This window comes from Heterocephalus glaber, unplaced genomic scaffold (assembly GCF_053883595.1).
Source record: "Heterocephalus glaber isolate CG9 unplaced genomic scaffold, H.glaber_assembly_v1.0 deba00001465, whole genome shotgun sequence".
NCBI lineage: Eukaryota > Metazoa > Chordata > Mammalia > Rodentia > Bathyergidae > Heterocephalus > Heterocephalus glaber.
In genome coordinates this window covers 10,508,209-10,796,566 of record NW_028258312.1, presented here as the reverse complement: position 1 = coordinate 10,796,566, position 288,358 = coordinate 10,508,209, and the positions used below count along the sequence as shown (strand labels likewise).

Below are 288,358 nucleotides of genomic sequence, written 5' to 3'. Positions count from 1 at the left end.
TTGTATACTTAGATATGTTACAAGTTATAAATTAGAGTAGTGTTAATATATCAAGAATGTAGATTATAATTTCCTTTCTAAATTCTGAGAGAATATCAAAATACACCTAAAATCTAATAGATGAGGAAAATGAAAACAAAATCAACAAAATACTTTGCTAATCAAAAAGAATCCAAAATGGAAGAGATGAAAAAAAAAGAAAATGGCATTAAAAACAGCAAATAGCAAACTGATATCAGTAAAACTTGTTGCTCAATGGCAAATAAAGTACACCAGATATTCAAATAAAAAGACAAATAACATGAATTTTCTAAAAACAACATTGATTATATTAAAGAAAAAAACATAATTACGAGATTCATAACTTTTTCTAAGAGAAACAAAGAGTTATACATTGAAATATTATATAAATTTAAGGTGGTGTCATTATAAGACAGACTATACCTTAAGGCAGCAAGGGTTAGAAGGAATAAAGAGTATAGACTACAGTTTTAAAGATTTAAAAGTCCGTAACATAGAAAATAAGAAAAATTAATAATGCAGTTTTAAATTTTGAGAAGCAAAATCTAGCAATTAAGAGTAAAAGGAAAAAATAAGCATAAAGGTGGAACATTTCTACATCTCTCTTTAGAAACTAACAGAATCAGCAAACAAAAATATGAAAGGTTTACAGATGCTTGGACTGACATCTTAAAAATAGACATAAATATATATAAACAATTACACTCAAACTGTTATGATAATATAAAAATTGACAAGAATTGACAGAATGCTGGCATTTGAGAAAGTGTATATATATATATATATAAAATCCATAGATATTTCAATATTAAGCAATATATTTCAAAACACTGAAGTTAAATTTAAAAACAATAATAATTTATATTTGTATAAATGGTAATCTTATATACATATGAATATACATCAAAATTTTGATTATGATTTATTTTTACATGTTTATGTTTATGAATATATTTGTACTTGTATTCAGTGTTGACTATCTACCACATCAAAATTAATGAAATGAAAGCAAGACCGTACTTCAAAATATATATATATATACTAGATGGATAGATAGGTATTAAATGGTTAATTACTATATGCATTTTTTAAAAATCTGAAAATAAGTTATCTAAATTTACATCTCAAAAAGTTATAAAAAAAATAAAGTACCTTGCCATCAAAGTAGGAGGAAATATTAAAAATAGTCCTGAAAATGAAAGAAACAGAAAAGTATACACAATAGAAAATCAGCAGTGCCTAAAATTATTTTTATTTTAATTGAAATTGCAATGAACTCTGATGTCTAAAGGGGACATCATTTTAGATCCTTCACATGTCAAAAAGAAATAATGTGAAGAAAGTTACATGAATTAGCTCAAAATATGCAAAATGAAAACTTGGATGAATACACCTCACCAGCAGACAAAAACAGGAAATGAAAAATTACATCTTCATCTTATTAGTGTTATTGAATACATGGTAGAAATCCTCTGCCCAATGAAACGTAGCTGTTTCAGTGGAGTTTTTTCAAAATATAACCTTAAACACAATGACTATTTTTTTGTGAGTTTACATTAAGAAAAAATTTAATTAAATAAATTGGAAAAAAATAAGCATTTTGTAATTAATTTTTAAGGCCAACAAAGCCTTGATTCCAATTCTTGAAAATAATATTTAAAGACCTAAAATTATAGGCCAATCCTTACAAGAAATGAATTTGAAATTTTAAGTTTTATTCTAAGTGTGATGAAAAGATTTCTGAAGAATTTTGTTTGGTAACACTCTTGAAATGAATTTCCTATTATGTGAAGAATAAATTATAAGGAAACAAGAGTAGAATATACAGGTACAGACTATATTTTTTTTTAAAAAACAAAGTAATCTCAGACTAACTGGAATCAGACTTGGGATACAAATAGAATTTATACTTGGAAAGAAAAAGGACTGTTGGTCAAATTAAACCAGAAAAAAAAAGGTTAATATAAGATGTACAGATGTACATTTTTGGTAAGAAGATAAATAAGATCTATTCTGATCACTTTCCCTTTCTAAGAAAATTAGGAAACACATAATCTGAGAGGAACAAGGATGCTGAAAATTTATCAAAAAATACATTTTAAAATGCACTGGCTAGTGAGATAATTTCCTAGAGAAACGTTAGGTATTATCAGCTACCCTAGTACTGAAGACCAGTTTGAGATTTGAGAGGAAAATAAAGTGACAATTTATTTGCATTCTCTTTTGTATACAAACCACATTTAACAGCTTCACTGCCATCAAGGAATCAGAAAAAGACATAAGCAGAAAAAAATCTGTTTAAAACAGGATTGTATTTTGCCTCCGGAATGTGGTTAAGGAAGAGAAGTGGAGAAGTGTGAAGTACACATGGAAGGGAAGGATTACAGTGTTGAAATGAAAACTAAACAACATAAGGAGAAAATAGGTCCTGGGAAAACAAAATCGTGGGGTCATTAAGGCTGAAACACTGACTCCTTCAACTACTATTAAAGACATTAAATGATCTACAAAATAGGAAGCTGTGCTCAAGCAGTGCGATAATTGTAATAAAATTTATGAACATGGTCCTGTTATTAGAGATGACAAGATCCAGAGCAGTGATTCACAAACAGGCACATCAGAGTGAAAAACACCATCCATCATGGGTAAGTAACTCACCAGCTAGCTCATTGAAGAGTGTTTAGGTCTTCTTGCCCTGGCTGAGTGCAAGAAACGTTTTTTCATTGCAATAACTAAAGATTCTTAATATATTTCCAAGCTTTTCCCTAGGTGTGTGGCAGGTAAAAGCTACTGGCACAGAGCACACAATGGGTGGTCATGGACACATGGAAGGATGTGTGCAATGACTTCTCTCTCAGGGTGCCATGCACTTTTACACCTGTGTCAATGAACTACCTGCTTAAAATGCAGAGGAGCAGATTAACATTTTCTGTTCACTTGTGTTCCAAAATGTATCAAAGTAATAGAAATCACTCAAAATTTATTTTGGAAAAAGAAATATATACATACATATATATATATATATATATATGTGTGTATATATATACATGTGTGTGTATATATATATATATATAGAGAGAGAGAGAGAGAGAGACTGAACCCATTTGCCCTGTTTTACTTGTAATTTTGACTGCATATTTCACAAATGCTGTTTTATGAGTTACTGTACTTTATTAACATGAGGAACTTAATAACTGTATAATTTTCTCTTTGAATGATAAAATAAGTTCTTTTCTATCTTTTTACCAGGTATAGGTCTTGAAGTATGTTTGTCTTGATCCTAAATTGTGTGTTTTGTAGGTGTGTGTGTGAGAGTGGTTGTGTGTGTGTAAAGGCTGAATGCTTTTACCTAAACATATTTTCTTTCAAATGTCCATACCACTCCTTTTTCTTTTTTAGAAATTCCATTTTATTCATTTAAATATCCTTGGGTCTTAATATAACAAATTCAGTTTAGATGATAATTACATTAGGCTTAACGAAAAAGAATATCTGACACATACAGGAAAAATAAATATTATTGTAGACAATATCCATTTGTTTTTCTTTATTTTTATTACAAATAAAGAAACTTCTAATAAACTAATATTAATTGAATTCCAGAATCAGAGATATATGAGTTAATTAAAAATATTATGCCTCTGTACATAGTATTAAATATTGTTATAATTTATTTTTAAAGATTATTTTTAATTTGTATGAATAAACTCCTTACATAAAGACTTCAACGTATTAAATATGCATTAGAACTTCTATATTAGCTCATTTGCTTCTAATAACAGCATATTTTTCATATATTTAAATCCTTTGAATACACTTAAAGTTCCATGATCTAGCTAATTGCATTTAGCTTTCTTCAACTTTATTTTACTCTATTAGGCTATAAGTATGTTTTTCTATGCCAATTTCTACTGTCTCCAAAATGGTACAAATGGGCCGGGGATTTAGCTCAGCGGTTTTGCCGCCTGCTGTGCAAGCGCAAGGACCTGAGTTTGATCCTCGGTACAAAAAGAAAAACAAAAAAAACCTCAAAATGGCACAAATGTGAGATAACTGAGAGAAATAAAGGCACCTAGTGTATAAAATTTGAAATGTATTTCTACACTGACATATCTCCTTGTAGGCTTATCCGACCATTAGATTAATTATTGCAACTCATCCCAATATTTTATAAAATACTGTTGATAAGCCAAAGGAAGATAAAAGGTGAAAGGAAGATTTGAAAAAGGCGGTACATTTTAATTTGGCTTCCTACAATATTTTAATTTTAACTGAAAGTGCTTAAGATGTTATTCTGGGTTTTTTGAAAATATGGTTAAACAATCATGTTTCCAACATACCTTTTGAATTCTATATGAAATCAGAGGTTATTTTTAATATCATCAAATTTTCCTCTAATTAATTCCTGATGGAAAAAATGAACAAAGTGATTTAAACCAATATGAACTTTTATGAGATGTCAGTAATTATTGCAATAACTTTGGAGTAAAATAAAATTATCCATCCAATAGGCAATGAATTTATACTTAGCATTGCTATGAGTTCACAGGTGTGAAATTAGCCACAAAGGAATTATTGGGAGAAATCCAAACTCAATAAAAATGGACAGGAATGTTATTTTTAAAAGAACACAAAGCCAAATATCTAGTATAGGACATTGATTCAATCCATGATAATGTTCTGTGTCCTTCTGCTATTTTTGTAGATAGGAATTATATTTCTGACTTGTCTCTTTAGTTCTTTTTCTTAGAGAAAGATGACTTTTAGGAGAACTGAACTAGTTTTGTTTTTTCCCTTAACCTCTTTTTATAAAAGCCAAACTATTTTTAGTTCTTTGGTATCTCTATTATTAAATCTTTGTGACAAAGCATATTTTTAAAGGAAACACAGCGGATAAAATGTTTCACAATGTGAACATGTGGGTATTTCTTTAATCCTGCAATAACACACAATCAGTTCTGCACTCTCTCTGAGTGGCCACCTGCCAGGCTTCAGCACACAGCCCTTTAAGTCCCCTGATAGCCAGGGCTTGCTGACTGCCACAACACGGAGGCTGTTGGCAGGAGACCCTCCCAATTTATGGGGCCTTGGGAGCCACAGCCTTGGGCTCAGTTGGAGCAGTAGTTGAGCATCTGCCATGCCAGAAAGCCCAGCATTTCCACTGGCAGCAACATGTCCCTGCCCAGGCAAGCACTGTGGAGTTCAGGGGAGCCAGGAGACAGGAGCAAGGCTGTAGGCAAAGACCCATATTGCCAGGCTGACAATTGCAGCTGCCAGCATCCAGCAAGGGATGTTAAAATACAGCTACATAGGCATCCTATGAAAATCTTTGGGAATATCTGCACTTGAAACACTTCTGTACATCAGGTGAAATGTATGAAACCCCTGGGTCATTAACAGCCTGAAGAACCCTGGAGAAATCATAGTATTCAGGATTAAGTTTGAAGATTAACCAGGAGCACACTTTACTACACAGGAGCACAACTGAATATCTGTGTTCCATTATTCCTAAAATTTTAGTTTCCTTTACTAGGTACTAAATGTCAGACACTGTGTTAGTGCTCTGTATGGATTATATTTTCTATTCTTCCCAAATTTCCATACAAAGCAATAAAAATGCAACTTAAAAGGTGGGAAATTGACCCTATGAGAATTTAGAGACACTTGCTCAGGGTCAAGGCTTGTGGGCCTGGAATTTGAGCGTAGATTTTACTGATTGATACCAAAGTTGATGTGTCATTCTGCTTTTTTGATGACTACAAGTTTCATTTTAACTATTGAGGGTCGTTAAAGCAAAGAAGACATAGACTTATAGAACCTTCTCTACCATTCTATAATTCTGGGTCTTTTTTTTTTAAGGGACATGGAGTAGAATCAAAATTAGTGCTTATCAAATAAATCTTCAATGATCCTTTTAATGCCAAAATTTGGAACACATATTATTCAGGATTTTTTTTTTTTAAATCTCTTTCATTGAAGTTTTGCCTAAATTTGGATAAGATTGCTGATGCCTCTACATCACAGTGTGGGTCAGGGTTAGGCATGAGGAAAATCAATTATTTAAAAAGAGCGATTTGGAAGAAAAAAAATTCCATTTAAATATATATGACCACTGGCCTTCACAATTGATGTGAAAAACTTTGGAATCAACATTATGCTTACTAATAGTGTTTATCCACAAAAAATCTTTACACATGCAAATTATTTAGGATATAAACCATAGGCATAGCTCTTTTACAGATACCATAGCTATACTGTATTCACTAATATGTATATCAACTCTCACTTTTATAAAATAGGCACCTGGCATAAAGGCAGGCTTGTACTATGGTTCCTCCAGAATTCTATGGAAAGCAGATTTGTTAAATAAAGTGTATTTGATTGTGGAAGAGCTTATTTATAAGTATATGATTGTTCATATAATCATTTCTTGGGCCAAATATTGTATATTGTAGAAAAACAGTATTCATTTATTAAGTTACATGGAGTACAGAAGACACGAAAGAAACATATATAAAAAGCTGAAATAATGGTTTTCCTAAGATCTGCATTCTTTATAGGTGTTGAATTGCCATGATTTGAGAAGATATAAGGTCACATTAATGCAGGTGAGATGGCAGTGGAGGGAGAAAAGAAGTGACCACAGAGCTGACTTACTTGAGACTGGGACTCTTCCAATACTTCTGTCTGTTTTTAGGGCACTAAATTGAAGCCAGCTATCATCATCACTCACAGTTGTCATGAGAGTTTTTCACTTCAGATATGGATGACTCGTTGGCACTGACATAGCTATTTATTCACTCATTTCTTACAAGTCTGGCATAGTGACAATTTGGTTACTGGCCACTTCTGTACCTTATATCTTTCACATTAACATTTGTTATCAAGGATGGGCAGGTTTGAATACGGACTAATACTCTGTCATTCATATTGAGTTTGAGACTATCATAATCTAATTTTTCTATTGTTCTCATCAATCTGTGAAGAAAAAAAAAATATTCAACTGAAGTAACATTATCGTGGCCTTTCATAATCAAACCTCAGTTGCTAGGAAAAGACTTTAAAATTCAAATTGATAGCGCTCCCTAAACAGCTGAGGAATGCATAAATAAAAGGATTAAGAGGGAAAAACTGGATTGGCTCTGGGTGACATTTCTAATGTTCATCTGGAATCAGGATGCAGCACAGCGATTCCATTTATTGAGTCAAGATTATGTTTGTGGGAGGTACATGGTAGTCAGGGCTATTTAGAGAGAGAAGCAGAGAAACTAAGAAAGGTTTTCTAGGTCATGTATACATACATTCTCTGTGGTGTCTCCAAAAACTATGTAAAGTAATATTATCTCTTAGACTGCCAAACCATAGTAGATACTGTTGCAAGCAATCTTGCTGTAGACAAGCAATATACAAATATAATTCAGTCAAAGTATTTGTAAATTCCTTAATCAACCGGTAGTTTTAGGTCTATACAAAAGCCACGTTGTTTTCAGTTCTCATATCAATTGCAGGAAGATGTATGATTATGAACTTTCCCTAAACTTCTTTCTGTGTCACAGCCATGAAGATCATTAATTGAAGGATTGATTATACAGGGAACACTAACTAGGGCTAGATTGTAATTCACAATGTAACAATGGATTCTGATGATTCTGGACATGAACAGAATGATACATATAAATACAAATACGAAAATGTCTATTCAGTATATAATCTGTGTAAATAAAGATTCTCTTGGAATTTCTAAAATGATACAAACAAATGTTAGGTGTGGACATTTCAGGTATGGATTACCTGACACCTGAAGTGGAGTGCCAACTTAGCTGGCTTTGATGTCTCTCTAGGGGATCGAAGCAGTGGATCTTTGGGTGTGTCAGAGTGGGTCATGAGGTTTGACACTGGGGTCTATAGCTGGTTCCTCTCTGCTGTCCTTTCATGCTCTGTATCCTGGCCACAAAATCTAGGCTGTTTTGTTCTCCCATACCCTTTTGCTATGATGTTTCTTTTTTGAAGTCCCCTGAAACCATTAAGTAAAGCAAACCTCTCCTCCTTTAAGTTGTAGTTGTTGAGTTCTATGTCCCAGCAGCAGGGTAGTTGACTAATAGAGAAAATTGGTATCAGAAATGTGATTGCTGTGACTATATAGCATCAGGTAGCTTAGAAGTCTTGGAACTAGTTTGTGGGAGGAATTTAGAAATGTTTGGAAATTTGAGTTAGAGAAGTCTTAGGCCTAAGCAAGTAGAGTGTGTTAAATAATTCTGGTTGGAATTTAGAAGATCAGGATGCTGACAGAAATTTGGATAGAAAAGGACAGGCTCAGAAGGATTCAGTTGAGAATACGGATTTCATTAGCTATTCTATTGTATGTTACACAATGGAAAAAAAGTTGGTTTATGTTTTGTCCATGACCTGAGACTTTGTGGGAAATTGAATTAAGGATGATGAACTAATTTATCAGGTGGAGAAAATTAAAAGGGAACTCAACAACCAGGATGTGGCAGAGGTACTGCTGAATGCTTTTAACCAAATTTATAGTAGGGTTTGGAGGGAAAAAAGCAGAAGAAAACATTTTTAAAAACTTAAATTTTGGCCCATGGAACGATGTATAAAGTTAGGGCCAAAAAAGTGTGGCATTGAAAAGATTAGTGCCAATAGGGGGGAAAACGTGCTTTGTAAAGGGATAAGAATAAAGATGCCTTGAGGGTATCTCAGAAATCAGCAAGCTCATACCCATCAAATGATCAGGGGTACAAAAGTGTAAATCTTTCCTTTGAGAAACAGGTCCCTCAGAAGTGCCTCTGGGGGAATCTGTTCCCAGAAATTCATTTCACTCTGTGGGAGCCAGGCTACTGCTCTTACTGACAGCAGACCTTGAAGTTGTCCATGACAGGTGCTGGTTTTATCAGCTTCCAAATGCAAGAGTTGTATTGTGGGGAGGCCTGGCAAGGAGTGAGTCCCTGAGCAGAAAGTGTGTGAAGCTGTGGGAATGAAGCAAATGGTGATGAGGGTCCCCAGGAACTCAAAAATGTCAGGAACACAAAACATGTACCCAAGAATGTTGCAGGCTATGGGTGGAGCCAGCCCAAGTGACAGATCATGGGCTGCAGCAAAGGAAGCTGTGGAGATAGCAATAACCAAGCCCTCAGAACAAATATTTTACCACTTTGTGCCTATTTGTGCTAGGTATGGAACTACAGATCTTAATGAATATGTTGGTGTGATACGCTTTTGTTTTGGTCCAATTCTTTTCTATCCCGTTATTCTTCCCTTTTGGAATGGGTGTGTTTACTCTGTGCCATTGAACTTTGAGATTAGGTAACTTGCTTTTATTTTTACAGTGGTACAGCTAATAGATTGCCTTGAGTCAGAAGAGATTTTGACTTGGGTTTTGAACAGTGCTATTAACTGTTGGGACTTCCAGGAAGGGCTTATTGTGTTTTTAGTTGTATGCAAGATAGCTGTATAATGTTAGCTTTATTTGGGAATTATGTATGGTTTAAGCTGATGCATGTGTGTGTCAAGTAAAGAAGTGGCAGGATGTGAAGACAAAGGTAGATTTTCAAATTGATTGGCTTTGGGGTCACCCTAGATGATTGGTGGACCACACACATGGATCCATTTGGATGGGTCATAAAAGCCTGATGTTGGTCTCTATATCTGGTCACTCACACCTTCCTCTCTGATACTGCTCCACTGCTCTGAGAAGTTATCACTTTCACCAGAAAGGAAACATCTACAAAGTTGGGGCAAGGGAGAGCATGATTGCTGAAAAGATTAGTATTAAAAAGAATTAAATTACTTTGCATCAGGAAAATAGGAAAGATGTCTTGAAGGTATCTTAGGAATTGATCAGACCCCATCCTGACAGGCTCAAATAAAGGGATACACCATTTAATTGAGACTGTTTTGAGAAGAGAGCCCTCTGTTGTTTTGAGAAGAGAGGCCCCTTATTCAGGGCCACTTGAAGAAGTGTTTTCCCAAGTTCTATCATCCAAGCACTCAGAGGCAGCTACAGCTGTGGTCCAAAAGTCCTGGCTACTACTCAAGACAGCGGCCAACTTTGTTTTCATCCACATGGTGCTGCTTTTTCACACATGAAGAAAGCAAGAGTTATGGGGTCATAGAGGTGTCCATGCACATTTGAGAACAAAGCCTGGAGGGCTAGGCAAAAATATTTGACAAGATCATAGCCACTGCAAGGAGTCCCTGAGAAGGTGGAGTTTGAAGATGCAATAGTGAAGCCAAAACTACAGTGAAGACCTCAGGAATTTGGAGATGTGAAGAACATGATTTGAAGGCAATGAATGGAGCCAGCCAAAGAGAGAGACCATATGGGCTGCATTGGCAAGACAGTTAGGACTCACATCTCACAATGCACCCCCTGTATTAGACATGAAATTACGAGATTTAATATTTGCCTTGCTGGGTTTTGGTCTAGTTTATTCCAATTCCTTTCAATCTCCCTATTCCTCTATTTTGGAAAGAGAATATTTGACCTGTAGCATTTTATCTTGAAAATATTTCCCTTTTAGTTTTTGTGTCTTTACAAAGGCTAACAGATAAGAGTTTGCATTGAGTCTTGAAGAAACTTTGAACTGGGACTTTTCAGGAATGCTGGAATTATGAAGACTGTCATGACTTTTACAAATAGACTAAGTACATTTTGAATAATGAGATGGACATGGATCTTTTCAGGGGCCAGGGGCAGCACACTAGATTTAGATCTAAAATGCCCCCCAAATATCTTATGTGCTCGGAAGGTGATTGAAACATGGAGGTGCTATACTCATCAGTGGATTTCTTTATTGATGGGTTCAGCAGCTGAACCTACTGTTAGGATTTGGAGTCTGGAAGAGAACATCAGTCACTGGGGAATGATATAGAAGGGTGTGTTGCTGTCCTGTGCTCCTCCCTTGTCTCTGATTCCTGGCTGCCACGGATTGAGCAACCCAACCAAGAGGAAGAAGGACTCTTCTGATGTTGTGGCATTTCTGCCTTGAAGCCAACCAACCATGTACTGACTCATCTAAAATGTGAGCCAAAATAAACCATTCCTCCTTTAAGTTGTGGGTATCAGCATTTTGTCCCAGTGACATGAAACTTACTAATAAGGGAAGAAGATAACTAAACACCCTGTCCACAAGAATGTGAGCTGCCTTTATGGTAGCCATAACCAGGGTTCCATTTGACAAACGGAAATAAAGGTATGAACAAGTTCCATTTTCTTTTTCTTTTATCTTTTCTTAAATGACTTGTATATCCAGGATGTGAATGGCAGAATTTACCTAGGAATTGGAATGCATAATTTCCAGGGAGATAAATTGGCTGTTTTAAATGAGAAGTTATTTTGAGGGTTTTAGCTTTCAGAAAGTCTGAGGAGGTTATGCTATCGGTACAATAGTGGTCGCCGTGTTAGATCATGGAATTGAAAATGGATTAAGGAACTGGAGGAAGTGAAAAGAGCAAGATGAATTGGATGTCTTTCTGGGTCAAAAATAACATTTAGTAGTAATTGACCTGATGGAATAGAGGAAGCATTGCTGTTCCAGGTTAATTAAGAGTAAGTGGATGGATGAAATTTTCTTATTTGGAAAATTGAAAGTAAATTATCAGTGCCTCCAGACTCTACAAGCACTGTGCATGTAGCTTATTTTCCTGGATGCAACCAGGGTGCAAAAGATGCTTTGCTGTCCTGTTTATCTTTTATTTTCAAGCTGTAAAGCAGGGAAGTAAATATGTCAACTTTTGGAGCTAAAACTCTTCAAAGTTTAAAGAAGGTGAGAAATGACAGATGCCCAGCATCTCTCCCAGGACTCATTTGACACCTATGCCAAAGAGTTTGAGACCAAGTATAGGGTTATTCTAATTAGAAATTGTTCTCTCAAGGCACATCAAAATTCCTGCATGCTATCTAATTCACAGCCATTAAAATATTTCCTTTTTGTGCATTAATCCTGGGCCAAAAAGAAGAAAATAAAAGGTTATAGGGGTTTCTTGGCTTAATTAGCCCTAGACTTCTCTTTATTTAAACAAGACTCCAGGATGTTATCTTTCCAAGAAAAAAAAAGTCAAGTGTTGAAAGTATTTTGTAATGCAAAAGTTTTAAAAAATACATGATTGGTATATTATGGAAGTAAAAATATCTACTGTTCAATAAAAGTAAATTGAGATTTATTTCCCAATCAATCTTGCTTTTGACAAATAGATAGGATTAGTTTAAATAAACAATACTGTCACCTCCTTCTGCTCACTTTTGACCTGGAGAAATTTCTTGCAAAAATAAGTGATTTCCATCACCATTAGAAAGACAGGAGTTATAGGATAAATGTACATGTTTAATAGTTTCTGGCAGTTGTATATTGAGACTTTTACTTAATTTTCTTTATGTGTAGCAAAAGTTCAGGAATTTAAATGCTTGCTTTGGCAGGAACATAATTTACTAGTTTGAAAAGAAATCAATTCCAAGGTATAATTACTGTGAAAATGCAGATTCCAAAAAGATGGATCTATGTAAAAAATTATTTAGCATTTTAAAAAAGAGAAAGTGTATACAAATGCCCAGCAATTGGAAAAAGGAATAGTTTTGTGGTAATGTCCATGGTAATCTGAGTTTATTGTGTCATATTATTCTCTATTATTATTTTAGTTAAGTCACAGGATGCTTATATAGAACAGACTGAAAAGAAAGAGGCTAGAGACAGGCCCATAGTTGATACTTCTAGGTAAGTTTATTTTGAAAAAAATACATATAACACAAACATATATTTACATATATGTAGAGAGTTATATTTATGTGTAATCAAAACAATGATTTTTTATGGTAATGAAGAAAAGTTTGAGTTAGTATTTAACATACTACTTTGCAACATTATTTACAAGTGTCAGAAAGATTTAGTGATAAAACCTTCTGTAGATACACCACTTCCTCTGATGATTTAATAATGTTGAACATCTTTTCCTATATCTATTGGCTTTAATAGGTCTTCTGTTTTAAATGGGGTTGTGTTATTACTGTTAAAGTGAGAATGAATTCCTTTAATTTTTTGTATGTTAACCTCTTATCAGATACATGGTTTGTAAATATTTTCTCTTATTTTACAGATTGCCTTTTTTGTTTTTTTTCTAAAATCCTTTTATTGGTACATTTTAGGTATACAAAACATTTATATTTATCGTTGGGTTCTTGCACCTGTACATGATGTATCTTGATTTTTATTTTTCCCCATTACCTGTGCGCCCTTCACCCCCTCCACCCCTCCCTATTTACATAGACTTTGTCTTTTAATTTTGTTGATTGTTTCTTTTACTGTGCAAAAAGCTTTTTACTTTAGTGAAATTCAATACGAATTTTTCTTTTTGCTTGCTTGTGCTTTTGGTGTTATAATCAAAAAATTATTGCCAAGATCAACATCAAAAAGCCTTGTCTCCACTATGGTTTTATCAGCTCTATAGTTTGAATGTTTTTGTTGCCTCCAATATGTATATTGAAATTTAGTCCTTTAATGCCATAGCATTAAGATGTATGACCTTTTAGGAGTGATTGAGCTCTTGAAAGCTCCACCCTCTTGGGTAGGATCAGGTAACCTTATAAGGTAACCTGAGGCAGCTCATCCTCTTTTCATACCTTTCCACTTCACTTTGTGAGGACACACCACCCCTCCACAGAAGAGGATGCAGCAACAAGATACTATTTCAGAGATGGAAACTACACCCTCACCAGATGTCTTAGTCATGTTCTTGTCACTGGCATAAAATCCTGGAGACCCACACCTGAAGTAGGAGAGCTTTGTTTTAGGTAATGGTTTCAGACCTTAGTTGGCTGGCTCCAAGCAGAATCAGGATGACAGGGTAAGATGCAGGAGAAAAAGGTACTCAATCCATGGCAGAAAGGAAGCAGAGAGAGTGAAAGGAGAAGGCATGGAGGGAGATAAACACTTCCAGGTCATGTACCTAGAGACACATCTCTTCTAACCAGGCCCTATGCTCAGCTATGACCTGAAGAGTGTATTAATCCACTGCTGAGTCCAGTGCTTCTATGATCCACTCACTTTCCAAAACCCCCACATCTGGATACCTGAGGCTTTTGAGGAACATTCTATATCTAAACAATAACGCCCAACATCATATCTGCCAGGAGATTGTTTTTGTATTCTCAACCTTCAAAATAGAAAGAAATAAATTTATCTTCTTTATAAATAATGCAGTTGTGGCATTTTGTAATAGCAAGCAAAAATTCTAAGACAGTCTTTATGTTTATTTCTAGTAGTTTTATCCAGGTCTTATGTTTATGACTTTAATCCATTTTGAGTCAAGTGTATGTGGATGCATTGTGTACGATTTGTGTCTGCTTTCATTTTTTCACTTGTAACTAACTATTCCCAAACCATTTATTGCAGAGATAGTCTTTCAACATTGTTTATAGTTTGGCTTCTGTGGAAGATGAGTCCACCATATAAGCTTAGTACATCTCTAGGTTATTTATTTTATTCTACATGTCTAAGGGTCTGATTTTATTTCAGCAGCATGCCTTTTGGATAGCTCTAGATGTAAAATGTATTTTAAAGTCAGTGTGATTCCTCCAACTTGTTCCTCTTGATTTAGATTGCTTTGGCTATTCGGGAGATTCTATGATTACATATAGTATATAATCATAACTAATCATAGCTTTAGATTATAATTTCCATTTTTGTGAAGAAATGGCATTGAAGTTTTAGCAGAGATTGCATTGAATCTATAGATCACAATATTAGTAGAAATATTTAACAATATTTCATATAACCTGTGAACAGAGAATATTCGTGTTTTCAATGACATGAGTCAATTTCATATTTTTCAGAATATAAACTTTGTTACTTTCTTGGATAAAATTATGTCTAAGTATTTTATTTTTGAAGTTATTGAAATTTGATTATTTTGTTAATTTCTAAATTGGTAAATTGTACAGAAACTCAGCTTCTTTTGGTATTTGAATTTTTATCTTGCAATTTGACTGGATAGATTTATGAGTTCTAAAAATTTTGGTGGAGTCTTTTGAGTTTTCTTGATAGAAAATCACATAGTATTCAAAAGCAGGAATTTTTCTTCTTTTATGATTGGAATAATTTTTATTCCTTTTACTGGACTATTTGCTTGGGTAGAATGTCCAGTAGTATGATGACTAGAGGTTATGAGAGTAAACATTCTTGTTTTGCTCCTGATCTTAGAGGAAAAGTTTTCAAATTAACCATAGTTGAGTATGATACTAGCTGTGGGCTTGTTAAATATGGCCTTTATTACATTGAATTAATAGCTCTCTGCCTGTCTCTCTATCTGTCTCTGCCTCTCTCTCTCTCTCTCTCTCTCTCTCTCTCTCTCTTTCTTTTTCTGGCACTGATGATTGAGACCAGTGTTAGGTAAGCAGTATATCACTGAGCTACATCTCCATCCATTTTTATTAACTCACTTTGAGACAAGAGATCTGTGCTAAATCATACAGGCTGCCCTAGAATTTGTGATTCTACTGCTTCAGTCTCCTGAGTACATGAGATTAGAGAGGCATGCCACCAAACCTAGCTAAATTATGTTATTTTTTACACAATTTGTTGAATTTTATGCTGAATTAATGTTGAGTCTTGTGAAATATCTTTTTCCTGTAATTGTTGAGGTAATTATGACATTTATCCTTCATTCTCTTAATGTATTGTTTTACATTACTTATTATATAAACTTTGAATTTCAAGAATACAGTCTATCTTCTTGTTATGCTGCTGAGGACTTTTGTTGAGGACCTTTGCTTCTAGTGTCAACATGGATATTAATCTACAGTTTTCTTCTTTTTCATTTCAGATAATACTGACTTTGCAAAATGAGTGGGGGATATTCCTTCTGTTTGATTTTTTGGAAAGATTTTCAAAGAATTGTTAATTCTTCCTTAGGTAATTTTTCCAATTTGCCAGTGATTATATCTGGTCATAGACTTTTCTTTATTGGGAGATTTTGATTACTGATTCAATCTCCACAGCAGTTACTTGTTTGTTCAAGTTTTCTGCTTCTTCATAATGCAGTCTTAGTCACGTGTATGTTTCTAGGAATTTATTCATTTCTACAAGTTTAACCAGTTTCATATGATTGTTACAATAATGTTTTTGATCCTTTGAATTTCTCTCATATCAGTTACCATGTCTCCTCTTTCATTTATTTTTAATGGGCAGAAAAGTATATAAAAAGCATGAAATGCATTCTTCCTGAATTTTTAAGGACTTGTTTTATGGCCCAATCTATGACCTAACTGGGAGAATGCTTCCTGCATGTATGAAAAGAATGAGTCTTTCACTGCAGTTTGACGGAATGTTCTGCATATGACTATTAAGTATATGTGGTGTACAATCTTGTTCAAATTCACTCTTTCCTTGTTATTTTTGTTTGATCTACTTATTGTTGAAAGGGAGTTATAGAATCCCTTATAATTCCTGTTTTTCTATTTCTCCTTTCAGTTTTGCTAACATGGTTTTCTATATTCTGGTACTCCAGTGTTGAGTAAATATTTACAATTGCTATGTCTCAATGATAAATTAACTTTTTATCATTATATAACAGTTTTTTATTTTGGTTTTCAAAGTTTTGATTTAGGTTTAAGTATAGATATTCCTGCTCTCTTTTGGGTATAATTTGCATAAATTTACTATTGTTACTTCATTTTTAGCTCGCATTTCCAAATTTCCTTAAAGACAGAGTGAGCCATTGGCAGGCAACATAAATGGGATCCAATTTTTTTTTTTTTTCTATTCTACCATTCTATCTTTTGGTGGTGAAATTAAACCCACTTACATTTAAAATACTTATTGCTAGTTAAGAACTGACTGTTGCTGTTTCTAATTTTTTCTGGTCGCTTTGCAGTTACCTTGTTCTTTCTTACTTGTTCTTACTGTCTTCCATTGCAAATTGATGATTTATAGGGATGTGCTGTTAATCCATCCCTTATATTTTATTAATCATCTTTTATATATGGATTCTTTAGTATGAGGCTTACAAAAAACATCTTCAATTTTAACAATTTATTTTAAAATAATAATTTTATCACATATAAACATTATACGCTTTGGCTCTTCCATTTTATGTTATTGATATCATCATTTGCATCTTTTAATTCTTTATTGATTATTAAATTTTTAAACTATAATTATTTTTACCATTTTCACCTTTTAACTCTAATGTTACAAAAATTATATATTACTAATGTTTAAATATGCACAATCATTATAGTATCCAAAATCTGACTGTATATACCCTTCAGTGAGATATTGTTTTGGGTTTTTTCTTTCTTTTTTGGGGGTTGGCAGTTTCCAGACAACGTCTTGTTGTGTATTTCAGACTGGCCTTGAACTCATTCTGCAGCCCATGCTGGCTTCAAATTCATAGTGAGCCTCTGGTCTCAGACTCCTGAGTGCTAGGATTACAGGAGTACATCACCATGCCTGCCCACCAGTGACACTTGTGCTTTCTTTTTTATTATGTTACTGGTTAGTATTCTTTTATTTCAACTTAAAGAATTCTCTTTAGTATTTCTTGTTAGCAACAGCTAGTGGTGATGCATTCCCTTGGTTTTTATTTATCTACCTAGTTTTTATTTCTCTTTCTTTTCTGAAGGGCAGCTTTGTTATGTATTCTTGGATTTTTTCTCTCCCAACACTTTGACTATATCATTTAACTTATTCTGGCCTGCAATATTTCTGCTGAAATATCTGCTTATAAACTTGTGAATATTCTATTATATGTGATTTGCTTTCTGTTAATCTTTTTAAAATTGTACATATTTATAGGGTACAATGTGATAATTCCACACATATATACAGTGGATAATAATTTAATCAGAGTAAATAGTATTTCTGTGCCTAAAACATTTATTTTTTGTGTGTAGGTAAATTTCAGAATCTTCTTTTATCTCATTATAAAATATATAACAAATTGTTGCAAACTCTAGTCTTTTTACTGTGTGACAGAACACAAGTACTAGTACTTATTCCTCCTGTGTTTTAGGATTCATTATTTTTCTTTTCCTGCTTTCAAAATTCTCTTTGTCATTAATGTTTGACAATTGGCCTATAAGATGTCTCAGCAAAGACTTCTTTACATGTAATTATACAACTTGGGCTCCATTGATATGAGTATTTTTCCCCCATTTCAGACCTTGAGAATTTTTCTTTTGCTACTTCTTTAAATACACTTTTGATCTGTTTGTATTCCTTTGCTTCCTCTGGAAATCTCATAATGCATATATTGGTTCACTCAGTGGTAACTCATGCATTTCATAGACTTTGTTCATCCTATTTTCCCTCTGACTATATAATTTCAAATAAATTGTTTAGAATTTGCTGATTTTTTCTTCTACTTGATCGAATCTTTGGTTGAAGTTCTAAATTTAAGTTTTAGCTCAGTTATGAAATTATTCAGCTCCAGAATTTCTGTATGACTTTTTCTATATTTTCTCTCTTAATTGGTGCTGCGATTTTGTTCTTATACTTTATCCTTTTTGCTTCTAGTAGTCTTTCTATGTTCTCTTTTTGATGAATCAGCTTCTTTGAACTTATCATTTTTCATGATTTTTCAGGCAATTCAGAAGTCTCCATTGCTTTGGGGTCAGCCAATGGAGCTTTATTTTGGTTGTCTAATAGCAATAATTTTCTTTCTGTTTTTTGAATCCATTGATACTTTACATTGCTGTCTTTGTATTCCAATAACTAGTTGTTTTTTCTAGTCTTTACTTACTGTTTTAGAGAGAAAATCTTTTACTAGTTGGTCCAGATAGAGATTCTGAGAACCAGTCAGATTTTCCTATAAATGTTCTTATCATAGTCCTCTTGTTCTCTCTTGGAGGGTAAGGGTGCTTGAGGATTGTGCCTTCTCTTGGTCCTACATATTCATTCCAGGTGACAGGAGCCTTTCATTTATTTTCTCAGTGGAAGCTCTCTAAGTATTCAGGGTTGTATGCCTTCTTTTCATTCAGTTGGCTCTAGCCAGCAGCTGATACCTCGTGCTTTGCAGGTTCACATATGCCATTGGTGGGAAAATGTGTATCACCAGCAGAATGTGAGACCCTAAGCCATGGAAAAAAGTATAGTAAGTACATATCAGCCAGTGACTGGGTTGAAGTGGAGGTCACTCATGTTACTCTTGGGCCGTGCTCTGAGTAACTCTACAAGTTTACTAGTTTGCTTGTAAGGCTGATTGTTTTGATTCATATCTTAGCTATTGGAAAGTCCTTCCAATATTCTTTGATTCTGACTGGCCCCAGGGGATTTTGTAGTGTTGATTCCTTCAGATTTTGATGGGATGAAACAGAAGTAAGTTTCTTGGATGATGTCCCTTAAGGCTTTCCAGGAAAGTCAGGGGCTGATTTTAGTCTAATTTTTCTTCATGGGAGAAATCTCAGGTCAAGAGAGTCTCTCTTGCTACTAAACTATATTAGTTTGGGTAAATATTACATGGGTATAATGAAGCTGTTATTATTTCTGTATGTCTTGGTCTACTTCCTATTTGCAAAAGTTTTATCTCTCTGTTTCTCATGACTGGGGGATGGAGGGGGGAATAGGGATGTAAAAATATTTAAGATGTGTTATGTACATATATCAACTTCCTATGATAAATGTAATAATTGTGTACTACAAATGTGTACCAATAAAGATAAAAAATTTAAAAAACAAAGATGGGGAAGGGGATCAGAGTTAGGGATGGGAAAAGGATGGGAGGTAATAGGGATGAAGATAATAGCAATGTTATATAAATGTACCAGTATACCAAAAACAAATCCATTATTCTACATTACTACTATGAACCAAAAAAGCTATAAACAACTAGAAGATCAATCGAACAAAAACATTATTTGGATGTGTATATTTTTAGATTATATTGATTTATCAAGGCATCAGGACTCTCAGGATCCTTTAAATGGATTTCTGTACATGGATGTTTTGTTAAGGTCAATTTTTCTGTGGAAGTTTGAGAGACAGAATCTTTTATTTCATCATCATGGTGATGTCTATTGGACATGTTATTTAATAGTGTTTCATGCTTGTTGTTTTCACCTTTTGCTTTTGACTAAAGAGAATCATCATGTTAAAGCTATGCAATTAATTCCAGGTATTTCCAGTTTCTATTTTGGTATAAAAGACATTTAGAAAACAGTACTCTTTTATTAGCTAATAAAAAGATTTTTTAAAAACTTGAAAAAGCTGCATGTATTAGATTTGTCAAAGACATACAGTCCAGTGTCCACTTCTACTCCTAAATTGGGAAGACATGCAGTACAGAAAAGTATAATTTATTAAAAAGTAAATTTCTGTTGGAGCTAGTTCCAGAACGATGAGACTTGAAGTGAAATTGATAAATTACTCAAGATTCAATGTAGACAGATTCAAGAGATTAAAATGCTGAAAGGACCCAGTCATGCTAAAAGGACCACCATAATTTGTAAGTGTGACCTCATAGAATTTTATTAGGATATTATAATAAATTTTAAAGAAAAATCTCCACATATTTCTGTCAAGAGGAAGCAAAATGGAACCATTTTGTGTTGTGCCACAGTATTCTCTTCCTCAAGCCTAACTGATGTTCTGAAAAGGACGAATCAGATTACAGCTTTTGTCAGCCCTTTTCATGGGAGAATGGAAATACAAACACAGTACTCAAATTCCTTCTACTCTAAGTATCCTGTTAAACCTGAAGAGAAGGAGGGAGTAGAAGCAGATGTGAAGGCTAAATTCAGATGCACAGATTCACTACAAAGACTGATATCTAATCACAGGAAATACATGTTTCTCTTTCTGTCACTTTACTCCCACCTTACTAAAAGTAAACATTTAATGATTCCTTGTATTCAGTAAATAATGTCCAGATATCAAGAAAGTACTACAAGAGATACTTAAGGACAGAGACAGAAGTAGGTTTAAAAAAAGAATGCACATTAGAACCATATTCAGATAACAGAAAGATGTTGGAATCATTAAACCAGGACCTTAAAATAGCTAAATTCATATGCTAAGGGTCCTAGTGGACAAAGGAAACAGAAAGTAGACGTGTATACACAAACAGATGGGAAGGTAAATAGGGAAATGGAAATCTATGAAATAATGCAAAGCAAGATGAGAAAGAAGAGATAAAAAGAAGAAGCTAGTGACCAAAACAACTGTAGCAGAAATGAAGAATGCTTTGATGGGCTTATTATCATCCTGTTTACAGTGGAGGAAGAAATGTCTGGGCCTGAGAATACTTCTAAAGAAATCTCCTAAACTGGAAGGCAAATATAAAGGGAATTGAAAAATAAATCAGAATACCCGCAAACTGTGGGTCAACGATGTAAGATCTAACATATACGTACATATATATGTGTGTGTGTGTGTGTGTGTGTGTGTGCACGTGTGTGTATATATTTATATATATGTGTGTATATATATGGAAGTAGTAGAAAGATAAAAAATGGAAAACAAGTGATATTTGCCATAATCATGACTGAGAATTTTTTCAAATTAATATAGGGCAGAAAAACTACTAAGATGAACAAATGCCAGCTCCTTCCCAACAACAACAACAACACCAAAAACCATTTATAGCCATATCATTTAGAATTACAGAAAATACAAAATAAATTTCAAACCCTGGAAGAAGCCATAACAATAGCTTACTTCACCAGTAGAGGAGCAAAGATAAAATTACATCCACCTCTCTCTGATATGATGGCTGAGGTGGGCAGGGGTGTTGGGCCAGTCACCGGGTGCAGTCCATGTCCCCAGCACTGCTCTACCCACAGAGCCTCTTGCACCAGTGCTGCTCCAAGATGGCCTCCATCCTGAGCAGCAGCTGGAAGCTGGTGGAGCTGGACCTAAGCGAGGATGCCCTGGGTGACATTGGGTCCAGCTTTCTGTGCCAGGGCCTGGTGCACCCACTCTGCCACCTCGCTGAGCTCTGGCTGGTGAGCTGCTGCCTCACAACTCCATGCTGTGAGGACCTCAGTGCCAGCTGCTCGCTGATCAGACTCTATGTCATTGTCATCGTCATCATCGTCAGTCATTGGGGAGAACACCCTGGGTGATGTAGGGGTCAGTGGGCACTCTATGTGACAAGGCCAGGCCCACTGGCCTTAGTGTCACCTGCAGAAGCTTGGATATTGAGCATTGATCCCAGCACATAGGATGAGAGCTGCTCCCAGTTCCCAGAAGGCTCCCAGGCCACCATAGCACCATTCCCAGTGCAGAGGAGGAGAGCCACTCCCAGCACCTGGGAAAAGGCTCCTGGGTCACCATAGCACCACTCCTAGTGGAGAGGAGGAGAGCCAATCCCAGCAACCAGGAGGAGGCTCCTGGGCAGCCATAGCACCACTCCCAGCAAAGAGGAGGTGAACCACGTGGTTCCCAACAGCACCCCCCCCAGCAGCACCCCCCAACCCCATCAAAATGAGAAGACACATAAACCAGCCTCAAAATCAGACTTCCAGATCACTTACAGCAGCCCCAAAGGGAAACATGATGAAACAATCTGATACTCAACCACATGGCCTCCCTGAACTGGCAACCAAAAAGGATCTCGAAAAAATGAAATCAGAAATAATTTCTCAGGGGGGCCAGGGATTTAGTTCAGTGGTTTCACCACCTGCTGCACAAATGCAAGGATCTGAGTTTGATCCCCGGTACCAAAAAAAAAAGAAATAATTTCTCAGATAACAGCAGAAATTATGCCCACAGTCCAAGACATGATTAATAAATTTAGAGAGAACACAAATAAAAAAAATAGAGGAGCTGAGGAACATGATGGAATCTCAACATAGGAAACAAATGGAATCTATAAAACAGGAGATTAAAAAGCTTATGCAGCAGAAGGAGCAAATGTGAAGACAGAATTTCAGATATAGAAGATAAGATTGCAATTAGTGACAGGAAAAGAAAAATTCCTTTAAAATTGTAAGGAATCACAAGAAATCAGTCCAGCAGCTGCTAGATAATGCAAAGAAGAATAACATAAGACTGACTGGAGTCAATGAAGAAACAGGAGAGAGTGCAGATGACTTAAAAACCTTTTCACAGAAGTGATGGCAGAAAACTTCCCAAACAGGGCAAAAGAACTTGACATAAAGCTAAGTGAGGCATATAGGACTCCAACTAGCCTTGATCAAAAAAAAAAAAATCTACACATAGGCATATAAGAGTTAAGATTCCAGAAACCCAACAGAAGAACAAAATTCTACTAGCAGTGAGAGAAAAGAAACAAATCACATACAAAGGAAAGCCCATCACAATCACAGCAGACTTCCCAACGCAAAACCTCAAAGCAAGAAGAGCTTGGAGTGACATATTTCAAGCCCTAAAGGAAAACAACCTCCAACCCAGATTGATGTACCCTGTGAAGCTATCTTTCAAGATTGATGGAGAAATAAGACACTTGCATGACAAAGAGCTCCTTAGGAACTTCATGAATATCAAACCAGCACTCCAAAATATTTTAGACAATACCCTAGAAAAAGACAATGAGTTTCACAACCCCAGGAAACCTAGCAGAATGAATTCACCAGGCATGACAAGAAATTAAAAGCAAAGGGGGGGAGAATCCAACAAAAAGAAAAAGTCAGGATAATGATAAGTCAGTACGTTTCAGTTATAACCATCAATGTTAATGATCTCAACTCACCATTCAAAAGAAATAGACTGGCAGAATGGGTCAAGAAGCAAGTTCCAGCAATATGCTGCATACAAAAAACACACTTAATTCAAAAAGAAACTCATAGTCTGAAAGTTAAAGGGTGGAAAACAGTACTCCATGGGACAGGAACCAAAAAAAAAGCAGGAGTAGCTATCCTCTTTTCAGATCAAGTGAATTTCAAACCAAAATCTGAAACACTTCTGGTCCCAAGAATTTCAGATAAGGGACACTCAAGTTGTATATACAAATCTATTGTGAACATGTGTTTTCATTCCTCTTAAATAAAAATTTAAGAACAAAACTGTTGCTCCTTAACAATAATACAAGCAATTTCTATATTGTTATCCAAAATGGTTTATCATTTTATATTCACATTAGCAGTATTCAAAAGTTCTAACTGGTTCATACGTAAACTGACATCTGTTCTTTTAAAACTTTTAACTTCATCTCCCTAATGAGTGTATAATATGATCTTGTTATTGTACTGATTAGTATTTTTCTGATTCTAGTGTTGCCCACTTTTTCTTGTGTTGTACTGGCTATTTATCATCTTCTTGTATCTACTTTTTAATTGGGTTGTCTATTAATGAGCTGTAAGAGTTCTTTATAAATTCTGCCCACAGATTATATGTATTATAAGTATGGTCTGTTTAAGGACTATTTTTCATTTTCTTAATGATGTAATTTAAAGTTCTAAATTTTGATGGAATCTCATTTATCATTTTTTTTCTTTTATACATTATGTTTTTTGTATCCGAGGAAAATTTTTGCCTACCCTAAATTCATGAACGTTTTCCCTTATAGTGTCTTCTTGCAGTTTTATAGTTTTAGTCTTCCATATTTAGGTTCATAGATACTTTCAAGTTATCTTTATGTGCGGAAATAAAGGGTTGAGGTTAATTTTTCACATACAGATAACAGGTGTTCTAGTACCATTGGCTGAAAACACTATCTTTTCTTCTGCTCTTGAGTTGAGTTTATGTTCTATAAAATGTTAATGTTAAATAATCTTTCAAAACTCAGTGGACCATGTATGTATAGTTCTATTTCCAGATTTTCTGTTTTATTCCAGTGATCTATATGTCTTTCTTTATGCCAACAGTGCCTTGTTACTGTAGCTTTAGAGGAAGTCTTAAAATTAGGTAATAAGGGCCAGGAGTTTAGCTCAGTGGTTCTGTCGCCTGCCTCACAGGTGTGAGGTCCTGAGTTTGATCCCTGGTACAAAAAAAAAAAAAATCTGTAATAAATGTCTTCCAACACTGTTTTCTTTTTCTTTTTACTTTTCTAGGTCCTTTGTACTCCTACATAACTTTTAAATTTCAATATCTAATTCTTTATTTATAGTAAGTATACATAGACCTGAATTTTTATATATACCTTGTGTTTTCTAATCCTGCTAAATTAAGATACAAGTTCTAGGACCTCTTAGAGATTTCTTAGTATTTTCTCTGTTCATGATCATTTCATCTACATATAAAGATTTTTCCTTACACCTTGACAATCCTACGCTAATTGTTTCTTTTTATTGCCAGACTATTTTGGTTTGGGCCTATGTTTCAAAGTTTAATGGACAGATAAAGAGTAAGCATGTCTGCCCTTGTTCCCCACCTTAAGGAGAAAACATTGTATCTTCTCCATTCATATAAGGCATTCTTGCTGGAAGTACAGAGTACATGTCTTTAACCTGTTGAGAAGGTTCTGTTCTACTTCTAGTCTCCTGATAGCTTTTACCATGAATAGCTATAGCATTTAGTCCAATACTTTTTCTCCAACTAGTGACAGGATCATATGGCTTTTTCCTTCCCTCTGTTAAAATGATGACTTTTGGGGGTGGATCTTCCAATGCTGAACCAACACTGCCATCCCTATAACAAAACCACTTTCTACATACTGCCAGATCTGACTTCTAAGAGTTTGTTTTGTTAAACAAATTTCTATCTATGTTCATACTTTTTTCTTCTACTATCTTTATCCAGTTTTAAGATTAGCACAATGTTGAGTTCCTCAAATGAGGGGAGAAGTGTTCCTTCATTTTTCTGCTTTAAATGTTTGATATAATTTATCAGTTAAAATGTATATGAGCCTGCTGTTGTCATATAGGTAGGTTTTCAAGCTAGGAATATACTTTCTTTAATAGGTGCTATTCAAATTTTATATTTCCTCCAGAGTTAGTTTCATTAATTTGTCTTCCAAGTTACTTCTTAGAAGTTGTCAAATTTATTTCAAAAAAGATTTTTGTAATATGCTTTCTATATCCTTTAAAATTCTGTAAAATCTGTGGTAATGTCTCTTAGATCTTGTTATTGTAATTTTAAAAATGTATCATTGATATTGTGCAACAGGAAGAAAAGATCTAAAGGAGCAAGGGAAGTGGGAAGGGTAGGGGAAAGGAAAAAAGGGAAAAGAAAAAATATGAGTAAAGGAAAAAAATGGAAACAAAGTCTTTGCAAAAAGGGAAGGGTGGAGGGGGTGAAGGAAGGGCAAGGGAAGGGAAAAAAATAAGAACCAAGAGACTCATGTAATGGTACAAGATCCCAATGATGAATGTAACTGTATTTTATACCTAAAATGTACCAATAAACTGAATGGGAAAAAAAAAAAAAAGTAAGGCTGAATATATCATTGAACCTATCTGAGCTTGGTGCTTTATTTTATTTATTTATTTTTTTGAACAATGATTCTTTTATATTCTCTTTCCTTAATGCATTTGTCTAGCTTGTTTCTTCTTGTGTGTTTTGTGTAGATTTCACCTTTCAAAGAATTGGTCATCTTCATCCATATTTTCAAATTTCTTACAATATAGCTGTTAATAATATTTCTTTATTATCCTTTTAATTTTTGGAATCAAATAATTGTGTTACTTCTTTCATTTGTGACATTAGCAATCTGTCTTCTTTTCGTTTTTTCCTGACTAAAGCCTTATAAATTTTATTGGTACATACAAAACCCATATTTGTTTTCCTTGACTTTCTTTACTGTTTTCCTGTTTTCAAGTCCACTGATTTCTGCTCTAAAATTTACTTTCTATTTCCTTCTGATTACTCTGGATTTTATTCTGTATTTCTAGTTTCTTGATGTGGAAGCTTAGAATATTGATCTGAGATTGTTCTTCTGTTTTAATATATGTAATTAATAGTATAAATTTCTAATCACAGCTATCATCACATCACAGAAATTTTGATTACTTGTGTTTTAATTTTCATTTTATGGAAAATGTTTTTAAGATTCTCTTGCAGTTTCTTGTTTTACCTATGTGTTGTTAGAAGGGTATTGTTTAATGTACAAGTAATTTGGAATTGGCTGACTACCTTTCTGGTTTTGATTTCTTGTTTGATTTTATTCTGGTGTGAGGAGAGACATTGTATGATTTTTATTCCTTTAAATGTGTAAATGTGAGTTTCATGGCATGGAATGTGGGCTGTCCTGGCTCATATTCCACTTAAGGTTAAGAAGATTGTGTATTCGGTGAAGAGTTTATAGATGTCAGTTGTGTCTGACTGATCACTGAGTTTCAGTTTAACTTTGTCCAAACTGACTTCTGCCTGCTACTTCTGACCATTCCTGATAAAGGGCTGTTGAAAACTCCACCAGTAATAGTGAATAAATCCTTTGATTGTATTAGTTTTACCCCTCACATATTTTGACACGATGCTGTTAGGCAACTGCATGCACAGTAAGAAGTGGTATGTCTTCTTGGACAATCAAAACATTTATCATTACATAATATCACTTTTCATCCCTGAAGACTTCTATTTCTCTTTTTGTCCCTGAAGACTCTTATTTTTTGCCACCTGCTGCACAAGTGCAAGGACCTGAGTTTGATCCCCAGTACCAAAAAATAAATAAATAAATAAACAGTGTTGGAAGATGTTTAGTACCTAATTTTAAGACTTCTTCTAAAGCTACAGTAATAAAGGTAGGGTTGGTGTAAGGAAAGACATATAGATCATTTGAATAAAAAAGAAAATCTAGAAATAGAACCACACATGTATGGTCCACTGAGTTTTGAAAGATTATTTAGCATTAGCATTGTATAGAATATAAACTCAATTCAAGAGCCAAGGAAGAGACAGCGTTTTCAGCAAATGACATTAGAACACCTGGTATCTGTATATAAAAAATTAACCACAACCCTTTTTTTCCTACACAAAAATAACTTGAAGGGATCTATAAACCTAAATATGAAAGCCTAAAAGTATAAAACTTTAAGAAGAAATTATAAGGGAAAATGTTTATGAATTCAGGATATTCAAGAACTACCTAGGATACAAAAAACATGATGTATAAAAGAAAAAAAAATTGATAAATGAGATTCCATCAAAATTTAGAACTTTAAATGACATCATTAAAATGAAAAGTAGTCCTTAAACAGACCATATTTACAATACATATAACCTATGACCAGAATATATAAAGAATTCTTAGAGCTCATTAATAGACAACTCAATTAAAAAGTAGACAGAAGAAGATGATAAATAGCCAGTACTGCACAAGGAAGGGTGTGCAACTCTAGAATCAGAAAAATACTAATCAGTACAATAATAAGATTGAATTATACACTCATTAGGGAGATGAAGTTAAAAGTTTTAAAAGCCTTGTCATGGCTTTTTTTTGTTGTTGGATTCTCTCCCTTTGCGTTTAATTTGTCATGCCCAATGGATTCATTCTGGTGGGTTTCCTGGGATTGTGATCCTCATTGTCTTTTCCTAGGGTATTGTCTAAAATTTTTTGGAGTGCTAGTTTGATATTCATGAAATTCCTGAGGTGCTCTTTATCATGAAAGTATCTTATTTCTCCATCAATTTTGAAAGCTAGTTTTGCAGGGTACATCAATCTGTGTTGGAGGCTGTTTTCCTTTAGGGCTTGAAATACATCACTCCAAGCTCTTCTTGCCTCGAGGGGTTGCATTGAGAAGTCTGCTGTGATTCTGACGGGCTTTCCTTTGTATGTGATTTGTTTCTTTTCTCTCACTGCTTGTAGAATTTTGTTCTTCTGTTGGATTTCTGGAATCCTAACTATTATATGCCTATGTGTAGATTTCTTGATCAAGGCTAGCTGGAGTCCTATATGCCTCACTTATCTGTATGTCAAGTACTTTTCCCCTGCTTGGGAAGTTTTCTGCCATCATTTCTGTGAACAGTTTTTTTATGTCATCAGCACTCTCTCCTCTTTCTTCACTGACTCCAATCAATCTTATGTTATTCTTCTTTGCATTGTCTAGCAGCTGCTGGATTGATTTCTCATGTTCCTTTACAATTTTAAAGCAATTTTTCTTTTCCTGGTCACTAATTGCAATCTTTTCTTCTATATCTGAAATTCTATCCTCACATTGGTTCATTCTGCTGTGCAGACTTTCAGTGGAGTTTTTAATCTCTTGGAAATCTGTTTGCATCTGTTTCATGGATTCCATTTGTTTTGTATGTTGGGATTCCATCATGTTCCTCAGATCCTCTATTTTTTTTTATCTGTGTCCTCTCTAGATTTATTAATCATGTCTTGCACCATGAGCAAAATCTTTGCAGTTATCTGAGTAATTATTTCTGATTTCATTTTTCCCCAATCCTCTTTTCTTGCCAGTTCAGAGTCCAAGTAGTTGAGTATCAGATTGTTCCATCTTGTTCCCCTTAGGGGTTTCTGTAGGTGATCCAGAAGTCTGTTTTTGAGGCTTGTTTACCTGTCTTCTCATTTCCATGGCAGGGGGGTACTTCTGGATCCTGCACAGCTCACCTTCTCTGCTCTAGGACCTTGGGATGGTGGCAGGGGAGCTTTCTTCTGTGTGCTGGGACTGGCTCAACTTCTCTGCCCTAGGAGCATGGGATGGCAGCGGGGGAGCTTCCTTCTGGGTGCTGGGACTGGCTCCTATTCAGTCTTATTTTTAAAGAATAAATTACTTCAATTTTCTAGAAAATAGAAATAGACTGAATAATTCATTTTACAAGGCCAATGTTCCCCTATCAGACAAAGGCATTGTAAGACCAAAAGACTAGAGATTAATATTTCTCATGAATTTATATGCGAAAATTCTTAACAAAACATTAGCAAATTGAATCATTGTTGAATTCCCAACCAACTTGGATTTGTCAACATGTATGATGAAGTCTAACAGCAATTCTTGATTAAGATTTTCACTAACTATGAAATGAGATGAAATTTTCTCAATTTCATATGAATATGTACAAAATCCTGTAGCTACCATCATATTTAATAATGGTCAATAATAATTGTATTCACAATTGACAAAACTCAAATTAAATAGATGTCTTTCACTAGGTGAATGAATAAGTCAAGTGTAGTATATCCAGACAGTGAAATATTATTCAGTACATAAAAGTAATGAGCTGTCAAGCTATAAAAAATATGGAAAATGCTTATATTTAAGACAACCTAATCTGAAAAGGTTACTTTCAGCTTAAGTCTAACAGCATTACATTCTTAAAAGCCAAAACTATGGCGACAGTAAAAAGATCAGTGTTTTTCAGGTGTTGGGAGAAATAGAAGGTTTTATAGGTGTAGGACCGAGTTTTTAAAGAGAGTGAAACACTATGATACTCTAATGGTGGACATATATCATTATTCATTTGTCCAAACCTATAGATTGTTCAATACCAAGAGTGGATCCTAATGTAAAACATAGATTCTGGATAATGATAATGTGTAAATACACTCGGCTCAATTATAACAACACTTGTATCACCCTGGTCGAAAATAGTGATAAAAGGCAGAGGCTGTGGTTGTGTAAAGGCTGAGGGTAAGTGTAAGTGGGAATTCCCTGTACCTTTACATCAATATTGGTGCAAACTTAAAGCTCTTTCCAAAGTAAACTTAATATGCAAACAAATAAATTATGAAATCACCATAGCAGGCTCTACTGGTATCAAGGTTCTTAAATTATTATAAAAAGTAAACTATGAAGTTCTCTTGAACACTTTGTCATAGCAAACATTAAACTGAAAATATTTCTATTATTAAGTGATATATTCACTACTAAAATCCTAGGCTATTTTACTTTATGGTTGTATGTAAGCAAAGAAGCAATATGTATTAATAGAAGACATTACATTCATAGTTAAAAATTCAGAATCAATTTTCACAGAGATAAAAATAAAGGTTACAGATGTAGGTTAGATTTTCTGTCTAATCCAGAAATTCCTTTCACTTTAACTGTCATCCAATTTTGTTAATAGTCAGCAATTTTACTCTCAATCCTTCTGGAACGTACAAGTATTTTGGCAGTAGTCAGGATGAAGGAAAGTAGACCTTATATGCTTATAGTACATTGTACAAATTTCTAAATTTAAAACTATTTATACAACAATGCAGTGAAAAAGCCTGGTGAATAGTAATTTAGTCCGATTAGATGAATTGATTTAGTAATTAGTAAAATATTTGTTCTAAACACAAAAATTGAAGTAGACCCTATTTCCGGAGATAAGCAACAATATTCACACTCTGCTTTTCCCAATGTGTTTTTCCTGCTCTTTATCCAATGGTGATATCTTCTTTCCCCACCCTTGAATTTGGGCCTTATTGGGTGATAAACATTCCTGATCTGCTAGTAGTAACATCTTTCTGTTAGCAATGAACACTTAGAATCTCAGGAGACACCTTGGCCATAGAGGTTGGTGACTCTCTTCCTTTGACTGACAAATAGAAGACAGGAGTAACTTCTAATGCTGGGCAGTAAAAAATGTATACCTTTTGCCTTCACAGCTTAGAATTCATCTTAGATCCAGCTGCCATGCTGTGAGGAGAACTGAGAAGTCATGTTAGGAGACCCACATGGAGAAGGAGGAAAGCTCTTGGTCAAGAGCCTCAGCTAATCTACCAGCTAGCAGCTAACCTGACAGCCTTAAAAATAAGCCATTTTGGAAATTCCAGTCATATCGTGCCCTAGATGACACTATAGGAAGCAAGGACAGCAACAGTGTGGTCCGCTCCATACCACAAGTCATGGGAGGTAACTAAATGTGGTTGTTGCTCTAATCTTAAAATTTTGTGATGGTTTGTGATGTGGCAGTATAATAGAAACAATAAGTCACAAGTAAGTACTCAAAAATAAATACATATATATTAAATATTGTAAGTAGTGGAAAAATATTGTACTTGCAGTCACTATATAAATTTTAAGCTCTAGATCTTCATTCTAGCTGAGGGATTTTGAACAAATCACTCTCATTTTTTCATCAGTAATTTAGAATTTTTATACCTCATAAAATTTGAGGAATTGCCAAAAAGAGGATACACACACAAAAAAAATCTTTTAAACCATGAAGTCCTACATCCATATAAGACAATGTTGCTATGTCAATCAGAAATCAGAAATCATTTTGTTATTAGAATTTAAGTGTAACAATATGTTTATTTAGGATATAAATCTTCTGAAAGAAAGGCAGTTTAGAGAAGGAAAATGTTGGATTTGATTTCCATAATATTATTTTAATAACATCTTTTGACGTGTAGCCCATTTAGAAGACTAATATGGCATCCAATTTTAGCTTATTCACACATATTAAGGTACCTCATACAATCATAACAAATATCCTTTTAAATTTGCTGAGAACCGACAAAATGATTTTGTACACATGAGACTCCACATTGTATTTTCCCATAGATTGTTCATTTTTTAATTTTAAAGTTCCAAAGTTTCCTTTGTTCTAACTTTTAATTTCCATTAATTTTCCTGTTTTTGTTCATTTGCTCTGTGAGATAGACAATGTAAGGAAGATAACTCACGTAAACTAGTATTCAACTGATAGCTTTTAGGACGCTACAGAAAACAAGTGAACCATTTTCAGAATAGTTTGATAGAACAGTGAGAAAGAGAGTGTTGCTTATGAAAAAGATACAGTAGAAATTAAATCAAAACTGTTGTTTTCTGTTGTTTTTGTTGCTTTCCTTCAGAAAAAATTTCCCCCACTTTGATTATCAACCAGAAACATTGACTCATATAAAAAGTTTGATTAAAAATTCAGTAAGCCTTTTAAAAAAGTGTAACCTTCCAACTTGGATGTCTTTCTATAAAAATGATGATAAAAACAGATCAAAGGAAAGCCATAGTGTTTTGTGTGTCAGAGTGCATTTCAGAACATAGAAAAAAATGAAGCTGAGATTTTACTAGATAAAAACATTTTGTCCTTTTCATGGTTAGTATAATGCTGGGACATTTTTAAACTAGTTATAGAAGACCCATTAAATTTTACTGCTGAAATTGGAGGGAGAAAATTACACACATGGGGTGTGTAACAGGTTTTGTATCTAACAGCTTCGACACTATCACACTGATTTTTGTCCCTGTCCTGATGGGTAGCTTTGAGAAGTGTCTGTTGTCTGGAGTCTAATGTCACAGCAATTAAATTCCCACAGGAAGCAGCAGCTTTAGTAGATGTGATTAGATTGGAGACACTGATGCTTGTTTTGATTTTGAAAACACATCATCGATCATAGCTACTGATTCCAGCAACAGCTCTCACTGAGGGGAGGTGCAGGCTAAGATTCTGGATTTCTATTTAACTTTGGGTCAAATGAAGTCTTTCCTAGCCTGTCAAGACTTTACTCTGATATGTGGCCAATGCCTTTAGCAGATAATTCCAAGGATGTCATATAACCTTTATTTCCCAGAGGTCAGGTTGATCTTTTTCTTTTCATTCTGACCTTAGCACAGACCTATTCATTTTGCATCTGACATGAGAAAACAGAGTGCATTTCATATATTTTTTCCAGGGCATGTTGAGATGCTTCTTGCTGATGTTGTTTTTAATATGCATCCTTACTCTGGAGTGTTTATATCAATATGATCAATAATTTATGCATATCAAAAGAATTCTAAACACTTAAGTTGATTGATTTTTAGAAACAAAAGAATAATATAATTAATTCTCAGTAGTTTCCAAGCTAAACAATACATGAATTCCCTGATCACATTTTTTATTGTTTTTGACTTTGCAGTAAATGTTTCGTACTTCTCACATTCTCTGTTTAAAGGTTGCAGAGAATGCCAACTTTGGTATTATTGGTATGAGTGCCAAAAAAAGAAAAAAAATCAAAGCCCCAAAACAACAGACCAAAAGAAAAAAACCCAAGAGCACATGATAAGAAAGAAATAAACTATGTCAGGTAGTCAGACATTCTCCTACATATATTCTTCTCCTAAGTGAAACAAAAACTTGTAGTTAATAGGCAGAGGTTTCTCCAATAAGCATTTTTGGGGTAAATTCCTCTTTCCCATGACTTTGAATCCCATATGCCAAAGGGTACATTCTTCAATTGACTTCCATGCTTAAATATCAAGCCAAATGTGTCAGATCATAATATTGAATTCATGATGTTTTATTCAAACAAAACTTCCCATATTGCAGTTATCTCTACAAATTGATTTGGCAAAATAATATCTGCCATGGGTGTGCACAAAAGGTCAACTGTGAAACCAAGTGATTAACTGACCAGGTATAAGTGACATTAGCTAATCGGGACTTAAAAACCCTCTAGATTTCCCCCCAAAATATATTAAAAATGTGCTTTTATTTTAGCTGCCAAATTACTTTTAGATTAACTTCTGTTAAGATATTTTAAAGTTACCTTGGACATAAAAACTCAAAAAGTGAATAAATCCCACTTTTGTTACAATAATTAATATTGGAAAACTTTATTCTAGTTTTTAATTCTTAATCAGATATAAGGCTTAAAAGTATTTTCTGCCCTTACTTCAGTTGTCTCCTTACTTCGCTCATTGTTTCCTTTGCTTTCTAGCAGCTTTTAACTAAGATGCAATCCCATTTGGTATTTGGCTTTTATTGGATGTGCTTTGGGGGTTGTATCAAAAAGTTGTTTCCCATAGCAGTGTCAAGCAGCCTGTTCTTATATGTCTTCTTTTAATTGCTTTACATTTTCAAATGTTTGTGTTTATTTCATGTGCATAATTTATATATAAAGACATAATTTCAAAAGATATAAAATCTTCTGTTTAAGAAAATAGGCAGGGAGTTTTAATCGAGATTTCTTGAATGAAGATTTAAAGAGTGCCAGTAGATGTAAGTATACATACTCAACATTATAATGGTCATGCAAACTAAAACCACAATGATTTTATACTCCAAACCTGTAAGAATGAGTATTTTCAACAAGAGAAAAGATGACAAGCGTTGGTGAGAAGGTAGAGGAAAAGAAACCCCAGGCTACAATCAGTGGCTGGGCTTCCAAATGTAAATTAGTATACCATATGGAAAATTATATCTTAATCCTAAAATTAAAAATAAAATTACCATATGTTCTAGCAATTCCAATTCTAGGAATATGAGCAAAGGAAACGATACTAGTATTTTGAAGGAATATCTGTATTTCTGTGTTCATTGTAGCACTATTTACAATAGCCAAGATATGTCAGCTTTTATCACTGTGACAAAACACATGAGGGAAATCTTAAAGAAGCAAGAGCTTATTTTGCCTAATGGTTTCAGAGTTTTCAGTCCATGTTCTCTTGGCTCCTTTGTTTCTGTCTCTGTGGGGAGATAGAACATCATGGCAGAGAGGGCATTTTAAAACAAAACTGCTCACCACATGGTAGCCAAAAGAGGAGGGAAGCAATATATTCTCTTTAGTTGGGCAGCAAGTGACCTAATTCTTCTAACTAGGCTTAACCTCCTCATAGCCCATTCAACTATTGATAAAGTTAGCCTTTTAATAATCCAATCAGCCCACTAGGCCTCACTTCAGAACATTGATTTAAAGCTGTAAATATATGGGTCTTTGGGGAGATACTTCATATTTAAATCGCAATACATGGAATAAACCTAAGTGTTCTAAAAATATACTTATTACTTATATGTGTAATGAAATTTATTAAACCTTTAAGATGAAGAATGTCATTTGTGACATATGCATGGATCCAGAGGATATGATAATAGTGAAATAATCTAGGCATAGAAAGATAAACACTGCATGATTTTGCTTCTATGTGGAAGCTAAAGAAACAGAAATTAAATAAAAACAGAGTTTGGGATGATGCATGAGGAATTAATCCCAGACATTCAACATGCATGCACCCCCACATACACACACACACACACACGTGAGCATCAATAGATGTTTGGCAACACTGAGGAGGGCTTTGAGTGCCCAGGAACACATCTTCCTACAAGATGTGATAACAAGTTATGTCATAGAGGATGATGAAATATGGATCAAGGTATCTGACACAGAAGAATGTTTGAGAGATAATTATTAGCATGATCCAATGCAAAGAGGTAAGAAATAACTCTGTGAGGACTAAAGCTAAAAGCAGGACACAGAGTATAATGAATTAAGATTGGAAAATTTGAAAACAATAGTCATGAAGGACCTTGAATATCCTGTCAAGATGTTCTGATTTTGTTTATGGTCACTTTCCTGCCACTGGGACAAAATACCTGACACTTATAATGGAAAGAAGAAGTTTATCTAAATTCATGGTTTCAGACAGTTCAGTCCATGCTTGGTTGGCAGGCTTCAAGGTAGAAATGGTGATGGTGGAAGGGTAATGTCTGAACAAATCTACTCAACCCATGCCAGCCGGATGGAGAGCAAGAAAGAAGTGGCAAGAGAGGGAGATATACCCTCAAAGTCTGCTGGTCCAAATTTTCCCAAAGTCCTACAAACTTGTCCCAGAGCCACCTGCTCAGGTACAGTTGCCACAGTGACCCCACTTCCAATATAAATGCCCGCTTCTCTCACAAAACACAGACAGGCACCCACACACATATTAATGTGTTCTCTTACTCTTCAAATGCTATTTCTACTTCACCTTGAATGAGCTCCATTATAACTGTTTCGAATAAGGTCACTTCAAGAAAAATACATTTAAAAAAATTCTCAGATGTTCAGGAAGTGGACTGATATTGCTATAATTAAACCTGAGTACTTGAGTCAATTTAAAACATTATTTGTAAACATGTTACACATGTATAAATATATACACAGATAACTGAGCATGAAATTTTATAGTCCTACTTAGAGAACAAAGAGTTAAGAATGTCATCATAATTAATAAAATTAGAATAACATAATTAGGATGAAATTAGTTGATAGTAAAGGAGATTTTTAAGTTCACTAATATTAAAAATGAGACTTACTCTTCAAACAAATATTAAATTATGCCAGAGTAGCTTTTTCCAGAGTGTTATTAAATATACAGTATTGGAAAATATACTTCAACATCATACACACATACACACACACACAAGTTCTTTGAGAATCACTGATATAAATGTTTTAAAAAATCCATGCACTTCCATTTAGCACTGTAGTAAATTGGGTATTTTATATGATGGCAGTTTTTGGAGAAATGGTGGGAGAGAAAAAGAAAAGCAATGTCTGCTTTCAATAGTGAAGATCATTCAGTAATCAGTTTTCAATGTTCAAGGTCTGATCTAGATTTTTGGGGAAAAATGATTAAGAAATCTCATCTATTAAAAAATTACATCTCAATAACATTGTAACCAAAACCTTAATTAGGATTCCAGAATCATCTGGAACTATTGAACCAAGGTTATTTTTTCTCTTTGTAGATAGATAATAGCTAGCTAGCTAGGCAAGCAGATAGATAGATGGACAGATAGATAGATGTTTAATGAAGTCAAATGACTTTTGTAATTTTTTTTTCAGATGGGCAAGTGTTTAAGATGAAATTATTTTAGGTCCTGCACTACATCCCCAATCGTTTTTTAAACATATGATTTGGTTTACTTTGGATTTGTTTTATTTTTGAAACAGGATTTCACAGAGTCACAAGTTGCTCAGGGTGAGCTTGAACTTGTGATCTTTCTAGCTCAGTCTGCCAGAGTGCTAGTATTACAGGTATGGGTCAATATGCTCTGCTCATGAAACAACGAATGTAATAATATATCTCTTTAACTGGAGATTTCCTAACAGAATGAAAAGAAATTAAGTTATATTCAAACTACCTTGTTACTCCTCATAAAACAGGAAGGTTGATGTTATTCAGGTACAACAGTAAGTATAACTCCTTCAATGTTAGAGAAAGCAATGAAGTACTTACTAATAAACTATTAAATAGTATACATCTGCAGACAAAGAATAATGAAATAATTATTATGACTACTCCAGTAAATTTTCCAAGTAAAATTGATTTTTTCTCTGGGTTCATAGAGACAACTGATTGAACAAATGAAGTGAAAAACCAATGACTGACAAAGACTCACCTCGCCTCTTATTTTGTCATGGCTTTGGGGGTACACTTTTGCTTTTAATTGACATTTTAGGCAATGCTGTTTTCATTTAATTGAAATAATATTTATAAAACATAGTTCATAGTATGCATCAAATATAACAATGAAAAGAGACAGAGAGAGAAGAAAGGAAGATAGAGGAAAATGTGGTAGAACATTTTGGGAGTGAATAACACTTAATGGCAGTGCATATGTTTTCATGTAAGTACTGCATCACTGAAGAAATACTGTAAGCTTAAGTACAACCTCAAGATTGTCAGGAGAACTGATTAATTTTGCTCTTATTCCCATTTTCTCAACAATCTTTGTCTTCAGAGTGGATAAATGCAGTGTCACTCTGGGTTCGCTTGGCAATCTTAAAATTGTCACAAGAATGAATTGGGTGCCGTTTCCTCTTCTTGTTACAATCTTTGTCATGAGCTCTCACAGACCTTTTAATGCTTGATATGCTCTCATTCTCATTACATATTCTCATTCCCATAACAAAGATTATAATGAAAGAAGAAAATGTCATAAAATTAATCCATTCTCATAACAGTCTGTAATGAGGGCAGAAAATTGAGCAAAATTAATCCGTTCTCATAACAATCTGAAGATTGTAATGAGAACAGAAAATGGCATGAAATTTATCCTTCTTGTGACAATCTTTAAATTGTAACAGGGCAGGAATGGGATACAAGATTAACAAGCCCTTGGGACAAAGGCTCTAACTAGAGCTGAAAATCATAGAAAATTAATTTGGTTGTATGCGTGTACAAGTGTGTGAGTGTGTGAACGTGTGTGTTTGACAAAAGCCTGAAAGGCAGAAATTATAATGCCTGGTTCCATTAGAATGTCATGTTCAAAATCAGTAACTATTTTAAATTGCCTTAAAATATTAGGGCCTGACTTTGCTAAGATGGTGAATGGAGACAAATATGCATGTTCGCTCCTCAGGTAGACCCTGAGGGTAAACTCTTAGTGAGGAAGATAAGTAAAGAAAGTGAAATTTATTGCTGAATTAATGAATAGCTAATCTGATACCCTATAACTTTATTTTAAAATATTCATTTAAAAGGAATAATAATATATTTAGCTTAACATAGAAAAAATAATTATATGACCACAAATTGCCATGTATTAATGTAATTAAATAATTATATGACCACATAATCACCAACTAACCCATGTGTTCCAGTATATACAATAGTCTATCACATTGAGCCTATGGAAGTAGCCTAACAACATTAATGTTCAAATATGCAGGATTTTGGATTACACTGTCTTTTCTTGTGGTTTACTTAATGCATAATTTCTTTACTTCAGTCATTGGATGAATTGAATTTGTAATTGCTTTCACAATGTTTAATTTTAGACAACCTCATTTTGAAAAGGAAAGTATACAACACTTGCATAGGGTGCAAATATATTCAAGCAGAAGATGAACAACTATTTATTTGTCTGCATAATTAAAATATAAACAACGTAATGAATTAACATGTTAATTATTCTTTTATGGGTAAACATTTTTTGCAAAGAATATATTTTATGAATACTTATTTAGTACTTTATTAAAATATGCATTATACAAATAGAGTTATAAATATATGCACATTTTATAACAATTATAAACTTTAACCAGCATTAGATGGTTTATTACAAGCAAGTGATAATTTCAATTACTTAAATCTTAATCCATCATTTAAAAGATATATTAAGAGCTAATAATGAATTGCAATAATATTAAATATTTCAGAAAACCTTACTTATATAACCTCAAAACGAAAAGCCTCATTTGTAAGGTTGTTTTTCCCTTTATAGGGCTCTGTACTTCCACATATTTCAGAAAATTGCAAATATATCAATGAAATTGAAATGCATTATTAGATGCAAACCTATCTTATGGTATTTGATACTTTAAAAAGAAATATCCATTTGAAAACCTTGCTGTTATATATAATTATTTCACTTGTTGAGAATGTATTATTGATCATCAATTGTCTTAAACATAAAAGATAGTATTTTTTAAAATTGGAGGTATAGCTAACCTATTTAAGTAATAGGCTTAATTTTAGATTTTTTCCAATCTGGAGACAAAGTTTGAATGATTTGCTTAACTATATCTTCTGCCATTTCTTTTGACAAGAAAAATACAGTTGTAAAGACAAGTAAGGAAGCATTTTGGATAAAATAATATTAGTGACTAATCAAAATAAGAAAGTCTGGTCATGGCCTTAGCTCTGTATTTTGAGAAACAAGCAGGGTCTGGACTTAAATTGCCACCCATTTTTCAACATCCAGAGAGAAGATAAATATAGTGATTCATAGTACTTGTGAAAACCTTCAGAAAGTAAACCTTTGCTTCGTAGAAAATGAGAAATTTGGGAGGTTGCACTTTTCATCATCAACAAAAGCTATTTTTGCAGACCAAAGAAGAAATGAAAAACTTTTCATTTATTTAGCTGTTCCTGAAAAGGTTGCAAAAGGTCCTATCATGAAAGACGTAAAGGAAGGGCTGTTCATAGAAAGCTTTTAAAGAACAAACATCATGAGCACAGATTCATATGGTAGGTGGAATATTGTTGGAAGGTACAGAGCAAAAGCACCAGGATATGATCCCAGAAAGAGGAGACTCTTCTCTGTACATTTTCCATTGTTCCTTTTTTTCTTTACTTAGCTATAGGTATGTTCCATTTCATGTACAGTTCGTGAAAACCTATGTTTCCAAAAATGAGTGAGAATTCTCTTTGAGTTTATTTTTACTAAATATTATATTGTGAACCAGCTTTATAAAGGATGTTTTTTCTCTAAATTGAAGGAGTTTATTCTAATTATTTTTCCTAGTCTTTTATACTTCATTTTCAACTGATACAAAAAAACGTAAAAATTGTATTTATGTTATACCATGTAATGTTTTGGCACATATATTCATTGCATAATGTTTAAATCAGGTTAAACATTTCTGTCTCCTCAAAAAAATTTATCATTTCTTTATAGAGAAAACTTCAACATATTTTTTCTAAATTTTTGGAATACACAGTGCATGATTGGTATCTTAGTTCACTCTATTACAAAATACCATATAAGATATTCATGCTTCTATCTAATTGTATTTCAGTAACTACAGAACAACATCTCTCCATCTTTCCTCCTTCTTTCCTTCTTTCTCTGGCCTCTGCTAAAAGGTTTAATCTCATTATTCCAGTGCAATAAATGCCACTGTCAAAATGGGCCATCATTCAAGGTGGGCACGGCAGATTATATTGATGTGATTTGCCAATGTCTTTCAAACGGAAGTTGCTGGGAGATGTTACTAAATAAAAATATACACTATTAAATTGTAAAAGTAGCCATTTCTGACATGGGAAAAGTATAAATCCCTTTCGGTACATGAAGAGTTTTATTATATTATTTTGTGATTATTCAAAATGTGGCAGGTGATTTAAAAAGAAGTGGCTTAATATAGGCCCGAGGGGAAGTTAGAATGCTAAAATAATGGTGGACAGAGAGTACAAAGCTCAGCAGTGCAAGGAGATTAAAGTGGGATTAAATTAAAGGGGATTAAAGTGGGAGATTAAATTGTTGGTACTTTGTCTATATAAAAACAAATTCCCGTGTGACATCTAAAAAGTCTTAAATAATTTAGACATTGCTCATTATTTTATTTGCCTAAATAGACATTTTTACACATATAAAATGGTCAAAAGCTAATAATCTAAGGAAAAAAGAAAGTAGTATGAAAATGTGCACATATTCAACTATTCCACCTGTTGTATTTGTATTTCTCCATTTTAAAAGTAAGTTTTTCCCTTATAACAATTACTTTTTACATTGGAGTTCTTTGAAAATGTTCAGCATCCAGTGATATTTCTCCTACCACTTTCAGTATTCAATGATGAAGAATTCTCACAGGAAATGACAGCTTTTAAATGGACTACTACTTATTTATTATTCAAAATTGTTTTGAAAACATGGAATTTTCTGCAGAATACTAATGGGTGGAATATCCCAGGGTTGTGAAGTAGGTCATTGTAGCTGAAACGAAATAAATAATGAAGAAAACAGAAGAGAAAATTTAAAAGATTGCGTAGAATTTGTCTTTTATTCCAAGTGAATAAAAGAACTGCTGCTGAATTTTGAAGAATAAGAAGACCTGGCTTATATATCAATAAAGTCACTTTGAATGTTGAGTTTAAGAGAGACGTAAAGGGAGTTAGGGTAGGAATAGGGATGGAATTAGAAGGTTGTTACAAGTATGGCCTTAGAGGGGTCATGGCTTATGCTAGAACAGTGGCAACAGAGGTGTGATAAATGATCAGGTTGGAAGAAGGAGTCATCATAGTTTCTTGACAGAATGTATATAGTTTTGAAAAAAAAATTCTGAGAATCAACGTTTATTCCAAATTTTTGCCCAAATTATTTTTTCCCATGTTTCTACTTTTCTCGTCTGTCATCATCTGCATGCTGGCATTTGCATTTGCCCTTTGTCCTGCCCTCTCTGAGTTACACAATGATTGCTGCAATTGTAAGCATCACAAACTCATACAGGAATATTTAACACTGAAAGAAGGAACTGTCATCACTTGTGTGACTCCACATGTGAAAGTAGAGGTAAAAGTCCCAGAGGCTCCTCCAACAGTTTAACCACATTTACTGCTCTCTCATATTTGAAAATTCCAAAGTTCATCATTGGTAAGATGAATGTAGCTATCATGATAGGATTGTATCTCTGGAAAAGAGGGTTCTGATAGAACAGAGACGTTGGGAGAATTATTCCAGCAATCAACAATTCCTGTCAACCACAACAAGTCATGGCTTTAATTAGATAAAAAAGACACCTTGTTTATTCTGTCCCTATACTATGTGGTGGCATGGAATTCAGCTCACATAGGTAGTTGTTACCCAGTGGTTCAACTATTCTTGCTTAGTAGTTTAGTTGATCAGAGATAAACTGAAAAGCACTTGAATAAGGAGGTTCTATTATTATGGCACTAGTACTTCTTTCATTAAAATATTTTACAATAGAATATATTTTACATTTCTACTTAATCTGAACAAGCAACTGATTCTTCAATGGTGAATTGTTCTTTCATCTCTTTCCTGTGACTATATTCTGGCTTAAACAGAAACTAAATGAGATCATGAAGAGATGGACCATTTTCAAACCAGCAGTTTTCTGAGTTTGGACTATACTAATGTGGCTTAGCTAATAAACATGTTTTTTCACTTTTTCAGAACATTAACTTAGTTGAAGTTTTAGACGTGGTTGATAATTTAAGAGAGAAGATATTTAGGAATTCGAAGAGGTAGTTACCAATTTGTAGGAATAATGATGGTGATAATAATACAAGTAGTGAATCAGGTTTTATATTTTATACATATAAATATATATAATTGTACTGCAGTGTATTGTGCTGTATACTTTATATACTCTACTGTATATTATATATATAATTATAATATCTGTGTAATGTATATGTTATATATATATATATATATGGGAATATGTATGTGGGAATAAACCTTCACACTGACCTGCATCCTAGTCCAGCCCTTTTTTATTTTGTATTTTTGATGGGGGCTTGTGAAATTACTAAGTTACCCAGCCTGGGCTTGAACTTGTGAGGCTCCTACCTCAGCTTCCAAGACTGCTGGGAGTCATTACTTTTAAAGCAAATTATATGTATTTACTCAATCCTCACACCAAGTCTGCATGGTATCACATAGAAAGGATAGGAAAATAGCTCACCATCTTATAGATAATTTACAGAAATTTTACTGAAATAGGAACTCCTGACTCTGGGATAAAGCTGTATTTATTTATTAAATGTTACCCTGACAAATTTTATTAATTTGGGCATACAGATATGATGCCAGATAACGAATAGGGGTAGTTCTGGAAACTTTCTCTCCAATTTCTCAAAGACCTCTAACTCTTGACATTGCTCCTGTTTCTTCTTTATTGGTTGGGCAGAAGGAAATAATGTTCTATAGACTGCAGGTCTATCTATACACAGGCAGGTCTATCTCCTCCTGCCATGTGTAAAGGAACATCTCATTATGTCCATCCCTATATAAACGTTATACACAGATGATGTTAACTATCTACAGTGGAAGCTATAATCCTTGTTATTGTTTGTGTCTAGATGTCCCCTCAATGCCTCCTGCAGTCATGGGTGGGGCTTTTTCAGAGGTGGCAGAATCTAGAGTGTGTGATTGTTTCAGGGTGCAATGGCAGGATTAAGGGTGTTAGGATTAAGTGTGGGTGACTACAAAATCAGTCCACTGATTGATTTGGCACTGCACTAAATCCGGTAGCCTGGATACAATATAAAGGACAGAAAGGGTCTTGTCTTTTCCCTTCCTTGCTTGCTTTGCCACCTTCTGCTCACCATGAACTGTGTTTCCTCTGTGATGCCTGTCTGCCATGCTACGCTGCCTTGGAGCCAGTCAATTGTGGATTGAAACCTCTACAAACTGTGAGGCAAACAAACCTTTTTTTCCCTTAACTTTGGGTGTCAGATATTTTGTCTCAGCAATGAAAAAAGTAACTACAATACCCTGGAACTCATAGTCATTGTTTTTTTGTTTTGTTTTGCTCTAGTCAATAAGTAAACATAAGTTTATCCACCTGCCTCTCCTTTTAGTTTAGATAATTTTCTTTTGCTATATCATTGTCTTCATGTATAACAATGACACTTCTCAGGCATCTAATGCAGTAAGACATTGGCTCTAGGGCAGAAAACTGTTTTCTGAACTTTAGACATTTATTTTTCATTTCTTGTTTGTTTTTTCTTGTCTTGTTTTCTTTGAGACAGGGTCTCACTGTGTATTTCAGGTTGGGTTTGAGTTGGTGACAATCCTGTTTCAGCTTCCCAAGTTCTGGGGTTTCAAGCATGTGTCACCACACTCGGCATCTTATGCATTTTGTTATGACACTCTACACCATTTCACCTGTGGTTTTAGATTACTTGACAATAACAGTGAGTGTTCCCATTGAGTTCTTTCTTTTATAATGTTTTGTCCCTAAAATTTCTTTTTTAATTCTATTTATTGACAGCTTTCATGAAATGATATTTAGATTTTCTGCTCTATGAATTTTTTGATCAGGAATATCTGGACTTACTTTACTATGTGTTAAGTATCTACACATGGAAACATATAATTTTATACCCCCAATAAAAAGCAGCGCACTATGTTCAACCAGTAAAATTGCTGTATATTCCTAGCTATACTAAAAGCATATAGGGATTCCATACTATGTTTTAGGTAGTATAGGTAATCTTCCCAGGATTTCACAGATGATATGTCACATTACACTACTACTTTATTTAAGAAGAAAGTTACAGGTGACACAGATTGTCTAGCAACATGAATGGAGAGAAATGCTTTGTTTAGACATACCACAAAAATACTTTATATGTAGACATTTATTAGACTTTATATGTACCCTGTCATTTCTGACAGCTGTTTCTTATAAGCAAATCTTGTCATGAAAAGTAATTCTGAGTCTTAATAGCTCTGAGATTTCAGATGATGCTTTATGCAAAATAAGAAAATAAACATGGGTGCTAAAACCAAAGTTAGGGAGGATAAAGCCAGTAGAACTGAAGTGGCTCACCCATAAGGAAAAAAAATCAGAGGAATCATCTTTGAGTTTCCAGGTGATTTCAGGTTGTGCTATAAAGCCAAAAGTAGAACAAATGTATCCTATTGTTTTTGTTTCTTGTTTTCTTACCTACAAAATACTGGAATGTAAATGAATCCTGGTAGTAAGTAGCTTTATACTATTTGGATTCAATAACATTTTTGATATATTTTGTGTAACAGTGCATATAGTTTTTCTTGTAGAATTTCCTTGAACATTTTGACAAAATTGTTTTTCTAGTACTTTGTTTTATAAAACTATTAACTGATCATATTAACAAAATAAATATGTGGGTGCATAGGAACAGCACAATCTGTTCATTTATTTGTTTTATATATATTTGATATAATAAAAGAATTATTTTTCTATCCGGAAATTATTTCCTCAGTCGTCAGTAAGTAATTTCCTCTCTTCTTCTAGGTGCAATGGGAATCTAGTGTAATTCGGAGTCAGCTCTACCAATTACAGTGGGAATTTTTTCAAAAAAGGAAGCAATGAATTTAACGTTTACACTTGTTTTAAGTGGGAAGTGTAAGATGTTGCACATTAGGCATAAATAATTAGAATATTCAGGTGAGTACAAATTACTTGCAATGTTAGTTTATTGTTCTTATCTTGATTTTCACAATTTGAAAATTGTGCAAAGAGGAAGATATAAACCATGACTAACATACTCAGCTGATTTCATTTCTTTTTTGATGCCTTGACAAATATGGCCAAAGTTTCTCTTTTCCACTTACTTTAACTATCGTTTCATTCTGGGTAGTTTAGAGTTACTCTTCTCTTAAAAATAGTCAGCGGATCATAAGAAAGTTTGCTGGCTTGTTCCCTAAATGCCATGTCAGTCCTTCTTGTCTGATAACCACCCCTGTGCTGTAGGCTCAAACACATAAGTGAAAGTCACTTCTGAAGGCTGCATTAAGAAAGTGCTCAACATGTGCCAGTAATTGCCCTCTGTTTTGTTTTATGAACAGCATAGACATTTTATTAAAGCATTATATAAGTTATTCTTTAAGAATATTCAAAATGCACCAGTGCTATTAAAACGTTGCTAATACACATTAGGGTAAAAAACATTCAATGTGAAACTAATAATGAATCACATAAATTATTATACTCAGTATTACAGGAGAAGAATCTCAAGAGTTGCATTTCAAAATCCATATTTCTGAAATATAATATATTTTCACTTTCTATTTTAATATTTCTTTAGTTTGAAAAATCATACAAGACTTTTTAAAGAAATAGGCCGTTATAAAATAATATAATATTTAATTTATGTATTTAGGAACTAAATACCAATGAAAAATTAGAAAAAAATTATGATTGCCTAAATCATTGCTCAGTTTTAACTAGAGAATCAAAATGATAAGCCATAACATATCACACTCATTATTTTACTCCTGGTTGCCAGATTTGGTCCAAACCCTGATAGACAAATGAAAACACAGGAGATGGAGCTTATCTTTTTCTTCATAAAGCTCCTTCCGTAGCTATAAATGTTCTAGTTTGCCCAAATAGGTTTTCTTCTTAAATAATTTCACCTAAAAGTATATAAATTACATTAAATTATGTTCTAAATATAATGCAGAGATATGTGAATCAAAAAATATTGTCTTTGTTAAATTGCCATAAAATTTTATTTACTGGTGTACACACACAACTCAAATGGTATCATTTTATATCTATTTTTGTCAATTATTTAATATAATATACCACTTGGACAAAAGTAAGGGTTGACTACGATAAAAATAAAGATACATAAAAACTTTTAATGAGCTACTGTTCTTACTAGTGATGCACAATGGCAATAGTTTTAATCTTCTTTGAAGTTTTTGTGGGTTAGGAATTTGGGAATGCCCTGTAGCACAGTTCTAACTAACTTCAGGTCTCCCTTAAAATTGTAGCTACTATGAGCCTTAGGCAGGGGGATTTAGGACCAGCCAAGGAACTAAGAAACAATTAAAATTAAAAAAAAAAATGTCTGGGGCTGTAGTTTTGTGCAAAGGCCCTGGGTTCAATCCCCAGTACTAAAACAAAGTAGTCAGATGGCAGAGGGGGTTGGATCAGGAGCTGACAGAATACCTAAGGGTTTGCTGGAAGTCTCTTCTTTATGGTTTCTGGCTCCCCCTATGTGATCTCTCCAGGTGAGCCCATCTGGGCTTTCCCCTAGCTTGCAGACCTGAGAGTAATCAGATGGTTTCTGTGTCAGCCCAGGGCTTCAGTGCAAATGCTGCCAAGAGCAAGACTGAATCACCTTTTACAACCCAGCCTTGGAAATCAGATAACATCACCTGTACTTACTCTTTGTTGAATCCATCATAAATACACACATCCTATCAGTATAGATTGGAAACATCCATCATGGTTTGCCAGAAGCTCTCTTCATGTTAACATTAAATGTTCCAAGTTCTGGGAATGCTCAGAACAGTCGGTCACCCTACTTTGAGTTAACAGAATATTTAAGTTTAATAAATTTCTTTAGCAATGTTCATCAATCTTTTATAGTTCTTAATTTTACATTCTGTATGGTAAGGCTTTGCTTTTAATAAATCATAAATTTTTCTATGTTATATTCTAGAAGAGAGATGGTTTTGCTTGCACAATTAGTCTTCTCTTCTGTCTTTAATTAATTTTTGTGTTATGCTGTGAAGGAGTTAAGGTCAATTTTTCTTTCATGCAATTTGTTGAGAAGATTATTTTCCCAGCAAAATGCAGTGAAGTCTGAACATTAACTCAATTATATAGGACACCAGTAAACATTTCGGATCCCCGTTGGGCCACTGTCACACTCCCAAAAGTATCGCATCTTCAGCTATGAAAGTGAGAGTCCTCTGCCTTTCTGCTCTTCTTAGAATATTGCCTTGGTTATTCTAAGTTCTTTGCATTTCCATGTGGACCTTACAAGCTTTTGTCAGTGTAAACAGTCTTGCAGGATTGAGCTGAATTATATACTAATTTGGAGAGAAGGTACTTCTCTGCATACCCAGCTTTTCCAGTTCACTGAGGTGGAATGTTAACTTCATTGATTTTGGTTTTGAATTTCTCTCAGTAATTCTGTGTAGTTTCCAGCCTTTACCTGTTATTTGCTTGCATTATATATTTTTCAGACATTTTATATTTTTGTAAAAATGTATAATTAATTTCACTTTACTCTTTGTTATTATATACAGAATACTATACATATTGAGATATATGTATATATAAATTTGGTACATTTCATGTATGTTTAACAAAATTCCTACATTTATTATCACAAATATTCTTTAGTTAGATGCTTAAATTCTTTGTGTACATTTTAAATCTCATCATTTAAAATTAAACAAGTTTAGTTTCTTTCTTCCAATCATAATTATTTCCTTTTTTCTTACATTAATTTAATAGCTCTACTTGTCTAAAATTGAATAGTAGCATTTTTGGATTTAATTATTTACAATAGTGAGACAATGTTCAATAATGTTTCAGCAAGGTTTAAATGCAGAAATTTTTGGCAGGCTCTCAGTCATATTAAGAAAGTTCTATTTCTAGATTGAATGGCAATATTTTTCTAAATCATGAAATAATGTTGATTTTTAGCAAATAACTTTACCGCATTTTTGATTTTTTTGGTTTTGTTAATACAGTAAATAAAAGTGAATATTTGTCCATAAATGGAACCCACTTCATTACCAGGTATTAGCTATATGATGTATCATTGGATTACATTTAACTTTTTTTTTACAATATTAGTATGAACTTTCATAAAAATATCTAGTCCTCAATTTTCCTTTCTTTTAACATCATTTTCAAATGTAGATATTGGCATTATGCTGGTTACATGAAATGAGACCTAAAGTGTTACTTGTTATTGTATACTGTGGAAGAATTCTAAAAACAGTTGGTACCATTGCTTCCTTGAATATTTTGAAGAATGCATCAGTGAAGCCACAGGACCCAGTTCCTTTTGTTTGAGTGAAGATATTATATATGAATTAAATTGTCTTATGAATATAATACTATGCAGATTTTATATTCATTTTAGTGTAAGTGTTGGTAAATTAAACCCACAAAATATTTGGTACTACAAATAACTTAGATATTTTCACTCATGCCTATCAATTTTATCAATTTTTTCAGAGAGCTACTGTCTTAGTTTCTTATCTCTCCTTGCTGACACAAAATACCCGACACCCAAAGTTAAAGGAGGAGAGATTTATTTAGCTCACAGTTGTAGAAGTTTCAGTCCATGCTCAGCTGGCTCCAAGGCAGGGTGGCTTGGCAGATGGGTATTGCAGAGGAGAAAGAGTTCATGGTGGGCAGAAGACAGTCAAAGCAATAAGGGACAGTGTCTCTCTCCACTTCTTTGCACCATGAATCCATCCCAGTATCACACACTCCATATCCAGCCACCTCCAAAAAAGCCCTACCCGTGACTCCATGAAGCATTGAGGGAACATCTAAACACAAACTGTAACAGCTACCTTTTGATTTTATTGATTTTCCTTTCTGCTTATTTTTGTTCTTTGATATTTTCTTGGTTTTCAGAAACTACTTTTCTTTATTTTTACTTTGCCTTTAATCTGCTTTCTTTTCAAATCCTTTGAATTGGAAGTGTGGATAATATATTTTAAAAATTTATTGCTTTTATTATATAATTTTGAAGCTATATATTTTCATAAAGCTTGCTTTAACTATATTTCACATGTTTTTATATGCTATATTTGTTATTTATTATTACTTAAAATATATCTTACTTTCTCAGCTTTCCTTCCCTTACCTCCCCCCTACTTTCTTTTTTTCTCTCAGTTACTTATAGGAGTTTCCTTAATATGCAAACACTTTCACTGAGGTATAAGAGTTATCATTCTACTGTGGATATTAATGTAACTTTGTTTTTCATTTAAAAAGTTTTTTTTTAATGGCTCCCTGTTATGGCTTTTGTTTAGATGTCCTCCCAAAACCTTATGCAGTCATAGCTGGGACTTTTTCAGAGGTGGCTGGATCTAGAGTATTCGATGCTGGAATGGATACATGGTGTAATGCTAAGATCAAGAGCGCTAGGATTAAGGGCATGAGTGCTACCCACCCTGAGCAGCCTCGATAAAATATAAGGATAGAAAAAGCTGTGGTCACTCCTTGCTGCTTTGCTATTTTCTGCTCACCATGAACTATTTCTCCTCTTCAATGCCTGTCTGCCATGCCACCCTGCCTTGGAGCCAGCTGATTATGGACTGAAACCTCTACACACTGTGAGCTCAATAAACCTTTCCTCCTTTAACTTTGAGTATTGAGTGTTTTGTCTCAACTACAAGAAAAATAGCTAAGGGCTGGGGATTTTCTCAGTGGTTTTGCCCTCTGCTATGCAAGTGCAAAGACCTGAGTTTAATCCCCCCCAGTACCAAAAAACAAACAAAAAAAAAAAGAAAGAAAGAAAAGTAACTAAGACATTCTCCTTGGGATCTACTTTAATAAATGCTCTATGTACACTTTAAAATACTTTTTCCCCACAAATTACGGGTATAAGTCACCTATAAGCATGTATCAAAATAAATTAGTTACATTGTTCAAATTTTCCTAATTATTTTTAACTGTTTTTTTTTTTCCTCTTTACTACTGGGAGATATGTTTGCCAAAATCTCCAGATGGGATTATTCATTTTCTCTTCCTTTCTAAAACTGTGTAAGTTTTCTTTACATATTTTGAAATGATATGTTTACATGACAATAAAACTAGGATCTGTATATTTTCTTATTAAGCCATTCATTACAACGCAATATCTTCTTTATATTCTGTGAACTTTTTGCCTTGAGGGAGGTTTTATGTAATATTAAGTAAGAGTGGTATGAATAGAGCTGCTTTCATTTCTACAGTGTTTATGTGGTGTATATTTGCCTATATATCTGTTTTTACCTGAAATGTGCCCTCTATTTTAAATGGTGTATTTGTGTGTATATATGTGTATATATATATAAAATACTTATTAATTTAAGTGATAAACCTATTCACTTATTACCTCTATCCAATCTAATAATGTCTATTCTAAATAGATATTGTAAAATTTAATTTTAATAGTATTAGAGATTGAGATTTTCTTCCATTTGAAATTATTCTGAATTTCTTCAACTGGTTCTTTCCTTTTTTTTTTTTCTTTTTCTTTTTCTGAGACAGGGCCTCACTATGTAGTTCAGGCTGGCCTTAAGTCCCTATGTAACCCAGGCTGGCCTCAAACTCATGGCAATCCTCCTCTCTCACCCTCCTGAGTGCCGAGATTGCAGGTGTATGACACTTTGCTTGTGAATGATATTTTATTAGCATCTGTTACCTTTCAACATCTTAAACTTATAATTCATTGTATTGTATCTTCTATTGTTTCTGTTTAAAAGCCAACTTTCAATGATTTTGTTTGTTTTACATGTCTTTTTATGCCTTTGGCTGTTTTTAAGTATGTTCCATTTGTATCTGGTTTTCATCAATTTTATCATAATAAATTAATATGTCATTTTCTTTACAGTTATCCAGTTTTGTATTGTGTGCCTGAATTTATGGCTTTATATCTTACACCAAGTTTGTAAGTTTTTAGTGATGTTTCCTTTAACATTTTTTAAGAAGTGCTCCTTTTTTCCTCCTTGCTGTACCCAAGTTACATATTAATTGATATTTTGAATTATTCTGTATGTATCTACTCTCCTTCCATTATTATATTTCTCAATGTCAGATCAGATATTTTCTGTTATTCTCCTCTTTACATCATGAGTTCTATCTTCTCTTGGGTCAAAGTTTGGTTAAATCTATTGATCAAATTCTTAATTTCATATGGTCATAGGTTGCACATAAGGAATGAATATTGGATTCTTTTACTGATTCCAAATATAGTTTGAAATGCTTCCTATTTTACTGTATTTAAAAAATATATTAACCATCACTATTAGGTAGTTTCTGTCTCCTGAAACCAATATATAAATTTTTTCTTGTCCAGCTGGTATTGACGTAATAGCTAACAATTATTCACTTACTATACTAGTTTTATATATTACGTGTTACAAAGTCCTGAAATTGTTATTGATTTCTAAAATTTACTAAACTATTTCCTGTTATTTACTTAAAGTGCCTCATAGATTATGTTGATAAAATAAAAGCTTTGTCTAATATTTCTCAAGGTAGGTCACTTCTCTATTCCTAAATTGAAAATATTATTCCCTGTGTGTGATTTTTATTCAGGATTCATAATCTTTCTGGTAATTCACCAGGAAACAAGAACTCCAAGATATGCTCGAAAGGTCATTTCATTCTGGCTGGGCTTCACTTCTAAATTATATCTTTTAGCTTCATTTTTTGTGTTTTTTAATTTATTGAGTTTATTGGTACATTTTAGGTATAAATTATGATCACATTCATCATTGGGAATTTGTACCTGTATATAATATATCTTGCCTCTTATTTTTTTCCAGTTCCCTCCCTTCATCCCCTCCATCCCTCCTTATTTACATAAGCTTTGTTTCTATTTTTCCATTTTTTTCTTACCCTTCTCTCCTTTTTCTTGCCCTCCCTTCCTAGTTCCCTTCCCCTTTCAACATTTTCTATTTCACAATATCTATTATGAATTTTGATCCTTATTTACACTTTCACTTTCTCACACCAGAAGAACAATTTGGTATTTACACGTGTGTCCTATTTATTTCACTTAAGAGTATGGCCTCAAGGTGCATCCATTTAGCTATAAATGTCTCTAGTTTATCTTTCTTTATGGCTAAATAGTAATCCATTCTATTTTTTTAGAAAAACACATCTTCTTTATCCAACCACTGGTTCATGGACATTTGGGCTATATCCAAGACTTAGCTATTACAAACTGTGCTGCTATAGTCATGGGTGCATATATATAGCTGTGGTATGATGCTTTTAATTCTTTTGGGAATATACCCAGAAGGGGAATAGCTGGGTCCAATGGAACCTCTAGTTTTAGTTTTTTGGGGTATCTCCACATTGATCTCCACAGTGTTTGCACCAGTCTACACTCCCACCAACAGTGGAGAAGGGTTCCTTTTCCCCACTGCCACACCAGCATGTGTTATTAGTTGATTTAGATAGCTGCTTCATTTCGTTTCTCAAATCTTTATACCTTTCTCTAGTCTTGAAATATCTATATTCTGAAAGGAATATGAGGATATCACACGTTGTTTCTCTGAGGCCTTCTCTCCAGGACTTATGCCATCAGATTCTACAAACTTACAAACTTTCATTATTCAACATCTTTCTCTTTTATCCATTGAGTTCTCTTCTCTCCTTTTGAGCCCCCCCCCACACATATTACTATTATTTGGACAAATTTTTTCAAAGAGAAGAATGTTGTGACTGCTTGTCTCATCTGTTCAGACTTATGTCCCATTGCTTGGACTTACACCCAATTTTTTCTGAGTAGTTCTGTACATCTTTTTTATAGAAACTTAATGTCTTTTTTTGTATAGTACACCTTATTTATACAGTACACTGTAATCACTTCTTGGCCTTTTGGCTAAGATCAAGTGTAGTATACAGTATTCTGGAATTTGTACAGTATACTGTAATTTTTACTGATTTTATTGTATAGTACAGTACTGTAGTTTTATGTTCTATTAAACATTACAATCCTGCATATAAGAGTTATGCAAACAAAAACAAAGTCATCAAGTTGGAGTTTCCTTTGACCAGTTTTTTTTTTCTTAACACTGTAATCTACATACTAAATACAATTTCTCATTCAGCTACCAATTCATTTAATGACCTTTTTGAAGAAACAGAATTCGTTCATTAAACGAGAAGTGTCTGTATACATATACCAAAATACTACTTGGCACTCTTTGATATCTACAATTTTTGTTTCATTATGGATCTAAAAATTGTATAATACAAAAGGAAAGAAATCAAGAAATTGGGTGGAGGAAAGAGGAAGAAAAAATTAAGATGTGTTATGTACATGTACAACTTCTCACAGGGAATGTAAACAATATGTATTACAGACATGTACTAATAAAAATGTATCAAAGGAGAGAAGGGTGTGTTTCCAGAAGAAGCACATACAACTATGTACAGTACACAGTACTCAATAGTGTGATAAATGACTGTTACTATTTTCTTTACTTATCATAACATGCTGTGCTTTTCATCCTTTAGAGCATAATCCTACTTATATAAGAGTTTACTGTAAAACAGTGTGCTGCTCTGCTAGTGGTAGCCTCATGTATTTCACGTTTAACTGCAAGTTTGTGTAATATCAAGGGGCCATCACAGATGATTGACGTATACCTTCTCAGTTTGCACTTAGAAGTTGGCACTCTGTGTGGTACTTTGAGATACACATGGATGAAATTGCCTAATAACATATTTCTCAGATTATATTTCCATCATGTGTCACATGACTCTACTGAAATTTAAATTAAACAATATTTGGCCTATGTGGAGTCTACTAGATAATTAGAATTTTTTTCCAGACCACTATTTGTTCAATATTAGTTTTGAAAATCTTCCTAAAACAAATCGCATCCTTTGATGTCTTGTTAATGCTTGATACATTTTTTTAAATTATATGAAAAAAGGTTTAAATACTTTTCAGTTTGGCTTTGGTTGAGTTCTATTATATTTGAATATTATTATAGTTTTTTTCCCTTGCATTGCTTTTCTTCGAATAATTTTCATTTTTTACTTGTGTGTGTTTAGTGAATGATAATAAAATTGTATATTAAAAATTTAGGAAATAAATGAAACTCAAACATATAAAATACTTCTATGTGTGTATATATATTCATATGCATATTTAAGTATATTCAAAATTTGCTAAGCAAATAATTATATATATTTTTCCATTTGGCCTTTCAAAAACCAGTGATTTTTTCTTTTTCACCTGTGGTCTATTAGAGGGGCTATTTCTTCATTTGTATTATTAATACCATGCTTTGTAAATGTTTAACAGTTGTTACTGTGATAGGGAAATTTTTATTCTAATATGGTTCTAGTTTAAATTTAATTAATTATGTTAGATACTTTTCAAGAGTGTATTTATTCTTTATGAAGTCTTATTCTGTGTCTTTAATCCATTAACTTATTGGGGTTGCTTTTCTTTATAAATTCGTATCATGTTTCTATGTTAAAGATCTATGTCTATCATATTTGTGCAATTATTTTATATTTTTATTTTAGTCAGGGGTTTTCATTTTGTAGCGATTTTTGTTGTATAAAAGTTATTATTATATAATCACACTTATTGTAATAAGGATAGATATACATTAACTTTTGGGTTCCAGCTTCAGTCAATTATTCTCTAATTTAACATACCCATATATTTTTAGCTTTCATGTAAGATTTTGTTTAAAAATCCTATTTTAATTGGTAAAGTATTTATACTGAAAAATCCCCACTGACTCATTTTATTAACCTGAAATTAAAATCGCTACAGTTTAACCACGAATCATATTTGCAGTGTCTCCTTACATAGAAATCTATGCCACAAATGTGAGTCATATTTTCTCTTCATTTTTCATGGCCATTCTTTCATCTTTTCATTCTCCTTTCTTCTGTCAGATATGCATTTAATATTCTTATTTTATGAAATCTTGCCAGATTTGAAATCAACTTTTACACATTATTTGCAGTTCCATGTGTTCTCTGATCTCCCATCCTCCCTTAATGTGTTCTTTTTTAATACCATTTCCTAACTCTTTCAAGACCTATTTTATATGGTTCTCAAGTAACTTTTGTTTATGCATAGCTATTTTACATCCTGTCCTTTATTGTGCGTGATGTAAAGAAAAATTTTTCTCATTCATTGAAAAGCAAAAATAGGATGATATAGACACTCATCAAATACCTGTTCAGAACTGCTCTTGATTGCTGTAATGAATGTTTTTATGTATTGAAGTCATACAATAATGTTTGCGTACTAACTTCATTACCCTACGTAGTAACACCTTTGATAAAATGGACTCATATTTCTGATATTGTAATATTCTTAATTTTCTATTTTTCCTCTCACAAGAGTACTTTCAGGTTTGTATGAGATTCAACCAAATAATTTGAAAATAAATTATTTTTAAACTATTTTCTATATTGCAAATTTCAATATCTCAATTGTTGTTATGCTTACTTAAAGTTGGATGTATAAGAATGGAAGCAGATTAGTTTTTGCATAATTGAAGTTACATGTTAACAATTGCTTAATTGAAATTAACTTGAAATTTAGAAATGTATGTTGTCCTTTGAGTTTAATCAATTTTAATATATAATGCCAGGTGAGAGACCTTCCAACAACTTAAATATTTCACTTTGATTAGATGTACTCTGGATTTAATTAGCTACATAGTTCTTATGACTGATCTGAAATGACTTCAAAGTCCAGCTACCTGGGCCTCAAAATTAAATTATAACAGTTCAGAAATATAAATTAATAAATCCAGTTGATTGATTTTCTAACCATAGGGCTTTTTCAGCTTTTTAGAAAGTATATGAACTCAAATTTGTAGTAAACTTGCTGAGTCCAGGATAGATGTGATTTACCCCTAGATTCAAACTTCAGCATTTATCTTCCTTTTCTGTCTGCAAAGAATCAATGTACTCACTTGACTCATTCATCCAACAGCAACATCAGTTTCCAGCCCCAGCCTTAGCTCCTGCTTTACCCAATCTGTCACTGAATCCTGTCAGTTTTCCTCTTTTTTTAGTACCAGGGATGGAACTCAGTACTTTGCACTTTCCAGGCAGGCGTGGCACCACTGAGCTGCATCCGAGGCCCTCAGTTTTATTTCTTAATCTACTTTCCACACTCTGTCTCTGTTGCCAAAGTAACATTTGAACTTTTGCCATCTTTTTGTCTGGAAAATTTTAATCATCTCCAGATACAACTATCTATGAATTCTTATTCTTCAAAGTATTACCAAAAGATCATATTTCACTCTTTGTATTCCCTCTATCCAAACAGCATTTATATTCCACTGTATGATCTATAAGTTTACTCAGATCCTTGCCACAGCATGTTTTGCTAGTTTCAGTTATACATTTGTTGCTTTGGCTGACCTATATGCTTGGAATTTCCTTTCCTCTGACAAAACTCCATTCTTCCATCCCAACATATATCATGCCATTTCCTATGTGACTTTTTCCTTAGCTAACCTCAAAGCTAGAATCATTTCCTCCTTTGTTTGTTGATCTCTCACATATCACATTAACAGCATTTCTTATTTGTATTGCAATCGCTGCTCTTATTTGACTTTACAACGAATTTGGATCTTTGTAAAATCAGACAACATGTCATTTCCATAGCTGTGCCTTTTAGTCCTTGGCACATATTTGGCCTCCATGAATATTTATTCTTGTCTGGAAAGAATAATAATAAAAAGGAGAGCTCAAATGATCTGTGAAGGAAGGGAAGAAGATAGGGCATGTGAAACTGTGTCCTTTGCAAAGCAGTATTTTTCATTCTTCTGCCACAGCGCTATTGCCATTTGCAATAAGTCCCATCACTCATGGGTTGTTATTACTGAGGTCCTCACAGAAGAAATATTATTCCATTTCTGGCTCCTCTCTGTAGCACTTATACTTCATTATTTCCCCACAGGTTTCAGTGTCCTTTGGTGTTTTTACAGTCTGTTTTTTCCTCAGTGTATTTGTAATGGAGGGTCTGATGCTAAGTAATAAACTTCAGGTGTTTTGAAAAAAATGTAAAAATCACAGACTGAATTGATGGTTTATTTTATAGACAAAAGCATGCCTCTATATTTTGTGTTAAACTTCCAAAACATTTCAGTACTCTGTGGTAGGATACGCCAATTGATGAAATGCCAAAGCTCGAATATGGAAAAATAAGAAAAGGATCAAAATTCTTTTCACCTAAGAAATTGCTATTAGTTCAAGTAGCACTTAACTAGTGAAATGAATATGCCCTAGAGCAGAAATTCCATCTTTGGTAGCTTCAATGCCTAATACTCACTGGCTGTCCTTTGTTTCTGCTTATTCTAAGAGTCTCATTTACTAAAGAGGATGATTCAATTTGTACTAAATTCCTTTCATTTTTTCATCATGAAATAAGGTGTTGGTTGGATCATATAGGGTTCTCCCACTTGAAAGTTGCTCATCATTTAATGTGAATCAGTTTAGCTTGCTCACACCAATTTTTCTGTTCTGTTGCTCAGTTTTATTCTACCAGAGTGCATTTGGGTGGCCTAGAAAAGAGAGGAAATAAATTCAGGAATGGGGTAGAGGAAACCAACCAGGAAAGGTAGGCAACTGGTAATGATCTTTCTAGTTGTTATCCTCAGGTATAAAATATGTAAAAAGGATAAAAGAAGCATCTTAATATCTCTATGGAAGAAAGAATGGCACACTATATCTTAAATTGAGGAAGAGATTGTATCACATAATGTGCAAGTGGAAATATTTTTATAAACTTATTATGAAATAGAGTTGAGTAAAATATATACATCCTCTGTCAATATCCACTTTAATGAAATTCAACTTCTGAAATATAGGAAGAGAACTGCACTCTGTTGCAACATGTAGCTAGATTATTTGGTGCTAGATCAATGACGTCCACTCAATATGCCTACTACTAATTAGGAATGGTTCTTTCATTGGTTAACATGTTTAATAAATAAAAATATATAACAGTAAGTTAAATTTGACTTTCAGAAGAATTAATTTAATTAAAATGTTTTAAATATATTGCATGTAATATACAAACACATTCATTATTTCTCAAGAAGATAATTTCAATTTCCTGTATTTTATGCAACCTATATTTAAATTTCAGTATTTTATTCAAACACCTACATTTATCATTATGCTATTTAAAGTCTCTGTTAAATAAACAGAATTTTCCTGTTTTAAAAACATGATTAGCATAAATAAAAAACTTCAGACATATTAGGCATAGAGCGTAGGTTATTCCTTGTAAATACTTAACTGAAAGGAATATTATTGGTTTTACCTCATTCTTGAGCCCAGGGTGCTAGACCTAGAAAGGCGAGTACATGACAGGCCTCTAGTAGATACACAGTGAGCCCAGAATCAGTGAGTTGAATCTCTGCTCTGAGGTAGCTATATTGAACGGGAATCAGACTACATATTAAACGACATTTATTGCAGCATTGCTTATAAAGGTGAAAAATAGGACTAGCTTATTTGTCTATCTACAAGAAATAAACCCATGGGTTCATGTGATAAATGTGTGCACTCTGGGTTGACACAACCTAGGTACAAATTTCGGATCTACAACTTCCTACCTTGTAGCACTAGACAGGCAACTTCACTTTATAATGTCGTTTGTTCATATGTAAAATAAAAATATTATTTAAAAAGTATACACATAAAATATCAAATTAACAAAAGACATTTAAGGTGTATTTAGGAGGGCACAGTGAATTAAAACATATTAAGTATCAGATGTAATGATAGACGGAGGTGTTCAGTGAGCACTAGATTCTATCAAGCTGAAATGCTGTACAAGAGTAAAAGTAATGAACACAAAAATATGGAGAATTATCATTCATGAAAAATGATTAAAAGGGATAAAGTAATGGTGTTAATTATTTTACACCTACATATGTAGTGAATATGTGATACCATATATTGAAAGATAAATTCTTAATTCTAAAGGTAGTTTTCCTAGAGAATAAAAAGGAAGAATTTTAGGGAATGAAAAAGTTACTTGTAAGGTTATGATTATTTTACTTAGAAAATATGAAAAATGTTCAATATGTACAAATACTTAGCTGATGGATATTAGTTATAATATCTTCTATTACTCTCCATTGTTTTGTATTTTCTCAACTTATGAAAAACGTAGACAGTAGTATATGGAGACAAAGATCTGTACTTGGTAGAATAAGGTCTTTGTGAAACTTTTGTTTTATGCCATCTTCTGAACACAGCTCTATATTCCATATTTCTGAATTTTAACAGATAATTTAATCATCTAACATTTATTGAAACTCTGAAATGTCCCAGATACATTTTAAACAAGACTACCACATGAAATAGATTTTAATCTTCCAACTTCATTGATGATAAATAGAGGCTAAAAGATAATAAGTATCTTGTTTGTCAAGCCAGAAAATGACATAGTTGGAAATCATATCCATGTCTGCCTTTTGCAAAATTTATTCTCTCACTTTCTTTCATCTAGTACAACTCAGCTCTACAAATATATACCTAGACTAGCTAGAGGAAAGTGGTAATGTAATTTTAGAAATTTTATCCTCTTAAATTTAGAACTTTGTTGAAATTTTGAGTGTTGTGGGATGTGTGCATGCATGTGTTCAAGTGTGTGTGTGTGTGTGTGTGTGTGTGTGTAGTTTTATCCAGTATAGTAGCATATATTTTCAGGTGAACTTTTAAGGAAACAGGGATATGGAACATTATTGAAGATATAAAAGAATGAGAAATTCCACCCGGAATAGTATTTGAAATCAATATCTGTCTGGCATGTATATTTGAATTTAAGTGCAAAATATACAAAATTTTATTTTAAAATAAAAAAAGTAGTAAACCTTTGTCTATAGTTACTGTGAAACCAAATGTTAAGTCAGCTTTAGTCTACAGGGATTGTTTCACAGGTGAGTGGTTCTGATATTGCAAAAAATTTCTGGTTAAGGAAAGCATTATCTAATATGTAACATAACCTATATGTTCAGAGCAAATCTCAATAAAATGCAAAGAATGAACCTTGTCCAGGAGTCTAAATGCAAATATTTAAAAATATTTAATAACATTTCATTAAAGAATAAGTATTTTTTTATTTGTCAACCAGTACTAGGCTCATAGCCATAATGTTTAATATTGGCAACAAAGAAAATTGCCTTATTTCATAAACAGATTCTATATATATAATCTTATTCTGATAAAATATTATAGGAGGTGATAGAGGAATGCATTTAAATATGCTGCATTTAACATGAGAATTATGCTTATTGTTGAAATTGAAGATAAGAAATTGAAATTCCCTCTTTCTTGGCTAGTTATGAGTGCTGTGGATAGGAGAAAAAAGTTTATCATTGTGAGTTTAACCTTGGAAATGGGATATATTCCAACAAATACTAAAATATAGATTTTAATGTAGTAGATTTGTCTTGTATTTAAATTCTTTTTGAATACAATTTCTGGGAATTCCATGAAAATGTTTTTTCTCAGTTTAATGTATAATGAGAACATTTGGACTTTCTTGAAACTTTTACCTAAAATATTGTCATGAGACTAGGTATTATTAAACATGTGTGGTTTAATTTGTTCAGATATGTTGAAACTGATGTTTATATGTGATGAATGTAATTGTATGGTTCAATGTAACTGGCACCAGATGTGAGCTGAATAACATTTATATAAAAATAACACAATAATTATTTTATTTTGCAGATATTTTAAAAACTTTTTATATAATTGGATCCTGCATCATGCCAGGCACATAGTATGAAATACTGAGAGATTAAATTATTTGTGTTGACCATTCTTAGGAAATTACTTAAACTAATAATTTTCATCTTATTTATAACTTAAAGAATACAATTAAACTTTATTATAATAAATTATTTTCAACTTACACAAAGCAATATCAAAATGACAGGTAAATTGATGACTCTGTTAAAATACTACCACATCTGTATTTTCAATGTGAAGAAAATGAACATTTATCCATCAATTTGTTTCTTTTTAATTTTTTATTTTATTAGTACACGTATGCAGTACATAATGATTACATTCATCTTGGGGAACTGGTACATAACACATTTTTATTCTTTTTCCTTCAGCCACTCCCCCTTCTCCCTTCTTCCATCTCTTCCACCTCCCCTCTTGTAAAAGATATAATTTTTACGTTTCTCAATAATTTCTTTATATTTTGGCTGGCTTTCTTTCTTTCTTTCTTTTTGGCCTTCCTTCCTTCCTTTTTTCCTTTCTTTTCTTTCCTTCCTTCCTTCCTACCTTCCATCTTTCTTTTTTTCTTGAGACAGAGTCTCACTATGCAGCTCAAGCTGGTCTTGGGCTTATTATGTAGTCCATCGTGGTCTCAAATTTGTGGCAATCCTCCTGCCTCAGCCACTGCACCTAGCTTGGTTTCTCATATATGAGAAATCATATAATATTTAAGTTTTTGTATCTGTTTTTTTTCACTTAATGTTATGGTTTCAAGCTGCATCCATTTTCCTATGAGTGACTCAAGCTCATCTTTTATGACAGTGTAGTAATCTATTATATACAAATACCACATTTACTTTATCCATTCATCATTTTTATATTCTTTCAAGAGAAATCATCTCATAATTCAACTAAACTGAGAACTCAGTGATGAAAACTTCATTTATCTTGAGTTATCATAGTTGTACAAATGACACAATGAATGTCCTTTAAAAAAGACAGAAAAAGTGGAAAATAAAATAAAAATTAAAAGTCACTTTGGTATAAACTGTTAAACTCTTTCATTCTTACTGTACTTTATCTTCATGATTTTATAAATTTTCTTTTAAAAAGTGAAATATGATATTTTACCCAGTTAAATATAAAGAAAAGTAAATTTTTATCATTTGATATTGTAAAATATTAAAGTACTATTTAAATCATAATATTTTATCATTGTGACAAATTTTTTGTAAATTTCTCACACATACACTTGTTATATTTTTACTATTTAATGGTTATTATTAAATTAGTGTATCGATTACATGCCAATGCTTGTATCTGCTGCTCACCTGCTATCATATTAGTGAATGGCTATTAACACACCAAAGAGAAAACACTAGAATACTAATGTATTTTTTATTCTAGGTAAATATATTTATTTAATTTTGGGCTACCTGAAAAATATATAATGTTAGATATGAATCATATATAAAATTTCTAATAATAGTAGTTGATTAAAAATGCTTAAAACATAAATACATAAAAATCACATACTACCTTCATACAGAAATACTGCACTCAACACAATGAAATGATAGTCTAGAAAATATATTTCTGTCCAAGTTACTTATTCGTGTTGTGATAATATCTAACTGGCCTTTAATTTGCTGTCTGTTCCTTTTGACAGGGTACAAATTTATTACCAAAAGAGCAAAGACTTCATTAAAGACTACACTCTTTATTTTGATAATAACCCCAAAATGTGATTTTGCCAAAAAGCATGGAGAGTCAGTGGGAAAAAAGTCCATTGACTTGCTACAGTGACTAATGTTGTAATTTAGCACCTTTGTATTATTTCCAGAATTCTAAATATGGGTTTTTAATAGTTAAATATAGTTTTCTCTTTATTTTGATTTTTTTATAGCTCTCTAAAATGTGTTCATCAAATCATAAATTCAAGTTATTGCCACTTCTTCTAAAATAACCCTCCCAGAATTTTTATTCCTAGTAATTCTCAGGAGGCTGTGGGGAAAATCAGCAAAATTGAGAGGAGCAATGGGGCAGGAGCTCCAGCATCAGTTGGTGTTGTACAGAACTGGAGACAGAGCAACCATTTCCAAAGTGAAATGGGAATCAATAAACTAAGTGGTTGTTCTTCATAAGGCACACAGACAAACCGAAGAGAAAATAAAGGAAAAGAAAGACATTTAAATGAGAGGAAAATCAAGTAAATGTTATCATCAATATGATATACAATAGACAGCTTAAAACTTTTTCATTAAAGAGAAACTTTTAGAAAGGATCATTTAGTTAAATTGCTCGGGAAGTGTTTTCTGAGCTTGTCAGATAACTGTCAGTTTCACATCCATTTTATTTCTTCTTCACATCCATTTTGTGTTAAATGAACAATATTTCTGATTGCACTAATATATCAAAGCTATTGATTCTTTCCAAGTGTGTTGCGAAAATGTTTCACTTCAAAGCACTTGAATGTGTATATAAGATTTCTCAGTCTCCGAGCCACGAACAGCTAGCGATCTTTAAGCTGCTGCTTGTTCTCGTATTGCTTTCATTTCCTAGTCGGGCACAACTCTAGAGGGAGTTACCATAAGCATGTATGGCCCAATCTTTGGCGAGCCTAGGCACAATTAAAGTTAGGGCGACCTTCCTGTCATCCAGAGTAAAGTGAAATACATTAAAACTAACAAAGCGATAAAAGAGGCCTGAAATTGAAGCAGTTCAAAAAATGACAGTTTAATGAAAGCAGTGTAAGAATACTATCACTGTGATAGAAAACATCTGTCTTCCATGAATCTTGAATGATGGAAGGTTGTGAAGCTCTTAAGGAACTTGCCAGCCTGTGGTTATATCAACAGCAGGTCAGGCATGGGGTTTCTCTTTAATATCATAGTTATGACTGTCCCAGTAAAAACTGTTACTTTGTCTTCAGCATTACAATAGGTTACTTTAAAGTCCATTTGTCTCACTGCTTGTTGGTCTTTTGCAACAGGAATAATGTCTGAACACTATAAAGAGAAGGGGGGAAAAATCAGAGATCAGTTTAGCCTTTTGTATAGCAAAAAAATATAATTTTATAATTCGAATTTTTGTTGTGGTCAGAAAGAGACATGTTGTCCTATTTTGCTTTGATTTTATGAATGTGTAGTTGCAATCAACAGGTCATGCTTTTTTGTTTTTGTTTTAAAAGCCTTAACTATTTCCATCACCAAATAATTTGTATCTAGATAGAAAAAAATTATGTGATTAGGTAAATGTTCCTATAACACCAATGTGTTAAATATTATCACTGTGTGATGAAAGGGTTAATGTGTTTCATCATTGAGTCTGCATTAATATAGCAAATACAACGGAAAGAGAAGAATATTTATGCTCTAAGCAATTAGACTAGTCTTATGGCTCAAATTTGGAACAAGATAAAAGCCAATACACTCAACTAAAAATTTATATATTTGCTTGTTTTTTCATTAACAAATAATTTTGAAATGATGTTTTGTAAACCAAAATCTTTAAATGTGGAAGAAATGATTTCTTGGAGGAAAGAAAGAAAAAGAGTTTGAATTGCTTCTCACCACACACATAGTTCATCTAGGTGCCATTCAGACATGCTAAATGTCTAGTTATCTGAGTATTAAGTAAATATGATCATTTTAGTTCTTCAAGGAGTTTTACTTTCCATATATGGCAGTGATGTAAATGTTTACCCACATGTTTTATCTAGGATGATTTTTATCAGATTTATCACAACTATTTCAATAGCTTAATCAGTCTTTCACCCCCATATTTAGCACTGGATTCTTCTAAGTGACTGTAAGTTAAGAGGTAGGACTGGTAAGTACCAGAACATAGGGCCCAGTTGCTGCATACAAAAAAAATGACTATTTTATCAGTGTCTTCTTCTTTTTTAGCAGAGCATATAAAGTGATATCCTGATTTATGTGGTTTACCTCAGTTTTCTAAAATATATACCCAGATTTGTAGGAGGAAGAGTTTACTATTAGAGTTTGAATAAACGTAAAGGTTCTTAGATGATTTGGTCTTGCACATAGACTGCACCAGTATTTCCAGTACACTCAGAGATACTCATATTGCTGACAATGTATTTCAGAGGAAAGTGCTCTTCAGTTTTCTAGATTATATGCTGACTTCATTTGAATATTTAGAATGTTTATGAAATAGGTTATTGGAGGCCTCTCAATTTTTTACTACAATAAAAATATTTTGTGTGAGCATTTCTTTGTGCTTTAGAATAACACTAGTGTAAACTTCATCAATTTAACATCAACACCTACTAAGTCACTTTTCTCATCCTAACCATCCATATATTTTCCAAAACAAATCTAGCTTAAAATTGCGGTGTTATTTATCTTTCATAATTAGGATAGGAAATTTCTATAGGTTTTAATAAAAATATTCATAATATGGTTTTGAACATATTCTATTAAAAGTAAGTTTTATCCATCACTCTTTCATTTCCAAAGATATTTGAATTTACTTCATTATCAAAAGGAAAAATGTTTGTAACTCTAAATATACTTAACAACTCTATTGACCTTTAAGTTAAAGCAGTATAGTACTCGTCAATTCAGATAAAATCTATGTTTTGATATTATAGCAATGAATAATAGAATATATTCAGTTTATAAGTAAGTAATTGTTTGACAAAACCATGTTTAACCATAAATGATAGTAAAGCAATTATTCTATAAACTGGTAAATAAGTGACACTGTAAAGGTGCCATTGCACTCTCATAATCTTAAATATGAAAGTAATAAATATAATATAACATCCTATTATTTTATCTCTGATTATATTAACATTACCCTCAGAATTTCATTTCTCTTGCTTGTGTGAAAAAAATTTTCTGTCTTTCTTCTGCTGTTAAAGTGTAAGTCCACCTGTCACCTGACCCTTAATAGTTTGGAACTCCCTTTTTACACACCAAGGATTTCTAATCTTAAGTAAATACCATATATTTTCTTTCATTCTAAGTAGCCTGTAGTTTAGATTTATACTTTTCACTAAATGTTTTCAGTGGCTATAAAATAGAGAAATATATTACACAAATCCTGACTTCACACAGAGATTATATGGTAGAATGTGTGCATTGTAGTCCGATACACCTAACTGAGAACTCTAGTTCTCTTCCCTGTATTACCACAGGGTCTGATACGCAATAGGTTCTCTTTAATTGGAGATTTTGTATTTTCCTCTCCTTTCATTATTTGCAATGCTAAATCACAGCTTCATAGAGGCCCATGTATTAACAATAACCTATTATGGTAATGTAATTTCACCACATGATAATGTAATACTCATAAGCCTGCCAGATAGCAATTTTATATTCATTGTAACATTAATACAATGAGAAAAGATATTATTTTCCAATTCTTATTTAGCTTTGTAATCCTAAATATTTGAGGCTTTAGTAAATATGACTCTAACAAGGTCACAATGGTAACCTACTTTTGATGATTTTTATGTTAACTTTCACAGTCATCTCTGACCCTACTAAGCAAGCAGTTTCTGTCTGCATTATTTTGCTGTGTTTCCAGTAGTCAAATGGAAGAGAGGGAACATCATGTTGCCAGTTGATAATCTAGAATCTCTTATACCCTTACTACCCTTACCTTTGCTATAAACATACATGCCAAAACCTTTCTGGCATTCCAAAGTAGAAGCTCTCATACTCTCAAGTTGTCCTGCAGGATTCTCCCAACTCTAGGCCTAGAAAGGAGATCCAGGGCAGGAGATCACATCAGGCCTCCGAAAGGCAAGAACAGCTTCAAGAAACTTTTTTTTTTTTTTGGTACTAGGGATCAAACTCAGGACCTTGTGCTTCCAAGGCAGGTGGCAGCACCACTGAGCTAAATCCCTGTCCCTACAAGAAACTTTTAAGTTGATTAAATTAGTGTTCGATTCTGTCATGAAAATAGTTAAAATCCTAGGTTTATTTTATTTTTCTACATCAAATTTCACAGTAAATAATCAAATCCTACTAGCATAACTTGCCATTGCTCTTCCCCCTAAAAAGGGAATAGAGATTTTGTACATATGCTAGAATGATTTCCACTTCAGTTTCCATTTAAACTATTTTGTTACCAAGAAATAAATTTCAAAGCTGGCACTCATTACTGGAGAATAATTCCTCTGTTTATATATTTATAGAACTTTTAATTTTCACTCTGTGTATAGTTTTTTAAAAAAAAATATGATGGCATAGATTTCTCTTTATTGTTATTTTTCTTCCAACAGTTTCAATGCAATCCTGTAATAACATACTATTTTATTCATTTTTGTATACCTTACACAATAAAGATAAATTAAATTGATTTGGAGAGTTTAGTAAACTGAAGGAAAACTTAGTAAATTACTGGAGTAAAAGCTGTATTTTATGCCTGGAAAATGTTCATGCAAAATAAATTGTGTTTCTTCTTAATTTATTTGATTAAATTTTCCTAATTATAATGCTAAAACACTCTAAAGGATGATGAAGCCCTCTTAATCAATTATCATCTTTATATGTACTTATGTATCATTTTGCATCAATTCCACTTTGGAAAATGTTGTGGTATGACCACATACGTTTTATAAGCGTAGCACCTAGATGCATACACACATCTTGAAAGCACTGTACCTAGATTTATCACTTCACTCCTCAGGGCAAGAGCTCTTTGCCATGTGAAAATTTCAAATTTTCTCTAACTGCTCTACATCTATTTGAAAGTGATTAGTCTTATTCAAAGTATACATTTTAAGTGTATTTAAGGTAAGTGATTTATTATTTATTTATTTGTCAGCTACCTCGACTTTAACATATTGTTAAAGAGGAAAGCATCTCACAAAACCTTAGTTAGTAAGCTATTCATTTAAATTGCAAACTTTACTCCACATGAATGTTACATTTCTGTAATCATAATAGTCATGTAAAACCACAACATACTATTATAAAAATGTGATTATCTTATTGTCCAATAAGAAAGACTTATAAATTATAAAACTTCATAATTATTAAATGCATTTGGTTATTGAAATAAAGCAAATTATTGAAGGAATATAGCCACAGTGAAAATTTATTTTTCTATGCCAAGAGTAAGTGAGAGAGAACAGAGTTAAAGACATGTTTTCTTTCAATTACTCAATATCAGGGGATTGGACTAAAAACAGGAAAATATGAGCACAACTCTCTTGCATAGTGTGGCTGGCTATAAAACTTTCTGAACACACAAGAACCAAAAGATCTCAATTTTCTTTGTAGAGAAATGTATTTTTTAGTTTCATCATTGTATATGTGTTCAACAGATGACAACTTTAAGTGGAAAAAGTTGGTGTTTCTCACTTTACCTGTTTTCATAAGTTATATTTTGGACATGTCTGTTTAACTGAGAGGGAAAGAGACTACTATATAAATGAGTGGAAACAGAGAAAGAGAGACAGAGACAGAGAATGAATATATATATTGGAAATTATATACATTTATAGGACATTGTTTATAGGATAGAATGCAAAAATCATCAAAGATGAAAAAATTATCACGGTGATAGAATTGTATATTCTTTTTGGATCTATTTTCAGGAATAGACAAATTAAAATATTAAATATTTGTGGCCTGATTGTTTAAAATCTTTTTAATATGGATTTTAGAAGTATTTAAAAATCCAAATCTTAGAAAATCTGCCAACACAATTTTAATTTACTGACACACATATCTTATTTTCTGTGAAACACTTCTGTTATGTGACCTGCCAATTTATGCATGGAATTTTACCAATAGAATACTTAATTCTTACATGAAAATGGAAAGAGATAATTTAGTTATAATTAACTCAAATTGATGATATTTTGATTTTCAATAATGTGTATGTAGGTGTCAAATAAATTATTCTTTGTAGAGGAGCATAAATTCTTACATCTGGGGTTATTTTAAATTAATATTTTTAGGTGATTTGTACCTTGGGTATAGTCTTTGATATTAAATACACGTATAGTGCAGATTATGGTAAGGATGAGTGTGGTAATTAATATTCATTGTTTACCACAATGTACATTCTTTTATTTAGTTCAAACAGCCTCCTACAAAAGGTCCCTATTACTGACATTTGAAAGCTGAGAAAACCAAGACGCAGAAATAATGTCACTAAAGCACTATGAACAGTACATGTTTTATTATGACGGTGCCATTGATAGTCTATCCCTGGAAAAGGGACATATTTGGAATTCTTCCTAAAATCCGACAGATGTTTAAGTTCTCACATTTTTCTCTTGGTGTCAAACACCTGTGTTATACAAACATTAATCATCACTACTTTTATATTTACATCTGTAATTTTCCAGTTATCTCAGTTCTCTAAAGAAATGTTCTTAAGTCATCTTAGTTTTACCGAAGTTTACTTCTATCATGGTTAAGGTTAATCATCAGGTTGCTCACCTTGGAAGCTTCCTTGGCATCCTTCTCTGTGTGTCATGGTCTTGGGAATTCTGTGGTTCCTTGCCTGTTCCTCTCTGACACTAACCCATTCTGCTTTCTATCAGTCATGAACTAAGCATCTTTGCTCCACAACACCCTTCCACTATGATATTTTTGCCTTGGAGCCAAATCATCTTTGGACTGATTACTTGAACCCTTGAGCCAAATTAAATCTCCCCTTTAAGTTGTGGTTGTTGGGTATTGTGTCTCAGAGGGAAACCCTAACACAACTTCTAAGCAGTGTTTTGTAGCAAATGTAACAGAACAGTTGTGCTCATTAATTCTGAATACATAGTAGACTTACTATAAGTTGCCTAATGCAAATAATATCAAAATTATCAAACTTTTATGATCACAGGTCTCCTGAGTTTTACTTATTTATTTGGACTTAAATTATTAGTCACATTTTGTCCTTACAGTTGTTATTTTTCTATATTTTAATTTAATAGTATTTAAATTATGAATACATTTTAAAAATGACATTAAATTCATAAAGACTACATAATTATATAAAATATATTACTTATAGAGTTATATAAAGTAATATAAACTAATAGTGGAAAACAGAACACATATGGGGTCATATTTTTGTAAGAACCATTGAAATTGGGTAAGATCATACCTTTATAACACTTGAAACCTCAAAACATGTTCTTTTTCAGTATTGCTTTGACAGTGCTGGATGTTTTACATTTTCATATAAACTTTCAGGGTCTTAAAATAAAGCAAATATATTATCTTATATTTCTGTAATAAAAGGCATAATGGGGGTCTTGCTGGTCTAAAATCAAGGCGTTAGCAGGCCTGGGTTTTTTTCTGGAAGCATTTGAGGATAATTTATCTTCTTGCCTTTTCCAGCTTCTAGAAATTATCTATATTCTTTGGCTAACGGTCACATCTCTCATCAAAGCCACAAAAGACAAGCTGTCTCATATCTCATCCCTCTTGTACTAACACTTCTTTTGCCTCCATTTCTACTTTTAAACCTCCTTATGGTTACAATGAGTCAGTCATATAATCTTCCTACATTGGGTTTAATTTTTTGACTGCTGCAATTCTCTATATGCAATTATATGTGTATATATATTTATATATATTCTATTTGTACCTTTAATTCCTTTTTGGGATGTAACCTAAATTATTCATAGGTTTCATGTACATTGACATAAAAATCATTAGGTCAATTTTTTTATCTAGTACACATGATGCCTTAAATTTCTAAAAGTCCTCCTCAACAACAATAGCTAACATTTATATTGATTGATGCACAAATGTATCCGTAAAAGTTTATATATCTATGGAGTTGTTTAAAGATGTATTTTTGAAACTTTATAATTAGATTTCATGAAGAAAATTATTTAGTCTTTGTATTTATTATTATAATATTGCCCTCTGTACTTTGACTTATGTCTTTCTTATTGACATACTTACTAATCACTTAAATTCTCAAACTTATTTCAAAACATTTTACTTCAAATATAAAAATTGTTGCTATATTGGAGGACATATATTTATGTCTCATTAAAATTGGACATCAAAATGCACATAAATTATAAAAATCGGAATTTGTCAAATAACTAAAAATAAACTAATACTCAATTTTTATGTAAATCTATAGCTGCAGAGTATTATATATATATTGTCTTTTTTACTAACTCATATATTAATGCAGTTTTCAGTTGATCTGTTATCACCTTAAACTATTTTTATTCCTGATTCCTGCCTATCATTCAATAAATACTATTAAGCTGAAATGAGATGTATTACAAGTAGCTGTAGTTAGCTTTAAGATATTGCTTATCATTACAGTGTCCTGTTAGAGAAAAGATATGAGAATTGGTCTACATCAGGTTATCTCGGTTATTTTAGTCTACACATTCCTGATTCAAACTTTTTGAAATCTGAGTTAGACTATTCAATGAACTGTTTCTTATTACATGATTAGCACTTATTACATGATTGAGATAGAAGAGTGATTAAAATATCTCCATGGCACCATAATTTTATGCATAGTTTTTACTAAATGGAGCATATCAAAATTGTTTTTCTTTTATAAAATAACCAACATTCATATGAGCCATTCTAAATCTTTAGAAAATAATGTTACTAAAGATGCTTCTTTGCATAAAGAATCTTACTTATTTAATTTTCCAGATTATCTTCTTAAGGAAATGACTCCCATTAACACTTTTTGTAAATCATCACAGTATTTGAAACCTCATTTTTAACTTTAAAAAAATCAAACTTAATGATTAGAACTTTGATCAATGATCTATGAAGACCATACCAGCTCACAAGGTACAATTTATCTTAAATTAAAATACTTCCTTATTTGACGAGATAATACAATGTTCTGTGTCATGCTATGAATTATATAGGTATGCTTGTCAATATAAATTTTCTGGCAATGATAATAAAGAATTCTATCATTCATTTTATTGCTAGAAATAATCACTGTTTCTTATACTAACCCAGCATTTCTATTACTTCTTACGAAAGCCTTGACAATATTTCAAAATTAGTGTTATTACAAAATATTTCGTTACAGTATGGTAAATATGATTTTATGTTCAATTATATTCACAGCTCTCCAAAGAGGACATTACTTTGATTATGCTGATATTCTATCAAGTTAGAAAGCCCTGCTTTCAGATTTTGCCTTCCTTGAAGGAAAGGTCATTTTCGTGGAAGTCCTCACATAATGGAATACACTGTCATGTTGCAGCCTTTGTTATTGACTTCTCTTTGTTTTCTACTACTGTACTCGAATGTAAATCTTCTTGGGAAAGGATTCCATAGCCCTGACCCACATTAACATGGTTAGAGGTCAACGCTAGTCAATATGTAGTAAATACTTGAATAAATTGAAAAATCCTACATCCATTCCTTTTTTATTGCCCACTCATTTTCATCACCAACAAGAAATTTATAACAGTAAGTTAACTCATTGATACATTTCTACTGATTAACTGTGGTAATAATGAATAATGTCAAGCAAATGTTTTGCCACTGTTTATAACATACAATGTTTATGAATCCTCATTAAAATTGTGATTAATTCTGAAAAGCAAAGTTTGAAAAAGAGGTAAGCCTCTAGGATTCATTTTAGATGATGTCCATAAAATACATTTATATTAAGGCAGAATTTCATCCTATTAATATTCCATGTGCTTATTTATTTCACTATTGAGTTCTTAACAGAATAATCAAAATATAGAAAACATGTTATAATAAAAATATTTTTAAACTTTGATATGAAAGGGAATTAGGTGATGAAAATGTAAGCAAGGATTAAGAAAGTATTTGAGACACATGCTTCATATAAAAATCATAAAACCATTGATATTTGATTTCTCAGCTTTGCTAAGAAAATAATAGCTAATTTATTGATAGCCATTATTTCCCAAAGGAACATTGTGTTTTATACATGAATAGCATAGATTATAATATTAAAACAATCCAATAATATTGATATTGATTAATTGTTTTTAACAAATGAAGATAGAAGGCAAAAGCTGGAATTTGATGCACTGGGTATTATGTGCCTAATCTGAGCTCAAGAATCTTTTCTAATTAATTACATAGATTTCTTGAATGCTAAATATAATAGGGTAACTAATTTATTTTATTTTGTATTCAGATTCTTCCAGTTTTATTTTTCTCCTGATTATGAAGGCATTTTAAGTTTCTTAGATGTTGTTTTTCATTCATTCTTCTTTCATAGGAATTGTATGTTCTTTGAACACATTTTTGCCTTGAACTTTCTCTTTCTATTTGTATTCACTATATTTTCTGGTAGCATGTTTTTTCTTCTACAATGTAGCAAGGATGAAGAAGCAGTATCAGAACATTAAATTTAGTAAACAAGTAAAGACTTAATTTTTCCTATAAGGATTTGAAGACATTTTCAAATTCTGAAAACCATCACTTTGCTCTTTAAGCACAGTTAATTCATTTAAAGTTAATCTTTTGGTTTTAAAATTCATTTATGAACAGCCTAGATTTTTACTCTGTTGTTTCTCTTTCCCTTATTCAATTTACTTCTGAAAATAATTTCATCATCAGTTTTGGCCTATCATACAATGATACTCAATTTCTTCTTCTTTCTCTTCCTCCTCCTCCTTTTCCTCTTCTTCTTCTTCTCCTTCTCCTTCTACTTCTTCTTTCTTCTTCCTCTCCGACAGGGTCTCACAATGTAATTTCAATCTGGTCTTGAACTCACCATGTGTGTTTTTTTTTTGGTACTGGGGATCCAACTCGGGACCTTGCACTTGCGAAGCAGGCGCCAGAACCACTAAGCTAAATCCCTGGCCCTGAACTCACTATGTACTTAAGGCTGGCCTCAAACTCATGACTTCACCCTCCAGAGTGCTAGGGTTACAATCATGCTCCATCACACCTGGCCCTGGTACTCAGTTTCTATTGACTGAACTCTATCATAGTCTGAGTTCAACAAAAACAATTTTAGCATTAATATGATGGCCACTTTTCTATATACTGTAGATATACATTTTATTCATTAATTTAATATATACAATGATCAGTTCTTACTAAGGATTATTGTAAATGAAGGGCATTATTCTTGAAGAAAGTATATAACCATTCATAGTTTCTGTTATCATGGAGAGCACCTTCTTTTGATGATAGATGACCAACAAAGAAGCATATAATATGTATTTGGTGGTGATCATTTGTATAATGTAAAACATACCATGGTAATAAACTGGCATGTTTCAGTAAGTGTAAATCTAAATGTGTAGTCAGTCAGGGTAACTGTGATACATTGGTCTAGATTCCTCAGTACTGAGAGAAATAAGCTATGAAGATCTCTGGGGAGGACCACGGCCAGCAGAAACATAGTAAAGGTCGAGGCCTGGAGGTAGGAGCATGACTTCTGTGTTTGGATTACAGTAATGTGCACAGTTCAGATGGAGTGCTGAGTAAGAAAGGGATTGAAGGATGAGACAGGAGAGGGAACTTGGGACCAAAGTTTGGGAGTATAGAAGCCTCACCTAGGAACCTCGGATTTCATTCTTTGCAGTATGGAAAGATGTTAGCGATTGTGACAAGAAGAAATGCACTCTCTATCTTAAATTTTTAAGCAGATTCATGTAGTAGCTGTGTGGAGAACTCATTTTTTTCAACTATAATATATATGTATATATTTATCTTAGCTAATAAATAATATCCAACTGCTATTATGCACTGGAGATAAAACAGTAACTAAAATATTGAATACACTCTTGGAGCTCACTATTTAGTTTTTCTGAGTGGAGTTCATTTTCTCATTGTGATTTTCTTAATTTCCACATCTTTCTCACTTTTTGTTTAAGTTTTTCTTGAACCTCAGTTTATTCTATAGGCATTTGATTCCACTCTTTAGTCACTCTGTCTCCTAGATATTTTATATTTCAGAATATTTACATCAATTTTCCAAGATTGGAGATGTAAGTAGTAGACATGCTTACAACTCCATTCAAGTAACACCAAAAATTGAACCATAGTTTTCAGCTTGAGAACCCTCAATCTTGAGTTAAATCCATCATTACCTTTCCCCATTCTTGGTCTTAGGACAAAACGCCTATACTTTGAGAGTAGTTTGGTCTCCTTAAGGGTGTTTTTTAATGGTTTGAACACCTCATTACCAATGCAGAAAATCAAGCTCAGTGCAGAGTCAAATCTCTGCCTCCTTTGTCCTGCATGTTAACTCCAAATTGGAAGGGTGGAGCAGGTGAGAGATGACAGGGGTAATGGCTCATTCAGCCACTGGGAAGTCAGCTCCATGTGAAAGTCAAGTCACTTTGTAGTCCACAGCAGTACTCAATAAATAAAAGGTCAGTAAGGGAGGATAAGTGGAAAGAAGATATTTTTGTTACATCTTTCCACCAGGTAGAAATCTTCTGAAAGATATGGAGGTTGATTGTGCACAACTCCTACCATGTTGTGAGGAAGACCATAGGTCTTTCTTCCAAGACACAGAGGAGACTGGCTGAGCCAGCCTGTGTCTGACATACGTAAAGTGCAGGGCACTCAGGGCTTCATGGTAAATCTTTTCTCTTACACTCATACATTCATTAGCTATTTTTATTTTCAATTTTCACTCCCAGGCCAAGATTACTATTTCTTGTCTGTAGTATTGGTTCTCTTGTGATTTCCATGAATAAAATTTCCTTCTATTTCAAGTCATTCTTCCCACTAATACAAGACAAACTATGTAAAGATGAAATGAGAGGACAAAATTTATCTGATAAAATATATTTAATGCTTTCACATTGCTTTTTTAAAAGGTAACACAACCATTTATTTTTAAAGATTTCTCAGTCTTGCCCTCAATTATTTTTTAATCACTTTCAAGAAAGTATATTTTTCTACTTAATATGATTGGTTCATAATTTCCTCAGAATTCACTCTAAATGGGCATTTTAATTCTAATTCCTTTTCATACCTATAGTAGTTTTGAATAAAATCATCACAAATGACTCCTACTGTATTATTTCTTCTTTGACCAGTGTCAATTCACATTTTTGACACTGAACTTCCCAGGTCTAGTTATAACCTTTATGTTATAAATTATTCCTGGTTTTAATTGATGTTGTATTGATATCTCTACTGTGTAAAACAAGCATCATGATTTTTATTTTCATCTTGTTCTTTGTATGTAGCTGTACTAAATAACAATGTGCTCAGTGAATAACAAGTGATGCATTATCAGTTGGAAATTTAGGTAATTCTTTCAATTTTATTAATTTAATTTCATCCACATAATGATTTTATAGTCAACAGAATACTCCATGTTAGTTTATTAACTTACAGAGAAATAATGTATATGAATAACTAACTTTGCTTCAGAATTACTAATTCACTCATAATTTCCATTTCCTTTCTTCATCAGAAGTAGATAAGAGTACAAGTATTGCTGGTTTTCTTACCTAGATTCTTGTGTCTTTATGGCATGAATGTAGAACATTGATGAACCAAAGACATACATATGGAACTAATATTTAATTCATTGTTCCTTTATCTCTGATGAGAAATTTTCCTTCTTATCTAGGTTCCCTAGAGCAAATAGCATTTATTGGAAGATAATTTCAGGATGCTGCCAAGAAGGCTAAGGAGATATGTTGGGAAACAAATAGTAAATAATAACGTACACTTGTATACCTCTCTGGGCAAGTAGGAGTCTATCATGATGAGAATGCACATTAGAATGATCCTTCTGAAAGGGTTAAGGCTGAGAGATTAATACACTGCCTGGCATCTTTTACAGTTTGGAGAGAGCATTGGGTTTTCAACAACACCAAAGTTTACAACAAAGGTGAGAAACCTCTCTGGTACTTCAAGGCCCAAGGGAAGAGAAACCCAAATGATGTTGATGGAGTAGTCTGAATGCTGTCAACAATCACAGGTGTTATTCAGGGCAGCTTTAACTAACTTGAGGGTCATGTCAAGGAGACATACCTTAGCTATCAAGGGAATGGGGAAAAATAAGGACCAAGAGAGATTATGTAAAGGTGCAAATTTCCAATGATGAACGTCATTATATTGTATACATAAAATGTACCAATAAAATTAATTTTAAAAAGTGTAGGTGTTCAGTCTAAAAACTTTGCTAGGCAGTTTTAGGAATTCCTAAAGTGTGTTTTATACATTAAAAAAATTATTTTATTTTATCTCCCCCATCCCCCTCCCCTCCCTATGTACAAAAGCGTTGTTTTTATTTTCACTTTTTTTTGGTCCCTTCCTTCATTTATCCCTCCATTCTCCTCTGTTCCCCTTCCCATTTAAACATTTTCTTCCCATTTCTCAACAAGCATTTCTGTCTTTATTTCTACTTTCGGTTTCTCACACCAGAGAAATAATGTGTTTGATTTATTTCACTTAAGAGTGTGACCTCACAGTGCATCCATTTAGCTATAAATATCTGAAGGTCATCTTTCTTTATGGCAGATTAGTACTCCATTGCATAAAAAAACCCAACATCTTTATAAACATTTATAACAACATTGTATAAAACAAAAAACAACATCTTCTTTATCTACTTGTAGGTAGTTGGGCATTTGGGTGTTTACAAGACTTAGCTATTTCCACCTCACTTCAGAAAGAATGGCTGCTATCAAGAAATCAACCAATAACAAATGCTGGTGGAGGTATGGGGTAAAAGGAACCCTTCTGCGCTGTTGACTAGAGTGTAGACTATGCAACCACTGTAGGAATCAGTGTGGAATATTCTCAAAGAGCTAAAACTAGAGGTTCCATTTGACCCAGCTATACCTCTTTTTGGTATCTTCCTGAAAGAATTAAAAGCATCATACCACAGTGATACATGCTCACCCACATTTATAGCAGCACAGTTTGTAATACACATATTGTAATTATGCAGAACATCAGTTCTTAAAAAGTCTACTCTGCCCAGATTATGTTACCACTCTGATTATTTGGCTCTGTTGTATTATGGAAGCATCTGAGTCATTTTGGCCACATATTCTGCTTGTGAAGACCTTGTTAGGTATTTTTATCAGTGTTTTTCTTTGATAATATGGAACTATATAACCTGAAAGCATCATATGTTCACTAGATGTCATAATCCCTTTAAAAAACATGGCCATTTATACTAGTAACAGACTTGTTCTAGGTACTGTCTACCAAAGAATTGATATCAATTTGTGTTTCCTGTAGAACTGAAAATAATGAAAAATCTTTCTATTCCTTTGTAGAGTACTTTTTCCTCATTATCACAGTATGGTTACTTTTGTAGTATTATGAACGGTAATTTTGCAAGGGACTTTTCAATGCTTTTTTCATTGTTATAATCTCAGTGTGTTAAAAAAAACGCTTTGTGTATATTAGGCACCCTTTTTGAATGAATGAATGAATGAATGAATGTCTCGCATAACTTTTAATGGAATCACACTTATCTTTTCACTCATAGCACTCCTTTTCTCTTTAGAACTAAACAGTAGCCCATGTTAGTGGATGGAAGATGAAAGAAGAGGATGTAGCAATAAATAAATGTGAGTGATACAAATCATAACATTTACACTCTGAAATTTGGCATCTCTGCAATGCCACCATTGTGAAGGTAGTTGATCACTGTTTTTATGAAGTCTCTTTCTGGAGATTTTACTCTTACAAAGGTGAATTAATCACAGGTGAGCTCTTGTAGTAAATGGCCAGATAACATCCCACGTGTTTGAATTTCATTAAATGTCAGTAGTAGGTGCAAATCAAATATGCAGTGTCAGTGTGCAAAGCACATTTAATATGTGTTTATTTCTGTGCAGCTTGTTATAATAAAAAGAAAATACTGTCTTTGCAAAGGAAAAGATTAAAATACCTTCCTTGTGGATTACTTTATCTCACTTTAACTGGAATCATGTTTTATGTTTTAAGGATCTTTGTAACTTCTGAAATACATAGCATGAGAACAAATAAGAATGAGGAGAAAATGTACTTTTCCAAGGACACTTAACTGAGAAGTAATATTACCCAGTTTCTAAACTTCAGATTATTGTTTTCATTCTTCATATTATTTCTCATAAATTCTGGATATTTTACAAAATATGTACAGAAGAAAGGATATTACATATAAAGGATTTTTAAAGGATATCATTTGATATATATATTGACTGATAATCATAAAAATTTCAGTAAAAATGACATTTGGGGAACCAAATTTTTTATTCAGTAATAAGGTCCTCTATTTGCTACTTTAGAACTCCTGTTTTTTGTAGATATTATTATTTCCATGTCTTTTGTTAAATTTACTTTACAAATTACAGAAATGGAGAATAGATTAGTAGTTGTCAATGGTTCATGTCAAGGCCTGTTCTAGGCTGTGGGATTTTGAGATGAAGACAAAAACATCCTGACTTTGAGGAGCTCAGGGTGTCATTAACATTTCTCCCCAGACTCATCCCTATTGTTCCCATTAGCTCATTCAACCAACCAGCAGATATTAGCAACCTCTAGGTGCCTAGGGCTGAACTTGGGCCCAGGAATCACAGAACAACAACAAGGAGACACTGAAGTGAAGAGGGAGGTAGATTTGGCTTTGAATGTCAAGAGTAGTACTCAGTGGTCTGGTCTAGACACTGCTCTGTATCTTGACTGTGAAAAAAACTCTTGATTTTGGGAAGATGCTGTAGTTTCACTGTTGGTAGGATTATAAATTGTTATAGCCATTGTAGAAAGCACACGGAGAATTTTTAGAAAACTACAGGAGACATAACATCTGATCTAACTAACCCATTTCTGGATGTAAATGCAAAAAATGTGCAATCCATACACTAAATAGATGCTTGCACATCTGTATTTCAGAGGTATTCACAATAGCCTAACAGATGAATTGATAATGAAAATATGGTATGTATGTATGTGTATATATATATACACACACTGTGGAGTATTATTCAATTATAAAGTATAAAATTGTCTTTTGAAGTGAAATGGATGAAACTGGAAGAAATTATGTTAAGTGAAATAAAACAGACAGAGGCATAAAAAGTATAACATATTTTCTCTCATATGTAGAACTTAAAAGAAATGATTGAGTTAAAAGAATCGTGATTATCAGAGATTAGAAAGGATGTTTGGGAGGTGATTAAAGAGATGCTGGATTTGATCAGTGCAATCAATATGCATGCATGGCAATATCACACTGGATTCCATTATGTGCAATTAATATATATTTTTAAAAGAGATACTGTATCATACTTTGCATGATATTATAATTGAAAACTTGCTTAAGGGTACATGGGAACTCTCATGATGTTTTTATGACTCCAAGGCAAGCATGGAAATATCTCAAAATAAAATGTTTAATTTCAAAAAGTTTGAATTTGCATCCTGTGTACATTCAGCTTTGCTCAGTGACAAAAGGTAAAATACACACTGGAGGAAGGATCGAGTCTTTAGTAACTGGTGTTGAGAAAACTGGCCATTGATATGCAGAATATTGAATATGGACATATATCTCTCACTGTGGACTAAATTAAAATCAAAACGCATCAGAAAGCTAATTGTTAAAATAGAAAAACTCAACCTGCTGCAAGAAAAATATAGATAAAACTCTTGAAGTCATAGGCATGATTTTCCTGTTTACAAAACAGGAAATAGTAGGCAAATAGTAGGCAAAATCAACAAATTGGATCATATCAAATTAGAAAGCTTCTCCACAGGGGGGGAAAAAGACAAGACTGAAAAGACAAGCTACAAAATAGGAAAAAAAATTGCCATTTATTTCTCAGAGTATTTAGAATATATAAAAAACATAAAAATATTAGACCCCTCAAAATAAATGACAAAATCAAACAAAGGGCTAGTGAAATGAATAGACAGAAGTACAAATGGCCAATAAATACATGAAGAAGTGCTCAACATCACTGACAATTAGAGAAGTGTAACAACACTGAGATTCTATCTTACCTTAGAAAGAATAGCTATCATCAAGAATCAAATAATAACAAGTGGTGGCAAGGCTGCAGAGGTGTGTAGGGGGAAGGAATCCTTCTACATCATTGCTGGGAATATAACCTAGTACCACCACTGTGGAAAGCAGTTTGTGGCGATTCCTCCAAAAACTGAAACTAGAAATTCCATTTGACATAGTTTTTCCTTTCTAGGGATCTTCCCCAAAGAGTTAAAAATGTCATATTATAGTGATACATGTAGCATATACTAATGTTCACAGCAGCACACTTCATATATGCAAAATCTTGGAAGCAGCTTATATATCCATCAGTAGAAGCATGGATAAAGAAAATGTATTTACACACAGTAGAGTACTATTCTGCCATATGAAAGATAAAATTGAGATATTTGTTGGAAAATGGATGTATCTTAAGACCATAATGCTAAGTGACATAAAACATATACACAAACGTAAATATTATGTGGTTTATTTTATATGAGAAACTCAATGTATAAATAAAGAGCAAAAGGAAAGATACAAAGCAGGAAGTAGGAAGCAACATCATTCTCAAAGTGGAAGAAGATCAAGAACTGGGGGGGATGTTGAAAAAAGAATTAAAATGTGTTAAGTACATGTACCAACTCCACACAAAGAGTGTAAATATTATGTACTATGAATATGTACAAATAAATAAAAATATGTGTTAAATTTATAAAGTAATAACAAGTGTTGTATTACTTTAGAACATGACATATGACTGAAAAGTACAGTGAATGTTTAAATGTTTTAAGAGTTAATGTAAAGGATCTATTGTTATTAATCCCCATCAAATTAGTGCCCCTCCCATTGAAGAAATTTAGTTCATTGTTCTTGTCATATTTTGAAGTAGTTCTGGAAGTCTTTCCTGAGTTTCTCTATTATTGGGTTCAGGACCATCCAGCTGTTCAAATCAAATTAATCATTAAATTTTTTGACTTTGCAGTGTAGTCAGAAGTTGTTTGATATGAAAACTGTTCCAGCAAGTGGAAACGATGATAGGGTACATGTTCTGGAAAAGAGGGAGAATATCTTGATGGGGAGTAATGACAATGTGTCTTTTACTGTAACAATTTTTTAAATTTAAACTTTCATCATATATTTTCATCACCCCTTATAAATTGCAGTAGAAATAATTAAAGAGATCTAGGCTGATTTGATAAAAGGAAATACTATAATGTTTCCCAGGTCATGGTCATATAATACATAGATGATATATTATGTTCCCCCTCAGAAGAGCTTTCTAACCAAGACATCCATGCTCTGCTGAATATTCTAATAGACAGTGGTTATAATGTTTCTATATCTAAGGCACAACTTTGCAGACTTGAGGTAAAATATTTAGGCTTTATTACATCTAAGGGAACTCAAAGACTAGAAGAAGAAAGAATTAAACCAATTCTTTCCTTGCCACAGCCCAAGACTCTAAAACAGCTAAGGAGATTCCTAGAAATTACAGGCTTTTGTCCCTTTAGATAGCAGGATATGGTGAGATTGTGTGACCCCTCTATCAGCTTTTGTCCCTTTAGATAGCAGGATATAGTGAGATTGTGTGACCCCACAGATACCCATATTTTAGCCCAGGAACATTATTCCCAGACCTAATTCTAGAAGCTCAAACAAGCGCTTTAAGTGCTCCACCACTGAGCCTACCCACAAGCCACCATTTCAGTTCATATGTTAGTAAAAGGTGAGGCATGGCTTTGGGAGTGTTTATACAAGATCTGGAACCTGATCAACAGCCTGTAGGGTATTTAAGTCATAAATTAGATATTATATATTCAGAGTAACTTATTTTAAAATGTAAGCCCTAAACAATATAGTTAGAACACTTTTATTCTCTCACTCTTTCAATATGCAAAAATGCAGCCATTCAGGTTCTTTGATTATTGGTTTAATTTTCTGCTTGGCAATGTAGTTGGAGTCAATGATAGCTTTTGTCTCTGGAGACATGTTTTGCTAAGTATTACATACCCACTCTGGGAAAGTTCTTGATCTTAGTTGTCTTTCAACACCTGAGATGGTTAAGATTTAGTTCCTGTGCCATACTTAAAGTCACTCTTCTGTCCATTCTCCACTGTATTGCCCCTGAGTAATAACAGTTCTAAACAGTGTTTGGTTTGAGGCACTTCCCTCCTCTGTGACTGCTGGATTTCAAGACAAACCTTCCAGAGTGGTGAGTTTTCCTTTCCTGGAACCCTTTCAGAGTAAAGCTGACATTCACTTATCTCTGGGCCATATAGAAAACTGGTCTGGGTTTAATCCTGAAACTCTCAAAAAATAAATGTAAGTTTTAGTCTAAATTTATCTGTCTTTCAGTCCTCAGGAAGAATTGGAGATTAACTCCTCTTATGTCCCTCAAGAATGATGCTGACTGTTTTTTTTATAGCATAGATAATTTAATTGATAGAACAAAACATTCCTAGGGAAACATATGAGTTTACTAACAATTTTAAGCAAAAACAGGAATTAAAAAGTAGGCACAGGCCCAGTCCCCAAAAGACTGCCTTGCTCATCATAATTTCTCTCCAGAAAATTTTGCTGGGCTGGCCACTACCCTCAAAGATATTCTAAGTAAGGCTCTTACAAAGGAAAGCCTATAGCTAAGTTGGGCCACAGGATCACAAGGAAAGTGATCCAGGTGCATAGCAAGAGCAGCTAACCCAGGTCTGGCCACCTCCTTATACCTCCAGTCTGCTCTTGCTGGCACTGGACAGAATTAAAGTCTAAGAGACACCTTAAATTGGGCACAGATCAAGAGGGCTAAACAGGGATGCCTTCTTTCCATTCGTTTCTTTCAAAGTTAACTTGTGCTTCGGAAATACTTAGGGGGCTGGAATGAGAGTTTCCTGGGGAAGATAGGGCCGATAAGCCAGTAAAAGGTAGCTAGTTTGTGCCTGAACTATCTTCCAGTTTTCTCCAGATGGCAGCCACCTGCACCAGAGGAGTCACCCTGGGCACACCTTGGGGATTTGTAAATTGAATAAAGACTCACCAGGGATGCCTGTCTGTTTCTCTTGTTTTAGTCAGGAGATTCCATATCTAAAATTCCTTTCTGCACATGTGCATGGCCTGCCTACCCCCTAGAGCAAAAATGGAATACAGAGGTCTTCTTCCTTCACTGTTTGAAATTCATCCTTAGCTGAAAAGACTGTCACCTAGTCTCTTTCTACATCCAAACTCAGCCTGAGCTTACCACCCCAGAGATAGTTAAAATTACCTTTAACAGTGTTCTTATAAAAGAAATAATTATATGTGGGTATCAAACAACTATGGCTATCACAGAAACAATGGGAAGTCTGTATAGCTGGGTATTCCGATCAGATAAATTGTCAGCCTAAGACCCGTCTTAAAAATGGTCTTTGCTTTCAGAGGTGTAAAAGATTTTTATTTGGATTCTTACTAAAAGAGATCTCTCTGTTAATTGACCTACAAAGTTATGACTAGTCTTATTTATAGTTACAAACCTAAAATTTTAAAAGGGTATTATAAATCAACTTGGCCAAAAACATCTAAGTGCACTCTGGTATATAAACAAGTTGTCTTATGTGTGTGTTTGTCTGTTCATTTGTTAAAACATGTACATTTGTTTTGTTTGAGCTCAATAATTTTTTTCTTTTGGCTTTTTGAATTTTTTAAAAAGATATTTGTCTATAAATCAAGATGGCTTATAGATAAATGTCACTCAAGACATGCCTCCCCCAGGTTGCCAGATGATCCAAATGATGTCAAGGGTGATTTTACAAATACAGTACATATTGTTTTCTATGTGTAATAATTTGGGAAATCTTTCATTGATCAAAAAATAATGTGGTAATTGTTATTATCTGGTTCTCATAGGTCATCTAAAATTTTGTTAAAATAAATGAAGACTCTCAGGCTTAGGAAAACTACTGGACAGGACTCCCTTTGGTAAATAAAGGAGCAACTGTCTGGAAAAATTTATTCCAGACTTTGTTTAAAAAGGGGACCCCGATAATTTCCATAGCCTTGTGGGAAATACATTGTTAAACATATTATTGTGATATGTATACATTGGTCATGGTCAAACAGATAATTTTCTGTGTGAAAACAATAAGATTTTATTAAAAATGTTCTTTCTACAAAACTAAATTAAGGGACAAGGGATTACATATAACTGTGATACTCATTATTTCATGGTGTACTAAGTGCATTCATGCCTTCTGGGTATACAAGTCTTCTGAAATATTGTTTGTGGTAATGATCTTTTTAAACTCAGGTTTCTGCCTTTCTCTTGTGCTCCAGTTCCTTGTGATAAGAGGTACATGTCAAGCCAACATGAGATAACCAATCAAATAATAGTTTTTCTTAAGAACTTATGTGATGTATATGCTATATGTGTCACCACAGTTAGGGGTGCTCAGATTCCAAAACAGTTCAAACAATGTCACACACTAAAGTTAGTCTAGACATTATAAACTTCTAAGGTACATTTATAGGCCAATATATATGCTTTCTTTGGATAACATCCTATTGAAGGATAAATTAAATAAGAGTATTCTTTATGTCATTTAATGTCTTGTCATCAGATGGAGATGTTTGAATAAAAGACTGTTCCATAATAAGATTATGTAAGTGTTAAAATATAATGTCATCATGATTGTCATGCTAAAATACTATTTGTGGCTCTTGATCTCAAGTTACTTTATATAATATATAACAGTTGTCTGTTAACTTTCTTCAGGGATTCAACTACCAAAACCACCATGGTTGGCAAGAAATAACAGTGCTCTAACTGCTTTGTATTTCAAAAGTGCTTAATGTCCAGACAAAATTGTAATAGCTAAGCTCACTACTCCTACTGAAATACTAATGTCGCTGATCTTCTTTTCTGGGTGTTCAACAACTAAAGTTTGGAGACCAAAACTAAAAAGGTAAATGGGCTAAGAAGACAGCCAATATTTTGGCCCTGGACCCTCAAGGTCAACAAAGATCCAGGACATGAAGGAACCTTTTCTGTAATATCCTACATCTTTGCTAAGTCACCCAACCTCCTGAACAGGGATATTGCTGGACATCATACCAACAAATGTACCATGTGCCAAAGAAGGGTCACCAAGAGGGAAAGGTCTCCCATGCTTTCACTAAAAGCAAAGTGGTCAAGCAAGGCTGTGACCCATCCTGACAGCTAACACTGAAAGAGAAGCTGAGAGGCTCTATGTATGGTTCCAAAATAGTGCCTGAGGAGAATTAACTGACCTTGATAGAGATAGCAAGAGCTTCATATTGACTGACCCTTTAACTTGGTCAAAGAACACCCAGCAAAAAACCCCAAAAAACAAAAAAGGTATGAAAACAATGTCATATAGTTAAATTTGAAAAGAAGCTCCAATCACTGATCCCTTCTGGCAGTAGCCAGCTACACCAGTAGCTAAAGACAGTTATAGATCATTAGAAGAATCTATGGTAAACTCTATAAGTGCTCAACTAGAGTTTTGAATTTCTTAGCTAAATTTGTCCTTCAAATTATCTCTATCTTCTTATAGCTAAGACTAGAGAGACTTATGACAAAATATCAGACTTATAGATAACCTCCACCAATAAAAGTCTAAGAACTAACAGGTTGCAATTGCTATTTCAGTTTCTAAGTGTGATTCTTTCCCTTGCTTTTCCATTCTACTGCTCATGCTTAGATTATACGTGATCTAATATCTTTAATTTTTTGTTTATTGTTGGCTAGATGCTGTCAAACTCCAAGTGGTCATGCAAATACAACCAAAGACAAATGTGCTAGACTTCTTTTACTGGGATCAACCAGATCAACCTTGTAAAGGGTTCATAACTGCTAAACTACAATATGACTTCTGTGTTGGATTCTAACATCCCCTGGACCTTTTCCTTCTCTTCTTTGTGGAATACTATTACTAGTTTCTCCTGGTGGAAACACTTGTTAGCTATATTCATAACAATCCTGCTGACCTTATTATTTGTCCCAAGTATTGTTAACTGTTTCTTTGACTTTGGCTCCTCCAGATTTAAAGCTATATGTCTCCCCAACATGACAATGCCAGGTGCCTATTGCAGGCCTTTAGATAGACCCTCTGTAGAGTATCTCTGCCTGCCTATCACAATTACAACCCTCTTCAATAGGAAGTAGCAAGAATGTTCTTCACTCCTTGCCACCTTAAGGCAGTTAGAGGAACTTCTTCAGAGGTGGGAATGTTGTAGATAGGTAGATAGGTAAGTTAATTATACATCTTATAGGCAGTTAGACAGGGCTGCCTTCAAGGCTCAAGCCCTTAGGAAGCGAACACAGTGAGGAGCCAACATGGAGAACAATTGAGGCATATTCACTGGTTAGCATTATAAAGGCACTACTTCCCTTAGATAGCAGTGATTGATATTTTAAATGGCAAATTCCTTGTATATGACTTGTTTTCCCATTTTATCCCTCTTTAATCAATATTATCTGGGTGAAGTTATTTGTAATCTTATTGGTTGGTCATGGTTTTGCCCCACCTCATGCCCACCTTGTAATTTTCTACTCGGTCATATAGTTTTTCCCCACTTTGTACCTGCCTCACCTCATGGCTTTGCTGTATAAAACACCTGTGATAAGTGGGGTGTGTGTAAAACCCATTTTCCAGTCTCCCTTCTGTCTCTCTTGGACAGAAGCTATCTTTCTCTCAATAAATTTTTCCTACTCTTATAAAAAGAGAGATCTAGAATATTATATATAAGTACATATAAAATATTTGGGAAAAACATTGAATTCATTCATGAAAGTCAAGATGCAATATCAGTTCAATATTTTATTCTTTTCATGTTCTGTTTTAAATCTAGGCTGAGAAATATAACAATATTTCTAGACTATATCTACACTTCAAGTCAATTCCTAATATTAAAATGGCACTTCTAACATTCATTCAACAGTCCAGAATGATATCTCCTGGGCCTAAATGATCCCCTCTAAACTGGTTGTAGGAATGGATGGTCTTCATCATGACTTCTAAACTCAAATGCTATGCATCATGAGCTAACTTCTTGGATGGTTTCTCAGAGGCATTCATTTTCCCAGACAGAGAAAATACAGCCAAAACACACAAACTAAAGAGGTTCCACATATAAATAGTAAGAAACACTTCTGGATGAGATTTATCTGAGGAAATTGGGAAACAGATTTTTGAAACTTCTGGGCAACCTAGAGTTATAATTGTGTAAATTGCAGGTTATCTATGATATCCTGGCAGCAATCACTGTGGGTTACAGTATGATATTTTCATAGAGAATTGAGAAGCACATCTTCGAATTGTATATCTAACATTTTTAGTTGTTTCTGCATGTATTCACATGTCCAAATATGCCTGAATTATTACTATTTAATTGGGATTTGTTTGAAGGACTGAAGATTTTCATCATTGTATGTGGAAAAAGAAACAGGAGAAGCAATAATTTCATTAAAAGTCTAGAAGGAATAATTTTCAGCTAGAAAAAAAGAGACATATTTTGAAACAAGATGTACAATAAATTTTTAAAATAAGACTCAAGTTCTCATTCATATTTCTAAAGTGTAAGCTCACTTTGCCACAATGTACACTGAAAATGATTTTGAAGATCTCCTCAGTCTTGGGGCACTTTTGATTATGTCTTCTCCATGTCAGGTACTTACCTGCTGAAACGGCTACCTTTCTCTTTTTTATTTATTTATTTATTTTGCACTGTTTTTTATTGTGTCTCATGTCCAAAGTACTCTGAGTTTTAAAAAAGCTTCACTGGGCTGGAGATTTAGCTCAGTGGTTCTGCTGCCTTCCTTGCAAGAGCAAGGTCCTGAGTTCAATCCCCGGCACACACACACACAAAAAAGCTTCACCCACCTAGTGTAAGGACCCAATTTATACTCTTCTCACTTCAACCATTTTAAGAATAACAAGACAGCATAAAGCTTCATCCACAGGTTTAGATATTGATTTTTGTGTTGCCAAGAATGCTGTTTATTCCAGATATACCACCCTCAGAATAACTTCCTCCCTAGACAATGATAATCTACAAGGCATAAAGATCAATATCAATTAGCTTCAATTCAGAAGTGAATAACAAATCAGGAAGCCTTAAAACATAAACAAAATATGGCAGTCTGAATGCCTTTAAAGGTAGTAAAAAGATTGAAGAAATTATAGATGAAAGTTTTAAAGAAATCTTCATTGTTTATTCAGAAGTATTATTTTCTTGATTAACAAGTTATTTTTGTGATTGTATGTATTTGGGATTATGAGTAGCTAGAAATGTTATAAAAGGCAGGACAGCTACAGCAATCAGAAATCTAGAAAATGAAAGCTGGTATTTCATAAATAAAATTCAATAAAATATTATCATGAAGCATTTAAACAGAGGAATAAATTGCGTGTTTAATTTTATCTTTAATCTTCAAGGTTTTTATAGAAGAATAAGACTGTGCTAAGTGTGAAAAATAATTGTTTTATCCAAATATATTTTATTTTAAAACTTTATTATTTTGCCATTAAATAATTAACATGCTTTGCCTGATTCCATTGGGCTAATTGAAATTAATTTTGAAGCAGTAAAACTCTGTAATAGAAACGGCAGAAGGAATTAAGAGTATTTCTACACAGAAATAAATATGTAAGGTATGGAATCTAGCTCAGTGATAGAGTGCCCAACTGTCTATGTGAGCCCCTCCCTGGTTTCAACCTATAGCACTGCCAAATAAATAAATAGAGCTTCTATTTACTATACTAAAATATGGCAAGATAAAAACAAAGCTTGTTTCAGGGTTACTTTGTAATTAATTGAATTTTACTGGCTGCCAAATACTACAAACCCAGATTTTCTGGAAATATAGCAATGTTTACAAAAGAACTAGAAATTGGGTTAAAAATATTAAACTCTGAAGACTATTCAAAGTGATAGCATAATATCAGAAAACATTTGAATTTCATGAATTTTGAGAACATCTACTTATAGAGCAGATTAATTACTGAAGACAAGAGGCAAGATTTTCCGGGTGTGAAGCTGTAGGAAATCTAACCATATTCACAGCTGAAAATTAATATTATCTAGAACTCATACCGATTTAATCATGTTAAACTTACTACTCCAACTATGGTGCACAGGATTCACATACTTTTATGAATAGAAAATACAGGAAATTCTTGTGAGTCATCTTAGAATTTAGTATATTTTAAACTATAAAAAACTATAAAAAGTGAAATAGAATGTCTGTTGAGTAAATAAAATCATGTTTTGAACACTATGTTTTCTTCAAACAAAGGTAATATCTAACAGATTTTTAAATCTTTTGGGCTATTTCTAGAATTCTCATCCTGATAAAATTTCTATCACTCAAACAATTACCCACCTGCTATGGTCCTTAGTCAAATTGAGTGTGCTTGCTATAAACATCCGCAATACAAACAAGAGGTAGTTGATCAATATTGATTCGTTTTATTTTTTTCTCATACAACTATACACATTTTGTTTCTTTCTAAAACAACTCTCTGAATAAATGTGTTTTGATGACCAGGTATTGCTGTGGTACCCCAGACCCTATATTCTCATTCTTTCTTCCTTAAGTGATCACTAATGGAAATTTATTCTTCAGCACATGGTAAGTCTCACACAGCTTTGGCCCCAGTGACATACACAGGTAGCAAGACTCAGTGTATAATTTTACTACATTTAATAACTGCCTCTCAGGTTAACTAATCAGGAGCTCCTTGTTCTTGTGTCCAAGTATTTATTTTTCAAATAGGAATCCCATCCAGCAGTCAATGGGAAGGATGAGCAGAGTAAATTTGTACTTCATGTTTTCTTGCCAAATAACCTTCTCCACAATGCATTATTTAATTTACAATCTTTCTTGGCTGTCATACAAGAGAACTTACATCTTCAAACAACTTAAAATAGTGATTTCCCTGCAAAGAAAAGAAAATGTGGAAACTCAGAGGCAATCAAGATGTCCTCCAGTAACTAAGTGCATAAATCAACTATAGTATTATTAGTGTTAAAAATAAATTAGCTACAAAAGCCATAAAAGGACATGGAAGAACCTTAAATGCATATTGCTAAGTGGAAGAAACCACTCTTAAAAGGCTATGTGATATATGACTTCAACTCTGACATTTTGGAAAAGGAAAAATTAAACAGTAAACTTACAATAATTGCCAGGGGTGGGAAAGAGGGAGGGATGAACTGGCAAAACACAGGATTTTGAGGGAAGCTACAGTGCTTTGTACAATACCAGCATGGTTGATACATGTCTTCTACATTTGTCCAGGCAAAGAATGCACAAGATCAAGAGTAAACTCTGGATTGCAGGTGATTATAATGTGTCAGTGGGGGGTTATTAATTGTAACAAATGCTGCAATTGTACCAAATATACCTAATTTACCACTCTGATTGGAGATCTTGACAATAATTTTTATGGTGGAACCACTGAAGATTTAAGTCAATGTTAGGCTGGAGTATGAAGGCTCATATCCCCCATTAGAGTGGTGAGGGGATATGGGAAATTGCTAAACTTTCCTCTCATTTTTGATATAATCCCAAATCTACTCTAAACTATTAAAGTATTAAAAATGAAAGACTATTTTACATACTTTGGCCTAACTTTAGCTGACATCTTTGGAAGCCCTGATTGTGGGCTTAATGGTAGAGACATGCACGAAGCTACTCATCTTTGAGTTTTGTCAAGTGTTCCCTTCCCAGCAGAGTATTTTCTTGAAGTTTAAGAATAGTCAGGGAGAATGACTACCAAACAACGACTTGAAAAGAGAATTAAATTTAAACTATTAGCTGTCCTTTTTCCTAATGTCATCTTTCATGCCTTAATGTAGTGATTGCCACAGAGAAAAAGGAAATATATCTGTATATACTCGGGAAATGCAACTTCACAGCAAAGAACTAAAAAATTATGTAGATTAGTGAACAGGAAGACAGACTGAACAAGGTCACTTAAATATATTTGATTTGATTAAATATATTAACTTGTTTAATACTATTTTATGAAATGTAATTTATTAAACTCATTCTTTTGATTACTATACTCAAAACGTTAAGAAAATACCATAAATATTTAAAAAGAAATGATATTAAGATCAGATGACAAAAAACTTTCAAGTCTAATTGGTCACTATTAAATCTGGTGCTGTCCTATAAATAATAAATATCATCTAAGTTCTGACTCTAATACTATGTACAAGACCTTTGGTGTTTCTTTAATCACCATACAAGGGATAGCAATTATCTCTATCATATTAGAAAGCTGGAAACCACTATTAACTTCTTCCTATTTCTAGCCTCCTAGAATTAATTCCTCATTGAGGAGCATTTTTCTTTTTGGGTTAATTCTTATTCTCTAGTTACTGTCTTTGCTTCAATCTCAATTGTTTATTACACGAATGACTGGTAAAACTTTATATCAAATAATCACATTTTTATTTGTACCTTCTTAATATCAGTCAGTAAAATATTGTCAGCATGGTCTTTCCTATGTACAAATGCTCTTCAGTTTTAAAATCTCTTTGGTTTACTATAACTTCAAAATAAAATGTTTTGAGTTGCTCGGAAGATTTTGTTTGGGTTTGGTTTATTTGTTTGTTTTGGTAATTTTGTTCCATTCTTTTTATTCATTCCCTTGTACTCCATGACCTAGTTGTTAAACATGTGAAACTCTCTTAATAATGTGAGTTAATAGTTGACATTTCTTTGGTTTTGTCCCTAGTCCTTAAACAATTTTAGTAATTGTCTTACACTAAAGAATTTCTATACATTCTTTATAACTCACAATCATTTCGGGGTCAGAACCTTCTCTTATGGTAAACTGGAACAAGTAATTCTCTTGTTTAGAGTTAGCTATGTGAAGGCACTGTCAGACTGAAAATTTTGGCTCTAACAGCTTCCAAACTGAATCCCACCTTAATGTGTAAACAAATTATAACCTAAGAGTGTGACCTTGTAATGTAACAACCGAGTCAAACTCAGTAATCAAGTTTCAGCAAATCATAGGCCTTCATCTGATCAGACCATGTCTACACAGGGCAAATGCGTCATCATACTATGCTCATATAAGGCAGATCCTAACTGCAGGCATACATATTGTTTTTATACACCACTTTCTTTTATCTGATTATACATGTGAATGTGTAAATTAAGGCATGGACTTCACATATGCCTTTTGTTTTATGTTGTCATCGATCTCTATGTTCAAGAACGTCTTTGACAAAACACTTTCCCCAATTTATTTAAAATTTTAATACAAGCCAGCATACTAAGTGTTTCATAAATTACATAGTGTAAAAATTAGCTTATTTAGTTTATGGGTAGAGCAGCCATGTAGGGAAAAGGCCCTGAGATAAATTTGAGTGATCAGCCAAATTGATATTGATACAATTTAAAATAAGAACAGGTAGTGCACTAGGACTTCTGACCAAGAATGAACTTTCTCAGGCAACATGGAATGTAGCCCTCTCCCTACTAAAGTGAGTTTCAGCCCCTCCCAAGTTCCAGGAACTTAAAATGCAAAAAACAAAACAAAACAAAACAAAAACCCAAAACCCAGTTTTTCTTTAAAATCTACATGCTAATTAACTGTGTTCTCAAGCCCAAGTTCCAACTAGTCATTTTGAATTCACAGAGCCCCTTACACTAAGTGGGTGCTAAACAGTGGAGCAATTGCCACGTTCTGCTTATCTATGAAGAGGCCACATGGAAAACTGCACTTTTTGAATTCCTATCCTGGAGCAAAAAGGAACCTTTTTTTTCCTTCTCCTTATTTCCAATAAAATGTCTCCTGGCTTCCTCTTTTTGATTTATGAATTCATTCTTCAATTTTTATGAAATCATAAGCTCAGTTTGTGCTGATTAACTGTTTTAATAGAATATATATATACATATTTTGAATAGATGAAAGATCACTATGCATAAAATATTAATTATAGTAATAGAAAAACAATTGTAACTAAAAAATTATTGAATTTTTACACTGATTATTAAATCATCACACTGTTGTCTCTTTAAAATATGCTCTATTTCATTTTGTAAAAACAACACATCTTCTTTATCCAGTTTCCAGTTGATGGGCAATTGGGCTGTTTCCAAGCTTTAGCTATTACAAATTGTGCTGCTACAAACATGGGTGCACATATATCACTGTGACATGATTCTTTTAATTCTTTTGGGAAGATACCCAGTGGAGGACTAGCTGGGTCAAATGGGACCTCTAACCCTAGTTTTTTAAGGTATTTCCATATTGATTTCCACAGTGGTTGCATCAGTCTGCACTCTCATCAACAGTGGAGAAGGGTTCCTTTCCCCCCACAACCACACCAGCATTTATTATTGGTTTCTATTTAGCCATAAAGAAAGAGAAACTAGAGACATTTATAGCTAAATGGATGCACATTGGAGCCATACTATAAAGTGAAATAAATAGGACACACATGTGTAAATACCAAATAGTTTCTCTGGTGTGAGAAACTAAAAGTGTAAATAAGGATCAAAATGTATAATTAACAATGTGAAATAGGAAGAAAAGATTTAAAGGGGTAGGGTAAGTGGGAGGGGAAGGGGAAAGGAAAGAAGGGAAAGGAAAAATGAGAAAAGGAAAAAATGGAAACAAAGTCTTTGTAAATAGGGAGGTGTGGAGGGGTTGAGGGGATGGCATGGGAATGGGGAAAAAAAATAAGAGCCAAGTTACATCACGTAAAGGTACAAATTCCCAAAGATGAATGTAACTGTATTGTATACCTAAAATGTACCAATAAATTTAATGAAAAAATAAAACAGATATTAATAAAAATACGCTCTATTCACCAGCCTAAAACACACACATATATATAATATATACTGCATAAATGCAATATCTGCTGAATTTCTAATTTTCTATTGTTCTGTTTTATACATACTTAAATAATAGCAAAAAATTTAGTAACATTTTAGAAAATCAAACTTCAGTGTTATATCATCCATATATCATGGAGACTAACTTAATGCTAATCATTAGCGTTTGCAGGTTATTAATACAGCAAATAAATATTAAAATACAGCTTTTTAAATACTATATAATACTATTCCCTTTTTAGATTGTATTATTATTATTATTTAATTTAGAAATTTAAGGTAATTAAAATATTAAAGAAAACAAAAGTTATGCAGAAAATACCTAATTATTCTCAAAACTCCTAAATACCCCAAAGAAAAACAATTCTTTGAATTATCTATATCTTTCCAAAAGAAATTGTCTTTTGGATGAAATCTGTAGAATTTGTCAATTATTGGCCAACTCTCCATCAGCTTTGTAGAGATTCCCTACCCAGTAATCCTGACAATCCTGAAGGAAATGTAATACCGGACAGCGTTTTGCCTGTCCTATGAGTGTTTGCCTTTTCTTTAAGAGCACCTATTCTCTAGCTCTCTTGCCTATGTGTCTGAGTACAGTTTTAATCCCAGAAATGTCCTGAGACCTAGGCTAAAGTAATTAGTAATTCCTCGTTAGTTACAGTATGAACTCCTTCAGTCCCCAGAAACAAAGTCCCAGGATGTGTGTCTGTTAAGATATTACACTTAGCTATATTAATGTTGTGAGTATAAAATCCTGAAGCTAAGGATAGATGAAGTACAATAGAATTAAAGTAGAACACATAAACACAGGATGTAGATCACATAGACGTAACAAAAATTGAGAGATAGAAATCTCCAAATTTGTTTGAGACCTGAACCAAGCCATACTTGAGGCTAAAATTCAAAGTACATGACTTCATATATAAAGCTGTTCTCTTTCTCAGGATTTATGAAAAACACTACAGGGACTATTTTGATTATCTATTTTTTTCCTATTAGGAATAATCATGCCCATTTCACAGACAAGAAAATTGAGCTTAAAAAGAGTAAATAATGTATTTACTACCCTGTAGCTGATAAGTGATGGGCATAACATTTCATAGAAGAAGGAACCCCAATTTCCAATAAATTCATGGAGAAATACTCAACATCACTGGTAGTTAGGGAAATGCAAATTTAAATAACCCTGAGACTCTATCCTTACACAGAAAGAATGGCCATCATCAAGAAATCAAATAATAACAAATACTGGAAAGACTGTGGGGATAATGAAACCCTTCTACATTGTTGGTGGAAATGTGAACTAGTATAACCAATATGGAAATCAGTATGGAGATTCCTCAAAAGTCTACAACTAGAAATCCCATCTGATCCAGCTACAATCCTTATAGGTATCTTCCCCAAAGAGTTAAAAACATTATAGTACAGTGATATATGCATACCCATGTTTATAGCACTACAATTCAAAATACATAGTACTACTTTGCCATAAACTTGAGTCATTTGTAGGAAAATGATGCACCTTGGGAACATAATGTTAAATGAAATAAATCAGACACACAAGTTTAAAATAAATATCACATGTTTTCTCTAAATTATAAAAAAGAGCAAAATAAAAGTGAATAGGAAGTAGGAAGATAGATCTTTCTCAAATGGGAAGAGGATCTAGAGAAGATCAGATGAGGGAGAGAATGGAAGGTGGATGAAACAGAATTAAAATGTGCTATGTATATGTACTACCTCCACACAAGGAATGTAAACGTTATGTACTGCAAACACGTACTAATAAAACAATTGTGTGAACTCAGAGAAAATTAAAAATAATCTTAATTTTAATGAAACATTTCTAATCCACTTTACATATGATAAATCTTAAGAAATAAGTAAAATGTATCAAAGGTGGCTGCAGCAGAAATATTGAGAAAATTAGAAACTAATATCCATTGTGATCCTAGTTACATAATTTCTATCCTGGACCCACTAAAGAGTTAAATATCAATGTTAGGCTGGGCTATGAAGGCTTATGTTTGCTTTTGGAGAAGTAAGAAGGCTGGTTACAAAGAGAAAGAATGAAAGTATTTTGTCTGTTTTGAAATAGAGAAGAACGTCTAGTTGTACCTGTCCTGGCTGAAGTGCAGCGCTTTCCAATGTTCCTGAGCCAACCCCAAATTCTGTAGCCTGAGGAAGGTACTATCTTCCCTTGTATGTCTTGAGTGTAGTCAGGGTAGCTGTGGAGTGCCACATATCTGTGTGGATGCAGAATGCAGGTTTCTGTGAGGTTCTCTCAGAGTGGTGCTTACCAAAGTCTGTTTGGTTAAAAAAAAAAGTGCTTAGAATAAAAGAATTCCAAGGAAGTTTAGAAATACTGCATGGATCATCTTTTTTTTTTCTTGAAATTGTAACTACTGACTTAATATTTTCTTATCATAGTTTTTTTCCAAATGAACTTTACAGTATTTTCCTGTGCAACATCAGTTAGCATTTTATGCTAATAAACATGATGCAAACATTTTTTCTTCAATATCAAATTTTAATCATATTATAACACTTTTCATTTTTGATATATATATATCAGTAAAATCATAATGAAACACTCAGATGAGTAAAAAAAGTACAAATATGAAATTATAATATTTTAACATTTTTCCTGTTCAGTGTTTAAAATTTTATTAAGGCCTTTGATTTGATTTGGCAAAACTTGCATTTTCTGTCAGTAACACATAATTGTATCGAAACACACTGATATCAAATGTAAGTATATAATAGATATATTTATTTTAAAGGTCATATCATTGTCCTTCCTAATGCCAACTACAAAGACATACTGAATCGTTTATTATGAGATGAATGTCTGAGAAGTATCTATCTTTCTGGCAACCTCGCCTGAACTCAGATATCCATGTTTGCCAAGCAGCAAGAATACTGAACACATATAATTAGAACAGTGTGAAAATCTAAGCTCAATTATGCTCCTCAGTGTGAGTTATATGCAGACCTTCTCAGGTTTCATTTTTTTGAGCTCCATTCTGTTCAGCTACTGTATCAAAAGAGGATTAAAACCAGAAAGATATCAAGAGTAGAACAGACCTGTGGTGTGCAAGCTCTCTGAGCACTAGTGCTTGAGAATGTTGGGCACTGATAAAAATGATTGTCAGATTTTCTAGGAATCTTGAACTTCAAAGTGATGAAAATCCCAATTAACTTATAATCATGTAACAACAACAACAACAGAAAGGTAACCAAAATGGACTTTACTATTTTAATTTGCTTTTACTTTGGCCCATTACATTATTCTATTCTGTATCTTATCATTGTTTTAGTTACATAGATGTTAAAGATGTTTAAAGAGAATCCCATACTTTCTAATTGTTATTACAAAGCCAGAAAATATAGGTAATATTTAAAATAACTCCCTATAAACCTCATTCTAAAAGTGCAAATGACTCACAAAATGTTCTTCTTAAAACTGTATACATCCCCATGCCTATGGGGTTAATTTGTTTGCCTGAGAATATTGCTTCTATTAATAAAGTAAAGCTTACATTTTCTGTTAACACCGGAAACAGGATTTCCAGAAATAAAGTACCAGGAACAAGAGGCACTGAGTCTGTCACTCCAAAATATCTTCTCTTGATCTCTTTCACTCATTGTCTTTGCCATTAACAAACAGAAAGACTAGCATTCTCCACTCATCCTTTCATTTTCTGTCAATGTAGTTCACAAAGCTGTTTTGCTTCATAGATGTCCTAAAGACACCAAAGACAAGTAAAAACAGTAAAGAAAAATATATATTGGCTTTGTGGAGCTTCAAAAATAGGATTTTTAAACTTACAATATCAACTTTGCTTCTGGGTACATAAATACCACCCATATCCAATGTACTCCCTTTAAATATTTCAGAGTTGGGCTTGAAACTGTATCCAGAATTTATAGTCATCTCATCCACAAGCTTTTCTTCCAAAGTCCAAGCCTGTATCACATGTAGAACACTATCTGATGTGCACTACTTAAGCATTACTTCTAGCTTATCTCGACAGTTTCATGATAATGAAATACTGTGTTATTGTTGTCAAATGTTTCTGCCCTCCCTGCCAAAAATTTTCTTTTCCTTTCCTGTCCATGCTGGCAATGACTATGTAACTTGGGGAGGCCCTCCTTTTGAAGATAACACTTAGCCACTCCAATGATAACAAGTTTGTCCAAGTGACTTGCTAGGTTGGCGAAGTATGAACAGAGACAGTATTTGCCAATCCTGAATAAGATCTTTGTCAATCATATATTCTTTCTATAATTTTTATTATTTCAGTAATAATGTGGCTAAGATTGTTCCTAAGGGTTTGGTACTAATATGGAAAATGTACAGCTGACAGCTGACCTATGATGGATATATAACATGAAAGAGGAAACAAAAACACAAATCATATATTATTGAATTGCACTAAAATGTATGTGAGGGGAGTCACTGGTCATTGCTTTTTTTGTTTTTTTTTTTTCATTACTGTGGATTGAATCCAAGGTCATTCCATGAAGCTTACATTATGAATATTTATTATTATTATTAGTTTTGATACAGATATTCCTAAATCACTAAGTTGGGCAAGATGGACTTAAACTTGAGATCCTTCTACTTTAAGCTCACAGATTACTGAGATTACTGGTAAGTAGCCACTATGCACAGCAATTTACCACATTTCATAATCTGACCAATATAGTTAAAGCCAAGCATTGTTGTTTCCACCAAAGAGAATATTTATTCAGGTTATAAATTTTATTTTATACAGTATTTCCATTGTAAGAAATTTCTGTGCTCTTTTTTCATAATTAACATTATTAAAATATTAACAACCTTTTATGACATAAAAAGGGATTAGTATAATGATAAATGAGAAAATACATTTTAGAATATTCCTCACATTGAGAAGTCCTGAATAAATATTATAATATCCGCATGAATAATTGTGGATCAAAGTATGAATTTTTGTACAAAATAACATTTCTTTTACAATTGAATCATTAAAGTTCTGTGTGTAGAAAGCAAAGCATCCATTGAAGGAAATGGCAGCTCATTTTAAGGGATATCAACTTCTTGGATGAACTAAAAGGCCCGCTGGCTGCCCTGAATATCCTGGCAAGGCACTGTAGGAACCATCCTGCTTGAACTGGCCAGTCCATTCACAGTGAGGCAAGGCTTCCCACTGCCGCATCTGATTGCTCTCTAGTAGTTGATGCAGATGTAAAAGGGAATTGATACAGCTTTTTGCTTGCAGTCAAAGCCTGCCTGTGGCTATTGGGCATGCCCAGCTCCAACAGCTGTTTTTCATCTTCTGTATGTGATAAGAGAGAGGCAATGACAGCAGTAAGGAGATAGTGGTTTCACCACAGGGATTGAACATTAAAGTTAAAAAACTAAGGACAAATACAATTTCAAGGTGGTTTTACTTCCATCATCAACTCCAAACATCAGTATGAATCAGGCTTGCCATGGCCTTGTACCACCTTTCAGGGCCAATCCCTCTGATAAATGAAAGAGTCTTCCTTCAGGCTGATGTGTTTCACAGAGAGGACTTCCACACTGGTCTCTCCAGACCTGTTCAATATCCGTACTAACTCCTCAAGTCACACACACACACACACACACACACACGGCCTTCTTACCTACTCATTAGCAATGTGCAATAATAAAAAATTATTTTAAAGACATTTCTGCTTAAGCAATAAACATGAATCCCTGCCATTCTTTTCATTTATTAAATAATTATTTTAGCCATTAGCATAGAAATAATGAAGGAAGTATTTTAGCAGATGTAAGTTACACTTGTCTTTATGCTTAGATCCTTAAAAATAAAGAATGTAAAAATAAAGCATGTATTTGTAAAACGCTGTATTTAGACCTTAACATAATGCACTATATAATTTCCAGTAAATATTTTTCAAATGTGTTGTTTTTTACGTACAAACCAACCAAAATAAAATGTAAAGAGAAAAAAAAGGAATATTGTTAGCAACCAAATATTCCCATTTTGATTAATAATAGAATAAAATCTTGAATCTAAAGGAAAATGAGACAAATTGTTTGATATTACTGTTCTGCAGAATTTGAAACATTTCAATATGTCTTATAAGTAATTATAGATCTCTTCAAAATTGTAATAGCCCTGATAAAGACAAGAATACCATATACCACTATACCTTATAAGAGTCTCAACTATAATGCTGTGTTCAATGTTTATTTAGAGATTAGAACTTTTCTTTAAAATAAAACCAATCTGTTGTTTTCATTAAAATTGAATACACTCTGCATAGAAAACCTAGTTTAAAGATAAATTGTTCATAATTATTCTAACATTTGTTATATTAAAATAAATATATAGCAAACATCACATTATAGCCAGTAAATCTCTTTCAAAAATTATAAATAGTTAACATAAACTTATTTTTACTCTGGAATTCTTTATTTCATGCATCATCTTCCATATGGTATTTCTTTTCTCTAAAATGCATGTAAAATAATTGTGAACATGTCTTTTTATTTGAATGGCTATGATTTATATATTATATTTAAGATTTTTAACTGTTTTTATAATTAAATAAAAAATGTAAAAAATGGTATCTTTCCACAGTGATTTTCCTCAAGATAAATCCTACTCAATTTCAGTCTTTATAAACTTAAAATACACTGGTATATCAATCACCTTTAGAAACAACATGTTTTTTGGGGAGGTTATTAAATAAAGCTAACATTTTCATTGACTATGAAGCAGAATCAAGCAAAACACTGATTTAATTATCCAATAATATTTAATCAATTAATTTCTCATCTGAGCAGTTCTCTGTGTGTGCATGTGTGGCTGGGCACATGTGTAAGAGACAGAGGAACTCGTTTCTGTGGAAGCTGGGTTCTTCCTAGCTTTTTATTTATGTTTACTTGTCTTAAGGGGGCAGCAAAGGCACACAAAGCATTTGATGAATTTAATACAATCCATCTGCTGTGACCCAAACTGAAATTAAACGCAAACATTTATGTGATCATAGAACTTAAAGACAATGTTATGATGTTTCTCATTTTGAGTCATAATGAAAACAAAATCCAGTGTTTAGTAGGATGGCATCTTTGGGGGGCAATGATTAAAGACATAGAATTTACCTTTTCCTTGAAGTATTTGCTATATGTCAGAGCAGTTTAGTTCGACAGGCGTAAGGTGATTATTGCTGCTGTGAACTTAGACTGCATTAGAATATTTTCACAAGCATAACTCATCTCCAAATGCTTCTTTTAGACATTACCAAAGGATAAGTCATGTAATGTATTAAGAATAAGATGCATATTAATCCATGACTTCTTAAGAGGCACAGCTCAATACAGACATGTTGATTTGTAAATGACTTATATACAATCTAAGTGATCTAATAAAGTGTGATTTTTTAATACTTTTCAGATTCTGCGCAAAGTAATGGGGAACATGTGTTGCCATGATCAGACAACAGAAGTTGTAATGTAATGCACACTAAAAAACAAAAACTTTACCATTGGAAAAATATTGAATTCTCTTGAAATCCCTGAGTAACTATTCATATTAGCCTATAGGTTTGAAGCATATATTAAAATAAATCCAAATTTAAATGATTACTGTAAAATCTTTTAAATGAATTAAAATAGAAGGGTTAAAATTGCATAAAACTGATTAAAATACCTGTGAAAATATATAATATATTCATGTTCATATATCTAAATATTAGAATGAATAAAAGCTTAAGGATCCATACCAGTACATCAATCAGAAGATACTACTTTATATGTTTAGTTTTCTGAAGCTTCATGATCTAAAAATGAATATTAGCAAATTAAAAGGGTAGAATAAAACTTTTATAGAGAATTGCAATGAATTATAAAGTAATATACACATACTGACTAAAAATTAAAAATATACAAGTAAATTTGAACAAGTTCTGGGCTCTATAGTGAAAACATAGTTTTAGAGAGCTACTTCTTGGCTAAAAGCATAATTTCTATTATAACACTGTATAGAAATTGAAGTTAAGTTTCATTACATTTTCTAGAAAATCTTAAATATATTCAAATTAATGCTTAATAAAATAATATGTAAATATCCAATGTTATATTTAGCATACTAAATTTAAAAATAACAGATTTATATTAATAGAGAAAAAATTAAATATTGTTTGTTTTTACCATATGGTAGTATATTATCCATTCATTATCAACTATTTTTCAATAATTGGTTTGATTAAAATTAATGTAATACGTAAAAGTTTAGAAAATGTAAATAATGTACAGCATATGATATCTCTTTTGATAAAATGCTATATTTAATTCTTGTAAAAAATGTTTACTTTGTTGATTTATAACACATCTAACCTGACAATATATATATATATACTTTGAAGAAAATACCCTGAGCTGCCTTTCATCAAATAATATTAACCAAGAGAATGTAAGAATCATTGATTCATACTGACTTGTCAAGCATATGTTGCTCATTCAATTTTTGTGTTTGCAACAGATTCTACTGGACACTCATTAGGTAGCATAGCCTATTCCAGGTTATGGAGATGTGATGCTGATACCAACTTCCAAAGAACTTGTAGCAGAACTTGTATAGAGCAATATGCAAACATAGAATTATAGAAAAGTGGGGAACATGGCTTAGAATAGGAGCAAGATGGAGGGAGCAAGGAGAACCATATAGAAAAGCATGAGAAACTAAGCTCTCACAAAAAATAACAGTTGAGAAAATGAAAGAGTTTGCTAAGAGATGCACAGCTAAGAAGACAGAAGGGTGAAGAGGAAACATTTGTGAAGTCTTAGTAAGAGAGACCATAGTGTGATTTGAGAATGTAAAAAATGTTCCTCGGTATCTAGAACAAATAGGATAAGGAGGCAAGTGCTAAGAGATAAGGTGGAACTAATGGGCTCTGCAAATCTTACTAACAAAGATTTTATCCAAAAGGAAAATTGAGGAAAACAAATATTTAAGCAGTCAAATATCATGGTAAGATTTGCAATTCAAATTAGTCATTATGATTACAGAGTATAAAAAAAAATGAGTGGGAGGAAAGTATGAAAGAAGGAGAGCCACTACTGTTATACAGGTATTGCAATAATTTAGGCCAAAGATTGTGGGAGTCTGGACAAAGAAATGACAGTGCAGGAATTTGAAACTGAGTATCAACACTTAAACATGGAATCATCCTTGGCTGAACTGACTAAACTGAGTTTTATTACCTATAAAGCCAGGAATAGCTCTGGGATTTGGTGACCCCATAAAGGTCTTCCCACCCTGTTAGAGGCTAGCTGAACAACCTGCTAGATTCATTTTCTTCTTTTCTTTTTAAAATCCAACAGTGACTCTTTTTAACGCTGCAGAACAGAGGTTAAGTCAGGGATTCTTTTTTTCTAGCTGGTGTTACCTTCACAGGGCAATTCAATGAAGCCAGCTATCCTTATGGAGTCCTCTTTGGGCTCCTTCACTTGCTAACAACAGAGAGCTGAAGAATTCTCAGTTTAAGACACAAAGAGCAGACTTGCTCAGAAAATCTCCCTGATCACTTGCACATGACGCTGCCAATTATCCCTCCTTCAATACAGCGGGTTGAGAGTCTTCCTCAACTAACATATGCTGATGTCAGAAACCAGAGACAAAATCTGTAGAAGGCCACATATAGTATTAGCACTTCCTGAATGTCATTTTAGAACTTTATAAGAGTGCTAACTGGCCCTAGACTCACTGTTTTACAGAAACATAGAGGCCAGAAGAAATTACAAATTTCAAACAAGTTCATTAAATTGACTTCGCTGCATATTAGCAGTCAGTGTATATTTGAGGCAGTGGAATACTCTTCAGTTGGAGATGAATTGTTTCATTCTATTCTTGCTTAAATATTTTAAATCCTAAAATATTTCCCTAAGAAGGTGTCTGATGTCTTTCAAAAATAAATGAAAAGTAGGCTATGAAAATTTAAAGAAATATCCTATTTCCCAAAAAATAAAATAAGCAGAAATATTATGAAAAATATATTCTTAGTAAATAAAAATAATACATAGATAACTTTTAAAAGAATCTTTTCCATTACTACTGACAAAAAATTTCTTATATAATTTTGTTTAGCAATATGTAAGCATTGATTTCCACATTGGACTGTACATGACTAGTGGTGATTGGATAATAATGGAGTGTTACTTCATTTGTTAATCATCTAACAAAGAGAATGTGACTTAGTGATCAATGGCAATTACATTAGAATTGCAACATATGCTAAATTGAATCTTTTTGTACAGTGGCATTTAGCTGTTTAGGACTATGTACCAAATTAATGGGAACATCAGGTAAATTTAACATCTTTACGACTTTAATTGATCCTAAAGTGGGCAATTATATTATCTATAAAGTCAGTTTGTCCTTTTTTCATTATTTATGATGTGCAATTATACACCAGACATGCACCAATCACAAGACATTTGCAACATACATGGTTGGAGCCTGCCTTAAATGTATCTCAACACATGAAGGAGGAATAAACTGCAAAATAATCTGAAGTATATATCTATGTTTTATGTTATCTTTTAGAATTTATTTTTTAGCTGCAATATGGATGGAGTAAATACATAATATTGTCCAGAAGCAAGATATATCAAGTATAGGTGAAAATTCCCTATGATGAATATTATAATTATGTATATCTAAAATGTACCAGTAAAATTTTTAAAACACACATTAAAAATTATTTTAAAATTAAAGAAAATTAACCCCTGGGAAACAACCTAAAGTTTGGATAGTTTTAAAAGTATCCAGACTCTTGTGTGTCTTCAGTATCACAATTTCTGTCCTGTTAAATTCAAAGATTTCGCATAATAGTGCTTGCTGAACATTTTAATTCCTTGAAAGGAGAGGTAATCTTTCCAGTTGTCCCTCATCAGTGGTTCACACCTGTGGCAGGACATTTGGACTGCCTGTGGAGACAAATACAAGTCACAGTTTCCATATCCTACCCATAAAAGTTCTCATTTAATTATTCTGGATATGGGCCAAGAGGATCTCCTCAAGCAATTCTATTCACAGCAAGGGATGGTAACTATAACTCTAAATTTGGGTCCTATTACAAGGTGTAAAAAATGAAATTTTAATTTATATGACCTCTTACGACCACATTAACTATAAAAAAGATGGAGAAAAAACATTTGGAAACACAAATCCAAATTGAGCAAGATGGGCAGTTATCAAAACACTGAAATACAATTATTAAGTTATAAATATTAAGGTTTTGACAAAGTTAAAATTTTGCAAATGAAAAATGAACCAAAATTAAGACATATGGATCACTAGAGAATCAGTTAGAGAAAGAAAGTTGTATTTGTCACTTTCTTGTTGCTAGACAAAGTACCTGACTCGCACAACTTAAGGAGGAGATGTTCATATTGGCTTAAGGTTTCAGAGAGTTCAGTCAATGACTGGCTAGCTCAAAGGGAGGTGTGGTGGAAGGACAAGGAGAAGACAGATCCTCAACCCATGGCTGCCAGGAGCAGAGAGAGAAGTGACCAAGGCCAAGAATACACAATTCCAAGTCACAATTCCAGTGACCTAGCTCTTCTAATTAAGGCTACTTAACAGCATATTCAGCTATGAACTCATTAATTCATTAATGAGTATAGTGGTCTCTTGTTCCAAAAGCCCCACCTCTGAACACAAGAGATGCTTGGGAGATATTTTAGATCCAATTCATAACAGCACTAAATGAAAACCATTTTCTTGCAGATATTTTGTGTTTACATCTTCAGTTGCCAAACAGAAATTTTCTCTAGAAAGAGTTGTCAAATAATTGTGCAACATTGACATTTATTGAGCACTTTCTCATATAGTAAACTATATTATACAGTTTAACTTTTATATTAATTGGAAGAAAGCCCAGAAGGGTATACTTATTACTACAATTCTACAGAGCAAAAAAATGAAGAGAGATTTGTTGATATAACCAAGCCTAAACATGTAGTATGTATTAATAAATCTTTTTGGCACTTTTGATAACAAAATCTACAGTCTTAACCCTACACCAGACTCCATGATCTATAAAACAACTCCGTGTATGAAATTCTCTGTTATAGAAAAGTGATCTAAGTAAGATGCACTATGACCAATAATGCCAGCATCTATCATGAAGGAGAAGGAACTGACTCCCTTTTCAGTTTGAAATGGACTTCTTCTTCTGAATAACCATCAGTAATGAGATGTTTCCTAGGCAGGCAGCAGTCTGTCTGGCAGCCACTCAGCTCAGAGAGCCCTGGAATTTAAGGAAGAAATAAACAGACACGATCAGAAGATATCAAGTTAAACAATGATAACTTTTATTGATACTTCTGTAGAAAATATATAATATTCTTTAATATTTATGTCTTTAGATGACACTGAAATTTCCTATGAAAATTCTAAATATTAAAAGAATTTAGAATCACGTGGAAATTAACAGTTTTATATCATTATAGATTAGAGGTTAAACTAGTTCTGACTAGAAAATAAAATTTACTATATTTTTAGACTTTGTTTCTGTCTTCTAATTTTTAAATCATATAAGTAAGGGAGATTTTATCTCTTAATTCTAGCCATTTGATCTCAAAACAGGGATCAAATTCATCAAAATGAAGGCCATGAGTAAAATGTGAGAGTATATAAAATATTAATTATACAGTTTATAACAAAAGCTAATGTTGTGCCCAGATCGCGAAGTCCCCAAAGACCACCAGGGAGCCGATTCCTATGTAAACACATGAGGGTCGTTTATTCAAGCTCGAGCGGGGGCACTCAACCGTCACCGACACAGCGGATCAGGATTGAGAGCCCTGAATTCCAAATCAGCAGTGTTTTTATTGTGGCTACCGCAAGGTTTGGGGATGTTTCATTTAGCAGTTACATGATTGGTTGATATTTAGCAAGCATGGGGGGTTGAGGGGTGGCTACATGTAGAGTTTATGGGAAAAAGGAACAATCAGCACATTGACAGAATGTTCTATAGATAATGGGCCCGGGAGCATCTGTTTTCTGGACAGACAGAGGATTGAGTTAGGAGCTGTGTCTTTTTTTTTTTATCTGTTGTCCCACAGCAAGGACATTTTATCATTTTATGGGCACAAAGGAGACTAGGGGAATAGTTGACTTCAGTGAAGTGGAATTTATGTCAAGGCCACTTTACTGTCTTATTCCAAGATGGAGTCAAACTTTAAAAGGGAGTTAGTTAGGTCTCACACTATAATGTTAATAGAAAAATTAGACACAGAAAAGGAACGTGGTGGAAGTTTCTCTTCAATTTTCTGTATTGTTTTAAAAAGGCAATCATCTGAATTACTTCCCTAGTTGGTAGGACAAAACACTCAAAGCCCACAACTTAAAGAATGCTTGCATTTCAGTCCACGGGCAAGGAGAATGGCATGACAGAGGCATGGCATAGGAGAGGTGCTCAAGACATGGCAGCTAGGAAGTAGAGAGAGTCAATGGAGTCATTGGGAAGGGAGATATAACCTTCCAGGTCAAGCCCAGAATGATGCTCCCCTTCCAATCTAGCCCCACCTCCTAAGCATGTCAACTATAACACCCATGTAATCCAATCGCCTTCCCAAAGGTCCCACCTATGACTGCATGAGACTTTAGGGGGACCTCTAGATATAAACCATAACATCCATAAAAGAAATATGAACTTGGAAATACAGAGTTAAGATGAGTTTTGGCTGACTCTCTACTTTGAATGCTATGTGGGTGTGAAAATAAGCTGCTCTTAATAAACACTGAGGAAAATATTTTCATAGTGGCCCAAAGATAACAGAAAATAGGGACGGGGTTGAAAAAGAGACAAATGAAATAAAAAGAGATGGAGAAACAGAGTAAAAGACAAGCAAAGAGAATGAAAGAGAAAAAGACATGAACCAAAGTTTGCTCACATTCAAAACTGCTTTCAAAGAATATCATGTAGGAAGAGTAAATGAGGGGAGTCAGTGCTTTTAAAACTGGAGATGGTATCAATGATGTCATAATAGTGGAAAGTTACCCTACCTTGCACAGAAGGATTAGAAGAACCCAGGAGGGAAAGGCAAGGGAGCACTTGCAATGAACTTTGAGATTCTTGCATGAAAGATGTAATAATTTAAGATGGAAGAGCTTGAGTTTCTCAGGATATCAGGTGGTATCACAATCAAGGAAAGCCATTTAAAGCATGTGTAGAAACTTTGGGGAGGATATCAGATTAAGTTTCTATGGACGCAGTAAATAAAAACAGCCTGCAATTGTGTTCCTGACTTTCAGTACTTTTTGAAGTAACTTTGCTCTTTCCCTTTTAGAAAATTTTGCTCTTTTACTCTAATCTCTTTACTCCATAGAATTAGAGAGGATTATATATTTGAAAAGAAAAGTACATTTTTCTAAATTCTTCTAAGATTTTGTGTTCATTTAATATTTGCTAAATCAACAACAATAATAAGTTAAAAAATACTTAACTTTGAAAATTAAATACTTTGAAAACAAAACTAATTATATCATTGAGTGCTTCATTTTTTTCATTTCTTCATAATGTACTGTGGATGTAATTCCCAAACAATATGTTTTAAAAATACATTTGAATGGTTAGATAAAACTGCTTATAAAGTATATCTTATCCCTGTAATTAAACCATGTTGTAAAATAATATTTGGTGCAGAGAGACATGTTCATATACAGTCTATGTAAAAATTATAGTTCAAAAATTTATACATAATCTTTTTTAAAAAGGAATGGACATCATATATATGAAAGATGAGAGAGAAAGAGAGGGAGTTAGGAGCTTAAAAACTATGCACAACAGAAGTAGGGTTATTTTTCTTTGGATTATGAAGTTGTAAGTTTGAGATTTTTCTTTCTTTTTTGAACAAGTGATTTCTAAATTTTAAATAGTTAACATTTATTATGATTTTTGAGTGATTGATGAATGATACAGTTACATTTATAAAAGGAACATTATATTATTAATGAATATTAGGAATGTATAAAAGGCTTAAATTTGCATTTGTCTCCTTGAAAATTAAATTGCCACATTACTCCAACTTTATATATTTGTGAATGGCTACATAAAACAAGCATAAAATATTTTACTAAAAGCAAAACGTTTTCTTAATGGCCAAACTTTAATCTTTTCACTGTGATTTTTCTGCCAACATGATGAAACCAGATGACTGTCCTTAGCTATATACAATAAAGCATTTTTCAATCTGTTAGACATGGATTTCAAGGTACTTCTGACCACAAGCTATGATAAATGTGAGTTACATTACATTAGCTCCCTAAGTTCTTTGATCTTTTCTTGATGATACCAAGAGGAGGAAACTAGCAATGTTTCCATTCAGGAATTTTTGTGAAAAATTGTGCTGAGTAATATTTCCCTTTTCACTCGTGTAATAATGGAACCTAAAAATACTTATTAATTTTAAATCTTTCTAATCATTTAAGTTATATTTTTCTCTAAGTGAAATTTAAAAATATTATATATTCATTTCCTTTCATTAAAGAAAGTGAACATCATCAGTTAAATAAAACTTTAGCTTACTAGAATAAAAGCTTTATACTAATTATAAATAAAATCTTCCTTAAGAAAAAAAAGAATGAAAACAAGAAGAAAGCAGTCATGAAATGTGAGACTGTTTTCTTTTAATATCTACAAGAGCATCAGACAAACAAACAAACAAGCAAACAATGACATTAGCCAACTTTCTTCGAGACTCCACTAACCAGAAGAGACTACTAAGTTTTGGGAAAAGATGGAAGAAAATAGCACCACTTTAATCAAAATTGTCAATCTCCTCACTCCAGCAAAACACAAACTAAATGAGTCTGTTTAAAGATCAAAGATAGACTAAGAAAGATTGGAACTTTGATCTTCACATGACTGCCTGAATTTCGAGTGGCATGATAGCACCTTGCTTCTTCATCACCACTCTACTTTTCCACCAGCTCATATTTTCTGCCAAACCAAAAGTGAAGGAGTATATGATTAGAAAGAGTTCTGTAATTACATGAGCAACCAAGGGCAAGAACAGCATTCTGAAATATTTGTTTCCTATGCAAGTACCTATACTATACCTATAAAAATAGATATTTTAAAATGTTTTTGCTTGGTTGAATAACATTTAAAATATAGATTTGTATTTGTATTTTTAAAGCAATTCTTTTAAATGTATCAAGTCATGAATACTTGAAGAGAACATTAAACAAAACGTTCAGAATTTGATTTGTGCATTAATAGATACTGGATATAAAATTATTTTATGTATATCAAATTAAACAATTTCCTCTTCAAATAATTATCCCATAGAACATAAACAAGGAAAGATTTCAAAATTCCCATATTACTAGTAAGACAGACAGGGAAACCCTTTGATCATTTTTTGACGAGTAACTCTTGCATGCAATGAGACTTAACATCTTCCATAGCTTCATGGATTGATTTCATTTTGCTGCTTTCTGTACAGTCTAATATATATATATATATATAGTATGAGATATAAAAGATCCTTTTAGAATAATTCCGTACTTTGTATTACTTCAGTTTATATTCTCATGACAATCATGCATTGTTATATGCATTATTTATTTTTCTATTTTAAAATTTTATTTATATTTTTAATGTTAAAACTTTCACTTTTTGTCATTTATTTACTATTTCCTTCTATATATTGTCACAGTGATTTTTAGTCTAAAAGGCAAGATTAGTGAGGAACCCACATCTAAAGTACATAGCAAATTTTTAACAGCTTTTAAATAGTGTCAAATAATTGGACAAGTCCCTTGTTATATTTTATAATGTTATTTTATGTAGAGGGATAATAAATCAATTAAATTTACTAAATATTGGAGGAATGAGAAAAATACATAAATGCTTCAACTGAGTGAAACTGATACACTATTGATAGGTCATTAGCTTGTGAGAATATTGCAAACAAAAAAAATCACTTTTTACTGAGAGTCATTATGGTTTTAATATGAATAGTTTTTGTTCAGGTTTTCTTAATCAAAAGTCTATTTGAACTAAAAAAATCATTTGGAAAAGTCTTACACAATCTTCTTGTGACTAAAATGGAGAAATGACTTGAATGACATTTATGGTAATTTAAAATAGTTTGGTAATTAGTTGTATTCTATCCTGAACATGAGTTTTGAGGGAACATGCCTCCTGGCTATGATATATATTGATCTATTCAAATTTTCATTTACATTTTCATGGGAGAAAGAAGATAGACTTCATGTTTAAAGAATCTTCAGGGGGCATACAATGCAATTTGAGTTAATAGTTTGGATGGTAGAACCAGAGTCAAAGGATGTTAATTGGTGAATGTTACATACTTACCATTCCTAACGATGAATTTTAATTGAGAAATATGTAAAGCTCTATATTTCAAAAAATGTATGCAAAAGCAAATAGAAAATTAACACAGGTAAAAGATAATACACATCCCAGCAGAAATTTGTGGTCTGTCTGAAAATTTAGCATGGAAACAATTGTGTGTAACTCAAATAACAATGGGTCAAGTGTGGTCAATTCCTTTATAGTTTCACATTCAAAAGAAACAAAATTCAATCTATTAAAAGTAAATCATTTAATAAAAACATTAATAATGTGAATCTTATAATTACCAAAACTCACATTTTAAACATGGTCAAGCTTTTATTTATGCCAAACTTATTTTATTATATTGGCTCTGTTATCTGATGCATTATTGTTCTGCTCTTGGCTTTCTATGTGATAACTTCCTTAAGTTCTTTTACAACTTGCCTGGATATTCACCATCAGAGAGGGAATTTCATAACATGCCAATTTTGTTTATTTCTGATATTTATCACTTGACCATATTTTTCTTTTATCTTCTATCATATAACCTTCATAAATGTTTGAAGAATTAATGGTGATTAAGTCTTCTGCTTGAAAATTGTCCAAAAGAATTTCTTTTATGTTTGCAGTATAAACTCAAGCTGTAGTACAGACCAGACATTTCACCAGGATTGTTTTTTCTGTATGTCCACCCTGATTTTATTTGTACCATGATATTTCAGTCTCTTACAAACAGGAGAAAAGAGTTTCATGGAAGAAAATAATTTTACTTCTATTGTTTTCTCAAGGGCATCTCCTTCCTCTCTGCTTCCAAAAGCTCAGAAAAAAAGCCCTTAATTTTTCTTACATTGAAAACTTTATTTTTCCCTTAATGCTTATTTATAAACAAATCCTTAACTTTACAATAAGCAAAGGGAGGAATTTATGATAAATACATCATAATATATTGATGTATTAGTTAATTTTTTCTTTTTATTGTTAAAAATGTAAATAAGGGGCTGGGGATTTAGCTCAGTGGTTCAGCTGCCTGCCTCACAAGCACAAGGACCTGAGTTCAATCCCTGGTACCAAAAAAAAAAGTAACTGCGAATTGCTATCATTCAGGGCACCATGTCTGTAGAGCTATGTTTATACCACTAATTATATTTCTTAAATTAGATTATATTTCTGATATAAATAATGATAACCTATTGACAAAATATTCTTTGATCATTTGTATGTAAGGTTTAAATCCATATTTTTGAACTTTACAATTATCAAAAATGTTCATGAATTATTAAATCGCTGATATTGATTTAGAATAAACCTGGAATGTATTCATTGCCCTGTAAGTATCATGCCTTCTTTCTTACAAAGTAGAATGACTTGAGGATATTCAACACAACATATTTGAGACATATATTTTTATTGTACACAAAATAAGTATATGTAACCCAGGACATATATGAGAAACTCTAAAAACAGACCTGTAACCTAACTTTATGAAGGATCAGAGCTGTCTTGGTTATTTTTCTCCTTGCTGGGACAAAATAATGCAAGTTAACAAGTTAAATGAGGAAAGCATTATTATAACCTACAGTTTATAGAGGTTTCAGTCCATAGTTGGCTGGCTCCAAAGCAGGGTAGCATGGCAGAGAGGAATTGCAGAAGAGAAAGTCCATGGTAGGGTAGGAAGGAAGCAGCAGCATCCTCCCTTTCCTTTTATATTCCTTCCAGGATCCAAGTCTATTGGTTGGTGCCATCCACACTCAGGGTAGGGCTTCCCATTATCCACACTCAGAACTATGCTGAACTATCACACATTCTTAGCCTATATTCACACAACCTAAATCCACCCACCTTCCTAAAGCTCCACCTATTCATGGATGAAATTTTGGAGGACATCCAGATACAAGCCATAACAGGAGCCTAGAATATTATCTCTCCAAATTGCATCTTTTATTTCCTCTTATTATATTTCATGTTTCTTTTTCACATAGACTTACAATAGCTGAGCAGTAAATTATCATTTCATGTATTAGTAATACAGCAATAAAGACAAACAAATTGATTCTCTTTCTCTTCCATATTTCAGAGAAGGAACTACTTCACTTGAGTTTAATTAATTATGATGAAGAATACAAAGAACCACTAAATAAATAAGGTTATACTAATTTAAGTGGTTAATTTGAGCTATCCTACTAACTCAAATGTCTAGCTGAACCTAGACACTTGACTTCTGAGAGATAATGACATAAATGTCTTATTTACATTAACTTTAATATCTTAAAAGAAATTTCATGACTTTTTAAATTGCTTCTTTCTCTGAAAGTGAAAAAATTCTATCCTCAGTTGGCAGGTTTGTTAAGTGGGACAATCAAGACAAATTGTTAGGATTAAATGTGATCAGAATACTCTCTTCATTTATTCTAATAACTTGGTCCTTTCTAAAGGCAAAAAGAAATACAAAGCAATAGAGTAAGCAAAGTTTGAAGAAAAATTATGACAAACTCATAAAAGTTTCCTGAAGTAAGACATTCTTTGTCTTACACTTGATTTTGTATTTTATTCAATGACTCAAGTAGTCTGTAATGGTGAACTTATTCTTGGAATGGGACAAAATACAGGTTTCTGTATATGAATTTTCTGAAATAATAATTTCTGTTATCTAGAACTCATATCCTTTACAGATGGACTTAGTTGCTATTCTTTGCTCAAACTTATCATAAAAGATTCCTAATATAAAAGGGAGAAGTATGATAATAAATGAGGCTGAATTTCTTGGCAACGATAATGGCTGAAGTATGTGTAAAGGAGATTTGGTATGATTGTATAAAATGAATGTATTGGGTTAATAAATAAGCTGGAATCAATTGGATGCAAGCAGAGATTTATTCTTCCACAACTCCTGCAAAGTTGCCGTTTTGTGTATTCCTTCATCTCCCCTAGGTACGACTGGCAAGTCTTTGGATTTTTCTAAACATTCTCAGGTGTTAAACTCACCATGAAGTTGTGGAGTGCCCCCTTTTCTCAAAGTATGGTGGACACATGCAACAATGTGCTGGAGTTGGCTCATTCTGGCTCTACTTTAGTTTGCTATATATTTTGCAATTTTTTTAGTCAGTTGCTAAACTGTTGGGACTCTTAAATTGTTTATGGTAAGTGTATTTATATCACTGATATCATCAAACAGTATAAATTATGACCTATTTGTTCATTTTCTAAAAAGGTCTTTCACCCTAATCATTACTTGCATAGCTCTCAAAGGCTCATGGGAAGCAGTTTGACTGGGTTCAGGGAGAGGCAGTGACTTCATCCTTGAGATGGGTGCATGATACACTGCTCACTCTCCTTAGAGAGGCCCATTCCCTTCTATCTCCATATTCCTCCATGAAAAGTTTTACACCTTTCTTTCTTTCTTTCTTTCTTTCTTTCTTTCTTTCTTTCTTTCTTTCTTTCTTTCTTTCTTTCTTTCTTTCTTTCTTCTTTCTTTCTTTCTTTCTTTCTTCCTTTCTTTCTTTCCTTTCTTCCATTTTCTTTTTCCTTATCTTTCTCTCTTTCATTTTATTTTAACAATTATATTTTATTTGTAGTGCTAATTGATGGTCTTATGCTAGGATCTTAAAAACCCCTGCCACGATCTTTCCAAAGCCTTCACAGTTAGTCTCTACAATTCAGCACTGTTTGTAATAAAGTTCTTTGCTTCCTCCTAAGACAATGGAATGCACTATATTTAACATCCTTAAATATAACTTGCATTCTGATTATGTTAGATTTTGTATGCACCATTCATCGACAAAGAGAGCTATGCCATGAGAGATTTGATCAAGTAAATCTGAGCATCACAATACTACTAGATATACACCCCCCCCAAAAAAGGTTCAATTAACTTGATTCACTTTCTGGTACATAACTTTTATGATTTTGAAAATTAAGAGAGTTTTTATGGGAAATAAAAAGGAGAGTAGATCCTGAGGTGACTCCCATAACTCTAATGTTTTCTACTAATGTTTCTGTTAGGCTACATAAAGTGCATATATTCTTATCTAAGGTCAATCCTTTTTATATTCTTTTTATATTGTCAGGATTTTCTTGATTGCAATATCCAAAATTTACAAGTTCTACACAGATTAAGCTCCTCCCTGTCTCTGTCCACATTAGAGATCCTTTAGTTTCAATGGTCTTTTCTCAATGGCCTTCTTACAATGTGCCATATTGTTATAATTCATCAAAAGTAAAATAAGCATACAGATTATTTAATCTGCATATATTTAATAACCAAGGATATATCACAAATCAATTATAGCATTTATTTTTTCTTAATAATTTATAAAATGGGGCATTTAAAATGTAAGATACTGTAGAATTAATAAAAGCTTTATTTCTTTCAATGCCTTTGCTTATGTGATTTCTTTCTTCAGACCAGTTTCAGACTTAATTCTTGTTCATCATTCATGAGTCAGTGTATTTACATTTTTTCTAAAAATCTACAATACTTAGTTATATACATAAAATATATTATAAAGTATAAATTAGGGCACTAAATTCCAGAGAGAATACAACAGCATAAACAGGAGAATTGGATTTAGTCTGGACATATGTACCAAGTGCACAAATTTGGAGGACACTTTCCACTTTTTAACACTGGTTCATCCTATTTCCTCATTTTTCAAAGTCAAGAAAGATAAAATGGATCACCAAGGACATCCAGGTAGTTTGTAACAAAGAGAAAAATATTAGTTCAAAGCTGGCAAACTTTTTGAGGAGATGGTATTTTAGGCATTGTAGCTCATGTAGTCTTCATTGTGTTTACCCAGCTCATCTATGGTATAATAAATGTAGTCACAGATAATCCGTAAATGAATAGTATGGCTCCATTCCAACATTTTCTTCACAAAATCAAGTGATACATTGAATGTGGATCATAGAGTCTAATTTGCAAAATCTTGCCTTATGGCATAAGACACAGAACCTACATTTTCCCTGATATAAACATCTGCTCTGCAGATGACAGTAAACTAGATTATCAATACATTAACTAACAGCAAGAAAGGAAGAAGATTATATGTGAGAATGTGACACACTTGCTTCTCTGTTGGCTTTCTAGATGGATAGAGTACATACAAATAAATTTTCAACATTTGTTTCCAGTTTAGAGTGTCATCGTTTTCAGACTAAAGATTGATACTTAAAGGCACACTTTAATATATGCATCAGTAAGAAAGATATCAGTATTTGTTGTAATTTAACATTTTAAATATTAAAATATCTTAAAATGTATAGAATATTCTATGGTTTTAAACGAAAGTAAATTTTGTTTCAAACCATTTCAGAGAAACCAGGTAAATTAAAAAATGATGGGCTGGAAATACTTTGAGGATAGTATTTTTTAATACAAAAAGAAGAGTAAAATTAAGTCTTATTTACAGAGGCTTCCTTTCACCCATCAACTTCCAACCAGTATGTTTTTCCTCTTTCTACTGGTCAGCTGTTGATACTAGGGTGGGATAAGATCAGTCATTCTAACTGAACAAGGAACAGTCACAGTCATGGAACCAAGAGTTGTTCTATTGGTTTTGCAGACAGGAAATGTACTGGCAGCCCATTCCTTTTTATTTTTTTCATTAACTTATTCTAGAAATAAGGTCCTTTATGCTTGAGACATAATGGGACAGAATAAGGACAAGCCGGTAAAGCCTCTTATAGATGCAGTCTTCATGCATACATAACTATTGAAAAAAAAAGAATAAAAATAAGAAATAAGCTTGGAGAACATGAAGCACCTGAGAGCCACACTGAGAAGCAGTTATTTCACAGCAAAATGAATACAGATCCCAAATGCTAGACTGTTGTTGACATTCTATGTTATAGGTTGTGTCAAAGACAATCTATGGGGGAGGCTGTGTACCTGCAGAAGGTCACAGAGTTAAACTGTCCACCATGCTGACTCGGCACAGTGGCATTTATCATGGTGCACAGGCTTCATCAGCAGCAAACAGAACCTCCTCAGGCGTAAGGAGAAACCTGGCATTTTCTGCTACCTGCAGGCTTCTGCGTTTTGAAGCCAGGAAGGACATCTGTAAAAGTTGGCTGCCTGCATGGCAAACCACGCAAAATGGCAAGGAGAGTGATTTATGTCCCATTCTCTGAGACTAAAGAGGAAATACACACAGATTTTACTAATGAAAGGTCAGGACAGTGAAATATTTTCATTACAATCCTTTCAAAAAAGTGAGGGCAAAAGACACATAATTATTGACGCAATTTACAAATTTCCACTTCATATGGCACTTGTATCTTAAAGTCCTAAATTGCGGTAGCTGCTTCAATGTGACTGCACATTTGTCTTTTCATTTGAATCTGTGCTTCAGTTTATTTATCAAGTGTAGAAAAATAAGGTACATTTATTTGCTTTAATTCAATTCTAAGTAACTAAGTAAAGTTTTTAATTACATAAGGAATTTTTAAATTAAGTAGAATACTGCTGGAACATACAACTCAGAAAGGGCTGGACATAAAAATCATAAAATATTAAAATTGATAAGAGAGATGATAATAATATAAAAGTCAAATTCTTTTATTATTTTTTAAGAAAAACTTGTGAACTTGTGCCTGAAAGGTAGGCCAATTGTAGAAATTACCCATGGAGCAAAATAAAAAGCAAGGAATAGAGGTAATTGACTCTTATGTTATTACTTCTAATTCTCATAACATGTTGTAACATAGGAGGTGAAAATATGTAGTGAATGGCTAACCATTAGTCCATTTTTATGTAATCTGAATTTGAAAGAGAAAATAATTTCTTTATTTGTTCATGTTCTCTGGCTTTATTTCTTGATATCTTCTCTCAATTATATTTCACTGAGCCTCATGAACAGAAAATAAGATGAACAAGACACAGATTCTGTTCTTTTAAAAATGAATTTCTGGAGTTTTTTAAAATTTTCTGAAAAGTCATCTGTCAAATTTATCCATTTGAATAATTTATGTACTTGTCATTATTCTCTCTTTCTTGGAGTTTCTGCACATATTTATGAGAGAAAAGGACACAGGAAGGTTCTGCCTTTGTGGCTTACAATCTAATGGACAAGAGAACACATGTATAATCACACAAATGAACGCATTTTCATTCTTAAGTGTCTAGCTGTTAGAGCAGAGGAAAAAGTAAACAAAATAATATCTAAATACAAATTACTGCTTCAAGGAGACCCATACATTTTATATTCATTTTGCCCTGAATAGATAGAAAAAAATCCTCAAAAACTGAACGTCTAGAATCTAATTTAACTTTATTTCAGTTATTCATAACATGGTCATTTACTATTTTTAAATAAAACTACAAGTTATTTTTATATCAATTGTTATTCATTTTGAAGCATAGCCTATGACTCATTACTTCAAGTTAACAAAGTATGTCCAATACACATAATGATTTTAAAACCATTTTTCCATATCTGAAAAGAAACAATTGCATTGAAATAAAAACATATGCATATATATACTATATATATACTTATCTAGCTAGCTTATTTAATTGGGATCCATTTTGTTCCTAAATTTCATCAACTAGATTCACAAAAGCAAACAAATAAACCTACTACATTCTTTCAAACTATCCTGTAAGCAGAATACTTTTAAAGCTGTTGGCAATGCATGTTTCTCTTTATAGATGCAGAAAATCTCACAAAAACTTTATTCCTTACATTTTCTGGATAGATGCACATTTACAAGAAAATAATATAAGTTATGAAGCAAGAAAGTACTTTTGATATAATATTTGGAACAGCAAATTATTCATTGCAGACTCCAGTTCTCTCATATTTAACCTAAGAGGATTTTGCTATCTTTAGGGCTTTATTGTGTTCTAACACATATTTCAGAACTTACTGCACTAGTTTCTCTCATTAGTGCTCTTGTGTTTTTTGTGGCCTGCCTAGCATTTAGCAAAACTCAACTTGTGTCTCTGAAAGGAAGTATTTCTGTTGTTAATAACAATAGCGATGCCTGGCATGACTCTAGGCTAAAACTTAGAAAGGAACAATTACCAGGTGAAGAAAATACATAAACACTGTAGATAGGAAGAGAGAGGATAATTAAGAGAGCCACACTATATTATTTTATGAGCCTCAGGTGACATTGTAGGAAAATGGAGTGAGGGAAAAAGAGAGAACAGATCTACATCTCCATTCCTAAAGTCTCAATAAGAATTTTTCAAAACTCATAAAGGAAAGAAAAAACAAAATATTTGTTGAAATGGAATTACCAGAAAGGCAATTTAAAGTTACTATTATAAGTATGTTAAGGTCACCACATAAGACAGGCTGCAGTGGGTTCTCCAGCCGCTCTAGCCTTCCCAGCAGCCCCTGCTGGGCACCTGACAAGTGACCATAGTGAATTTTCTTGGTTCCTCAAGAGCATGTCATCAAACCCGAAAATATCACCAAGTCACTTCTTTCAAGCCCAAGTGAAACAAATTAATCACCCAGCCATATTCCTATTTCCTGCCACGTGGTGCAAAAGAATTAGTGAGCTAAAATCCCTGATTCATGTAATTAAGATTCATAATAAAATGGTTGTTGTTTTAACCACTTAATAGTTTACCCCGAGCATCATTTGGGCAGTGCATTTGTTTATGTACTGACTACAGGGGTCATGTCAGCCAGTAGATTCTTGTATTAAATAAATTTATTCAAATTGTCATTTTTATATTTCTTGTTGTATCATCTTCTAAAAATTAATGAAAAAATATGCAACTTTTGGTCATCCTATATTTAAATAATTGGACTGGTAAGTGGTTAACCCACTAAATTTGAAGCCATTCATTTAGAGCAAAAGGCAACTGAACATTTCTATTTTTCCTCTGGCTCTGGCCCAGTAATTCTTTTGCTCTCCAATGCTTTCAAGATTTTCACTTTTACTTTTTATTTTTCCTGATTTCTGAATATTTATGCTTGGAGAACAGATAAAAGTTAACTAGTATTCAAAAGAGAATTCTTTGTTACATGCAGCCTTTTAGAATTTTATCAGTCTTTAATCTCACAGAGAACTCTGCTTGTGAGTTCTAGAATGCCAAGAACCATCTTAAGATTTCCACAATACTTTATTTATTTATTTAATTTCTTTTAATTTTTGGTAATGGGGATTGAACTCAGGACCATGTGCCTGTGAGGCAGGGATGGTGTCACTGACCTAAATCCCCGGCCCTATTTTGTCATTTAAAAAAAATTAATATTTTCAACATCTGAACAAACTCTAGGAGTTTTCTGTTATAATAAAGAAGCAATCATTAGAGTTTGTTGAACAGCACCATCTTACTTTAGCTCTTAACGAATAAAATGTAAAAGAGGGATGATTAAATTGCATTTGATAAGATTTCCAGCACACAAAATACACCTTAATTCTAGAACTAGGAAAAAAAAAGAGATAAGTGATTTCTGATAAAACAAATAGAAACAGAAAGGAAAGAATAAAATCGTGAGGGAAAGCAAAATCACAGGCAGGAAAGAAAGAGAAGTCAAATTCATGTTTAGCAGATGTCGGTTTGGGAAGTTATTGTTCTGACATCTTGCTCTTCACTGAGCTGTGAGGAGTGTGATTATTTAACTTTGAAATAATTATTTTAATATGCCATACCTCCTTTTATTCATCACTCTTATTTTAAAGCCTCAGAACCTTTATTCTGAAGAGTATTCTCTGCAGTGCCTGTCCAGGGTAACTTTTTAAATAGTGTAGCATGAAGATAATTACACCAATATTGCCCTTGAGGTAGGATAATTGAAATACAAATAACATCTGATTATTTAATAGAAGTTCCTTCTTTTCAAAGTAAATGCCTAACTCATACTAAAGAGGCAATATTACTATTCAATAAAAGAAAAATATATATATATTTCATGTCATCTAATTGTCCAAATGCAAAGTAGATTTTTACATAAAACTCTTGGTCATTTTTTTTAGGGAAATACTTCTCTTCTAATGAAAATTTGTCTTCATGTTAAATATGTGTCTGACTTTACTTTTTAAAATCTATGATCATATTTTCTCATTCAAATATATTATGTAATGTTTACATACTAAGATCATACTGTATTTTACATATATTAGCAATACATGATAACATTTTTATATTTATTGATTAAATAATTTATACTGTATGATTATTTTTGCATGTTAAATGTGGCTTATGCCTTTCTCTATTTGTTCTTTTAACCCCTGGAAAGAGTAAAGTCTTTTCAGATTCCTCTTTAGTTTTGAGCAAGTGGAATATGAAGGCAAATTATTAGCTCTCTGGGGTATCATTTTACCTTAATGAAAATATGGTCACTTCTGACTACAGTTAAATACCTTTTTTTCTCAATAATATTGACTTTCATTAAATTACTTTCCTTGTGAAAGTACACTTTCTAATTAAATTTCTTATTTGTTAGTGCTGTAAATTTAAACTATCTCTCAACCAAACTTTCAAGGAGTATTTTAAATATATATATATATATATATATATATATATATATATATTCACATATTACAAGAATACTAGGAAACCAAATAATTTGACACGATTTCCTCAGTCATACAGACAATTTCTCTGAGACACCAGAATATCTTAAAATTTATTTAATTGAACACAAGAGGAAATTTAGCAGATATTTTAGACAAATACATAATAGCATGAATGTGCACTTAATTGACCACTCATCAATTATGTAGTCTTCAACTATTTGGCTATGATCTCTGAAGGTGTTGGAACATAATGCATACAAGTACCTGTAGTACCCGATAGGAGCAGTAATTGTGGTAGCTCTTTCTGTATCTCATTAAAATATCAAAGTTTCTTTAAAAATGACATAAAGGACCTAAAGTAGCTCATTGGATCAAGCCCTATTGCCATCTATTCACTGATCAAATTATTATTTGAATAGTTAGTTCATATAAATAAAATCTTTAAAAATATTTTTACAGGAGTCAGCAATAAAGAAATAGTTGTTCCAATCATTGTGTTTAATGGTTTTATGGTGATTCTCCATATTTTATTGATGTCATTTTGATATTCTGAACTTTACCACGTTGTCATAGTCTACAAATTTTAAAACACTAAAGTCCTCTCACTGATGTTTAATATTACTGATGAGTTATTCATTTATAATTAAACAGAATTTCATTTTGTAATCTCAATTGAAGAACTGTACATCCTTAATAATAAAACAATATTGAGTAACATTTTCCTGATTCTGACACTGATAAGGGTTTAAAGATTAAAGAAAGTAATAAGGTATTATTGCAAAAATTCTCTGTTCTTTGTATCTCTTTCATATATGTTCAGTATCTTGTCATTGACTAGATTATCTGATGTTTTAAAACTTCCAAAGTAAGTCTTAAAATAAAAAGATTTTTATGCTTTTAATTATGAATTTGAGCAGAATATCTAGAGAAAGTTTATATTTAATCTATGGTATTATGACCTTACATAGATTGATTCAAATTATGAAAATTGCTGTGATGGTTCAACCAAAGCCATTCTAGGGCTTTGCTTTTGCTTTTGTTCTGTGTCTTGTGCCTTCTCAACTTGGTCTGAGATACGCACAATAGATTCTAAATTTTCTTGTGTGTTGTATAAAATGAGATGTGTTTAACAGCTATGAAATGGAAAGAATACCTGTCTTACTATATGTATTCTTCAAATGTCTATTGCAGTCTTTCATACAACTCAGCCAACCAAGAATAGTCAACCTTCTTACACAGAATTGGATATCCACAGAACAGTTCCAAGAGACCACAGCAGAGGTTGGTGTCTTCCTATGACTTGCACTCAGAAACCACTCAATTCCACTTTCTGCCGTATTCTACTGGTCACACAGGACTAACAGAATTAATAAGAAAATACATATACTCAAACCAGAGGACACAGAAGTGCTTCATTAAGGTTGGAAAGAAAGTGGGGAATGTGCATCTTTGAAATTGCAACTACACTACCCATTCTTCGTTGTTCCAGTTTTCTCTGGAATATGAATAAGTGGATTCTTTGGAGTGCCTGGCTTGGCCTCTTTATTATATTTTAATTGATTTAGGAGATATACTGCTCTGACTATTTTCATTCTTAATTATTTTCTTCCACCAAGTATGCTGTTTTTCATCTCCTTTTCTATTTATTTAGTAGAATTCTATTATCCAGATAGCCAACTTCTTAGATGGGATGCGAATAAGATAGTCCACAGCAATCTTCTGAAGTGACCTCTTCACAAATAGAAAATTCAAGCATCTTTTCCATGGCAGATTGTGAAGTACATTGCATTAGTATAAAAACTCCTCATCTTCTTTTTTCTCTCTTCAGTTTTGTCCAGCTTCTTTCCTCTCCCCAACCAGTATGTATCCCAGCTAGACTCAAATTCAAAAGAAATATTCTATTTAATCTGCTATGTTACCTCAGAATTATTTTTTTCTATTGGCTTCCAGGAAAGTTCCTTTTTACTTTCTTAATTTACAAAGAAAGAATTTGTCATTCATAAAGGATGTATTCTCATTAGTTGGTAAAAGACAGTAATTCTGATGTTTCTCCTCTTCTTCCCATCCTTCTTTTTCAGTATTTTGTCAAAGGATTCTTAGTAGGAAGAGTTGGTTATTTACCAGGATTTTGTTAGGGAAGATGCTTCTGTGTCTTAATAAGGCTAGAGTAAGATTTATCCATAATTATTGGTAACTTTCTTTATAACTCAGCCAATTGGTGTTTTTGATTTTCTTTTACCTGAAGATTCCAATTGTAATTCCAAAGAAATGAAAGAACCCATTCCATATCATCTTATATGAATATTATGATCTTTTGTCTACAGTTCTTGATTTATGAAATGTTTTGATTGACTAGAGTATTTTTTTTAGAAAGAGATTTAACAAGTTTCCTCCGACTGTATAATTATATAGACAGAGAGGATGGTCCAAATCAATTCTGAATGAAAAACAACAGCCAACACACCATCTAATTAAATAAAATGGCATGGTGACGGCAAATTACTAGGTACTGGGGCTTAGCCTATAGGTCTCCAGTAACTGTTTTCTCATGAAAAAGCAAGTTACAGTATTTAAGTAATTTAAATACACAGGTTTTAAAGGAAAAACAAAAGTATTCTTCTCATTTTTTTTCTTTAGGAAAATGTAACTTACTTCTAATTTGCCATTTTATTTAATATAGAAAATTTTGTTCAGAGTCTTGTATGTGATAGAATCTTTTTTTCCTCCTAGTTTTTAAAAAATTCATTAATTTTACTGGCACATTTTAGGTATACAATATGTTGGCATTCATTATTGGGAATTTGTACCTTTACATAATATAATTTGGTTTTAATTTTTTTCCCCATTCTCCTGCCCTCCCTTCAACCCCTCCACCCCTCCCTATGTACAAAGACTTTGTTTCCGTTTTTTCCTTTTCTCATATTTATTCCTTTCCCTTCTTTCCTTTCCCTACCACTCCCCCCTTCCCCTTCCCCTTTGAGGCCATCCTCTTAACTGAAATAAATAGGACATACACATGTAAATACCAAATAGTTCATCTGGTGTGAGAAACTGAAAGTGTAAATAAGGATCAAAATGTATAATAGATAATGTGAAAAGGAAGAAAATGATAGAATCTTTTAATGCTTACCTACTACTCAATCAAGTCACAAAATTCTAGTAAAAACTTGGACAGATTCTGCTAGTATTAGTGGAGATAATTTTGTAAAAGATTATAATATTCTTTTTAATGGATCTATATTCAGTTTCTAGTTCACAGAGCACAATACATTACTAATGTCAAAAGCCATCAGTTCTAGGATGGATCAATTTGTAATATAATAAACTTTGCCTTAAGGAAAATATCAAATATTAACTAACAGATGGCAAAGATGTTAGTCATTTCTATCATAGTGGAAACAAACTTCATGATTACAAATAAGATACCACCATATATTATTTCAAACTTTTGTACAAATAATAAAAACTGATGTATTGTTGGTAAGAGTAAGATGATTTGTAAGATTGGGAAAGTTTAAGAGTTGCCAAATAAGATAAAAAGTCATTTTTATGGAAACACAAATTACCTAGACTTGCTATTGTGACTCTAAATTTACCAGAGAACCAGGTTGCCCTAACAGTTTGAAATATTAAACTCCACACCAGACTTTCAGTTTCTGTGTGTAGATAACTCTTGGAATCCCCATTCACTGTGTCCCCATTACATCCAGTAAAATGGAGGAAGAGGTTGACAGGAAACTCCCTTTTTTAAATCACATGTTCTAAAGCATGTCTTTCATTGGCTTACAGACTATTAGTTAGAATTTGATCAGTTATTTGCCTCCAGCATCAAAAAGGGCCTAGGAAATTTAGCCTTTTTACCTAGTGAATTTCTAAGTGTCAACAGTACCACTAAGAGAGAAAGGAAGATGAGCCAGTGACTACCATACCTAAACGAGTTTAAATCTTAACAGATAAGTAAGAAAAGCGGTATTTTTAAGATGTGCAAACAAGAGTGGAACTGGAATTCAGGAACAACTAAGTGTAACACCCATTGCAAAGCATCCAGATTCCCTGTGTCTTGTTTTTTTCCCCCTCTACGTACATGTACTTTATACTTTCTTCTTCACCTCTCCAAGAGATGTGCTTCCACACATGACTTTTGTCAAATAAGTTATATGACAGCCCAGATTATTATATTTCCGTTTCACTTTCAAAAATTTTCTGAAGGTGCTTTTCTTGTTTCAACTTGGGTCAGTCACCAATTCCTTCATTAATTAACTGTGGCCACTAGAGCAAACCAGACTGTATAAAATAGACATTCCCATGGTAACCACTGGTACAATGAGGCCAGTTCACACTAAAGAGGAGATTGAATTAAACAAGTAATTCTAGTCTCATGTAATTTACTCACACGAATAATAATTTTAATAACTATTATTTTAAATAGCCTTTCAATAGAATCATAGACCTGTTGTAGTCTTTAGTACATATGTTCGTAGTTATTTTCTTTCTAGTTGATAAATCACAATGGTAGTTACTTTCCAGTTTCATTCCTGGTAATTTACAAATTTTTTATAATGCAGTATTGCTAATTGTTTTGCATTAGACTATTGAATATGAAACATGTGATATGAGAATAAAAATCACTTCATCCTATATGATATAAAATAGTTTGATAATTTATTAGTTAATCTTGACTAAGTAGTTTATGTAAATAGACTTTTCTGCATGGTTTACTCCTTTTTATTAGCAAATAGAGTACTACTACAAGTAAAATGAGAATGTTTAATGTTATCAAAACCTGTCTACAATTCTTCTGGAACCTGTTACTCTGTTTTGTTGGTTTTCTAGACAATAGCTCTACTGATTGAATTTCTAGGTCTAAAGTGAATTAGTTTCACACAACAGACCATTTTCCTAGCACTTTATCAACGTTAAATTTTATTTAATTAAATGTACTACCTTTGGAATTCATTCCTAAATTCATATAAGACAGAAAAATTTGTTCTTTCTGTGTAGAATAGTAGCTCTATTTTTCTTCTTTTAATATCTAATGCATCATAAGAACCGAGGCAGCATGATAATGTAAGAATCCTAGTAAGTAGTATAACTATCAGAAATTTATTTCTGTGGTCCATCTTTCAGTATTCTACTCTACTTAAAAGGAGATATTATGTTCTGTAACTGTAAATAGATGGGGCAAGTAGGGATTCAAAAACACTTCTAAATCACTGAAGTGTAAAACTACAATCATTCAGACATGAAAGAATATCATCTAATATTTAGGTTGATAACATATAGGTAATTTTTTATATTCTTTACAATGTACCAGCCTTCAAACAAGTGCTTTACCAGAATTGTCCTCCTATTAAGACTTAGTAATACTATTACTTTGGAATGAGCAAGATAATAGATTAACTTAATTAATGTGTCCAGAATCACTAAGATAATAAATGGCAAAGCCACAGTTTTAGACCATACTATAATAAATTTAAAAACTCACACCTCCATACAGCAGTGCTTGTAAACTGTAAATTTATTAATCGTATTTTATTTTCTCTCCATGGTAAAATGATTGGTGTATTGTAACTTCTCTGAATTCTGCCCCAGTTTTCCATTGTACTTATATGGATAGGTTTTTGTTTTTTTTTTTTTTTTTTTTTTTTAGGTTAACTTGCTCAATATTTACTACATGACTTGTGTATCCAAGAAGTACCCAGGGTAGTATCAGTATACTACTGTATGAACATATAGTTACTCTTAGGCTTTATCTTCATTCAATTAAAGTGAGATCCACTACTGATTAATACTATATTAATTGAACATATACTATATTATGCATTATAATTGCAGTGGTAAAGGAAACAGAAAAGATTCCTGACCCCACAGGACTTGGAATCTATGAGTTGCTTTAGTAGACATCTTGTGTCCAAATTAATTTCTGTGCTTGACTTCACATTAAGAATAAAAGTCCAAGCTAGAGGCAATAATGGAACTACTTTTTGAATAGGATGACTTGGGCCAGAAATTGGAGAGCACCAAAAATGAATTAATGTAAGCTATGATATTTGGGTTATGTATGAATGTGGAAAGTACAATAAAAAGCTACAATGAATGTTTACATTTATTTTCTTTTTAATATAATTTTATTGGTACACTTTTGACATACATATTGATCACATTCACAATAGGGAATTTGTACCGTACGTAATATATCTTATTGGGATACATGTGCTTGTTTCAAGGGAAGTGCTTTGAGGGTGATTTACGACAGTGTGTCTTTTCCCAGAAGAAACATGCCCTGTACATGTAGGCACACCTCAGTTTCATCAATGGTGACAAGTGTACTGTTTGGTAGAGGTGTAGACAATCATGGAGAACTCTGATTATGTGATGAGTGCTGATCATGGTAGAGGTAATACATGTTTGGAGATGGGAAGCATAGGAAAACTTTCTGTCCTTTCAATTTGCTATAAATTTAAATCTACTCTAAAAATAAAGTCTTTACAAATGAATAAGACTGTAAAAATATAATAAGGATCCAAAATTTTACTAAAATAAATGTCTTCTTTTTCTTGCTTACTTGTTTACTTGCTTCTTTGGTTATTAATTTTTTCACTTTCTTCTTACTTTGATGCTTTTAGTTTTTTCTTTTCAATAAAGAAGCTAGACATACTTCTCAGTTTATGTAAGTTTAAAGTTCATTTAACATAACTCACTATCATGCAATCCTTTAAAAATGTAAAACAGGCTGTATAACCAACTTCAAACAATTAAGTGAAAATCAATCATTTGCTACAGAGAACCAACTTGGGAAATGCTAATTTTTACAGTAAGAATCAGTTTTGTTAGTAAAAATGTCACCAGTATAATAATTTTCTTTAAAAGTAACATGCATGAGATTTCATAAAATTTTTCTATTTTTTTCCTATTAAAATATTGAAATATTTGATTTCTGCAAAGATTTAACTAAGGGAGTTGCAAAAAAATTTTTTCGCAGTCCACATCCTTTCTTTTGTTCACTCCTCCATATTTAATCCTAAAGAGAATGAGGTCTTAATTGAAAAGAAAGGTGGAAATGCATTGGTGCAAAAGTTGTTTGCATTTCTGAATGAGCACACTTGTGAAACTGATTTCCTCAATAGCAGGGCCAGGTGGAGAGAGAAGTCACCTCTTTGTGGCAGCTTCTCCCAGATCAATAGGAAGCCGACAATGCTGTCTTCCTCAGTGACCAGATGGGCCAAGTCCTGCAGAATAGTCCACAGTTATTCTGTGCATCAGGCTGTACAATTGATTTCAAGATAACAGACAAGAGGGAAAGGGCTGTCAGGCTTGACTGCCTCCTGTCAATGCAGGAGCCCTGGAACAGTGTAATTCAGCATTTTCTTTTTTTGTCAATTCGGGTAAGCTAGGGTGTAGTTCTGACAGGGCGATTCTCTACTTGTCATGCAGCTTGAAGGTGCAATGGGGAATCTGCTCTTTGGTGCCTAGGCAGTGACTGGCCTGGCTGGAAGACTACATCGTAAAGCATGGCTCAATTCCACAGGCAACTCCCGCCGAGGATTTTGTTCCCTAAACAGAAAAGAATTTTTAAAAAGGTGAAAATGAAAGACAGAGTTTATTTTTCAAAGCCTATCCAAGATATTTCATTTCTCTTGGAATTTCTGCCTTACTTTTTATATGTAAACTTATTCACCTGTCAGTTTCTAAATTTCAATTATCTACAGTGTATACAATTCCCTCTGTGCTTGTAATCAATTTATTAATTTGGGAAATAGAGAAAGTAATATCTCAGGAACAAGGAGGCACACTCTGTAAGCAACGCCACAGTTAGAGTTTGACTTGGATTGGGTAAATCAGGTTACAATAATTGTGTCATGTACAGATGGATTTAAAATCGTGCATCAGGCTGTGCTAAATCATGTGAAAAGTGTTTGAATGAAAACATTAATTACATTCATAGGTAAACATCAAAGAGACTAGACAAGTCATGCTTTTGTTTTGTTTAATACTGGAAATGTCAGAGCTACTTGACTACAAATTCCCTGGAGCCACAGTGTTTTGTCATATTTCATGTGCTGTACAATTTCATAATAGTTTAGGTTGTTTCTTTATGGTTTAGAAATAATTGTAATTTCAAAGTGGCTTTTTCCCCAAATTTTACTACAACTTTAAAATAGGAACTTAGGGTCCCACAAGAATGAAAGTTAACGGTCTGCTTACCGTATAGAAAAAGCTCAGGTACCTAAGTCAGAAAAGATCAGACAGTCATAAGTCACAGTCTGTTAAAAATACAAATTGCAAATTAGATATCTAAATTTTCTACTTATATATGTAGATAAATTGATATGCAAAAATTGATATATGCATCACATCAAATCATAATGAAAATACTATAAAGATGTTATGTGGGTTTAAAGTGTAGCTTTTTAATTTATAAAATATGTTCTAATTTTATGTGTTTGCAATATTAACTGACCCAGCTATTCCCTTTCTCCGTATATTCTCGAAAGAATTTAAAGCATCATACCACAGTGATATGTGCACATCCATTTTTATAGTGGCACGGTTTGTAATGGCTACATCTTGGAAACAGCCCAAATGTTCATCAACCTATGAATGGATAAAGAAGATATTGTATATCTATACAATGGAGTACTACTCTGTCATAAAGAAGGATAGATGAGACATTTGTAGCTAAATGGTTGCACTTTGAAAGACCACACTCTGAAGTGAAATAAATCAGACAAACATGTTTAAATACTGCATTGTTTCTCTGGCATGGGGAACTGAAAATAAGGAAAAAATATACAGTAAATGTTGAGAAATGGGAAGAAAATATTCAAATGAGAAAGGAACAAGGGAGGGGGAAGGGGAAAGGAAAGAAGGAACAAGGAAAAAGAGAATAGAATGAAAAAATGGAAACAAAGCTTTTGTAAATAAGGAGGGGAAGAGGGGTCAAAGGGAGGACTGGGAAGGAAAAAAAAAAGCAAGGAATATCATTTATAGATGCAAATTCCCTATGATGAATATGATCGTTATGTATATCTAAAATGTACTAATAAAAGTTTTGCTTAAAAATTTATATTTATATCACATCCACTTATTTGGAGATTGACAAATAAGATTTCACATCCCTTTCTTGGTAATTTACTAAATTTGGTATTTACCAAAGTAAGGTGTTTCTTTTAGTAAAATCTTTGTTTACCTTTGCTGAAATCATATGGCTAATTCAAGATGTATAATTTTTTTATATATTGATGATTCTATTTGCTAATATTAAGGACATTTGTATCTATGTGCATGAGATATATTGGCTGATAGCTATCTTTTCTTATAATATGTATATCTGGTTTGAATATCAGTTTAATTCTTACCTTGTAAAATGAACTGAAAAACAGATCCTTTTCTAATTTCAGAAATGTTTTATCTAAGTTTGGTGTTTCTTCTTTCATGTTAATAGGCATTGATAGAAAAGCCATCTGGACTCAGAATGTCATTCTAAATTGCAGACTCTAGTTTTATAAAAGATATAGGACAATTCAGCTTTTCTATTTGTTATGTGACAATTTTGACAACTTGATTTTCCTAAAAATTTGTACTTTTCATCCAAGTATTTGAATTACCAGTGTTATTCATACTATCGCCTTTTTACATGATGATGTATAAAGAATCTGTAGTGGATGCTTCTCTTGAATTTTTGATTCTGTCTTTTTAATTTTACTTTTTATCAGTTTAGCTACAATGTTACAAATTTTGTTGATTTTTAACTATGAAACTGCCTTTTATTTCACATATTTTTCTCTATTGCTTTTCTGTTTTCTATCTTGTTGATTTATGCTCTCAGTTTTATTATTTCTTTTTTCTACTTGCTTTGAGTACAGTTGGATCATATTATTCTAGATGCTTAAAGTGCAAGCTTAAGACATTGATATTAGATCTTTCTTGTTTTCAAACACAAACACTTAAGCTGCAAATTACCTTCTACAGGCATTGTAACTGTGTTTCACACACAAAAAAACATACTTTGTAACTGGATTTTAATTCGTGAAAAATATTTTCTAATATTTCATATGACTTTCTTGGTGAAATGTTTTTATTTTTCTTAAAAATATTGATCAATTTTGAAATCTGTTAATGATTTAGATATATTTTGTTTCTGATTATTTATTTCATTTAAAAAACTGCTCTGTATCAGTTCAAATACTTAAAATGTTATTCCCTGACAAAGAATATGATGTATGTCAGTAGATTTTCTATATACACTTGAACAAAATGTGAATTCTGCACTAGACAAGATGTTCTATAAATATTAAGTAGGTTAAATTATTGATAGTGTGGTTTAGGTTTTCATCATGCTTTCTGATTATTGGTTTATATTTTCCATTAATGAGCAATTTTTCATTGTGTAAAAATAATTGTGGACTTGTCAATTTCTAATTTAAGTTTTCTTAATTTTTCTTCATATATTTACAGGTCTATTAATCTATACACTTAACATTTTATTTAATTTTGAAAAATTGATCTCATCATTAATAGCTTTCTTTCTCTTGGATATTCTATCTCAACCTTTGCCTCTACCTATTCAGTCAGCTTGAATTTCTTATTGCAAAATTTTGTCTTTCATATTTTCAATTTAATTTTTCCACATTTTATATTAAAACAAATTTTTAGTAGATATAATATAGGTAATTGTTATCATTTAAAATTAGCAAACTTGTGTGCTGTATTTATCTTTTTGGGGGGAGTATACAATTGTAATACCCAATGCCCAGTTTTTCAAATTGTGTCTATTTATCTACTTTTCTTTTTCTTTTTTCTTTACTGAGACAATAATGTCTCCACCAATTACTTCAGCATAGCAAAATAGAAGTCTTTTGTTTTGTTTATAAAATTATTTTTCAAGCTGGATGATATATTTTTGTTTTCATTGTTATAGAATTAAAATAATTTATAATAAAATTCAAAGCACCCCTGCTCTCAAGAAATGTACAACTTTAATTTGTATGTATATTTTTGCTTCAAATATTTGTGATATAATAATAAAGTATTTTAATGAACATGTGCAATATAATATTAGATAAATTGTTTTGTGGTATAGGACACAAATAGGAATTAGTAGATACAAATGGAATGACTAAGGAGAAACATTTTTCTATATTTAAAATGTGTAAAGATGGAATTAAAATCAATATGAAAGATTATTTTGAATATTTAGAACTCTTGTATAACCATTTTATTTTATAACACTATATACAATGTTCTATAAATTATATTTTTGTCATGTATTTAAATTTATGCTGATTTTTTTTTTTTGGTACTGGGGATTATGTTGACTTTTTAAAATAAGCTTTAAGTATACCAAATCTGCATTGATTTACATTATTGTTTTAAGATCCTTTGAGAAAAAATTAAAAACTGTTTTGCATGAAAAAATATTTTACAAGTGCCAATAAAATATCTTGCTGGAGAATATTTTCAGGTAATGACTGATATGTAATCAGACAAAAAAGTTTCATATGTTGGAAGAAAAGGAGAAGCCTCAGTGAAGCATGCATATGTTTTTATATTGCAAGATTTTACATTTTATTCTGAGATAAATTAAGTTCTATTCTATGTCTTAGAGCAAACCAAATGCCACAATAAGACATTATTTGAATGACTAGGGTTGTAGCTAAGTGGTAGAACACATACTTCGCATGTGCAAGGCCTTGGGTTTAATATTTAACATCAAAATAAAACAAAATGATGTTATCGACATGAATATTAACCCAACAACTGTAAAAAATCACTAGTGATTGGAAAGTGATTGATAGGAAGCTATTTAAATTCAATTAGCATAAAGATGTGAGGGAATACGGCAAGGGGATGAAGGAAATATTGTTTTGAACTTAGAAATAGCAATGATGATTTAAAAACAAGATTTTGAATTCTTCTTTTAAAAATGTTCTTATGAATGGAAGTATCCTAAAGCATTCAATACAAAATGATTTTTTGAATATTTAGAGGTGGATATAAATTGCTTTATATTTTAAATCTCCCTACATTTAAGTTGTACTGTACCTTGCTGTTTCTTTTATCCACTAGGCATGAAAATGTTTTGTTAGCTTAATATAGGTGACAGTAAATTCACTCAGAATATCCAGGCTTTAGTTTTATGGTTTTAAAAATATTTTTTACACTTACTTCTTTGTTATAGGAGAACAATAGGAATAATAAAATTTTTGTCAGCTTGAAATGTAAATGTTTCTACTTGTGAATCTCTCACAAAAGCAAACAAACATCTTCACCAAACAACACAGCCAAGACTTTCCAATGCAGTAGTGGTTTTGTATTTTATATTCAGTGCAACTGTATCCAATGGATCTGTATTTCTGTGTCTGCTCAGTTTCACATGTATGGATAATGAATGCAAATGCTGCTGATGACTAGCTTGCAAAGTTAAGCATATCTTGAGTTTTTCTTTGTTTGATTGAGGATTTTTCAGTTTACTAAGACAAAAATTGCTTTCAGCACTTTAAATAGGACCACATTGTTTAAATACAGATCCTCCAGTGTCTTAAATCACAGATACTTATCTTAAATGTCAATGGGGACTGTTTGTGTTAATCCATCCTTTTTCAGTCAAATATGCCTTTAGCAGTTCTATTCAGGATTCAGTGATGCTGTTTAATTGACAATTTAAAATTTGCAACATGCAATCCCTCTATCCCTAATCCCCAAACCATATTTATATCTCTTCTAAGTCATAAGCAGGCCAAGGACACTAAGGTCTTTAAGTTTCAATAGCCTGTGGGATCTGGAATGTATATCAGCCTGTACATATGTAACCTGCTGAGAAATAGCAGTGGAGCAGAAAAATATGGTTTTATTCCTTGATCAGTATAACTTAAATGGTTTTTTATTTCCTCCCTTTCATTATGTATTTCTAGTTCAATGCTGTGAAACCCACTGACAGTAAATCCCTGGAAACTAGAGTGTGAGAGGAAAGAATTTGTTTACTTGTAGGGAAATTGCAATTACCACCTACAGTTTGTTAGGATACAATTTTCAGATCTCTTGTACTGTGTGTAATTTTTACCAAGGACAAATTTTGTTGTTGTTGGTCCTTGTCATGAAATTTAAAAGTCCCTCTGAATATTCAAAGGAGGAAAAATTTTTGACAGAATGAGGTTGTATTAAAATCTTAAATAACAAAATGAAATCATTATAAGCATTTATAATGTCTTAGGCTACTAAGATCTATATAGATAAAGTGAAAGAAGAGAAAATTTATGAAAACTAAGGACAGAAAATAAGCCAGATATATAGTCGTGGGCCCAAATTTCATACACAAATGTGAAATTATCAAATTTTTTGATAATTTCACAAAATTTTCATTGTCACATGTACATTTTAAAATTCATTTTCTATAAAATACTATAAAATGAATAGAGATATCTGCTTTTACCATATGATACATGCTTTCTTCTACATGTCAGAAACTTAGAAATGGAAAGTTCAAACAAGTGCAGCAAGTAACTCAGTAGTTCAAGGATGCCTTTATTATTTTAACACTTAGAAGAGATTAAGAAAAATGGGTTGTAAAAATTTAGCAACTGGATGTTTAAATCATTTTTTATGAAATTTGTACTTGTTATTAATTGGGTATTACTCAGTGTAAGCAGAAAACAAACAAAAAACTGAGGAGACTAGTGCCATATTTCAGGGTCATGGAATGATGAAGCAGAAGCTTTGACAATGAGGAAAAGAAATTTAGTTCTTAGCAAGATTTTGTGGTGTTAACCATTTCTATGTGTCTGGAGTCTTGAGTTTCTCACCATTAAATTTCACTATGATAGAAATATACTAGTTTTCAAGATTCTATTTTGTACAGTTTTTCATGACACCAGACCCTGAGACAGTGTTTTGGATGCAGGAAATTTATTTGGAAAGTGACTCTCGTGAGAAAATAAAAACAAGTGCAATTCAGCAAAAGGCACATAGGTGTGGGTCGTTGGTAACTAGTGCACAGTTCTATGTTGACTTTTGAGGAGAATCATAGCATTCACATCAAATTATTCCAATAAATAATGAGAAACACAAGTATCTATTAAATTCCATACCTAAATTTAAATGATTGTCCCTGAGGACATTAACTCTCCTGTCCTTCTGAGTTGCCTTGTCTTGAGTTCCTAAAACTCCTATGACATTGGAGAGAGCCTTCAGGAAGAGACATCAAAAGATATCTGTATTTAGGGTTGGAATAAAGTCTTGCGACTAGGAACTTTGATGCAGTTGGTAAAGTAAGAGGATTAGATAAGTGAGCCAAGAAGAATCAAGAGAACTCACAAAGTCATTTCCCCACTATTTCAATGGTGTTTGATCTTCACATCTTTAGCATAACATTTTGTTAGCTAACATTGTCAGTTGTAAATGTCAGTAAATTATTCAGTGTTTCAGGGAGAACAACTGCACTCTAAGGTATTTTTTGAGCTATTATCTCACCATATTCTTAGCCCAAGCTATTTATGTGCCATAGGTTATTACTGCAAGTCCAACTGAATAGCAGACGAGCCTCAGGTAACTATGCAACACTTTCTCAGAAAAATTCATTTACAGGAGTCACAAGAATTAAAACTTTTGCTGGGGACTGAAGGAGTACTCAAGTTTTGTGTGTCGAAACTTAATAGCCTTTGTGAAAATACTAAGAAACATGACTTTTAAGAGGTGCTTAAGTCATGAGGGTGGAGTCAAGATGGAATTATGTCCCTTTATAAAGCAGCTTGAGCGAATGGGTTCCTTCCTTTTCATCATTTTTTTCCATGTACATGTGTTCCTATTTACCCACTTGCCTCCTTCCTTAAGAGACTATAGCAATAAGGCACCATCTTGGAAGAGGAAAACAGGCTCAGTTAAGATACCTAACCTGATGGCTACTTGATCTGGGAATTCTCAGCCTTCGAAACTGCAAAAAAAAAAAAAAAAAAAATTTTTTTACCCTTTATAAATTACCCAGTTTGACCCTTTGCTATAGCACCACATATTTATGAAGACATGTCCTACGGATTTTGCTTGGACTATTGGGAAAAAAATGATTTCTTTTATTATGGGTATTACTGCAGAACTATCTTGCTTATTGTTATCTTGTAAATGTAAATAAAAATTGTCAGTGTTTCCAGAAAAAAAAAAGAATATAAAGAATTTATGTATATTTACCAGGTTTGTAAGATAAATCCAATGATATCTTAGCTATATTTTTGACAATTTACTATGGTTTGAGTAAAGGGTGGAAATTTCCACATGTGTAGATATGTATCCCAACAGCATCATTCCAATGCTAAATCAAACTGTTTCTAAGGGACATCTGCCACAAGACTTTTTTTTTTCATTTCATACAAGCCAAAACTTTCCCTTTTAACTTAAGCAAAATGAGACTATGAGTAAAGTTCTCAAACACTTGAAACAGAAAAACAATATGTTTAATAGGTTAACACATTATTTTCTTAATTAGATCCCTCATTTTTAAAACTTCAAGTTGCTAAGAAGTTAGATTTATGCAGTGTTTTAGAAAAAAATGAATTAATAGGTAATATATAACAGGTAAAAATGTGTTTAAACACATTTTATATAAAGGTTCTGTTCCAAATGATTGTCTGTAAATAGTGAATAAACAATGCTTATTTTATCAGTTTAAAACTATATTTTAAGTGTTCCTAGACATAAATAACATACTATTCTACCAATCAACTTAACCCATTCAGTTTACTAAGCCTTTTCCATGACTATCCATGACTATTCTGAGGTAGTAGCCTTTCAGAAACCCACATTTTTATGATATATTTTTAATGAACCTTTGAATTACCTGGGATTTGAAAAACTGAAAAAGAGCAACTACAAAAAATAACGCTGAAGTCTTCTTGAGGTGGGAATGGGACATAAAACTCGAAGTACTCAGAACTTGTGGTTTCTCTTATTTTACTACTTTTATTTTGGTACTGGGGATTGAACTCAGATTATTTTATTACTTTCAATTGAGATTTTTAATTTATATAGGAATACTTTCATATTCTATCATTTTCTTAATGAATTTTAAATATATCTAGATGTTATGCACTTATTTTTGAACATTAATATTTTTTAAAGAAAGGAGTACAATCAAGTTTACTGATTGCCTTCTTTTTTTAAATATATATATGAAATTTTGACCATATTATTTTCAGAGAGAAAAGCACTTGCCTGGATTTTTAAACTACATGTAAACATATATGTTTATATATATGCATCATAATTTTATAAGTAAAATTGTTACTACCAGACCTCAGGAAACATGGGGAAAGTATTTTTTTTTGGAAATAATAAATTATTTATATTTTCTTTTTATTTTGTTCAAAATTGGAAGATAATTACTAGTTTCCATGACCACATTTTATACAACATATGAAACTAATATTATGTGGAACTGAGCTAAAAAATTTTGACCTTTAATTTACTCCTAAGTTTAATATTTGAATGGAAAAATATTTCTGCATGTGACTCCTTAGTCTTTGTATAACGTTTACTCAGAAATTACCTTTGTGGAAAAATCAGATTATATAATTAATAACAGAAATGCCTGAAATCTTTCCTCATTCTGTAGTATGTTTTGAAATATATTTTAACTCAGCAAAATGTAATGCAGAACTGACACAAGTTACTAGATTTAGATAATAGATATGAATGCTATTTTAGCTCTTTCCTTGACTATATCATTATACTTCAAGAACACTGGATGACTACAAAAGTTTATGAAGTTTTAAATTTTTTCTGAATATTGTAGTGATTAAAAGTGTTGGATCTGGATCCAGAATTCATGGGTCCATCTTTCAATTCTAATAACTTTCTAATGTGGTGTTTGGGGGTAAATTCATTCCAAGAACAGAAACTTTGGGCAAACTCCAAGTACTTTAAGAGGTTAAAAGACTCAAGCTTTCGGCAAATACATGTTGAACATGAGCATTGCGCAGATGAGTGAACAGGCAATCTAACCATCTTTAAGGTTTGCATCACAGAAATGGGAGACATTAAAAAAACCAAGTTATATATGATATCACAGGTTTGATATATGTCAGGAGGAAAATAAAAGAAGATTTGAAGATAGAGAATGATGGGAGGAAAGTTATTTTGAGACAGGATGACCACGGACACTGAAGAAGTGAGGATGTTAACAATGTGGTCATGACAGCAGTTAGGGTACTTCTTCAGAAGGGGGAATACTGTAGATATGTAAGTTAATTAGATATCTTGTAGGCAGTTATACAAGGCCTCCCTTAAGACACCAGCCCTCCAGGAGCCAACATGGAGAACAACAGAGGCACTTCCACTGGTTAGCATTATAAAAAGAAGAGGCACTATTTTCCCTAGAGATAGATAGTGGTGATTGATATTCTAAATAGGAAATTCCTTGTATGTGACTTGTGTTCCCATTTGATCCCCATTTAATCAATAGTACCTGTGTGACTGTACTTGCAATCTTATTGGTTGATCATGGTTTTTGTCCCACCTCATGCCCACCTTGCAAATTTCCATTGGGTCTTATAGTTTTGCCACCCTTTGTACCCGTCTCACCACATGGCTTTGCTGTATAAAACATCTTTGAAAAATGAGGTGGGTGGGCAACCCACTTTCTGGTCCCCCTTCTGTCACTCTTAGGCAGAAGCTTTCTTTCTCCCAATAAATTTTTCCTAATTTAAAAAAAAAATGTGGTGATGGGGGAAAGGCATCACCAACAAGAGTATAGCGTGTGAAAAGGCTCTGAGCAGAGTGTCATGGAAAAATTGAGGTAAAGCAAGGAGCGTGACATGACTTGAGGTAAATGAGTAAGGAAAAGAATGATAGAAGATTAAGCCAGAATGGCAGCTAAAGCATGTCTGTTACACATTATAGGTCATGTAATGACTTGGACATCGAGCAGCACCTGGTTTTATTAGCAGACACACACACACACACGCACACACACACACACACAAATATAATAAATCTTATTTTGAAAGAATGACAGAATGACTCTGGTTGTAATGAAGAAGGGAATCCAGGGCAGGAAATACAAAAGTAGGCTTACCTGTTCAGAGGACATTGCAGTGGTGCCAGGTTTCCAGTGAAACTCTGCCATGATGATGTTTTGACTAAGACAAATTATAATTAAAATTTTTAGATTTTAATTGATAGCTACACATGATCAGTGACTACTGCATTAAATATTCTAGGAGTATCTTGGAAGAATACTTAGAAAATACTTGGTATGTAGTAAACATTCAAGAAGCATTCATCTTATTTCTTTACAAGCTCATTATGTTAATCATTCATAGTCATTTGTACATTACATGCATCTATAAACAATGTTTTTAATAATTATTGATGGCTTGAAACTTTTTCTGTGTTCCTAGAAAGAGTATTTAAGAACATATATATTTGATGTGTCCATGCCAAATATATTTTTATATATATATATCACACATATATGTGTGGGTATATATATATATATATATATATATATATATATATATATATACCCACACATATATGTGTGTGTGTGTGTGTCCCACACAATTGCTGGCAAGTCCAATTTTCAGAGTGGGCCAGCACCTTGCGGACCCAGAAAGATCTAGATTTCCAATTAAAAAGGACATACTCCAATGGAAACATGAATTGCCTAACTATGTGCACATGAAAATGAGAATGAATATTTATAGAAAAGTGTTTGTGGACATTAATTTAGTGTAGAAGTTAAAATACAAAAAAGAAAAAAAAAAGAAAAAATCCAAACTATAAAATGTATAGGAATGATGTGAGCAAACTAAAATTAACCTCTACAATTTTGAAGGAATTTTGAAATCCACCAGGAACAGGAAATGGTCCTGAGCAGATGTCTGTATACCTAGACAAAGTGAGCAGAAATAAGCATGAAGACTGATGTTCAAAAGGCTTATCTGGAATAAAAAATTATTTTTAGAGTAAGAGAATTTCAAGTCGATAGTCCAAGTTCATTGTCCAAGTTCATAGTGAGGCCATATGAGAAAGCCTAATGTGGCACACGAAGGACAACTTGAGACAACTTGACTACACAGTATCTACATAATTTTTGTATCCTCAGGTTAAAACACCTCCATAGATGTAAGATCCCATGATTGTAGACTTGATCTTCATCACTGGCTTTTCCTAGTTTTCTAGAGACCATTTTGAACTCACAGTGCAACTTTTTCCTTAGTCTCCAGTTGGATATCTTTCTCTATGAGAGTTTAGACTTACTCAGCTTTCATAATGACCCGAGCCAATTCCTTAAAATCTCTTCCCCACTCTTGCCCATACAACCAGTCTCTTGGCTCTTAGTTCTGTGCTTTTGTAGAACTCTGATTAATACAATGTAATTATTAAGTCTAATAAGATAATAACAACATTGAGGCAATTGATATAAACAGTTTAACTGGGAGTTAAAATATTTATTAAAATTAAGAATATTTACATATCCTTGAATGAAGGAAAAAGTAAAAGTCTGAGATATAGTTTCATTTCTCCTAATGAATATTGAAAGTGAGGTTAGGTGTCAATTTAGCAGTACATCTTATATATGTATTCCATAAATTTTTTACTTAAAAATATACTCATTCATTTTCTTCATTTCTCTTCTTAAGTACTTTTAGCATTTATATTGTGTACTCTCTTTTATCTGGCATGATAATGACATGATAGAAAAATCGATATTTGTTAGAATTCTCCTAATAAGTTAACAAAGATAGGTTGAAACTGAGTAGTTGAGCTTTTATATAAAAATTAACTTTTATTTGATATTTTAACATATTTGTCTTGGAGCTCTATTGCTTTGACAAAATATTATACATAATTGCATAGATATCATTTTAGTACTTTCACATAGATCATTTATCTTAGTGAATATCAAAATATTCTTTCATTGAAACTAAAACGAATAAACAATAATTTATTTGTCTATTTTTAAGACGGACTATGCCTTCAAATCATACTCTCATGAATGTATTTATTCATGGAATATTAATAACTAATACTACAAGCCTTCAATTTCTATGAATACATTTTCTCAGTAGGTCTGATTTTGATACATAGAAAAACTAATCATTTCCTAATGATTAAAGCTTGTGTGAGTGATGTAAAAATATAAGAAAATATGCGTAGTTGTAAATACACTTTAAAAATAGGAAAGAAACCTAAACTACAAAAGGAAATTAAAATTGTCCAGTTAAATCCAATGATGATGTGTTCTTTAAATATCATATACATTTGAAACATGCATAAAAATAGTATCAGTTTTTCTAACCATCTACAGAGAAGTCTAGATTTGGGTTTAACTAAACTTATAATTCAGACTATATTGGATGAAACATAGCTTTTGTTCATTTTGAACTTGGAGATTTCTCAAGGACACAAGACCATTCTGGAGAGATTTCTTTTATTATGTTTCTTGGAATGTTTGTAACTCTTTAGCAATATGGCAGTCATTTTAAAGCAGACACTGCCAATGTTTAGACATGGCATAGGGTTAAGCATTCTCATTCTAAAAGGGGGAATTAGAAGAACTGAAAGGAATGGGACCAACACAAGACTGAAACACAGCAGGGCAAATATTAAATCTTGTAGCTCCATGTAAAGTACCTGCAGCAGATGATGACAAGATGTGGACTCAAAAAAGTCTTGAATGTACCTACCCCAATTGTACTGTCATTTGCAGCTGTAATGATTTCTCTCTTGGAATGGCTTTGTTCACTGTGGCATTCCTCAGCAGAGGTTTCACATTCCTGTATTCTCTAAATTCCTGGGGCCTCTACTGCAATTTCAGTTTCACTCACAATTTTATTCATTGTCTGCTCAAGGGTACACTGCCTGGCCTCCCAGGTCTTCTTCTCAAATTTGGTAGAAGCTTTTGTAACCCCACAACAAACCAGCACCACATGGATGATGCCAAGATCTGTAGCCATTTTGAGCAGTTGCCACACACCCCCCAATTGGATCATGGCTGCAGAGGCTTCTGAGTACCTGAATGTCTGAGTGTTGTGAACCAAACAAAGAAAGAAAACAACAACAACAACAAAATGCCCCCCCCTCAAAAAAAATCCTTGGGCAGACCTTTTTTGAGGAGAAGAACCAGAGACTTTCTCCTCAAAGCAAAGTTTTTCATGTTCGAACCCTGGAGCTTGAGAAGGGCAGGTCTGCAATTTCTTGATATGACCTCAAGCAAGATTTTGTGTGTGTGTGTGTGTGTGTGTGTGTGTGTGTGTAGAGTACTAGCCTTTTTAATGCAAATGTTTTTACCAACTAAGCTCTTCTCTGTTCCAATTTCACAGGCATTTTCTTTCTGGGGAAGTGAAAACTTTTTAAATGAGATTTTGTTCCTGTTTCTCAGTGTAAATTCCTCTGAAAGCACCAAGCAGTGCTCATGCCACAGCCTGAACTTAGCATCCTTGAAGTTTTCTCCACCAAATTAACTAATCTGCTGCCTTTAATCTCAGTCCCTTGCAAATTTTCAGGATATTAGAAACTGTAGACAAACTTTTTACCAGAGCATGACACACATGATGTCAAACCCAACTGCCAATGTTGTCCTTGGTTCCAATTGAAATCTTCTTAGATTAATCTTTACCAGGTGCATTTTTATCAACATTGTGGTCATCTGTGCTCTGAACAGAATCTGTCATCAAGCTTAGCCTACAGTATTCTAGAGCTACTCTAGCCAGCATTTCCAAACCTTTCCAAACTCTTCCAATGAATCAGTTTCAAAAGCTTCTAAAATTCATGATCAAGTAGTCTCAGCAATGACCACAGTCTCAGTACCAAAATCTGTTTTAATTACTTTCACATTGCTGAAACACAATGCTAGACTCCTACAAATCTTACAATAAGGAAGAAAGGTTTATTTTGATTTATGGTTTTCAGAGGATTAAGTCTACTGTTAGCTGGCTACAAGGCAGGAAAGAGTGGTGAAAGAGTCTGGTGAAAGAAAGGTGCTCACATCACCTAAGCCAAAAAAACAGAGAGAAAGGAATTAGTAGGGGAGAAATACCCTTCAATGTCACATCTGCAGTGATCTGCCTCTTGTAACCAGATCTCCCCTCCTAACAGCAAACCAGCTATATAGCCCCAATGGTTCAATCACCTTCCAAAATCTAGCCTATGAGTGTAAAAGGACTTTGCAGGGCACTCTTGATCTGAACCATGCGTACTTGACATACATACTTCTTATTCATATTTGGTTCATATTTATAAAGTAACTCATTTTGGTCACTAAGGAATCATCAAAGATATAGTTATTAATGTTATCAATAGTTATTATGTGTTATTAATTTCACTAAATGCTTTACCTATACTATTCATTTAATATTTATAACAATCCTTGGGGTAGTTATAACTGTTCATATATAAAAACACTTGGATTGAGATATACTTCATTTAGCTAATATTATGGTAATAATGAAGGGATATGAGCAATCTATTTATATGTCAATGTCTTACAAGTTTCTCAAAATATAATCATTTTTAGACCCAAAATTAAAAAGGCCCTCCCTAATGACATTTGTTATACTTTTCATATGCATTTTCTGTTCCATTTCTAAATTAGACATTTTTATGTTGTCAAAGAGATGCACCATCATAATTTTGAAGTAGTATAAAAATGAAACAATTACCTTTATACATTTTTCTTTTCATATAACATTTATCAATATTATCTTCAAGTCAGTGATACTCAGGAATCAGGAATTTATTACAGTTAATCATCAGAAAGAGTTACATCAGACTAAGATATTATGTGAAAGAGCGGAAAGCTGGTGTGTAAAGTTTGAAGATCAAATGTAGAGGTTACATTTGAGACATCTTAGTTTATAGAAATAAAACTAAATTTGCCACTATATGGCACTAGCTCAGAAAAGAGGTATGGGGTTTTGGAGCCTCCAATACAACCTTGTTGGACTTTTAAATTGTATTAAAATATAAGAGATACATTTTATGACAATAATGTCTTAGTGTATTCCTTAGGCTAAGTTGGAAGGTGTTGCAGTTGTTTAATTGGAGGACATTAATTTATGAGTCAGTAAGTTAAGTAGCAGTATTTGTAACTAAGGGAAGGAGTGGTTGTGGAAGGTATGGTTGGAGATGTGGGAGGCCTTGATGGAGAGCTGGAGAGCAAATTTGAGAGGGCGAGGCCTCTTCCCAAGGGATCCAAGTGTGGATTTCCAAAAGACAAAGTGCCTCTTAGAAAAAGCAATCATCTCCATTAATTTTATAAAGGTATAGATGGTACTAACTTCCATCAGATTTCCCTTAATGCATCAGAATGTAGAGAGGTACATTTTGATAGAGGAAGAAATATATAAGGATCAAGGGCTGAGTGAAAAGGAAAGTCAAGATATGTAATGGAATCCCTAATGTCAAAGAACTGAAATCCATAAATGTGCCATCTGATTGAGTATTCAACTTTGTAGAAGAGCCCTATGGGCATGGCTGGAGGGGTTGTCACGGAGGGTGGGATAAGACATCTGTCACAGAGGGGGCGAAGTCATCTGTAATTTCTGTAACAGTGAAAATGTTTTCTGTTTTTTTTTTTTTTGGTCTTGTTTTGAGACACAGTCTCCCCAGGTAGTTCAGGTTCCTCTTGAACTCCCTATGTAGCCCAGGCTATCCTTGAAGTCAAGCTATACTCCTGCCACAGCTTCCCGAGTGCTGGGATTTCAGATGTAAGCTAGCACCACTGGTGAAAAAGCTTTTCTTACATGATGTCATCTCAAGTGCTAAGCTACTAAATCAAGGCAGTGGCATTTTGACTGCAACTGTGGTGTCTTTCTCTAGTGGATAACAGTTTGATTGCTGCTGGTCACAGTCTTATGGTTCTAAGGCATTGTAATAACTCACTTGTGGAATTTTAATGAATCTTTGGGCCTGAGAGCTTGACTTGCAAACGTCTTTTCAGCCAGAAGGCTTTGTAACTATACATCTAACCAAAGTGATGTCAGAATTCATGATACAATAGTAAATAAACAAAAGGCACTTGAACTTCACTGGAACAATGTAAGTACTAGTTATAGGTAGACAAATCAAAAAGATTTAAAAGCCTCAAGGATGTATCCGGAGAAGAGGTTTTCCGTAGGAAATAAGTTTTAAATCTTATAGCCTTATTTAAGTGAATATTGGTATTAAATTTCAAGCCATTTGCCAATTAAAGCATCTATAGGTGAAGGTGGAGCTTCAGCATGAGCCAACATGTTTGTCTTCCAATCTGACCAATGACTATGGGCCCTTCCTTGAAGTGTAGTTTGGTTGCTGATGGACAAGCTAACCCATCTTTGAGCTGCAGGTCTTGGATTAATCAAACTCAGTGGCATGTGAGCATCAGCATTTGCTGTGTTTTGATAAAATGTGCAGTGTTTAAGTCTCTGAATCACATATCAGCAGAACTACCCAGGCCAATAATAAATAAAAACAACAGTGAGTAGAATGACATAGAGCTATATTTGAAAAGTTTTGTTATTTGATGTTGATTTTCTCTGACATCAGTCTTTTTTGTAGTGATTTAAATTTTACTCTAGATTTGATGACTTTTCAGAATTTATATTTTTAAATGTATATTACTCAAATATTGAATGTTGACTTAATAGTAGGCATTGAAATCATTATTCAGAATCAGTCAGCTGGTGTCCAAAGTTGATAACTGGCCAGGGTCTCTCCCAATAGCTCAGGCAATTTTGGGGAGGTGGGTAGAAAATAGTGAATCTCAGGCCTCACCTCAGCCCTACTGCATCAGAATCTGCATCTTGGGTGTACCTTAGAGGATTTGCCTGGCTAGTACAAGGTTTGACTTCCAGCACGAAAGGAAGAGTAGAGGAGGGAGGAAAAGGATACGATTAAAGATTAATAATTTTGCCAGGTAATTCAGATGGTTTTTTGTTTGTTTATTTGTTGTTTGACTTTGAGGCAGGGTCTCACTATGTAGCCTAGCCTGGGTTCAAACTTCACGTGATCCTCTTGCCTTAGCCTCCTCCTCAGCTTCCCCTGTGCTAGGTTGACAGCACACCACCACATCTGGTTGATGTATGAGCATCTAACTCTTTAAGAAGTGCTACCTGAGGCCGAGAGTCTCAACCTTGGATGCATTCTGGGAAATAATTTAAAAACCAAACAACAACAACAACAACACAAACTGTTGCCAGGATCACTTTGGAAAGGCTGTTGTTTAGTGGTGGAATTTAAGCATTAAGAATTTTGGAAGCTAATGATAACTACCACCCTAAAGCTGCAGTGTGTGACTGGCGACTGCTTTTCATTCCTAGCTGTTTCTCATGCTGTTGTTCTTCATTTTCCCTTGTAGCAGTTCCCAGGGACTCCTCTTGTCCTTTCTTTGGTTACTAACAGAAGTGCTTCTCTCCTAGGGATTCTCAGGCAGACTGGTTGGCCTGAGGACAAGTACATTGGCGTTTAATGTTGAGTTTTCTAGTTGGCAAAAGGCTGTCAAATACAACAACACATGTTATAACATCTGTGTTGTGAACGTGTAAGTTTTTTTCCCCTTGGTGGCACTGAGGATAGAGCACAGGGGTGCACTGCTACTGAGCTACATCCTCAGCTCTTAAAGAAACAATTTTTTAAAAAAATTTTGAGTCAGGATCTGGCTAAGTAACCAAGTTGCCCTGGCTGGGCTCAAATTTGCAATCCTCTTTCCTCAGCCTCATTGAATGCTGAGATTGCCTTTGTGCCGCTACACTCGGCTCTGATGACATCTCAATCCATGTGTTTCCCCCACTTAGCAACAAGACCTTACTCTAGATGGAAAAAGGCAAGGTCTCTCATAGAGAAGAGTAAGCAGAAGAAGGACGAAAGTGGGCAATGTAGCCAGGTACCTGCACTGGAGTCTGAATGTCAAAGCTGGAACCAAATACAACCCAAATGGCACCTGGAAGGAAAACACTTTTTTTTTTTCAGTATAGGACATTAAACACAGGGCTACCTCACTTAGCTGTACCCCCACCCCCTTTGTTTTAAATTTTATTTTTATTTTGAGACATGGTAGCACTAAACTGCTTAATTGCCCAGAGTGGGTTACATTTTAAATCCTCTTGTCTCAAGCTCCCCGGGTGCTGAGATTACAGGCCTTGGACCCCATTCCCTGCTTTAATAAATAAACCTCCCCTTCTCTCCACCTTCTTCTCTTCCTCTTCCCCTCAGTTTTGCAGACTGAACATAGACCTTAATAGACACATAGTGATCTAACACTTTCATCGCTGAGCCACACAGTGGATCCCAACACAGTGGTATGTATTATTATGAAGAGAATTTATCATTTTGTTTCATCATTGTGGGACATAGTGTTGAGTTCATTATTAGCAACAAATGTAGTTTTCATTTCCCAGCTAGAGTTTCTTTAATCCCTCTTCTTGGTATCTCATGCTGTCTGGAAAAATAACCTTGAATAGAAATTTTAATTTTGTAGAGGGGATCAGAAAAAGAGCATGTGCCCCTTAAACACTAAATATTGAGGAAGATTTTAGTTTTCAATGAATATACCAAATGAGCAGGTGCTTGACCCATGGGGACAATTTATGGTTGACTGGTGCATAAACTCCATCTGGCTTGGTCTCTCAGCTTCATGAGGTGTGGGCAGGATCGAAATTTATTTAAGGCAAATATATATACAGGAGTAAGTGATGAGAAGATTTTTTTAAGGTTGTTGTGAGGTATGAGTCAGGTAAGTTGCCTTAAGTAAAGACTCATTAATACCTAGGACAAAATAGAGACACATTTAGGGGTAATTTGTCATTTTATTACTCAAATGGAGTTCTTTTAAGATCTCAGTAGGTCTCTTAACTAAACTAGCTGCCTAGAGTCTGCTAAAGAAACAAAAGTTCCCTTCAGTGCTTTTTACAGGAGCTCCTTTTTACAGGAGCTCAAAATGTGTATTTTGAGAAGTGAAATATGTCTGTTGATTACTACCAGTAATGTCTGAAATTATAAAGGAAGTATGTGTCCTGGTGAAGACATGGTCTTAGAATATGTAGAGGCATGTATGACCTTGATTTATATTTCAATGATCTATGAGATAAGAGATTCCTGCCCCAAGGGAAGAATTCTTAGGCATTCACCCAAGAGTTTGCAAAAAGATACAGATGAGCCATTTGCTGACCAGCGAATCTATTGTTAAAATCACTATGTGAAATTTGATCAGTCCTGTTGATCTTTAGGTTCCGTGCTTTTTCCACGTCATCTTGGTTAAGGGATGGAAATCAGCAATGTTTCACTGAGATTCATCACTTATGATTGCTATAAAGCCATCCATATAGAAAATAAATTCCTACCACTATTAATTCACTTAATTTCAAGGGATTTCTTGGGGAGTTATGAGATTTGGAGAGAAATCATGTGAGCTTTTAACATTCTGGCATTCCAATCTTTTCAGGCAGAATCTGTCAGTGTCCAGATTTGGCACTATCTTGTATGAAGAAGCCCTCAATAGCTCAGTGGTGAGCTGATAGCACATTACTTTCATGACTCAAGTTGTAACAGTCAAATAGGGAAGGAGGATCACAGACTTAGGGTTTGTGAGTTATTTTCAGAAAAGCCAGGAAGGTGGACAGTAATTTCTACTCCTCTTATATATTACACAGGGACACAACAGACAGGTCTCATGGACAAATGATGTTCATCATGTTTGGCCCAGAGACTCTAGGAGAAGTGAAAAGAGATTATCAAAGCCTCAACAGGAAAAGATTCTCTGATGGCAGTAGGAAAATTGTCTGTTGATTTTTAATTGAGTAGACGTTAGAATCTTTTGGTGAAGGGGACTCCTTGTAAGATGGACTGCTTTGTAAGAAACAGTACTAATCTGATTAAGTAGCATTTTTGAGTGAGGCATACATTGCCTCTAGAATGCATCATGTTGTATTGCTATCCTTAATAACAATGTATTGGTGTTCAATGACACTCCTGTTAAGGAAGAACATTTTTAATGCAATGTCATAGCTATGTCACTAAAGATAGATAAAGTTTAGATCTTATCTGGGCAGGTAGTGTGTCATGAAAAGGCTGCAGAATTTTCTCCATAAGTGGATTAGTAAAGAAGTATTGTGTTCTGGAGATCAAATGTGTCAATTGTTCAGTATTAATTGTTTTTCCCAAAGCTCTTCTCCCTATCTTATAAGTGGTTATCTTTCTCCTCTTCACACGAACTTCTCTCTGTTTAAGTATTTGTTCTAATCTTTTCTATGACATTAATTATACTGAATTAGGGAATATCCTAATATATATGATTATATTATAATATATAATAATATACCAATTATATAATTATATATCAATATATACAATATGTATGGTATATTATACATTATATTATTATACAATATATTATATCATAATATATAGTATAATATATATGAATATGATTATAATATATTATATACAATTATAATATATTATTTATACATTTCTATATAAATATTTCTATATATATCATATATAATGTATATAATATAATTATATAATATATAATATAAAATATATATTTATTTATAGAACTATATATTTCTTTACAATATTGTTCAACATATGTACTAACATAAATATATTAATGTTATGTTTGTCAGCTTTCTTGTCCCTGAAACACTATAACTCAGGTCCACAAGGTAAAGAGGTTTTATTTGACTCAGAATTTTAGGAGATTTGTTCAGTATGCAGCTGGCTCCAAGGCAGAAGCATCATGGCAGAAACATTTTGCGGCAAAGCTGCTCCGTTCAAGGCTACCTGGAAAGCAAAATAGGGAATAGTTCCCAAGAGGAAGATGTCAGGCTCTACATGTTATGCTCAATGTCAGGTCTTCATGACAAGGCAAACACACCCAGAAATGTGGTTTACCAATTCCTCGGGTGGATCGCAAGCCAACCAAGCTGATGTGATTAAGGTTAACTGTTACATTCCGTCCCTTGTCAACTGGATGCCAAAACACATTGCCTTAACGCAATACTTAAACTGCAAATAAAAACAATAGCAAGTTCATTATTCTGCCTAAAATGATACAACTATCCTGTATATAACTAAAATGCAATAACGCCTTATTCAAAGTCTCAGCAGTCTCAGCATTTTTCAAAAGTCCAAGTCAATGTGTCTCTATAGACTCAAAATGAACTCTCAGCTCTGAACACATATAAAAATTAAAAACAAGTCACAAAATCCCAAGGTACAATGGCACAGAGTAATTCCAATTCCGAAAGGAGGAATACAGAGCTAGAAAAGACTGAGACCAAAGCCAAACCAAAACTCAACAGGGCGAACATTAAATTCTGTATCTTCATGTCCAGCAACCAAGGCGCAGAGTAATGAGATATGAGCTCCAGTGGGCTTCCATGGCCCACTATTATGGCCTTGCTCTTTTCATTATACACCAGCTTTCTCTTGGATTGGCTCCTCTCATGGCCTGCAGCTTTCCTCAGCAGAGATGCTGCACATTCTTGCCATCTGTGTCTTCGTGACTCGCCACTGCACCTTGGCTTCATTCTCAAAGCTTCATATACTTTCTTCTCAGGCCCTCTTTCCCTGGTCTCACAGGTCTTCCTTTGAAGTCTGCATGGAAGCCCCTGTGACCTTATGTCTTTCAGCTTCTTCTTGTAAGTAAACCCAAATCCCATGGAAGATGCCAAGGTCTGCCACAACAATGGGCAGTAGCCAGGCCTCTTTGGACAATGCTACAGCAATCTTTGAGGACCTGGATGCTGAGCACAGTTCAATGAATCCTGGGGACGCCTTCTTGAGCAGTGATCCCAGGGACACCCTTTTCAAATGAAATTTTGACACCTTTGCACCCTTAAGACTGAGATTAGTACAGTCTTGCTTGTTTCTTAGATACCATCAAGGTATTTTGCTTTTTGTCCCTGCACAAATTACTTGAATTCTTTTCAATACACTAATTTCTTCAGCAATGAGATCTGCTTTGGCTACAACTTTAAATGAAGTTCCTTTTGGGCCAAATTTTTTTTTTTCAAAATTTTCTGCTCCTTATTTTGCAACACCATATTCACCATAAATCTGGGTAAAAGTACTCAGAGATACTGGCTATCCAATAAATGTTGGGCTTTTAGATGTTCACCATCTATAATCTCTGTCTCCTCCAAACCAAAGGCTTCTGAACACAGGTATAGTCACAGTCACAACAATCCTGCCCTTGTACTGACTTTCATTTTAGTTAGCTTTCCTGTCATTGTCATTGGGGAAAAATACCAACAATTTAAAAGTGAAAAGGCTTAATTTTGCTTACATTTTTGGAAGATTCAGTCCATGATTTGCTACTCCAAGGCAGAAATGACATGGTGGGGCAAAGTACTTAGTTCATGATAGCTCTGGAATCAGATCATAGGAGCAGTGCCAGAGCGGAAGGGGCCTGGGAACATGTATAGTACTTGAAGGCAGACTTGCATAAGCAGACCAGACACACAAAGGTGTATGCTTTACTTATCCCCTGGATGGATCTTAAGCTAATTGAGTTGGAAGATTTAAAGCTAAATGTTACAATATTAAATATGTATTTCTAAATATAAATTATTTGCAACTTTTTCCTATATCAATCTAACCTTATTACTATAGACTGAATGCTTGTGTCATTTTAGTTTTTATATGTTGAAACCTTAAGGGAGCTGATTAGGTCCTGCTGGAGAGAACTTTCATTAATGAGATTAGTACAATAACAAAAGAGTTCCAAGAGAATTCCCTCCCAGTTGACCATATTAGGTCATAGTGAAAAGTTAACCATCTACATACAAACTAGGGAGTAGTACCTTGCCAGGAATCAAACATGCTAGCACCTCGATCTTGAACTTCTGAGCCTGCAGGAACCATAAGAAATACATTTGCATTGTTTATAAAAGACCTAGTGGGCTAGGGATCTAGCTCAGTGGTTTCACCGCCTGACTCACAAGCAGAAGGACCAGAGTTTGATCCCCGGTACCAAAAAAAAAAAAAAGAAATTAAAAAATATAAATAAACAAAAGACCTAGTTTATAGTACTTTCATTATAGTCCTTGGAAGTATGAAACATGAATTCTTCTGGTAATAGCAACAATATATGCAGGGGTGAAAAAGACAGACAGATACCCTCTTGTGATAAATGTAAATAAGGTAAACAGGATACTTTTTTTCTGTAAGTTAGGAATCTAAACCAAAACTTCCCTTCATAGAGGTCACTGAAGACACACAAACAAATTATGGTTTTGCCAAAAGTAATAATAAAGAATTATCATTACCTGAATTGTAACAGAGCTCAGGAACAAGTTTTTGTAAACACATGTTCCTCTTCTGTATTAGTTAAACTTCTCTCAAGGACAATCTTATAAACTTATCCAATAAACATCCCTGGATAACCTAGATCTAAATCATAAAATGGTGGTAGTAAAAGCTAGGTCTTGTCAAGCAGAATGGATCTTTTCAAATGCAGGCCAAGTTTTTTCCTCTTCCCTTTTTCATTCAATATGGTCTACAAGTCTATTAGATGGTGCCACTAACAATCAGGACAGGTCTTCTCCCCTCAGTTTGCTGATCTGTATGTCAATTGTCTGTGGAAACATGTCTACAGACACAGACCAATGTCTGTTGTTCTAATCTGCTGGATACTTCTTAATCCAGTCAAACTGACAAACATGATTAACATTGCATTTCCTATACACATGTGAATGTCAAATATGAGAAAGATTGGTTTAAGTGCCTGTTACTCCTCTTGATTTCAAATGGACATTTCTTTGACTTGTATCTTGTCCAGGTAGGGGAGTTTAGCCAAGTAGCACTCTCTTCATTTTGAAGATTATCAAGGTATTTGGATAATGACAAGAGTGGCAGTTTGGGGAAATCCACTCTAAACTGCTTATGCAGTAGTTGGAACCAATCAGTAAGGTAAGGCAGTCAACTCATGATGCTAGCAGAGTTACTGATAATGACCACACTGTTTTATCATGGATCCAGGTGTGTTACAAGATTTAGAGATTTTTCGGATGTTAAGACACAATACAAAGAATGACATTGAAAAATTGAATGGCCAAACTATGTTTTGAAGGAAAGAAGATGGCCAGGCACAGCAGAGAGAGTAAGAGCAAACTGGTACTCTGGAGGGTAATTTAGGTATGACAAAGGAGGCAGAGTGAGCAAGGTTGCCCTATGAATTAGTTACTTTGAATAATTTCTCTGGGCTCAAGGAAACAGAAGGTGATCCCAGTTGTTGGTACCTGGCGGAAGAGTGATTAGAGTTGGTCTTTATAGGCCCAGGAGTGTGAGGAGCACAAATAAGGTTGGGTTAGAATTTGGTCAATTGTTCAAAATAGGAAGCTGACTTGATTCTAATTAAGGTCTCAAAATTGGGTCAAAGCAACATTAAAACAAACTTTGTCATAATTTCATTATTGGTAGTTTTTAAAGTGAATTTTCATTAGGAATTTCCTCTGATTAAGGAGATTAATGTAAATATAAATAATATATATTTATATAGATGTACTTGATAGTTGGTCTACTGAATGTTCATCTTCAATGTTGCCTTGTCTATATTTTCATCTGCTCCCATAAAAAAAGTTTCTGGTAGTTCATTTTTTTTCTTCTTGTGCTAGGGTTTGAAGCCAGGCACTGAGTATATTCCCAGCCTGTGGCAGTTGATTTTTAAAGCACAATTAATCTATACAAAAATTAGATCGCAGAGTTTAGCAAGTAGACATAAGATAGGGAAACTTTGTCACAGGACACAATCATGCGATTATTTCGCTATATATTTTTATTTTAGAAGAGAGAGTACAACATGAAGAGTTGTTAAGAAACTTGTTCAGGATCTGAACCTGGTTCTCTTGATAGCCAGACTCTCTTCATTGGCATTTTGTTTAAAACTATTCTTCAAGCTTGAAAACAAAATTTTTTAAAATGAAAACTGTTTGATTTTAAGCAAATCCTTGCTCTCCGGAAAAGGCATTTTGCTCGTCTTCTTCAAGGTATATTTTCTTGGCATTATTTATTAAGCTGATATTAAACATATTAAAAGCCTTGAGAAGTATCAACTAATAAAATCAAATGATCAAATTATCTTTGTGACATAAGTATAAAGTAATCTTAACCATATTGATTACAGTTAATGTTATTGAGAAAAGTCTTAATAAAATGACAGAACTATTTTGGGGGGGGTTATAACAGCTTTGTACAGTCAGTCTATCAACATTAATCAATTTCCATTAGCTTTCAGTTACATATACATATTATGCTTTTTCCTATATTTTATCTATTTAAATATATGCTTCAAAATAAATATTTTTCTTAAAAACCATGAGGAAATAAATATGCATGTAAAACATTTTCTAACAGTTGATATGATTTCTTTTCAGACTACTGTAAATATCTTTCCTCTTAGTGTTGTTAATATCATAAATAATAGCATTTTAGCACCTCTTTCCACTTTTCTTCTCCCCTGTCCAATGGTTGGTATATTACTGATTGCTTTGTAGCAGAACAGCATCAGTTATTACTACTGAGCAATATGGTTAAACTCAAAATGGTGCCTTTGGGCTGCCAATCACAGGCAAAGCACAGCATGAGAATGGTAATACAAGATGTGAACTTTACCTACAATCCTTAAAGACATGTTTTTCCTATGTATCTTAGTGATTTCCCACAAAATTGGCTTCAAAGGATATTCCATATTTTGAACACAAAACACTTGAAATGGAAGCTCTTCCAACTTTGTTTAAAAGTCTGTCTCGAACTATTAAATTAGCAGAACAAAGATGAATTCTTTATACATTTTCTTTGTTTACATATTTTAGTGTCACAATGTATCTTTTAACAGAATACTATAGTTTAATATTTATTTATTTTCTGGGGTTTTTGTTTGTTTGTTTGACTGTTTGCTGGTTTAATTTTTACCTGAAGGAAAGCTTTGTGAGTAATCTAAATTTCAATAAACGTTGGAATTAAAAAAAAAACACAAAACTTTTTACTTTCAATTCATTGGTAATCAACTAAAATTTGACTCTAATATTTAAAAGGTATGAAAATACCGCAGCAATGATTAAGAATGAGGAGACAAAGGTCAAAGAAATTTTATCTCCCGAACAGGATTTATTATTGTATTTTTGAACAGATAGATTGTCATATTTTGTATTTTCTTTATGGTAGGCAGCACGGTTAATATAGTATGTTATTATTTATTCACACTACACTTTACCTAATAGAAAATACCTGGGTGAGAGACAGGTCCTGAGTCGCACAGAACACCCTGAATCACCCCGCTGTAGACAGGCAGGTCTGCCCACACCCTATGGAGGGCCCCAGTCTCGCGGAACACAGGCCCAATCAGCCCACTGCAGCCAGGCAGGTCTGTGCACGTCCTACCAAGGTCCTGATTCACGCTGAAGACACCAAATCACCCCGCTGCAGATAGGCAGCCACCTGATTCCACACTACAAAATGCAGAGGACACCAGACCACCAGATCAAGGTACTGAGTCCCACTGTTCCCAGCCCAGAGGTAGGGGCTTCTGAGCCTTCATCCCACTGCTCCTGGTCCAGAGGAAGGGGCTTCCCAGTCAACATCCCTCCCACTGCTCCCAGATCAGAGGAAAGGGCTTTTGGGCCACCTTCTGTCCTGCTGCTCCTGGACCAGAGGGAGGGGCTTCTGAGCCACCATCCCACTGTTCCTGGTCCAGAGGAAGGGGTTTCCTGGCCACCATCCCTCCCGCTGCTCCCAGGCCACAGGAAAGGGTTTTTGGGTCACCATCCCTACCGCTGCCCCCGGGCCCCTGCCCCACCTCACCGAGCTCAGAGGAGGTAATCCGTGCAGGAGCTAACAGCCCCGCGCCCCAGTTGAAATGAGAAAACACATACATAAGTCTCAAAACCAGACTTCCAGATCACCTACAGCAACCCCAAAGGGAAATGAGATGGAACACTCTGATACTCAACCACCTGGACCCACTGAACTGGCAACAAAAGGGGATCTGGAAAAAATGAAATCAGAAATAATTTCTCAGATAACAGGAGAAATTGTGCCCCTAGTGCAAGACATGATTAATAAATCTAGAGAGGAGATCAGGAACATGATGGAATCCCAACATAAGAAACAAATGGAATCCATAAAACAGATGCAAATAGATTTCCAGGACATGAAAATTTCCATTGAAAGTCTACACAGCAGAATGAGCCAATGTGAGGACAGAATTTCAGATATAGAAGATAAGATTGCAATTAGTGACCAGGAAAAGAAAAATTGCTTCAAAATTATAAGGGAACATGAGAAAACAATCCAGCAGCTGCTAGATGATGCAAGAAAGAATAACATAAGACTGATTGGGCTCAATGAAGAAACAGGAGAGAGTGCAGATGACATAAAAAAATCTCTTCACAGAAATAATGGCAGAAAACTTCCCAAGCAGGGGAAAAGAGCTTGACATACAGATAAGTGAGGCATATGGGACTCCAAATAGGCTTGATAAAAAAAAAAATGTATACATAGACATATAATTGTTAAGGTTCCAGAAATACAGCAGAAGAACAAAGTTCTACAAGCAGCCAGAGAAAAGAAACAAATCACATACAAAGGAAAGCCCATCAGAATCACAGAAGACTTCTCAACACAAACCATCAAGGCAAGAAGAGCTTGGAGAGGCATATTCCAAGCCCTAAAAGCAAACAGCCTCCAACCCAGATTGATGTACCCTGCAAAGCTATCTTTCAAAATGGATGGAGAAATAAGATACTTTCATGACAAAGAGCACCTTAGGAACTTTGTGAATACCAAACCAGCACTCCAAAGAATTTTACACAATATCCTAGGAACAGACATTGAGGATCACATCCCCAGGAAGAAAAGCAGAATGAACCCATCTGGCATGACAAGAAATTAAACGTAACCCAACAAAAAGAAAAAGTCATGGCAATGACAAGTCAATACGTTTCAGTTATAAGCATCAATGTTAATGGTCTCAATTCACCAATCAAAAGAAATAGACTGGTAGCATGGGTCAAGAAGCAAAATCCAACAATATGCTGCATACAAGAAACACACTTCATTCAAAAGGAAACTCATAGACTGAAAGTTAAAGGGTGGAAAACAATACTGCATGCAACAGGAACCCAAAAAACAGCAGGAGTAGCTATCCTCTTTGCAGATCAAGTAGATTTCAAACCAACACTGATTAAGAGAGACTAAGAAGGACACTACATCCTTGTAAAGGGAACAATCCAAGAGGAAGAGATGACAATCATAAATATCTATGCACCAAACACTAGTGCACCCAACTATATAAAACAAATACTAACAGACATGAAAAGTCATATATGCACTAATACAATTGTAGTGGGGGACCTCAACACCCCACTGTCACAAATAGATAGATCAACTAGACTAAAAATAAGTAATGAAATACTAGAACTCAATCGAACTCTTGAACAAATGAACTTAACAGATGTTTACAGAGTCTTCCACCCCACAAAATCAGAATACACATTCTTCTCAGCTGCACATGGGTCATTCTCCAAAATAGACCACATACTCACACATAGACCATGTTTAAGTAAGTGCAAAGGAATTGAAGTTATCCCCTGTATATTATCAGACCATAGTGCAATGAAATTGGAGATCCATATCAAAAGAAACTCAAAAAATTTCATAAACACATGGAAATTGAACAACACACTTCTGAATAATGAATGGGTGACAGAGGAAATGAAAGAAGGAATCAGACAGTTCCTTCAATTAAATGACAATGACAATAGAACATATCAGAATGTACGGGACACAATGAAAGCAGTCTTATGAGGGAAATTCATAGCAGTGAATCCACATATTAGGAAAACAGAATGAGCCCAATTAAGCAACCTGATGCTGAACCTCAAGCTTCTAGAAAAAGAAGAGCAGGACAACCCCAAAGCTCATACAAGGGAGGAAATTATAAAGATCAGAGGAGAAATCAATGCAATGGAGACTAAGAGAATGATACAAAAAATCAATGAAACCAAGAGTTGGTTCTTCGAAAGAATCAACAAAATTGACAAACCTTTAGCCAACCTTGTCAGAAAAAGGAACGAAAAGGCCCAAATCCATGCAATTAGGAATGAAAAGGGTGAAATGACAACAGACCCAGCAGAAATCCAGAGGATCATCAATATCTACTTCCAGAACCTATATGCCAGTAAGATGGACAACACAGAAGAAATGGAGAGATTCCTAGATACATATGAATTACCAAAGTTGAACAAAGAAGACCTAAAAATTCTGAACAACCCAATATCAACCAATGAAATTGAAAATGTAATTAAAAACTTATCAACTAAGAAAAGCCCAGGCCCTGATGGCTTCACTGCTGAATTCTACAAGACATTTAGAGAGGAACTGCTGCCATTACTGTTTAAACTCTTCAATGAAATTGAAAGGGAAGCAATACTCCCAAATTCATTCCTGGAAGCAAGCATCACCTTGATCCCCAAAGCAGAAAAAGACCCAACTGAAAAAGAGAACTATAGGCCAATCTCACGAATGAACATAGATGCAAAAATCCTTAATAAGATACTGGCAAATAGAATGCAGAAGATCATCAAGAAGATCATACACCCTGATCAAGTGGGATTCATCCCAGGGATGCAGGGATGGTTCAATATATGCAAATCAATCAATGTAATACACTATATCAATAGAGCCAAGGACAAAAACCATGTGATTCTCTTCATTGACTCAGAAAAAGCATTTGACAAAATCCAACATGCATTTATGATAAAATCCCTACAAAAAATTGGAATAGATGGTCTCTACCTCAAACTGATAGAAGCCATCTATGAAAAACCAACAGCCAATATCATACTAAATGGTCAAAAACTGAAATCCTTCACACTAAAATCAGGAACAAGAAAAGGATGTCCACTATCACCACTCTTGTTCAATATAGTTCTGGAAACATTAGCCATGGCAATTAGACAAGAGAAAGAAATAAAAGGAATAAAGATAGGTAATGAAGAAGTCAAATTGTCATTATTTGCAGATGACATGATACTTTATATAGAAGACCCCAAGAACTCCACCAAAAGTCTTCTAGCCTTAATAACCAAATTCAGTCAAGTAGCTGGTGACAAGGTCAACATACAAAAATCAATAGCTTTCCTCTACACCAATGACAGACTCACTGAGAAATAGGACAGATAATTCCTTTCACAATAGCATCCAAAAAACTGAAATACCTAGGAATCATCGAAATGAAAGAAATCAAAGACCTCTTCTCTGAAAACTATGGCACTCTGAAAAGAGAGATTGAAGATGATATCAGAAAATGGACAGACATCACCTGCTCCTGGGTAGGAAGGATTAATATAGTGAAAATGGCCATACTTCCAAAACTGCTATATAGATTTAATGCAATTCTAATTGAGATCCCAGCAGCATACTTCATAGACCTTGAGAAAACAATCCAAAAATTCATTTGGAGCAAGAAGAGACCCAGAATAGCAAAAGCAATTCTAGGTAACAGAGACATGGCAGGGGGTATCACAATCCCCAACCTGCAACTATACTACAAAGCTACTGTGATATAAACAGCATGGTACTGGCAAAGAAACAGACTTGAGGACCAGTGGAACAGATTAGAAGATGCAGAAACCACGCCAGACACACTCAGCCATCTCATCTTCGATAAAGGAGCCAAACACCCTCACTGGAGGAAAGATAGCCTCTTTAATAAATGGTGATGGAAAAATTGGCCTTCAACTTGCCAAAAATTAAAACTAGACCTATATCTCATGCCATGCACTAAACTAAAATCGAAATGGATTAAAGATCTAAATATTAAAATAGAAACTCTGAACCAGTTGGAACAGAGGTTAGGTAGAACACTTGAAGACATCAGTGTAGGAAAAGATTTTAGGAACAAAACCTCAGTTGCTCATGAACTAGCACAAACAATCAACAAATGGGATCACTTCTTATTAAAAAGCTTTTGCTCAGCAAGAGAAACCACCAGCAGTGTGAAGAGACAACCCACAATGTGGGAAAAAAATCTTCGCCTGCTTTTCCTCAGACAAAGGTCTACTATCTCAAATCTATAAAGAACTTAAAAAGATCAGACCTCCCAAATTTAAAGACCCAATCCAAAAATGGGCATCTGAAATGAACAGACATTTCTCAGACAAAGAAGTAGAAATAGCAAATAAATACATGAAAAAATGTTCAACATCACTGGTCATTCGAGAGATGCACATGAAAACAACGCTGAGATTCCACTTCACTCCAGAAAGAATGGCTGCTGTCATGAAATCAACCAATAACAAATGCTGGTGGGGCTGTGGGGAAAGAGGAACCCTGCTCCACTGCTGGTGGGAGTGTAGACTGATGCAACCATTGTGGAAATCAGTATGGAGATACTTCAAAGAACTAGGACTGGAAGTCCCATTTGACCCAGCTATTCCACTGCTGGGGATCTTACCCAAAGAATTAAAAGAATCATACCACAGTGATATATGTGCACCCACGTTCATAGCAGCACAGTTTGTGATAGCTAAAACTTAGAAACAGCCCAAATGCCCATCAACTGGAGACTGGAGAAAGAAAGTTTGGGTTTTTTTTTTTTTATAAAATAGAGTACTACTCAGCCATAAAAAATGAGAAATTAGAGACATTTATAGCTAAGTGGATGCACATTGAGGCAATACTCTTAAGTGAAATAAATAGGACACGCATGTGTAAATACTGAAGTTTCTCTGGTGTGAGAAACTGAAAGTGTAAATAAGGACTAAAAGGTATAATAGGTCATGTGAAATAGGAAGAAAAGGGGCAAAGGGGAAGGAAGTGGGAGGGCTAGGGAAAGGATAGAAGGGAATGGGATTAATAGGAGAAAATGGAAAAATGGGAACAAAATCTTTTTAAATAGGGAGGAGTGGAGGGGTTGAAGGGAGGGCTGGGCAAGGATGAAAAATAAGAACCGAGAGAGACTATGTAAAGATGCAAATTTCCAATGATGAATGTCATTATATTGCATACCTAAAATGTACCAGTGATTAGAATGAATAATCGATAATGTAAAATAGGAAGAAAAGGTCCAAAGGGGTAGGTTTAGTGGGAGGGGCAGGGGAAAGGAAAAAAGGGAAAGGAAAAAATGATGAGGAATGGAAAAAATGGAAATAAAGTCTTTGTAAATAGGGAAGGGTGGAGGGCATGAAGGGAGGGCTAGGAATGGGGAAAAAATAAGAACCAAGATGCATTATATAAAGGTACAATTCCCAGTGAGAAATGTAATTGTGTTGTATACCTACAATGTACCAATAAAAGAATTTAATACAAAAAAAAAAGAAAAAAAAAAAAGAAAATACCTGGGTGAGAATTTTTAAATTCATAATTGAAGAAAGCAGATTTATTTAAAATCTTGTATCTATTTTGTATAGTATAAGGTAAACTTTCTTATGTGAGAATATGAAATATGTACTACATTTTTAATCTATTCATCTGTTGACAGGCATCTAGCCTTTTTCCAGAGCTTAGCTATTGAGAATTGAACTGCTGTAAACATGAGTATGTGTATTATTTAGCCATAAAAAAGAATAAAATCATATAAATTCTGGAAAGTAGATGGAACTCAAGACAATCATGCTAAGCAAAATAAGGCAGACTCACATGTTAAACATTACATGTTTTCTCTTATATGAGAAACACAATATATAGATAAATAAATGAATGAAATAAGTAAGAGGTGATGAGTGGCTAGAAGTTAGATTCAGAAATGGGTAAGGGGCACTGGGATACAGAGTAAAGAGGGGGACAACGAGAGTGGTAATGGTCAAGACATGTTGTATGCATGTACCAGTTCCCCAAATGAACGTTACTATTCTGTATTACAAACATGTACTAATAAAAATAAATTTACTAAAGAAAATAAGAGTACTATTCAAACCCATTCCACAGCCAAGGAATTTGTGAAAAGAAGTCAATAAACCACTGCAAGAGTGTCAGGCTGCAGAGCTCCAGGACTGAGAGAAAGTGGATGACAATATCATGGTTAGTACTGAATTATTTTCTGGACATCAGTTGGAGAAATGACTAAATGAATGATTAAATTAAATTAAACAGAGAATTTTTTCTTTATGTGTCATTAGTTCTGAACAACTGAAATCTCTGAATTACAGAAAGGATCTGAAATGAAAATGAAGCCATAGCTATTCAACCAAACTAACCACACAACTAATTTGGGCCACTAACCCAGTGAATAAGTTGTGGAGTAGAGAAAAGGATACAAACACAAGGTGATTTGGAGGTTTAAACATATTTTTTCAGTAAAAGTTTTAGTTAATATTGAATCTGCTAGCTTGACAAATATTCCATCTAATTAGTTAGCTAATTCAACCCAGTGCGTTTTGGTCTTACAGTGTGGTCTGCTTGTATAAAAACATATGATAGCAATTTATCATGAATTTATTTGGTGGGAGTTGGGGGGGGTTATTATTCTCCTTACACAAAGTTAAAGTACAGAGCTTGGAGCAGAAAAGTTTCCTTACAACTAACTTACCATCTTCCAAATGTTTTCTCCTGGCTACATTTGGACAAAGCTCTAAAGACATGGTTGTGTAGTACATTTTTCTCAGCATATATCTGAGTCTATTCTAAAAATGAGAATTTTTATCTAGATCACTTTTCCTAATGCCTTCAGAGAATTGAATTAATAGAATATTTTTATCCTAAACTCATAAAATCAACTCGTCAAGACAAAGTAATGAGGTATTTTATTTTCTTTCTCACGTATCATATATGAGGAACAAATATATATATATATATTTATTTCCAGGCAAGAAGAAGCAAAGATATTTTAATGTTTTCTTTAATTTATGGAATAATAAATGTTTGACCAGATAGACATTTATTCTTATTCCCTCTCATTATGTGGTTGTGTTATATTTGAATAAACTCATAGCCCTTAATCATGAAATTGTAATTTAATTTTTATAATAAAACCATGCTTATTATTAGAATCTAATATTTATTTTTATAATGAAAGTCTCATGAATCATTATTATCCATGACATAGACTTCTGAGCACTTTTTTTCTAAAAGAATAGCAGAGGTGAGGGAGAATGATACAATATAAAGCACACTAGATAGTGTTGGAAGATAGAACACTATTCCTAACCTGTCAGTCAATATTTTAACATTTGTGATATAGGTCTTTGAGTTTTGTTTTGATTTGATTTTTTGTTTTTTTGAGACATGCTCTCACTATGTATTTCAGACTGGCCTTGAACTCAGTATGTAGCCCAACCTGGCTTCCAATTCATGGCAATCATCATGGCTCAGCCGCCCAAAGGCTAGGATTCTGCTGTGTGCCTCCATGCACGGATGTGACCCAGGTCTTTGGAGTTTAACTTTCCCTTATATAAAGTGAGATTGCATGAAAAAAGTATTCCTAAATTTTTGTTTAGCATTAATATCCTGAGAGTCAAGAAGTCAAAAGTCCACAATTTCTGATTATGTTGTGTGACATGGAAAAAATGGAATGAATGAAGTTTGTAGATACAATCAAGCCTGCTAATAAACTGATGAATAGAAAGTAGGGTTTTCTCTTTGAGGCCTCTCTGATTACAGGAGTTCTTACAAATGGAAGAGATACTGGGATGGACTGAAGAGGGATCCAGGCTCAGGTGGGTGGTGAGGAGAGTAGTTTAAAAGCAATTTCTAAAGGATAAGAACTTAGTATTGTGAAGGGCTTACAGTATATAAAATGTATTGCACAACTACAATGCCATTATTATTGTATTTGCTTTTAGTTATTTAAAGTCACCTCTTCCATTCCTACCATGTTCAAATGCTCTGGGAGGGCTTGAAAATACAGATAAGTGTTAGAAACAATCCCTCATTTGAGAGAATTCAACCTTTCACGAGGAGTTTGCCACAGAAAAACAGTAATCAAATTTGTATGTCTCACTCAAAGGATTCCACTTCTCATTTCCTATTCCTTCTCTTACGTGGGGGAGAAAAGAAGCGAATGGCTGTTTTACTATCAAGTGACATAATGATTTCCTGAATATTTTATTATTTCCGGTTTTCTAGTCTTCCCTGGTGCTTAAAGGGCATTGAATATTTTTGGCAAGTTTTGAACACTGTTTTTGCTAGGTCACTCATCACTGGTACTGTGATGGCTGAACGGAGTAGCACACACTCCGTGCAGCTGATTGTTTTTCAGGTGTGCTCTTTATAGCAGCCTTAATGGGCAGACAGTTCACTGCATCTCTAGCTGTTGGCATATGGCATCCAGGAGGACTAGGCAGCTCAGACAGCCCATCAGATTAACCATGTAATAGACCCAGAAGCTGCTTTAAAGCCATAAAACAAAATTGCTTATGGAGTCTGCCAGCATGCCAGATGCTGCTATTGGAAGAAATATCTTCCAGTGTTTAGCATCTGGGTCTTATGGTTGCCAGGGAAAAAAAAATAAAGAGAGGTAAAGAATTGGCAATTCACTACCAATGAAATTGCTTTTGCAAAATAAGAATTTTCATACCTTTGAATGTCAAATGTATTATATTGCAACAAAGGTTAAAAGTAGGTATCTCCTATGCATTAGTAGGCATGCCACTATTAAGCCTCATCTTCCATAGAATCCTTAGGCAGCTGGTTGGTTATTATCTAATAAATCCAAGCACTGAAAATCTTGAATGTGAATGTGAATTTTCAGTCTGTTACCAATATGCTTATTTTATTGATATTTTGTATAATAGCATTCTTGCCAACTGGATATAAATTCTGTATTTAAACAAGGTAAGAAATAATGTTTTTGGGGCCAAGGATTTAGCTCAGTGATTCTGCCGCCTGACTTGAAAGCACAAGGTCCAGAGTTTGATCCCCGGTATCAAAAAAAAAAAAAAAAAAAAGAAGTAATGTTTTAATATTAGCAATTAGTTGTTTATTTTCTGACTGCCAGTTATATAATTGAATAAAATAACTCAAGATATAACTCCTAAATATCAATCAACTGTTCTTCAGTGGAATTGTCTTTCCTAAGCCAAAAAACAATAGATGTGTGTAATATAATTTCAACTCAATTAAATTTCATCTTTACACCCAGTCATTTCTTGTCAGTTATATAATTTATTAATATTGTTTAAACTCTGAAGAATAGCACTTAATATATTTAGAGCTCTTAAAACTTATATATTGAGTTTCAAACATAAGTATGTTAACTTTCTCATCATAACTATTAACTTGTTTTATTTCACTCTGATGATTTTCTTCTCTACTTCTTAAACCAAATTCAGTGAACACAGTTACTGAATGTAAAATACAACCCCAAATTGATAATTTTCTGTGCTCTAATATTTATCAACTAAATACATCTGTGAACTCACTTACCTATAATTTTCCAATTTCCTCATAACTGCTAACAATTTTCAAACATTTTAATCAACTTTCAAGCTAATTTTGACATTAAACTATTAGTTTGAAATATCTTTAAATGTAAACACTTGATCTTATACTACCAGTGCATTCCAAAGCCAACTCCACTATACATGAATGTATTACACATTTTAGTTGTTAATAAAGTATACTATAAGACATCAGTGATGAAATTATGGTGAGTTGGCTATTACACTATACAAATTTAGATTATTTTGGAGATTAAGATTTTATTTACTTCTTGAAATATAATCATTAAAATTCTTTGGCAATAGGCTGGGACGAATGAATTACTAGGGAAAATTTATTGATTCTGATTTTGTTACTAGGTTTTTATTCTTAAGTTCATTGACTCTAACGAGTAGATATTTATTAGTTATAGTTTTAACTAATGGTAGCTTGTGTCCAAATTTAAAATATCTACCCTGAGATGTAACAGTCATGATTCTAGCAATCTAAATTCTTTTTGTTTTTTCACATAGATAGAAAAAAATATATATGTCCATATATATGGATATATGTATTTTATGATTTTCATAGAACATTCTTTGTCATATTAAAATATAGAGAATCTAAATATTAATTAATTGAAGATGGGTTAGTACATAAATATAATTACATAACATTGGTCATTGCTCTATGGTGAAAATATTTCCTTGCAATGGCATCAGAACAACACTGCAACATAGTATGAACAAAAAGAGCAAGATACATACATTTTTTAATGTATAATCTTATCCAAGCACTAAGAATCTGAATCAATGGTTTATATACATACTTATATACATATAAAGGTGTCTCTAGGGGTGGGAATTAGGTTGGGAGAGAAATTGAAAACCTATGAATTTGCACACAATCTATTTCTATATTGTTTAGAATATGCAGGTATTTATATCTTATAGTGTAATTATATTAGGGTTCTTCTAACATTGACTTTTTAACTGTACTCCCACTTGTTTCATTTCTTTGTTCATACACTCATAGCTTAGCCATTTATTATATACCTGCCACTTGAGAAGCACTATGTTAGAGGTGCATGCACATGGCCTACTGTGTTACCAAGGTTGAAAAGGGTGATACAATGCTTGTACATTACAGAAAAAATGAAGAAAAATTGAAGTATTAAATACCTGTTGGCATAAAAGGAGAATGATTAATGTTGCTTAGATGAATTAAGGAAAGCTTTCCAGAATGTTAAAGTTGTGAGATGAATCTTGGTGGATACATGGAATTATGCCAGGCAATCAGAAGGGACAGAGAAAGTTAACCATATAAAAAGAAACAAGAAAAAAAACAGCTAAAAAACACCTTCAAGAAAAAACACCAATATATGATTGATGTCTGAGTGATGAGATTAGTGAGACTCAGAGATTAACTTTGAGGATTCAGGAGGGCTAAATTATAAACATCTTTGTAGGCCATGCCAAGGAGTTATATTGTCTTATTACTACATGAAAAATGGCATTCCATTTGAAATTGTAAAACCAAAGAGTAAAAATCAAATAAATATTATTAGATTGCTACTGTGACTGTTCTAAAAATAAGTAAGAATAAATAAGAAAACTGATAGCAAGGAAACCATTTAGGAGGAAATAATAGTCATCTAAGTAATTTAAGACTGTATGTTAACTACTACTATTACTCTTAGCAGTAGTAGCAGTAATGCTGTTTAACAGTTTCTTAAATTCTTGTTTTGTTTGATAAATAATTGTACATATTTAGGAAGTATAGTGAAGTTTCAATACTTGCATATGTTTTGTAATAAATTATTTAGTGTAATCATTTCACATACTTATTCTTTTGCAGTGAGAACTTTTAAAATATTCAATTCAATATCATAACCAATTCAACTTACATTGTAACAGAAAATCAAAATTTATTCTTCCTAAATGCGAATTTGTACCCATTTACCAGTTTCTCCCTATGCCTCTCTGCCTTCTACCCTTCTCATTCTTGGGCAATTTGTCTTCTGTACTTCTGTGGGATTAGTTCCTTTAGATTGCATGTGTGAGTGAGATCACAATATATTTGCCTGTTTTTCAATTCACTAATAAACTTCTATGTATTTTTCTGTCTCTGTTTTCACAGATATGTAAGCTTTCATATATTTGTTTATTCTATGTATGTTTGTATTAATTTTGCATTAAATTTATAAACATGTTTATCTTTTATGCTTTTATGTGAAAATATTTCGCTTTGTTTATTTTCCATATATACTCGTGACTTAAATTTTGCTGTTAAACATCCTGTCTGTATATACTTTATTGTTAACTTTTTATATGCAAAATGAACACATACTAGCTTTATGTATACAAGTAACCTCTGTGATGATTTGGCTGACAATTTTTTAACATTACAATAATACAAAATCAATGAGAACTCAGAAATTATCTGTTAAATTTTGAACTCATATTTGTTTCTTTAGCTAGTGATAGTCTGTGATACTTTCTTACAATGCAAAGCAATATCCACAAGCTAGAACTCCAAGTCCACCAGAGAAGACCCAAAAAAACCGACTGATACTCTGTGTTCTATATGGCCAACCTAAGATGTCCTGGAGCTTAAGTCTGTCAAATGCATTTATATTTTACAATTGTTCAACTTGAATTTGTTTATAGGTGTGTAACACCATCATAAGTTGAAAATATGGGCTGGGGATTTAGCTCAGTGGTTCTGCGGTCTGCCTTGCAAGCTCAAGGACCTGAGTTCGATCCCCAGTACCGAAAAACAAAACAAACAAATAAGTTGAAAATATTTTTATTTTAATGAATATTTAAAAGTATATATAAAACAACACTGAAATAGGTAACAGATATTGAGAGTTGCAAAGAAAGTTGAAAAGATTAAAAAGTAAATTTTCTGCTTGATTGAGCCAATGCATAATATAAAAAAAAAATACAGAAAGTTAAAAACAAAATGATTTTTAGGAATACAGAAAAGTTTTACAGCAGCTTGCTAAAATGATAAAAGGAAAATAAATAATATAAAAGTAAACACTAAATGGCGGATCTCCTTAGATGAATGCAAATTTAGATCAATACCTGGCAAACCAAATACAATTAAAAATCTAATAACAAGTCTCTAGATAGAAAAAAAAAACAATTGTACAGAATGGAAAGTTACCTACTTCCTAGTAACTGATTGCCTTGATAAAATTTTCTCATTTTATCTATGGAAAATATTATTGTTTCTATCTTTTAGACAAGGGAATCACAATGTAGAGATTAAAATTTAGAGAAATAAATCAAAAGTCACAGGCTACCGAGTGACCAAACCAGCTTTTAAACCATCATCTCTCTCTCTGTACAGACCAACATATTTTCACTATCAACTCTTGAGGGGTACGAGTAATACATGTTTAGGAGAAAAGTTGATCATTAGCTGAATCCACATTCATTCAAAAGACACTTAGCATATTTATTTAAATGATTAAGCTTTGTGATTGAAAGCTTTCATTCTGACACAAATTCATTGAGTAAATTAGAGTAATGAATAGGCCCAATAAATAGGGGTGAGGTGAATGATGCACTATTTCTTAGCTATTGGAAGGCTTTTGTACTACATTGCTACACTTGATAAAATACAATTTGAACCACCAAACTATTAGCCAAAAACCATTGTTAAAAAGTGTTTTTGTTCTAAATAATGTACAGGGGTGCAATTTGGAGAATACAAAGTAAAAAAAAACACAAAACAAATTTGTAGTACCAGGAAATATATGATCTGATGGAGAATTTTCAAAGTACAAGTTTTGACTATTTTGAAAATTTATGAAACATGAAATAAATTATAGCACATATATACTCTTTATACATCAATCTCTGTTATTCAAGTGCTATGTATACACATGTATATAAATGCATGCAAATATATGAATTTTATTTTAATAAAATAAATATTTGCATATATACTCTCAAATGTAATAATTTTTTTAAACAGTACTATACATTTTATATTTTAAAAGTTAGAAAATATATACATAGTGGCAGAAAATAACATTCACCCAAAGATTCCTGTGTTTCAACCCCCAGAATGGGATACTATATCAACTTCATGCCAAAGGTATCTTTGTAAATGTGATAAAATTAAAGTTGTTGAAATAGAAATATTATTCTAAATTATTCAACTTGGTCACAGAGTTCTTATATGAAAAGGTGTCACACTAGTGTCTTGAAATAGGAGGAAGAGGTCAGAAGTCTAACCATGTAGGTGTCCCTAGAATCTGGAAATAGTCTGGGAAAGAGGCTTTCCACTACAGACCAAGAGGTTCGTTAAAAGAATGATTAGCCAGCCAACACTGTCGTTAGGATTTCTAACCTCTGATTGAGAGACTATGAATATGCATTGCTTTAAATTGTTTATTTTGTAATAACTTGTTACAGCAGCAATAGGAAACTAAAACACATATATAACACTCTGAACAGTGTGCATTAGTAAGTACTTGGAGACTGGAAAATTCAGAAGGGTAGGAAGAAGGAGGAGGGAGGATGAAAGAAAGGAAAGAAGTTGAATTAGAGGTAGGAAACATATTAGTTACTAATGAGTGGGAGGTTAAAAAACAAAGCAGACTTGTTTACCAGTAAACTCAAAAGTAGCAAATTAGACCACAAAAAAAACTTTTCTTGTATTGTAAGTGACACTTAGCTGTATTCTAAAAAACAGAATTTGAATTTTAGCAATATTATGAATAATTAGACAACTGAGAGAAAACATTGATAGTAACCACTGACATAACAATATAGAGAATGAATGAACTATGAGAATATTAGACAATAGAGAGTTAACTTTTATGGACCTACGGTGATATGGCAGTGGAGGATATACTGAAAAGCACGCCATTTTTTATGAATTAATTTCTGAAGATTTAATCAGCTAGACTGTTATCCAGTAAGGAGCCACTCCTACATACTTAAATATGAGTATATATTCATTCAAACAAAATTAAATTAAAATTTTATTTCCTTATTTACACTAACCACATTCCAATTGCATGATGGCCACACGTGGGCAGTGGAGAGCATAGTACACAGTGTGGTAGGAAGTGTTCATCATTATGCCATCCATTTCTGTATCAAACAGCACCGACGAAAGTTCTGATTAGGTAGTGAATATATGTAGAAAGAGTCATGGAAAGTTAAAAAACAAGATCTTGTTTAAGCATCAAACAAATTTTATGTAGAAAGGAGACATTTTTCTTAAAGAATGATGTAAATTTAGAAGTAGAATAATAATAAATTCAGTAGGCTAATGGTCAGAATTTATTAATGACTAATTGAAGTCTTTGGATTAAAGAAATATACATGTATATAACTATGCGTGAAAATATTGACATAAGACCATGTATTTTTACCTAGTGAAGAAAAGGTCACTGTTGAAAACTGTTTGAAGCTGCGTTACAATTTTTTGAATGAGGGAAAGGCATAAATGAAGTCTCAAAGGCCTTCATCTGTCCATAAAAAAAGAATGAAAAGAATTTTAATTCCCAAAGTGTGTGTGTGTGTGTGTGTATGTGTGTGTGTGTATACACATGCACTTGAGTACACTTGCATGGTTGTTGGATTCAAATCAAGTGGAAAATCAAACCCTACAAAAAATGTTCTAGAACAAAATGTAATAATATACATTTCAATTGACACATTTTTAAAAATGTGCTACTTCTGTGTACACCTTTCTACTCCCAGGGAAATATCTCTTATTCAAGAAATATATTTACCACCTGAACTATAGAAGGATTGTGACTTATTTCATTACATTTTTATAAAAATTAATTACTACTACACAGAGTAATTTCAGTGTTCAAAAATGATTACTCTTCCTTTTGATTGTGTAAAAGAAACCAGTCTAACAGTTTCATTGATAATTCAAGCACTATAAAATAGAGGCAATTATCTCACTGTTATATTATAGTTATATTATTATAATTGTTAGTTCATATTATAATGCCTTAAATGCATGCTATGATTATGTTATTCATGTTATTTGTTTCTGCAAAAGTAAATTATAGGGAGAAAGTATAAAGAAACTAAGCTTCTGCAAGCATGTAATAGTTTAGAAAAGAAAAAACAATGGAAATAACAACATTTATAGAAAGGCACTGACATTTGAGGATATGAAACAACAGCAAGAACAAACCACAAACTGCTTTGTTGTGGAAAGTTCAAGGTCAATCAAGTAAATGATAGAAATATCTCAAGACATAAAGTTATGTATTGTTATTTAATTTGGGGATTCAGTGGCACCTCTTGAAACTTGAAAGAGATTATTTGACTTCCCCAAGAAAGAATTGGTTATTACCAAAGAAAGTAAGCCAAAGGGAATTATTATTGGTAAATTAATATGGAATTGATCCAAAGTTGTCTGCTTATCAGCTCTCCAAAATAAGGGATGTACTACTCTTTTTATATTTTAATTAACAAGTAAAACTATATATGTTTATTAGAGGTAAAGTAGTCTTTTCTAAAAATTGTATGTTGCTGAATTTCTAAAATGGACAAAGATCTCATTTCAAAATGAAATTATTTAAAAGTTGAACTGATAGAAATAGAAAATAGATTAATGATAATCAGGGGCTAGGGTCCGGGGGTGTTTGGGAAGATGTTAAAATATAGAAAGTTACAGTTAGATAGTAGAAATAAGTTTAAGAGATTCACTGCACATAGTTTTAAATGCTCTTATGATAGCGAGCTTCTTTTTCCAAAATAATTTTGATGTTTTTACAAATCTTTAAAATGAAAAATAGATATATGGAATGACTCCTGTAGGGGAGTAGGCCCAAAATTGTCCTAGTTTTTATTTCTCCTGTCATTAGATTTCTATTTTACTAGGCACTCTATAAAATTGTTGTACTTTACGTACATGTTATAGTTATTCCTAAATTCCTGAAATGTTAAATACCTACTGTGTGCCAGGCATAATTTGTCTTTTTTTCTTTTTTTTTCTTTTTTTTTTTGAGGGGGGCACTGGGGATCGAACCCGGTCCTTGCATTTGCACAGCAGGCAGAGAAACCACTGAGCTAAATCCCCGTGCCCTTGTCTTTGTTTCTTAGCATAGGGCGCCTATGCCTTTTATCCACTTCACATGTAGAGGTATACAAATCACTAGAATACACTTAAGTCACATTTCTATTCATTTACTGTTAATATTCTTTTTAATAAAATAGATTTAATGAAACAATGTCAAACATAACTTGTTTATCTGACTTTACTCATATTCCGTGCTTGTGTTAACCAATGTTCTTGCTAACCCTTCCACGGGCTTAGTTTAGATTCTTACAATACTGAAGTCCAGTCACTTGTTGGAGATTATTTCAGTTCTTCTATCGCTACATTCTCATAATTTTCTCAGGTAAATATATCTATCCTTATGGTTCTAAAGGTGGTCTGATGACTCCAATCCAGAATTATGTCCCAAATTCCGCATGAACTTTCTTAATGCTCCTGCTTGAATGATGCCCAGTAGCAACAAGTTGAACACATACATGTAAATATATAGCCTCATGATATACATCTTTCCTCAATCAGTGTTCCCAAGGTTACTTTACAGCAATTAATTAATAGGGCAACCCAGAACCCTCAGTATCATTCAATCAATCACTACCTCTTAGTTACATTTTGCAGACTACTTTTGCTGTTCTTCCTAATAATACTTGAATTCATTCCTTTTCCTCCATCTTCATTGCTCCACCTTGCACTGCACAGTGATTATTTCTCTTAGGTTTTATTGAAAAATAAATCCTGCCTGACTTTTGATTTCTCACAATATTTCATTTCCGATAGGCTCCCCTTAATTATTTTATTAGGGGTAACTATTTTGTAAACATATTTGCATATCTCCGCATTATAATCCTTTGCTAAACATTATGTGACTCAAATATTTTCTAGAATGATATCTGTTCTCAGGAGTGTGGCATAAAAAGACTCTATGGCATATGATTATGCTTGCATATGTTGTACTAAGGAGGATATTTCTCATCTCTTTTGAGGGGCTCTCTGTCACATGGAGGTTCATTCCATTGTAGGACTTAACCACATTAGATTTCTTTTCCATGCATTCTATCCATCACTGTATATTCATGGCAAACAAACGTGTGTTTGTCTTCTGTAAGCTTTCCATGATCACCTAAAATAGAGGTGGTAACTTTTTTTTCACATTACTTCAGAACCATGTAATGATAGCTTTTATCATACTTCCTCATGATCCTTTTAAATCAAGGTTTCTCAATCTCAGGACTATGAATTAACATTTTCAGTGGAAAGTTCTTTGTCTATACAAATTTGACAGCTTTCCTCTTGATTTTAGGAGATTTAGCAGCTTTTCTCTTTATTCAACAAAATCTTACACTAATTATTACATTTGAACATATTGGAAATTCAAATGTCCCCTAGGGGCCCAGAAAAACTTCTCTAAATATGTCTATAGGACCTATGCTCTGCGGTATCCCTTGCTACTTTATATTTTGCCTAATCTGCAAAAGATAAAAGAAAAGATCATTGTAGTTCAAATGAATAGAAATGAATTAGTGTCCCAATATATTCTTGAATATATTTCTCAATGGAAATCTCAGGAAACAAATTTGTCCACTATTTTATAAAATTGTAAAGTGCATAGAATTTCCAACTTTCCTTGGTTTAGTTGGAAACAAGGAAGAAAACTTCACTGATCATCAAACTAGCAGTCTTTGCATTGAGTTATTGGCCTATATGGTAATTCATCTGTGAACTTGTGCATTGGATAAGTGAATACTTAATGGAGTTCTATACTTGAACTTTTTGCCAGGTACAAAATGGAAAATATTCAGACACAGCTCAAGATCCCAAACCAGGTATTGACATGTGGAAATTTAATTGATTTCCCTTTTTAATATGTGCCATGCTACATGCATGTGGTTCCAATTAATTTTCAGGACATACTTCCTTGGTTTTCAAGGAAATTTTTTAAAGTGCTAAACCCTAAATGTTTTATAGAGACTAAATTATTCTTTCCATTTTATATATTCCATATTTATATATCTCACTTCACAGCAAAAATGAAAAAAAAAATACTTGTCTTATTTTTTCACTATGATGAGAAGGTGTTTTTCTGAGTGAAATGGCTTCACCTTGTCAGTTGTTTGAGGTCTTTACTCCAATGCAGTCACAGATGCATGTTGTGTTGGAAAAATAACAAATCTAAAAACCTGGCTAATCTGTCTTTGGATGAGAAAAACCATCAAATGGGGGATCAAATCTAAAGAAAGTGAACACGCTGTTCACTCTTTAGTCCAGATGTATATTACACTTGAAATTCTTTTGAATAACTAGGGGGTACCACATGGATTATGTTAAGTGCATTTTATAGATTCTGCTTTTTAATCGTCAGACTTGGTTTGAGCATGAGAATATATATGTTTATATATGTATGTATACAAACTGACAGATCATTTCATTTGTTGCATCTATTACACAGAATATTTGATTAATGAGACCACTTCATTCTGTAATCAGATAAGACTAAAGGAGAGAACATCATGTTGAATAGAAAACATACGGGTTCAAAGATGGTACTTAGCATGGGTTAACTCATTACAGTGCACAAGCAACAAAGCTACTTTACTAAGGAGGAGCTTTGAATCTCATGTGAGTAAATGGACCAATTTAAGAATTGCTCTCTGAGTGTATAATTGTAGAATGTGGTAAAAGGGCAACATGATATACACTGAGGCATAAATCAGAAAAGACTTCATGGAGCTGCAACCACATAAAATAGCCTCAAAGCATGAGGATAATTTATAAGGTGAGTATTCCTTGAAGGAAGTGGTTTTGTTAGGGAAGAAAACATGTGAGAAATAACATTCAGTAGATAAATATAGGACATACAAAATTAATGCTAGTCATGAAATTATTATTCACTAAATCTTTCTAAATCCATACAGTTAAATATAAATACCAAAGTAAAGAGACATGTATTTTTCAGATTGAAAAGTGTTGCAGGTTTAACCTGAGATACAAGTTAGTGGTCTATAAGTTAGTGGTCAAAACAAATAGTCTTTGGACATATTATATATGTGTGCTTTGCCAATGATTTAAAATACTAGCTAATTTTAAAAATCAAATATCTCATAAAAATCTAAATTTCAAACTTCTCTTTAAAAGGATGAGACCACTTGAAAACATTAGGCTTTAACAAATGGAAAATCTGCTACATTTAAAAACTATTTTTGAAGTAGCCTTCCTGTTCCTTCATCAAATGACAGGGCATCATGAGAATTGGAAAGACTCGTTGCACCTTTACCCCACTGCCCCCAAATTTCTAACCCAGAGAAAGAAGAGAAAACCCAGGGATCTGAACTCTTAGCTGTTTCTCTTGTTGGCAAGTAAGAGAGATTAAACTTCATTCCAGACACAGTGCCTCTTCTCCCGAAATGTCTTGGTTTCTCAGGAAACCAAACATTCCTTTGTCCCTTGCTCCTAGGTTTGGAGAACCTTTTGAATTAAATACCTGCTTCAATGATCCATTTTACCAAATTCTAGAATGATGAGATTTCAAAAGGTGAAGGGCCGAGGATTTAGCTCAGTGGTTTTGCCACCTGCCTCGCAAGCGCAAGGACCTGAGTTCGATCCCCTGTACCAAAAAAAAAAGGTGAAAAAATTAGGAAGAATATTATAAAGGCTTTGTAGAGCATATGCTGACCTATTCTTAAATAAGATCAAGTCAAACAATACTACAGATATAATGTTTTACTATGAATTACTTATCTCCATGTATGACTTTCCTTATACTTTAGTCTCATTTACTATGGCATATTATTATTTTTCTAACAATAGTGTAAGGTATATATTACTACATGAAAGGCATATATACTAGATAGCACTATTGTCAGGAATATTAAATAGGAAGTTGATTTGTCTTTATGTTTTTCATTTTAGAATTACATAAATGTTACATGAGATTTAACAGTAAAAAAATGAAAATACTGATATTTGTGTCAAAAAGGACTAAAATTTTAAAAGGATGTATTGTTTGGAGTGATTAATATGCTGTTGGCTGTTATGAACATTGTAAACTCTATTTTAATTATATAATAGTCTAAAATATGGAACTCTCTTGTATTAATGACCAAGCATACTCAACCAATATGTGATAAACTCTCTGTTACGTCTCCTAGATAACTTACTTTAAAAGATGATGTGATTGATTATAAGTCTGCAAACCAATATCCTCCTGCATCAAAATTCAAGTGCATGACTGTGGCACTGAAGGGTGTTAGGGCAGATGTCACCCAACTGCTTTGTCGCTGCATGATCGATGGTGCGAATGGTGATTGATGCTATTGACACACCCTGACACCTAAAATAGAGTGTGTGCTTGTCAGGGTGGGGGGTGTTTATATTTGAATGAGAAAATGAAGGCAGAACCATGAGACTTGAAAACAGTTGGCCATAGAAATGAGTGCAATGCATTGTGAATGTAATCACTGTTTGGGGAAAGGAAGAATATAGTACAAGCAAGAAAATATGGCTGTGAAAGAAAAAAAAGGTTTTGTTTGCTGAGCAGAAAATATATGAGACATTCTTTTTCCAGCTGTGCTTATATTTTACTTAGTTTCATTACAAATGTATGGGTGAGGCTAGAAAGTAGTGTTGAAAATAAATGTTCTCTTGTTTAACAGAAATGACATTTTATCTGTCACACTTCACCAGTGGAGGAATGAGGAAAAGGAAATAGAGGTATTGAAGGACTTAAGGTTAAAAAGTAAATTGTATCTGGTGTAAGAATGTTGAACCAAATCTTATCTAAACTATTATCTTATTTTCAGATGTGAAACACATAGGTAGAGAAAGAAATAGATCAGAAGACTCTTCTTGTTAAGGTTGTATATTCAGATTAGAAAACCCTATTTTTAAATTTATTTTTAGAGTAGGGACAAATTAACCGAATAAGAAAAACCTTTTATAAAAAGACAGATTAATCAATCAACATGTATATAAATGTAAGTAATTTTATGTGAGTCACTGAAGAACGAAGTCTGATACACATTATTGATAAGCAGTAGGAAAGAGAGGCATAATCCCCAGGTATGTTATAGAGTGAAGGATGATATGAGCAAATGATGCCACTCCATATACATTAAGCAGTATCGATTATATATTTCCTACTGGTTTTTCATTTGGCAAGCAAGAATTGATTCTTTCTCTGTGGAAATGCAAAAGTATTCTTTCTTTCTTTTTGTATATATTTAGAAAATATTAGAATAAGTACAAAATGTACAAAAATGGTTAATATATTCATTAATAATATTGTAAAAATACTATTAAAAGAGAAGATTAAAAATTAAATAAGGAAAATGTACAGATCTCACATTATAAATTAGAAGCCGAGGTTAATTTTTATATAGAAAGCAAGATTTTGAAATACTAAGAGTCACATAAATTAAACAATAAAATATTTTATGCATATTTGTAGCATTTTAAAAAACAATATATAAGATATATTTTACAATTATCCAGGGTTTGGTCTAAGCATGATATGTGTGAATTCTAGCCCTGGGAATGCACATACACACACACACACACACACACACACACACCACATTGAGTTTATGCCCATGTAAATGTTGTTGATCCAATTATCTCCAATTTACCAATAAGAAAAATGAATAGAAGAAAAATGTAAGTAAATGCAAGTTTCTGAGTGTTATATAAGAAGTTGATGGTGGAATTGATTGCTACTTAAATTGTCTAGCTTCAGAGGCTGCATTCTTGAATGAATGTTCAATGCAGAAGTTCTGCAATTACAGAAATGCAAAGCCAAAAGAAATTATTAATATTAATCCAAATCTCACTACTCATGCATAGTATAGAAAGAAATATATTATTTAAAAAATATTCTGATTTCTGGGTTCTTAATTTGAAAACTATGCATAAATTTAAACTCAAATTACTTTTTTGTGTGCTTTTTTTGTTTGTATGGAAATAGATTCCAAAACTTTCTTTTAATTCTGAGAGATATTTAGCTGAAAAATAGGTAAGAACAAGTGAATCACTCCCAACTTCTTAAATTTATATGTGAGAAAAACAAGACCTAGATCAGTTGCTATCTGTGAAAGGTTCAACAGTGGTGGACTGTCTGCAGTTCTCAGCCTTCTGCTAGATAGAACTCAGAGCTTCCTAGACTGAGCTGGAATAAAGGCAGCCTGTAGGAGGCTTCCACTGGTTTTCCTGATGGCTACTTTGTTACTTTTCATTTCTCCTGTTATGTTACACTATCCCTCACTCCAGAATGTATTTTTTTTTGATATCCAAGATTTTAAAATTACATCTGTTAAACTTGCTCTCCCAAATGTTATTTTGCAAAATTTTACTCTAATAATGTTATATACTTGCTTACTTGCCCTCCCTCTTATTTTTAATAAGCAATGAAAACAAATATATTACAGATACTTGTTTTTCTTAGAAGAAAGATAGAATGATATTTTAATTCTGTTAATAAATATGGAAGATATTAAGATGCTAAATATTCTGTATTAATTTTGGAGGTGACTATATAAATTTTACTTTTGAGGAGGAGCAAGATTTATTATTGACTGAATGTAACAGCTTGAAGTCTTTCTAAATAAAAGTATATTTTGTTGTATTATACAGACAACCTTAATCCAGACAAAAATATAATACCTCAGCAGCCAATCCTGAAAAGATTATTCGGGATGCAACCCAGTGCTACTCGTAACAGTGTACATCACTGGAGATAAACCCAGAATAAATAACATGCTTGATGCTTCTAATTCCTTAAAATCAACATAAAAACCTTGCAAGCTATTTCATGCCAGGTTTGACAGGTGGTGATAATGTTTGAGGAGTCAGGATATACTGCAGTGATAGCAATGAATGGTGCAGGATTTGAGGTGTGCTTGGGTAGAGAGTGAAACAAGCCTGAAGAAGTTAAATTGAAGTGTTTCATAAAATACCACTTTGCTGAGCTGCCTTCAAACTGCCTTGAAATATTTTCCACTTTTAGAAAGTTTCAGAGATTAGCAATGCATAAAATGGCATTCTGATGAGAAAAACAGACAATAATTGTACAAATTTTTAAAAGTTTGAGGCAAATTAAAAAATTTCTACACAAAGAACTTGTTTTCTAATCTGTGATCTTCCCAGCTTTTTAAAATTTCTGTAATGCATTACATTTATAATGTAAACTAATTTACACATTTTGACTTTGTGTTTGTGTGCATTATAAACTTCCAACATAAATACCTATATGAATGGGCTTTATTATATTCTTTCAGTATATAAAATCAGATAAGAATTACTTTTAGAGTTGTAGGAAACTGTGAAATGATTAAAATGGTGCAAATTATAAATATGTTCTATGAATAATTTTGTTCTATGAATAATTGTGAAGTTGAGTGAGATTTAGTTCTCTGCTTTCATACAGAATGCTACTTGTGACTTTTGTAAAAATATCATATTTGTATTTCCAAAACCAATATAAAACATACTTACCAAGTTCTGTTAAAAAGCAGGGATGATACTCAGTAAAAGATTTTCTTTCAAAGCTGTGTAAGTCTTCACTCCTGTCTTGGGGTCCTTAGTTAATTGAGATTTCAAAGAAGAAAGGTTCAGGTAGAAGCTTTTTATGAACAGCAAAATCAGAACTTAAAATTTAAATAATTCATTCTATTTTTACAATTTCTTTTGTGGGGCTTTGTGCATGCTTGGTGACTGATATAACCCTGAGCTATACCCCTAGCCTCAATTCAATCTTTTTAGATTTCTAAAATTCCAATAAGGTGCTTGTGACTGAGGTAAAATAGAACCTGATTTTTTTAAAACAGGTACAAAAACCAAAAACCACAGACTACATAATTAAATAAGAGAAAAAAATGGATAAATTTGGCCTATGATCATATCCAAAAGAACAAATGGTATGTTAATATTATTCGAAAAGTTTTTTATTCTCCAGTAGATATTCTAAATTTAGATATTCATTTGGACTCTTTTAAGTATTTATGACCTTGAACAATTTTTCTAATTTTAAACAAGCTATTTTGAATTACATAAATCTCAAAATATATGTAATTTTTAAAATGTACCAGCAATAATGTCAAAAATTTAAAGAACGGCATGAGACTTTTAATTTTCCTTTTAAAATGTCGATGCAAGTGCCAATTTTATGTCCTTGAAAATTACATTTATAGGTAAGGATTAAGAACAAATATTAAAAAGTAAAATGAACCAAAGGGTTATGGATAACAGCTATGTGTTTTGATCTTTCTATATAAGTTCAATCACTATTCATGTATAGATTTTGCAATTCATATTCCAATGTTTTACTTTTGGCTTCATTGTATATATTCAATGTTTCCTTTATTCAAAATTTTCACAAACAAAGGCAAACTATATAAATTTTATTGAGTAAAAATATGAATGAATTGTAATTTGAATTCCATTCTGGAAGTTCTCATGTTTAATTTCCATATGTTAATTTTCTGTGTGGAATAAGAGTCTTTGGAAATATAGATGTTTAAAAGTAGTTCTTTAACTTCAATTTTCTCTGTAGTAATTGCAAATATATGTACATATGTTTCTGATCAATGAGGAAATTTTCCTCTTTCTGTCATAAATTGAGAGGTCAACAAAAATGTAATGTAATCATCATTCCCATGCATTCAGTGTCACCTCCTTGTTACTCTTCAAAACACGCTCTGAAACAACTACCATTAAAATATCACAAAAAAATCATTTACAGGGTGCCAATTATTTCCTGTCATCAGTATAGCAAAGTGAGAAGAATCAAGTAACACTCTACTAATGTTTGTAAAGTATTTTATTTACATAGTTTTATACAAAAGATCATTTTGCTCTAATTTAACCAGAAAGTAAATATATTAACTAATTTTGTTGTAAATAAATTGATTTGAATATTTCTTAATACTGTGTAACTAGTTTTCATTCTTAAATTGTAAAACATGGAAGATGACATGTTAGGAAGTATAGAAAAACAAATTCTCCTTCAGCTGAGTAGAATCCATAATACAATCAGGCAACACGGAGCAGAGCTGTGGATTTCACCCTGCAAATCATGATTAGGTTTGAGTGTGATCCTTTAATGATCTGTAGTAATGAATTTTCTTCTGATGTTCAAGCAGTAGGACAGGTTCCTGTGGTGGGAACATATGCCTGTCTTTAAAACTGCTGATTTAAAATTTTACTCCTTCAAATGTTCTCATTAAAACAACCTTTTATAATGGCCTCATATTTTCCTTATTACAATATTATTTCTAAAATAAAGATACTCTGTGTTTAAAGTCATGATGGTCTATAGCGATAGTATCTTAGACACTACCTTTATATTGGAAATTAACATTGTTGAAAGGAAAATGGAGCCATTGCAGAAGGTTGAGGGGAAGCTTCCCACATAGTTTTGACAGACAAGACTTGAGAAAGCAATCTTGAATCTTGGCTTCTTTCCTCCCACCAATGACAAGGATGCCAATATTATGATTATGATGGTAGTTTCTATAAGGTAGACACCAGTTAAACAGGAAACGGACTGTGGCTACCCACTCATCTCCCACACACCACTAAACAATTACCCATTTCTAATAACCTTTGGCCAATGTTCACATCTAAGCAAATAGTTCTAACTTGGCGTCACTCTGTGTAAATTCTCCTATGTGTGAGAATGAAACAGAATTGCAGTAACCTATTTTGAACAGAAATATAATGCACAATCATTATAATAAAATATATTTTTAATAAAACACTTTTTATGTGTAAGAAATATATGTAAGCATGCAAATAAATGTTTGTAACAGCCCTGTGAAATACATATTTTTGTGTTGTAGCCATATCCATGTGTAATTGTACAAAGAGGGCACAGTTGGCCATATAGTGCCACTGCTGCAGACCACTTTAGTGTCACTGCTGAACACATGTGCATGCTTAGTAGTTTCCACTTAGAATTTCTCAAAAAATGCTACAAGACTGCTCAGTACTTTTTAAAAATTCATCCCTGACATATTTTTTTTTTACATTTTTTTCATATGATGAAGTTCCCTTGTGTTTGACCTGTTTGCTTTCTGGGGTTATCTTTAAATATTTCCATCCTTGCAAGTATGGACATGCATATTAAACCCCAGGTCCATCATAATGATGGTTGTTTCATTACAGTCCCTGCAGTTTCTTAGCTTCTATCTTTTCTGATATTCTTCTCAGTGAAAACAGTTTTACCCCTAACAGTCTGCCAAGAAAAACCCTATTAATTTTATCAAATACTATTTAAGTGGTATCTTCTCTAAGTTTCTCTGCTCTCTTCTGCAGAAGCAGTAACTTCTCGTAAAATTTATATTGCTCACATGATTGATCAAGAATTTGAATATTTTACCTTCACAAGATTATACTTTTTCATTTGCCTACATTTCCAACTGGGCTATAATTTTCATGTATTCTAGGGATGTAACTTAGCAGTTAGTCATGTCATCTTGTAACATCAGTGGACGCAAATGTGGGGTGAGCTTCCTACGGGAGAGAACAGTATATGTAGCTAAGGGAGACAATCAGTAAGAGAGATGGCTCTTAAAATGTGCTTTGGTTATTTTCTCAGACCATAAAAAAACTATACCTAGTACTTCTTCCTTGAAAATGTTTTTAAAACCTGTAGTAATAGTTTTGACAAGTAATAGGATTTAAATGAATTTGTCAAGGAACAGTCATATTGATAACTTTTTTCGGGTAGAGACTGTTATTCTCCAACTCTACATACATTTGAGGCTGCTGCTAGGGAAACATGATCATAAAAACCCAGAGATGCTTGTGGAGAGGCTGTATTTTTAATGGAAAAGATTAAAATTTTGATGAAAATAAAACCTGCTCTGATTTTCATATTTATAAACTGAGACACCATCTGACAAATGGAAAGTGATATGCAAATAGGTTTTCTGCAGTCTTAAACAGATTTCCTTGTAATTTAGATGTACATGGTGCAGAAAGTCTCCTGTGCATTCTACACATGTCCAAAAGAATTACTATAAATCTTACACGAACCTGTTCCTTTGTCCCCAAACCAAAAGTGGTATAATGGGAGCTAAACTGACCTAGAAAGAATACACTGAGACTACCAATTATTTACAGAGTGAACTCAAATACTTTCCTCTTTTCTTCTAATGTGGAGTTGACAATGGTATTAAGACTATAATGGACTGGTTCCAGCCCAGGCAACCCTGCTTTTATGTGTACAGAAGGAAAAAGTGCTTTGGGTTACAGCTAATCAGCTTAACAACAATATTAGTATCTGCTTAGTCTTGCAGCTATTCCTCACCTTGGTTGGATTCTTACTTCACTTTCTAATTTTCCAGTGAGTAGATTTTTATCATACAAGCCAACTTAGTGCCTTGAATCTAGGAGTAATTTTCAAATATTGAAACTTGTCTCTCCTTTTCAAACTACTAAATTTTCTGTATCCATGTAGATATTTGCTTTTGCCTTCTCTGTGATATTTGTGTAGTTTAACAATCATGCCTTGTCTGTATATTTAACTGTGCAATTCATATCCTCATACTTTTGGGTTAAATATTATTAATTCCTCATTTATCTATCTCATAAGTTTCTGTTCTAATTCTTATTCCCATCACTGTCGAATCCTTAGTGCTTATTTGAAATGTCATTTCTGTTAATATCTGTTACAAGATAGTTGCTAATTAATATATTCACAGATAAGAGGTATGCCTCCTTCTAAAATATAATTGAATTAATAGACTCTCCAGAAATTCACAAATAGAGAGGATCCAGAGTCATACTCCTCCCTTTTAATTTCAGGACCAAAAATGAATTAACATGAATACTTAAGAAATCACGATGGACTTCTATTTTGATAACTAGATTATGTGCACTGTCCATAAGCAATTCCTAGAAACAGATTTCATTAGACCTCAAATTTTGTAGTACCAGACTATCAGCTCTTTGTGTATGTATTGTGCATGATACCTGAGGTTTGAAAACCTATTGGCTCCTAGGTAAACTTCAGCTCATTCTAATTTGAAAAGGTGTCCAAAATTACTCAGTCTGCCTCACTTGAATCTTTGAAACCTCACTTGAGTTGCAATAGGATAACAAGTCATTTAGTGTAACCTGGGAAAGAAAGGATGATATGATACGATTACGTCTGTGAAGAATGGTTGAATGTATGAAGAAGCCAAAACTATGAAGAAAATTAGATAGAGTTATGTAGGAATGAATTTTTACACAGTAGGAGACTAGAGAATGGAAGAGACCTCTGGCCAAAACATTAATGGATGCACCATTTGGGAAAGAGTTCAAAATTCTTGCTACTGAATGTTCTGGGAACTACAATGAATTTTTCCAGTTGTTAAAGGAGATTTCTTTCTTCATGGATCAGACCACATCTGTACAATGCAAATGGCAACTGCAGCCAACAGACTGATTTTTTAATACCACTTTTTAAACTGACTTTAAAGATAACCTATGACCTCGGTGACCGTAGGGAAGCATTCTGACTGATTTCGATGAGGAAAACTACTCGATTCTAAAACTTTTCATCCTGTCAAGTAAACTTGGTTAAATTTGACTCGTCTTAGTTTTAATCTTAGTAGTACAGTAGTAAATGGGAAAATTGGATCCAGAGCTTCCAGTGACCTCTGGAGCAATGAGGGACCATGGGTTGTAACCTCAATTGCCCCGTGAGTCCAGTGAGCTCGCAGGACCTGGAGGGAGTGCATATTTCTCTCTTGGATGGTGTGCTCCACTCAGTTTGGGTTCTGAACTTTCCCAGTTTATTCTAGCAAACATTTTTGTTTCTCTCTTCTCTTTTTCTTTTTCTTTCTTTCTTTTCCCTACTTTATTATTTTTTGAATGTAGTTAAAATCCTCGGTCTGATTGGAGGAGAAAGAAAACAAATGGAGTTGAGAGTATAACTGGGCTGGATCAAGTTATAAGTTGCAGGAAGGTCTTTTTTATTTTTTTTTTTTCCTGGAAGTCTTGTGCTGTGAGGTGTGTGACCTTGGGGCTTGCTACCACTGAGTAATCAGTGGCAAGGGGGACTGGGTCGAGCCTAGGATTATATCCAATAATTAACCGAATGGATTCAGTTAAGGAGGCTTTAGGATGAGGCGTGCGAGATAACTGGACTGGGTTCAATAGATAAGTAAAGTAGATAAGTTTAGCAAAAGGCAAGCAATCACAGGTTCATCTAGATTCAGAGTCCAAAACGTCTCCATTTGAAATGCTAGAGATCCTTCTTATACAAATTTTCAACCAAAACCAAGGGATATAAAACTAAATATTCTGTTTCTTAAAATGTCTGCCTTTTTGCAAAACAATTAGGCCAGTGATGGGAAACGTTTTAGAACTGCCAATGATACAAACAGCTGACTTCAGCAGACATGCTATAGGTTCCCCACCTCTGATCTGAACCATAGGAAAAGCAGTTGTGTATGTTTATATCATGATTTTACCCCTTACTAAAAGCAGCACTGAAAGGTTTCACTGCCATAGTAATGGTGAACCAACTTATTTAGACGTTTGCTGCTTCTTTCCCTCTTTTTATATTTGATCTTGCTTCTCCTGTAGGAACTTTGTAGTCTACTAAAACATCTCAACCCTTCATGACCTCCCCCATCTAATTATACCCCCAAATTCTTGGTACATATTGCTAAAATTTGAATTTAATTCTCAAATTTTATGATATTTGTGAAAAAATACATTGGTATGTTATAGAATCTTGCAGATGAAAGATGAACTTATTTTAGATTGAAAAGCCTATTTAGAAACACTATTTATGGAACATTCTGAATTTTAAAAACTGCAACAAAGAATATTTCCTACAAGGACTGACCCAGCATCAGCATCTACCATCTAATTAGACTCAGAGACTAAGATACAGGCTACTTGTTTAAAAGTAGTACAACAGCAGCCAAATTAATGTAGGTCTGACCTAAGTAAGTTTTAGAGAATGGGCCTTTCTTGAAAGTTACATGTTCTGTAGAAAGTCTATCAAATTTTAGTCAATTTCAAAATCTTTCAATAAGTAGATTAATACCTTTTGTAATTCTTTGTCTTTTTCCAATCCCCATCTAAAATACTGTAATTTACTTGGCTCTGCTACACCACTACCTCTACTGGATGACAGAGAAGACAACAGTTGTTCACTGTGGTATCAAAATTAGTTCCATTTGTGTTGATTTACAAGTCATTCCAACGGAAACTTTGTTAATAGCTTTTGCTAACTGGTCTAATGTGAAAAACTCAAAATGAAAACTTCAACTAAACTAGGTATGGTGTTAAAATCCAAACTGCATACTCTGCCTTGATTTTGGCAATATGTCTTTTCTACCAGTTATACTGAAAGCCATTAGTCTAGGCAGGAAATCTTGTTGGGCAGACCAAAAAAACAATGATTCCAGATAGTCTTTAAAAGATTAATAAGCTTACATTATTGTATCTGATAGAAATATATTAGATAAAATTTTAGAATTAAAGCATTATGATCTATTTCTATGTATTTATAGTCTGCATGTAGGATATAGATGTCTGATAATATTTTTGCTTTTGTCTGATAATTTTTGTCTTAATTATATCAATAATTAACTCAACCTTATTTATTTATACAAGTAATGTACTGCCAGCAAAAGTTAAGAACTACCCCAACTACTTTCAAAGTTCACGTAACTTGGTTAGTTTTAGTATGTAAAAATACTGTGGGGTTGATTAATAGATACACATAGGTAGAATTTCTAACACTGTATATAATTCAAGTGCATATCTTTTCTCACCTACTTTGCTGGTAAAAATGTTTATGTATTTCAAAATATATTAGTGTTTAAAATAACAGAATGATAGCAAGCTGTTAATATTTTACTTTCAAAAGTAACCTAAACATAATGTTTAAGAAGTGGATTATTATATGTCAGTAAAATAAACTCCCTATATTAGAAATGTCCTTATTATATCATAAGCATTGATATTCTTATTAACAGGAATAATTAGTTGAGGTGGAGGAAAATCTGTACAAACAACAATTTAATTGCGTGGCCTAATAAAAATTAAAGGATAAGTTGAAAACGGTGCCTCCCTCCTCTGCAGTGTTTTCTTCATAAGACAATAAATATATTTGAGACAAGTAATAAATACACTCTAATCAACCAATTATGAGAAAGCACACGCTTCTCTAAGTTGTGATTCATAGATTTACCAATTTACAAATTGTTGGTATAACAGACATTACACTATTGCTTGTTTCCTGGTGTTTATTGGACATTAAATCACTATTGGTCCAGAATTAAATTAATACATATAACTAATAATACAGACAATGATAAGGGAAAACTCTAATCACAAGAATAGAGGGAAGATAAGATATGTCTTTGATAAGAAAAGGCTGAAATGCAAAAATGTTTTTGTTTCATTGAGGGAAAAAAAGTTTAGTGATTAAAGCAGGATGATGGAATTGCTACAGAATAATGAAAAAAAAAGCAAAACAAAGTTGAATGTATAAGAAAGTGATAGTAAGTTTGTGAAAGAAGCATGTTGCAAAATAAGTTTTATATATAAACAAGAAGGGTAAGAATAGAAGGGAATTATTTATGAGCTTTCCTAGAAGATTGATCATTAATATAAAATACACTGAGAGCGGGGGATCTAGCTCAGTAGTTCTGTCGCCTACCTGGCAAGGCAAGGTCCAAAGTTCAATCCCCAGTATCAAAAAAAAAAAAAAAAAAAAAGCAAAGAAATACATTTATAATGAGATTTCTAGAAATCTGACTATTTCATTGGATTAGGTAAGAATTCTCAGAATTCTAATGAAGAAACAACTTAATTCCTAAAATATGTCAATATAATAGTGAGTAAAACAAAAAATAATTAAATGTAAAGGAAATGTTTCAGCAGGTTTTCATATCAAGGCAACCAGGAGATTGTTTAGGTATGTATTTTAGTGCTGGAGGTATAGCTCACTGATAGAATTGTTTTGTGAGCCCCTGGGTTCAATGCTTAGCACTGGCAAACAAACAAAACAAAACTATAATTTAAATGAACTCCAGAGAGTTGATCCAAGTCAAAGTCCTTGAAATAATCTATTTAACAAAGAACACAAAAGGGCCAGATTCAGAAAAAGAAAGCTGGTATCTGAAACAATATACATTTGAATGTTAGAGGGTCAGGTGGTTATATGGTCCTCTCTGAGTCCTGCAAATTCCAAATATTAAAAGTCTTGCACTTCACAGTTTATCATAGAATAGGCAAGACAATACAAGTCTGAAAAATATTGATTAGATGACCTTTCTGAGATGGTTAAAATGTTTTATAATTAAAGTATGGGTTGCAAAATCTGTAAGTCTTTGAAGGCAATCAAAGCTTCATATTCCCATACCTGTAGACAGGTGACAATTTAGGCATCCGCTGCAGTCAGCTGCCACCCTCAAGGTGGTGCCAGAATGTATTTGTAGTCATTTGTATTTTTTTGTTGAATAGAAACTCTGCCATGTAGTAAGGCAAAACAGAAATGAAGACTAATTAAATTTAACACTATATACATTTTAATACATATTTTTTATTTCAACTTTTTATTGCTTGAAGTATCTTGAGGATGCTTCTCTTCCTGACAGTCAAATGTGTCAAAGTATAACACGGAGGGTGCTCTTTCTCCAATATAGGTACCTCCACCAGTAAAAGAAACACACTTAAAGCATGAAGTTTTTTTTCTTTTTGGGAAAATTAATTGCAATTGTAGTTTCGTAACCTAAAAATTTATGTATAGCCTACAATTAAAAATTTATTCTTTTGATCTCATTTTGTAAAATTATTTGTATAAGTAAATAATATTCTTTACCAGATCAATTTAAAACAATAAATGAAATCTAACATTACTACAACATAACATCCAACTTTAATTAAACTATTAACTAAATTTTATGTAGTAACTTCTTTTAATTTGTTCTCTAATTGATTTCATTAGAAGATACTTATTGTTCTCAGCCACTGATTTAAGTAGCTACTAGGCCAGACTCAATTCTCACTTTCTGCTATTCATGATCTTTTGTAATTCTCTTCCCTGTGAATGTGGTATGGGCTTTGTGAGTTTGTTCTAACCAAAAGAATATCACAGACAACATGGAATACTATTTCCTAGCATGTTACTCCAAAACTGTGATTTCTATTTATAGGTTCACTATTGCTTGTACTCAGTAGGTCTGAATAAAGGTAACTGTCATGCAAAAGTACACAGTAGATGGAACTGAACAAAACTTCTAACCAAAATCTATGAGTGGAGGCCTTTAGTAGATCATCCCACAAGGGACTGAATCCTGACAATTTCTATTGGGGTTAGTTTGGAACTGAGTCCTAACCTCATATGAGAGCCAGCCCTGGTTGGTATCTAGATGACAACCTTGTGGGGGACACTGAGAGAGACCCAGCTAAGCCATTCCTGATCACAGAAATGGTGAAATGATTAATGTCTGTAGATTTATACCACTGAAGATTTGGGGGAATATTTTTATCGTAATAGATAATAATTGCAAAAAACCCTTTAATTTTTATTGTTGATAGTTACTAGCGTAAATAAGATTTCCTGTGTAAAAAGTCACAAAAGCTCCTGCTTTTTTTCTAGAAAAATTATAAAGGAGAAATTCCAGTTTGTCTTGCTTCTCATTTCTATGCATACTGTAATCATCAAATTTAACATAAATTTATCATTGTTCTCAGCAGATTGAAAATATTTATTGGGATATATTATGACTAAGAGATAATGATCCGTCATATCTCACACTGGTTGTCTTAGCTTGAATTTTTATGTTTACTGTAATGATTATCATTTTAAGAGGAAATATCTACATAATCTTTCTGACCATATTATGCCACAATTTTTATGATTTTTCACATATCTTTTAGATCCATGTCATATTTTAAGCAGATCAGTCAGTCAATATGAATATTCTTATCTAAGTTTCTAAAGTTTAATGTAGTAGATGTTTCTCATTTTCTTTTTTTGTGTTTTTTCTACCCTGTTCTGCTTATCTACTATTTAACAAAACATCCTAAAATTTAGTGTAAAAAATACCAACTGCTTATTTGTCCATGAATCTGTAGTTTGAGCAGGACTAATTTTTATTCCACGTCATTGAAGTGAGGTCATCCATGCAGTGAATTTGGCAAGGAGTTTGTTTGGAACTAAATTGTCCAAAGCGTCTTTGCTCACATGAAAGGTGCCTCACCTGCTATGCCTAAAACAGCTAAGGGCAGCCCAACAAATCTTTTTCTTTTTTTCCTCTGCTTGTATACTATAGCAAAAAAGTCAAACATTTTTACATGGTATCTAAGTCTTCTAATAGATTGATAGGAAAATAAATAAAACCAGGCCTTGTGAAGGCAAATTTTAAATTTAGAGCAGTGTCAATTTGAGTTCTTCCTATAGCAAAAAAAATAAATAAATAAATAATTCCAAGTCCACCCCTGAATCTGCAAGAGAGGAAATGGATGTAGTTCTTGACTGGAGGAACAGCATCACCATACAAGATTAGAAGATTTGATGCTGACCACTCTGAGGATTTATTTTTTTTTAATCACAGTGCTTGGGGGATTTGAGCTTTAGCTTTATAATGCAGTTCTTGGTTGTGATTTCTATGAAGACAGAGAGAAAAATGTAATCAGAGACAGATTGCTAACCTCTTTTAAAGGATAAAAGATTATTACAACTGGAATGAAAATCAGCATTTCTTTGCTCTGTGGACTTTAAATTATAAAGCTAGAAAAGGTGGAAAAGATTGAAACACTTTTAGACAGAGCAAAAGATATTAAGGTCCCAAAATAAATGCTACACGAGTGACAGAGGAGTCAGCAGAAACTTTATAGTTTGGTGGAAAGGGTGATAAAAGGAAAGCACTGAGGAAAAAAAAGAAAGTAGGTAAAGATAATCTTTAAAGAGTTAGAACAGTGCCTGGATCTATAGTTTAAACTGAGAAGAGAGGCAGTTTTCCTGTCAAAAGATATTAATAAAAGAAATAGCCACATGATGTGTTCTGGGGAATTATGGTCTACATTGTGATTTTTTTGAGCCCCTATTGCTTCTAGAAGTATGGTATTCATACTGTTAAAAATAGAGTAGGAGTGAGATAAACTGTCTTTGTAATCTTAAAATTTTAGCTTGCTTTAAAATATGAAATCTTATCTTTTTTTGTGGAGGAGAACTGAGCAGGTTGCTGTCAATGAATAAAAGGAAGGACTTACATAAGTTATTTGGAATCAGATATATTATATATATATACATGCACCTTATGGTTCAGGGATATTGCTAGAATCTTGCTAACACACAAATAAAAAACAAACTATTTTGGAATTGAATAAAAAGGATTCTACTGGATGAGTAGAATGATTTATTTTGTGTTAATAGGAATTAAAGCAATTTTAATCAATGAATATATGTCTATAGCAGAATGATTGCTATTAAATTCTTTACAAAGACATTAAATTAGAATGGGATTAAATTTACACCCATCTTAACATCATAGTTGATATGTAATTATATATCTAAGAGTTCAGCCATATAAAGTGTAAAACTCAATGGTATTTGGTTTAATAGGTGTATAATCATTATTATGACTTAATAATAAAATATTTTCATCACTTTCAAAATAAATCAGGAATCGACCACTTGGTTGCCATTGATGCTGCATTGCTGCCCCAACACCTTACTCCTACAGTTAGTCAACCACTGATGCATAATATTTCTGTAAGATTTTCTTATTCTTGGCATTTAATAAAAATGGAATCATGGTTTGTGTTGTCTTGTGAGTAGAATCTTTCCACCAAGAATGTTTTCAACTGTCATCCAGGGTATAAGACATGTAGTACTTCAATATTTTCTATTTCTGGATGGCAAACTCCTGAAAATATCATTTAGTTTGTTCATTTAACAATTGATGGCCATTTGAATCATTTCTAATTTTGGACTATGGTGAATAATCTTTATGACCACTTATGAACTAGTTTAGATAATGGCAGATATTTTAATTTCTACCACTCATATGTAGGAGAGAAATTGGTATGGTGACTCGATGTTTCACTCTTGAGGAAATGCCAAAACTGTTACAGAGTGGCCTCACCATTATAGATTCCACTAGTAAGGAATAAAATTTCTTACCACTCTGTATCCTGCAGTTGTGTATCTGTTTTTTATTATAGTCAATCTAATAAATCTGAAGTGGTTTTGACTTCCATTTCCCAAGTGACTGATTGTCTTGAGCAGTTTTTCTTGTACTAACTGGCCACTCCGGCAAATATTCATTCACTTCATTTTCAATTAGTTGTTTGTCCTTTATCATTGAATTAAAATTTATTCTTTATGTATTTTTGCAATGAATCTCTGTTAGTTGAAATTAAAGCAATGTCAATTTCACTCCTTCTTTTTGAAAAAAAAAAAATTCAAGTACAGCCCTAAATCTACAAGAGAGGAAATAAATAAGAGTTCTTGTTTAGAGGAACAGCATCAACATGCAGGATTAGAAGTGATGATTCGTGATGGTTTCTTGGTGGTGTTGGATCTATAGTTTCTTGATGGCGTTTTCAGAACAAAACTTTTTATTTTTTTGATTGACTATAGTGCAATTTATCTATTTTTTTCCTTGTTGCTTGTGATTCTGCAATCATATCTAAGAAGATATTGCCTAAGGTTATATCAAGATTTGATGTTTTCTGATAAAAAGTTTTAGAATTTTTGGCTCTTACATTTTTGTCTATAACAGATTTTGGGTTCATTTTCATATATGGTATGAAAAAGGGGTCTGACTTCATTTCAATGTATGCTGACATTCAGTTATTCCACTATCATTTGTTCACAAAATAATTCTTTCCCAATGAATTAATTGACAAGACTTGTTGAAAGTCAATAGACCATTAAATTAAGGATCTATTGTTGGACACTCAACTCTATTCCACTGGTCTAAATGCTTATATTTACATTTTAGCACATGGTGTGAATTACTATAGCTTTATAGTATGCTTTGATATTGAAAAGTATGAATCCTCTAATTTAATTCTTACTTAAGAATGTCTTAGTTCTTTTTGTTTTTCATATATCTTTATTTTTTGTTGTTTCTTTTTTTCTGACTTGTACTGAGTATTTTATAATATAGCATGTTAATTGTTTTAACTATTATTAATTATATTTTTAATTATTTTTAGTTATTTGAGGGCTATAATATACCTTATAATTTCATATTTATATAATCTTCTTTTGCTCTTTATACTACTTCACATTTACACTATCTTAATTCTAGAGAAATATAAAAACCTTATGCCTATATTCTTCTGTTTTACTTTCCATCCTTTTTTCCTATTTTTGATACATGTAGTATGTAAATTCACATCAAAAATAGTGCTACATTATTATAATTATCATTTTATTTAATGGTTTCTCTTTTAAAGAAGTTGACAGAATAAGACAGAACATGTAAATATATAATTCTTTAAATTAACTTCCTACTCATCATCTCTGATTTTTATATTTTCCAATGTTCAAGTTACCATATGTTACTCTTTTCTTATTCCAATACAGACTTGTTCATGTCTGTTTCCTGTTTTACTGTCCAATATAATTCTCTATGGAAATTCCATGATTCCAATAATATTTGTACATATAATTACATGTATATACACATACGTGGTTTTAGTTTTTAATTTCTTCTTGAATCAATTAGGAAAAGAATGTAGAAGAAAATCCAGATATACTATCTTTTACAACTATCCACCTTAATTTCTTTTAATAGCATTTCCTCTTTTCCTTTTCCCATCCCACCCTCTCTCTCTTCCTTTCTTCCTCCCTCCCTCCTTCCCTTTCTTTCTTCTTTCCTTCCTTTCTACCGTTTCTTTCTTTCTGCATATAATCAGTTCACTTTGTGATGCACTTGCTTTCAATGACTTCTTCCAGTAGAATTTTTTTTTAAGGAAGGTATTCTGGGAAATATTTGTGTCTATTTTTGTTTATTTCTCCTTAAGACACATATGTGCCTTTCATATATGTTTATTCATAAATACTTTATGTACAGTGTTTTGAGAATGTCATTCAACGGCCCATGACCTCCTGATTTCTGATAAGAAATCAAATGTTCCTATGGGTTGAACTATGTTCTTCCAAAATTAATATGATTAAGTTTTAACCTCCACTGTATTTGGAAATAAGGTCTGTTGGGAATTCAACATGGTTAAAAAAAAAAAAAGGTCAAAATATGGGTTCCTGACCTTATCAGATTAGTGTCCATATAGGAATAGATACAAGAACTCTCTGTGTGTGTGCTCATAATGAGGAAAGTCTTATGAAATCGTGCAGAAAAGATGTCTTTCTACAAGCCTGAAGGTGAATCCTTACCAGAAACTAGATTTGTCAGCACTGTGGTCATGAGCTTATGTCCTCCATAACTGTGAGAAAATAATTTTCTGCTTGTTAAGCCAGCCAATGTAAGATAATTTTGTCAGAATATCTTGAATAGTTTTTTTTTTTATTGCTTTCAGGCTTTTCTCTGTGTTTGGATTTCAATGTTTTAACTGTTATATCTGTATTATGGCTTGTGTCTAGATGTCTACCTAATGCCACATACACTCATAGATGGGACTTTTGGGAAGTGACTGGGTCTAGGGTGTGTGATGCTGGGATTAAGGGTGGGTCCGAATAACCGAAACCCCACCCTGAGTATGGATGACATGAATCAATAGGCTTGTAGTTTGGATGGAATATAAGGGGGCAGAAAGAAAGGAAGCTTGTTGCTGCTGCCTGCTGCTTCACTGCTTTCGGCCTGCCATGCCATTAATTGGGGTTTTTTTCTGTGATTCCCATCTGCCATGTCACCCTACCTTGAAGGCACTGACTCTGGACTGAAACTTCTACAGACTATGAGCTAAATAAACCTTTCCTCCTTTAACTTGTGGGTATTGTATATTTTGTCCCAGCAATGAGAAAATTAATGAAGACAGTCTGAGTGCTGACATCTATCTATCTATCTATCTATCTCCTATATTAGGCTTTATTAATTTTCTTGGAATTGTAGACTTGTTTTACAACACATTTGGGAAATATTTTCTGAGACTTTTTTCAGTTTTCTTTATATTTTTCCTTTTTATTCAGATTGTATAATCTGTGTTGATATATGTTGATGTTCATTGCTTCTTCTGCCTTGAGTCTACTGCTAAATTTTTCTAGTCATTTTTTTTCTGTTAATATACTTTTAAACTACAATATTTCCATGTGTTTCTTGTTTTTTGTATCCTTTTTATTTTCTTCATATGAAAATTACCATTATACCTTTTAATCTTTAGATGTGAATTTCTTCAGTTCTTTGAATTAATTTATATCAGTTATTGTAAAGTATTTGATTCTAAGTGTACTATCTCAGCCCTTATAATGCAATTTCTATAGTTTGTATTTTTTTTCATGTGTATTGGTCACTTTCTTTTTATTTTCTTATCTGTTATGGTATAGATCTAAAATGGCCCCAAAACTCTCATGTTGGGAATGATGTCCTGGTTAGAAGGGATTGGGCCACCAAGAGTGTGATATATATATAATGTTGTAATAAGCCCATGTGCAAGAAAACTTCAATCATTTATTGATAATCCTAAGTGCACAGTAGGGGATAATTTTCCATATCCAGGTATCCCATACTTAGCCAGATTCTCATTATTGAATGAGGCCTACCCCGTAAGTACAACCTTCAATAGCCTATGTTCATATCTGATCTCAGGAAGATTTTTCTTTTTTTTCCCTTTCCTGATTTGTTATTAAAATTCTAGCTGTTCTTCTCTTTTGTTTATTACTGTCATTATCATGGAGTTACCATAATCATCATCTTAATTTTTCTTTACCGTTATCTTCATTCCTTTCAATGATTTCTTTAGGTATGGAATTGCCCATGTCCTCTTCCAAATGTCAACTAACCTTTTAGAGGTACCAAGTTCCTCATCCTTATTGCCTGTCTGTTCTTGGAAAGAACTTCTGAGTCAAGACACAGGAGCTGGGAGAAAGACAGTCTCCTAGAGTGATAAGCATGCCATGAGATAATGGTAGCCATGAGCTTCTTTTTTTTTTTTTTTTTTTTCTTAGATTCTTTTATTGGTACATTTTAGGTATGCAATACATTTACATTTATCATTGGGTGTTTGTACCTGTACATGATGTATCTTGGTTCTTATTTTTTCCCCATTCCCTGTGCACCCTTCCCCTGCTCCACCCTTCCCTATTTACATAGACTTTGTTTCCATGTTTTTCTTTACTCATAATTTTTCCTTTCCCCTTCCCCTCCCACTTCCCCTAAACGTTTGGACTTTTTCTTCCTATTTCAAATTATCAATTATTCATTTTAATCCTTATTTACACTTTCAGTTTCTCACTGTAGAGAAACTATTCGGTATTTACTGATTTGCCCCTTTCTACATGGAATCTGTACATTGGAGCACATTGGAATAGAGGTGATCACATCTCAATATTCTCAGCTTTTGCTCATCTGAAGCTTTCATAGTATGAGTATGAGATGTGTATGGAGAGAGACTACTTTTGTCATTCCCATTCAGAATAGAGCTCCTGAAGAATGGTTTACAGGGTAAAAAACACATCAGTGTTTTTCTCCTCCAGGGTAAAATGATAACCCCATATTTGTATCTAGAGGCAAGAGAAATTCTCTACCCCAGATGCCTGGGTAGGATCCCCAGAGTCAAGTTTTCATAACATTGACATAGGAGAAGCATTGAGGAAAGATGTGTTGGCTGAAATGAAAACCTCCCTGTTCGTATTGAAATTTAGTAGATAATTTTGAATGAATGTTCATCCATTTGTTATATGACCATGACAAACTCCAGAGACTATAATTGATCTCATTTTAAAAAATATAATATTTTTCAAATAGCTATATTTAAAGGGAGGAGGCTTGTGAAATACCCCACTATCCTATTACAGAAGTCTGCTTTTGTGTGTGTGTGTGTGTGTGTTCTGAATGTGTAATTTGTGAAATATCCCACTATCCTATTACAGAAGTCTACTTTTGTGTGTGTGTGTTCTGAATGTGTAATTTATGTTATGTATTTATGTAATTTATGTATTTATGTTATGATTAGAAGATTTGATTGCTGATTTTGAGATAGCTTGGATATAAGAGTCAAACCAAATTCTTATATTGAAAGCGTTTTAAATCCAAAATGCTATCAAAACAGCAAAGGACGGTAAAAGTTGAATCTATTGACAATTTTGGAATCTTTTACCAAAGTATTTTATTGGTAAAAATATCAAGTCAGTTTTATTGATAAAAGTACTGTGGTTTAGGGGCTGGGGATTTAGCTCAGTGGTTCTGCAAGCGCAAAGATGCAAGTTCGATCCCCGGTACCAAAAAAAAAAAAAAAAAGTATTGTGGTTTTATTTGGAATGTCTTCCCCAAAATTGTTAGCTGAATATAGTATTTTTTTGTTGTTGTTGTTACCAGGGATTGAACTCTGGACCTTGCGCTTTTGAGGCAGTCAGCAGCACCACTGAGATAAATCCCTGGCCCTGCTGAATATAGTTTTTACTTTTTAAAATCATGTCTAAATATTATATATACCAGATTGGGAGTATAAAATTACCCCCAACAAATACCTTTTGAAATTATGACAGTTAATTTTTTTTAAATGTAAATTTTTGTAAAATGTCGATTTTTCAGACACTTGACATTGATGATTTTTTAAATTAATCCTCAATCTCTTTTCTCTTTTTTAATGCTTATTTAAATGTATTTGAATGAAGTTCACGATGATAGCTAACACACTCAAACTATTAGATCAAATCTCCCTCTGCAACTGAGCACTATATTAATACTGCAAATTTCTTCCATTGCTAATATACACAGTATTTACCTTTATTTAATGTATGTTCATGATATGGAAGTTTAAAATTATAGACAATTAATATTGACTAATATAAATTCCCTTGTCAAAGAGATAACCAATTTGATAAGGGAACTTATATTAGGGAATATTGTACTTAACAGCAAATAATTTTTACAAAGAATGGACCTGATAAAACCAAGAGAAAGCCAGTTGTTAAAACAAAGGCTGCACACAAAGTAACAAAAGCAAAATAACTGCAGATGAGATTTGTACTGAACTTAACTTAAGTGATAAGACAGAAATGAAAGCGCTGAAACTAAACTGTGTCTGCACATGCAAACAGAAAAAATAAGTGGGGGTACTAGCCACATAAAAATGTCAGCTTGAAAATATGCCACTTGCATGGTCAATAGCTTGGATAACATTTGTTTATGGTATATTAAATTTAGGAGCAATCTCTTACAGCTTTTGTAGTATGACAAAGCATACAATAATCTCTAGATTACAGTTAAGTATACAATATTTAGTTTGCTTTCTTTTCATTATAATGCAATACAAATTCAGCTAAATAATGCAGCCTTAGTGTTCTTTGAGACTAAAAATAGTTAATTACGAAAAATTGCAGTAGTAAAAATTTGTCTACCTACTCATTCAAAATGCTACAATCTAAATTTTTATCTTAATGAAACATATTTAAGAATACAGGATTGGAAAAATGAAATAAAATGAAAGAAATTTCACATTCTCTTTGATTTTCCAAATAAACTAAGAAAACTTGCCCAAGTTTTAATTATATTGTATAGCAATAATCAATGTATCCGTTTTGTAAATTAATATTTATTTTAATATTGTCTAAATTATACTAGCTTTAGAAAAATTAAAATTTTCATTAACTGATGCAGGAAATACAAGACTCATAGTATTTTGTTTTTACAGTATATCTCTTAATTTGGAGAGACATTTTGAAAATAAACAGCATGGATGTTTGAAATGGGCAGAAGAGAAAAGAATAGCAAAGATAAGAAAAATGATAAATGTGACCTACTGAATATGTGAATTTTACTGAACAGTAACCATAGATGTGTCAATGATTCATGTGATTCTAAAATTTCACTTATGTTTTCATTGCAAGAAATCAAATACTTGGTACATATAAATAGCTTTGTAGTTTGTTTTTATAGCTACATATATTTGTAGCTAAAAATTAACCACACCTTCAACTAGAAAATACTAATCCCTAAAGCAACACAGTTTGTTTCTACAGCTTTTAATTTCTTACACATCAATAAAATGTTCTAAGTACTATTCAATATTGTAATGTAGCTTCAGAATTACCATATATGCAGACATGACCTTGGTGTGAGACTGAGTTGTAAAAATCACATTCAAATTTATCTTCCCCAATTTAAGATGCCCATTTCTATTTTGTTTATGAATTTTTTAAACAATAAGATTTGCCATGCATGTTAAAGTTTCCTTAGCAAGTAACCTCCTTTTTTCCCAACGATTTTCAGTTTTGAAGGGAAACATTTTCTGAGAACAATTTGTGGTTAATGCCTTTCAGTGGGTACAACCCCACTGAGAAGTGCTCTAGCCAACTTGCTCTAGGTTGTGTTCCAACTTAGTTTAAGGGACTTTAGGGGACACATTCCTGCTGATTCCACTGTTCTTTCCTGTCTTCCTTTTTTTTGTAATCTTGACCCAAAAACTATTTTAAGTGATGTCTGATTTGGCTTCCTGAGGTGCTCAAATGTTCTCCAACAAACGGTTATTGAAAGAATGTGTGACTCTCTCTTTCTATCCTTGAATTTGGCTTTTGAAGTTGATATTAATGTGAAAGGGTCATCCACAAAGAGACAAAGAACACTAATGTTACAAGGCTTCTCTGCTCCTCTGCTTTATCTCAGCTGGTGGATTCCCAACCAAAGGGATCAAATATCTTCTATCACCTCCTTAAAAACATCAGTGTCTGTGTCATCACTGGGCTTTAGGTTGTGAGAATTATTCCAAAGGTGTTCCTCTGTCTCTCTATTCCATCAATTGAAAGCTATAAAGCCATGGAATTGGAGGGCTAAAGGTCATCTTAAAAGGTCAAATTGTCCAGCCCCCTTATTTATTGAGTTAGGAACTTGAGGCCTAAAATGAGTAAGTTATTTGTCTATGGCCATAGTCAAAGAAACAGAAATGGATGAGAAAGTAGTATTTCTGACATGAGGGTTTCAGCAAGGCACTTCCTTACTCTCATGTTAAGGCTGTATATTTTCCCTGGTTTCCTTAATATATACACTCATTAAACCTTTCTCAGATCTTAACAAATCTTCTGTTATAAAAATTGAGTTGAACTGATAACAGCCTTTGCCAATAAGTACCCACTAGGCAGAATTTTAAATCACAAAATACTTAAATATGCCAGTAGTATTTGCTCTAAGTATGTCATATTTCAAATCTACATTTTATATTTATAAAAATTTATAAAAATATTTATAAAAAGTAGTGGCTTTTACCCCAATAAGTTTTCTGCTAAATTAAATCAAGATATTAGGTATATCACAGTAAAAATAATGAATATTGACTCTAAATCCAGGATATCTTACCACTATTTGATTTATAATCAATGTAGATTATCAAATAAGCTTAGATTGATTTTGAATCATCATGAAGACTGCAATAGAATAAAACTATTAAGGTCTTAAATAACATAATTCTTTAAGGTGTAAGTAACTTGAAACTGACTTGTCATAAGTCCTGTATGTAATGCCTTTTGCTCAAGGTCCTTAACTTCAAATAACTCACCTGTAAGTAAAAGTTATTTACTAAATTACCCTTCACTGGGGAAATGGCACGTTTCAATTGAAAAGAGAAGAGGAGTGAAATACATACTTTATTGTTGTGATATAACCCACAATGTATACCCCAAATAAAGACAAAAGAATAATATTTTATATGGATATACAAAAGAAATTCTTTTTTAAATTTCCTCTTAGCTTCCTCTGAAATAAGGTAGAAGTAACATTGCTTTAGTTTTGACATGAATGACTTCCATTAATATATTCTGCTTATTTATAAAACAGTGTAGGAACAGGGGACCCTGTAGGTAAGGAAGGAAAAGATAAAGGCCTCATAGAGTTTTATTAAGATTAACAAGGAAACTTACTAAAAACAGCTTCTGCCTCTACCACTAGGAGCAGTTTCTGCCTTCACATATAGACTCTGCAGTTATGCTAATTAGAAAGTCAAAGGAGGGAAAATCTAGCAAGACTTGGGAGAGACTCCAAGCAACCCAATTACAGTGGACCCTCACTGCCCTGACATAGGGAAAACTTGGGTTATGACCAGAATTGTAGTTTTAACTTATGAACAATGTTTTGAGGTATGACCTAAATGCTGGCCACTTGAGCTTTCAGATGGTCTCAGATATGGATTTTACCCTCAAAGAGCTCTGGAAGGAACATTACAACATCCTTTCCTGTGTAGGGTTAATTGGGAAATCCTGGGCCAGTGTCTAAGGACACTGAGATCTGCCTATATACAGAAGAAAGACTTTGAAGGCTGTGTAGAGGAGCCTGAGCCTTCAACTGACCAACTTGATTTACAATCAGTCCTCAAGAACTGATTGAGTTCATAAGTCAAGGGTCCACTGTACCAGGAAAGCCAGCTACCTTCACCCACCTAACGAAATGGAAGGCTGATAAGAGACAGCCACCTAAGGACTCTTATTTAATATGTAAGATACACATGCACACCCCCCCCCACACACACCCCTATGCATATGCACATGTATGTACATGTTCTCACTTTAACATCAGTATAATATTGCACCAGATACACACTTGTACACATGTCCCCTTTACTTAATCATTGAGTAAGCTGCCTTCTCAATAAGCCCTCCAACTTCACTTATTCATTACAAACAAACAGGAAGAAATGAAATGGTCAGAAGGCCTAGTTTAGAATCAAAGACAGTCAGGGAACAAATCACATAGGGACAAGTGTCCACCTTGGGGATGGGAAAGACACCAGTCCCCAGTAAAAGGAGCCAGGGACGAGAGCTCATGGGCTTTCAGTTCTGAAGCCCCCTACCATGGTGCAGTAGCTGTCTATTCTCTTTCTTTTCCATTTTTTCCCGAAAGAATCTGTCCTTTGTTTTCCTGAACTCTGCCTTATTTGAGTTCTTTATTGCCATTGCGTTCAGGATCCCTGGGAGCTGTGTTTTCAGCAGAGCTGTGGAATGCATGACATGGCATGGCGAGCTGCCTGCCCTTGGATGTGACAGCAGCTTCTTCTGTCCTTTGCTAGAATTTTATATCACTTTGTAGGGAATGTAAGAAAATATTCATTTTGTATCTGCCTCAAATATATGCTTTACCACATTTCTGTAGATTTATATTTCCAAATTAATATTTTCAGGATTAAGGGCATTCTTATCAAGGATAATCAAACAGATAATATTTAATAGTCACAGTCCATTCCTGTTTATTTCTAAACATTTCCTTTCCTAGTTTTTTGAAACTAAATTCTTAGAAATGAAGCAGAATACAATAGCTTACTCACATGGTTTATTTTTATCCATACATTCATATTGGAAATATTCATTGAGGTTATTGTCTTGTGTAAACAGTTCTGGAGTGCCATACTTTTTAAAACTGCAATATCATTCTTTTAAAGGTAGCTAGGTTAGGTTGGGGAACATGAACTCAGCATATCTGATATCTAGCAGGTTAGGAGTCATATTTTTTCCTCTATATAAATTCCTTATCAATATTTTTAGTACTAAATACAACCAATTTTTTAAAAATTAACTTATTGGTGTATTTTAGGTATACATTATGATGGCATGTATCATTGGGAATTTGTACCTAAACAATATATCTTAATTCTTGTTTTTTCCCATTCCCCTTCCCTCCCTTCCACCCTTCCTATTTACAAAAGCTTTGTTTCCATTTTTTCCTTCCTTCATATTTTTTGCTTCCCTTCTTTCCTTCCCCCCACCTCACCTACACCCGCTTCCCCTCTGAACCTTTGCTTCCTATTTCACATTACCTATTATACATTTTGGTCCTCATTTATATTTTCAGTTTCTTACACCAGGGAGACAACTTGGTATTTAAGCATGTGTGTCCTATTCATTTCACTTAAAAGTATGGCCTCAATATGCATCCATTTAGCTATAAATGTCTCTAGTTTATCCTTCTTTATGGCTGAGTAGTACTCCATTTTATATTTAAAAACACATCTTCTTTATCTAGTCACCACTGATGGACATTTGGGTTGTTTCCAAGATTTAGGCATTATAAACTGTGCAGCTATATAATTTTTAAAATATATTACAAAATATTTGCCCTTGTGTATTTGATTTTCAAACCTGCTTCCTAAACAATTACTTGTTCTAACAGTTAGAAAATGTGTGTTATTTTAAGTGATTCAAAATGTTGTAAGGTGAAAAAGCACTGAATATTTTAGAACATGTGAATTTCCGGGCTTATCATGTGCCACCTTTGAAATGTGTATGAAGGGAGAGAAAGTCATATGGATTATATTAAACTTTGAACCATTTGAATTCTTTTTGTAAAAAGCAATGGACAGTCTTAGTCTTCAAGTTTTCTTCTCCATCACTGCCACTTTTTGAAATTAGAGATGAAATGCTTGAATTCTAACACATGAGTATTTAGGATAGGATAAAATTCATGATAGGAGCAGAAGTAATTTTCTCAAGCATATTTTATCTGAACCTAAGAGACTTCCCCCGGCAATGTAGAAGAAAGTTCTCCTATCTCTGAAATACACAAGCCATATGTTTCTCACTTCAGATTGCATAAGAATCCCTTGGCGTGGTTGTGTGCAAAGTAAAATCTCGGACTCTGATCACAGAAGACATTGTGGGTTTGTGTTACATGCGGCCGCCCAGGTCCCCAGGCTCAGAAGATCCTCTACACTGTGTTACAGTCCCGCTTTTGCCCTTTATCTTTCAAATTTTATCTTGAAATTCCTAATAATTTTATTTCTGAACTAATATTTTATAAGTGACATACAATGAGATAACCTAGCACATGGATAAGGCAAGAAACTAGATGAACTGTGTTGCCCACTATGCCTTGCCACCTATTTGCATGTAGTGTATGTTACTCTCCATCATCACAGAATTGTTTTAGATCCACGAGGCTTAAAACTGAACTCAGACAAGGTAAATATATATATTCACATTTCTAAAAATGTTTTAAGAAAGAAATTCAGAGAAACAGATTCTTTCAAAATGCAGGCTTATGTGGGTAGTCACTATTTTAAAGATTTATAGGGTCGTCTGCTCTTTTGAGAAAGGAGAGGTAAGTCCCACCCAGGAGTCTTCAAACCACTTTCTTATCAATATCCATTACAGCACCATTTAAAAAGGAGCTCACATTGACTTTCCAAATTATATAATCAATAAATGGTCAGCCTCCCCAAAAAATCTATATGAGATTTATCAAGTGACTGATACTCTTCAATTTAAGTAAATTTAAAGTTATAAAATTTAATTATATTACATTATAACGTATAAAAATATGAATGTTAATTATATTAACTTTATTAAATTATAATAACTTTTAAACTAAGCTAAGAAAATCTTGGTATCCTGGGGTAGATTCTTACCATTGCTAAGGTGCTGTCATGAGATGTTGGTATGTTTCTTACAGGTTTCTAATACTTTTTAGAAAATTACTGCTTAAATAAATTCTAAGATCATGACATCCTGGGTCATCAGTGAGAATGTGCTTTATTTTTTACCTTATACTTCAAAACCAGACAAGAAAAACAGCAGGTTACATAGTTTGGGTTTTTCTAAGGTAATCTTTACAGAATAAAATCTGTTAGAAAACGGCCTTACAAATCAGATGGTGTGAAGTTATTCATAAATTCAGCAACCCTTTGTAAAACTGTCTGGGAAAATGTATTATACATGAGTGCTCTGTGAGGTAAAAGCCTACACTTCTTATTGAAGATTGTTTCAGGATTTTTTTTAATGTGGTCCGAGTAATAAGAACAGATGGATAGATGTGAACGGCTCAAGTAGTTCTAGTATTCTAGATCAATAATCTGTGCACTATGGAAGATTTTAACTCGAACTCATTATGACTCATTTGGAGTGGTTACAGACAGTTAAGTTAAAATCCTTGCTTAAACAGTGTTTTACATAAGGCTGAGCAAGGCGGAGTAGAGCAAGCTTTTTCCTAGATGTGTGCTGTCAGTTAATAGCCCCGAACCATAGACTTCAATCAGGTTCAGCAGTCTAAACCAAACTGTACAATTCTTTGGGAATATTTATGGAAACATAACTTGAATCAAATATTCTCTTCCTTTCATAAATAGTTTTTATAGTTTTTTTTTTCTCTCGAAGCAAGAATACAATTTCTATACATATACTTTGGTCCTGATGACTTACGAGATTTTAAATTGGAGTTGGACTTTGTAATGTTATTTGGGTTACCTGTAATGGCCAGGTAGTTCTTTCTTCTATATGTAGTAAGTGACTGAATTGCACTACATGATTTTTTAGTGACAGTTTATCCAAATTACTCTTTCTCATATATTATCTTCTATAATAATAACAATTGCGGGAGCTGAAACTAAAGAATCTATAATAAGGAAAGTTTTACTTTCAAATAATCATTTCCTTCTTCAGTTACAATTCATGGACTTTCAAATATAATTTATATATTTGTAGAATGCACACACATAAACATTCGTAATATTTATCATTTAAAACACCCTTTATTTGTGCTAAAAAACTAAGAATGACTTTAAAGGTGGTTTGTTGAAAAAGGTTGACTCAGTATGTTGTAAGAAGCCTGGAAGATAAAGTTCATGGGACGGAAAATTAGTCATGAAGAACTGAAGTCTTCTGAAGTAATAAAAACACTGCTGCATACATTTCTGTGCTCCTCATTCTGTGAAGGAGAGCTGGAGAGCCATAGAGATTGCTCTCGCACCCACAGTTCCATAGCTTTTGAAAATAAATCATTGACCTTGTCAAAAGTGGACATACACCTTTTTCCTTCCTTAATAAGCACCGCATATTTAAGTATGATATGTAGGAATATTTCAGAGTTAGTAAGAGTTCAGTGCATGTCACTGTTTATTCTCTTCCTGTCCTCCACACATGGAATTATGAGTATATAAATATGTATGTTGCCTGTGGGTGCCTGTTTATATACATGCATGCATGGGGTGCTCAGTTCAAACACTGCATTAAAGGGAAACTACTAAATAAAAAAATAATTATACTCCTGTATAACTACTGTGTACTACTATATATAAAAATAGTTTTCTCACTATTATCATTTTAAAAATGTTTTTAATGACTGTGACAATACTAATATTCTAAGTGTGTCCTTATTATTGCTCAATCTGATGTCCGGCCCTTGGAACTTTAATACTCTCACATATCTTTCTTCATTACTTACAAAATCAGCAAAGATTTCTGAGGTCAGAAACATTTTTCAGAACATGAACACTTCACCTTAATGTCCAATTTTCTCTTCATCTTGTCATATGTGTGCTCAGTCATTCATTCAGTTATTTCAAATGGTGATCAAACTGTTTTAAAATTGATATTTCCTTCTTTAAATTTGGTCATGCCCCTTTATTCCATGGGGTAAAGTGATAAGAGAGGAAATATGAGAGATACTAAGAACTATATAGAATGTGCAAAGATATTCAGTAGGGAAATCCAGAATTGCCTTTCTCGCACAAAAGAGACATACTTCTTTAGGTTTATTCTATAAAAGGAAGTAACCTGACAACAATTTTTTCCTCTCCCCCTTCATGGCCCTGATCATTTTTCTTGGCAATATTTGACCCTATTAACTATATGTTTATCCTGTAACTATCCACAGGAAAGGATTAAGAGTAGTAGCATTGTTCATGCATAAAGCACAAGACAGTCTCTCTTGCCCTTTGCCCATTGTTCTGGCAGTTGCTGACAGTTGTAAAAACTTGTTGTTGTCATAAGCAGAGACAACTCCAAAGGCACACAGGGAACAGATATGTGCTATAATAATAACAAGGTGCCACTTTTAAAAAATACTTTTCAGCTTAAGGCTACATTTAAACCTTTAGGTACAGTTCATGAAACTCATAATGGGGGAGAGTTGAGGACTGGTGGTGTCTTTGTGATTCTCCAGGGAGAAAGACACTGAGATATTGTTATCATTATCTTCATCTTGCTAACTGAATCACAGTTAGTGCCTTGGTTATTATACCTAAGGGAGTGAGTTACTACCCTCTAGGTTGAAATAAAGGGCAAAATGAGATTCTTCTGTTGTAGGAAGGTGGAACAAATTCAGAACACACAAAGGAAAAGGCATTCTGTTCAATTTCAATCTTTTAAAAATAGATAGCTAAATTAATCAATATATGTAGTCCTCAGTGTGGACATAGAAACTAATTGAGCATACATTTCAACTAAACTGAATATAGATGGAAAGTCTTCATAGGATCGGATATATTCTCCCTTCTTAAATCTATGCAGTCTTATTTTCATAGAAAGGAAGAAACAAAAACAAAACAATGGTGACAAGAAGATCTTATACAAAAGCAGAGTTATACCTGAAAATAAAAGGACATTATTGTACTGCTGATTGCATCATATTTTATCTCAGTCAGTTATATTGTAAAATTGTAAGATGCTATTGAAGTAATTTGATCAAGTAAAGTGAAAGTAATATTGATGAAAACTGCCTTCATTTTTATTGACTCAAACATTAGAGCATGAATGTGTAGGTTTCTTTTCTCAGTCTATACATAAAACTAAGTGTCTTTAATATCTATCTTTAAATATCTGGGAAAGAAATATAAATTGTAGGTTACACTTGAACCTGAAACATCCTGAAACATAAAATGGTCACTGTGTTTTGATGATGGAAAAGTTGAATCCTTCTTGACAATGCACTATTTGGCTCAAGAATTGTATTTACTCCTTTCTCTGATATAACATATTTTATTTCTTTTATTACTTGTTTCTGATTGTGATCCCAGTTCACTTACAGTAGATTGTAAATGCCTGGTCTGTTCACCAAAGTTCTAGTGTAGAACAGTTAAATGAAAGTGATAATGCCTCAAAGTCGATTCTTGCCTTGTGATTCTGTATTTATTTGCATACTTGCCACGGTCTGAGAAATGGTTAAAAATTGAAAATGTCACCGAGCCAATTTTTCTTCATTACCATCCCAATAAACCCTAAATGATTAGGGCATTTAAAACACTTGCCACTTTGTAAAAATTATTAAACCAGGATACATTTTAGGAAAGAGTTAATGGTCCTCGGACGATCAATGTTGACTGTAAGTGTAACCCATGGAAATACAAGTGGATGTGCTTGATCATTTACTCAGCATGAGAGGCAGTAATCACGTTCTGCAGATCAATTACATTTTTGATGGAAGCAAACAGATGCTCTACCAGCAGACCTCTGCGTTTGTATTGGATCTGTTTGTCCCTTTGTATTTTGGGACATAAATCGTTTTGGAGTTTCTGTCCTGATAATATTCTGTCCTCCCTGCAGGGGTTGACAACACAATAACATCTCTGAATTTTGAACATCTGAAAGAATAAATGTACTATGAGTAAAAAACTGATATTATTACATTAGGAGAGGATTTATGCTATTTAAAAATCTCTACTTCCAACTAGCTAGGTATACAGAATAAAAAGTACAAATTTTATAAAATAGAATTATAAATATATGTGGATATTAATGTAGATATCTGGAAATATTGATCAAATTTATATCGTGTCATTATGTAAATATATACTTCTGCATTAATGAAGCTTTTATTATTAACAAGCAATGGTAGCTTTGTTATCATTCTTCATATCAGATCAAGCATGATATCTTGATGAATATCACTTTAGAAACAAAACAATATTTTTTTCTGTTGCTTCTCTCAGTAAACACACTTACTGTTTTGAAAGTTATCGAAATTAACTTAAATCCATTTGTTTAGAGATGTATTTCCTGACATTAGTTCAGATTGATTTTTTTTACTACATACAGAGTATATTTACTAAATATAAACTTTTACATTTTATGGATAAAAGTCATGAAAGTTATTGTAAAAAGTGTTTAGCTTTCAGTAAGTCATTCCTTAAAAAAAGCCTTAATGTAAGTTGGAGCAAAAAGAAATCTCTACATTTTTATGCTTACTTTATTTCAAATTGATAGTTAATTTGATGGTAATTTGGTGAAAACTAGTTAAATTGTACTTGGAAAATAAGCATGAAAACTGTGGTACAGCTTTACCTTCTTTTAACTTTAAGGACATTACACTGTAGTAAAAAATGAAAACTTAAAAATTTACTCATTTTTTTATCTGTTATTGATAGTTGCACATTTAGTTTCAGCTTAATAGAGGTTGTAGTTCACCTGAGTAACCAAGTGTGCAGCAATGCTGATCACTCATGTTTCATAAAGCAAAGAAATAAAACCCTTTGTTTATTAAATGTATAATGAGGTCAAAACCTATCTGATTGAATTTGAATCTACAGAGCATTAAATAGTTATGAAATTCATTTAAAATTTCAGATTTTAGTAATTTTTCACCTGCTAAACAATTTATTAGTAAAATATGTGTACAATATAATTTTGTATATACTCTCTCTATATGTATTATGCTATGCAGTATGCCATCTACTGCACTCCGATGTCTATATACTATACATATAGTAATAAAATAGATATATATGTAAAATAGATCTTATAAAAATTCTGATTAAGTGTACAACTTGTCATCATTTTTGTTTATTTCACATAATTTTACTTTTTTTCACTCTACTGTACTATTGTGGATGTTGTATGTGTTATTTAAACCTGATTCTTGCTTTGAGTTTTGCATTCTAAATGGAATAGTTACATTGGGTAATTTGTATGTACATGTTTTTCTGATGCTGAAGAGTTTCTCATAAAAATTATATATTTAATGTTTGTTTGAGCCATTAAATTTTGTGAATGCTATCTGGTTTAAAGACATTATTATAATAAGTAGATATTATTCTATCATTTCCATCCCTGAATGCAGGATATCATTATGAGGCTTTTCCAATGGATGAACTAAAGAAAAGTTTGATTATTTTTGAAGGAAATGCAAAAGAATTTGCATTCCAAAGTGATAGACATCACTGATGTGTAAAATTGTCTTGCTTTTGCTATATTTGGGATCTTATTTTAGCCTCAACAGAAAAACAATTTTCAAAAGTAAAGTAAAATATAAAACTTCATTAATAAATATGTGTAGTGGCCATTCAAATCTAATGAGAATATATTTCAATTCCGGGCAATACAGAAGGCATCAAAATACATGCTGATGATTTCAATACTTCCAATGAAAGGCTAGAAGCTTAGTAACAAGAACCTAACATCGATATAATCAACAGATATTGTGCATTAACTTTAGTTCAAAAGTAACACCAATAGTCTTTGATTTGAAAGTCTTAAATTTACATATGTATTCACATGCAACAATCCACATTGCTGAAGTGGATCTTATCATGTGAGGAAGGCACAATGTAAAGAGTGGAAGCTCAATTTGAGATTTTAAAATTCTTTACAAAATACTCATGCTTTTGGTGAAAAAGCTTTTTCATTGCCTCTATCATTAATTGATTGAATTTCTGCCTGGAAGTTACACAAAATACTTTCATTTTGGCATATTTGTATATGTATAAAATACACATTGATCATTTTATCCCCTACCACTACCCCTCCTTTTCCCTGACTGTTGCCTCTGTCCCAATTCCTTCCTCTTCTCTATTAGTTTCCCTTTTACTTTCTTGTTATCTTTCATTTTTTACTCCTCATTTCCAAATATGAGAGAAACCATATTTGTTTGAATGTGTCTTATTTTGTTAACATGATAGTCTCCACTTTCATCCATTTTCCAAGAAATGACATAATTTTGTTTTTATTTATGGCTAAATACTATTCACCCATAAGGTGAATAATTTTGTGTTTATACATTTATGTATAACTTTATATGTTCTTATGCTGAAATAAAAATAGATATCCAGCTATATTATCTTTGACAAAGGACAAAATACCTTTGATGGAGGAAAGACAGCCTCTTTAATTACCAAATGTTGCTGGAAAAACTGGCTATGCATTTGCTTAAGGTTGATCCTAGACCCATATCTCTCAACATGCACTAAACTTGAAACAAAATGGATCAAAGATCTACACAATAGAACAAAGGCAGTTAATGTTCTGGAATACCAAATAAGTAAAACTTTTGAGGACATAGATGTAAGCAAAGACTTTCTGAACCAAGAAATGATACCAAGAATCAACAAAAGAAATCACATTACCACATCATTTTAAAAAGCTTCTGCACAGCAAAGGAATCACCAAAAGAGTGAAGAGACAAGCTACAAAATGAGAAAAAAATTGCCATCTACTCTTCAGACACAGGACTAATATCTATAATATATAAAGAACTCAAAAAAATTAGGCCTCTAAATTCAAAGAGCCAATCCAAAAATTGTCATCTCAAATGAACAGATACTTCTCAGATAAAGAAATACAAATGGCCAGTAAATACGTAAGGAAAAAGTTCAAAATCATTGACCATTCGAGTAATGCAAATTAAAACATCTCTGAGATTCCATCTCACTCCAGAAAGAATGGCTACCATCAAGAAATAAATCAATTACAAATGCTGGCATAGCTGTGGGGAGAAAAAACACTTCTCCATTGCTGGTGGGACCATAAACTGATACAACCACTATGGAAATCAGTATGGAGATTTCTCAAAAAACTATAAATAGGACCCAGCTATTCTCCCTGCAGGCATCTTCCCAAAAGATTTCAAGACATCATCCCACAGTGAGGTATGCATTTCCATGTTTATAATAGCACAATTCATAATAGCAAAATCTTGGAAATAGCTTATATGTCCATCAACAGATGAATGGATAAAGAAAATATGGTATTTATACACAATGGAGCACTACTCTGCTATCCAGAAGGATAAGCTTGAGTCTTTTCTAGGAAAACAGATGAAACTTGAGACTATCATTTTAAGCGAATTAATTCAGACACACAAGCTTAAATATTAAATGATTTCTCTTATATGAAAAACAATATATATAAAGTATGAAATAAAAAGCAGATATTATGGGAAAAAAGAGAGACAAGAAAGGGAAAAAAAGGACACAATGTATTGAAGAGTGTTTCTTGACTTAGTGCAATGGTCTTATATGCTTTATATATTCTTTGACCTATTAATCTGGTTTTCAATCTATATATATGATAATTAACTTCATAATGCCTTATCCAATAAATAAATGAATCAGATGCTGGAAAAATAAAAAGGAGTAGAGGCAAGGGGGAAAAAGAATTTAAATGTGTTATGTACATGTATCAATTCCCTGTGGTGAATATAATCATTATGTACTGAAGCATAATAAAAATATGTACTGAATCTACTAAAAGAAAAATAAAATTAAATCTATGAAAAACCAAAAAAATGTAGATATATAGCTGTTCTTAGTAAGCTGACTTTAATTTTTCAAGAACATACTGAGAAGTGGCATAGCTGGATAATCTGGTAGCTCTGTTTTGCATTTTTTGAGGAACGTCCCTCCTCATGTGCATAGAGGCTGCATGTGCGTGTACATTACCACCAACAGTGTATGACAGTTCTTTTTACATGCATCTTGATAGAATGTATTTGTATTCATTATGATAGCCATTTTTATGGTTTATTTCTAGAGGTCCCTCCAAAGCCTCATATGCTTATAGGTAGAGGTTTGGGGAGGTAATTGGATCTTGAAGGTGTGGGAATCAGCTCATTAGTCTAAACTGTGATTTGGTTGGTGAAGCCTGGTTTGAGAAGGTGGGTTACAAGGCTTGTGGGCTGGAAGGGTTTATCTCCCTGCCTCCATTCTTAATCTCTCTCAGCTTCTGCCTGCCATGCCACACTGGTTTGAAGCCAATGGACTATGGACCAAAACCTCTACAAACTGTGAGCCAAAATAAACCTTTCTTCCTTCGGGTTTTGAGCGTCAGAAGTGTTACACATGCCAATGTGTTAAAGCACTTTCTATATATTTTCTTCAAGAATCACATAACTACACCTGCATGGATTTATTTCAGTGTCCTCTTTCAATTCGATAGGTCATGTCTATTTTCATCCCAGTACTATGTTACTTTTATATTGTGGGTTTATAATATATTTTAAAAACAGGTATTATAATAGTTGCAGCATTATTTTTTTGCTCAAAATTGTTCTGCATTTGTTGTGTTTACATATGAACTTCAGTATTTTTTTTTTGTTTTTAGTTTTTTCAAGACTTGCATTGATTTTTTTTTTTCTTTTTGGCATGGGGATCGAACTCAGGATCTTGTGTCTGTGAGACAGGCGGCTGAACCACTGAGCTAAATCCCCAGCCCATTTCCATTGATATTTTGATGGGAATATCAGGACATCTATAGATTTAACTTAATATTAGGGCCTTATTTAACATTAGTCACTCTGCTGGTCCATAAATATGGAGTTCTTTGCAACTTCTAGTGTCTTCTTTAATTTCTTTAGTGTTAAGGAATTGTTAGTATTATTCTTGAAACAATTATGAATGTGATTGTTTTCCTAATTTCTTTCTCAGCAGGTTCATCATCTGTGCATAGAAAAAGTATTGGTTTTTATGTTGATTTTGTATACATCCACTTTACTGAGTTTATCACATCTAAAAGTGTCTTGGTGGAGTATTTAGGATCGTCTAAGTACAGAATCAAATAGGGATAATTTGAAGTCTTCCTTTCCTAATTGTATATTTTTATTTCTCTCACCTAATTGCTCTAGCTAGAACTAAGTAATTTGAAAAGAATTGGTGAATCTAAACATTCTCATCTCATTCTGAATTTTAGACGAAAGGCTTTCAGTTTTTCTCCACTTAAGACAACTTTGGCTGTGATTTTCCATATAAAGGCTTTATTATGTAAAGATGCTTCTGTACCTATTTTTATGTGGTTTAATCACGAATAGATGTTGGGTTTTGTCCAAGGATTTTTCTACATCTATTGAGATGACTGTGTGATTTCATCCTTTGTTCTATTTATAAGACATTTTCCATCTATCTATTTTTGCATATGGAATCACTCTTTCAATCCTGGAATAAAACCAACTGAATTACGATGTATAATATTGTGAATATATTGTTGATTTCTAAATTTTATTTAGGACTTTTGGATATATGATCATCATGGTTATTAGTTTGTAGCGTGTGTGTGTGTGTGTGTGTGTGTGTGTGTGTGTGTCTGTGTGTCTGTGTTTACCTGATTTTGGTATCCAAAGGTGATTTGAAGAATGAGATTGGAAGCAATCATTCCTTTTATATTTAAAGAAAGTTTTTGAGGAATAGTTTTAGTTCTTTAAACATATGGTAAAATCCAGCAGTGCCAATCTTTGGCTTTTGTTTGTTGGCAGATTTTTTTATTATTTGTTATTGAAGTGTTATGTTTTCTGTAGTGTCTTAGTTCAATTTTGGTATTTCATAGGTCTAGAAATTTATCCATTCTTTATCCATATCTTCTAGATTTTTCCATTTCTTAGAATATAAGTTTACAAAATAATTCCTTATTTTCCTCAGGATATGAGAGATATTTGTTGTAATATATCTTTTTGTATTTAATTCTACTAATTTTGGTCTTCTTTTGATTAGGTAAGATTTTATCAATCTTGTTGATCGTTTTCAAGAACTAACTCTTTAATTCATTGATCCCCTGTATTCTTTTTCTTTATTTCCTTAATTTTAACTCTGATTTTGTTATTTCTTTTATTTGTTTAAGGTTTGGTTTGTTCTTGTTTTTCTAAGATCTTAAGATACATCATTTGGTTATTTTGCATCTCTGTGATTTTTCTAACACAGAGAATCCTAGATCCCTGCTTGCATTGAGAACTGCCCTCACTGTATGCCACAAATACTAGAATGTTGTATTTCCATTTTTATTTAATTCTAGGAATCTTTAAATTCCTTCCCATTTCCTCAGTGACACATTGATCATTCAAGTTTTATTACTTAATCGTCACTTGTTTTCATGGTTTCTGTAGTTTCTCTTGCTGTTGATTTCTATATTTCTTTTTTTTTTCAGAAAAATTTTTCAAAAAGTATAATATTCTAAATTAAAATTAGCATAGCTTATTGTTGACACAGTGTGATCCAGACTTCTGATCTTGAGGTGTTGGTTTATCCTAGTGATTTTCTCATGACTTTTGATTTGTTTTAGGTGTGTTAATGTTCACCAGATGTACACCAAATTAAACTGATAATGCAATCTCTGGCATCACTCGCTTTTTATCCAGAGCAAAACAACTTGGTTCTGTACTTAGTTCAAATCCTATTCATTTACAGAGGCAAAGATGGCTTTGCAAAATTTAACATGTATTCAAACAGCTACCAAAATTAATTTCTTGGACTATTAGGTTGGCTCTTTTCTATTTCTGGTGCAGTCATTGTGGGAGCAACTAAATTCTGAGTCTTACAGGTCTCTCTGCTGCTTAGCTTGCTCTCCCCACCGGTTCTCTTCCCTGTCTCCCACTGTCTCACAGCATTTTCTTTTTTTCTCGTTTGCTAAGTTCCTTGTAGTCTTTAGCTGTGGAAGGGGGATTTCTGATTTCTATATTTCATTCTCATCAGATGAGATGTAATTAGCTCAGTTGTGTATAATAGTAAAGACTTGCTTTACGTTAAAAAATATGACCTATTTTGGAGAAAATTTCATGAGCTGCTCTAAAGAATGTGTATTTTTTTTTTTTTTTTGGTACTGGGGATTGAACTCGGGTCCTTGTGCTTGAAGAATGTGTATTTTGCTATAGTTGGATGGAGTATTCTGTACTTGTTTAGTAAGTTCAATAATCTAGCATACTTTAACTTTTGTTTATTTGTTGAATTGGCTGCATGACTGATGTGTGATAGTATGGTATGGGAATCACCAACATTTGTTGTATTGGGGCTTATCTTTCTCTTTAGTCCAATAGTCAGTGTATTATAAAATTGAGTACTCTGAAATTCTCTCCAAATCTTCATATTCATTATACTTTCTTCTTGCATTGTTCCCTTTATCAATATGTGTTGACCTTCTTTGTCTCTTGTGATGGATTTTGGCTTGAAGTCTGTTTTGTTGGATGTGGTTTTAACTACTTCTTCTTGCTTTCAGATTCCATTTGCATGAAATACTATTTTTCATTTTTTAATATTCTGTCTGAGAATGTGTTTGCTTATGAGGCAACATAAGCAAAATTTCTTGTTAGGTCTTCTTTCTTAATCAAATCCATCAGTCTATTTTTAATTGAATTTATTGGTACATTTTAGGTATACAATATGATGACATTCAGCCTATATTTTTATTTAGAAACTTAAAAACACTTGCATTCAGAATATCTATAGAAACATATGCATTGATTTCTATATTTTTTAAGTGAATGCTTTCTCAGCTTCCCTCCACCCAGCAGCAACTTTGCCTAACCCAGCCCACTTGTTATTGCTACGGAGCTGTTTTCCCCTACTATGTAGAGCATACACCCACTGTCCAGAGTTCTTAGCTAGTCTGTGCCATAGTTACAATTTTCCTGGGTCCAAATTGACTCACAGGGTGAGTATCTTCTGCATTACTAAAAAGAAATGGCCACTAAATCTTGATATTAAAAAATGCAAGGTTTTTCATTCTCTCCTTCAGTTTACCCAGAGAATGGGATGCTCTTTAAGATGGCTCCTCATCATGATATGTCTAAATCTTCAAGGAAGACTTGGAAGTTTTTTTTCCACACTAACACACCTGACAGAACTCAGGCTTCCTAACCACTCAGACTTTGATGTATCTAGTAGCAGTGTCTACCTGCATTAGTGTACTCTGGGGTTCACTCCTGTGTGCTGACAGGAGGGCTCTCCTCCCTTGCAGAGTTGCTGCGATTTCAGTGCTGGTGTGTTCTATTTGTGCAATTTCCCTTATCATGCTAGTACCTGTACTTTTGCATTTCACCTCATACCTGGCCCTCTCCAGTAACACTCCAGGGCATTCCTAGCTTTCCTACGCTCCCTCATTCTTCCCCATGCCCCTGCATACCTGTTGATTTGGTCCAATCTCCTGAGCAGGCTGTAAATGCTTTTGCTTCTAGTCCACCATGGTGAGCTTCTTCTTTACCGCATTTATTTCCATCAGGATTGTAGTTGAAGAATCTGAAAATTTCCAGTGGATACAGTAAAACAACCACTTCTACTCCCCATCCCTCTTGGTCTCAGAACTATCAACATTCTAAAAGGCTCTTTCTATAACCGATCAACATTACAACTAATTATCATATTCCTGTAAGAAACCATCAATATTAATCTAACCCTTTTTTGTTTCCTTGCTATGTCAGCCTCTTAAATATCACCCAATTCTTTTTCAATCATCTGTATTCTTATACGACTCAGACTTTGTACATTCAGTGGAATGACTCATGTTCTGATTATGTAAGTAAACTCTTCCAGTGTAATCACTGAATGTACAAAGTCCTCCCCAACCTCCACATGTCTTAATGTTTCTTTCACTTCTTGTTCTAACTGAAATCTAGACACAAACATGGAAGGAATTAAGGTAGTCAATTTACCATTTTTCACTTTTATATTGTTGAAAAACTCATATGCTTCTAGTAGAAACTTTATTTCCAATTTTGAATTTTGATCTTTTCCTTGGCTAAAAATATGTAGCATAATTACTGGGCATCAGCAGCAAACCCATAGTTCCAAGGAGAGTAAACAAGTGATATTCTACATGCATCGAATTGCTACACTCTGATATTCAACATGTTAGAAGTATGAAATACACTTGGGTTATTATAGTTTCAACTTCAGGTAGGATTTTAGAACAGAACTCACTGTAAGTTGAGAAACATCACTATTTCCTAAGGATGCTCCTTACCCATAAATGGTCTCAGTGTTTCCTTCACTCCACAAGTAGTAGTTATCTTGGAAGTGGGGCACATTTGCCTTCCTCCTCAAATCAAACAGATACAAAGCACCATGTTTGAAATGTACCAGGAAGATGTGCAGATGTTTTCCAAATAGTTGTAAGCTACTACCACAAGTTGACAGTGCTGTCGCTTTGCTTTCTGTTTTCCTTTCATCAGTGTGGTCATTCTTAATGACTATCTGCCCTGGAAATCTATGTAACACATTATAGTCTGAGCGTCATAGTCTCATTACCTCCAGTAATATTGTTCTACACTTCCCTTCAATCACCTATTTCTACCATCATTCTCTTCTGACATTGTCATTTGAAATACCTGGGAACAGCTCCAAATCTTAAATCACCCCTATGGCAGACCCATATTTTTATACTAAAATATAAATAATTTTAAAATCCTAACTCTGCACATTCCTTGATTCTTCCATGCTCTCCATCCACAGAAATGGATGCTTCACTGTTAATTTTCTTACTGTATTATCTACTCCCTTTTTTACCAAAATGAGATTGCCTTGGACTGTCATGAAAACCATCTCTTTGCACTCATCCTCAGATGCTTTCCTCTTTTCCCGCTTTCTTTGATTAGATTCCTTAACCCTAATGCTGGCTAACTCCTATTATCCCCTTATCCTCATCTTGCATCAGGAAAGCCAAGCCAAGCAGAGATGGGGAAAAAACATACAAATAGTAATTGGATTGCTTTTACTTTAAATAGGATCACAAAGCTCAAGAGAATCCTCCAGGTTTATACAATTCTGTGTTTTCTAAGAGAGTGTAGGTTTACTGTCTCCTTTTTTGATAACACTTCTCTTTTCATCAAGTTGTTCTGAACATGATTCTCAGCTACATTTTGTTTGAAATTAAGGGAAAAAGTAAATACAGTGAGCTAACTTATACCCTTCCTTTCTAGAAGACCACCTAATTTGTTTGTAATTAACCTACTTTTGTGAACTTCCAACTGTGGTAAACAATGAGCAATTCTCACTACTTAGTTCTATTTGTCTTATCTTTTGAACATTTAGCCTCTCAAAAGCAAAGATAAAGGAGTTCACTCTTTTTTTATTCCTGGGGGGATGGGAAACTGGGAATTGAACCAAGGATTTCACAGTGAGCTATGTCCCCTTCCCTTGTCAATTAATCTGACTTTTTAATTTTTATGTTGAGACAAATTCTAAGCAACAAGTCTGGGCTCTGAATTGTGATCTTTCTTCCTCAGTCTCCCAGAATGTTGGGATTACATGTATGGGCCAACACACTTAGCTAGATCATTCTTTTATGAAACATTTTTGTTTTCACTCAACTTTCAGGACACTCATGTGTGCATTGTGTTTGTTTGTTTGTTTGTTTGTTTTGGTACCAGGCATCAAACTCAGGAGCTTGCCCTTGTGAGCCAGGCTGCGGAACCACTGAGCTAAATCCCTGTCCCACATTGTGTGTTTTAACAAACCTTGCTTCTAAGTAATTTTTGACTGGATGATCTTTTTTTATTCCATGTCTAAAAGGTGGAATATGTGATTTTCAGTTAAATAACCTCTTGTTTTATTCCTCTACATTATCAACTGAATTACATGACTTAAAATACCATCTATAAAATGATGTCACACAGATTTATGATTCTTATTTCATTTTCTACTAAAATTCAGACCTTGTATCCAAAGGGCTCAGTGATATTTCTATTAGATCGTTAGATGCTTCAATCCTATAATGCCTTAAACTAAACATTTGGTTACCCAACCACATTTTTTCTCCAGCGCACTACTTCTCACTAAGTAGTACAAAAAATTCATCTAGATTTTTAAGTCAAAACTTTGAAGTTACTCATTAGTTCCCTTTATATGCATAGCCTATATTCACTATTAGAAATTATTTCAGTTCTACTTTCAAATTATATCCTGAATCTCAACATTTCTTCTCCCTCACTACACTTCCCTTCATCCAAGTTTCATCATCTCATCTTTAGTATTATGATAAGGCCTATACTAGTTTCCATGAGTTTAATATTGCTCTCTTCCCTATATATTTTACATAAATACACAAGTAAGATTATGATTCTTCCCAGCTCAAACTCTTTTAATGTCTTCCTGTCTGTGAATAAGTCTCAATAGTAAGTGCATGTTAGACGGGTAAGACAAAAATATCCATTTGCCAATTCAAATAATTTTTCTTATTTAATGGTACACAGAGTGATTCCTAGAGTCATAATTCACAGTAAATAGATCAGAAGCTTGTTACAAGAGATCTAATTGATTGCTAGGGCTGTTAAAATTTTCACATTAAAATTGAAAGCATTAGTGAATGAGTTAGAGTCATACCATACCTCCTGAAAATTTTTCTTTTATCAGACCCCTGTTTGTTTACATGATGTTGGAGATTAATCTTGCAGGCTCCTTACCTGTGTTCACTTACCTGGGCCAAATCTTACATCTGCAAAAACTATGGGCTAGGACACAGTATATAATGCTCAGGTTGAGATAAATTGTGATTTTTCATTTTCAGTTTTTTAATCTACAAGGCTGGGGAATTTTTTCTTGAAGATTTGATTGAAGAATTAAATTTGGTTATTTTCCACACCTATTTGCAATTTATCCTCTAGGATCCATCTAGCACTTGCAATCACACTTTTCGTAAAGCTATGTTCCTTAGTGATGCTGAGACAATCTGCCAATACCTTGACCCTGGATACCCCTCCAAACACATTTATTGTCATTGTCACTTTTCATTGTGCATCCTGTCTTCCTTTTCCTTTCTTTGTCTCAAATGGACTATGAATTCTAATGTATACACCACTCCCTCTGCTGCAATGGTTTTTTTGACCAGGACTTGTGTGACTTACCCCTGATGCCAGTGAATTTTGACTTAATGTCTGTTGCTAAGAGGGGCCTTTTCTTATTAGTTAAGCTGAAAGTTCGCCCCACTTCATAACTACATTACATTTCTCTAATTACTCTTTAAAGCATTTACCAGTCTCAGATTTTTTACTCGCTTATATATTCATTGCTTTGATGATGAAGTAAATGATTCTTTTTTGTAATTAAGTATATGCATAAGTGTAGTTTCCTGAAATTCCAAATTATGAAAAATATTTAATAACATTTTATTTTACTTTGGGAAAACATAGGTTTTCGGATGTTTCACTCTATGTACTACTAAATGACAAGCCAACTGTCATTTTAATTAAAAAGTAATTTTCTATATGTAACTAAAGTTGTTTATGCTGCCAGCTTATTTTGATATGTTGGTAATTTTCAGTTCATTCATCTGAAATGGAAATCATCACTACATGTAGTAAAATCAAAGGGTTATTTGGCTGGAAAAGCTCGAAATGAAAGCATTCATAAGCACTAAGTGAATAAGGACTCTTTAGAAGGAAATGTATGTTTTATCCTGATATCTGTATTTTCCACTGAAGCGCAACTCTTCCTTTATCTCACCTTTAGGGAATCAAAAATGAGAACTCAACAGGGAAGAAAAGTGTGATAGTGTTGTTGTTTGCTCCTGAAAACTTATTAAATTCTGAAGAAAACAAGATTGAAAATAATTGAAAATGCTCATTTTCAATCTGTCATGTTTCTACTAGTGGAAGTTACTGTTGAAAAGTAAAATGTGAAATTAACAAAAAACGTCATGTACTTCTAAAATGTGCTTTTTACCTATGAATCACTATTGTATATTGATAGTGTCCTTACTCTCTCCCTCCTTCTCTTCCTCTATCACTCTACACCACACACACACACACACACACACACACATACACTTATCAAATAAAATGTATATATAAAAACAGTTCTCCAGAAATATAACATGAATATTATGAACAATACATTTCATTAATTGCAGTCATATATCTTGAAAGCCTGCCTTGTTTCCAATTAGAAAGCCAGTTCTTGCTGTCCTCAGTGAAAGACTATTAATGTTTATTTGATATAATTACAGATTTTTGATATCATAGTCATCAAATGAGGATAGTCTTTTGTTTATTCTTTCTTTCTTTCTTTCTTTCTTTCTTTCTTTCTTTCTTTCTTTCTTTCTTTCTTTTTTCATTTGACTTCCTTTCCCTTGGAAATACTGTGTATCTATTGTTACTTCTGTTCTTAATTGGAACATTGATGATTCTCCTGCAAGACAAATTTTATTCTGAATATGAAGTCTATTTAACTTCTTTCAATTAGTTAAAACTATCTATAGATTATTAAATAAATATTATGACCTTAGTTCTAACACTTTAGAACTAAATTCTCCTTTATTAATGTTTGACCTACAAGAATTTTACTAGGTTGAATTTCTTGTTGTGATGTAGATAATGGAAACTCAAAACAAAACTAAAAAAAAGTGATATTTGCCTAAGGATCACAATATTTAGATTCTGACAAAATTTATTTTTTTTTCCTTTGTTAAACATACCATGAAATCTGTTTTCAAGCAAGATGTCCTTGTGCATTGTGAAAGTATCTGAAACAATGTGGGGGGAAAAATCCCCTATAAATTACGCACCAAATTTTTCTCCAGTTAATATAATTTTAGTAATTTTAAAACAAATTCAATTAGGAATGAAATACTAGGCATTATGTTTGTATTAATATGACTGAGACAAAATATTGGACACCCAAAAGTTAGAAGAGGTTTCACTTGTGATTCATTCCATGGTCTGTCACAGCAGAGACTTCTGAAAGCCTGGATGACTGAACTCAGAGAACCACTTTCTTAGGTAGGCTTTAATGAGCAGGGGACTGTGTGTCTCTTCTCAAAGCAAAACTCTTTCAAATGAATTTACTTACTCTTTTATATTTTTTATTCTGTGATGAAGGGTTTCTGGCTGTTTCCTGAGATCCCCTCCAGAGATCTTTCATATGGTCCTGATGCAAAGTACTTCACTTAATTTTATTGCAAATCTTTTCACAAATATTTCTCTCCTTGACCCCAACTTTACAGGGGCTTCTATTCTGGCCCTTCTGGGCAATTTTCACATTTTTTGCTGTACTTTTTTTTTGGTACCGGGTATCGAACTCGGGTCCTTGCACTTGCACAGCAGGCCGTGAAACAACTGAGCCAAATCCCTGGCCATTTTGCTATACTTTTTGCTATTGATTCTCATTGAAAATCTGGCCAAAAGAACTCAGCTACACTGACACTACAGCTTGTACACTGGCTACTTGAAATTTTCTCTTCCAGGTTCATTAGTCCATTACATTTAAGTGCAGCCTCAGAATTTTCAGACATGGATAAAACATAGGCAATTTTTTTGCCAGAATGAAACACTAAGGTTCTCTTATCCAGTTTCCAGTGCAGTCCTCATTCCCAGGAAACCTCATGAGCCTGGCCTTTACCTTCTGCATTCCTATCAGCAGTCTGGGCTTCTGAGGTCCAAATAGAATCACCCATCACAGTCAGTTTTCAGTATTCCATGGCTTCTATAGTCAACATCTGCAAACCTTTTAAAAATCCACCCACAAACCAATTCTAAAAGCTCCTAATCTTAGGTACAATTTGAAAAAAATTGGGAATTAATCACTAACATTTTATTCAATTCAAATAATTTAGAGTAATATTAATGTTTAAAGTACTTTTAAGGTTCCTTTAAAGTAAATAAATTAAATTAGGAATAAAAATACTAAGTGTGATACTTTAATACCATATATAATAATATACTTCATTTGTAAAATGCCACTATTATTTCCAAGAAATTTATAAGAAAAAAGTAAGCCAATGGTGGCAAGCCTATGCCCCATGTGCTTCAGCTAGTTGTTCGTTATCTTTGAAAGCTCTAAAAGATTCTCTATCACTGATATTTTATTTGCTAAAATTTATTATATTTAATAGAAAAAATTATATAATAGCATTATCTTCCTTCATCTTACCCAGTTATTTGCAAGATTTTCTAGTATATTCTTCAGACATACAAATAAAATAACTGAGTGATTTAGTTTGAAGATTTGTGGAGGCATCATTGTCCCCTCAGTATGTTTCAGTTCCCACAGGCATGGTTGACCCTTCTACATTATCCCAACAATTGGATCAATGTTTTCCTTCAGTTTAAAAACATAGAAAATTATTTTGTCATTGAACTAAATAAATTCACATGAGATTACTGTAAAAAACATTATGGTAATAAATTCTTTAAATATCATGCTTCTCTTTCTCTATATCTCTTGAGTTTATTTTCAATCTTTTATATATTTTCTTGCATCCTGGGTAATTTTTACACTGATTAATTATCCACTGCAACAAATTTCTTTTCATGGTGTTCTCTAAAATATCTTTTAACAAATCTACCACTCGTCTTCATACATAAAAAGTCTTTAAATAATTTTAAAATATAGTTTTTCTTTTCTTCCATTTTCTTCTGAGTTAAGGACTATTTTTTAAGTTTTCACTATATATCAATATAAAAAATAGATATAGCTGGTTTATTTACTAATATTTATCATAGGATAATTATATCCATGAGCAAAAATGTTCTCTATCTGAATGATCATATGAGCTTTGCTACCTATGAGACAAAATCCATGCAAAAACGGTGCAAAGTCCTCATATGTGGAAGAAAGGAAAAAGTTAAACATGAGCACTATTATGAGAATTTGGATGCTTGAATTTTCACCATGTGAGCAAATTCAAATTGAACTTCCCAGGAGATAGTGTTGATATAAGATGATATAAGTACCTCCAAATAATATAAGGGAAATATTATAGCTCCCAACCTGTTAAATGCTGATATGCCGAGTTTGTGTTCTCTAAAACTGAAGAGTGAATTCTAGGAACAATGGAGATTAAGATTAGGAACTATTTATTGAGAGAAATATATCTTCTGTCTAAGAGAGTAAGAGGGGGACTTGGAAAATAAATGTGTTGGGTATGAGCCCACTTCTCAAAGAAGCTTTATAAAGCAAAATAATAAGGCAGACTTAAGGTGGGACAAATCTCTGGTCAAACAATAAGATTACATGTACAGTTCTTTAGGTAATATTGATCCTATGGGGAAGCAAGTCACATAGCAAGTATTCTTGGAAAGAAGACTTTCCTGAAGGGATGAGTTAAGGTCCTGGTCCCCCAACCAGGTGATTGATGCCTATTTAGAATATTAATCATTATTGTTTAACCCTGGAGAAATAGGTATAGTCATTTCATGCTTGTCTTGAGGTCTGGCCTTCAATGACTGCACCTTCTCTCACAGGTACAATGTGTTACTTTCTGCACTGACTTCTTTGTGGGGCTAGCCCTGTCTGACTGCTTATAATATTTCTAACTAGATTAGCTGTCTATAATAGTGTTATCTGATTCCAAGACTCACTTATTCCGCATTCGTAGATCTTATTTCCAGTCTTACTGAAGGACAGCCACTATTTTGACCTAAAACAATGTAGATTAGCTATAGCTACTTTTCATTTTGAAATGCTTTATTCTTTACACTTTGCATGACTTAATTACATAGTATTTGATATTGACAACTCAACACTGAATTTGAAACATTCAAGTTTGCTATATTTACCAAAGGCTTACTTTTATTTCTTAGTAAAATGCATTTAACTTTTATGAATATGCCATAATTTATTGTCTCTTCTACTAGACAAGGGTACTTGGAGTTTTCCATTTTCATACTATTATGAATAACAATGCTGTACATGAATTTGCACATACCTTTGGTGTAAACAATTTTTTCGTGTATATATATACATATTGTTGGAACATAAAAAAACTCAAACAATATCCAAAATGGTTAATATAAAATCCAGTAATCCATCAAATCACCCTCAGTGGATATGCTGCCATTATATTTTCTTGTTTTTCACATCCACCCAGCATTGAACTATAGTGACCAAAGTTAGTCATGGATTTGAAGTCCTTCTAAAAGCAAATGCAAGAAATGTTTACACTGCTGCCACTCCCAGCCCAGAGGAAGGGGCTTCTAAGCCCATGTCCCACCACTCCCAGGTAAGAGGAATGGGATTCCAGGCCGCCATCCATCCTGCTGCTCCCATCCCAGAGGAAGGGGCTTCTGAGCCACTGTCCCACTGCTCCCAGCTCAGAGAAGGTGAGCCATGTGGGTGCCAACAGCATCCCCCACCCCCAGTTAAAATGAGAAGACACGTAGATAAGTCTCAAAACCAGACTTCCAGATCACCTACAGCAACCCCAAAGAGAAATTAGATGGAACACTCTGATACTCAACCACCTGGAATCCCTGAACTGACAACAAAAGACTATCTGGAAAAAAGGAAATCAGAACTAATTTCCCAGATAATACGAGAGATTGTGCTCATAGTGCAAGACATGATTAATAATCTAGAGAGGAACTGAGGCATATGATGAAATCCCATCTATAGGGAACAAATGGAATCCATAAAACAAATGCAAATAGATTTCCAGGAGATCAAAAACTCCACTGAAAGTCTACACAGCAGAATGAGCCAATGTGAGAATGGAATTTCAGATATAGAAGATAAGATTGCAGTTAGTGACCAGGAAAAGAAAAATTGCTTCAAAATTGTAAGGAACCACAAGAAATCAATCCAACAGCTGCTAGATGATGCAAAGAAGAATAACATAAGACTGATTGGAGTCCAAGAAGAAACAGGAGAGAGTGTAGATGACATAAACAAACTGCTCACAGAAGTAATGGCAGAAAACTTTCCAAGCAGGGGAAAAGAACTTGACATACAGATAAGTGAGGAATATAGGGCTCCAAATAGCCTTGATCAAAAAAAATCTACACATAGGCATATAAGTATTAAGATTCCAGAAACTCAACAGAAGAACAAAGTTCTTCGAGCAGTTAGAGAAAAGAAACAAATCACATACTAAGGAAAGCCCATCAGAATCACAGTAAATTTCTCAGTGCAAAACCTAAAGGCAAGAAGGGTCTGAGTAACATATTCCAAGCCCTAAAGGAAAACAGCCTCCTACCCAGATGTACCCTGCAAAACTATCTTTCAAAATGGATGGAGAAATAAGATACTTTCATGACAAAGAGCACCTTAGGAACTTTGTGAATACCAAACCAGCACTCCAAAGAATTTTACACAATATCCTAGGAACAGACATTGAGGATCACATCCCCAGGAAGAAAAGCAGAATGAACCCATTGGGCATGACAAGAAATTAAATGTAAAGGAGGAGAATCCCCAAAAAAGAAAAATTCATGAAAATGATAAGTCAATATTTATCAGTTAAAACCATCAATGTTCATGGTCTCAATTCATCAATAAAAAGAAATAGACTGGCAGAATGGGTCAAGAAGCAAAATCCAACAATATGCTGCATACAAGAAACACACTTAATTCAAAAGGAAACTCATAGACTGAAAGTTAAAGGGTGGAAAACAATACTCCATGTGATGGGAACCCCCCAAAAAGCAGGGGTAGCTATCCCTTTTGCAGATCAAGTAGATTTCAAACCAATACTAATTAAGAGAGACAAAGAAGGACACTACATCCTTGTAAAGGGAACAATCCAATGGGAAGAGATGACAATCATAAATATCTATGCACCAAACACTAGTGCACCCAACTATATAAAACAAATACTAACAGACATGAAAAGTCATGTATGCACTAATACAATTGTAGTGGGGGACCTCAACACCCCACTGTCACAAATAGATAGATCAACTAGACAAAAAATAAGTAATGAAATACTAGAACTCAATCAAACTCTTGAACAAATGAACTTAACAGGTGTTTACACAGTGTTCAACCCCACAAAATCAGAATACACATTCTTCTCAGCTGTGCACTGGTCATTCTCCAAAATAGACCACATACTCACACATAGAACATGTTTAAGTAAATGCAAAGGAATTGAAGTTATTCCCTGTATATTATCAGACCATAGTGCGATGAAATTGGAGATCCATAGCAAAAGAAATTGGAAAAATTTCATAAATACATGGAAATTGAAGAAAGCAGTTCTGAATAACCAATGGGTCACAGAGGATGTTAAAGAAGAAATCAGACATTTCCTTCAATTAAATGACAATGACAATACAACATATCAGAATCTATGGGACACAATGAAATCAGTCTTACAAGGGAAATTCATAGTAGTGAACACTCATATTAGAAAAACAGAACAAGCCCAATTAAACAACCTGATGCTGAACTTCAAGCTTCTGGAAAAAGAAGAACAGGACAAATCCAAAGCTCATACAAGGGAGGAAATTATAAAGATCAGAGAAAAAATCAATGCAATGGAGACTAAGAGAATGATACAAAATATCAATGGAGCCAAGAATTGGTTCTTCGAAAGAATAAACAAAATTGACAAACCCTTAGCCTACCTTATCAGAAAAAGGAAAGAAAAGGCCCAAATCCGTGCAATTAGCAATGAAAACAGTGAAATTACAATACAGCAAGCAGAAATCCAAAGGATCAGCAATACCTACTTCCAGAACCTATGCACCAATAAGATGGAAAAAACAGAAGAAATGGACAGGTTCCTAGATACATATGAATTACCAAAGGTGAATGAAGCAGACCTAAAAATTCTAAACATCCCAATATCAACCAATGGAATTGAAAATATAATTAAAACATTACCAACTAAGAAAAGCCCAGGTCCTGATGGCTTCACTGCTGAATTCTAGAAGACATTTAGAGAGGAACTACTGCCAATACTGTTTAAACTCTTCATTGAAATTGAAAGGAAGCAATACTGCCATATTCATTCCTGGAAGCAGCCATCACCTTGATCCCAAAAAGAGAAAGATCCAATTGATAAAGAGAACTACAGGTCAATCTCAAAAATGAACATAGATGCAAAAATCCTTAATAAGATACTGGCAAATAGAATGCAGAAGATCATCAAGAAGATCTTAGACCCTGACCATGTGGGATTCATCCCAGGGATGCAGGGATGGTTCCATATACACAAATCAATCCATGTAATACACTATATCAATAGAGCCAAGGACAAAAACCATATGATTATCTCCATAGATGCAGAAAAAGCATTTGACAAAATCCCACATGCATTTATGATAAAAACCCTACAAAAAATTGGAATAGATGGTCTCTACCTCAAACTGATAAAAACCATCTATGAAAAACCAACAGCCAGTATCATACTAAATGGTCAAAAACTAAAATCCTTCACACTAAAATCAGGAACAAGACAAAGATGTCCACTATCACCACTCTTGTTCAATATAGTTCTGGAAACATTAGCCATGGCAATTAGACAAGAGAACGAAATAAAAGGAATAAAGATAGGAAATGAAGAATTCAAATTGTCATTATTTGCAGATGACAAGATACTCTATATAGCAGGACCCCAAAACTCCACCAAAAGTCTTCTAGACTTAATGACCAAATTCAGTAAAGTAGCTGGATACAAAGTCAACACACAAAAATCAAGAGCTTTCTTCTATATGAACAACAGACTCACTGAGAGAGAAGTAGTGCAAATAATTACTTTCACAATAGCATCCAAAAAACTGAAATACCTAGGAAACAACCTAATGAAAGAAATCAAAGACCTCTTCTCTGAAAACTGTAGCACTCTGAAAAGAGAGATTGAAGCTGATATCAGGAAATGGACAGACATCCACTACTCCTGGTTAGGAAGGGTTAATATAGTGAAAATGGCCACACTTCCAAAACTTCTATATAGATTCAATGCAATCCCAATTGAAATCCCAGCAACATACTTCACAGACCTTGGGAAAACAATCCAAAAATTCATTTGGAACAAGAAGAGACCCAGAATAGCAAAAGCAATTCTAGGTAACATAGACATGGGAGGGGTATCACAATCCCCAACTTGAAACTATACTACAAAGCTACTGTGATAAAACAGCATGGTACTGGCAAAGAAACAGACCTGAAGACCAGTGGAACAGATTAGAAGATGCAGAAACAACTTCAGACACACTCAGCCATCTCATCTTCAATAAAGGAGCCAAACACCCTCACTGAAGGAAAGATAGCCTCTTTAATAAATGCTGCTGTAAAAATTGCGTTTCAACTTGCCAAAGATTAAAATGAGACTTATATCTCTCAGTGTGCAATAAACTAAAATCATAATGGATTAAAGATCTAAATATTAAAATAGAAACCATGATCAGCTGGAACAGAGTTTAGGTAGAACTCTTAAAAACATTGATGTAGGAAAAGATTTTATGAACAAAACCTCAGTTGCCCATGAACTAACACAATCAACAAGTGGGATCTCTTCTTATTAAAAGCTTCTGCACAGCAAGAGAAACCAGCAGCAGTGTGAAGAGACAACCCACATTGTGCTGTTCTTCAGACAAAGTCCTATCTCAAATTTATAAAGAACTTAAAAGATCAGACCTCCCAAATTTAAAGATCCAATCTAAAACTGGGCATCTGAAATGAACAGACATTTCTCAGGCAAAAAAGTAGAAATAGCAAATAAATACATGAAAAATTTTCAACATCACTGGTCATTCAAGAGATGCAAATGAAAACCTCACTGAGATTCCACTTCACTCCAGAAAGAATGGCTGCTACCATGAAATCAACCAATAACAAATGCTGGTGGGGCTGTGGGGAAAGAGCAACCCTGCTCCACTGCTGGTGGGAGTGTAGACTGGTGCAATCACTGTGGAAATCAGTATGGATATACCTCAAAGAACGAGGACTGGAAGCCCCATTTGACCCAGCTATTCGTCTGCTGGGGATCTTCCCCAAAGAATTAAAAGGATCATACCACAGTGATATATGTGCACCCATGTTCATAGGAGCACAATTTGTAATACCTCAAATTTGGAAACACCCCAAATGCCCATCAACTGGAGACTGTATAAAGAAAATATGGGGTTTTTTTTATAAGATGGATTACTACTCAGCCATAACAAATGAGAAATTAGAGATATTTTTAGCTAAATGGATGCACATTGAGGCAATACTCTTAAATGAAATCAATAGGACACACGGGTATAAATATTGAATAGTTTCTCTAGCATGAGAAACTGAAAGTGTAAATAGGACTAAAAGGTATAATAGATAATGTGAAATAGGAAGAAAAGGGACAAAGGGGAAGAGGAAGTGGGAGGGGTAGGAGAAAGGAAAGAAGGGAATGGAATTAATATGAGAAAATGGAAAAATGGAAACAAAGTCTTTCTAAAAAGGGAGAGATGCAGGAGTTTAAGGGAGGGCAGGTGAAGGGGGAAAAATAAGAACCAAGAGAGATTAGGTAAAGGTGCAAATTTCCAATGATGAATGTCATTATATTGTATACATAACATGTACCAACTATTAGAATGAATAATTGATAATGCAAAATAGGAAGAAAAGGTCCAAAGGGTTAGGGGAAGTGGGAGGGGCAGGGGAAAGGAAAGAAGGGAAAGGAAAAATTATGAGAAATGGAAAAAAATGGAAAAAAAATATTTGTAAACAGTGAAGGGTGGAGGGGGTGAAGGGAGGGCTAGAAATGGGGAAAAAATAAGAACCAAGTTGCATCATGTAAAGGTACAAGTTTCCAATGAGAAATTCAAATGTATTGTATACCTAAAATGTACCAATAAAAGAATTTTTTAAAAATCCAATAAGAATTGTAAGTACTAAATCAAAGTATTTCATTATTAATGTAATTTACCCATATTTTCCAATTATTCTTTTGTTCATTTAATAAATTATAATCTTTAAGACTTACATTTTGACTGTGTATCCAAGCTGTTGACTTAAAAACATTCTATATTCTATATTTAATTATTCATACTTTATTTTTTTCTTAACCTATTATTCTTAAAGCCTGCCAATTTTGCTAGTATTTTCTAATAAACACTTGGTTATTATAACACTAGATGTTGTCATTTCTACTGAAGTACAGATTTTGTCCAAGTACAAACTCACATATGTGCATATGTGCATATGTTTATATGTTTATAGCATTGAGCTTCAGTTCGAACTCTAACCCACATAGTTACTTTGCACTTTCTTCTTCGCTAGTCTGTAAAACATTACAGTGAAAATTGAAGTCTGTCATGTGCCATCTGTTTACTTGTTCAATCCAGTGTACATATATAGTGGTTTCATAATAGAAATTGCAGCATTGTTTTCTTTTGTTCAAGCACAGCTTTTTAAATGCTGCTTTGCGTTTTTTCTTTTATTACCAATTTGTTATCTTGTCTTAATTTCCCTTTCATATTTGGTTCTTGAGGTCTGAATTTCTTGAATTCAAGAGTTAACAATTTTCATTCATTTTGAAAATTTAAGTGTACTATCAGTACAATATTTTTCTCCTGGACTCTCTCTTCCTTCTCAGAATATTCAAATTATATAGGTTAGGATGCATGAAATTGTGTCATATTCACTGATGTACTTTTGACTTTGAAAAATATTTTATTTTTCCTGATTTTATTTTGGATAATTCCTATTTCTGTCACTTCAAGGGTACTTTTTACTTTCTTCTAAGTGCCAAATTGACCCTATAGTGTTTTTTTTTAAATTTCAGACACTGCATGATTTTTCATAGAAGTTTCTTAGAAATATTCTAAAGTATTCCTTATGTCTACAATTAACTTCTTAAATTTATGGAATACATTTATTGTAAGTTATAGAGTTTATTTTGAAAACTTTCAAATTTATGTCAGTTCTTGGGTAGGTTTTATTAATTTATACACCTCTTTTCCATAAACTTTTTCCTGCTTGTTTCTTTACTATTATTTATTTGGATGTCAGACATTCTGCATTGCAACTATTTCATGTTGCATTTTGTGAATTTTTAACATTTTTCTTGTGCTTTCTTTTATGACAAAAATAAGTTTCTTAGAAACAGTTTGATTCTTTTGGATCTTGATTGTGTCCTGGGACCAGAATTATCAGCCTAATATCATTCCACTCCTGAAGGTAACTTGGATACTCTACCTCTGATGGTTTCTAACATGGCTGTGAGACCTGACACTATTCATGCCTCTGTGTGACTGCTACATATGTTGTTATCATTAATCATGTCAAGGAGTGCCTTCCCTGCTCTCAGATGCTTTTCTCTTCTTATGTACCTACTCTCAGTACTCTTCTGAATACTCAAAATCCTCACTGATACGGAATTTGCTCTCTATGTAGATGTCTCCTGTTTGGAATTCTGTTTGACTACATCCTTTTTCTCTTAGGACTCAGCATTCTTTCTTGAAAATTTCGAGAATCTGTTATGGTGTTCATGTCTTTTATCTTCATGATCCTATAGAGATTTTCTTATATAATAAATTAAGACAATTACAGGGATGAAATTAATTCTTTCTCATTTTACAGAGTGTCTTGCTTTGCTTAATATGTAATATTTTAAAATATTGTTTTATATGTTTATCCAGTAAATTTCTTGCATTAATTGTAGTAAAATAATAATTCCAACCCATTTTATCTCATTACATAATTTTTCACAAACCTCTTCATTGGATATTTAACTTACAATTTGAATTTATTCATCCTCTAAAAATCTGCATCATTTACAGGTGAAATTTTATCGGTTAATATATACATGTAAAATTTTCCATGTAAGTATGCAATTTGATGTGAACTTTGATAATACCTATGCTTGTTAATGTTAATTAAAGCAATGAATAGGAAAAGAACATTTTTATTTAAAATTTTATACTTGTTTTTCAAAATTGGACTATATATAAATTTTATTCTAAGAATTTCTTGTGTTTATGTTTATCCAGGCATGAGAAGTCATTGAAAACCCAGAGACAATAAAATATCAAATAGCTCAGTAAGAGAAGGCAAATTGTGTCATAAATAACAGAATTCCACAAAATCTTTGCTTTGTTCTGAAGATACATGCCCCTCTTAAAATCATATGTTAAAGCCTAACCTAAAAAGTGGTGGTATTAGAAGGTGGGGACTTGGAGGATAAGAGGATGTAATCCAAGGCATTGGGAAAGGAATTCGTATCCTTGGAGTTCCTATCTATGAGAAAGTGAGCCCTCATTAGATATCAAATCAGGTGGCACTTGGAACTTGGAATTTTCATCCTTTAGAACAGTAGAAAATAAGTTTCTTTTATTCAGAAATTAGACACAGCATAGTATTTTAGTAGCTGGATGACTAAGTTATTTGAAGGAAATATCACACAATTGAAGTGAAATCAAATACACATTTTACAGGTCATAAAATATACAATTTTATTAAGGGAAATAATAAAAGGGAATAGGACAACAAATATGCATAAAAGTCAATTATTTCAAAAAATATATAGAAAAATTATTAATTTAGTATTAGGACTTTCATGATGTTTAAGGAATGTATCAGCAGTATAAATATTCAGATTCAATAAGCATAAACATAACTAACATTAGATCAAATAAATAATACCTAAGCATGTCATTGAAAATGAGAAATACAAGAAGAAATATCAAGAGTTTGTATGGAAATATGGAAAATCTATCTAAAACAGAATTAAAAATCAGCTTAGTTCTGTTTTCTCAGTTTTTAGTTTTTTATTAGTACATGCTTGCAGTACATAAAGGTCACATTCCTTACAGGGAGTTGGTAAATGCACGTGACACATCGCAATTCTCTTTTTCATCCCTTGCTGCCCTCCCCCTTTCCCCCCTCTCTTGGTCTCCTGCCCTTTTATGAAAGATCTATTTCTCTATTTCCTGTTACTTAGCTTTTATTTTGCTCTTTATTTATCTTTTGGAGTTTTGATAGAAAAGAAACCATGTTATATTTAAGCTTGTGTGTTTGATTTATTTCACTTAACATTATTATCTCAAGGTGGATCCATTTCGATACAAACTAATCAAACTTATCCTTTTTTATGCCATAGTATTGCTTCATGGTATTATTCAATTTACCACTTCAACTATTTTTACTACACATATATAATTCAGTGATAATAAATACTTTTGTATTGTTATACGAAAGTCACAATCTTCCTTCTCCAGACATTTTTGTCTTCCCAATTTGAAATTCTGTATCCATTTAATAATTATTGTGCAATCTGCTCTCCTACACCAACCCCTGGCAAACATCAGTTTATTATCTGTAAGTATGAACTTGGCATTTCTAGGTCCTTCATATGAATGGAATCATACAACATGTGTTCTTCTATATCTGACATATTGCACCTGACATATCTTTCAGAGTTATCCATGTGTGGCTTGTGTCAGAATTTTCTTCCTTTTTAAGGCTAAAGAATATTATATCAGGCCTGGGATTTAGCTCAGTGATTTCATCACCTGCCTCACAAGCTCAAGGACCCGAGTTCGATCCCCGGTACAAAAAAAAAAAAAGAATATTATATCATATGTATATATCACCTTTCTTTATATACTTCATCATCCTTAAATATTTTGGTTGTTTCACCTTTCTGTTTTTGTTAATAATACAGCTATGGACATTATGAACAGTTATATGTTTTAATTCTGCTTTCAATTTTTGTGACCCTACACTTTGAAAGTTGAATTGCTGGGTCATATGGTAATCTGATTTTTTTTTTTTTGAGGAACTGCCATATAACAGTGGCAGTATGTTACACACCTGTCAGCAGGGCTATGGAATTCCAAAGTTTTCATAACATCACCCACACTTATTCTATTTCTTTTACTTTTTAATATTTTATAAGTACCATCCTAATGAATATGAAAGGATATTTGGGTGTGGTTTTAATTTGCATTTTCCTAATAATTAGTTTTGCTAAATATCTTTTCACATACTTACAGTTTTGTAGTCTACATATGTCCTTTGCAAGTTTTTACAGATTGCTTGAATTTTTGTGATAGAATTGAAGGTCTTTATATATTCTAAATAATAATCCTGTGTCAGTATATGAGTTTTAAATATTTTCTTCAGTGTATATGTTGCTTTTCACTCTTTTGCTATTGTACTTTTGTACAACAATATTTTCATCACTGATTAATGGCAGCTTATCCATGTTTTCTTTTGTTACATGTGTATTTGTTTTGCATTATCGATTATTCATTCTAATCATTGGTACATTTTAGGTATACAATATAATGACATTCATCATTGGAAATTTCCACCTTTACATAGTCTCTCTTGGTTCTTATTTTTCACCCTTGCCCAGCCCTCCCTTCAACCCCTCCATTCCTCCCTGTTTTTGTTTTGATATCTAAGAAATTTTTGCCAATTCCAAAGTTATGAATTTTTTACCATTGTTTTCTTCTGAGTTTTACATTTCTAGCACTTATGTTTATAATTGGCCTATTTTGTGTTCATTTTTTACATAGATAAGATTCTTACTTCATTCCTTTTACATTAGGATAACCAGTTTTCCAAAACAATTTCCTGAAAAGATATTCATTTGACTAAGGGTCCTGGTATTCTTATAAAAAATGATTTGATTATAAATGCATGAGGGCATAATTACTGGTCTCTCTGTTCTATTTCATTGGTATATAAATCTGTTTGTAGGAAAGTATCACAATGTTTTGATAATTATAGCTTTGTAGAAATAATGAATGGTAAGAACAACCTACTTCTTTTTTTTTACATTATTGCTTTGACTATGCAGGGTCTCTTAAGATTCTGTGTGAATTTTAGGATGGATTTATTTTCTCTTCAAACTAAAAGGTCAATGAAATTTTGGGTGAAATTGCCTTGCGTCTGTAGATACTTTTAGCTAGTATTGAAATCTTAATAATTCTAATTTGTGAACACTATCTTTTCATTAGTGCCTTGAACATTTTCAGCAACATTGTTTACTCTGATATATATGCTTTTGGCTTTTTTATTCAGTTTATTCCCAAATAGTTTATTCTTATTGATACTATTTTAAGTGGAATTATTTTCATCATTCCCTCTTCAAATTGTTGATTGTTAATACTTAGAAATATATAATATATAGAAACACATTTCTAATGCATAGAAATGTAACTGATTCTTTGGATGGTAATTTTCTATTGTATTTTCTTGAATTGGTTTTTTAGTTCTAGCAATTAATTTTTTTTTTGGTATGGAATCATCTGAAAAATAATTTTACTCCTTTCTTTTCAGTTTGGATGACTTGTATTTCTTTCTTCTTTTTTTGCATAATTGTGCTGGCTGAATTTCAAATACTATGTTAAATAGATATGAGTATCTTTATCTTGTTCTTGACCACAGAGGAAAATTTTTCAGTCTTTCATCATTGTGTATGATGCCAGCTGGGAAGTTTCTGTATAAAACTTTTGTCAAGGCATTTCTACTTGCAGTTTGTTGAGCATTTATATCATGAGCTGTGTTGAGTTTTAGCAAATGCTCACTCTGCACCACTTGAAATGATCATTTCTTTCTTTATGGTTAATGTTTTTGTGCACATAATCCTCAACTTATGATGGAGTTGTATCGCAATAAACTCATCATTAGTTGAAAATGTTATAGAAAAAATTTAGTACATTTAGTACAACTAGCTCATGGAGTAGCATAGTTTAACAGCACAGTAGTGCACTATACAGTACCGGGTATTTACCTTCATCACTGCATGGATGATTGGGAGCCCTGCGTTGCAGCTCCCCCAACATTGATAGTTTGTCTGGTTGTGTTTTGTTTTGTTTTATTTATTAAGACAGGGTCTTTCTACGCAGTTCAGGCAGGGCTTGAACACAATATGTAGTTGAGGCTGGCCTTGAGCTCACTGGGATCCTTCTGCCTCAGCCTCCCAGTGCTGGGATTATAGGCATGTACCACCATGCCCAACACCCTCCCCCCCAACATTGTGAGGGAGAGCTTCACCACATATTGCTAGCCAGGGAAGAGATCAAATTTCAAAATCTGAGGTGTCCTTACTTATACTTATAAATATTTGTTTACACTAGCCTTTCAATGTGCACTACTCCTCGACAGGGGAATTACATCTTTAGAGCCAGTAGAAGATGAAGGCCTATGCATAATTAAATATGCACAACTTTTTGGGGAGGCATGAGTATCTTTCAATGTAATGCATAATATAGAACATCAAATTTTCAATAAATAATTGAAGGAGTGGTGAGAAAAGGTAATAATGGTAGTGGGCCTCCCATTCAAGCACTAACCATGCCCAATCCTGCTTCACTTTGAGATCAGACAAGAGGGTACATTCAGGGTGATATTGCTGTAGACAATAGTGGTAGTAATGTAAAGAAAATAACTATAAAGCTGAGTCACTTTACACTTCAGAGATATCTAAGAGTATCTACAGAAGCCAAAAGTGAGGTTCATCTTATTAGAACCTGATTATTTTTGCCAGTAATCGTCTTCCATTTTGGAGTTCCAGAATTCAATGTATTTAAACAGCAGAAATAAATGTGGTATCTTTTTCACATCTCTTCCATTAATATAAGTAATTTGAATGTAAATTCCAGTCTTCTTTGTTTTTCTGCACTTTTTGTATCAGCCTCATGCTTACTGTATGACTTTCACATGGACTAAGTTAACAGCTTTGACAGTTTAGCAGCTTGGGCTACTCTGAGTCACTAATCTAGTCACCCTCTGGCTGTTACAAAGGGATTGGGGCTGGGAGAATGCTTATTATGAGACCTTTAAAAACATTCAATTTCTTCAACAATCTCTCTTTACCAATCATCTAACTTAATTCCAGTAAAAATTTAAGAAGCTTCTGACTGTGTCAACTTTTCCTGTATTCCCAAAGTAAATGATACTTAGAGGAACAAAACAAACTCAATGCAACCGATTTGGAAGGGGATTGTATGCAAGGAGAATTTACCAATCCCTGCAAGTTGCCTATACTTTTAAAAGCTTTTAGAATAATTAATGTTAAATACAATTATAAATCTAATTCTATATTGCAACTGTGCATATGTAAATGTTCAATTGCTGCACTTGGCTTGTGGCTCCTGTTATAGAATGCTGTAGAACATTTCCATCATCTTATAAATTTTTATTAGACAGTGTTGTTCTACACCCTAGTGGCTCATGTTTTCGCTCTTTGGATAAACTGCTTTTTATTCACAGTATCTCAGTATGGCACTTCCCCTCAATATTACTGGCCATATAGAATCCGTGGTCTGCATTTTAAATGGATATACTATAGAACCATGTTTCTATAGCTTTTTATGTTCTTCTCCTCAGGCTTTGACTTTCACTATTTCCACCACTCACATTGTTATCATCTTCCAGGCTTTGTAATAGTTATGGATTTACATTGAGGAACAAGTCTTCTTTGTATTTCATTTTGAAGCAAAGGGCTTATGCTGAATAGAATATATATAAATAAAAACAGCGTTTTCATATATACATTATTTTGCCATTACCTCTCAACTTAATACTTTTAGCCTGCTTATGATAGAGGTGTAAAACCTTTGATTCTGGACATGCAGCCTTCTCATACTGATAAAAATAAGCTTCAATATTTATTTTTTTTCCTTAGCTGTATCTCTTTTTATATGGGCTGCAGACACATTTCAAAATACCTATGGGATGTTCTAATGGTGTAGCAGGTCGAGCTGCCAGCAGTGTCAGTATTACAAGATAAAAACATAATGCCATGAATCTATATATCAAATGTTGTACTACAAATGAAACACTATCTACTCTATGTAAAATCAGTTTTTCAACCCTATCTTTGAATAGCTTTTTTTTGATTCTGCCATGTCAGAAAATGACTTTGATAACCTCTTTGTTCTCCCTTGAGGCTGCATGGCTGCATTGTTTTATGAAAGTAATATTGAGCCATTGGTTGGAAAGAGAAAAAAATCTAATTAAAACTTAATAAAGTGTTAGTCACTCTGACTCACAGAAGATAGTCTGGTGTCTGACTTGTCCTGAATCAACAAGAGTACAGTAAAGATTGGTAATTTCAAAGGTCAAGAGGAATATAAGGTTTTCAAATTACTAAAAGACTTTCAGAAGATTATAAATGTATTATGGATTAAATTTATTATATTATTGTAAATTTATTATAGATTAAAAAGCCATACTCACTAACCCTAAAACTTGACTATATAAGACTAACCTATAATATTGTATACATGCTAACATTCTAGGAGATTCTTAAATCAGTAACTGGAGAAATGCAACATCTCTTGGGTCTGTCTCATTCAGTACATTACACTGTAATTTGGACACACAGGTCTTTTCTAAACCCTCTAAATTTACTGAATAAAATAATAATTAATGTTCTTACCTACAAATTCTGATGGCTTGCAAAAGAGAGTCATAGTTCTGCTCCAATAACTTGTTTTGTGTTTCAATTTTTCCCCTTTAACATACCTTGACTTACAGAGAAGGTTAAGGGCTTAAGAACTGCCAGACTTGAAAATATTTTTCATAAAAGAATGATAACAAAAGTAAAACCTGTCTCTGAAAGTAATAAAAAGGATTATGAGAAAACATTGTCCAAGTGTAGAGACATGAGCAGTTGGGAAAAGGTTTAGATGGGAGGCTTCTGGTGTTTCCAGTTTAAAGGACACTGTAAGGTTAGAAAGAGTTAAGGGATAAATCCTAACCCTCACAAAATAAAAATTATAAAAATACATCAATTTAGGAGAATAAAAATAAAACATAAGAACTGCATGAAGCAAAAAATAATGATATGTATAAACTAAAAGAAAAAAAAAGATTGAGGTATGGAATTAAGGGCTGGTTATTACTCCAAAGTTGAAACATTTAGCTGTTTCTCTGAGAATACTGCTTTGCCATTAGGACTTTAGAATCTCACTAGCCATTTAAATTTATTTTTGGATTTCTATACATCTTAATCTTTTTTTAATCCTTGGGACTTTTCAGAGACTGATGAAAAGATGTTCTACCTTTCTTTTCATTTTTTTTTTCTTTTTGGTACCAAGGAATTTGCACTTGCCAGGCAAGTGTGGCACCACTGAGCTAAATCCCCAGCCCCAGATACCTTTTTTGAAAATTAAGCTACATTCAGATATGATTATAAAATCCTAATCCGTACTCTATATTAAGACCTTTTCCAGCATCTGTCTCCCAACTTTTGCTACTTTAATTCCAGTGAGCAATATTTAATTTTTTATATATAGCAGTCATTGCTCTTGACAGTCATCTCTTTGCAGTAAATAATGTACTACTCAGGATAAATATGCCTATAAACTAAACTGATAGTTCTAAGTTTGCTATCTTGAGTGAAATAGAACATACTCTTCTTCCTAATGATCCTAATGTTCAATTTCCCGTTAGAAAATGAAATTTAATGCTGTATACTTCTCTACACTAATTTCTTGACCTCTTTCAACAAGTAAAAATCAATAATTCTTAGAAAAAATATCCAAATATGTAACATTCAGCACCGAATTCTATATAAAATTAATAATTCCATTGTAGACTGCTATTATTACTCACTATATAAATTCTGTTCTAAATAAATTAATTTCTCTGTATGCCATGGACTTTCCCACATTTATGCTTACATACCTACACTTATACAGATTTAACGTTTATTTCCCACCTCTTCAAATTCTACCCATTTTTCATAGTAATGTTAAAGCACAAGGAATGCTTTATGCATTAAATAGCTCAAGGTTTATATGTGTTATATTATTTATTCTTACAATAAAATCTATGAGTAATTATTATTACCAACTTCACATAGAACATGTTGAAGATACACAAAGTTATAAGAAAGAAATGAAACTTAAAAAATTTTACAATCATACTGGCTTCAAAGCCCCATTCAAATGCTATTTCATGGGATATTTTTTTCACACCCCTCTACTTTTTGGGGGGCAAATAACCTCAGTCATAAGATCTTGAAGTAAGTTAAATCTAATAATAATGTCATTAAGAATAATGTCCAGAGAGGTCTGCCCTGATACCATCAGTAAGTGCTTGCAGACCCTAGCCAGAGGCCACCCAGATATCAGCGACTGGGGTGCACAGCGCCAGCCAAAGACCCTCCCAAAAAACAGCTACACAGGAGGGCAAACCCTAGCCAGAGGCATGCCTAGGTACCATCCCAAGTGTGAACAGGTCCCAGCCAGAGCCCTGCCCAGACAACAGGATGGCACAGGAATCCAGAAGGTCACCGCTCTGAACCCAGAAATTTGTGCAGTGGTAAGCAACGGAGAAAAGGCTGCTTTGCGGCTTGTGGACAACTGAAGACCACTGGGTGAGCAAAAAGTTGCCTCAACAAAGGTGCAGAAGGCTGCATCTGTTGAAATGAGAAGACACGTAAACAAGTCTTAAAATCAGACTTCCAGATCACCTAAGACAACTCCAAAGAGCAATGAGATGGAACAATCTGATCCTCAACCACCTGGACTCCCCGAACTGGCAATGAAAGAGGATTTGGAAAATATGAAAACACAAAAAATTTCTCAGATAACAACAGAGATTGTGTCCATACTGCAAGACATGATTAATAAATCTAGAGCAGACATAGATAAAAGAATAGAGGAACTGAGGAATATGATGGAATCCCAATATAAGAAACAAATGGAATCCATAAAACAGACACAAAGAGATTTTCAAGAGATTAAAAACTCCATTGAAAGTTTACACAGTAAAAAGCCAATGAGAGCCAAGGAGAGAATTTCAGATATAGAACACAGGATTGCAATTAATGACCAGGCAAAGAAAAATTTCTTAAAAATAGTAAGGGACCATGAGAAATCAATACAGCAGTTGCTACATGATGCAAAGGAGAAAAGCATAAGATTGATTAGAGTCAATGAAGAAACAGAAAGAAACTCACTTAATTCCAAAAGAAACTCATAGACTGAAAGTTAAAGGGTGGAAAACAATGCTCCGTGCTACAAGAACCTGAAAAAAAGCAGGAGTAGCTATCCTCTTTGCAGATCAAGAGGATTTCAAACCAACACTGATTAAAGGAGACAAAGAAGGACACTACCTCCTTATAAAGGGAACACTCCAACAGGAAGAGATGACAATCACAAATATCTATGCAGCAAACACTAGTGCACCAAACTATATAAAAAAATACTAACAGATATGAAAAATCAAATAAGCACTAAAACAATAGTAGTGGGGGCCTCAATACCCCACTGTCACAAATAGATAGAACAATGAGACAGAAAATAAACAGCAAAATTCTAGAACTCGATCAAACTCTTGAACAAATGAACTTAACAGATGCTTACAGTGTTCCACCACAAAAAATCAGAATTCTTTTTGGCTGCACATGGGCTGTTCACCAAAATAGACCACATACTTGCTAATAGAACACGTTTTAAGTAAGTGCAAAGGAATTGAAGTTATCCTTTATATATTATCAGACCATAGGGTGATGAAATTGGAGATCAATAGCAAAAGAAACCTCAAGAATTTCATAAACACATGGAAATTGAACAACACACTTCTGAATAACCAATGGGTCACAGAGGAAATTAAAGAAGAAATTAGACAGTTTCTACAATTAAATGACAATGTCAATGCAACATATAGTAATCCATGGAACACAATGTAACCAGTCTTACCAGGGAAATTCATAGCAGTGAATACTCATATTAGGAAAAGAGAGCAAGCTCAAATAAGCAACGTGATGTTGAAAATCAAACTTCTAGAAAAAAAAGAGCAGGACAAACTCAAAGCTCTTAAAAGGGAGGAAAGTATAAAGATCAGAGCAGAAATCAATGCAATAGAGACCAAGAGAATGATACAAAAAATCAATGAAGCAAAGAGTGGGTTCTTCAAAAGAATAAACAAAATTGACAAACTCTTACCGAACTTATCAAAAAAAGGAAATAAAAGGCCCAAAGCCATGCAATTAGGAATGAAAAGGGTAAAATTACATTGGACCCCACAGAAATCCAGAGCATCATCAATAACTACCTGGAGAACTTATTCACCAATAAGACAGAAAACACAAAAGAAATGGACAGACTCCTAGATACATATGAATTCCCAAAGTTAAGTGAAGAAGACCTAAAAATTGAAATGACCCAATCAATATCAATCAATGAAATTGAAAATGTAATTAAAAACTTATCAACTAAGAAAAGCCTGGGCCCTGATGGCTTTACTACTCATTTCTACATGACATTTAGAAAAGAACTACTGCTACTACTGTTTAAATTCTTCAATAAATTGAAAGGGAAGCAATTCTCCTGAATTCGTTCCTGGAACCAAGCATCACCTTGATCCCCAAAGCAGAGAAAGACCCAACCAAAAAAGAGCACTATAGGCCAATCTCACTAATGAACATAGATGCAAAACTCCTTACTAAGATACTGGCAAATAGAATGCAGAAGATCATCAAGAAGATCATACACCCTGACCAAGTGGGATTCATCCCAGGGATGCAGGGATGGTTCAACATATGCAAATCAATAAATGTAATACACTATATTAATAGCGCCAAGGACAAAAACCATATGACCATCCCAATAGATGCAGAAAAAGTGTTCCACAAAATCCAACATGCATTCATGACAAAAACCCTATAAAAAATTGGACTAGGTAGTCTCTATCTCAACCTGATAAAAGCCAACTATGCAAAACCAACAGCTAATGTCACACTAAATGGTCAAAACTAATGTCCTTCACACTAAACACAGGAAGAAGACAAGGATGTCCACTATCATCATTCATGTTTAATATAGTTTTGGAAACATGGCCAAAGCAATTAGATAAGAGAAAGAAATAAAAGGGATAAAGATAGGAAATGAAGTTAAATTGTTGTTATTTGCAGATGACATGGTATTCTATATAGAAAACCTTAAGAACTCCACCAAAAGTCTTCTAGACTTAATAACCAAATTCAGTGAAGTAGCTGAATACATGATCAATACACAAAAATCAATAGCTTTCCTGTACACCAACAATAGACTCACTGAAACAGGAACTGGAGATACAACTCCCTTCACAATAGCCCAAAATGAAATAACTAGGAATCAACCTAAAGAACAAAATCAAAGACCTCTCCTCTGAAAAGTATAGCACTCTGAAGAAAGAGATTGAACAGGATATCAGAAAATGGAAAGATATCCCTTGTTTCTGGGTATAAAGAACCAATATAATGAAAATGACCATACTTCCAAAACTGCTATATAGATTCAATGGCATCCCAATTGAAATTCCAACAGCATACTTCACAGAACTTGAGAAAACAATCCAAAAATTCATTTTGAACAAGAAGAGACCTAGAATAGCAAAAGAAATTCTATGCAACAAAGACAAGGTAGAGGGTATCACAATCCCCAACCTGAAACTATACTGCAAAGCTACTGTGATAAAAACAGCATGGTACTGGCAAAGAAACAGAGCTGAAAACCAGAAATGATGCAAGACACACTCATTCACTCATCTTTGACAAAGGCACCAGACTCCCTCAGGGAGTAAAGATAGCCTTTTTTTTTTTTTTTTTTTTGGTACCGGGGATCGAACTTGGGTCCTTGCACTTGAGTGGTGCTGGAAAATTGGGTTTCAACTTGTCCAAAATTAAAACTAGACTTATATCTCTCATCATGCACTAAAGTAAAATCAAAATGGATTAAAGATCTAAATATTAAAACATAAACACTAAACTTGCTGGAAGAGAGGTTTGGTAGAACTCTTGAAGACATTGGCACAGGAAAAGATTTCATGAACAAAACCTCAGTTGTACATGAACTAGCACAAAGAATCAGCAAGTGGGATCTCTTTTTATTAAAAAGCTTCTCTACACCAAGAGAAAACACCAACATTGTGAAGAGGTAACCCACAATGTGGGAAAACATTTTATCAGCTTTTCCTCAGAATATATCTAGAATATATACGCATCTTAAAAAAATTAAACCTCCTCCATTTTTTTTTTTTTTTTTTGCACTGGGGTTCCAACTCAGGACCTGGCACTTGCCATGCAGTTGCTGGGCCACTGAGCTAAATCCCGGGCCCCTAACCTCCCAAATTTGAAGATCCAATCCAAAAATGTGCATCTGAAATGAACAGATATTTCTCAGATGAAGAAGTAGGAATAGCCAATAAACATATGAAAAAATGTTTAACATCACTGGTCATTCGAGATGTAAATGAAAACAAGGCTGAGATTCCACCTCACCCCAGAAAGAATGGCTGCTATCATGAAATCAACCAATAACAAATGCTGGTGGGACTGTGTGGAAAAGGAACATTTCTCCACTATCGGTGGGAGTGTAGACTGGTGCAACCACTGTGGAAATCAGTATGGAGAAACCTCAAAGAACTAGGACTAGAGGTCCCATTTTCCCAGCTAGATCCCCTGCTGGGTATCTTCCCAATTAATTAAAAGAATCATACCACAGAGATATATGCACACCTATGTTTATAGCAGCACAGTTTGTAATAGCTAAAACTTGGAAAGAGCCCAGTTGCCCATCAACTGGAGACTGGATAATGAAAATGTGTTTTTTTAAATAGAATGTAGTAATACTCAGCCATAAAGAATGAGAAATTAGAGACACTTATAGCTAAATGGATCCACACAGAGGCAATACTCTTAAGTGAATTAAACAGGACATATATGTGTAAATACCAAATAGTTTCTCTGGTGTGAGAAACTGAAAGTGTAAATAGGATTAAAATGTATAATAGATAATGTGAAATAGGAAGAAAAGGTACAAAGTGGAAGGGGAAGTGGGAAGGGTAGGGGAAATGAAAGAAGGGAATGGAATTAACATGAGAAAATGAAAAAAATGGAAACAGTCTTTGTAAATAGAGGGGTAAGAGGCTTGAAGAGAGGGCGGGGGAATGGGGAAAAATAAGAATCAAGACATATTATGTAAAGGTACAAATTTCCAACAATGAATGTCATTGTATTGTATACCTAAAATGTACCAATAATACTAAATTTAAAAAGAATAATATCCAGAATTATGGATGTATTAAAGTTGAGTGAAGATGCATTCAATGTGAAAAAGTCCCTCAAAATTTGAAAACTCATAATTTACTAATTATATGTCACAAACAGGAGAAATAGCATTAAAAAGATTTTAAAAATTAGCAAAATTCAAACATCTCTAAAGATGACAGAATCAACAAAGTAGTATAGAAAGTCTTAGAACACAAATCCAGCTCCTCCTTCATTTATGGGTGATCCTGTTAAAAGGGATCAAACAAAAATGACATGTACAATAAGACATTTTAAAAAAACTAAATCACCTGCTTTTGCAATGTTGTCTGGCATCTATTAATATGCAGGATGTTTATTGAAATATATCTAATAAGTTAAAACTTTAGAACTATGATAATGACAAGTACAATCTTACACATATAATGAATACTCAATACATATTTGTACAACTAGGAAAAGAATGAGCACTTGAAATGAGTTCACCACATGGTAGGAAGCTTTGTATGATTCTATAAAAGTAAGTTATAGATCTTCTTGTCTCCATAGTTTTAAAAGATTTTCTTCACTCATGATCATAAGGTTTTCCTGTCTCTAGTAAGCTATGGTTTCCACAAAATAGCTCATTTAAATTACACCAGAAAAGAACAGTGCATGCTTTTTATTAAAAACGTTTTGTAAATTAAATGAGGGATTTATGTTGACTTATGACTTTGTGTTATCCATGTGAAAATACAGCTGAAATGAAGTGGCAGTCCTAATCATGGAACAGAGATGTCCAAGGGCCCATTCCTTTATAGAAGGGGGGGGGGTTGTCAGGTTGTCAAGACTCTGGGAAATAGACAATGGTGTAAGTAACCAAACAAAATCTGACTCAGTGAATAAAATAAACAATGTACTAAGAAGCACTGCACATAATAATTCTTTATAACAATAAAAACAAGAATAGTGTTTTAAACTTGCTAAATCCACTTCTGTTTGAGGTCTGTTTCTTATCTCTAGTTCTTGCATGAAGAGGCAAATTCTTTCACAATTTTCGATGAAGCATTTTTCGAAAACAACCATAATCCATTCAGATTGCTAGGGTCTACCTAGAGGCCTATGGAGATGATTATATCTAATACTAAGAAAGTTGATTGAAGATGTAGTCTCAATGTAGTAAAGTTTCCAATTTCTCTAGTTAAGTAGTTTTCCAAATACTCTGCTTAATGAAAGATGTTGAAAGATACACATTATTAATACAAGTTACCACATAACGTGTAGATATATCATTGTTGATGTCATAGTGAAAAGCCCACTTTATAACTTCTAAAAATAAAGATCAGAGACTGGTATTTATAACAATTCTTTCTAATATGATGAAAATTAAAATATTCTAAGTCTTAGCCTATTGTTATCACATCATGTCACTATGATTTGTGATTGATCTTCTGTACTAATGCTTCTTGAAGTCCCAAATACATTATTTTCTATTTATATTCTCACATTTAAGGTGCATACAATTTTATTAATGATATTTCTTCATTGATGATGTGCTATACTTTGCTTGTTGTTATTGTTTTTCTCTCTAATGAAATTGATGAACATACTGCCTAAGAACTAGAATTACTGATATTTAATTAATGCTGCTTATGGGATGCTTCAACATCCTTCCCTCATTCATCTCACTACCCAGGGTAAACATTCCTCTGAATCTTACATTTTTTATTATCTATAAAATAAATATTATAAATTATGTCATATTATAATTATATGCACTAAAAATATAATTATGATAATATTATGCATAATAGTTGTATTAAATGTGATATATTTGTATGTGTTATATATATATTTGCCTAAACATTATGCATATTTTACATATCAGGCAACTTTTAAATTTTTCAGAGGATATCCTAGCTTATGTAAAAAACCTGTAACTAGACTTTTGTTTTTCTCTTAAGTTCGTTTATTGGTACATTTTAGGTATACAGTACGTTTACATTTATCATTGGGTGCTTGTACCTGTACATGATGTATCTTGATTCTTATATTTTTCCCATTATCTGTGCGCCCTTCACCCCCTCCACCCTTCCCTATTTACATAGACATTATTTCCATTTTTTTGCTTTTCTCATAATTTTTCCTTTCCACTCTTTACTTTCCCCTTCCCTTCCCTTCGCCCCTATGTCTTTGGACCTTTTTTCCTATTTCAAATGATCAATTATTCATTTTAATCATTTTAACCATAATTTACACTATCAGTTTCTCACACTAGAGAAACTATTCAGTATTTACATGTGTGTCCTATTTATTTCACCTAAAACTAGACCTATACCTATTACCATGCACTAAACTAAGATCAAAGTGGATTAAAGACCTAAATATTAAAACAGAAACACTAAACTTGCTGGAAGATAACTTAGGTAGAACTCTTGAAGACATTGGCATAGGAAAAGACTTTATGAATAGTAGCACAGGAACTAGCACAAAGGGTCGACAACTGGGATCTCATCTTATTAAAAAGCTTCTGCATTGCAAAAGAAACTACCAACAGAGCTAAGAGACAACCTACAATATGGGGAAAAAAAATTAGCAGCTGTACCTCAGACAAAGGACTACTATCTAGAATATATAAAGAACTGAAAAAATCAGACTCCCCAAATTCAAAGACCCAATTCCAAAATGGGCATCTGAAATGAACAGAAATATCTCAGACAAAGAAGTAAAAGTAGCAAATAAATATATGAAAAAGTGTTCAACATCACTGGTGATTCGAGAGATGCAGATGAGAACATCACCAAGATTCCACCTCACCCCAGAAAGAATGGCTGCTATCAAGAAATCAACCAATAACAAATGCTCGCGGGGATGTGGGGAGAAAGTAACTCTTCTCCATTGCTGGTGGGAGTGCAGACTGGTGCAACCACTGTGGAAATCAGTATGGTGATACCTCAAGGACCTAGGACTAGAGGTCCCATTTGATCCAGCTATTCCCCTATTGGGTATCTTCCCAAAATAATTAAAAGGATCACACCACAACGATATATGTGCACCCATGTTTATAGCTGCACAGTTTGTAATAGCTAAATCTTGGAAGCAGCCCAAGTGCCCATCATTGGAAACTGGATAAAGAAGATGTGGTTTATTTATAAAATGGAGTACTACTCAGCCATAAAGAATGAAAAATTAGAGTCATTTATAGCTAAATGGATGTATATAGACTGTTTTTTAAAACTGGTGTTGTAATATTAAAATTTCTCTTGTATTATTGCAGAGTTTTGATTCAGTCATTATTATTATTATTATTATTATTATTATTATTATTATTGGTATCAGGGATTGAACTCAGGACCTTCCCTTTGTGAGGCATGTGGCAGAACCACTGAGCTAAATCCCCGGCCCTCACTTTTATTATTTTGAAATCCATTGATTGGATTACTGAATCATTTACTTATTCTTTTGTAAATCAGTATTTTCTTTTTCCTATACTTTTATGCCAATATGCTCATTGGACTGAAAACACTGGTCTATATAATCTGTTTAATGTACAGTGGTGAAATTTTAATTCACAGTAAAAACTTTTTACTGTTTTACAATGCTTTACATCTAGCAATGATAAAAGGAAACTATGTACCGATGAACCCATATTATAAATAAGTCTCAAAATCACTAGGATAATGAACAAAATACAGATATAAAGGCTATATATCTGTAGAAATTTGAGAATAGGAAAATTATAGTGATAGCAACATTGGCTTCCAGGGGTAAAGGTAGATGAATGAATTGACTGAAAACTGTTATGCAGAAAATTTCTGGAGCAATACAAGTGTTCTAAATGTTTGTTTTCATGGTAATTTTGCAGCTGTTTCTATTTGTCAAAACGCATTAACAGTTCATTTGAAATGTCAATTACATTGTTGGAAATTACAGTTCTATGAAGATTATTCAAAAAGTAAGATTGAAATAATTCACAGTGCTTCCAATATTGTGGCTCCTCAATTTTGTGAATTGAATACAAAAAGTATCATATTGTTCTCAATGTGTTGTCTGCATTTTTTGATGAGATTATTTCATCAACGCTCACTGTACTAATTATAATTCTTCTTTCATGAACATCTTTTTGAAGACATTTACTCATTTTAAATCAGGACAGTTATGATATATATGCTATTTATTTGAAAAATAAAGATATACATATATATGTGTATATATATGTTCTTTATTTGGTAATTAGTTCTTATTTTTAATATGTAATCAAATTATAAATATTATCTTTTATAGTAAAGTTTTTGTCACAGATAACTTTTTCTTATCCAAAGATGTTTTTAAATTATCAAATATATATTTTGATAAACTTGTAAAATTTATTTTATTGTTTTAATACAGTAAAATGTCTGGACTTGAATTTCGCCAATGGTCTGAAGCATGCATCTAATTTTACTGGTTTTCTAAATGGATGGTAATTTTTTCTAGGTACAGTCACTCAACAGAATATAGTGTTCTCACTGATTGATGAGGCAAATTATTTTTCTTTCTCCAGTGTCAAAGAGGGTGGAAATCATACATGAAATGATTTAACTGGTAAATTCCTATTTTCAAAATAGAACTGCATATTTTGTAGCACATTTCAATTCAGGCTATTTGATAATAAAATTCACTTTAGTATCTAATAGTTCCTTTGTATGTTTAATTACATACAAGTTTTTCATTTATATTTATTACAAAGTATCATTTTAGAATGCTGTTCAATGATTAATCACACAGGCATCTAAGCTATTGTTTAAAATTCACAACAGTCTAAAATTTTTTCTCAGATAGTTCTATGTTAAATACATACTTTTCTGAAGTTCACTATACTAGGACCTAGATGATTACGTATATACTCTTTGAACAATTCAGAATGGTTCTTGGTAGAACTGCAACCTATGCTATAGCTTTCCTCATCAATACAAATAATCTTCAGCAGAATAGTGAAAGTCTAATACAAAATACACATTTATAGTGTTATTCCTTTTGATGCAAATATTGTTATTTATAACATACATCAGGTATGAAAGTGTTGTTCACTGTTGAATAGCCAACAAGCCTTAAGTTCGATTTTGAATTTGCTCAGAGTTTATGAATTTAGGTCAGCTTAGATACGTGGTTCGAGTATTACTTTTCTCCATATCCATGAGTAGGACCATTGTCATCTGTTAGTTCCATGGAGTCAGTTGGACCAAGATGGTCTCATTTACACATCTCATGACTATGCAGGCCTCTCTTCCGAGGCATCTGGTATTATCTACGAATAGATTTTTGTGAGAAAACTTTCAGAGCACTGTCAGCATTCCCAGAGGACAAGTCTCTTTGTTAAAATGATTACTGTATCTGTGATTGAATTATATTTGGTCATATCCATAAAGGAGGCGAAATTTTACCTGAACTCTTTTAGGATGTCTTAAACTGAGACTGAGAATTAAATTTTCACAAGTAATTTAATAGGAGAAAGCATAAAAATGTATTTAATACAAGTTTTACATGGCAAGGAAAATTTCATAAAAGAAAGAAGATACAAACACACAGTTACAATTGAACACTTACACGCTAACTTAAACAAAATCTAGTAAACTGAAATCTTGATAAAGAAAGGGATTTGGGCCAGGTAGTAAATTGGGTGGAAAACTGGCTAGGAAAATAAGGGATAGTTTAAAATTTTTGATTTTCCTTTACCTCAGCTTCCCATTTTTTAATACTAAGAATGATATTTACCTTTTGGAATAGTGATATCTTTCCCATAAGAATTTATCTCTTATTTTTAAGAAAAAAAAATTCAGAATGATCTGGGATCTGCTGTATTTCAAGAGGATTTCACTCAAACAGTATGTTAAAGTGGCATGGCTTGGAGGGGCATGTGTTTTTATTCCTTCAATTCCTTTGAACCAAGTCAAGGTGCATAACCAAGCCCCAAGTTGTTTTGGAAGTGGACTAGAGAGAGTGCAAATGTCCAGGGACATGATTTACTGAGGATCATTAATCTAATAATCTACTATGATCTAAGGTCTGGACCCAATGAATAAATATCTTTCCGTATGTAAAATAAACCTACACAGTCTCTACACAGTCTCAAGAGGCCCTGAATATCTCCTCTTGTGATATTTATTCATTGTATCTGATGATACTTCTCTGGATTTGGTTCTGCCAGAGATAGGAGCACTTATAATATAAGATGTATTAACATTGGGTAAAGAGGACAGAAGTCTAGGGTGAAAGAGAGGAGAATGGACTAGAGAAAATAAAATCAATTTTTGACATCCAGTAAAGGATCTGACACTAGATATGAGGAGGTGTGATATGTTAGTGGCCACTAATGGTATAAAATATCATTTTTCATTCATAGATATTTGGAGAAAAATGACAATCTTTTTATTTTTTTGCATTATCAAATTTATCGACAATGAGATATTAGAGTTATAATAAATAGAGTAATAAAAATAGTTTTTTGTTGTAAGATGGAAGCAAAATTACAATTTAAAAACTTATAAATTTAAATTATAACTTATCAAAATAAAAAAGGAAAGTTTTCATTGGAGCTCATAATATTTAATAACCTTATTTTTACTCTCTTTGCCTATATGCTGCAGTAGTGCACTAACCAGTGCCACAAAAATATTTCTGAATAGAAAATTCATTTAAATTTTAGCTTATTCAAGTAATTTACTTAGGAAAAATGCACACATATTAGTAAAGTTTATTCTTCATTAGTGTATTGAATACTTATGTCTGTTTCATATGCTTCAAAATGTCATGCAAACTGCAATTCAAGTCCAGTTTTTCTCTTTCAAGAGCACACTTTCTGACCCGAGGATGCAGCTCGGTGGTAAAGTTTACAGAGCAAGCACAAGGCTCTGGATTGCATCCCCAGTAAGCAGTGAGGCTCCGAGATGCTGGAAGACCATGCTTTCTCTTTTATGTGCTCTCCAAGAAATCTGACAAGCAAAACAATTACAGTTTAAAGGCCATATTATCAATGGGCTCTGTTTAAAATGTTTACAGAAACTTGGGTTGCTTCAACTACAAAAGCGTTTTTTTCTTAATGAAATAAAAAACACAAAAGTTTTATACTTTCATGTGCTTAGAAGAAGCGTATAACATTATGTTAGAGTAGCTAACATAATGTTAGTGTACTCTTATGTATCTTACCATAGTGGAAATATCTTTAGCTATATAAAAATCGCAAATTACCAAATGGTTTTGTAGATGTGGCAGGTGAAATATTTAATGGTTCTCCCTTCCACCCTTATTCAGTATGAACAAAACAACTGTGGTTGCATAGACTACTATGCTTACTTCATCATCCTGTTGACACTGATAAAGTTACTGTTTGTCTTAACCATCCAGCCTCTTCCTTTAGGCTATAGTCAGAGAAAGTGAGCATAAAGACTATAGTTAGAGGAAGTGAGCATAAATAATATGTTGCATAAAATAGACATTCAAGATTATGGATAAAAATCAAACAAATTAACTTCCTTTGTGTTTGATACCTGGACTGACTTATCAATTGTAATTAAGACTCCTTTATAATTTTATTTGACTTACTTCTTTGCTGAACCAGATATCCACTAAGTAGTATATCAGAATTGAGAGGAGGAGAAAAGAGATAATTTGTGATCTGTCCTTTTTCCTAATTGTACACACATGAACACTTACAGAACTGTACCATTACCTCACTAATAAATATGAAAGGAATATGCTATTTGCTTATTACAGTGTGGAATCATGTGGTTATATAAGTTCAGAAAGAGGAAAGTAAATAAGAAAAATATAGGTAGAATTCACCAATATCCTTTTGAATTATTGAAGATTACACAGGCATAAAATTAGCCACAGGGTCTGAAATTCTGTGTAGTAGTTTCATTTGCTATTTATGTCACCGACATGTTTTATTATTTCATTTAAAAACAGATCCTAAGAACAAAGAATAACAGTGACTGATGATTAAAAATGGAATAGAATATATGGTTTAAAAAAAATGTGTGCCTACAAATGAGGTCTCACCCATTTGAGACAGTATATTCAGCATAATACATGATTGAAACTCTGAGCTCTGTCCACAGACAGGTTGGGGAATATATTCCATACAGTTTTTCATGTATTATATTATTATTATTAAGAAATTTACTTTCATGATGATCACATTAAGGGACATAACCTTCCTGAAAAACTGAAAATGCAGATAATCAACCTTCCCAACATTGCAACACACAATAAAACCCAAAGGTAAAACCAAACGGTAATGGAGAGAGGTCAGGAAGACACAATTAGGGTGTAATACAGCCATAGGGATGGTGTAAGGAAGGCCAGCAGCAATGAAACAAAGCTCTCCCTTTATAATTTGTTAGATGTTGGCATCAATGTTAAGGAAGTGTAAATAAAATCAGATGAATATAAACAGTGCTATCAAGGTTCAGTACAAGATGGTGGAAAAAACACAGGTCTTTGCTTCCCCCACAACCATATTCCACTTTGATGAGAAAAAAAAATGTCATGTTTACCAGTAAAATTATCTACCATGGTGACATAAAAAATAAAAAGAAAGTCATTTGAAGTTCTGAAATAACTTCAAGAAAAAATATTTTCATGGATTTCTGAAAGACCCAGAACAGATGGGATGATATTGATAAATGAGGGCAGAGGAAAGTCATACAGAATTATTCAAGGAAGATTGCTATAGCAGAGGTGGAAACTTTTGTACTTGGCAGGACTCAGGATCAAATTCAAGCTTGAGGGAAGCAGATGGGAGAGCAGGAGAGGAAGAAATCAGACGGAAACACTCAGCCTGTCTGTCCAACTGCTGGTTGGTCAAACACTTTTCTTCATGTAATGCGAGACTGCTGGCTGCAGTATTTGTCTCCTCTAGATTAAAGGAATGATCTGGAGCAGAGTGGAGGGCAAGATGCTTTGGTAGGATATGTAATGAAAGTTTGGGGCTTGGTAAGAGGAAGGGCAGACTCTGACATGACTGGAACCTCACTCTAGGCATACATGTGACAAAAGCTGAACATCTAATTGCCTAAGGAAGGAATCAAACATTTTTATCCAAAACCAAATAATTAAAAAAACCCAAACATTGTTTTGCTGTTTTAGGACTCATCTCTGCAAGTTAAATAAAGGTGACTTCTAATTTTGATAATATGTATTTTTAATTTCCCTTTGGCAAGCAAAATGGTAGTGTAAGCAGTATTCCTGAGACACTTTTGTCCACAGAAGCACTAGCTTTAGGCCTAGAACTGTTGATTTCTACTTACAAGGTCACTGATAGCTAATGAGGATAAAAACAATTGATACATAGATAAAAACAATCACGAAATGAATTACATTTCCTGAGTTGTAAATCAATCTCCTTTACTTTAATCTATTTCATATATTTAATTCTTCTGCTTACTTCTGTCTGAAATAATGGGTGTGAGTATGTCAATCTATCAGGCAGACAAGAGATTTGGACTAGACACGTTTTGGAAGTTTTTACAGCTTGTTTATAACACTAGAAATTGTTAGAACAGAGGATGAAATTTTTTAAAAGGCAAATATGAAGGATCTTGCCCCCCCATATTTATTTCTCTTTTTCAGAATGTATAATCACAAGCTAAATAAAGAAGAATATGTGATCATAATATTATGTAGCCTCAGTAGTTACAAAGGCATAAACATACTAACTCAATAAAATTATGTGAACTCAGATATTTTATTTCTACAAACATCTCCTACATAAGTAGCTACAAAAATACATGGGGGAACTTGCAAGGGGTGAGGGGCAAAGGAAGGAAAGGAAGGGAAAAGGAAAAACTAGAGAATAGAAGGAAAAATGGAAACGAAGCTTTTTGTTAATAAGGAGGAGGAGAGGTTGAAGGGAAGGGAGGAAAAGGGGAAAAAAGAAGAATTGAGATATATCATGTACAAGTACAAATTTCATATGATAATACTATCATTATGTATATAAAATATATCAATAAAATTAATCTAAAAATAAATAAATGAAAAATTATATACATATGTACAAATTGTTATCCAAAGATTCAAGGTTGACTATATCCTGTGCAAATTTACTAGAGAGTTGTGAAATTTCTACTTTCAACTGGGTTGATTTGGGAAGATTATGCTATGACGTCTCCGTTTATTATTTTATGTTTATTATAACATTTATTGAGAAGTAACTCACATAGTATAAAATCAATAAATTTAATGTTTTTCATATACTTATAGTTGTTCAATCATTAATAAAATCTATTTAGAATATTTTTATCCCTCCGAAGGAAATCGGATAGCTGACAGCACTTATTTCTTATGCCAACTCACTCCTCAGCCCTACTTTTATATTCTGCCTCTGTGGATTTGTGTATCTAGGCACATCAAACAAATGAATATCAGACAAATAGAATCAAGCAAGACACCCAGCTCTTGGGATGCTCCTTTTTCAACAGCATAATATTTCAAATTTTGTTCATACTTTAGTATATGTCAGAACTTTATTCCTTTTATGGCTAAATAATATACCATAATTTATATAAACAATCATCAGTGTAGGGACATTTGATATTGGTGAGCATTTTAACTTCTGAACATCACATAATTTTACCAAATTTATTACTGCCTTTTTCTTGATAGATTTTTCCTCTAGTATATCTCCATGTTTCTCATCACGTAATTATCTCACTTGCCATTTCATTGATACCCTTTCTTGCCCTCTATTATCAACTCTACAGGAAAGCTGGTTCTGTTAAAGCATGAGTCAGCTCATATGAATCTGCTACTCTTAGCCTATGCATAGCAAGAGAAAAACAGGGCACACCCTACATGACCTACAAGGCCCTTTGTGATTTGCCTCCATCCTCTCTGTCTCTCCTGCTCATTTTTTCCTTAGAAAATTTATTCCAGTCTCTTTGGATTTCTGTTTGTTTTTGTTTAACAAAAACTCCAAAAATGTTCTCAACTTAACACTTTTGCTTCAGGGTTTTCTTTTGTCTCTCCTTTGCGTATCTGTAAAATATAATCATTAAAATTAATAATTGGTGTTAGTAAATTGGAGGTCACTGGGGATCATGTCAAATGTACTTTCTGTGGAATGGTAAGAAGAAAACCTGACTGCGGTTTCAGAAAGGAACTGGAAATTATGGTGTAAACAACTTTTTCATTAAGTCTTTTTGCCTAGAAAAGCAAGTAAGTGGAGCAAGAAATGCAAGAATAAATGAAGTAAAGAGAAAGCTTGTTTATTACTTGCAAAATTAATCACCTAAAGAGTTTGTTTTATGTATCAATTAAATAGTAAACAATAAATTTTATTTAAAATAAGGGAAAAACCAAAAATTCAGGAGTTGACACAAAAGGAAACTACAAATATTTTCAGCTTTTATTAAAAAATACTGAAAATTTTAATATATGTTTTTTATTCTATAATTCCTGTTTTTCCTCCTTTCATTATAACATCATGGTATTTTCCTTTTTCAGTGTCTAACTTACTAATAAAGTAGTAAACAGAATTTTTGCTTCTTATAAAGAAATATATATTTTTAAATCACAACATATACTGTCTGGATTTTAATTCATAATATAGTGTTCTTGTGGAGTCTCAAAAAAGAAAAAAAACAGTTTTAAATAAAAATCTAAAAATCAGTAACTAGGCAATTTAAATCAATTTTTCAAATTCATAAAAAGGAAGCTATCAATGTATTTTGTAACTCTTGTAGACTCTAGACTAATATGGATTTATTTATTGATTCAATATTTTCTGGGAAGTATAATATAAGGTTATATATGCATACTAAGTTGCTAGAATTTTAATACCTTCCTTTGGTGAAAAAGGCATGGAAGTTTTTATTTGATGTAAATACTATATAATTGTACATCATTTCAATATAAAGTGATAAATCAAATTTGACTGCTTTTGTGTATAAGCATCAGACTTTTGAAGTTTAGCTTCCCAGTTTTTAATCTTAGAAAGATAAGTATCTTTAAATTACTTGTAAAAAATAAGACTTTATGAGGAAATCTTATAAGCCCATGCCCCTTCTATTAAATCTTGATTTTGATGTTCTAAACTGTCAACAATGTCATTTCATCATGCAGCACCTTACATTTTTTAATAATCTTCTTAGAGTGTTAGCCAAAGGTTCATTAGGCCTATCCAAGACGTGTTTTGAAGCGTGTTCATTAGGCTAAAAACCCCAAACAACAAGGAGTCTTTCTAATCACCCTTCTATTCTTTGTGTCTTCCTCTTGGGCTTGAAAGAGATTACTAATAGCAAATGAAAAGCCAAAAAACAGCCCCAAAAACCCCAAAATAACAACAACAAAAACAGGCTGACATATCCTATTTCTAAAAAAGGATCCTTTGTACTAACATTTCTACCTATTTCCTTTTAAAAAATTATTCTCACCTTGCTAGTGTTTCAAGATGATATAAAAATAATGATATTTGTGAACATAAAAACAATACTTTTTCAAAGACTGATGTATTGAATGCGTTACATTCAATATATTATAATTTTTAATGAAAAGTATGATTGAAGGTGACTTTTGGTGAGCAAAACCAAATTGAGTAAAAGTACATTTCTTCAAATATGAGAGAAAATTTATATAGAAATGTCAGTTTGTTAAAATCAACATGTAGGTGTGTATACAAATGTATCAACTAAACTAGAAAAAAATTGTCAGGCAACCATTAGCTACTGAGGTAAATTAAGTACTTGTATATTCTTTCTTCTTCAAAATTTTAAATATTTTGATTGACAAATGCAATTCTATTTGTTTATGTGGGTCTTATTTTTACTGAGCCTCAGCCCTAGAGTTAATGTAAAACATTCAACAGATAAGAATTTCTATTTTACCAGGCATGTGGGATTGCAGCAACGGTGTACCCTCTGGAGTTGTTCCAGTTGAAAGACGCTTATCTCTTACAGACCTAGTTCAGGGCTAAAGGTGAACTAAAGGATCACAGTCTACATGACACCCAGAATTAATTCCCTCTGATTTCCTTGCAGTTAGAGCAAAATCTAAGATTGTGTGAGAATCTGGTTGGCCAAAATGAGAGAAAATGGAGAACCTCACCATATCAATCTGTAATTCCCAAGTGTCTCAGATATAATGATGCCCCGTGGTGAGTTTGGAAGTATCTTTCCTGAGTCTGCCAATCTGTTTAGTCATCATCTGCATGCTTAGAATTGTGACAGGAGGGTGACGTGGTCATTGACAAAGAGTTGAAGCTGTGTGGTGTTTTGAAACAGTAATGGTTTTAAAGAAGTCGTAAAGAAGCAACAAAAGAGAATAAATAAAATGAATACAAAATTAGTGTCAAATAATTAAATTGCAAAGTAACCTAAACATTAACATTTCCTTTATTGACACAAACAAAAAGCATTTGGGAATTTTGGTGTAAAACAAATAATTATGTGGAGGCACAGATTTTCTTCAGATGGCAGTAGTTAGTTAAACTTTCTGAAGTTTCACAATTTACCTGGACATTTAACTGTGCTTTTTTTAAATCATGTTTCAAACTAAAGTGCAAAAGGAAGCAACTGAAATCATACCCTCCTTTTACATGAAATATGATCATTCAAAGCTCCTCAACACAGATACTATACATTTTCCTCACATCATCCGCAGGAGGAATTAGCATCTACATTTAAAGATGAAGAAACTGTAAACCAGTGAGACCAAATGACTTGCCCAAGGTCACAGAACTAGCAACTCCTATCACCAGGATGTATGCCAAATTCTTTTGATTTTCTTCCAACACTTCTTCCATTATGTGTGGAAATGTGCCAACCTGAACTAAATACTGTGTGAGATAATGCTTGTAGCTGGATAATTTGTATCTGTAATTTGAGATTCACTTGTAGTTTAATAACATTGTATGATTGCTGCAGAGAAAGAACATGGTGAAGTGTGTAGGTCCTACAGGAGAAGGACAGACTTAATAACTGTGATTCCACAAGGCACAGTTCCGACATTGAAACACTTGTTTCCTTGGATGATGGTAATAAAAGTTTATTCAGCTGAGAAACTGATAGCTTTGGGAAGCTTTTTAAAAGGGATAACCTGAGTTTCATTCTCTTCATCACATAATTAATACTCTACTCAGAAATAAAGTATGAAGTTTCTGAAATCAAATCTGAAGTTACTGAAGCTTTCCAAAGCACTTTGATTACTGTTAATTCTGTTTCTGTTTGGTGAATTTCCTACTTATTTTCTTATTTGTACAGTTCATAGAAGGATAATTTTCTCTGTGAATAGAAAGTGTTTGTAGAAAATATTATTTTAAAAAGTCACAGATATAGCTATTTGCAAGTGAAAAATGTATCACACTATCATCTTTTGTCAACACAAGACATAGGCTATTGTTTTAAAAAAGACAGGAACCCAAAGAAAGGAAACAAAACCTGGAAGTGATCAGCACAAAATTGTGTGAGCATTTTGAATAGATTTAAAACAGTGATAAAACAATGTGACAGGCAAGAACTCAGAGAGGCTGTGAACAAAGACATCTACATTCTGTCTTCAAAACTATCAATTCACTCATTTCATGACTCCAAGTATGTTGTTTTTATTCTCTGAATTAAGGCATTGATAAGAGACTGGGAAGACAACTGGGTTTATGTGGAAAAAGAAACTCACCTAACATAGGATTGAGGTGGATTGAGGACTTTTTGTGCTCTTTTGCCCTAGAGTCACATAATGGAGATGTCCGTTGTGAGACCTAATCAATGCTTGAACTCATCTACTTGGCTTTTCAAATTTTGGAGTCATTCCACTTCCAATTATACCTAACAAGATGAAGCTGACTGGTTATGAGCTTGTCATGCATGGAGATAGGCCAAAGGGAATCCATAAGGAAGCAGGTCATAATTGGAAATGCCAGGATTTGGAGTCAGATAACTGGGAAAAAATTTCCAACATGTTTTTAATTTGTTCATTTGCATCAGTATAGTGACTAGCTTTCTAGAGACTCTGTTTCCCTATCTATGAAAATAATAATGCTAAAAATGATAATAATGACAATGTTAATGTTTGACCTATTTAGAATACTTACTTCAATGTACCAGGCGTTCTCCAAACTTCTTGGTACTCTGTCTGAATTAATTATAATAGTGACTCTTTGAGTCAGGCGCCGTTATGATCACACTATGCAGATGAGGATATTGATGAAAAGTTATCTTAAATATCTGAGTCACATCACTAGTGAGTGATGGGGACTTGAAATATACTCAAGAAAAAAGGCAATGTGCTCATTCACTGGGCTATGCTGGTTTTTATTAACTCGTCAGTTTATGTATCTACAGAATTGGTATACAAATATTGTATGATTCATTCCTCACACAAAATTTAGAACAATGCTTAGTGTACAATAAGAACTTATAAATGTTTATTAAGGAAAATAAGTGAAATAGGTTTCACCCACTCCATAGCTAGTAACCATGAATTTAGTGCAAACTCAGTATCCTAACTACCATACAACACCGTCTCCTGACACTGGGTCTACTCAAAGTTGCCTTATATAGATATGCAAAATTATAAATAATATCCTTAAACCCCTGGTTCCCAGAAAATGGACAATATAAAATAATATTAATAGTATTAGTGATAACAAAAACATGTCTGTTTTGACTGGGAAGAGGTATGTTTTTCTATTTACAAGAGTAACATTAATTGAGGTTTTTAATGCATAACACAGACTGTATCTCTTCATATTAACTCACTTAATCCTCAAAATCTACACAAACAAGAAGGTATTGATTATCATAATAAGCCAAGGATCACACAGAGAATTTTAAAAACTTATTCATTTCAAATATTTGTAACTAGAAACGTAAATGTAACTCTTTGCCTACAGATTCAGATCTGTTCAATGTTTTATGACACCGCTCCACTCTAGTGGGTAGTATCCAGAATAAAATATGGTAAAAAACTTTTAAACTATGAATCTTAGATTTAGTTCTGTCATGAAATAATGTTGTGACATTAAATGTGTTATGTAGTCTTTTAACAAATAAATCATCGTGTAGTATTTTGTTGCAAAACAAAATCATTTGCAAAAAATCATTTCACAAAATTATTGGTCATTTTTTATTTATTCATTTAACAAATATGTATTAAATATTTCCCATGTGCTAGAAAAAAAATTTAGTGCTAAATTTTACTTCACTAAAATACCTGTGCAAATCTGAAAATTCACATTTTTATAATAATGATCCAGCAATTCCTCTATAGAAAATGTATATTGTTGGTATAACTGTCATAGGGGCTGATAGCTGTTTGCTATGTCTTGAGAATATTATCAGTATGCACTACTTGTACAACCTTTATTACTGCCACTGGGGGTAAAGCAGAGACTTTCTAGACCATTCACAAAGAATTGTAAAACAAAACAAAAGGATCTTCCAATTTCTTCTATGCATTCAGTACGTGAGGATTCTCTGTATGCCCCTTGAGGACATTATAAAAACTAGATTCTTTGACATATCCTTAATTTAGTGACTCTTTGAGTGTGCTGGCATGGGAAAAATGCTTTACTTCATCCCTTTATTGTTTACTCTCTTACAATCATGGATTTTGTAGCATTTGTGTGTTTTCTCAATTTCTAGACAATTTTGGTTCCATGTAATATCTTTCTAACTCAGATTTTCTTGTAATTAGCTTTATGTCTATGAGCTTTCGACAGTTCAGTGATAAAAATAAGAAAAACACTGTTACCACTAAAATGTTTAAATCAAAGCAGTCTTAAGGAGTAAGCAGAGTATTCTGATGCCTCTACCAGTACTAGAATTTTCTGGGAACAGAAAGAAAGGCCTGCCACAATCTAATCAAATGCTTTAGCACTAAGTCACATTGCTCACTCCAAAAACATTTCACAGAGTACATTTTGCCAGGTTAGGAATTATTTAAATACATTTAAGACAGGCTGAATCTAACACATTTCTTATATTTTAAAATATGTTTAATGTATATCATATTTTATTTAATGTGTGATATGAATTAAACTTACAAATGATTAAATATAAATATTCATTGATTTATTAAGGTTTTGTCTAATTAATTTTTAAAGATTTATTTTGACATTATTGTGTGATAGACAGGTAGTGTTCTTGGTAATGGGGTTTAACTGTGACTTAAAAAGTGGCAGTAATAAGAAAAAAAGAAAGAAAAGAAGAAAGAAATGAAGGAAGGAATGATGGAAAGAAGGAAGGCAGAAAGAAAGAAAAAGCAAGAAAGCAAGGAAGAAACCAAGAAAGCAAGCAAGCAAGAAAGAAGAGTTTGCACCATCATACCTATCTATACTTATAGAGCTTACAGTTCTATGGAAAATTACAGAGATTATTTAAGCCTAAAATTATTAAAATAAAAGACACATTGCTCTTAATCTCTCTTGACATACACCCCCCAGCTTTGCACACTCATCCCATTGTCTTGCTCCTTTCTGAAGCAATTCTCAGAGTCCTTTCCTGTGGATCTAGTTATGCTGTCATGGCTGTTTCAATTCCCTGATTCAATTTAAAACATTTATTACTATGGTCATGTTTACTTTGGGAACAAGCCAGAAGTAATACAGTGTCAGATCTGATGATCAAAGCAGATGAGGGCACAATATTTTTACAAGTCTGCCTTTCCACTGGATGACACACGGTAGCAGAATTTATCATATTTTTTGTCACACCTTGTAAAAAAATTTACCAAAGAGGACTTTTAGAAGTGTTTCAGAAAATGGCAAGAATGATGAGATAACTGTATCCAAAAGGAGGGAGATATCTTAAGGGGGATTAATGATAATGTATCTTTTACCAAAGTATTTGTTTTTAATTTAAACATTCACTGTATGTTTTGATCATACTTCATATATAAAAGGAGAAATACATATGCACTCCTGAAAGTGAAATTACAAACTATAGTATGTAGGATTGGGAAAGAGATGTGAAGCAATGAAAATATACTATAGTCAAAAAGGATTTAATCTTCTAGCATGTGGTAAAAGGAATTAGGGTTGGCGCATCTGAGAACATTTGAACTATACAGAGATGCCATCCAATTTTTGCATCTGACAATCATTTAAATATTTAAAGTAACCCTAATTCTTAGAATGCCTGTTATTGTGAAGTAAAGCCCAAAGACCATTAATCTACATTGTACCTCAGTCTGACAAATTATTGATCTTTCACTGATCTTTCATCAGCAACTCAAGTTTAGATTCACTTTTCCATAAACACATCACCTCATGGACACTCGAGTTAATTTTAAATTAATGTTTATTTATTGGCCAGGGTTTAAACAGAGAAGCAGAACCAGTAAAAGATAATTTATATATTAAGATATTTATTTCAATAAATTGGCTTACATAGTTCTAGGGGCTGGCCAGGTATGTCCTAAACCCAAAGGAAAGGTCTTTGAGAGTTCCACGTGGTACCATTGCGAGTGGCTGAAGCTTTTATGCACAAGCAGATGTTTATCTTCTCTCAAGGCTTATTCATTCCAGTTTTTAATGCTTTTCACCTGACTGAATCATGTTGCCCCAAATTAGCCAGAATCACTTCCCTTTAATTTGACTGATTATGGATTTTAATCACATCTATAAAATACTTTCCTAGATTTAATACTTACTTAAATAATTGGGTCTACAGCCTAGCACATAAATATAGCTCAGTGACCACAGCCAAATGAGGTCAACAACTTTATTAGCAACAAATATTAGTGTTTTTTCCTCCATCTTGTGCATATTTTATAAGATCTTTAAATCAAACAAATACTATATTGTAGAGTTTTGTATCAACTTAGATTCAGGATTTTCAGCAGCTATATGACTTTAAAATTTTCTGTACAAAAAGGAACACAAAATTAATTACCAAATTAGATTTCATAAAGGGGCTGACACAATGTAGGTACCCCAATGCTTAAGATTCAATAACTTGGGGCTGGGGATTTAGCTCAGTGGCACCATGCCTCCCTCGTAAGGGCAAGGCCCTGAGTTCAATGCCCGGCACAGAAAAAAACAAAGATTCAATAACTTTACACCATATTTGTCTCTAACTTATATTTATTATGTGCTGTATCATAATTAAACAACTCACCCTGCTAAGACTTTTGGCATTCTGATTCTATCACTTTTGGTTTTCATTATTCCTTATTTTTATATTATCTGAGTATTTGACAATTTCTACACCAACCGCTGAAAAAAACTAAGATGAAGCTGAGAGAGATTGTAGAAGAAACTGCTAGAATCTCTCTTTGGAAAAGATCTCGAGCACATTTTTTGAAAGATTATGCAAATAGGAAGCTCATTTCATTTTACTACACTTTGTGAACATTTCACTACTTTTCTTCCTTTCATATTAATTTCTATTTTGAAATTCTTATTAAACTCTTGTAGAATTTATAGTTACTGGTGTGATCACAGAGTAATATCAAAAAGTCTACTCGCAACTTAAATTTACTGAACTTCTCCCTTCAGTTCTAAGAAATAGAAACTCACTATTGAGTTAATAGATGCTGGAGCCAATGTGTTTAAGTTTAAAAACTCATATTAATCACCAATTCTTGATAAGACTTTAACTTAACAATTATAAGTTTTTACATTGCTTGTATGTAAAGACAAACTAGAACACATCTAATAAGGATTAGAAAACTAATTATATTCCATATGTTAAGGAGTAATCCCATCACTTAGTAGGCAATTATTCAATAATTGTTAGCTATCTTTACTATAAGAAACCTATATTTATTATTATACTTTTATGCACAGCTACAATGATATTTTACAAAGTTTAAACATTAGAAACAAAAGTTTATGGTCAAAAGGGTTCACCCTCCTTGGAGAGTGTTATAGAAATATGGACATTTCAGGCAAAAGAAATATCATAAAAACTGAATAGAATAGGTACTATGGTCATAAAGTATTAAGAAATATTATAGATAGACTAGGTCATAAACAATTGCCCAAATGAGAAAACACAAAATATGAACCTGAATTAATGGAAATATTTGAGGCAAAAAACTTTAAAATTGCTTATAAAGAAACAATTTAAAGCTAAACTGTGAAAAGTTAAGTAAAAGAGTAGAAGTTTGTGCTGAAAATCAGAGAAATAACGGAGATTTTGAAAACTATCGGGACGTTACCACATTGATATCAAAGAGAATTGTATCATCAATACTGGAATTGGTAACAAATGAAAAGTCCATTGAAAAGTCCAGTGAAATCACATTTTAAAAACTTTAACAGTATAATATTGATGTAAAGTATTGAAATAATTCAAGAAAAAATAATTTCCAGTATTATATTATTTCTCCGAGAAAACAGTTCATTGTTATCCCACCATTCTGATTATAAAATATATATAAACAGCAAAAATCCTTACATGATTCACAGCCATTATTATTATTATTATTATTATTATTTTATTATTATTTTTTTTTGGTACCAGGGATGGAACTCAGGACCTTGAGCTTGCGAGGCAGGCGGCAGAACCACTGAGCTAAATCCTTGGCCTACCATTATTATTTTTAAGTCAATAGGATACACTTGTAATAGAATAGATTTATAAGTAATAGACTGATAAAAATATGCAAAATTTTAAAACCAACAATTTTAAAATATATATTATATGTGTGCATAATATATAATAAAGAGAGAACTTGTTCTGATTGCTTTTATAGAAATCTCAATGCATTCTTTCTCTCTCTGTCTCTCTCTGTCTCTTTCTCTCTTTGTGCAGGTACTAATGTCTCCAAATTCTTGACAAAGATACATTTTAACACATTCATTTAGGCTAAAATGAATGTCATGGACTGTTCTTTAGAAACAAAGAGGTTAGAAAAGGTAATCGTGAAAAGGTTCTATAAAAAGGTACAGTCTCTGATGGTGGTGATTTATGATTATATATTTATTATTTATTCCTAGAAGGTATGAGATAGAATTAATATCACCCATATTCTATAAGAGAAGGCACTGTTTTCTAATTTGATATCTGTTTTGGGGTAATGAGTGGAGTTTTGCTTTTAAACTGTGCCAATTATTCAACAACCAGAATGGGTGGTATTTGAAAAATTTCCCAGACAATTTCATTTATCATATTTTCACTTCTATTACAATTAAGAGAATAGAATTGATGGATGATATCCTCTGACACCACAATCTTCCTGGAACCTGGAACCAAAAGGTAAATATCCTGCAACTGCAAAGTTATTTCAAAAATAAATTTTGCTGAAGTCATGTGTTACATTAGTGTCTAAAGAATATTATATAATACAATGATCTTTATGTTTATCTTTGGGTTTGTCACAGGATCTAAAGCACTTTTACAATGAATGTGATTTGTACAAACTAGGCTACCATCTCTGGTACACAGGATATTTAGCATTTCTTTTCCAACAACTGAAATGTATATATGTGTGTAGAAAAACATACTGTGAAAAATTAAAATTCCAGATAACTTAGTGATAATTTATTTACTTTTGAAGTGATACTTTTGAAGTGATAAGTTGACAAAGACTTTTTTTTACTTTGGAAAATATGTCTATATCACCACTGGTCTCCAAATATGAAAACTAACATTTTTGGCAATGTACATCCTTCTAACTTTTTCTCAGTTGTCAATCCATTAAGGGAACTTTAGTACTGTTCCTTCGTGATTTCAGAGCCCATTGAAGCCTGGATTTCCTATGGCAATTCCAATTCTCTATTGCTTAATTATGAGTTGACTGTAAGTCAATGAGTTATTTTTGTGTTAATGTATAAAAAAGCAAAGCCTTTCAACACCTTAAGACCATGATGGAGAGAGTAGAAACCCCAGGCTGTAACTTGGGGTTACAGCCCATTTGTTTCATTGGATTTAGGAAATTCAATAAGGCAGAACTTACTTCATATGCATTATATGTGAAATAATTTTCAATTTGTGTCTGCCATAACTTATCTAGAGTTTTGGTTGTACTTGTTGCACCATATCTACGTGTTTCCACCTTTCTTTTTATCAAAATTTTCTGATATGATTTTAAAAATTCAAGAGCCAAAAACGATTCTTTTATATCTGTTAAAGTTCTTGCTATAATGTTCTTGCTAAAAAGAAAAAAATTACTTTTATTGCTCAAATAAAGCATAGTTATGGAAATATGAGAAAAGAATCAGTTAATATCTTCAAAATAAATATTATTTTATATACTTGATATTTAATGAAGGAAGTCCATTTTATTAAATTAGATTCAGAATTTTGTGTTGTGTTTTCATAATTTTCAAAATTAAATTCTTCTGTATGGATTTCTTCGAGAATCATGGCTGCCAACCGACAGAAAGGGATTAAGTTGACTGGATTTCTAATCTCAAAGACCAATTTGCCCATAGAGAAACTTCATATATGCCAGGGAGTGAGACAAAATAAAATGAAGTATAATTTTCTCTGAGTTAGATGTGGTATCAAAACTTGACTTTTTTTTTTCTCTTTTTCAGGTTTGTCTCCACCTTCGTGTTAGTAAATGCTGTTTTCTCAGTGACTCGGTCACCTGAACGAAAGGGAAGACAGCCTAACTTACTCCAACTGGATACACTGTAGAATAAAAAGTGTGACTCTGTGCTAACCACCATTACTATTACTAATATATTTTCTATTTCCGAAGAAAATACTAGATTTGCAAATGATAAATTAACCTATACATTTGTGTCCATACACTCGTTCTTGAAAAGATAATTCAGAATGAATATTATAATCCTATTTCTCATGATACATAGAAATGGGAGAAATTTTAGGAAAACCTAATAAGCAAACTGAACTCTCATATCTTTTCCTGGTTAAAAAATTTAATTTATTGCTAAAAAATGGGATTTGCTGTGTTCTATACAAGAGCTCATGAAAATCTTCCTTAAACTTCCAAAATAGTGAAGAAGTAGAAATATTTCCAATCTCTTTTTAAAAGACCAACATTGTTCTGCAAAACCATGCAAGGCCATCACAAGAAAAGAAAATTACAGACCAATATCCTTGATGAACATAAATGGAAAAATTTTCAATACAATAGCAGTAAAACTAATTTAAGAATACAGTAAAAGTATCATCTACTCTAATATATTAAGATATATTCCTGGGAGCCAAAAATGGTTCAACTTATGAAATGTGATACTTCACGTGAACAGAATAAAGGTCAAGAAATAATCATTTCATTAGATACTGAAAAAATTCAAGTTCCTTTCACGACAAAAGCTCTTGATAAATTGAGTTGAGAAAGAATTTAGTGCAGCACAATAAAGGCCATTTTTGGGAAGTCTACAGCTAACTACATAATCAATGATGAAAAACTGAAAGCAGTTGAAATGAGACAAGGATGTCTACTCTTACCCTTCCTCTCATGAACCATTTGATTATGTGTGTTTGTGTATTTGTGATTATTTTTTAGTTTCTAATTTTTAAAATCAATATCTATTAATTGAACAACTTGACCACAAGTCTGTCACAGAATTTTGAAACCCACTACAACATAGTAAAATGAGAAAAAGAAAAAGATACTTACCAAGCAATTAGAGAATGGGAGAAAAAGCATATAAATAGGAAAGAAGTGAAATTTTCAGTTTAGTGATGACATGACCTTATATATAAAAAGCCTTATAATCTCTACAAAAAGATAAACGATTATTAGAACAATTAAATATAGCACAATTGGAATATAAAAAAATAAACACAAATATCTGTAACATTTCAATGTTAACAAAAACTAAGAGAAATCAAAAGAACAGTCCCATTTATCATAGTTAGAAACATACAAAATGCTTACAAATAAATTTAACCTAGTGACATCAAATATCTGTACACTATAAACTATAAAATTCTAATTAAATAATTTGAAAATGACACAAGTAATTGAAAAGTATTCCATGTTCTTGGATTTAGACAACCAATATTTTTTAAATATACATACTTCCGAAAGTGATCCTCTGATTCACTGCAACAGTCAAAATTTCAATATCATTCCTCATATAAATTTTAAAAATCCATTTTAAAGTAGATGTGCAGCCAAACACATACACACACACAGAGTAAAAAAGTCAAAGCAATCATGAGCAAATAAAACAGAACTAGCGGTATCATACTGCTTGATTTCAAAGTATACCACAAAGCTACATGATTAAAGTAACATAACATTGCCAACTAGATAGGCATACTAACCAATGGAATAGAACAAAACAGAAATGATTCAGGCATGTATAGTCAATTGATTTTTAACAATAGTATCGTGAAAATGGCAGTATGGTTTTCTCTTCCATAAATGGTTTGGCAAACTGTATATTTATGTGAAGAAGAAAGAAATTGATCTCTTGTGTGACACCATATACAAAAATCCACTAAAATATACTAAAGACCTAACATAAAATCAGAAAAAGGTGAAATCTAAGTGAAGGTCTTTGGACCAGACAATTTTTCTAAAAATTTTACTCAAAAGCAAATATAGACAAATTAAAACTAAAAACTTCTGCACAGGAAAGAAAGGAATGATGCTCAGTGACAACCTATGTATGAGAGAAAATAATTATGAGCTGTATGTCTGAAAAGGGGTGAATATGTAAACATACAACTCAAGTAATTCAACAACAGGGAAAATATAGAAAATGTAACACCTGAAAAGACATTTCTCAAAAGAATACACACAAATGTCTAACAGATATATTGAAAAATACTGTCTCACTACTCCTAGGGCAAATGTACAGAACAACCATAATGACTTATACTTTCACACTTATCAGAATGGATTTTATAAAAGGTGCAAATGATAACAACTGTTGGTGAGAATGTGACAAATAGGGCACACTTTTATTCAAGGATCAGGACATAGATTAATATACCCATTATGGAAAATTGTGTGAAGATTCTGCAAAAGTTTAAAAATATAATTGTTGTATAATCAAGGCTGCCAGAGAGATGTCTGCACTCCCATGTATATTGCATCACTATTTACAATAGCCAGGATATAGAATTAACTAAGTATACATTAACAGATTAAATGTAATATTATTCAGCCTGAATAAAAAAGGAAATTGGCTCATTTGTTATAACATAGATGTAATTGGAGAATATTATACTATATGAAGTATAGTACACATGGATGAAATTGCCTAATAACATAATTCTTAGATTGTGTTTCCATTGCATGTCATATGACTGTATCAAAATTTAAATTAGGCAGAAATTGGGCTTATGTGGAGTATGCTAGGGAACTGGAGTTTTTTCCAGACCACTATTTGTTCAATGTTGATTTGGGGGATCTTTCTGAAACAAATCACATCCTCTGGTGTCTTGTTGGTACTTGAGATGCTTTTTTAAATTATATGGAAAAATGTTTAAGTGCTTTTCAGTTTTGTTTTGGTTGAGTTCTACTGTATTTGAATATTATTGTAGTTTTTCCCCCTTGCATTGTTCTTCTTTGAATGGTTTTAATTACTGTATGTATGTGTGTTTGATAATAAAGTTATTAAAAAAAACAAAGTAAGCTAGGAATGGAAAGACAAATATCACACATTCTTGCTCATATATGGTATCTAAAATATCAAACTCATAAAAGCAGAGAGTAGAGTTTAAAAGGATGGGTGATGAGAATGAGAAGATGATGCTCAAAGATAGAAAACTCAGAAAAAAAATTAATATTTTAGATCAGTTGTTCATCACGGTGAATATGGGCAATAGAATATTGTACATTTCACATTGCTAAAAAGAATAAATCTGTAATGTCCTCATAAAAATGTTGATATTTCAGTTAATGGATATATTAACTATCTTGATTTAATTATTGTACATTGTACAAGTACAGATAGAAAAATAATGGTGTGTGTTTAAATAAAAAACATTCATTTCAGTAAAAGGAGCATTACCATTGATCCCCCTTGAAAAACTCCCCTTGCTTTGAACATACTTGTCCTTCCATTCTTGCCATTCTCTGAAACAGATCTGAAAGTCCTCTTTTATGACTGTCTTGACAAAATGTAAAAAAAACCCAAAAAACATATGGTGAATGCAGCTACCAAGTGCCATCTAACAAAAAGGTGGACTTGTACAAAAGGTTCTGTGTTTTCATTTATCTTTATTCATCGACTGTACAACTTATGCCTCTTGCCCAAAGTCAAAATGATCATGAAAAGTCAATGTATTGAATATAGTCAGGATATCGAGGCAGTCAAAAAAGACAAAGTAAAGACATTAAGACCAAATGACTTTCAATATGACCATTCTTCTTACGCTTTGTAGAGTCAAGAAGAGGAGCAAAGAAAGCCTTGGAAAAAGATTAGCTTTCTTTAGGTGGCAGGAGAATTTGAAGCATATATGTAATTAGAGTAATTGCTCAAATAAGAGGAAAGTAGTGAGCACCTCTTTTCATTACATTTTTCCTTACCCCAAATACAGGTTACATCATGAAGCTGTTTGAAATATTAGAAATCTTATTCTAAAATTTCTTATATGGTTAAACTGAATAAATTCTACTTTTTTAGGGAAAAATTACTTTAGGGACATTTGCTTTACTTGTGCTAAACTACTGAGTTACTTACACATGGAAATACTTTCCATCAAGAGTATAGTAAAGAAAGTCTTAACAAAACAAACTTTATTTTAATTCTCTTTTCCTGTTCCCAAAATAACACTGACCTAAAGTGGATCATCTTAAAGTTATAAAAACAAAAATAATCAAATAAAAGTTTCTCATAAATATATTGAGATAAGAATTATGAACACATAATTCAATCGTTATTTTTCTACACATCTTTTAAAATCACTGAGATAATTCTATACATAGTTTTGTATATGTTTCACATTATTTTATATATCAACATCCTGATATTAATGAGTAATTTTTTACCAAACGATTTGAATATTGGAACAGTATTCCATTATAGCCTTGGGTCAATTTTTGTTTAATGCGTTCCTTCTAGTTTCATTTTTAAGTTATTTTAAACTTTTATAGTTTATTTATTCTGTAAGAATAAAATCATTCAGAGGGTTTTAAAAATTCCATGAACATGTTATTTTAGTCTGTATTGGAAGGCATTTTCCAATTTTCTATTCTCAACTTCTCAATATCATCATTACTATTTCTTTACAGATTATGAATTATTCATAAGAAAGAATCAAAGGAATCATGACAATATGTCCTTCCTTTTTAAGTTAGCAACAACATATTAGAGGATTTTGTCAAGAAAATTGCCTGTTTTTTTTTTCTTTTTAAAGAAAGCAGGTATGTAATTTTAGTTTTAGTCTGTATAGCACAAACTGTAAATAATTATTTAAAGCAAGTGCACTTCATAGGAGCAGTTTGCTAAGCCGACTGTAAAGTAGATATTTGGAAATTCATGGTATTCCTCTTTGATGTTTTTTTAATACCAGAGCTTTGCTTCATCCAAAATACATTAACTTTAATAACTTACAATGAATAATCTAGAATACTTACATTTTTGTGTAAAGGGACAGTGATTGTTCCAAAAATGAATTCTGATCTGATCACCTGAAAAAAACAAAACAAATAAACAAAAAACTGTCCAGTCAAGTGCAGAGTTCATTTTGTAAATGGCAATAGAAAACACATCAATAATGACATGTCAGGAAGAGCAGAAGGAGAAGCAAAGAGAAGAATCTTGGAGACCTCTACAGTCCTTACCGTACTATTTTCCCAAGCTTCTTCATGTGAAAACATGTAAGTCCTTATTCAGACTTGCAGGCAGAGTAAGTTGAGAGGGTGGGGTTTGTTGAATGTTTCAAATTAAGATGAAGGTTAAAACTTCAAAAGTATTCTTAACTTAAAATATAATATGTATTAGTTTATGAAGTCATATCTTTATGTTTATCAATGTAAATAAAATATTACTAATCATTTTATTTTCATATTTAAAGACTTAGGCTTGTTAAAAATTTAGAAGTAGTTATAGCAATCAGAAGACATTTTAATATAATACCAAGAAATAACTTTAAAAAGACTTAGTTCCAGAAATTCACATGCGAGAGAAACTTAAGGATAAATTCTTTTGGTAAGCAGAAATTAAACCAACTTTATATATTAGTCTGACAAATTTACTTATTGAGAATTAAGCTGGAGGATTAACAAATATGAAATAGATTACTCTCAGCAAAGAAGCTCAATATTTAATCCAGTAAATGTATTTCAGTTCATGGAAATGTATTTCAGTTCATGTGTCTTCTAGTCTGTTTTGTTTAATATTTTTCATCTTACATTTGGCCTTCAGTTTTGTGTAGAAGGACAAATGACTGTCATCTTTACCACCAACACTGGCACCTTTCAAACAAAAATGTCATTCAAGTGTCCTGTTTAAACTACTAGATATTTAACAACTTATTCTAATTAGGGGATCAGAATAAATTGGACTTCCTACAAATCTTCAGGTGGTTCATCGCACCAAGAAACATAATGCTCTATCGGCATTTTAAGTCATTATACTCTTCAAAAAGGCAGTTTGCAAATGTAGCAAATATTCTACTGTCCAAGATGAGGAAAAGTAGTAAAAGCTATTTCATGTTCAGAATTTAATGTTTTAGCATTTCAATACTGACTCTAATTTCCATCTAAGATATTTCCTGGAGGATAAGAAAGATCAAGTAACCAAAATAAAAGTGATACCAAAGCTAAGAATTTAGACTTCCATACACTCATGGAATCAAATTTATTAGGGTGCATTGTGCTGGATTGCACTGTGTAAGACACAGGTTACTTGCATGTGGTGTTTTTGAATTTTTTCTAAAAGTAAATCAAGGTCTATTTTCCAAGAGGAAAATAATAATGATGATGGTGTGAGACCACCAGCCAATCTTTCACTCTGCACTGCTGCTCCTGACTCGATAGCGCCCTCTGTGAAGGAGTGAAGGAAGTTAAAGAGAAGAAGGACATGTTGGACAGAAATGGACACATTACTTACCATAAAATAAAGACAAGAAAATTATTTTAGAAACCCAGCTGGCTCAGTGACACTGTAGGGGACAATTTTTAGCTCCAGTAATTAGAAACTTCGTGGGATAGAGAAAGATATGAATTCGTGATATGGAGCTTTCTAGGCCACACACACACGCACAAAATGAAAGGAAGATCTTGGATAAGTGATATTATTAGCAAACTACAGAAACTGAATAAAATTATGAATTTAGAACCAAAGCTAGAATGTTGATACTAAATCATATACTTGAGTATTTTAATAAGATGAATATGTGTTCTAAGATGGGTATACATGGAGAACAGAATCCCTCTTTTGCGCTAAATATGATGCTTTTGGACTTATTTTCCATTACCTACCTTTTGTTTTGTTCTTTATATTTTGGGTTTCTCATATAGAAGAAACTATGGGATATTTAAGTTTTTGTGTCTGATTTATTTTACTTAATATTATGGTCTCAGGGAGCATCCACTTTTCTACAAATGATTCATCCAATTCAAGTTGAATTCCAGTTCTAATGTCTTGGTTATTTTTCTTAGTAAAATTAAGGTCCAAAATTATCTGAAACAACAGTGTTGCCTCTCTGCTATTTAAAACGTATCTTCCTGTATTGCCATTGGAATATACCTTTTATTTTCTGTATTCATGAATTCTCCTAAATGCTTTACCAAAAATAAATACTGAAAAACTTTAATAATCCTTGCTCCACATAGCAATGTTCCCTAGGAATCTGTGCATAATCAAGGGAAAAGTCAATTTTAAAATAAAATAGTTAAAATGTTCTTGTATTTAGAACAACCACTTTCAATAAGAATTTTTAATAAATATCTTACCTTTATTGAATAACAGCATAGTAATAAAATTATACTAGTAAAATTCTTCATTTTCATATTAATAAAATTAAAATTCTTGAATATTTTCTTAAGACATTACATAATAGTTAAAATCCGTGTCTCTGATTATAAGTTCATCTCTATTGTATGAATTATATAACTCATTGAAAGATTTTAGCATTGGAAGGTCATCTATAAAGATGTATATTGAACAATTATTATTTTTTAAATTCTTTATTGCTACATTTTAGGTATGCAATATGTTTACATTTATCATTGGGTGCTTGTACCTGCACATGATATATCTTAGTTTTTATTTTTTTCCCATTGCCTATGCACCCTTCACCCCCTCCACTCTTCCCTATTTACATAAATTTCGTTTCCATTTTTTTTTCTTTTCTTATAATTTTTCCTTTCCTTTCTTCCCTTTCCCATTCCCCTCCCACCAACCCTACGCCTTTGGACATTTTCCTATTCAAATTATGAATAATTCATTTTAATCCTTATTTACACTTTCAGTTTCTCGCAATAGAGAAACTATTCAGTATTTACATGTGTGTCCTATTTATTTCACTTAAGAGTATAGCCTCAATATGTATCCATTTAGCTATAAATGTCTCTAGTTTCTCATTTTTTATGGCTGAGTAGTACTCCATTTTATAAAAAAACCCACATCTTCTTTATCCAGTTTTCAATTGATGGGTACTTGGGCTGTTTCCAAGTTTTAGCTGTTACAAACTGTGCAGCTATGAACATGGGTGTACATACACCGCTGTGGTATGATTCTTTTAATTCTTTGGGGAAGATACCCAGTAGGGAAATACCTGGGTCAAATGGGACCTCTAGCCTTAGTTCTTTGAGATATTTCCATACTGATTTCCACAGTGGTTGCACCAGTCTGCACTCCCACCAACGGTGGAGAAGGGTTCCTTTCTCCCCACATCCCTGCCAACATTTCAAATTTGTTGATTTCTTTTTTATTTTTTTCTTTTTTATTTATTCATTTTCTTGGTACCGGGGATCAAACTTGGATATTTGCGCTTGCACAGAGGGTGGCAAAACCACTGAGGTAAATCCCTGGCCCCAGGTTGATTTCTTGATAGCAAACATTCTTTCTTGAGTGACGTGGAATCTCAGTGTTGTTTTCATCTGCATCTCTTGAATGACCAGTGATATCGACCATTTTTTCATATATTTGTTTGCTGCTTTTACTTCTTTGTCTGAGAAATGTCTGTTCATTCCAGATGCCCATTTTTGAATTGGGCAGTTGAATTTGAGGGATCTGATTTTTTTCAATTTCTTATATATTCTAGATAGTAGACCTTCGTCTGAGGTACAGCTGCTAAAAATTTTTTTTCCCGCATTGTAAGTTGTCTCTTAGCTCTGTTGGTGGTTTCTCTTGCTGTGCAGAAGCTTTTTAATAAGATGAGATCAGAGTTGTTGATTCTTTATGCTAGCTCCTGTGCCACTGAAGTTTTGTTCATAAAGTCTTTTCCTATGCCAATGTCATCAAGAGTTCTACCCAACTTATCTTCCAGTAATTTTAGTGTTTCTGTCTTAATATTTAGATTGTTAATCCACTTCAATCTTAGTTTAATGCATGGTGATAGGTATGGGTCTAGTTTTAATCTTTGGCAGGTTGAAATCCAGCTTTTCCAACACCATACACTAAAGAGGCTATCTTTCCTCCAGTGAGGGTGGTTGGCTCCTTTATCAAAGATGAGGTGGCTGAGTATGTCTAGAGTTGTTTCTACATCTTGTAATCTATTCCACTGATTCTCGGGTCTGTTTCTTTGCCAGTATCATACTGTTTTTATCACAGTAGATTTGTAGTATAGTTTCAAGTTGGGGATTGTGATATCCCCTGCCATGTCTCTATTGCCTAGAGTTGCTTTTGCTATTCTAGGTTTCTTCTGCTTCCAAATGATATTCTGCATTGTTTTCTCTTGCTCTGTGAAGTATATTGTTGGAATTTCAATCGGCATTGCATTAAATCTATATAGTAGTTTGGGAAGTATGGCCATTTTCACTATATTGGTTCTTCCTACCCAAGAACAAGGGATGTCGTTCCATTTTCTTATATTCTCCTCAATCTCCTTTTTCAGAGTGCTGTACTTTCCAGTATAGTGATCTCTTGCTTCCTTTGTTAGGTGGATTCCTAGATATTTCATTTTTTTGGATGCTATTGTACAAAGAATTGTTTCCTGAATTTCTCTCTCAATGAGTCTGCTATTTGTGTATAAGAAGTCTATTGTTTTTTGAGTGTGGACCTTGTATCCAGCTACTCTACTGAATCTGTCAATTAGGTCTAGAAGACTTTTGACTGAGTTTTTTGGGTTTTCTAAGTAAAGTATCATATCATCAGCAAATAATGAGGGTTTAACTTCTTCCTTTCCTGTATTTATTCCTTTTATTTCTCATTTCTAAGTCCTGTGGCTAATGTTTCCAGAACTATACTGAACAGGAGTGGTGATAAGTGGGCATCCTTGTCTTGTTCCTGATTTTAGTGTGAAAGTTTTCAGTTTTTGACCATTTAGTATGATGTTGGCTGTTGGTTTTTCATAGAAAGCCTTAATCAGGTTAAGGTAAAGACTTCTATTCCAATTATCCGTAGGGTTTCTATCATGAATGGGTGTTGGATTTTGTCAAATGCCTTTTCTGCATCTATTGAGATGGTCAGATGGATTTTGTTCTTGACTGTTAATATAGTGTTTTACATTTATTGATTTACGAATGTTGAAACATCCTTGCATCCCTGGGATAAATTCAATTTGGTCAGGGTGTGTGATCTTCTTGATGACCCTCTGTTTTCTGTTTGCCAGTATCTTGTTGAGGATTTTTGCATCTATGATCATTAGGGAGATCAGCCTGTAGTTTGCTTTTTGGGTTGGGTCTTTCCCTGGTTTTGGAATCAAAGTAATACTTGCTTCCAGGAATGAATTTGGAAGCCTTGCTTCCCTTTCAATTTCCTTGATGAATTCAAAGAGTAATAGTGATAGTTCTTCTTTAAATGTCTTGTAGAATTTGGCAGTGAAGCCATCAGGACCTGGGCATTTCTTTGTTGATAAATTTTTTATTACATTTTCAATTTCACTAATTGTAATTGGAGTGTTTAGAATTTCTATATCTTCTTCATTTACCTTTGGCAATTCGTATGTATCTAGGAATCTGTCCATTTCTTCTGTGTTTTCCATTTTATTAGAGTACAGGTTCTCAAAGTAAATATTGATGATCCTCTGGATTTCTGCTGGTTCTGTTGTGACTTCACCTTTTTCGTTCTTAATTGCATGGATTTGAGCCTTTACTTTCCTTTTTTTGATAAGGTTGGTTACAGGTTTATCAATTTTATTTATTCTTTCAAAAAACCAACTCTTTGATTCATTAATTTTTTGTATCATACTCTTAGTCTCCATTCCATTGATTTCAGCTCAAATCTTTATAATCACCTTTATTCTATGAGCTTTGGCTTTGTTAGGCTCTTCTTTTTCTAGGAGCTTGAGGTTCTGCATTAGGTTATTTATTTGAGTTCTCTCTGTTTTCCTATGGACATTCACTGCTATTAATTTCCCTCATAGAAATGCTTTCACTGTTTCCCATAGATTCCTGTATGTTGTACTGGCATTATCATTTACTTGTAGAAATTGTCTGATTTCTTCTTTAATTTCCTCTGTCACCCATTGGTTGTTCAGGAGGTGTTGTTCAATTTCCATGTGTTTCTGGGCATTTTTCAGTTTCTTATATTATTGACCTCCAATTTTATTGCACTATGGCCTGATAATATACAGGAGGTAACTTCAATTCTTTTACTTTTACTTAGACATATCCTATGAGCTAGCATGTGGTCTATTTTGGAGAATGACCCATGTGCAGCCAGAAAGAATGTGTATTCTGATTTTGTTGGGTGAATCACTCTGTAAACATCTATTAAGTACATTTGTTCAGTAGCTTGGTTCAGTTCTAGAATTTTGTTGTTAATTTTTTGTCTAGATGATCTATTTGTGATAGTGGGGCATTGAGGTCCCCCACCATAATTGTATTAGTGCTTATTTGGTTTTTCCATGTCCATAAATCTTTGTTTTGCATAGTTGGGGGCATTCGTATTTGGTGCATATATATTTAGGATTGTCATCTCTTCCTCTTGGATTGTTCCCTTCACAAGGATGTAGTGACCATCTTTGTCTCTCTTACTTGGTTTTGGTTTGAAATTTACTTTGTCTGTAAATAAGATTGCTACCCCTGCTTTTTTCTGGGTTCCTATAATGTGGAGAATTGTTTTCCATCCTTTTACTTTCAGTCTATGAATTTCCTTTTGAGTTAGGTGTGTTTCTTGTAAAAAGCATATTGCTGTATTTTTGCTTCTTAATCCATTCTGTTAGTGTACTTCTTTTGATTGGTGAATTGAGGCCATTAATATTGGTAGTTATAATTGACAGATATTGACTCATCCTTGTCATGTTTTACTGTTGTTGGCTCTTTTATTTCGTATTTTTCCCCCCTTTCCGTTTAGTGTCTTACCTTGCCTGGTGGCTTCCCTCTGTTGGGTCTCATAGAGTTGTGACCTTCATTGTCTTTTTCTAGGCTATTCCTTAGAATTTTTTGAAGTGCTGGTTTGGTGTTCATGACATTTCTCAAGTGTTCTTTTTTGTGGAAGTATCCTCCATCAATTTTGAAAGATAATTTTGAGGATACAACAGTCTAGGTTGGAAGTTATTTTCTTTTAGGGCTTGAAATACTTCACTCCAGGCTCTCCCTGATTTGAGGGTTTGTGTTGAAAAGTCTGCTGTGATTCTAATGGGCTTTCCTTTGTAGGTGACTTGTTTCTTTTCTTTAACTGCCTATAGGATTTCGTTTTTCTGTTTGGTTTCTTGGATCCTGATTATCATATGTCTAGGTGTAGATTTTTTTTGATCATGGCTAGTTGGAGTTCTATATGCTTCGCTTATCTGTATGTCCAATTCTCTACCTCTGGGAAGTTTTCTATTATTACATCTGTGAACAGTTTTTTTCATCTCAATTCTCCTTTCTCCTGTTTTTTCGTGGACTCCTATCAGTTATATATTGTTCTTCTTTGCATCTTCTAGCAGCTGCTGGATTGATTTCTCGTGGTCCCTTACTATTTTTAAGAAATCTCTGTTTGCATGGTCCTTCACTGCAATCCTGTCTTCTATATTTGATATTCTATCTTCAGATTCCCTTAATCTGCTCTGCATGCCTTCAATGGAGTTTTAAACTCCTGAATATCTGTTTGAATCTTTTTCATGGATTTCATTTCTTTTAATTATTTTGGGAAGATACCCAGCAGAGCAATACCTGGGTCGAATGGGACTTCTAATCTTAGCTTTTTGAGGTATCTCCATATTGATTTCTACAGTGGTTGCACCAGTTTGCACTCAACAAAAATGGAGAAGAGTTCATTTCTCCCCATAACCCTGCCAGCATTTGTTATTGGTTGATTTCTTTCTTTTTTTCTTTCTTTCTTCTTTTTTTTTTTTTTTTTTTTTTTTTGGTAGCAGGATTGAACTTGGGTCCTTGGACTTGCAGGGCAGGTGGCAGAACCACTGAGCTAAATCCCCGGCCCTATTGGTTGATTTCTTGATAGCAGCCATTCTTTCTGTGTTGACGTGGAATCTCAGTGTTGTTTTCATGTGCATCTCTCAAATGACCAGTGATGTTGAACATTTTTTCATATGTTTATTTGCTATTTTTACTTCCTTGCCTGAGAAATGTCTGTTCATTTCAGATGCCCATTTTTGAATTGGGTCTTTGTATTTGGGGGTCTGGTTTTTTAAAGTTCTTTATAGATTCTAGATAGTAGACCTTTGACTGAGGAACAGCTGGTAAAGTTTTTCCTACATTGTAAGTTGTTTCTTAGCTCTCTTGGTGGTTTCTCTTCCATTACAGAAGCTTTTTAATAAGATGAGTTCCCAGTTGTTGATTCTTTGTGCTAGTTCCCATGGTACTGAGGATTTGTTTATAAAATTTTTTTCCTATGCCAATGTCTTCAAGAGTTCTACCTAACTTATCGTCCAGAAACTTTAGTGTTTCTGTTTTAATATGTAGATCATTAATCTACTTGAATTTTAGTTTGCTCCATGGTGAAAGACAGGGGTCTACTTTTAATCTCTGGCAAGTTGAAATCCAGTTTTTCCAACACCATTTATTAAATAGGCTATCTTTCCTCTAGTGAGGATATTTGGCTCCTTTGTCAAAGATGACATAGCTGAGTATCTCTGGAGTTGTTTCTGCATCTTCTAGTCTATTCCATTGATCCCCAGGTCTGTTTCTTTGCCAGTACCATACCGTTTGCATTATAGTGGCTTTGTAGTATAGTTTCAAGTTGGGTATTGTGATATTCTGTCATGTCTCTGCTGCCCAGAATTGCTTTTCCTATTCTAGATCTCTTCTGGTTCCAAAAAAAATTTGGATTGTATTCTCTAGTTCTGTGAAATATACCTTTGGGACAGTTGCCTACAGCTTTCCCCTTTGTTTACTTTTATGGTATTCATATGTTTCAGAGTTTTACTCATGATTACTCTCTTTTTCAGACTTCCAAAGTCCATGTACATGGTAAAGCTTTTATTTTTTATTTATTTTATAGTAGTGGAGTAGTTGTAAGTTTCCTGCTTTCTCATTCCTCTTTTGTCCTTCAAGATTCTAAGGAATCCATTTTTCACTTCTTTTACTCTTTATCAGCAAATTGCCAAAATGTACTTCTTTATTTTTGCTGCCATTTTTCCTTATAAGAAACTATGTCTCTGGTAGTTTGTCTAATTAAATCATACTATCTCATTTAAACAAAGCCTGGGTTTTGTTTAAGCATGTTTGAACCCTTAAATGATGTCTGACTCTGCGCTATTCTTAACTTTTTTTTCTATAATTCACTCTTTTGTCTCTTTGGTCACTTAGATTTTATTTTCAAATTTGTGATGGATTTAATCTTTATGGATGTTCTTTTGTCTCTCCCTCAGTCCCCATCACTGACATCCACTCTCTGTTTTCCTTGTACAAATTTTATCCTGTGACCTTGTTCATCACCTTCTTCACAAAGCATCACTGTATGCTTGTTGAGGTTTTGTTGGACCTGACTATAATTGAATTATTCTTTTAATACTGTATCTTTATTTTTTCAGAGTATAGATTGTAATTCATATGTTATATCTCAAATTCCATTTCAGTGAAAGCTCCAGAATATCCATTTCACCACATGGATCACATATTATTACTTTTCTTCAAAATAAAACCTGTTCAAATCTCTCTTCCATCCTAAGTCTTATAGATGTTTTATATGTTATGCCAAATTGTCTGAAGCAAAATGAGAGATGGATAAGAGCTTGTGGAAGGAGGGACTGAAATTTTTTTCTCATTTTCATAAATTATTTTTTTTTCAGTTTTAGTAATGTCTTCAAGAAATGCAAGTGAAACAGTTCTACATAAAAATTTCACAGTGGTGAAATAAGCTCATAGTTTTAACTAAGGGACTTTGGGGATATTGGTTATTGTTGGTTGGCTATTTTATTTCTCTATTATGTTTTTAATTCATATTTTCATGTTTTCATACTAAGACTATATATATGATATATATGCTATATATTATATATGAGTATATATAATGTACAACTATATATATAAAATGTAGGCTTTCTTATCTCACTCTCTTCATCCCAATAAACAATTAAATGCCACTGAATCACAATCTATCAACATATTTTATTTCTTTTCTTGACGCTTAACATAGTTTGGAAGCAATTATTTGTGCTTCAAATAAAATAATGATTTTAATCCATTATCTCACACTTCAAGAATTGTTGAATCTGCATAGAAGATCATATCATGTGCATGCTAATTGCCTCTTAGTAAAAGAAGTTTACAATTAAGCAAGTAGAAATATTCCAAGTTCTTAACAATAGACCTTTGTACTTCTGTACTTCAAAAGAAAGAAGCTGAAGGATGAATTGTTGAGATTTTGCCTTATATAATTTGCAAATTATTTCTAGGATAATTGCTTAATGGAGAAAAAATGTAACCCATAGGTCTTATTTTGTAATATGCTTTCAACAAACTTTCTCAGATGTTATGAATGACAGTTGAATTTTAACTTTCTTTGAACTCTGCCAATATACAGTTATGTGTGTGTAGATATAGATATGTAGATATATAGACATTATAGTCAATGTAATTGGAGAAAAATTATTAGCTACAATTCTAAACCTGATCTGAACCTTATCTTTAGTTACATTTTTTTCTATCATTTCTCTTTGCCTTTTGGAGTAAGGCAATTGACTCAAACAATATAGTGATGGAAATATAGGCTCTGGAATGACTTCATAAAGTATGGCATGGTGTCCTTATTATAGCATGTATAAAAAGATAAGCTTTTATGGTTAATGCCTCTTATTTCAATTTTAAAAGCATTTAGCCTATACTGGTTAATGTAGACATAATTCTTTCTGGGGCTGAGACTTACATATTTATTGCTGTCTTCATCCTTAGCATCACTTCTGACATTGTAATAAGCATGCAGAAAATCTTATTGAATGGATATTTTTGTCTACTGGTGTGGTGTGGTTATTAATGTTAATATTCTCTTTCTGTTGAAGAGAAATTATTTTATAAGAACATTTGGGTCAACTGAGATATTCTGACCTTGGAGAAATTTAAATTCATTTTGGGTCTGTAAAGTTAATTTTCACTTTGTTTTGCAGCTTCCTTCATCATGAAATTTGAAACTATGTCCAGGGAGTTAGATAGAAAATCCACTGTAACATCTGTTTATGATACATGCTGAATAATTCCTCTCTGATGTTGTAGTCACAAGGAGGAACCCCTAGTTCTTTGTTTAAGAATTGATTTCCATCTACATTTTGGAGTCACCTGCCAGCCTCCATCAGGGGTTGCCTCAGCAGCAGAGAACTGCCTTGCCCAAGGTCATGCTGTCCTTGGATCAGTCTAAGTCTAGTTAATGAACAAGACAGGATCTAACAGTTTTGGCATTTCAGCTAGGTGCCAACATCTGAAGGGAAATTTGGGGTGAGGATTTTTTTGACCAGTATCTTAATTGAATTATTTTTCTTAATTTTGTATAGACCTTGTAATATTTTTCTACAGGTGGCACGTCTAACAAAGATACCCCAACTCCACTTTCGTTAATGTTTCCAAAGACACCATCTCGAACTTGACCATACATTGTAATTTTTCAAAACTAAACAATTTAAAAATTCTGTCTTCCATTCTACGCTTTACAGGTGTCTTCTCTGTTATCTCAAATTGTCAGAAGCAAGGAGGCTAGCTGGGTCCTGAATAAGACTTTTGCTAAGTTTTAAGAAATATAACAATCTCAATTGAAGAGTTGAACAAAAAAGGCCAACCAAATAAAAAAT

At 33.1% G+C, this 288,358-nt stretch overlaps 1 long non-coding RNA gene and 1 pseudogene across 3 annotated transcripts; one reads left to right on the top strand and one right to left on the bottom strand.

Annotated features, from left to right (window-relative positions):
• The first annotated feature begins 53,999 nt into the window (after positions 1-53,999).
• On the top strand, positions 54,000-54,138 carry LOC147826573 (U2 spliceosomal RNA; annotated as a pseudogene).
• Positions 54,139-141,485: 87,347 nt separating this feature from the next.
• On the bottom strand, positions 141,486-276,887 carry LOC147826572 (uncharacterized). Of its 3 annotated transcripts, none has more exons than XR_015438932.1 (5): positions 276,660-276,887; positions 219,744-219,856; positions 182,306-182,389; positions 178,302-178,424; positions 141,486-141,570 (listed from the first exon to the last, which is right to left on the bottom strand). It is a non-coding gene; the product is annotated as an uncharacterized LOC147826572 (long non-coding RNA). The 3 variants fall into 3 exon arrangements; XR_015438931.1 differs by lacking the exon at positions 276,660-276,887 and adding an exon at positions 220,013-220,164; XR_015438930.1 differs by lacking the exon at positions 276,660-276,887 and having other exon boundaries at positions 219,744-220,164.
• Between the last annotated feature and the right edge of the window lie 11,471 nt (positions 276,888-288,358).